This window comes from Peromyscus eremicus, unplaced genomic scaffold (genome assembly GCF_949786415.1).
Source record: "Peromyscus eremicus unplaced genomic scaffold, PerEre_H2_v1 PerEre#2#chrX_unloc_3, whole genome shotgun sequence".
NCBI lineage: Eukaryota > Metazoa > Chordata > Mammalia > Rodentia > Cricetidae > Peromyscus > Peromyscus eremicus.
The window spans coordinates 729,544-1,017,901 of NW_026734290.1; the positions used below are offsets into that span (position 1 = coordinate 729,544).

General features: G+C 42.3%; 1 protein-coding gene and 5 long non-coding RNA genes across 7 annotated transcripts; 4 read left to right on the forward strand and 2 right to left on the reverse strand.

Moving 5' to 3' along the window:
* Positions 1–29,969: 29,969 nt before the first annotated feature.
* LOC131901129 (uncharacterized) lies at positions 29,970–37,048 on the forward strand. Its single transcript, XR_009376379.1, has 4 exons — positions 29,970–30,124; positions 33,485–33,562; positions 33,882–34,153; positions 36,900–37,048. It is a non-coding gene; the product is annotated as an uncharacterized LOC131901129 (long non-coding RNA).
* Positions 37,049–44,235: 7,187 nt separating this feature from the next.
* Positions 44,236–49,368, forward strand: LOC131901128 (uncharacterized). 2 transcript variants are annotated; one of them, XR_009376378.1, is made up of 4 exons: positions 44,236–44,276; positions 44,597–44,863; positions 47,909–47,987; positions 48,307–49,368. It is a non-coding gene; the product is annotated as an uncharacterized LOC131901128 (long non-coding RNA). The 2 variants fall into 2 exon arrangements; XR_009376377.1 differs by lacking the exon at positions 44,236–44,276 and having other exon boundaries at positions 44,515–44,863.
* On the reverse strand, positions 47,192–48,064 carry LOC131901130 (uncharacterized). Its single transcript, XR_009376380.1, has 2 exons — positions 47,921–48,064; positions 47,192–47,495 (listed from the first exon to the last, which is right to left on the reverse strand). It is a non-coding gene; the product is annotated as an uncharacterized LOC131901130 (long non-coding RNA).
* A 49,519-nt stretch (positions 49,369–98,887) lies between the features above and the next one.
* Positions 98,888–198,544, forward strand: LOC131901134 (uncharacterized). The gene is made up of 3 exons (XR_009376383.1): positions 98,888–98,995; positions 99,232–99,284; positions 198,478–198,544. It is a non-coding gene; the product is annotated as an uncharacterized LOC131901134 (long non-coding RNA).
* Positions 147,602–156,845, reverse strand: LOC131901135 (uncharacterized). The gene is made up of 3 exons (XR_009376384.1): positions 156,792–156,845; positions 150,973–151,157; positions 147,602–147,980 (listed from the first exon to the last, which is right to left on the reverse strand). It is a non-coding gene; the product is annotated as an uncharacterized LOC131901135 (long non-coding RNA).
* Positions 198,545–228,466: 29,922 nt separating the features above from the next.
* LOC131901111 (zinc finger protein 120-like) lies at positions 228,467–230,392 on the forward strand. Its single transcript, XM_059252388.1, has 3 exons — positions 228,467–228,642; positions 228,836–228,896; positions 229,696–230,392. Exons 1-3 carry the CDS (start codon positions 228,609–228,611, stop codon positions 230,390–230,392), a joined length of 792 nt encoding a protein of 263 aa, XP_059108371.1. The 5' UTR covers positions 228,467–228,608.
* The last annotated feature ends 57,966 nt before the right edge of the window (positions 230,393–288,358 follow it).

Here is a 288,358-nt window from a genome sequence, read left to right on the forward strand (position 1 = left end):
CGAGGAACTAGGGTAAAGAAATAAGATCTTAAAGCCTTTTTTGATTATATTATAGACACATGTCCTTGGTTCCCCCAAGAAGGAACCATAGATGAAAAAAGTTGGGCACGTCTCGGGGATTGTTTAGATGATTACTACAGGACTTTTGGACTAGAGAAGCTTCCCGTCACCACATTTTCTTATTGGAAGCTTATTTATGACATTCTTAGGGTCTATAAATATTCCCCTGACATACAAGAGCTTATTAATATAGGAGAAAAAAATCTTCAAAGAAGCCTTTCGCTCCCCCTCTACCTGCCCTAAGACCCCCCCAAGCGCTTTGTGGTCTGCCTTCAGTCTGTCCTTCAGTTCACAACCTGCACTCTATGGAAGAGGGGATGCTCTCGATTTTTAAACCTAACAATCCCCAAGAGTCTGCTCCTGCCCATCCTCATCCCTCTGTTAATTTGACCTCTATCTCCCCTCTAGAACCCACCTAGGAGTCTTCCCTAGAGAAAGGGGTGGCCCATTACCATAATCCAGATGGGCCCCCCTGCAAAAATCACCACTGAACACAGGAGTACTTGGGCCCTTTTATACTACCTCAAAAATCTCCGGCAGTTCCCCCTTCCGCAATGCCCCCTCCCTATGTTTCTCCGTCTTCCCATTTTTGTGGGCCTATTCTTGATGAGTTGGCTCCCCCTGTCCCAGATCTCGGCTCACTGGGACGAGCCCTCCAGGCTTGTAGGGAACATGTTGAGCTTTTAAGGGAATTGAAAACTCTTGACAAAGAATTTTAAGATCTTACCCTTGAAGTGGTGGATCCTGGTCCGCTAAAACCATCTCAAAAATCTAGTAAATCAAAGAGTAAGCCTCAGCCTGTCCTGGCATTTCCTGTTACCAGAAGCCAGACATCTGGGGACTCATCCGAGGCGGCCACCCAGAGCAGCCCCTCGGGGTTTGGAAGATCAAAATGAGGAGGGGGAGGAGGGGAAGAAGGAGGAGAAGAAGCCTTCACCAGAGGACCCCCACCACCAGGACAGACTTATCACAAATTAAATTTCTGCCTAGTTGAATAGCTGAAATCTGCCTGTGCTCAGTATGGTCCTACGTCTCCTTTTACATTAGCCTTGGTGGAAAACCATATTGAATATTGGTTGACCTCTAATGACTGGTATTTTCTTGCCCATGCGGCTCTTTCTGGGGGTGTCCTCTGGAAAACAGATTTTACAGAAAATTGTCGAGAAGTTGCTCAAAAAAAAATACTGAACAGCTGTCCTCAAAAACTTGGACATTAAAGAAACTCCTCGGCAACCCCTCTTAGGATACAAATGCAGCACAGGCAAAATTCCCTCCTGGCCTCCTGGCCCAGATTCAAAATGCTGGGGTCCCGCCTGACCCAAAAGGGTTCGGTTACCACCTCATTAGCAAAGATTCATCAGGGCCCTGATGAACCTTTTAGCGATTTTGTCTCTCGCTTAAATGATGCAGCTGAGAGACTTTTTGGGCCAAACGAACACGAAAGCACCTTTGTTAAACACTTGGCCTTTGAAAATGCAAACCCTGCCTGCCAGGAAGTCCTCTGCCCTCATAAAAACAGAGCGGACCTGTCTCAATATGTGAGACTCTGTTCAGGTGTTGGCGCCGCCCATGCCATGGGATCAGCTATAGGTTCTGCCCTCAGGGCTTCACAACAGCCTGGAGCCCGCACCTGTTATTTCTGTAAACAACCCAGACATTTCGCTAGGGAATGTCCCCAGAAAGGTCACAGCCTCACGCCCTTAGCCCAGCCGGCTCAGGAGGCCGCCTCTATGAGGGCCCTGCCTTCCACTCTCTGCCCTCGCTGCAACAAGGGCTGTCATTGGGCTACAGAATGCAGGTCAAAAGTCAATTATCTCAATCAGCCCCTTCCTCCGAGGGTGCCGGGAAACTTCCAAAGGGGCCAGCCCCTGGCCCCAATGCCTCCAAGAGCGCACCCTGGGGCCTTGAGGTCCGCTCACCCCCTAACTCCCCAGCCTCAACAAATTCTCCCGCCCCAGTTCCATTCTCCTCCCTCCGGAGAGCAACTCCAGGCAGTGCCAGATTGGACTTGTGTGCCGCCGCCGAAACAGTATTAAACTCCCTTGAAGGGGCTCAGGTCATCCCTACAGGGGTGACAGGGTCCTTACCTCCTAATGTTTGTGCGCTTGTCCTTGGCCGTGCTTCTGTGGCCCTCCGAGTGGTCCAGGTCTACCCTGGCATAATAGATAGTGATTTCACAGGTGAAATTAAGATTCTGGCCACTGCTGTAAATGGCATGGTCACAATTCCTCGAGGTACGCGCCTGGCACAGCTAGTTCCTCTACCTTTCTCTGTCTGTGATAATCCCTCAATTACAAACACCCCTCAGGGGTCAGCTGGATTGGGCTCCTCAGATGCCTACTGGGTCCAGCCTGTTACTCAGGATCACCCTACTCTCACCCTTACTATAGAGGGAAAGAAGTTTCAGGGTCTCTTGGATACAGGGACAAACACCACAGTCATTTCACAGTCTCACTGGCCATCTGCTTGGCCACTGGTTCCATCCTTCACCGATTTAAAAGGAATCGGGCAGTCTAATAATCATTTAATTAGTCTCACCTTAGATGCTGCAGGGCATTCTGCCACTGACAGGCACTGGCACCCTTCTCCAGATGCCACCCGGCCACTAGCCATGTGGCGAGATCCCCTCACGGGGCATTGGAAGGGCCCCGACCTGGTCCTTATTTGGGGATGAGGTTCGGCCTGCATTCTTGACAGGATACACTCTGCTCCCAGATGCAGAACGCCTGGTTAGAGCTGTAAATATACCTGATCTGCCCAGGACAGATAGCCCCTCTCCTGAGGAAACTTCTTCTGTTTTAAATGCTGTCCCTCTGACAAGCCCTCCAGGCTGTTGTCCTCACCAAAGCAACCCCCACCAGCCCTTTAGCTCTGTTATCACTCTGCAAAGAGTTCCTGTGGGGGGGACAGTGGGAACTTTACAGCAAACTGTGTTTGAGACTTTTCACAGAGTATACAAGTCCCATAGTCAATCATGTTCTGGGCTGTGACACTGCTTGTCACAAACCCAGTCTGACAGCAGGGGTCATGTTTCCAAGGGCAGTGCTGAATTTTTATCCATGGTGTCAGAAAGACTTGTCAGACCTGCTGGCCTTGATGTCACAGGTGGTCATAGCCGTGTTGGGCCAGCTTGACATAGCCTGTGGCTGGTAGGTAGCACAACAAACAGGGTAGCACCAGAGATGCCACTCAGGGCACTTAGGTCCCTTCCACCTAGACTAACCTTTTATTCCTCAGATCAATTCCTAGATGTCTAGGAAGAGAAGCCGCGCTGAGACGACTGCCTTGATGGGAGCCTGTTACTGCCATCACCTTAGCAGTCCTTCTGGGGGTTGGAGCAACGGGAACAGGCACAGGAATTGCCTCTCTGGTCCTGTCCAACCAACATTAATCTGAGCTTTGACTGTCCATAGACGAGGATATTGCTCAATTTGAACAGGGAATTTCTGCCCTCCAGTCATCCCTTTCCTCCCTAGCTGAGGTAGTTTTACAGAACAGGAGAGGCCTGGATCTCCTCTTTCTACAACAGGGTGGTCTTTGTACTGGGCTCAAAGAGGAGTGTTGCTTCTTTACAGACCACACCAAGATAGTCAGGGACAGTATGGAAGGTTAAAAAAGGACTAGAAAAAAAAAAAGAGAGAGAGAAAGAGAAAAAAGGAGAATAAGAGCTTGGATGGTTCTAGAATTGGTTTTCCAACTTCCCTTAGCTAACAACCCTTTTTCCCTCCCTCCTAGGACCTGTTGTAGGCCTGCTCCTGGTCCTTGCCTTTGGGCCATGGGCACTTTCCTGGCTCACTGGGTTCATCCGAAGCCAAATAACAGACCTGCCAGCCAGGCAGATCCAGGTTCATTACCATTGTTTTGATATGCAGGACTCCAGGGGTGAAATTTCCCCTGATGAGAGATGCCCCACACAGACCCCTTCACTCTGGGGAGGCTGCACCTGTGTGTGGGAAAAAGGCTTTCTCAAGGCATGATTGGAGTGCAGCTGGGACTGCACAGGCTGGGGACCATGGTACCCCAAAATCCCGAGAGCCTGGATTATATGCCCTGTTGCATAGCGGTTGTGCAGTAACAGCCTTGCGCTTACCCATTTTCGCTTCCTCAAAAATCTGCACGGTCCATTGATTCCTGCACTATGGGGACGCCTGTGGTGCTTGAGTCTGGAGAGACATTCCCTTTCGGACCCTTTTTTCACAACCTTTAGAGGGATAGGGCCTCTATAACCCTCCATGCAAAGCCTCTTTCAGAGTCCTCCTTTTAGACCATTTGAACCTGGTTTATGTTGGCCCTTAGATTTATTACTAAAAAGGGGGAGATGTCAGGGACAAGGATAGAATCTCTAGTTAGTGGAAAAATACAGACCCCCATAAGACAGGGAACTAGATCATCTTACAGTCAGGTTGCCTATCAACAGGACATTGAGGCAGAGCCCTTGACCCTTTCACCCTGTAAACATCCTAGGCAAACATCCTGTTAGCCTGCCCCACCTTATGCAGATGACAGCTTCTTGCTCCCCCCACCCTGCAGAAAATATATAAACCCTTTTGGAGAAAAATAAAGTTGCACCTTGATCAGAATCCAGACTTGGTGTGTTTCCTTGTATCTCCTGTCCCTATCATTCCGTCCTTAGGGTGGTCGAGAACCCGTTGAAGCCCTGCAGGCGGGGCACTGTGGCCGCCATGTCTGGGAGCAGGAGAGGACCTCTCCACAGGGGATTGTGCAGCCTGGGCTGCATGGGGGTGGTTGTGTGGAACTTTTCCTGCCTCCGTGCCAGGCCGCCTGCCCTTATGGTGGTGCACAAGGCCACCCCGGGACCCCCTAGCTTTTGTCTGAGCCTCCCTAGCAGTATCCACAGCTCACTTCCGGAGACCACACAAACTCTGCCCTGCATCTCTGGGAGGTGCTCAGGGTCTCAGGCCTGCTTGCTAGCCACCTTGGCCAAAAGTCTGTCATCCATTGATCTCCTCCTGCCATCCCCTCTTCTCTCTGGCTGCCTGGACTTCTCTCTGGCTTGCCTTTTGTTTCTTTTAAAATTGAATTTTCTCTTGAGTTGTGCTACAGGTTGAATTTAGGCACTGGGACCTGTTAGAAAAGGTTCCAGCTCCATAGCCACATCCCCAGATCCCTGTAAGGGATCTGGAACCCTCAACTCCCCAATCATCATCCTATCCAACCTGATTGTTCGTACCCAGTATGGCAGTGTGGTGGCTCAAGGTGAATTCCAGTAGAAGCATCCAGAACAGGGTTTGGACTCAGGGGTGCTCACAAAGAGGCCAGGCAGGACTTAGGTACCATAGTGTCCAGGTTTCACAGCCCGTGCTTCCCCTGACAAGCCTCCTCTGTGTCATTCAGGACACACATAGTCCTGTCTTCTCCTGCCTAGCTTCATTTGCATTAAACCCAGGAAGAACTCCCACCATCAAAGGTCCAAAAGCCCCTTGTCCTGCATTCTCATGTCCAGACATCATCTCAGCAGGAAGAATACTTAGAGAAGGCTCTGAAATTAACAGAGGGCACTATCTGGAGTCCTACAACTGCTAAGCATGCAGGAGTGCTTTTGTGTGTGTGTGTGTGTGTGTGTGTGTGTGTGTGTGTGTGTATACCTGGGATTATTGTGGCCCAGTACTGTGAGAAGTCATAGCAGTGCCTGAGAGGCACAGTATGTACGAGTTATGGTTGTCAGCTCTGGGATGTAGAGGAAGGACAGGTTTGCATGTAGGGAAGCCTTTTAGGGCTCCATCCTTCAGATCCAGCTCAGGTGAGTACAAGGTTTGGAGTGGTGCTTCGTGTGTGTGGATTAGGGCTCAGGGGCATGCCAGAGCATGGTTGGTAAGAGCATTGTGTAGGAACCATTGGGAAGGTGGCAGTACCGTCCTTTAAAGTGGCCTGACAGGCAGGTCCATGAAGTCAGGTCCTCCACACCCACCCCCATCACCAGGAAGCTCCCTTTTTAGCCACAGCAAAAGTCTCCAGGAAGCTTTGTAGAGAGGGAGATTTGGAAGAGCATAGACAGGCTTGTCTCCAGGTGGCAGGGAGAGTGATTTTCTTCTAGGCTTCATCATGGAAGATGTCAGCAGTTTGGAGGAGAGCCTCTGGAGTCTTTCAGTGCTCATTGAAGAAAGACTTCCTGTTGAGGAGTGAAAAGCATTTCCCTACTGAACATGGTCTAGCTAACCTGGATACCAGGGATGGGACTGTACATAGAAGCGAGGGACAGAGAAAGACAGACATAGAGGTGGACGTGGAGGTAGAGGAGGATAGATAAATGAGAGAGAGAGAAAGTAAGGCGAGAGCAAATGAGAATCTGCCTGTGGGGTGTTGGGTGTTCTCTACTTTGTTGGTGTTTTTTTGTTTTTTTTTTGTTGTTGTTGTTTTTTTTTTTTTTTCATGCAGGCTGGTGGGCAGACCCACTCTGTCTGTGGACACTTTTTTCTGTTCAATGGGTCTGGGCCCGTGGAGAGAAATTTGTGTGAGGACACCTGGCATGTTTAGGGAAATCCATAAGGACACACAGGGTGGGTGTGTGCTGTAGGCATCCTGGTGTTAAGAGTGAGAATTGCTTCTTGTCCCTCAGCTTCTATGTTACCTGTCCTCGGTCCACTTGGAATCTCTTGAGAGAGCCGAGTCCTGTGTGTTCCTAGGCCCTGCCACAGGTAGGTTGCCCGGTCTCGCGGGCCAGGTTATTTGATGAGACCCGAGGAGGCACCTCCTGAAAGATCAATGGGGGCGAGAGAGAAAGGAGACCAGGCGCGTAAAAGAAGACAGAGTCAGTCTGAGTTGAGTCGAGGTCTCCGTTTATTGACTGGGTGTTGAGGCTTATAAACAGGGCTTCAGGCAGGGTGGGGGGACAGGGAAAGCACGGAGAGAAGAATGGAAAATTCCTAAGGGCGTGTGAGGTCGCTTTGGTCCCAGGCCCCTGCAGCTGGCTGATTAGCAGGTATTCCAGGAAGTTGTACAGCCCGCGGGTTAGGCCAGGAACTTCCTGCCTTTGTAAGGTTTGATAAAGTAAGGACACTGCTGTCCAGAATTGGTCCCCAACAGTTCCCCCTCTTTTCTCAAAAATGGACCAAGTCCATGTGATCGGGATGGCTAAGGTCCGAGAGAGTCCCTGTCTTAGGCTACACAGGGGGCTTCCCACGCTCGGCAGCATGCCGTGTTGAGCCGGTCTCGGGCAACCTCTGTATGCTGTTGTCTCCGGCGTGGGCCCTGTACTATTCCCGTCATTGAGTACCCTCTAGCAGGACCGTGGGGACGTTAGGGCCTTAGGACACTGAATCTGAGTCCTTGATGGGGCTCCTGGCCGGCCTCCTCGGAATCTACTCTGTGATAATGAATTGAGACGTGTTGTGGTAAGGCCGAATCAATCTGATTTTTGATAAACTGAGTCAACCACTGAAAGGCCCAGGGACCAAAGGTCAAACCACCCGTGCTGATTTTCAAACTCCCTTTTTCTTTGAGCCAGCCTTTCCCTTAATTTTTCCATCGATTCCCTGACAATACCAGTATGGTCAGCATAAAAGCAGCATAATCCCTTCAAGGCTGCACTTAATCCCCCCTCCTTTAAAAATAGTAAATCCAGACCTCTTTTGAGCGAGGTTAAAGATTTCTCCAGAGCAGAAATGGATCTTTCTATGGCCTCTAGGTCAGTAGTCATAGCCATTTGTGACTGAATAAGGTGGTTGCTCTGCACAAGAGCAGAAGTTCCTGTACCAATTCCTGCAGTGATGCCCCAATACCTAACAAGAGGACAATAGTCATAGACACAGGTTCTCGAGTGTATCTGCCTCTCTGCTCAAAGAATTCCATATCGGAGACTAATTGGACCAGAACATAAGAGTTTTTCCATTATCAATGGCAAAGTGAGCTTCCCCTTATTTAGTTTTTGCCATCTGCAAGTGTGTCATGGGTTCAGAGGTGGATATTGGAATTCTAGCATCCTCAGTTTAGTGGTACCCAGACATGAATCATCATTTAGTTAAGACATCAGTGATATAAGAGCCAACAGTAATTAGCAGAAGCACAGGGCCAAAAGCCTTATGATGGCTGACAGAGTTCCTTATCCTCAAGGAACTTGGAACTTTATCTCAGGTTCCCTATGACAAGAAATTCCCTTTTGATCTAACATTCTGGGGTGGAGGGGGAAACAGGGGCGATGTTTTCTCTCTTCTGTAATTACTTCCTGCTGACATTGGGATGTTGTCGTCAAGGCCCTGGAAAGCCAGAATGTTAGTCAAAGACAAGAGGAAATGTTTTATTGACCAGCTGAAGAAATGGTATGCGTATCGGCTGAATTGGTCCATATCAGCTTTCAGCAAGTTCAGGGCTCATAGTCATTTGCAGTAGGTTGTCACCAGCAAATGATGCTTGGATGTATCTGTCAGCCAAGTGGAAACCTGTTGAGATAGATATAAACTAGGAACAGGAGTTAAAACTTACGAACTTATTTGGAACTTTTAGACCCATAGTCTTAGTAATTATAGTATTATCAATTTGCCCTGAAATCCATAGTGTCTTTTCTATCTAGAGAACCAAGTATAGATTAGACTGAAATTTCCTTGGCCCAAGGAAAAGCATCTGTAAGGCTATATTTAGAACCTTTTTTAAAGAGACTTATTAGCTTTAATTAATTAATCCATTGATCAATCAATTACTAAGCTGAGAAAGCTATAGCTAGCCCAGTCATCAATGTCATCAAAGATCTGAGAAGGATAAACTTTACCTGAGTGCAGACTTTTAAGTCTATTTAAAAAACAACATAGACTATCCATTACCCAGACTGTCATCATTCCAGGCTCCTATAGTCTTCATAGTGTTGGCAGGACAGGTGTCAGGACAGCATCAGTCTTGGCTGCTGGGCCCATAATGTGAAATTCTCCCTGTGGAGGAAGGACTGACCTTATCTTGTCAGTGTCTCATAGGCCAGATCCCTGGCAGCAGGTGTTGAGTCAGAGCGTCTTGTCCAGTGGTCAGTGTTGTCCACAATTTAGGTGGCATCTTCTTGTTATTGTTCCATATCTTCTTTGGAGACCTTGGGAGTCATTGCTAGGAGCTGGGGAGCTCAGAGTCTCTGTTTGCTATAGTAAGCTTTTTATCAAATAATGTAAATGCCATATTCATCAGATCTTTGACTGGTTTGAGGACCATTATCTATTAAATGTATCTGAGCCAAACAAATCTAGGCCTAATCTTGAAAATATCTCTAAGTTTGGTAACAATAACCAGGCCAATTTGTTCTCCTATAAACATATTAGTCAAATATACCTCTCAGTTTTTTTTTATTTAAATAGAACAGTTTATGTTTTAAACTAGTATCTGAATAGCCAGATGACTAGTATTAACTTGCATTTCTTAACACAAAGGACATGCAAACTCAGACATTCAAAACCAAACATACATGTGGCCACATTTTTCATTCATACCTGTAGACAGACATTTTTACAACTATGACCCTTTGGAGTCTCAATGTAACAGCAGAATAGCAAGACAAAGAAATATGAAACATGTTTCATTTTTTTTATATATATCTCAAGTCCTTTTTTATATAATATTATATTTTATCTTAACCAACAATAATTTGAAACCAATTCTCTTAAATGATGGCAAGTATTTGTAACCCATTGAACTCAAATGACCAAAACCCATGTAAATTTTTATTTTTCCTGTGGAAACAAAAGCATAATTTTCCCAGTATCTTGAACTGGTAATCTAACATTTCTTTTTAAGCAATATCAGGACAGAGAAGGGCTAACAAGAGAAGCTGCTGGCCGGCAGTAGAGACCTTGAAGTTATCACAGTAAAGGAAGGGAGGGTCAGATTCTCTCTTTAGTGTTCACACAGTTTTTGTCAATTGCAGGCAGTCCCATTGCCCTGTCCAAAGCTCCCATCTTTGCCCGCCTGTACCGAGAGCACACACCCCCACCCTCCTGAGAGCAGCCAGCTGGCTGCAGTCCTGATAGCAAGAGAGCTATGGAGGGAGGGAGGTGGCCTTTGCTATGCCTCTCTCTCCTCTTCTTTCTCTAGGAAAATAAGGGAGGTTAGTAGACAGAAACAAATAACATTTATACAGACAATCCAAGAACTGGAACATCAGCACTGAGACGACGGCCTCATTCACAGCCAGCAAGCCCCTCCTGCAGTATGCAAGCCCCACCTGGCAGGAGCTACCTGTTTATCTCAGTTCAATCAGGGAGTGGGGGTGGGGAACTCAGTTCCCTCTATTGTGGCTCACACATCCTTCCAGTGGGCTAGGCAAAGGTCTAGTAGAGAAGAAGGGAACTGTCTCATAGCGTCCGTCACAATCAAGTCAACAATGAGAGCAATTAATACATTACACACAAGACCAAGGGCACACGAAAAAACTTTTGCCCCAACAAAACCACCAACAAAGCTCCAAGAACAATGACAGCCTGATGTGCTCTGGGGGAGGGGTAACCCTCCAGGCTCAATCACATCAAAAACAATCCAGACTGGAGGATCTCTGTCCTTAATCAGACATCAGGGGCTTCCACATCCCTGTCAGTGAGACATGCACCTTTTTGTTTTGTTTTGTTTTGTTTTGTTTTGTTTTGTTCATACACTTTATTATTCTGTGATAGTTCTCTCTCTACACAGCTTCTATTCTGCTCTCATGTCTAGCTCCTTTCTTGACTGATTTCTCTATATTTATCTACCTCTAGGTTCTATCTTAATTCCTTCATATAGTTCTGACCCTTCTAGGTTCTCATCTATCTAGTTCTTTCCCCTATCAGCTCCTCTCCCATCTCCTTCTCTCTCATCTGGCTCTTTCTCATCTTGTTCTTCCCCATCTGGATCTTCCTCATCTTCCATCTCGTTCCTCTAGTCCTCTCTTTTAGCCCTTCGATCTAGTTCTTCCCCATCTCAGTTTGTTCCTCTCAAGTTCTTACCCATCTAGTTCTTCCATTCTCTTTTTTCTTTTCCTTTCTGTGCCCTGGAAGTCCCGGTATATAAAAGGGAGGGTCCGAGCTAAACTGTATAAAGCTATTACTTAATGTCCACCTCTCCTAGGCGGTGTCTCCTTGTGGAATTTACCTTAAGTCAGGAGACTTGTATGTGGGTGGTTATCACTGTTAGTCCTCGGAAGTTGAGCGACCACCTGGGCGGTGTCTCCTTGTGGAATTTACCTTAAGTCAGGAGACTTGCCTGTGGGTGGTTATCACTGTTAGTCCTCGGAAGTTGGGTGACCACCTGGGTGGTGTCTCCTTTAGTCCTTGAAAATGGCTAGGGGAGATATCTGATTCCAGAGAAAGCCTTTCCTGGGGCTGTTCTCCAAATGCCTGGAATGTGTATGTCTAGAGAGTGATCAGTGCACATTGTTAGCCCTTCTTAGGGAAAAATCAATTGGGAAAACTATGAAGGCACACATGATTTTTATAACAGAATACAGCTGATATATAACAAGCCAAGTAACACCAAAAACTCCTTAGGATTTGGCTTCCTCTGGAGGAATTCCCTGATTCCTCCAGGTAGTGACTTTGCCATAACCAGCTGAGTTCTTATGATATATTCCTGTGGCCTGCAGCAGTTCCCCTTTTTTCATTTAGTTAAAAATTTTTTTTTTCTTTGAAGAGAAGGAGAGAGTAAAGTAACAATGATCACAACAAAACATACAAAAAAAACGCACAAAATGGCTCTGACAATATCCCGGGACAAAATACAAAGTGGCACTTCCTCCCATTGTGGGGGAAGATACCCAAAGATGCTCCTAAACCAAATCGTCACCTCTGAGGTGGCTTTAGGGCTCTGGGACGTCTCCCTTCGCCGCCAGGTTCACTGTCCGGACACGTCTGCCCCAGTGAGAGCCTGCAAAGTACAAATCGATCGACTGGTACAAAACAAAAGTAACATGACAGAGACACAGACAGGACAGAGAGCGCTCTTACTGGTAGATGTCAATAAACCTCTGGACCCTTGGGTGTCAGGCAGGGGGAGTTTGAGAGAAAATCCTCTGCAAGGGCTAGTAAATGTGAAACACGCCCATCTCCCTCTGCTTCCTTTAGAACATCTCTAATCACACCATAAAAACTAAAAAAGGCATCGGGGACATTTTCCCCATCTCTGATTAATTTGTTAATATCTTTTCCAACCTTGTTCCAAGTCAGAGGGTGAATTCCTGGTCCATAATCACTAACCAGGGACATTTCTCCTCCACATATTGGAAGAATTTTATCAAATCCTTTTTCTTAACTCTTATTCCTCTCTCCCTAAGATTACCTTTTCATCTACTTTAGAAAAACAGCCTCTTTAGATAAATTTTTGCCCATGATCGATGGGACGACATACTTACCTCAAGACTCTCCCGCGTTGCATGAGTGATGCAGTCCGGGCGTCTCTACCCTGATCCTCTCCGGGGCCCCTTCCGTTGTCCATCGTCCGGCAGGTCACCGTGCATCGAGCCCGACGTTCGGGCGCCACTTGCCCAGTCCCGCGGGCCAGGTTATTTGATGAGACCCGAGGAGGCACCTCCTGAAAGAACAATGGGGCCTAGAGAGAAAGGAGACCAGGCACGTAAAAGAAGACAGAGTCAGTCTGAGTTGAGTCGAGGTCTCCGTTTATTGACTGGGTGTTGAGGCTTATATACAGGGCTTCAGGCAGGGTGGGGGGACAGGGAAAGCACGGAGAGAAGAATGGAAAATTCCTAAGGGAGGGTGAGGTCGCTTTGGTCCCAGGCCCCTGCAGCTGGCTGATTAGCAGGTATACCAGGAAGTTGTACAGCCCGCAGGTTAGGCCAGAAACTTCCTGCCCTTGTAAGGTTTGATAAAGTAAGGACACTGCTGTCGAGAATCGGTCCCCAACAGTAGGTGGGTGTCCACAGAGGATACAGAGAGTTCCATGCCTGACAGGGTCTTGGGGAAGTTAGAGAACGGAAAAAGAAGTTTCCTGAGTGGTGCCTGGTATTTGGTGTAGGGTAGGGTCGGGAGGTGGGAGGTTAGGGGTGGGAGGTGGAGGGCTGTGCAGAGGAGAGAGATTGTGACAGAGGTGGACGTAGGTCAGAATGGTTGCCTGGTGCTGCCTAGGAGACGGTTAAGGTGGGGGCCTGGGCCCCGGGTTTGGTAGGGCAAGAGGGCAGGTGGGTGCAATGTTTCTTCTTTTGATGTGTTCTTGTCTTCACCTCAGGGACCTGGACGCCCTGCCTGTTGAGGCAAGGTTGTGGATGTCCCGGGCCTTATGGTCCCTGCTTCGCATGATGTGGGGCAGCATCCCTCTGAACGCTCATCACTACCAAGGCCAAGGTTTTGGAAGGAAGTCCTTCTTCTCCCATCTCAGTATTAGACTATCGGATTTGGGACACGGGACTAAGGCCGCTGACTCTGCATCCCTTACAAGCATACACAGCTGCCTGCCCTTTTGCCTTGTGTCCATCCTGGAGCGGCCTTCTGCAAGGTGGGAAGCCCGAGCTGGGTCTAGGGTCCCATTGAGTTGGGTGGTCGTCTCCCTTGGTGTAACACCTTCCATCCCACTGCCTTAGAAGAACCGGGTACAGCCTTGGAGGCCCCTCTTGCCGGGCCACCTTGACCTGGAAGCTTGGGTCAGGAGACCCAAGGCCATGCTGGAAGCTGTACTGGTCACCCTGGTAGGTGGAGTCATGTAGACAGCCACTGGATCTCTGAAAGCTGCTGTGTGTTTGTGTGTGTGTGTGTGTGTGTGTGTGTGTGTGTGTGTCTGTGTGTCTGTGTGTGTCTGTGTGTCTGGGGTGAAGGCTGGGCTAGGGCAGGGATGCAGCTGTTAGAATACCCTGGTTTGGCAGCTAGGGGGCGATGCTCTGCCCCTGAACCCCAACCCCATTATTATGTTTCTTTGGCTCCTCCCCTATAATCCAGATGTGGTTTGTGGAGGACTTCCTTAGGGTATGGCTCAGACTCTCAAGTGAGCCTGCCCTCACATCCACAAACTCCCCACTTGGCCCCCTCCATGACACCCTCCACCACCTGCCCTCTCTCCCTGCATCCCACCATACCTCAGGCAGGGCCTTCAGGGGCTGGCACAAAGCTGAGTGTGTCAGGAAAGTGCAGTGCATGGAGGTTACAATGGAGGAACCAGTTAAAGTCTGTTACCCCATCTACACACCACACCCTCACCTTCTGCACACCACTGAATCCCTAGCAGCAGCCCTAGAGTGGCATGTCTGTCCAGTCCTAGCCTAGATGGTTGTCCTCCATCTTGGAGCTTTGGCTTTTTTTTTTTTTTTTTTTTTTTTTGCTTTGTGAAGGGCGGAGAGAGAACACCCTTTGCCCTTGGCCCTTGGCATTCTCGGTGCCCTGCTGCCATCCCGCGGATTCAGTTTGCCAATTCTGCCAGCAGGTCCCTGTGCTACCCTGGAAATGGAGGCTTGCCGCCTAGGGAAGGGCTCTCGCCTGGGTCCCCAAGGACCAAAGCGGTTCTCTAGCCCGCTCCATGACCCAGGAGAGCTGGAGGAGGAAGCAGGGTCCAGGTGACAGGCTCCGGGCGGGCGACACATGGCTGGCTTGGGGTTCAAGGAAGCACAGCCTCCCGGGTCCTGTGGCCACCATGTCTGGGAGCAGGAGAGGACCACTCCGCAGGGGATTGTGCAGCCTGGGCTGCATGGGGGTGGTTGTGTGGAACTTTTCCTGCCTCCGTGCCAGCCCGCCTGCCCTTATGGTGGTGCACAAGGCCACCCCGGGACCCCCTAGCTTTTGTCTGAGCCTCCCTAGCAGTATCCACAGCTCACTTCCGGAGACCACACAAACTCTGCCCTGTATCTCTGGGAGGTGCTCAGGGTCTCAGGCCTGGTTGCTAGCCACCTTGGCCAAATGTCTGTCATCCATTTCTCTCCTCCTGCCATCCCATCTCCTCTCTGGCTGCCTGGACTTCTCTCTGGCTTGCCTTTTGTTTCTTTTACAACTGGATATTCTCTTGAGTTGTGCTACAGGTTGAATTTAGGCACTGGGACCTGTTAAAAAAGGTTCCAGCTCCAGAGCCACATCCCCAGATCCCTGTAAGGGATCTGGAACCCTCAACTCCCCAATCATCATCCTATCCAACCTGATTGTTCGTACCCAGTATGGCAGTGTGGTGGCTCAAGGTGAATTCCAGTAGAAGCATCCAGAATAGGGTTTGGAACCAGGGGTGCTCACAAAGAGGCCAGGCAGGACTTAGGTACCATAGTGGCCAGGTTTCACAGCCCGTGCTTCCCCTGAGAAGCCTCCTCTGTGTCATTCAGGACACACATAGTCCTGTCTTCTCCTGCCTAGCTTCATTTGCATTAAACCCAGGAAGAACTCCCACCATCAAAGGTCCAAAAGCCCCTTGTCCTGCATTCTCATGTCCAGACATCATCTCAGCAGGAAGAATACTTAGAGAAGGCTCTGAAATTAACAGAGGGCACTATCTGGAGTCCTTCAACTGCTAAGCATGCAGGAGCGCTTTTGTTTATGTCTGGGTGTGTGTGTTTGTGTGTGTGTGTGTGTGTGTGTGTGTGTGTATACCTGGGATTATTGTGGCCCAGTACTGTGAGAAGTCATAGCAGGGCCTGAGAGGCACAGTATGTATGAGTTGTAGTTGTCAGCTCTGGGATGTAGAGGAAGGACAGGTTTGCATGTAGGGAAGCCTTTTAGGGCTCCATCCTTCAGATCCAGCTCAGGTGAGTACAAGGTTTGGAGTGGTGCTTCGTGTGTGTGGATTAGGGCTCAGGGGCATGCCAGAGCGTGGTTGGTAAGAGCATTGTGTAGGAACCATTGGGAAGGTGGCAGTACCGTCCTTTGAAGTGGCCTGACAGGCAGGTCCATGAAGTCAGGTCCTCCACACCCACCCCCATCACCAGGAATCTCCCTTTTTAGCCACAGCAAAAGTCTCCAGGGAGCTTTGTAAAGAGGGAGATTTGGAAGAGCATAGACAGGCTTGTCTCCAGGTGGCAGGGAGAGTGATTTTCTTCTAGGCTTCATCATGGAAGATGTCAGCAGTGTGGAGGAGAGCTCTGGAGACTTTCAGTGCTCATTGAAGGAAGGCTTCCTGTTGAGGAGTGAAAAGCATTTCCCTACTGAACATGGCCTAGCTAACCTGAATTCCAGGGATGGGACTGTACATAGGAGCGAGGGACAGAGAAAGACAGAGATAGAGGTGGAGGTGGAGGTAGAGGAGGATAGATAAATGAGAGAGAGAGAAAGTAAGGCGAGAGCAAATGAGAATCTGCCTGTGGGGTGTTGGGTGTTCTCTAGTTTGTTGGTGGTTTTTTTTTTTTTCATGCAGGCTGGTGGGCAGACCCACTCTGTCTGTGGACACTTTTTTCTGTTCCATGGGTCTGGGCCCGTGGAGAGAAATTTGTGTGAGGACACCTGGAATGTTTAGGGAAATCCATAAGGACACACAGGGTGGGTGTGTGCTGTAGGCATCCTGGTGTTAAGAGTGAGAATTGCTTCTTGTCCCTCAGATTCTATGTTACCTGTCCTCGGTCCACTTGGAATTTCTTGAGAGAGCCGAGTCCTGTGTGTTCCTAGGCCCTGCCACAGGTAGGTGGGTGTCCACAGAGGATACAGAGAGTTCCATGCCTGACAGGGTCTTGGGGAAGTTAGAGAACGGAAAGAGAAGTTTCCTGAGTGGTGCCTGGTATTTGGTGTAGGGTAGGGTCGGGAGGTGGGAGGTTAGGGGTGGGAGGTGGAGGGCTGTGCAGAGGAGAGAGATTGTGACAGAGGTGGACGTAGGTCAGAATGGTTGCCTGGTGCTGCCTAGGAGACGGTTAAGGTGGGGGCCTGGGCCCCGGGTTTGGTAGGGCAAGAGGACAGGTGGGTGCAATGTTTCTTCTTTTGATGTGTTCTTGTCTTCACCTCAGGGACCTGGACGCCCTGCCTGTTGAGGCAAGGTTGTGGATGTGCCGGGCCTTATGGTCCCTGCTTCGCATGATGTGGGGCAGCATCCATCTGAACGCTCATCACTACCAAGGCCAAGGTTTTGGAAGGAAGTCCTTCTTCTCCCATCTTAGTATTAGACCATCGGATTTGGGACACGGGACTAAGGCCGCTGACTCTGCATCCCTTACAAGCATACACAGCTGCCTGCCCTTTTGCCTTGTGTCCATCCTGGAGCGGCCTCATGCAAGGTGGGAAGCCCGAGCTGGGTCTAGGGTCCCATTGAGTTGGGTGGTCGTCTCCCTTGGTGTAACACCTTCCATCCCACTGCCTTAGAAGAACCGGGTACAGCCTTGGAGGCCCCTCTTGCCGGGCCACCTTGACCTGGAAGCTTGGGTCAGCAGACCCAAGGCCATGCTGGAAGCTGTACTGGTCACCCTGGTGGGTGGAGTCATGTAGACAGCCACTGGATCTCTGAAAGCTGCTGTGTGTGTGTGTGTGTGTGTGTGTGTGTGTGTGTTTGTGTGTGTGTCTGTGTGTGTCTGTGTGTGTGTCTGTGTGTGTCTGTGTGTCTGGGGTGAAGGCTGGGCTAGGGCAGGGATGCAGCTGTTAGAATACCCTGGTTTGGCAGCTAGGGGGCGATGCTCTGCCCCTGAACCCCAACCCCATTATTATGTTTCTTTGGCTCCTCCCCTATAGTCCAGATGTGGTTTGTGGAGGACTTCCTTAGGGTGTGGCTCAGACTCTCAAGTGAGCCTGCCCACACATCCACACACTCCCCACTTGGCCCCCTCCATGACACCCTCCACCACCTGCCCTCTCTCCCTGCACCCCACCATACCCTCAGGCAGGGCCTTCAGGGGCTGGCACAAAGCCGAGTGTGTAAGGGAAGTGCAGTGCATGGAGGTTACAATGGAGGAACCAGTTAAAGTCTGTTACCCCCATCTACACACCACACCCTCACCTTCTGCACACCACTGAATCCCTTGCAGCAGCCCTAGAGTGGCATGTCTGTCCAGTCCTAGCCTAGATGGTTGTCCTCCATCTTGGAGCTTTGGCTTTTTTTTTTTTTTTTTTTGCTTTGTGAAGGGCGGAGAGAGAGCACCCTTTACCCTTGGCCCTTGGCATTCTCGGTGCCCTGCTGCCATCCCGCGGATTCAGTTTGCCAATTCCACCAGCAGGTCCCTGTGCTACCCTGGAAATGGAGGCGTGCCGCCTAGGGAAGGGCTTCCTCCTGGGTCCCCCAGGACCAAATCGGTTCTTTGGCCTGCTCCATGACCCAGGAGAGCTGGAGGAGGAAGCAGGGTCCAGATGACCAGCTCCGGGCGGGCGACACGTGGCTGGCTTGTGGTTCAAAGAAGCACAGCCTGCTGGGTTCTGTGGCCGCCATGTCTGGGAGCAGGAGAGGACCTGTTCGCAGGGCATTGTGCAGCCTGGGCTGCATGGGGGTGGTTGTGTGGAACTTTTTCTGCCTTTGTGCCAGCCCGCCTGCCCTTATGGTGGTGCACAAGGCCACCCCGGGACCCCCAAGCTTTTGTCTGAGCCTCCCTAGCAGTATCCACAGCTCACTTCCGGAGACCACACAAACTCTGCCCTGCATCTCTGGGAGGTGCTCAGGGTCTCAGGCCTGGTTGCTAGCCACCTTGGCCAAATGTCTGTCATCCATTTATCTCCTCCTGCCATCCCCTCTCCTCTCTGGCTGCCTGGACTTCTCTCTGGCTTGCCTTTTGTTTTTTTTACAACTGGATTTTCTCTTGAGTTGTGCTACAGGTTGAATTTAGGCACTGGGACCTGTTAGAAAAGGTTCCAGCTCCAGAGCCACATCCCCAGATCCCTGTAAGGGATCTGGAACCCTCAACTCCCCAGTCATCATCCTATCCAACCTGATTGTTCGTACCCAGTATGGCAGTGTGGTGGCTCAAGGTGAATTCCAGTAGAAGCATCCAGAACAGGGTTTGGACTCAGGGGTGCTCACAAAGAGGCCTGGCAGGACTTAGGTACCATAGTGGCCAGGTTTCACAGCCCGTGCTCCCCCTGACAATCCTCCTCTGTGTCATTCAGGACACACATAGTCCTGTCTTCTCCTGCCTAGCTTCATTTGCATTAAACCCAGGAAGAACTCCCACTATCAAAGGTCCAAAAGCCCCTTGTCCTGCATTCTCATGTCCAGACATCATCTCAGCAGGAAGAATACTTAGAGAAGGCTCTGAAATTAACAGAGGGCACTATCTGGAGTCCTACAACTGCTAAGCATGCAGGAGCGCTTTTGTGTGTATGTGTGTGTGTGTGTGTGTGTGTGTGTGTGTGTGTGTATGTGTGTGTGTGTGTGTGTGTGTGTGTGTATACCTGGGATTATTGTGGCCCAGTACTGTGAGAAGTCATAGCAGTGCCTGAGAGGCACAGTATGTACGAGTTATGGTCGTCAGCTCTGGGATGTAGAGGAAGGACAGGTTTGCATGTAGGGAAGCCTTTTAGGGCTTCATCCTTCAGATCCAGCTCAGGTGAGTACAAGGTTTGGAGTGGTGCTTCGTGTGTGTGGATTAGGGCTCAGGGGCATGCCGGAGCGTGGTTGGTAAGAGCATTGTGTAGGAACCATTGGGAAGGTGGCAGTACCGTCCTTTAAAGTGGCCTGACAGGCAGGTCCATGAAGTCAGGTCCTCCACACCCACCCCCATCACCAGGAAGCTCCCTTTTGAGCCACAGCAAAAGTCTCCAGGAAGCTTTGTAGAGAGGGAGATTTGGAAGAGCATAGACAGGCTTGTCTCCAGGTGGCAGGGAGAGTGATTTTCTTCTAGGCTTCATCATGGAAGATGTCAGTAGTGTGGAGGAGAGCCTCTGGAGACTTTCAGTGCTCATTGAAGGAAGGCTTCCTTTTGAGGAGTGAAAAGCATTTCCCTACTGAACATGGTCTAGCTAACCTGGATACCAGGGATGGGACTGTACATAGGAGCGAGGGACAGAGAAAGACAGAGATAGAGGTGGAGGTGGAGGTAGAGGAGGATAGATAAATGAGAGAGAGAGAGAAAGTAAGGCGAGAGCAAATGAGAATCTGCCTGTGGGGTGTTGGGTGTTCTCTAGTTTGTTGGTGTGTTTTTTTTTTTTGTTTTTTTTGTTTTTTTTGTTTTTTGTTTTTTTTATGCAGGCTGGTGGGCAGACCCACTCTGTCTGTGGACACTTTTATCTGTTCCATGGGTCTGGGCCCGTGGAGAGAAATTTATGTGAGGACACCTGAAATGTTTAGGGAAATCCATAAGGACACACAGGGTGGGTGTGTGCTGTAGGCATCTTGGTGTTAAGAGTGAGAATTGCTTCTTGTCCCTCAGATTCTATGTTTCCTGTCCTCGTTCCACTTGGAATCTCTTGAGAGAGCCGAGTCCTGTGTGTTCCTAGGCCCTGCCACAGGTAGGTGGGTGTCCACAGAGGATACAGAGAGTTCCATGCCTGACAGGGTCTTGGGGAAGTTAGAGAACGGAAAGAGAAGTTTCCTGAGTGGTGCCTGGTATTTGGTGTAGGGTAGGGTCGGGAGGTGGGAGGTTAGGGGTGGGAGGTGGAGGGCTGTGCAGAGGAGAGAGATTGTGACAGAGGTGGACGTAGGTCAGAATGGTTGCCTGGTGCTGCCTAGGAGACGGTTAAGGTGGGGGCCTGGGCCCCGGGTTTGGTAGGGCAAGAGGGCAGGTGGGTGCAATGTTTCTTCTTTTGATGTGTTCTTGTCTTCACCTCAGGGACCTGGACACCCTGCCTGTTGAGGCAAGGTTGTGGATGTGCCCGGCCTTATGGTCCCTGCTTCGCATGATGTGGGGCAGCATCCATCTGAATGCTCATCACTACCAAGGCCAAGGTTTTGGAAGGAAGTCCTTCTTCTCCCATCTTAGTATTAGACCATCGGATTTGGGACACAGGACTAAGGCCGCTGACTCTGCATCCCTTACAAGCATACACAGCTGCCTGCCCTTTTGCCTTGTGTCCATCCTGGAGTGGCCTTCTGCAAGGTGGGAAGCCCGAGCTGGGTCTAGGGTCCCATTGAGTTGGGTGGTCGTCTCCCTTGGTGTAACACCTTCCATCCCACTGCCTTAGAAGAACCGGGTACAGCCTTGGAGGCCCCTCTTGCCAGGCCCCTTGACCTGGAAGCTTGGGTCAGCAGACTCAAGGCCATGCTGGAAGCTGTACTGGTCACCCTGGTGGGTGGAGTCATGTAGACAGCTGCTGGATCTCTGAAAGGTGCTCTGTGTACGTGTGTGTGTGTGTGTGTGTGTGTGTGTGTGTGTGTCTGTGTGTGTGTGTGTGTGTGTCTATGTGTGTCTGTGTGTCTGGGGTGAAGGCTGGGCTAGGGCAGGGATGCAGCTGTGAGAATACCCTAGTTTAGCAACTAGGGGGGCGACGATCACCACCTGATGATCCCCAAATCCATGAGTATGTTTCTGAGGCTCCTCCCCTATAGTCCAGATTGGCATGTGGTTTGCGGAGGATTCCCTTAGTGTCTGGTGTGGGCTCTAAAGAGCTTCTATGCCCACATCCACACACTCCCCACTTGGCCCCCTCCATCACACTGTCCACCACCCGCCCCCTCTCCAGGTACCACATGATACCCTCAGGGGGGGCCTTCATGGCCTGGCATGCGCCCAAAGCCCAGTGTCTCAGGGCAGTGCAGGGCATGGAGGAACCTGTTATGGTCGGTAACCTCCATTGCCCACCACACCCCCACTCACTGAACACCCTGGGATCCCTAGCAGCAGCCCTAGAGCCTCATGTCTGTCCAGTCCTGGTCTACATGGTTGGCCTCCATCTTGGAGCTTGGCAGGAGAATGCTGACTTTTTAATTTTTTAATTTTTTTTTGCTTTGCGAAGGGCAGAGGGAGAGCACCCTTCGCCCTTGGCTTTTGGCATTCTCGGTGCACTGCTGCCATCACGCGGATTAAGTTTGCCAATTCCGCCAGCAAGTCCCTGTGCGTCCCAGGAAATGGAGTCGGGCTGGCTAAGGAAGGGCTCCTGCCTGGGTCCCCCAAAACCAAAGCGGTTCTCTGGCCCGCTCCATGACCCAGGAGAGCTGGAGGAGGAAGCAGGGTCCAGGTGACCAGCTCCAGGGAGGCGACAGGAGGCTTGGCTTGCGGGTCACAGAAGCACAGCCTCCTGGATCCTACTGCCGCCATGTCTGGCAGCAGCAGAGGACCTCTCACAGGGGATTGTGCAGCCTGGGCTGCATTGGTGTCCTTGTGGGGAAATTTCGCCCCAGAGTGCCAACCCGCCTGCCCTTACCTTGGGGCACAAGGCCACCCAGGGAGCCCCTAACTTTTTTTGAGCCTCCCTAGCAGTATCCACAGCTCACATCTGGAGACCACACAAACTCTGCCCTGCCTCTTTGGGAGGTTTTCAGGGTCTCAGGCCTGGTTGCTGGTAGCCACTGTGGCCAAATGTCTGTCATCCATTTAACTCCTCCTGCCATCCCCTCTCCTCTCTGGCTGCCAGGCCTTCTCTCTGGCTTGCCTTTTGTTCCTTTTACAAATGGCCTTGCACTTGAGGTGTGCTACAGGTGGAATTCAGGGACTGGGACCTGTCAGAAAAGGTTCCTGCTCCAGAGCCACATCCCCAGAATCCAACAATTGGTCTGGGACCCCTCCACCCCATCATCATCGTATGCAAGCTGGCTGTGTGTACCCAGTGATCCAGAGCTCAAGGCAGTGTGGTGGCTCAAGGTGAATCCCAGTAGAAGCATCCAGAGCAGGGTTTGGTCTCAGGGGTGCTCACAAACAGGCCAGGCAGGACTTAGGTACCATGGAGGCCAGGTTTCACGGCCCTTGCCTCCCCTGAGAAGCTTCTTCTCTGTCATGCAGGACACACATGCAGGCCGAATACTCCTTCCTGTGTTCTCCTGCTTAGCTCACCTTTGCCTTAAACCAGGTAGAACCCCCAGGGTCAAAGGTCGGAAAGCCCCTTGTCCTGCACTGCCCTGTCCAGACATCATCTCAACAGGAAGAATACTTGGAGAAGGCTCTGAAATTAACAGAGGGCAGTATGTGGAGTCCTAGACCTGCTGTGTGTGTGTGTGTGTGTGTGTGTGTGTGTGTGTGTGTGTGTGTGTGTGTGTTTGGGGTTCCAGCGGGGCAATGGCAGGGATGCAGCTGTGAGAATACCCTAGCTTGGCCGCTAGGGTTGACGCTCAGCCCCTGGTCCCCAAATCCATGAGTATGTTTCTGAGGCTCCTCCCCTATACTCCAGATTGGCATGTGGTTTGTGGAAGACTCCCTTAGGGTCTGGTGCGGGCTCCAAAGAGCTTCTGTGCCCACATCCACACACTCCCCACTTGGCTCCCTCCATCACACCCTCCACCACCCTCTCCAGGTACCACGTGATACCCTCAGGCAGGGCCTTCATGGGCAGCATGCGCCCAAAGCTGAGTGTCTCAGGGCAGTGCAGGGCATAGAGGAACCTGTTAAGGTCGGTAACCTCTATCTGCCCACCGAACCCACAGCCGGTGAACACCCTGGGATCTCTAGCAGCAGCCCTAGAGCCTCGTGTGTCCAATCCCTGACTACATGGTTGGCTCAACATTGGAACTTGGGAGGAAATCTCCGGCTTTTTTTAATTTTTTTTTTTTTTTTTTTTTTTTTTTTTTTTTTTTTTTTTTTTTTTTTTGCTTTGGGAAGGATGGAAGGAGAACACCCTTCGCCCTTGTCCATTGGCATTCTCAGTGCACTGCTGCCATCACCCGGATTCAGTTTGCGGATTCCGCCAGCAAGTCCCTGTGCTTCCCCGGAAATGGAGGCCAGCGGCTTAGGAAGGGCTCTGACCTGGGTCCCCAGGACCAAAGCGGTTCTCTTGTCAGCTCCATGACCCAGGTGAGCTGGAAGAGGAAGCAGGGTCCAGGTGACCAGCTCCGGGCAGGCACTACAAGGCTTGGCTTGCAGGTCACAGAAGCACAGCCTCCCGGGTCCTGTGGCCGCCATGTCTGGCAGCAGCAGAGGACCTCTCCGCAGGGGATTGTCCAGCCTGGACTGCATCATAGTCTTTTTGAGGAAATTTCCTCCGAGATGGCCAGCGTGCCTGCATTTACTGTGGTGCACAAGGCCACCCAGGGATCCCCTAGCTTTTGTCTGAACCTCCCCAGCAGTACCCACAGCTCACTTCCGGAGACCACACAAAGTCTGCCCTGCATCTCTGGGAGGTGCTCAGGGTCTCAGGCCTGGTTGCTAGCCATCTTGGCCAAACGTCTGTCATCCATTTAACTTCTCCTGACATCCCTCTCTTCTCTGGCTGCCAGGCCTTCTCTCTGGCTTGCCTTTTGTTCCTTTGACAGGGTTTTCCTTTGAGCTGTGCTACAGGTGGAATTCAGGGACTGGGACCTGTCAGAAAAGGTTCCTGCTACAGAGCCCCATCCCCAGATCCCTACATGTGGTGTACCAGCCCCGCCCCCCCATCCTCATCCTATGCAAGCTGGTTGTGTGTACCCAGTAAGGCAGTGTGCTGGCTCAAAGTGAATCCCAGTAGAAGCATCGACATTGGTGTGCTCACAAAGAGGCCAGGCAGAACTTAGGTACCATGGTGGCCAGGTTTCATGGTCCCTGCCTCCCCTGACAAGCCTCCTCTGTGTCATGCAGGATACATGCAGGCCGCATACTCCTTCTTGTGTTCTCCTGCCTAGCTCCCTTTGCCTTAAACCCAGGGAGAACTCCCAGGGTCAAATGTCGGAAAGCCTCTTGTCCTGCACTCACATGTCCAGGCATCATCTCAGCAGGAAAAATACTTAGAGAAGGCTCTGTAAATAACAGGGCACTATCTGAAGTCCTAGAACTATGATGTCTCTCTGTGTGTGTGTGTGTGTGTGTGTGTGTGTGTGTGTGTGTGTGTGTGTACACCTGGCATTATTGTGTTCTAGTCCTGTGAGAAGCCATAAGCAGTGCCTGAGAGGCTCAGTGTATAAGAGTTCTCATGGTCAGCTATGGGATGTAGGGGAAGGACAGGTTTGCATGTAGGGAAGCCTTTTAGGGCTTCATTCTTCAGCTCCAGCTCAGGTGAGCACAAGGTTTGGAGTGGTGCATCCTGTGTGTGGTTTGGGCCTCAGGGGCGTCCCGGAGCATGGTGGATGAGAGCATTGTGTAGGAACCATCAGGAAGGTGGAAGGACCATTCTTTGAAGTGGCCTGCCAGGCAGGTCTAGGAAGTCAGGGCCTCCACCCTCACCCAGGCACCAGGAAGATTCCTTTTTAGCCTCACCAAATGTCTCCAGGAGGCTTTGTAGAGATGGAGAGTTGGAAGACCATAGACAAGCTTGTCTCCAGGTGGCAGGGACAGTGATTTCCTTCTAGGCTCCATCAAGAAGATGTCAGCAGTGTGGAGGATGGCTTCTGGAGACTTTCAGTGCTCATGGAAGGAAGGCTTCCCATTGGGGAATACAAAGCATTTCCCAAATGAACATGGCCTAGCTACCTTGGATACCAGGGATGGGACTGTACATGGGAGACAGGGACAAAGGGAGACAGAGATAGAGGTGGAGGTGGAGGTAGAGGAGGATAGATAAATGAGAGGGGTTGGGAGCGACAGGGAGAGAGAGGGGGGAGGGACAGGATGAGAGTGTGGGAGAGCAAATGAGAATCTGCTTGTGGGGTGTTGAGTGTTCTCTAGTTTGTGGCTGTTTTTCATGCAGGCTGGTGGGCAGACCCACTCTGTCTATGGACACTTTTTTCTGTTCCATGGATCTGTGCCCCTGGAGGGAATTTTGTGTAGGAAACCTGGAATGTTGTGGGACATCCATAAGGACAGACAGGGTGGGTGGGTGCTGCAGGCATCCTGGAGTTAAGAGTGAGAATTGCTTCTTGTCCCTCAGCTTTGATGTTACCTATCCTCGGTCCACTTGAATCTGTTGAGAGAGCTGAGTCCTATGTGTGCCTATGCCCTGCCACAGGTAGGTGGGTGTCCATAGAGGATACAGAGAGTTCCATGCCTGACATGGTCTTGGGGAAGTTAGAGAACGGAAAGAGAAGTTTCCTGAGTGGAGCCTGGTAGTTGGTGTAGGGTAGGGTCGGGAGGTGGGAGGTTAGGGGTGGGAGGTGGAGGACTGTGTAGGGGAGAGGGATTGTGACAGAGCTGGAAGTAGGTCAGAATGGTAGCATGGTGCTGCCTAGGAGACGGTTAAGATGGTGGCCTGAGACCAGGGTTTGGTAGGCAAGAGGGCAGGTGGGTGCAATGTTTCTTCTTTTGATGTGTTCTTGTCTCCACCTCAGGTACTTGGACGGTCTGCCTGTTTAGGCGAGGTCATGCATGTCCCTGGCCCCTTGTGGTCCCTGCTTTGGTTGGTGTAGGGCACATCCATCTGAATGCACATCACTTCCAAGACCAAGGTTTTGGAAGTAAGCCCTTTTCCTCTCCCATTATATATTAGTCAATGGGACCATGGGATATGGGACAATACGGGACTCAGTCCCCCTATCCTGGAGCCCTGACTAGTGCCCACAGCTGCATGTCCTTTTGCCCTGTGTCCATCAGGGAGTAGCCTTTTGCCAGGTGAGAAGCCCGGGGGTGGGCCTAGGGCCCCATTCAGTTGGTTGGATGTCTCCCTTGGTGTGACACCTTCTCCTGTGCTCTGGGTTCTGGGACATCACCACCCCACTGCCCCCAGAAGGAACAGGGTCAACCTGGGAGGCCCCTCTTGGCTGGAGCCTTGACCTGGAAGCTTCTTGGATCAGCAGACCCAAGGCCATCCTGGCAGCTGTACTGGTCACCCTGGAGTGTGGAATCATGTAGACAGCAGCTGGATCTCTGAAAGCTACTGTGTGTGTGTGTGTGTGTGTGTGTGTGTGTGTGTGTGTGTGTGTATGTGTGTGTTTGGAGTTCTAGCGGGGCAAGGGCAGGGATGCAGCTGTGAGAATACCCTGGCTTGGCAGCTAGGGGGCGACGCTCAGCCCTTGGTCCCCAAATCCATGAGTATGTTTCTGAGGCTCCTCCCCTATACTCCAGATTGGCATGTGGTTTGTGGAGGATTCCCTTAGGGTCTGGTGCGGGCTCTCAAGAGCTTCTATGCCCACATCTACACACTCCCCACTTGGCTCCCTCCATCACACCCTCCACCACCTGGCCCCTCGCCAGGTACCACATGATACTCTCAGGCGGGGCCTTCTGGGCTGGTAAGCGCCCAAAGCCGAGTGTCTCAGGGCAGTGCAGGGCATGGAGAAACCTGTTAAGGTTTGTAACCGCAATCTGCCCCACGCACCCCCACTTGCTGATCAACCTGGGGTCCCGAGCAACAGCACTAGAGCCTCATGTCTGTCCAGTCCCGGCCTGCATGGTTGGCTTCCATCTTGGAGCTTGGGAGGAGATCTCTCGCTTTTTTTAATTTTTAATTTTTTTGTTGTTGTTGTGCGAAGGGCAGAAGGAGAACACCTGTCGTCCTTGACCCTTGGCATTCTTGGTGCACTGCTGCCATCACACGGATTCAGTTTGCCAATTCCGACACCAAGTCCCTGTGCTTCCCTGGAAATGGGGGCAGGCTGGCTAGGGAAGGGCTCCCGCCTGGGTCTCCCAGCACCAAGAGGTTCTCTTGCCCGCTCCTTGACCCAGGAGAGCTGGAGGAGGAAGCAGGGTCCAGGTGTCCAGCTCCGGGCGGGGGCCACAAGACTTGGCTTGCCGGTGGCAAGAGCACAGCCTCCCAGGTCCTGGGGCCGCCATGTCTGGCAGCAGCAGAGGACCTCTCCGCAGGGGATTGTGCAGCCTGGGCTGCATCATGGTCGTTTTGGGGAAACATCCTGTGTGCCAACCTGCCTGCCCTTACCGTGGTGCACCAGGCCACGCAGGACCGCCCATCTTTTGTCTGAGCCTCCCTAGCAGTATCCACAGCTCACTTTGAGAAACCACACAAACTCTGCCCAGCATCTCTGGGAGGTGCTCAGGGTCTCAGGTTTGGTGCTAGCCACTGTGGCCAAATGTCTGTCATCCATTTAACTTCTCCTGAAAGCCCCTCTCCTTTCTGGCTGCCAGGCCTTCTCTCTGATTTGCCTTATGTTCCTTTGACAGGGTTTGCCCTTGAGCTGTGCTACAGGTGGAATTCAGGGACTGGAACCTGTCAGAAAAGGTTCCTGCTCCAAAGCAAAACCCCAGAATCCTACAAGTGGTCTGCGAGGTCCCTCCCCAGCCCCCATCATCATCCTATGCAAGCTGGTTGTGTGTACCCAGTGATCCAGGAGCTCAAGGCAGTGTGGTGGCTCAAGGGGAATCCCAGAAGAAGCATCCAGACCAGGGTTTGGACACAGGGGTGCTCACAAAGAGGCCAGGAAGAACTTAGGTACCATGGTGGCCAGGTTTCATGGTCCCTGCCTCCCCTGACAAGCTTCCTCTGTGTCATGCAGGATACATGCAGGCCGCATACTCCTTCTTGTGTTCTCCTGCCTAGCTCCCTTTGCCTTAAACCCAGGGAGAACTCCCAGGGTCAAGTTCAAAAAGCCCGTTGTCCTGCACTGCCCTGTCCAGACATCATTTCAGCAGGAGGAACACTTAAAGAAGGCTCTGATATTAACAGAGGACACTATCTGTAGACCTAGAACTGCTCTCTCTCTCTCTCTCTCTCTCTCTCTCTCTCTCTCTCTCTGTGTGTGTGTGTGTGTATTGGGTGTTTGTGTGTTCCTGGTTTTGTTGTGGCCTAATCCTGTGAGTGTCCATAAGCAGTGCCTGAGAGGCACAGTATGTAAGAGTTATGGTGGTCAGGCCAGGGTTGAGGGAAGGACAGGTTGGCATGTAGTGGAGCCTTCTAAGGCTCCATCTTTCAGCTCCAGTTCTGGTGAGCACAAGGTTTTCAGTGGTGCATCCTGTGTGTGGTTTGGGCCTCAGGGGTGTGCCGGGGCATGGTGGCTGAGAGAATTGTGTCAGAACCATCGGGTAGGTGGCAGGACTGTCCTTTGGAGTAGCCTGCCAGGCAGTTCTAGGAAGTCAGGGCCTCCAACCTCACCCCCTGCACCAGGAAGCTCCCCTTTTAGCCTCACCAAATGTCTCCAGGAGGCTTTGTAGAGATGGAGAGTTGGAAGACCATAGACAAGCTTGTCTCCAGGTGGCAGGGAGAGTGATTTCCTTCTAGGCTCCATCAAGAAGATGTCAGCAGTGTGGAGGATGGCTTCTGGAGACTTTCAGTGCTCATGGAAGGAAGGCTTCCCGTTGGGGAATACGAAGCATTTCCCAAATGAACATGGCCTAGCTACCTTGGATACCAGGGATGGGACTGTACATGGGAGACAGGGACAGAGGGAGACAGAGATAGAGGTGGAGGTGGAGGTAGAGGAGGATAGATAAATGAGGGGGGGGCGACAGGGAGAGAGAGGGGGGAGGGACAGGATGAGAGAGTGTGGGAGAGCAAATGAGAATCTGCTTGTGGGGTGTTGGGTGTTCTCTAGTTTGTGGCTGTTTTTCATGCAGGCTGGTGGGCAGACCCACTCTGTCTATGGACATTTTTTTCTGTTCCATCTATCTTTGCCCGTGGAGGGAATTTTGTGTAGGACACCTGGAATGTTGTGGGACATCCAAAAGGACAGACAGGGTGGGTGGGTGTTGCAGGCATCCTGGAGTTAAGAGTGAGAATTGCTTCTTGTCCCTCAGCTTTGATGTTACCTGTCCTCGGTCCACTTGAATCTGTTAAGAGAGCTGAGTCCTGTGTGTGCCTAGGCCCTGCCATAGGTAGGTGGGTGTCCGTAGAGGATACAGAGAGTTCCATGCCTTACAGGGTCTTGGGGAAGTTAGAGAACTGAAAGAGAAGTTTCCTGAGTGGTGCCTGGTAGTTGGTGTAGGGTAGGGTGGGGAGGTGGGAGGTTAGGGGTGGGAGGTGGTGGACTGTGCAGGGGAGAGGGATTGTGACAGACCAGGAGGTAGGTCAGAATGGTTGCCTGGTTCTGCCTAGGAGACGGTTAAGGTGGGGGCCTGGGCCCAGGGTTTGGTAGGCAAGAGGGCAGGTGAGTGCAATGTTTCTTCTTTTGATGTGTCCTTGTCTCCACCTCAGGGCCCTGGCTGGCCTGCCTGTTGTGGCGAGGTTGTGGATGTCCCGGGCCCCCAGTGGTCCCTGCTTCTCGTAATATGGGGCAGCATCCACCTGAATTCAGAACTTCACCTTGGAGGCCAAGGTTTTGGAAGGAAGCCCTTCTCCTCTTGTATCTCAATATCAGACCATCGGAGCATGGGACAAGGTACTCAGGCCCCCGTCCCTGGAGTCTTGACCAGTGCACACAGCTGCCTGCCCTTTTGCCTTGTGTCCATCCGGGAGCGGCCTTCTGCCAGGTTGGACTTCCATGCTGGACCTAGCGTCTCATGGAGTTGGGTGGTCGTCTCACTTGGTTTGAAATCTTCCCATGTGCTCAGGGTTCTGGGTCACCACCAAGGCACTGCCCTAGCAGGACCAGAGTCAGCCTGGGATGCCCCTTTTTGGGTGGCCGGCTTGACCTGGAAGGGTGGGCCAGAAGACCCAAGGCCATCCTGGCAGCTGTACTGGTCACCCTGGTGGGTGGATTCATGAGGAAAACTGCTGGAACTCTGAAAGCTGCTTTGTGTGTGTGTGTGTGTGTGTGTCTGTGTGTGTGTGTGTGTGTGTGTGTGTGTGTGTGTGTGTCTGTGTCTGTGTGTGTCTGTGTCTGTGTCTTTGTGTGTGTGTGTGTGTGTGTGTGTGTGTGTGTGTGTGTGTGTGTATTTGGGGTGAGAGCAGGCAAGGACAGAAATGCAGCTGTGAGAATACCTTGGCTTGGCAGCTAGGGGGCGAGGCTGAGCCCCTGGTCCCCAACCCCATGAATATGTTTCTGAGGCTCCTCCCCTTGAATCCAGATGTGGTTTGTGGAGGACTCCCTTAGGGTCTGGGGCAAGCTCTCAAGTGTGCCTGCTCCCACATCCACACACACCCCGCCTGGCCCCTTGCATGACACCCTCCACCACCCGCTCCCTCTCCCCTCACCCCACCATTACCTTCAGGCAGGGTCTTCAGGGGGTGGAACAAAGCCCAGTGTCTCAGGGCAGTGCAGTGCATGGAGGAACCAATGGAGGAACCAGTTAAGGTCTGTGACCCCATTCTACACACCACACCCTTACCCCCTGAACACCCTCGGATCCCTAGCAGCCTCCCTATAGCCCCATGTCTGGCCAGTCCTAGCCTAGATGGTTGGCCTCCATCTTGGAGCTTTGTAGCCCAGCTTTGTTTTTTGTTTTTTGTTTTTTTGGTTTTTTTTTAATTTTATTTATTTTTTTTTGCTTTGCAAAGAGCAGAGGGAGAGAACCCTTCTGCCTTGGCCCTTGGCATTCTCGGTGCACTGCTGCCATCACCTGGATTCAGTTTGCCGATTCCATCAGCAAGTCCCTGTGCTTCCCCAGAAATGGAGGCCAGCGGCTTAGGAAGGGCTCTGACCTGGGTCCCCAGGACCAAAGCGGTTCTCTTGTCAGCTCCATGACCCAGGTGAGCTGGAAGAGGAAGCAGGGTCCAGGTGACCAGCTCCGGGCGGGCACTACGAGGCTTGGCTTGCAGGTCACGGAAGCACAGCCTCCCAGGTCCTGTGGCCGCCATGTCTGGCAGCAGGAGAGGACCTCTCCGCAGGGGATTGTGCAGTCTGGGCTGATGGGGGTCCTTGTGGGGAAATTTCCTACTCTGTGCTGGCCCGCCTGCCCTTACCGTGGTGCACAAGGCCACTCCAGGACCCCCTAGCTTTTGTCTGAGCCTCCCTAGCAGTACCCACAGCTCACTTCCGGAGACCACACAAACTCTGCCCTCCATCTCTGGGAGGTGCTCAGGGTCTCAGGCCTGGTTGCTGGTAGCCACTATGGCCAAATGTCTGTCATCCATTTAACTTCTCCTGCCATCCCCTCTCCTCTCTGACTGCCAGGCCTTCTCTCTGGCTTCCCTTTTGTTCCTTTTACAAATAGATTTCCACTTGAGCTGTGCTACAGGTGGAATTCAGGGACTGGGACCTGTCACAAAATGTTCCTGCTCCAGAGTCACATCCTCAGATCCCTACAAGGGGTCTGAAAGCTCCTCCCGCCCCATTATCATCCTATGGAAGCTGGTTGTGTTTACCCAGTAAGGCAGTGTGGTGGCTCAAGGTGAATCCCAGTAGAAGCATCCAGAGCAGGTTTTGGACTCAGGGGTGCTCACAAAGAGGCCACGCAGGATTTAGGTGCCATGGAGGCCAGGTTTCACAGCCCCTACCTCCCCTGACAAGCCTCCCTTCTGGGATGCAAGACACAAGCAGTCCAAATACTCCTTCCTGTGTTCTCCTGCCTAGCTCCCTTTGCCTTAAACCCAAGGAGAACTCCCAGGATAAAGTTAACAAAGCCACTTGTCCTACACTGCCCTGTCCAGACATTATCTCAGCAGGAAGAACACTTAAAGAAGGTTCTGAAATTAACAGAGGACACTATCTGCAGTCCTAGAACTGCTCTCTCTCTCTGTGTGTGTGTGTGTGTGTGTGTGTGTGTGTGTGTGTGTGTGTGTATGTGTGTGTGTGTGTGTGTGTGTATGTGTACTGGTTGTTTGTGTGTGCCTGAGTTTGTTGTGGCCTAATCCTGTGAGCGTCCATAAGCAGTGCCTGACAGGCACAGTATTTAAGAATTATGATAGTCAGGCCAGGGTTGAAGGTGAAGGACAGGTTGGCATGTAGGGAAGCCTTTTAGGGCTCCAACCTTCAGCTCCAGCTCAGGTGAGCACAAGGTTTAGACTGGTGCATCGTGTCTGTGGTTTGGGTCTCATGGACGTGCCAGGGAATGGTGGATGAGAGCATTGTGTAGGAACCATCGGAAAGGTGACAGGACCATCCTTTAGAGCGGCCTGCCAGGCAGGTCTAGGAAGTCAGGGCCTCCACCCCCAGCAGTATGAAGCTCCCTTTTTAGCCTCATCAAATGTCTCCAGGAGGTTTTGTGGAGAGGGAGATTTGGAAGAGCATAGACAGGCTTGTCTCCAGGTGGCAGGGAGAGTGATTTTCTTCTAGGCTCCATCATGGAAGATGTCAGCAGTTTGGAGGAGGACCTCTGGAGCCTTTGACTGCTCATTGAAGGAAGACTTCCTGTTGGGAGTGCAAAGCATTTCCCAACTGAACATGGCCTAGCTAACCTGGATACCAGGGATGGGACTGTACATAGGAGAGGGACAGAGAAAGACAGAGATAGAGGTGGAGTTGGAGGTAGAGGAGGATAGCTAAATGAGAGAAGGAAAGTAAGGCGAGAGCAAATGAGAATCTGCCTGTGAGACGTTGGGTGTTTTTGTGATTGTTGGTGTTTTTTTTCATGCAGGCTGGTGGGCAGACCCACTCTGTCTATGAACACTTTTTTCTGTTCCATGGGTCTGGGCCCCTGGAGGGAATTTTGGTGAGGACACCTGGAATGTTTAGGGAAATCCATAAGGACAGACAGGGTGGGTGGGTGCTGCAGGTATGCTGGTGTTAAGAGTGAGAATTGGGGGCTGGAGAGATGGCCCAGTGGTTAAGAGCACTGGCTGCTCTTCCAGAGGACCTGAGTTCAATTCCCAGAACCCACATGGCAGCTCATAGTTGTCTGTAATTCCAGTTCCAGGGGATCTGACACCTTCACACCAATGCACATAAAATAAAGTTTAAAAAATATTCTTTAAAAAAAAAAAAAGAGTGAGAATTGCTTCTTGTCCCTCAGCTTTTATGTTGCCTGTCCTCGGTCCACTTGAATCTCTTGAGAGAGCTGAATCCTGTGTGTGCCTAGGCCCTGCCACAGGTAGGTGGGTGTCCACAGGGGATACAGAGAGTTCCATGCCTGACAGGGTCTTGGGGAAGTTAGAGAACGGAAAGAGAAGTTTCCTGAGTGGTGCCTGGTAGTTGGTGTAGGGTAGGGTCGGGAATTGGGAGGTTAAGGGTGGGAGGTGGAGGACTGTGCAGGGGAGAGGGATTGTGACAGAGCTAGAGGTAGGTCAGAATGGTTGCCTGGTGCTGCCCAGGAGACAGTTAAGGTAGGGGCCTGAGCCCAGGGTTTGGTAGGCAAGAAGGCAGGTGGGTGCAATGTTTCTTCTTTTGATGTGTCCTTGTCTCCACCTCAGGGCCCTGGCTGGCCTGCCTGTTGAAGCGAGGTTGTGGATGTCCCTGACCTCCAGTGGTCCCTGCTCCTGGTGATGTGGGGCAGCATCCACCTGCATGCACTTCACCTTGGAGGCCAAGGTTTTGGAAGGAAGCCCTTCTCCTCTCCTATCTCAATATCAGACCATCGGAGCATGGGACACGAAGCTCAGGCCCCCCACCCTGGAGTCGTGACCAGTGTACACAGCTGCCTGCCCTTTTCCCTTGTGTCCATCCGGGAGCGGCTTTCTGCCAGGTGGGAACCTGGTGCTGGGCCTAGGGTCCCATTGAGTTGGGCAGTAGTCTCCCCTGGTGACAGAATTTCCCATGTGCTCTTGGTTCTGGCACACCACCACCCCACTGCACTAGCAAGTCCGGGGTCAGCCTGGGATGCCCCTTCTTTGCTGGAACCTTGACCTGGAAGCTTGGGTCAGTAGACCCAAGGAGTTGTAAGGGTCACTCTGGTGGGTGGAGTCATGTAGACAGCTGCTGAGTCTCTAAAAGCAGCTGTGTGTGTGTGTATGTGTGTGTGTGTTTGTGTGTGTGTGTGTGTGTGTGTGTGTGTGTTTCTTGGGTGATGGCTGGAAAGGGGCAGAGATGCAGCTGTGAGAATACCTTGGTTTGGCTGCTGGGGGCTATGATCCTGAACCCCAACCCCATGAGTATGTTTGTGAGGCTCCTCTCCTAGAATCCAGATGTGGTTTGTGGAGGACTCCCTTAGGGTCTGGCTCAGGCTCTCAAATGCGCCTGCTCCCAAATCCACACACTCTCCCCTTGGCCCCCTCCATGACAACCTACACCAACAGTCCCTTCTCCCCACACCCCACCATACCCACAGGCAGGGTCTTTAGGGGCTCGCACAAAGCCAAGTATGTCAGGGAAAGTGCAGTGCTTAAAGGTTAAAATGGAGGAACCAGTTAAGTTCTGTGACCCCCATCTACACACCACACCCTCACATTCTGCACACCCTCGGATCCCTAACAGCAGCCCTAGAGCACAATGTCTGGACAGTCCTAGCCTAGATAAATGGCTTCCATCTTGGAGCTTTGGCTTTTTTTTGCTTTCCGTAGGGCGGAGGGAGAGCACCCTTCGCTCTTGGCCCTTGGCATTCTCGGTGCACTGCTGCCATCATGAATTTTCAGTTTGCCGATTCCGCCAGCAAGTCCCTGAGCTTCCCTGGAAATGAAGGCAGTCTGGCTATGGAAGGGCTCCCACCTGGGTCCCCTAGGACCAAAGAGGTTCTCTTGCCTGCTCCGTGACCCAGGACAGCTGGAGGAGGAAGCAGGGTCCAGGTGACCAGCCATGTCTGGGAGCAGGAAAGGACCTCTCCACAGGGGATTGTGCAGCCTGGGCTGCATTGGGGTGGTTGTGTGGAACTTTACCTGCCTGCGTGCCAGCTCGCCTACCCGTACCGTGGTGCACAAGGCCACCCCGGGACCCCCTAGCATTTGTCTGAGCCTCCCTAGCATTATCCACAGCTCACTTCCGGAGACCACACAAACTCTGCCCTGCTTCTCTGGGAGGTGCTCAGGGTCTCAGGCCTAGTTGCTAGCCCCTGTGCCCAAATGTCTGTCATCCATTTAACTCCCTTCTTTACATCCCCTCTCCTCTCTGGGTGCCAGGCCTTCTCTCTGGCTTGCATTTTGTTTCTTTTACAACTGGCTTTTCTCTTGAGCTGTGCTACAGGTGGAATTCAGGGACTGGGACCTGTTAGAAAAGGTTCCAGCTCCAGAGCCACATCACCAGATCCCTGTAAGGGGTCTGGACCCCTCAACCCCCCATCATCATCCTATCCAACCTGATTGTTCGTACCCAGTATGGCAGTGTGGTGGCTCAAGGTGAATTCCAGTAGAAGCAGACAGAACAGGGTTTGGACTCAGGTTAGCTCACAAAGAGGCCAGGCAGGACTTTAGGTAACATAGTGGCCAGGTTTTATGGCCCCTGCCTCCCCTGACAAGCCTCCTCTGTTTCATGCAGGACACACATAGTCCTGTCTTCTCCTGCCTAGCTGGACTTATCTTATACCCGGGGAGAACCCCCAGAGTGAAAGTCGAAAACCTCTTGTCCTGAACTCACATGTCCAGACATCATCTCAGCAGGAAGAATACTTAGAGAAGGCTCTGAAATTAACAGAGGGCACTATCTGGAGTCCTAGAACTGCTAAGCATGCAGGAGTGCTTTTGTGTGTGTTTGTGTGTTTGTGTGTGTGTGTGTGTGTGTTTGTGTGTGTGTGTGTGTGTGTGTGTGTGTGAGTGTGTGTGTGTGTGTGTGCATGTATACCTGGGATTATTGTGGCTTAGTCCTGAGAGAAGACATAGCAGTGCCTGAGAGGCTCAGTATGTAAGAGTTGTGGTGGTCAGCTTTGGGACGTAGGGGAAGGACCGGTTTGCATGTAGGGGAAGTCTTTTAAGGCTCGTTCCTTCAGCTGCAGCTCAGGTGAGCACAAGGTTTGTAGTGGTGCATCCTGTGTGTAGTTTGGGGCTCAGGGGGGTGCCAGGGCATCGTGGATGAGAGCATTGTGTAGGAACCATCAGAAACGTGGCAGGACTGTCGTTTGGAGTGGCCTGCCAGGCAGGTCTAGGAATTAAGGGCCTCCACTCCCACCAGCTGAACATGGCCTAGCTACCCTGGATACCAGGAATGGGACTGTACATAGGAGTGAGGGATAGAGGGAGACAGATATAGAGGTGGAAGTGGAGGTGGAGGAGGATAGATAAATGAGAGAGGGGGATGACAGCAAGAGAGAGGGTGGGAGAGCAAATGAGAATCTGCCTGTGGGGTTTTGGGTGTTTTCATGATTGTTGGTGTTATTTTCATGCAGGCTGTTGGGCAGACCCACTCTGTCTATCGACACATTTTTCTGTTCCATGGGTCTGGGCCCCTGGAGGGAATTTTGTGTGAGGACACCTGGAATGTTGTGGGAAATCCATATGGACAGACAGGGTGGGTGTGTGCTGTAGGCATCCTGGTGTTAAGAGTGAGAATTGCTTCTTGTCCCTCAGCTTCTATGTTGCCTGTCCTCGGTCCGCTTGAATCTCTTGAGAGAGCTGAGTCCTGTGTGTACCTAGGCCCTGCCAGAGGTAGGTGGGTGTCCACAGAGGATACAGAGATTTCCTTGCCTTACAAGTTTTGGGGATGTTAGAGAACAGAAAGAGAAGTTTCCTGAATGGTGCCTGGTATTTGGTGTGGGGTAGGGTGGGGAAGTGGGAGGTTAGGGGTGGGAGGTGGAGGGCTGTGCAGAGGAGAGAGATTGTGACAGAGCTGGAGGTAGGTCAGAATGGTTGCCTGGTGCTGCCTAGGAGACAATTAAGGTGGGGGCCTGGGCCCAGGGTTTGGTAGGGCAAGAGGGCAGGTGGGTGCCATGTTTTTTTCTTTTGATGTGTTCTTGTCTTCACCTCAGGGACCTGGACACCTGGCCTGTTGAGGCGAAGTTGTGGATGTCCCGGACCTTAGTGATCTATGCATCGCATGATGTGGGGCAGCATCCATCTGAACGCTCATCACTACCAAGGCCAAGGTTTTGGAAGGAAGCCCTTCTCCTCTCCCATCTCAGTATTAGACCATTGGACATTGGGACACGAGTCTAAGGCCGCTGACTCTGCATCCCTCACAAGTGCACACAGATGCCTGCCCTTTTGCCTTGTGTCCATCCTGCAGCGGCCTTCTGCAATTTGGGAAGCCTGTGTTGGGCCTAGGGCCCCATGGAGTTGGGTGGTTGTCTCCCTTGATGTTAACCTTCATTCCCACTGTCCTAGCAGGACCAGTGTCAGCCTGGGAGGCCCCTCTTGCCGGGCCGCCTTGACCTGGAAGCTTGGGTCAGCAGACCCAAGGCCATGCTGGCATCTCTACTGGTCACCCTGGTGGGTGGAGTCATGTAGACAGCTGCTGGATCTCTGAAAGCTGCTCTGTGTGTGTGTGTGTGTGTGTGTGTGTGTGTGTGTGTGTGTGTGTATGTGTGTGTGTGTGTGTCTGTGTGTGTGTGTCTGTGTGTCTGTGTGTCTGTGGTGAAGGCTGGGCTAGGGCAGGGATGCAGCTGTTAGAATACCCTGGTTTGGCAGCTAGGGGGTGATGCTCAGCCCCTGAACCCCAACCCCATTATTATGTTTCTTTGGCTCCTCCCCAATAGTCCAGATGTGGTTTGTGGAGGACTTCCTTAGGGTGTGGCTCAGACTCTCAAGTGAGCCTGCCTCCACATCCACACACTCCCCACTTGGCCCCCTCCATGACACCCTCCACCACCTGCCCTCTCTCCCTGCACCCCACCATACCCTCAGGCAGGGCCTTCAGGGACTGGCACAAAGCCCAGTGTGTCAGAGAAGTGCAGTGCATGGAGGTTACAATGGAGGAACCAGTTAAAGTCTGTTACCCTCATCTACACACCACACCCTCACCTTCTGCACACCACTGAATCCCTAGCATCAGCCCTAGAGTGGCATGTCTGTCCAGTCCTAGCCTAGATGGTTGTCCTCCATCTTGGAGCTTTGGCTTTCTTTTTTTTTTTTTTTTTTTTTGCTTTGTGAAGGGCGGAGAGAGAGCACCCTTTGCCCTTGGCCCTTGGCATTCTCGGTGCCCTGCTGCCATCTTGCGGATTCAGTTTGCCAATTCTGCCAGCAGGTCCCTGTGCTACCCTGGAAATGGAGGCGTGCCGCCTAGGGAAGGGCTCATGCCTGTGTCCCCCAGGACCAAAGCGGTTCTCTAGCCCGCTCCATGACCCAGGAGAGCTGGAGGAGTAAGCAGGGTCCAGATTACCGGCTCTGGACGGGCGACACGTGGCTGGCTTGGGGTTCACGGAAGCACAGCCTCCCGGGTCCTGTGGCCGCCATGTCTGGGAGCAGGAGAGGACCTCTCCGCAGGGTATTGTGCAGCCTGGGCTGCATGGGGGTTGTTGCTTGGAACTTTTCCTGCCTCCGTGCCAGCCCGCCTGCCCTTATGGTGGTTCACAAGGCCACCCCGGAACCCCCTAGCTTTTGTCTGAGCCTCCCTAGCAGTATCCACAGCTCACTTCCGGAGACCACACAAACTCTGCCCTGCATCTCTGGGAGGTGCCCAGGGTCTCAGGCCTGGTTGCTAGCCACCTTGGCCAAATGTCTGTCATCCATTTATCTCCTCCTGCCATCCCCTCTCCTCTCTGGCTGCCTGGACTTCTCTCTGGCTTGCCTTTTGTTTCTTTGACAACTGGATTTTCTCTTGAGTTGTGCTACAGGTTGAATTTAGGCACTGGGACCTGTTAGAAAAGGTTCCAGCTCCAGAGCCACATCCCCAGATCCCTGTAAGGGATCTGGAATCCTCAACTCCCAAATCATCATCCTATCCAACCTGATTGTTCGTACCCAGTATGGCAGTGTGGTGGCTCAAGGTGAATTCCAGTAGAAGCATCCAGAACAGGGTTTGGACTCAGGGGTGCTCACAAAGAGGCCAGGCAGGACTTAGGTACCATAGTGTCCAGGTTTCACAGCCCGTGCTTCCCCTGACAAGCCTCCTCTGTGTCATTCAGGACACACATAGTCCTGTCTTCTCCTGCCTAGCTTCATTTGCATTAAACCCAGGAAGAACTCCCAACATCAAAGGTCCAAAAGCCCCTTGTCCTGCATTCTCATGTCCAGACATCATCTCAGCAGGAAGAATACTTAGAGAAGGCTCTGAAATTAACAGAGGGCACTATCTGGAGTCCTACAACTGCTAAACATGCAGGAGCGCTTTTGTGTATGTGTGTGTGTGTGTGTGTGTGTGTGTATGTGTGTGTGTGTGTGTGTGTGTATACCTGGGATTATTGTGGCCCAGTACTGTGAGAAGTCATAGCAGTGCCTGAGAGGCACAGTATGTACGAGTTATGGTCGTCAGCTCTGGGATGTAAGGAAGGACAGGTTTGCATGTAGGGAAGCCTTTTAGGGTTCCATCCTTCAGATCCAGCTCAGGTGAGTACAAGGTTTGGAGTGGTGCTTCGTGTGTGTGGATTAGGGCTCAGGGGCATGCCGGAGCGTGGTTGGTAAGAGCATTGTGTAGGAACCACTGGGAAGGTGGCAGTACCGTCCTTTAAAGTGGCCTGACAGGAAGGTCCATGAAGTCAGGTCCTCCACACCCACCCCCATCACCAGGAAGCTCCCTTTTCAGCCACAGCAAAAGTCTCCAGGAAGAGACTTTTGTAGAGAGGGAGATTTGGAAGAGCATAGACAGGCTTGTCTCCAGGTGGCAGGGAGAGTGATTTTCTTCTAGGCTTCATCATGGAAGATGTCAGCAGTGTGGAAGAGATCCTCTGGAGATTTTCAGTGCTCATTGAAGGAAGACTTCCTGTTGAGGAGTGAAAAGCATTTCCCTACTGAACATGGCCTAGCTAACCTGGATACCAGGGATGGGACTGTACATAGGAGCGAGGGACAGAGAAAGACAGAGATAGAGGTGAAGGTGGAGGTAGAGGAGGATAGATAAATGAGAGAGAGAGAAAGTAAGGCGAGAGCAAATGAGAATCTGCCTGTGGGGTGTTGGGTGTTCTCTAGTTTGTTGGTGTTTTTTTTTTTTTTCATGCAGGCTGGTGGGCAGACCCACTCTGTCTGTGGACACTTTTTTCTGTTCCATGGGTCTGGGCCCGTGGAGAGAAATTTGTGTGAGGATACCTGGAATGTTTAGGGAAATCAATAAGGACACACAGGGTGTGTGTGTGCTGTAGGCATCCTGGTGTGAAGAGTGAGAAATGCTTCTTGTCCCTCAGATTCTATGTTACCTGTCCTAGGTCCACTTGGAATCTCTTGAGAGAGCCGAGTCCTATGTGTTCCTAGGCCCTGCCACAGGTAGGTGGGTGTCCACAGAGGATACAGAGAGTTCCATGCCTGACAGGGTCTTGGGGAAGTTAGAGAACAGAAAGAGAAGTTTCCTGAGTGGTGCCTGGTATTTGGTGTAGGGTAGGGTCGGGAGGTGGGAGGTTAGGGGTGGGAGGTGGAGGGCTGTGCAGAGGAGAGAGATTGTGACAGAGGTGGACGTAGGTCAGAATGGTTGCCTGGTGCTGCCTAGGAGACGGTTAAGGTGGGGGCCTGGGCCCAGGGTTTGGTAGGGCAAGAGGGCAGGTGGGTGCAATGTTTCTTCTTTTGATGTGTTCTTGTCTTCACCTCAGGGACCTGGACGCCCTGCCTGTTGAGGCAAGGTTGTGGATGTCCCGGGCCTTATGGTCCCTGCTTCACATGATGTGGGGCAGCATCCATCTGAACGCTCATCACTACCAAGGCCAAGGTTTTGGAAGGAAGTCCTTCTTCTCCCATCTTAGTATTAGACTATCAGATTTGGGACACGGGACTAAGGCCGCTGACTCTGCATCCCTTCCAAGCATACTCAGCTGCCTGCCCTTTTGCCTTGTGTCGATCCTGGAGCGGCCTTCTGCAAGGTGGGAAGCCCGAGCTGGGTCTAGGGTCCCATTGAGTTGGGTGGTCGTCTCCCTTGGTGTAACACCTTCCATCCCACTGCCTTAGAAGAACCGGGTACAGCCTTGGAGGGCCTTCTTGGCGGGCCACCTTGACCTGGAAGCTTGGGTCAGCAGACCCAAGGCCATGCTGGAAGCTGTACTGGTCACCCTGGTGGGTGGGGTCATGTAGACAGCCACTGGATCTCTGAAAGCTGCTGCTGCTGCTGTGTGTGTCTGTGTGTGTGTGTGTCTGTGTGTGTGTCTGTGTGTCTGTGTGTCTGGGGTGAAGGCTGGGCTAGGGCAGGGATGCAGCTGTTAGAATACCCTGGTTTGGCAGCTAGGGGGCGATGCTCTGCCCCTGAACTCCAACCACATTATTGTATTTCTTTGGCTCCTCCCCTATGGTCCAGAGGTGGTTTGTGGAGGACTTCCTTAGGGTGTAGCTCAGACTCTCAAGTATGTCTGCCCCCACATCCACACACTCCCCACTTGGCCCCCTCCATGACACCCTCCACCACCTGCCCTCTCTCCCTGCACCCCACCATACCCACAGGCAGGGCCTTCAGGGGCTGGCAAACAGCCGAGTGTGTCAGGGAAGTGCAGTGCATGGAGGTTACAATGGAGGAACCAGTTAAAGTCTGTTACCCCCATCTACACACCACACCCTCACCTTCTGCACACCACTGAATCCCTAGCAGCAGCCCTAGAGTGGCATGTCTGTCCAGTCCTAGCCTAGATGTTTGTCCTCCATCTTGGAGCTTTGGCTTTTTTATTTTTTTTTTTTGGCATTGTGAAGGGCGGAGAGAGAGCACCCTTCGCACTTGGCCCTTGGCATTCTCGGTGCCCTGCTGCCATCCCGCGGATTCAGTTTGCCAATTCCGCCAGCAGGTCCCTGTGCTTCCCTGGCAATGGAGGAGGGCTGGCTAAGGAAGGGCTTTCGCCTGGGTCTCCCAGCACCAAAGTGGTTCTCTTGCCCACTCCATGACCCAGGAGAGCTGGAGGAGGAAGCAGGGTCCAGGTGACTGGCTCCGGGCGGGGGCCATGAGACTTGGCTTGCAGGTCATGGAAGCACAGCCTCCAGGTCCTGTGGCCGCCATGTCTGGCAGCAGGAGAGGACCTCTCCGCAGGGGATTGTGCAGCCTGGGCTGCATCATGGTCGGTGTGTGGAACTTTTCCTGCCTGCTTGCCAGCTCACCTGCCATTACCATGGTGCACAAGGCCACCCCGGGACCCTCTAGCTTTTGTCTGAGCCTCCCTAGCAGTATCCACAGCTCACTTCCGGAGACCACACAAACTCTGCCCTGCATCTCTGGGAGGTGCTCAGGGTCTCAGGCCTGGTTGCTAGCCACCTTGGCCAAATGTCTGTCATCCATTTATCTCCTCCTGCCATCCCCTCTCCTCTCTGGCTGCCAGGCCTTCTCTCTGGCTTGCATTTTGTTTCTTTTACAACTGGCTTTTCTCTTGAGCTGTGCTACAGGTGGAATTCAGGGACTGGGACCTGTTAGAAAAGTTCCAGCTCCAGAGCCACATCACCAGATCCCTGTAAGGGGTCTGGACCCCTCAACCCCCCATCATCATCCTATCCAACCTGATTGTTCGTACCCAGTATGGCAGTGTGGTGGCTCAAGGTAAATTCCAGTAGAAGCAGACAGAACAGGGTTTGGACTCAGGTTAGCTCACAAAGAGGCCAGGCAGGACTTTAGATAACATAGTGGCCAGGTTTTATGACCCCTGCCTCCCCTGACAAGCCTCCTCTGTTTCATGCAGGACACACATAGTCCTGTCTTCTCCTGCCTAGCTGGACTTATCTTATACCCGGGGAGAACCCCCAGAGTGAAAGTTGAAAACCTCTTGTCCTGAACTCACATGTCCAGACATCATCTCAGCAGGAAGAATACTTAGAGAAGGCTCTAAAATTAACAGAGGGCACTATCTGGAGTCCTAGAACTGCTAAGCATGCAGGAGTGCTTTTGTGTGTGTGTGTGTGTGTGTGTGTGTGTGTGTGTGTGTGTGTGTACCTGGGATTATTGTGGCCTAGTCCTGAGAGAAGACATAGCAGTCCCTGAGAGGCACAGTATGTAAGAGTTATGGTGGTCGCCGGGCGGTGGTGGCGCACGCCTTTAATCCCAGCACTCGGGAGGCAGAGGCAGGTGGATCTCTGTGAGTTCGAGGCCAGCCTGGGCTACCAAGTGAGTTCCAGGAAAGGCGCAAAGCTACACAGAGAAACCCTGTCTCGAAAAACCAAAAAAAAAAAAAAAAAAAAAAAGAGTTATGGTGGTCAGCTCTGGGATGTAGGGGAATGACAGGTTTGCATGTAGGGGAGCCTTTTAGGGCTCCATCCTTCAGCTCCAGTTCAGGTGTGCACAAGGTTTGGAGTGGTTCATCATCTGTGGCTTGCGGCTCAGGGGCATGCTGGGGCATGATGGATGAGTGCACTGTGTAGGAACCATCAGAAAGGTGGCAGGACTGTCGTTTGGAGTGGCCTGCCAGGCAGGTCTAGGAACTCAGGGCCTCCACTCCACCACCTGAACATGGCCTAGCTACCGTGGATACCAGGGATGGGACTGTACATAGGAGCGAGGGATATAGCGAGACAGATATAGAGGTGAAGGTGGAGGTAGAGGAGGATAGATAAATGAGAGAGAGAGAAAGTAAGGCGAGAGCAAATGAGAATCTGCCTGTGGGGTGTTGGGTGTTCTCTAGTTTGTTGGTGTTTTTTTTTCATGCAGGCTGGTGGGCAGACCCACTCTGTCTGTGGACACTTTTTTCTGTTCCATGGGTCTGGGCCCGAGGAGAGAAATTTGTGTGAGGACAGCTGGAATGTTTAGGGAAATCCATAAGGACACACAGGGTGGGTGTGTGCTGTAGGCATCCTGGTGTTAAGAGTGAGAATTGCTTCTTGTCCCTCAGATTCTATATTACCTGTCCTCGGTCAACTTGGAATCTCGTGAGAGACGCGAGTCCTGTGTGTTCCTAGGCCCTGCCACAGGTAGGTGGGTGTCCACAGAGGATACAGAGAGTTCCATGCCTGACAGGGTCTTGGGGAAGTTAGAGAACGGAAAGAGAAGTTTCCTGAGTGGTGCCTGGTATTTGGTGTAGGGTAGGGTCCGGAGGTGGGAGGTTAGGGGTGGGAGGTGGAGGGCTGTGAAGAGGAGAGAGATTGTGACAGAGGTGGACGTAGGTCAGAATGGTTGCCTGGTGCTGCCTAGGAGACGGTTAAGGTGGGGGCCTGGGCCCAGGGTTTGGTAGGGCAAGAGGGCAGGTGGGTGCAATGTTTCTTCTTTTGATGTGTTCTTGTCTTCACCTCAGGGACCTGGACGCCCTGCCTGTTGAGGCAAGGTTGTGGATGTCCCGGGCCTTATGGTCCCTGCTTCGCATGATGTGGGGCAGCATCCATCTGAATGCTCATCACTACCAAGGCCAAGGTTTTGGAAGGTAGTCCGTCTTCTCCCATCTTAGTATTAGACCATCAGATTTGGGACACGGGACTAAGGCCCCTGACTCTGCATCCCTTCCAAGCATACACAGCTGCCTGCCCTTTTGCCTTGTGTCCATCCTGGAGCGGCCTTCTGCAAGGTGGGAAGCCTGAGCTGGGTCTAGGGTCCCATTGAGTTGGGTGGTCGTCTCCCTTGGTGTAACACCTTCCATCCCACTGCCTTAGAAGAACCGGGTACAGCCTTGGAGGCCCCTTTTGCCGGGCCACCTTGACCTGGAAGCTTGGGTCAGCAGACCCAAGGCCATGCTGGAAGCTGTACTGGTCACCCTGGTGGGTGGAGTCTTGTAGACAGCCACTGAATCTCTGAAAGCTGCTGTGTGTGTGTGTGTGTGTGTGTGTGTGTGTGTGTGTGTGTGTCTGTGTATGTGTCTGTGTGTGTCTGTGTGTCTGGGGGTGATGGCTGGGCTAGGGCAGGGATGCAGCTGTTAGAATACCCTGGTTTGGCAGCTAGGGGGCGATGCTCTGCCCCTGAACCCCAACCCCATTATTATGTTTCTTTGGCTCCTCCCCTATAGTCCAGATGTGGTTTGTGGAGGACTTCCTTAGGGTGTGGCTCAGACTCTCAAGTGAGCCTGCCCACACATCCACACACTCCCCACTTGGCCCCCTCCATGACACCCTCCACCACCTGCCCTCTCTCCCTGCACCCCACCATACACTCAGGCAGGGCCTTCAGGGGCTGGCACAAAGCCGAGTGTGTCAAGGAAGTGCAGTGCATGGAGGTTACAATGGAGGAACCAGTTAAAGTCTGTTACCCCCATCTACACACCACACCCTCACCTTCTGCACACCACTGAATCCCTAGCAGCAGCCCTAGAGTGGCATGTCTGTCCAGTCCTAGCCTAGATGGTTGTCCTCCATCTTGGAGGTTTGGCTTTATTTATTTATTTTTTTTTGCTTTTTTTTTTTTTTTTTTTTTTGCTTTGTGAAGGGCGGAGAGAGAGCACCTTTCGCCCGTGGCCCTTGGCATTCTCAGTGCCCTGCTGCCATCCCGCGGATTCAGTTTGCCAATTTCGCCAGCAGGTCCCTGTGCTACCCTGGAAATGGAGGCGTGCCGCCTAGGGAAGGGCTCCCGCCTGGGTCCCCCAGGACCAAAGCGGTTCTCTGGCCCGCTCCATGACCCAGGAGAGCTGGAGGAGGAAGCAGGGTCCAGATTACCGGCTCTGGGCGGGCGAAACGTGGCTGGCTTGGGGTTCACGGAAGCACAGCCTCCCGGGTCCTGTGACTGCCATGTCTGGGAGCAGGAGAGGACCTCTCCGGAGGGGATTGTGCAGCCTGGGCTGCATGGGGGTGGTTGTGTGGAACTTTTCCTGCCTCCATGCCAGCCCGCCTGCCCTTACGGTGGTGCACAAGGCCACACCGGGACCCTCTAGCTTTTGTCTGAGCCTCCCTAGCAGTATCCACAGCTCACTTCCGGAGACCACACAAACTCTGCCCTGCATCTCTGGGAGGTGCTCAGGGTCTCAGGCCTGGTTGCTAGCCACCTTGGCCAAATGTCTGTCATCCATTTATCTCCTCCTGCCATCCCCTCTCCTCTCTGGCTGCCTGGACTTCTCTCTGGCTTGCCTTTTGTTTCTTTTACAACTGGATTTTCTCTTGAGTTGTGCTACAGGTTGAATTTAGGCACTGGGACCTGTTAGAAAAGGTTCCACCACCAGAGCCACATCCCCAGATCCCTGTAAGGGATCTGGAACCCTCAACACCCCAATCATCATCCTATCCAACCTGATTGTTCGTACCCAGTAAGGCAGTGTGGTGGCTCAAGGTGAATTCCAGTAGAAGCATCCAGAACAGGGTTTGGACTCAGGGGTGCTCACAAAGAGGCCAGGCAGGACTTAGGTACCATAGTGGCCAGGTTTCACAGCCCGTGCTTCCCCTGACAAGCCTCCTCTGTGTCATTCAGGACACACATAGTCCTGTCTTCTCCTGCCTAGCTTCATTTGCATTAAACCCAGGAAGAACTCCCAACATCAAAGGTCCAAAAGCCCCTTGTCCTGCATTCTCATGTCCAGACATCATCTCAGCAGGAAGAATACTTAGAGAAGGCTCTGAAATTAACAGAGGGCACTATCTGGAGTCCTACAACTGCTAAGCATGCAGGAGCGCTTTTGTGTATGTGTGTGTGTGTGTGTGTGTGTGTGTGTGTGTGTGTGTATGTGTGTGTGTGTGTGTGTTTGTGTGTGTATACCTAGGATTATTGTGGCCCAGTACTGTGAGAAGTCATAGCAGTGCCTGAGAGGCACAGTATGTACGAGTTATGGTCGTCAGCTCTGCAATGCAGAGGAAGGACAGGTTTGCATGTAGGGAAGCCTTTTAGGGTTCCATCCTTCAGATCCAGCTCAGGTGAGTACAAGGTTTGGAGTGGTGCTTCGTGTGTGTGGATTAGGGCTCAGGGGCATGCCAGAGCGTGGTTGGTAAGAGCATTGTGTAGGAACCATTGGGAAGGTGGCAGTACCGTCCTTTAAAGTGGCCTGACAGGCAGGTCCATGAAGTCAGGTCCTCCACACCCACCTCCATCACCAGGAAGCTCCCTTTTTAGCCACAGCAAAAGTCTCAAGGAAGCTTTGTAGAGAGAGAGATTTGGAAGAGCATAGACAGGCTTGTCTCCAGGTGGCAGGGAGAGTGATTTTCTTCTAGGCTTCATCATGGAAGATGTCAGCAGTGTGGAGGAGAGCCTCTGGAGACTTTCAGTGCTCATTGAAGGAAGGCTTCCTGTTGAGGGGTGAAAAGCATTTCCCTACTGAACATGGCCTAGCTAACCTGGATACCAGGGATGGGACTGTACATAGGAGCGAGGGACAGAGAAAGACAGAGATGGAGGTGGAGGTAGAGGAGGATAGATAAATGAGAGAGAGAGAAAGTAAGGCGAGAGCAAATGAGAATCTGCCTGTGGGGTGTTGGGTGTTCTCTAGTTTGTTGGTGTTTTTTTTTTTTTTTCATGCAGGCTGGTGGGCAGACCCACTCTCTCTGTGGACACTTTTTTCTGTTGCATGGGTCTGGGCCCGTGGAGAGAAATTTGTGTGAGGACACCTGGAATGTTTAGGGAAATCCATAAGGACACACAGGGTGGGTGTATGCTGTAGGCATCCTGGTGTTAAGAGTGAGAATTGCTTCTTGTCCCTCAGATTCTATGTTACCTGTCCTCGGTCCACTTGGAATCTCTTGAGAGAGCCGAGTCCTGTGTGTTCCTAGGCCCTGCCACAGGTAGGTGGGTGTCCACAGAGGATACAGAGAGTTCCATGCCTGACAGGGTCTTAGGGAAGTTAGAGAACGGAAAGAGAAGTTTCCTTGTGGTGCCTGGTATTTGGTGTAGGGTAGGGTCGGGAGGTGGGAGGTTAGGGGTGGGAGATGGAGGGCTGTGCAGAGGAGAGAGATTGTGACAGAGGTGGATGTAGGTCAGAATGGTTGCCTGGTGCTGCCTAGAAGACGGTTAAGGTGGGGGCCTGGGCCCAGGGTTTGGTAGGGCAAGAGGGCAGGTGGGTGCAATGTTTCTTCTTTTGATGTGTTCTTGTCTTCACCTCAGGGACCTGGACGCCCTGCCTGTTGAGGCAAGGTTGTGGATGTCCCGGGCCTTATGGTCCCTGCTTCGCATGATGTGGGGCAGCATCCATCTGAACGCTCATCACTACCAAGGCCAAGGTTTTGGAAGGAAGTCCTTCTTCTCCCATCTTAGTATTAGACCATCAGATTTGGGACACGGGACTGAGGCCGCTGACTCTGCATCCCTTACAAGCATACACAGCTGCCTGCCCTTTTGCCTTGTGTCCATCCTGGAGCGGCCTTCTGCAAGGTGGGAAGCCCGAGCTGGGTCTAGGGTCCCATTGAGTTGGGTGGTCGTCTCCCTTGGTGTAACACCTTCCATCCCACTGCCTTAGAAGAACCGGGTACAGCCTTGGAGGCCCCTCTTGCCGGGCCACCTTGACCTGGAAGCTTGGGTCAGCAGACCCAAGGCCATGCTGGAAGCTGTACTGGTCACCCTGGTGGGTGGAGTCATGTAGACAGCCACTGGATCTCTGAAAGCTGCTGTGTGTGTGTGTGTGTGTGTGTGTGTGTGTGTGTGTGTGTGTGTTTGTGTGTGTGTCTGTGTGTGTCTGTGTGTGTGTCTGTGTGTGTCTGTGTGTCTGGGGTGAAGGCTGGGCTAGGGCAGGGATGCAGCTGTTAGAATACCCTGGTTTGGCAGCTAGGGGGCGATGCTCTGCCCCTGAACCCCAACCCCATTATTATGTTTCTTTGGCTCCTCCCCTATAGTCCAGATGTGGTTTGTGGAGGACTTCCTTAGGGTGTGGCTCAGACTCTCAAGTGAGCCTGCCCACACATCCACACACTCCCCACTTGGCCCCCTCCATGACACCCTCCACCACCTGCCCTCTCTCCCTGCACCCCACCATACCCTCAGGCAGGGCCTTCAGGGGCTGGCACAAAGCCGAGTGTGTCAGGGAAGTGCAGTGCATGGAGGTTACAATGGAGGAACCAGTTAAAGTCTGTTACCCCCATCTACACACCACACCCTCACCTTCTGCACACCACTGAATCCCTAGCAGCAGCCCTAGAGTGGCATGTCTGTCCAGTCCTAGCCTAGATGGTTGTCCTCCATCTTGGAGGTTTGGCTTTTTTTTTTTTTTTTTGCTTTGTGAAGTGCGGAGAGAGAGCACCCTTGGCCCTTGGCCCTTGGCATTCTCGGTGCCCTGCTGCCATCCCGCGGCTTCAGTTTGCCAATTCCGCCAGCAGGTCCCTGTGCTACCCTGGAAATGGAGGCGTGCCGCCTAGGGAAGGGCTCCCGCCTGGGTCCCCCAGGACCAAAGCGGTTCTCTGGCCCGCTCCATGACCCAGGAGAGCTGGAGGAGGAAGCAGGGTCCAGATGACTGGCTCTGGGTGGGCAACACGTGGCTGGCTTGGGGTTCACGGAAGCACAGCCTCCCTGGTCCTGTGGCTGCCATGTCTGGGAGCAGGAGAGGACCTCTCTGCAGGGCATTGTGCAGCCTGGGCTGCATGGGGGTGGTTGTGTGGGACTTTTCCTGCCTCCGTGCCAGCCCGCCTGCCCTTACGGTGGTGCACAAGGCCACCCCGGGACCCCCTAGCTTTTGTCTGAGCCTCCCTAGCAGTATCCACAGCTCACTTCCGGAGACCACACAAACTCTGCCCTGCATCTCTGGGAGGTGCTCAGGGTCTCAGGCCTGGTTGCTAGCCACCTTGGCCAAATGTCTGTCATCCATTTATCTCCTCCTGCCATCCCCTCTCCTCTCTGGCTGCCTGGACTTCTCTCTGGCTTGCCTTTTGTTTCTTTTACAACTGGATTTTCTCTTGAGTTGTGCTACAGGTTGAATTTAGGCACTGGGACCTGTTAGAAAAGGTTCCACCACCAGAGCCACATCCCCAGATCCCTGTAAGGGATCTGGAACCCTCAACACCCCAATCATCATCCTATCCAACCTGATTGTTCGTACCCAGTATGGCAGTGTGGTGGCTCAAGGTGAATTCCAGTAGAAGCATCCAGAACAGGGTTTGGACTCAGGGGTGCTCACAAAGAGGCCAGGCAGGACTTAGGTACCATAGTGTCCAGGTTTCACAGCCCGTGCTTCCCCTGACAAGCCTCCTCTGTGTCATTCAGGACACACGTAGTCCTGTCTTCTCCTGCCTAGCTTCATTTGCATTAAACCCAGGAAGAACTCCCAACATCAAAGGTCCAAAATCCCCTTGTCCTGCATTCTCATGTCCAGACATCATCTCAGCAGGAAGAATACTTAGAGAAGGCTCTGAAATTAACAGAGGGCACTATCTGGAGTCCTACAACTGCTAAGCATGCAGGAGCGCTTTTGTGTATGTGTGTGTGTGTGTGTGTGTGTGTGTGTGTGTGTGTGTATGTGTGTGTGTGTGTGTTTGTGTGTGTATACCTAGGATTATTGTGGCCCAGTACAGTGAGAAGTCATAGCAGTGCCTGAGAGGCACAGTATGTACGAGTTATGGTCGTCAGCTCTGCAATGCAGAGGAAGGACAGGTTTGCATGTAGGGAAGCCTTTTAGGGCTCCATCCTTCAGATCCAGCTCAGGTGAGTACAAGGTTTGGAGTGGTGCTTCGTGTGTGTGGATTAGGGCTCAGGGGCATGCCAGAGCATGGTTGGTAAGAGCATTGTGTAGGAACCATTGGGAAGGTGGCAGTACCGTCCTTTAAAGTGGCCTGACAGGCAGGTCCATGAAGTCAGGTCCTCCACACCCACCTCCATCACCAGGAAGCTCCCTTTTTAGCCACAGCAAAAGTCTCCAGGAAGCTTTGTAGAGAGAGAGATTTGGAAGAGCATAGACAGGCTTGTCTCCAGGTGGCAGGGAGAGTGATTTTCTTCTAGGCTTCATCATGGAAGATGTCAGCAGTGTGGAGGAGAGCCTCTGGAGACTTTCAGTGCTCATTGAAGGAAGGCTTCCTGTTGAGGAGTGAAAAGCATTTCCCTACTGAACATGGCCTAGCTAACCTGAATTCCAGGGATGGGACTGTACATAGGAGCGAGGGACAGAGAAAGACAGAGATAGAGGTGGAGGTGGAGGTAGAGGAGGATAGATAAATGAGAGAGAGAGAAAGTAAGGCGAGAGCAAATGAGAATCTGCCTGTGGGTTGTGGGTGTTCTCTGCCCCGCCTGCAGGGCTTCATCGTGTTCTGGACCACCCTTAGGACAGAATGATAGGGACAGGAGATACAAGGAAACACACCAAGTCTGGATTCTGGTCAAGGTGCAACTTTATTTTTCTCCAAGAGGGTTTATATAGTTTCTGCAGGGTGGGGGGAGCAAGAAGCTGTCATCTGCATAAGGTGGGGCAAGCTAAGGATGTTTGTATAGGATGTTTACAGGGTGAAAGGGTCAAGGACTCTGCCTCAATGTCCTGTTGCTAGGCAACCTGACTGTAAGATGATCTAGTTCCCTGTCTTATGGGGGTCTGTATTTTTCCACTAACTAGAGATTCTATCCTTGTCCCTAACATCTCCCCCTTTTTAGTAATAAATCTAAGGCCCAACATAAACCAGGTTCGAATGGTCTTAAAGGAGGACTCTGAAAGAGGCTTTGCATGGAGGATTACAGAGGCCCTATCCCTCTAAAGGTTGTGAAAAAAGGGTCCAAGAGGGAATGTCTCTCCAGACTCAAGCACCACAGGAGTCCCCATAGTGCAGGAATCAATGGACCTTGCAGTTTTTTGAGGGAGCGGAAATGGGTAAGCGCAAGGCTGTTACTGCACAACCGCTATGCCACAGGGCATATAATCTAGGCTCTCGGGATTTTGGGGTACCATGGTCCCAGGCCTGTGCAGTCCCAGCTGCACTCCAATCATGCCTTGAGCGAGCCTTTTTCCCACACACAGGTGCAGCCTTCCTTGAGTGAAGGGGTCTGTGTGGGGCATCTCTCATCAGGGGAAATTTCACCCCTGGAGTCCTGCATATCAAAACAGTGGTAATGAACCTGGATCTGCCTGGCAGGCAGGTCTGTTATTTGGCTTCGGATGAACCGAGTGAGCCAGGAAAGTGCCCATGGCCCAAAGGCAAGGACCAGGAGCAGGCCTACAACAGGTCCTAGGAGGGAGGGAAAAAGGGTTGTTAGCTAAGGGAAGTTGGAAAAGCAATTCTAGAACCACCCAAGCTCTTATTCTCCTTTTCTCTCTCTCTCTCTCTTTTTTTTTTTTTCTTTTTCTAGTCCTTTTCTAACCTTCCATACTGTCCCTGACTATCTTGGTGTGGTCTGTAAAGAAGCAACATTCCTCTTTGAGCCCAGTACAAAGACCACCCTGTTGTAGAAAGAGGAGATCCAGGCCTCTCCTGTTCTGTAAAACTACCTCAGCTAGGGAGGAAAGGGATGACTGGAGGGCTGAAATTCCCTGTTCAAATTGAGCAATATCCTCGTCTATGGACAGTCAAAGCTCAGATTAATGTTAGTTGGACAGGACCAGAGAGGCAATTCCTGTGCCTGTTCCCATTGCTCCAACCTCCAGGACTGCTAAGGTGATGGCAGTAACAGGCTCCCATCAAGGCAGTCGTCTCAGCGCGGCTTCTCTTCCTAGAGATCTAGGAATTGATCTGAGGAATAATAGGTTAGTCTAGGTGGAAGGGACCTAAGTGCCCTGAGTGGCATCTCTGGTGCTACCCTGTTTGTTGTGCTACCTGCCAGCCACAGGCTATGTCAAGCTGGCCCAACACGGCTATGACCACCTGTGACACCAAGGCCAGCAGGTCCGACAAGTCTTTCTGACACCATGGATGAAAATTCAGCACTGCCCTTGGAAACATGACCCCTGTTGTTAGACTGGATTTGTGACAAGCAGTGTCACAGCCCAGAACGTGATTGACTATGGGACTTGTATACTCTGTGAAAAGTCTCAAACACAGTTTGCTGTAAAGTTCCCACTCTCCCCCCCACAGGAACTCTGAGCAGAGTGATAACAGAGCTAAAGGGCTGGTGGGGGTTGCTGTGGGTGAGGACAACAGCCTGGAGGGCTTGCCTGAGGGACAGCATTTGAAACAGAAGAAGTTTCCTCAGGAGAGGGGCTATCTCTCCTGGGCAGATCAGGTATATTTACAGCTCTAACCAGGCGTTCTGATAACCATCTGCGAGCAGAGTGTATCTGATCAAGAATGCAGACCAAGCTGGGCGGTGGTGACGCCTTTAGTCCCAGCACTTGGGAGGCAGAGCCAGGCGGATCTCTGTGAGTTCGAGGCCAGCCTGGGCTACCAAGTGAGTTCCAGGAAAGGCGCAAAGCTACACAGAGAAACCCTGTCTCGAAAAACCAAAAAAAAAAAAAAAAAAAAAAAAGAATGCAGACCGAAACTCGTCCCCAAATAAGGACCGGGTCGGGGCCCTTCCAACGCCCCATGAGGGGATCTCGCCACATGGCTAGTGGCCGGGTGGCATCTTGAGAAGGGTGCCAGTGTCTGTCAGTGGCAGAGTACCCTGCAGCATCTAAGGTGAGGAAGTTGAGAACAAACAGAGCATGGCTCAATTGATCTCTGGGGGAGGTAAAATAAGGTTAAAAGACTTGAGGCGAGCCAACCAGGTCTTTAGGGTCTGGTGGGCTCGTTTTATTATGCCCTGTCCCTGGGGATTGTAAGGTATCCCTGTGGTACGAATAACTTGTAAACTATTACAAAATTTTTTGAAGCCTGTGTTGGTATAAGCAGGGCCATTGTCTGTCTTTATCTTAGCTGGTTTTCCCAAGACAGAAAAGGCAAGAATCAGGTGAGAAAGAACATCCTTTGTGGCTTCCCCAGCATGAGGAGAAGTGAAGATAAAGCCACTAAAGGTATCTATAGAGACATGGATAATTTTTTGTGTGCCGAATTTGGGGCAATGAGTAATATCTGTCTGCCAGATTTGATTGGGAAGGAGGCCTCGAGGGTTGACTCCCAAGTGTGGGTCAGGGTGAGAAATAACACAAGAGGGACATTGTTTGACAATTTCTCGGGCCTGTTGTTTAGAGATCTTAAAAAAGACGGAGGGTCTGAGAATTTAAATGGTGGATCTTATGGGCAGTTTGGGCCTGTAGGACTGAGCCGATCATGACAGGGAAAGTTAGCCTGTTGGCAGTATCGGCCTGTACATTGCCATCGGTTAATGGTCCAGGAATATCACTATGGGCTCTAATATGACCTATAAAAAATGGGTGTTGGTGAGTCAGGACAAGCTGTTGAATCTGGGAGAAAAGTGGGGTGGTGTTGGAGGTAGGCCTTATGGCTGGTGAGGTTTCTAACAAGGGGATGGAAAAGGCAATATAGGCACTATCTGTATAGATATTAATAGGTTGATCAGAATAGGTCTGAAAAACCTTTAAAATTGCTGAAAGTTCAACCAACTGCGCTGACCGGAAAGGCGTTAGGAAGGAGGTAGGGTGGCCTTGGGCCACAAAGGCTGCAACACCATTAGTGGAACCATCAGTAAAGACTGTAAGTGCATGAGAAATGGGACCAGTTTTTGTAATTTTTGGAAAGATGAAGGGATGTAGCCAGGCAAAATGGAGCAAGGGGTCATCTGGGAGGTGATTATCCAAGGTCCCCATAAACCCTGCCAAGGCAACCCCCCACTTATCTAAGGTTTGGAACAAAAACTGGGTTTGATCCTTGGAATAGGGTCCTTACCAAAATATTGGCGAGAGGTCTGTCATCCTTTCATAATGAGTGAGGCCACCTGTTCGAGGTAGAAGGAAATGACTCTTGAAAGGGCAGCAGGCATGTGGACCCAGAGAAGTATCTTGCCTTTAAGTTTTGGTTTCTGAGCATGTTGCCAAAAGACTCCTGTGGGTGTGTGTGGTGTGGGCAGAACTATAAAATATAGAGGTATGGCATAGGAAATCTGAAAGCAAGACTGTTGGTTAATGGCAATGTCTATCTGAATCAAAGCCTCGTTGGCTGCAGGGGAAAGCACACAGGGTGATGTGGGGTCAGGGTCGCCCCGGAGGATCTTGTAGAGGGAAAGGAAAGAATTCGTAGGAAGTTTAAGATAAGGCCTAAGCCATTGGATATGGCCGAGCAATTGTTGGAAATCACTTAGGGTATGGAGATGGTCAGTGCGTAACTGGATGCAAGGAAGGAGGACCCAGTTTGAATGGAATTCCCACCCCAGGTAATTGAAAGGATCCTGGGTTTGGACCTTATCTGGAGCAATCTGTAGTCCCAGTCCATTAAGGGCTCTACTGAGTTCTGGAAAACATCGCTCAAGGGAGATGGTGTCAGGTGCAGCGAGAAGGTCATCCATGTAATGTAAGATATATATCTGGGGCCAATTAAGTCTGACAGGGTCCACAGCCTGAACCACGAATTTCTGGCACAGAGTAAGACTGTTGGCCATGCCCATTGTTAGCGAAGCATGGGTCCCTGAAAATTGGGGCGGAGAAGGCTGAATGCAAAATAGGCTCTGTCCTCGGGGTGCAAGGGAATAGTAAAGAAACAATCTTTAAGGTCAATGACCATCTTGTAAAATTTAATAGGAATAGCCACAGGCGAAGGCAATCCAGGCTGAAGTGCCCCCATAGGCCTCATTACCTTATTTACTGCCCTTAAGTCTTGAAGCAGCCTCCATTTTCCTGACTTCTTTTTGATAACAAATATAGGTGTATTCCAAGGGGAGTTGGAAGGCTCAATGTGGCCAGCCATAAGCTGCTCCTATACAAGCATAGTGGAGGCCTGTAGCTTTTCTTGAGTAAGGGGCCACTGATCCACCCAGAGAGGGGACTAGGTCATCCAGGTAATTTTGTCTGCATGGTGTACAGGAGGGTCAGTGGCCGCTACTACAAACCTGAATTTCCCAGCCTATGTCTATCCTCCTTGGGAACGGGCTGAATTGGTTGGACTCTCCCCTGAGCTGTCTTGCCCAAGCCTGTGCCAGGGATATAATTCATTCATAGCATTTGTTGTGTGACTGTAGAATTTGGGCTATATAAGATTACTTGCATTTGTGAAAGTATGTCCCTTCCCCAAAGATTAACAGGCAGGCCCGGAACCACAAAAGGAGTGACAGCCCCCTGGTTTCCTTCCTCGTCCTTCCAGAAAAGTGTCCTTGAACTAATTAAAGGATTATTAGACTGACTGATTCCTTTTAAATCGGTGAGGGATGGAACCAGTGGCCAAGCGAACGGCCAGTGAGACTGTGAAATGACTGTGGTATCTGCCCCTGTATCCAAGATACCCTGAAACTTCTTTCCCTCTATAGTAAGGGTGAGAGTAGGGCAATCCTGAGTAACAGGTTGGACCCAGTAGGCGTCCGAGGAGCCCAATCCAGCTGACCCCCGAAGGGTGTTTGTAATTGAGGGATTATCACAGACAGAGGAGGGTAGAGGAACTAGCTGTGCCAGGCGCGTACTTTGACGAATTGTGACCATGCTGTTTACAGCAGTGGCCAGAATCTTAATTTTACCTGAGAAATCACTATCTATTATGCCAGGGTAGACCTGGACCCCTCGGAGGGCCACAGAAGCACGGCCAAGGACAAGCGTGCAAACATTAGGAGGTAAGGGCCCTGTCACCCCTGTAGGGATGACCTGAGACCCTTCAAGGGAATTTAATACTATTTGGGCAGCTGCACACAAGTCTAATCCGGCACTGCCTGGAGTTGCTCTCTGGAAGGAGGAGAATGGAACTGGGGCAGAAGAATTTGTTGAGGCTGGGTAGGCAGGAGGTGAGCGGACCTCAAGGCCCCAGGGTGTGCTTTTGGAGGCATTGTGGCCAGGGGCTGGCCCCTTTGGAAGATTCCTGGCACCCTGGGAGGAAGGGGCTGACTGAGGCTGACTTATGACCTGCATTCTATAGCCCAATGAAGGCCCTTGTTGCAGTGGGGGCAGAGAGTGGAAGGCAGTGGCCTCATAGAGACAGCCTCATGAGCTGGCTGAGGTTTTGCTTTTGTTTCTATCAGAAAAGGTAAGCTATAAATACCATCAAAATTGATAAAGGGCCAGGCAGTGTTGGCGGCGGCGCATGCCTTAATCCCAGCACTCGGAAGGCAGAGCCAGGCTGATCTTTGTGAGTTCAAGGCCAGCCAGGTCTATAGAGTGAGATCCAGGAAACGCACAAAGCTACAAAGAGAAAGCCTGTCTCGAAAAAAAACAAAAAAAAAAATTATGGGCTTGGGGATTTAGCTCAGTGGTAGAGTGCTTGCCTAGCATGCACAAGGCCCTGGATTTGATCTTCAGCTCCAGAAAAAAAATTGATAAAAGTTCGATTTGAACAAGACAGATCTCTTAATTAGAAGAGGTGATAGTTCCTCAACCAGCATGACCATCCCATTTAAAGTAACTTGGCCTATTGGTATTACATCACACATAAAATTCATAAGTCTTCCTAAATGTTTGTTTTTGCTCTTCTCTACAAACACTTACCACAAATGGTGTTTATGTAGTCCCAGATCAATTAAAAATTAAAGTTGGCTTTGGCGTTGGATAATGACTCTCTCCTCCTTTAAAGCCAAGCATGTTGTTAAAAAGAAAATGCATAATATCTGTATCATGTCAGAAGAATCAACTGATATGGGGCAGAAGAAAGCCAAAATTAAGGGACGATTCTATTGCCACTGTTCTCATAATACTTTGATGCTATTTTGATTCTTTAAACTTTCCTTAAAGTATGAATTTTATATCAAAATTCATATATATATTTATATTTGTAACTCAACATAAATCCAGTTACTCTGATCCTGATAGAAGGGAAAGTAGGAAGTAGTCTTGAACGCATTGGCATAGGAGATCACTTCCTAAATATAACACCAGTATCACAGTCACTGAAAGAAACAATCAATCAATGGGACCTCATATACCAGATAAGCTTTTGTAGAGAAAAGGACACAGTCAACAAGACAAAGCATCAGCTTACAGAATGGGAAAAGATCTTCACCAACCCCACATCTGACAGAGGGCTGATATCCAGAATATATAAAGAACTCAAGAAATTAGACATCAAAATGCTCAACAGTCCAATTAAGAAGTGGGCTATAGAGCTAAACAGAGAATTTTCAACAGAGGAAGCTCAAATGGCTGAAAGACATTTAAGGAATTGCTCAACCTCCCTAATCAGCAGGGAAATGCAAATCAAAGGGACCCATCAGAATGGCTATGATCAAAAACACTGAAGACAGCTTATGCTGGAGAGGATGTGGAGCAAGAGAAACACTCCTACATTGGTGGGAATGCAAGCTTGTACTTTTCCGTTTTGGAAATGAGTATAGCGTTTTCTTAGATAATTGGGAATCAATCTCCCCCAAACACAGCTATACCACTCTTGGGCATATACCCAAGGAATGCTCAATCATACCACAAGGGCACATGCTCAGCTATGTTCATAGCAGTATTATTTGTAATAGCCAGAACCTGGACACAACCTAGATGACCATCAACTGAAGAATGGATAAATAAAATGTGGTACATATATACAAAGGAGTACTACTCAACAGAGAAAAACAATGACATCATGAGGTTTGCAGGCAAATGGATGGATTTAGAAAAAAATCATCCTGAGTGAGGTAACCCATACTCAGAAAGACAAACATGGTATGTTCTCACTCATAGAAGAATAACAGATGTAAAACGAAGGATGACTAGAGTGCTACTCAGAACTCCAGGGAGGCTACCTAGAAAACAAGACCCTAAGAAAGACACAGGGATCACCCAACAACAGAGAAATGAATGGGGTCTACATGAGCAAGCTGGACGTGAGGGGAGTTAATGAAGTGCAAGTGTCGGGAGCAAGAAAGCTTAGGGGAGCAGGAGGTCCCAGCTGGATGAGGAACAGAGAGGGAGAACAAGGAAAAAGAGACCAAGATAAATGAAGACCCCATGGGAATAGGAAGAAGAAAAGTGCTAGAGAAGTCCCCAGAAATCAACAAAGATACCTCCACAATAGACTGCTGGCAATGGTCAAGAGAAAGCCCGAACTGACCTACTCTGGTGATCTGATGGCTAAACACCCTAACTGTTGTGGTAGAACTCTCCTCCAATGACTGATGGAAGTGGATGCAGAGATCCATGGCCAGGCCCCAGGTGGAGCTCCAGGAATCTAATCAGCAAGAGAGAAGAGGGATTGTATGAGCAAGAGATATTGAGATGATCATTGGAAAAAGCACAGGGACAAATAGCCAAACTAATGGAAACACATGAACTATGAACGAATAGCTGAGGAGCCCCCAACTGAATGAGGCCCTCTGGATAAATGAGGCAGTTGATTAGCTTGAACTATTTAGGAGGACCCCAGGTAGTGGGACCAGAACATGTCCTTAATTCATGAGCTGGGTTTTTTGGAGCCCAGAGCCTATGCTTGGACTCTTTGCTCAGCCTGGGTGAAGGGAGGAGGGAACTGGACCTGCCTCCACTGAATCTACCAGGCTGAGCTGAACCCCAGGGGAGTCCTTGCACTGGAGCAGATGGGAATGGGGGGTGGATTGGGGAGAGAGCGGGGGTGGGGTGTGTGTGTGTGGACCGTAGTAGGGAGGACAGGGGAATACATGGCTGATACATAAAATTAAATTAATTATAAAATTAAAGAAAATGAAGTGCTTCTCCCATCAAAGTGCTAAAAGAAAAAAAAATCTGTTTTTGCAAGCTTTGCTGACTCTGATGTCTGCCCCCAGCATGTAACAGGATCCTCTTAAATTCTGATTTTTTTTTCCAGTGGAAAAACTTTTACAACTCCCAAACATATTCTGATACAGCAGTTTATTTAAAAATTTTTCTCCCATTTAAATTGGGGCAGTTCACTTCCACTCAAACAAACAAATGTTCCAAATAAGAATAGCAAGACAGAGAAGAAAATATTAATAGCTGGACTCAATCCATACTACATGAGTTATAGTAAGTCACCAAAATCGTTTATGTGCTTTTATTAAAATACAACAATGGGCACAGATGGCATTTATTTGTTATTAGATTAGCCAGATAAGGATTAGAATTCTGAGATTGGAACAGGCAAACACAAGTCTATATTTAGGATCAAACATGTTGATTTCTACCTTCCCTCTTCATCTTCTATACTTTTAGCATATGAAAGTGACTAATCAATAAAGAATAGCTAGCTGGTGAGTCTTTCCAAATGGCAAAGGACAGGAGCCACACACAATATTGGGTAATGGTCATGGAAAGAAGTGTTATTTTTTTTCAACCAAGTGAAGTGATTCTCTGCTCTAAAGTATCATTTTCAGCATTTTTGTAAGTTTAATATCTGATTCCTTCGTTCCCAGAAAGAGATGTTCTCCAGAAATAGATGTGCAGCTTAGGTCATATAAATGCTAGCTTGTAACCCCACACACAAAAAGAAACATGAAAAAAAAACAAAGTCCCACTTATGAAGGAAGTGATTTTATAAGTCATGCCTTGTGACAGCCCCCATCTCCATGGTGTATCCCAACCCATCTTTCTCTAGGTAGAAGAAACTGGCATGCTGAGAGGCTAAACTGCCAAAGACATAACCAAAAATTTCCTGGGTGTGCCTGCTGTCCTGCCCTTGTTTTGCACTCTGTTCCTCAGACCTGCATTCTAAAGCTTTACCTGTGACTATTTCAGACCTTATTCTCCTTGGATAACCTTTCATGTAGCTCAAAAGGGCCTGCTTCATGTCCTAGGAGGAGAAGGAAAAAAATCAAAGTGACTTTCCACATCTGATAAGGTCTATTTACTTTCAAAGGAAGAAATTTGTCAAAGATCCATTTACAGAAACCTTGCTGAAGAGGCACAGAAGTTAGAGTGATACCGATAAGTTTTTACAGGGATCTACATACATCAGCCCTGGAGTTAATCTCCAACATAAGGTAACTAGTGGACACATTGCCAGTCATTACTTACACCCCCACTTACCTGGAATTTATGGTGCTACATTGCTCTCAGCTTTAAGGAGCCTCTTCTGACCTTCAAGGAAGGACATAGCATAAGATTGAAATTCATTGTCAAGGCAGTGAATTCAGACCCAGTTTCCCATATCTGAAAATTCCAATGGTCAGGAAATTCAAGGAAAAATACATTCCTTGAAGTGAAGCTTGTATATAAACCATTAGAAGAATTTAGCATGGTACTTGTTATGGCAAGACAATTTCAGGGGACATTTATTGACAGGGTGAAGTGGTTTGTGAGTCTTTGGGTGTCTCTGGGTCTTTGTAAAACTGTGACAGGGAAACACAGGTTGGGTTCAGGAGGAAGTAGGATCTCTTCTTCTGAGACAGATAAGGTGCTGTTGAGCATTTCATGAAACACACATCTCACTGACTTGTGAAAACCCTTCTGTCATATAGTGCTTTCTTAATATCTTTATTGCACTGAATTATCAGGCACAGCAACTTAGAATGAAAGAAATTGATCATAGCCCACAATTCCAGGTAATAGTTCCATTTTTGGAAAATCAGGATAGGAACTCAGCTAATCATATCACATCCACAGCCAAGAACAGAGATAAACAGATGTACTCATGCTACCTGTTTTCTTATGCTTATGCTCTAGCTTCTTCATACTTACACAGTAGAGGTTGCAGACAATAAAATATTCTGCCCATTTTAGAGAGTCTTATCTCAATTAACAATTAATAAAATCCCACAGAGACAAGTTCAAAGAAAAATCTCATCTATATAATTCCTCATTGAGGGTCCCTCTCCCCAGGTGACTAGTTTGATTCAGTCTGATAATAAAAACTAAGAATCACACTGCCCCACCATCACTGCCAGGATTTGAGGAGATTTCTGCCTGCATTCAGAGCTGTGGTCCTCAACCTGTGTGGGTCACTACCCCATTGGGCTCGCATATCAGATATACTGCACATCAAATATTTGAATTACAATTCATAACAGTAGCAAAATTAGGCCTAGAGAGATGGCTCAGAGGTTAAAAGCACTGCTTGCTCTTCCAAAGATCCTGAGTTCAATTCCCAGCAAACACATGGTGGCTCACAACCATCTGTAATGAGATCTGGTGCCCTCTTCTGGCCTGCAGGGATATGTGCATACAGAATACTGTATACATAATAAATAAATAAAACTTTAAAAAACAGTAGCAAAATTAAAGTTAAGAAACGACGAAACAGTTATGTTTAGGGCTCACCACAATGCGAGGAACTACTGTTCATGCTATTTAAAGATTTAAAGGGTCAGAGAATTGGAAAAAAAATAACCATTGATATAGAGTGTCCAGTGGAACCCGAGTGTCTATGTTGCTAACTATGAAGGGGCTTGCAAAGGATTTTCCTGAATATCCTTTGCTCTAAGGGAAACTCATGTTCTGTGTGGAAGACTCCAGCTATCTGGCCATCTTTACTACCCAGTAATAGCAGACCACTTTGAGCTACTGAACAGAGAGTACAACACCCACTACATACATGCTGATGACACAGATTTTAGTTACACTGGGCTCCCTGACCATATCACGCTCCTATGAGTGCTTGTTCCTAGACTGTATCAGCCTCTTCCTCTAGCATAACTCTGCCTAGCTGTTTCCTGTAGACTCTTTAGAAGGAAGATGTTTAACAAGTGTCCTTCTCAGTCAGCATTAAGTCTATAATGTCTTGTGGCTAAGGAGATAAGGACATGTAGGTACTTTTTTTAATTTTACATCTTTTTTTGTATTTTTTTTTATTTTTCATTATTTAGAAATTTTCTCCTTACCCCACATACTGTCCACAGAGCCCCCTTCCTCCCACTACCCACCCCCATCCCTCTCTCCCAAGCCACTGCACATCCCCACATCCCCCAAATCGAGGTCTCCCATGGGCAGTCAACAGAGTCCAGAACACTGAGCCTAGGCAGATCCAACCCCCTCCACACTAAACCAAGGTTGTTCAAGGTGTCACACCACAGGCACTGGGTTCCAGAAGCCTACCCATTGACCATGGATAGATCCCTATCCCCTGTCTGGGTGCCTCCCAAACAGTTCGAGCCAAACAACCATCTTCTGTATCCAGAAGACCTAGTCCAGTCTCACAGGGGCTCCACAGCCACCAGTCCACAGTTCATGGGTTTCCACTAGTGTGGTCAGTCACCTCAGTTGCAGTTACTTATGATGAACTTCAGCATATATAAATTTCTATGATATTATTACCTTGTGTACATAAAATTTCAGTAGGAGGTAAAGATTCAGTTCTACACAGGGAAAGAACTGAAGGATGTTCAATCAATCAGGGAGAGATCTCTGGCTTTGGATGAAGGGGATGCTGAAGGGCTTCTCTTGTATCCCAGGAGAGGCTCCTGCAAAGGACAACTTGACATCTAGTGTAAGGAAAGCTCTTAGCAATATCAGTTCCCATGACATCTGCAGCTCTTACCTAGACATTCTATTGTATCCTGGAGAGCCCTGGCATCCTCTGTGATGTCACTATGTTGTGGCAACACCCACTGTCCTTGGGAAGTTTATTCAGTGCCTTCACCATTTACTGATGAACATGATGGCATACTGAAGAGTCTAATTCAGAAAGAGAATGGAGAGGTTAGAGAAACTAGAGAGTGACTGAAGAAAGCTGACCTTCAGCCTCAATGTAAAATGTCAAGAAAGAAATGGTCAAGAGAATCATGTAATGAGTTCTGTGCAAGAAAAGGGAATCTTCCTGGAGGAAGTGGGCTTGTGCTGAATCTTCCAGTAATGGGGAACAGAAAGCTGGAGTCTCTGGGAACCAACAGAACTTCCCTGCTTGTCATGCCTCTTGAAATTCAAGGATTCCAGGATATTAATTGTTCTGGCTCAGAAGTCGGGAACTGGTAAGGCCAATGATTTATGCTGGGAACTCTTGGCTTTCATTCCTTTTGTAGATAGGCATTGATGAGTAAACATGAGACCGACATTAAAGTGGGAGGGATTAAAGAGATGTGCCCATTTCAAGGCAAGACATCACTCTACTTCAACCACAGTGGCTAACTTTAGTTACTTCCCAGCTGCTCTGTGTTCCTCAGTTGTCAGTGAGGAGACATGTTGAGTCTGGTGACCATGTTCTGCCCTTATTTGTCTTCTCCATCAATAGTTATATGGTTAGAGTGACCTCTGAAGATATTTGGGGAACCTCTAAATGCCTAGGGTGATTATGAACTATGGCAATTTTTTCCTGATTTGTAAACCCACAGGCTTGTGGACTCTGCACTCAAGTTGAATTCTGAGTCTGCAGCTGTGAATGAGCCTGAAGAGGCTATATCCTTGGTTACTTGGAGCATGTGCTATGAGGGCAGAGAAAACCAGAGAGCTGGGATAACCACTTTCCTTCAAATAGAGGAGACAGCCGAGTTCCCCAGAGGGGGCATCTGAAGCACAGGACAAAATAATTTGCGCTGTCACCAAGTCACTGGTAAACAAGCTTTCTCAAACATATGATTAGGACTCAGGGGGGGTCTGTCCATTATCTTTGCCTAGTGATACTGCAAGTTCATTTATGTTCATCTACCCACAAGGAGCACCAGAGAGCCACAATCCCACCAAACCTTCCTCACCAAGATGCAAGTGAAGCAGAAGGTGCAGACTGACCACTCAGCTACAGTAAATGACCATTGAAAGAAAGTAACAGTGAGATTGCCTGATCTTTATCACATAAGAGAGCATGAAGAATAGGTATTCATTTTTCAAACCCTATGGTTTCAATCTCAGGTCAACTCTGTCATCATTACTTCATTTTATATAAGGTCTGTGTTTCTGGTAGGCTGTATCTTCAGGGTATGCCTTCAGGGTATGCCAAAATCATGTCTCTGAACTCCTCCCAAAGGCAGAACCTCAAATGTGGACAGGAATGACATGAGGACAAAGACTATTCTGCTTCCTCTAAAATGAAACAAAAACAGAGCCTGTGGCATGAGTCATAGTACTCATGGACTGAGGCAGTAGTATGAATTCCCAGCATGACTTTGAAGAGAATCTATCAAGTGCTGTCTAGTGTGAGATGTTAGTTGCTGTGAGTTTGAGTTAATTTTGTTGTTACTTACTTTAAAAGGCCTTGTACATTTGATTCTCCAAGCAGCAGTTGGAGAGGCCTGGTCACACATCTAAATGTGTCGATACAGGGACTCAAACTGATCCCTGCTCCTTTTGTTCCCCTCTGAGAGGACACACCTGCATTCATTTTTTCAGCATCCAATTGATAGAATTCTCCCACTCTCACTCAGTCTCTCTTTCTCTGTCTCTCTAAGTATCTCTTTCTCTGAATCTCTGTCTCTCACATACATGTGTTTATGTTGTGTATTTTTCTATGTATTTGTGTATGTATCTCCCTCTAGTCCCTGTAGTCAGCCATCTGTGGTTGGGCATGAGCAGGTCCCTGTCTCACAGTTCCCAGGTGATACCTTGGTGAAAATTGGGAGTACGACTTTGAGTATTACAGTTCCACCAGTATACTTACTTTAGTGACACATAGATATTTCCATGCAGGTGTTTATAAATCTGTCATGATGTTGAGTCCCATCCTCAAAACTGTTCATGATGTTATTTTGGTCTTCATTGTGACAGGTCCCATCATAGACAATTTGTTTTTGAAGACAGGAGAAACATCTTCACAGACTCCGGAGGGTACACACCTGTGGAGTAGACACCACGGAAATTCTTAGACAGCTATTTCAGCAAGCCTCCTGAGAGAGCTCATGCAACTCCACCTCCCATCATCTACACAGCCTGCCGCTACTGACAACCTTGAGGGAGTAAGTTCAAAGTCCAGCACCATTTGCTTTTTGCACATTTGCTTTCCAGGGTTTATGTATGCTCACAGTGGGGATAGCAGCTTGCAAGTAGAAGAGCCCTCTACAAAGGTCAAGTGAGTCATTCTCTTTGTCTCCTCATTGGGTGGCATGTGGCCTTCTTCCTCCCACTCTCTGCATGCCAAGGTGGTCTCTTCACTTTGACAAGCTGTTGGTTCACACTTATAGAGACCTCAGTGGGAGTTGGGCAAAAGAGTTTACTGTGTGTTCTGTTCTCTTTTCTTTTGTCCTCTCCCATTGTTGTTGACCAACTTCCCTATCTGATACTCTCCAAAGTGTTGGAACCACAGTGTCAATAAAACTAGGGAAAGACGGAATATATTGTCACTTTTGATGCCCATGTTATAGCTGAGAGATTGTACTACTCTCCATGTCAGTATGTAGCTGTGCCATGCTGAGAGGTCTTGATCTCTGCCCCTGACCCAGAATCAGTGATTTTTGTTTTTGAAGCTTCTGGATTCTGTCCCAGCTAATAGTGAGGTTCCGTAATCCTTCCATTTGTATGTTCTCTTAACTTGAAGTGGTATCATTCTTACTACAGGAGTGTGTCATACATGGTGATCCTTTTATAGAACTGTGTGTTTCATTGGTTCTTTTGTATGGTTTGTTCAGGTTTGATTTTATTAGTATTGGCTCAGTATTCTCTTGTACAGTATGAGTTAAGATTCAGAACTAATTTACATGAGTTCTGATCTTTGTTGTTTCTTGCTGACTAATGACATGTCATTTTTATGTTTTCAACACATAGTTATTTGTGTATGAACTCACAGACATAGCACTCACTCAGCTGTGCACACAATGTAACTCACATGTGGATGGGGGATAGGAATAGTTTACTAGAGTTTAATGCCTTTGCTATACCATGTTTCCCAGGAGTTGAATTCAGACTTGTTGGCATGTACCTTTACTTGCTGAACCATCTATTGGTCCCTAAAATTTTAAATGTTTACCTTTATACCAATACATTCAACGTCCCTCTTGAATCAACTTTTTTTGTAGAATCCAATGCTCTGTTATTTTCATACATTTCAAGAATGTTATGCTCTATTCCTACCACCATTTGTGTCTAAGAATTTTGGAATCCACTCCAAATTTCTTTAGCATCTCACTGATTGTTCATTGTTTTATTTTCTAGCCTCCATGTGTTTATATATTGTCTATAGTTTATTTTTGTTTTATTTTGTATTTTTTATACTGTGATCTTATAAAAATAAAAGTTATTTCAATTACTCTGTTTTTGAGAAGCTTTGTTTGACTTAAAACCATTTTGAAAAGTAATTGCTCAGGCTGCTGATAAAAATTAATTCTGCTACTGTTCCATGGAAAGTTCTGTAAATGTTAAATCAGTCCATTTATTTGTATATTGGTTGTTCATTGCTTGGCTTTTGTTTTGATAACTGATATAATCATGTATTAAAATCACCCAAAATGATGTTGAGTTCTATCTGTTATCTCATAGGATGTTATTGTTACTAGGATGTTATTAGGATGTTATTGAAACTAGGATGTTATTGTTACTTATTGAGTAACAATCTTGAGTTACTTATTGAGTATAATCATGTATTAAAATCATCCAAATGATGTTGAGTTCTATCTGTTATCTCACAGGATGTTATTGTTACTAGGTTGTTAATAGGATGTTATTGAAACTAGGATGTTATTGTTACTTATTGAGAAGTCTCAGTCTCTGGCTCTAGGCCAATGTTGATAAGATTTATTCTGATGTTTCTGGACCCTCTTATTGCTAATAATGGGGTTACATTAATTTTTTAATATTTATAGTTACTGTAAATTGTGGAGGTGCCATTGACACTAGAAGAGTGACTCTGGTCTTGGAATCAAGTGAGTAAACCTATGTTCATTCTATGGAAATTCTATTCTGAAACCGAATTGTCTTAGTAATACCCTCAGTTTTTTTTCTTTTCCTTTCACGTGGGAGATTGTAATGGAGTCTGCATTCTCCAGGACATCCAAGGTGATTTAAGATCTGTGGACCTGGTGGACAGTGTATATTCCCAATGCATGCAGGGCTCTTGAGGTCTTGACCAAACAGAAAGAGAAAAACAGTCTTACAGTTATAATAGTTGTTGTTTTTAGCAGGAAAACAAAAATCATCACCCCAGGAGTCTACACATGGTGTTTAGGTAAGAAGAGAAGTAACCTGGGCTTTGTTCCTTCACACTTGATAGAAAACGGAGATACAAATTCTACAGAGCCACACTCAGTGTCCCTAGCTGCTCTTTGGTTCTTTAAAATAAACCATTCCACATTTCCAGAGAACCCAACATATCCAGGTTGTTCTCTCTTCCCATGAAGTTGAAGTAATACTGGTATTCCTCCTAGTGTTTGTTTTTGTTTTGGCCACTGAGATTATAATAGGATGATGTTATTTCCCCTAGATTTGTGGACTCATAAACACCCCATTTATGTTTTATGTTCTATCCATTTGATAAAATTTTAACAATATGAGTACCCAAACAAGTGCTAAATAATCCAACAATTGCTCTGCCAGTTTGCATGAGAAAAAACCTAGGAGACCAGAAACCTACATAACAATCTAGCAGAAACTCAACGGATGTTGGGCATGGAAGAAATTGTCTTCCTAATGGAATAGGAAAATATGTTAACTGATATAGTTTTTTTTTTTTAGGTTGCATTGTACTATATTAAAATCCCCATCCTATGTGTAAACAATAACACATATATTCCTTTGTTTACACATTCAGGGCTTCTTTTATCAGTAATTTTTTTTTTACAAAATCTAAATCATTTATAAACACATACATTTCTAATATAAATATTATCTTCTCAGTTATCTGTTCTAGCTTCCTTTCCTTTCCCTTCCTTGATTCTTCTTTCCTACCTACTTTGCCTCATCCACTTTTCATCCTTTATCTTTTATGATTACTCACTATACTCATATTCATTTTATTTTCCTTTTCATAATTTTTTTCTTTTTACTTTAGTTCCTTCTTCCTCCTTCATTTGTTCATTTTTCCTTCTCTCTTTTCTTCCTTTCTTTCATTTTTCTTCTATGAAATGTCCTTCTTTACAAGAGCTGAAGATTTAGTTCACAGACCAACCTCATCTCAGAAAAAGTTACTACAAGTGAACCTCATACACATTATTGATAGAAGATGGTGGAAAAATTGTAGCTGGCTTTGCTTGCAGGGATGTGTTTTGCTAGTGGATTTGGAGTATCAATGAGCAGAAAGCAGTGTCTTTTCTCTAGGTGAACATTATTAGGAGATGTCTATGTTATAATGGAATGTTGTTTCAAACCAGTGAAATAAGAAGAGCTTCTTTTGTTCACTTTCCATTGCCTTTGTGGCTTACCAGCAAAGAAGCACCTTGAAATGATTGATTCTTTTTAACTTTGATGGCATTATACACCAACATGCTAAAAATCCCATACGGGTCTTACAGGGTCAAAATGTAAAAAGTCTTCTATCCATGCTCTTCCATACATAGAGATACTGTCTATTTAATATATTTTATGATCACAGGTGCAATAATGAGGAGCATAAGGCCTACTTATAATCTAAGATTGGTTTGAACTCAGAGAGCCCATGAAATGGGAAAGAAGATAACATTCTGTATACTATAGAAATACTTATTCTTGTGAGAGAACACGTAAGACTGTTGGCTCAAAAGCTTAAAATTAGATTCTCAGAGATTTGAATTATATAACAAGCTGCTTTTTATACCTTACAGCTTGCCCTCATGAATAAAGAAGATTTGTCTGCAACAAAAGGGATTCCTAGACCTAGTTTAGTAAAGAGTGAGGATCTCATGTCTCCAGTTATGATGTAAAGCAAAGGATAACCAGACTACAACCCACAGCTCCAGAGAAGCTATCTAAGAAGAAGGACCCTAAGAGAGACACATAGATAGTCCACCAAAGAAGAAATAGATGAGATCTACATGAGCAAACTGGTATTAATGGGGTAATGGAGGGCAAGGAATGGGGAATGAGAACACAGGGGAACAGGATGGTCAAGCTGGAAAGGGACAGAGTGGGAGAGCAAGGAAAAAGATACTATGATAAATGAAGACATCATGGGAATATGGAGAAACAGGGTGCTAGGAAAGTTCTCAGGAACCCACAAGGATGATCTCACCTTAGAGTACTGGCAATAGTCGAGAAAGTGCCTGGGCTGGCCTACTCAGGGATTGGATGGTTAAATACCCTAACAATCATCATAGAACCTTCATCCAGTGACTCATGGAAGCAGATCAACAGATCCACAGCCAGGTGCAAGGCCAATTTCCAGGTGTCCTATTGATGAGAGAGACAAGGAATTCTATGAATATGATGGAAAAAAGTACAGAGACAACTAGCCAAAGTAGTGTAAATGCATGAACGGTGGTCCAAAAGCTGAGGAGACGCCATGGTACTGGACTAGGCCCTCTTGATAGGTGAGACGGTTGTTTAGCTTGAATTGTTTAGGGGCCACCCAGACAGTGGGATCAGGACCTGTCCTTAGTGCATTAGCCAGCTTTTTAGAGCCTAGTTCCTATGGTGACACACTTTGAGAAGCCATGGTGCAGGGAGGAGGGGCTTGGACCTGCTTCAACTGAATATACTAGGCTCTGCTGACTCCCCATGGGAGACCTTGCCTTGGAGGAGGAAGGAATGGGATTGGGTTGGTTTGAAGGCTGGGAGGTGGGAGAAGGGAGGACAGGGAAATCTGTGCTTGGTATGTAAAATGAATAGAAAATCTCTCTATAATATAAAAAAGAAAACTAAAAAAATCTTAGTGCCATTACATTATCTGGCATCTCTGGAAAATTCCCTTCCACGGCAATACTTCAATATGATGTGCCAAATAAATAACTAATGGAGAAAGGAAGATGCTCAGAACTTCAAATACATATACATATACATATATATATGTATATATATAATGAAGCTATGATATAAGATAAACAACTGATTGCTGATTATCCTACTTTATTACATTTCCACCAGACACATGAAAATATCTCTTTGAATACACACATAAAGTATTTAATGTTTCTGCTGTGGGATGTTCTGTATGGCAAATGTGTTGCTGATTAGTCAATAAATAAAACACTGATTGGCCATTGACTAGGCAGAAAGTGTAGGCGGGACAAGGAGGAGAATAAAGCTGGGAAGTGGAAGGCTGAGTCAGTGAGACACTGTCAGCTGCCACAATGACAAACAGCATGTGAAGATGCCGGTAAGCCACGAGCCACGTGGCAAGGTATAGATTTATAGAAGTGGATTAATTTAAGCTGTAAGAACAGTTAGCAAGAAGCCTGCCACGGCCATACAGTTTGTAACCAATTTAAGTCTCTGTGTTTATTTGGTCAGGTCTGAGTGGCTGTGGCACTGGTGGGTGAGAGAGATTTGTCCTGACTGTGGGCCAAGCAGAAAAACTTTAGCTACAAATGGCGTCCAATGTGGTGGCAAGAGTTTCCACCTAAAACCTGAGAAAAGATTCTAAAACGGAGCTAAAAACAGTTTCTAATTGTCTCTCTCAAATGAGCCCCAGCTGCCGGTTTGAGCTACTAGTGGGTTCCTAGCGTGCATGCTCGACCTGCAGTATGGCAGGAATGAAGCCTCTGCAAGTGGCACCTTAAGCTGCATGGTGGATTTAGACTTTGCTAGTACAAAACAAAAAAAAAGATGTTTCTGGGCTACATGCTGCTTGGATAAATCATAGACCCACAATAACTCCCAGAGCTGGCGGTAATCTACCACCGCCATGTTGGGAAGCTGAGGTGGGCAGAGCCAGCAGCCACAGCTGCTGCAGGTTAAAGCAATAGATTCACAATAAGACAGATTCAGATGTAATAGTTTACAATGTGTGTAAAAGATACGTAGGCTTGAAAGAGACAAAAAAGGTGATATATACAGTCAGTGAAACAAATACATAGTTTTAAAAAATAAAGTCTTTAAAGAGACAGTAAAATTAATATAAAAAATATAAGCCACGTAAAGATGAATATTACACAGAGAATCTGGATTGTGTTGTCTTTGGGATTCTTAACTTCAGAGAGATATTTGATTGTAAAGGAAGCTGAGTTAAACCAATATGCATATTTTAAAGATATCTTGACTTCAAAATTTGGATGTAAGGATATGTTGCTTTGGAAAGGAGACTCTGCTTTTGTTCCCACACAAAGCCAAAGGCTATGGATTTGTTCCAGATTAAGATACATCAGGTTTGACCAGCCAAGACCCCCTGAAAGGTCTCCGATGACACCAGGGCCCAGATGATCCAACATCCAGAATGGTTTGAAGGCAACTGGCTCAGACAATACAGCCTCATGGACTATTCCATAATCCTAAAATTTTCTTTGTGTCCTCATAAGATACAGCGCCCCCCTCCAGCAGGAAGTAGTAAGAGAAGCTACACCCAAATTCCCAAATTATATGTAATTTTACTTTGTTAAGGTTAAAACCTTGCTTTTGAAAAAAAAAAGTGAAGTGCTGTGGGATGTTCTGTATGGCAAATGTGTTGCTAATTAGTCAATAAATAAAACACTAATTGGCCATTGGCTAGGCAGGAAGTGTAGGCGGGACAAGGAGGAGAATAAAGCTGGGAAGTGGAAGGCTGAGTCAGAGAGACACTGCCAGCCTCCATGATGACAAACAGCATGTGAAGATTCCAGTAAGCCACGAGCCACGTGGCAAGGTATAAATTAATAGAAATGGATTAATTTAAGCTGTAAGAACAGTTAGCAAGAAGCCTGCCATGGCCATACAGTTTGTAACCAATATAAGTCTCTGTGTTTACTTGGTCGGGTCTGAGGCTGTGGGACTGGCAGGTGAGAGAGATTTGTCCTGACTGTGGGCCAGGCAGGAAAACTCGAGCTACATGTCTCTAGTAGTTGTGTGTGCTGTGCTATGAGTGTTGCTGTTGCAAGCTGAGCAAAGGGCATGACCCAGCTGGAGAACCACAATATGATGAGTGAGGGGTTGCTGTCCCCAGACTGGGAGGAGTGCTCAGTTGAGAAATGGGAGTCAGTGTGTCAGGTCCTTCCCTTGCTGGGTGGGAGGAAGTGGTCAGATGCAGAGTTCTGCTTGTTCTTGTCCTGCATTGTCTAGCATGGTGCCGTTCTTCCTGCCTGCTCCAGTGTGGATCTTCATGGTCCTGCAAAGTCTTTGCAATTGTTGGGATTGGCTGGCAGCCTCTGAATAACTTCACTCTGTTGGCTGTATCTGTGCAGAACACTGAGAGCAGGACTGTGCTTTGAAGTGTCCTTGTTGATATCACTGTGAAATGCCAGCACCATGTGTGTGTTGTTTCTATGGAACATAGATTTCCAAACTCAAAGAGAACTGGTCCATCCCTTATCTTCCAGAAGTTCTACACTTTTAACATTTAACATTAAGATTTAAAATCCAAGTGGAATTAATTTTAGGAGCTTATAAACAGTATTTCCTGATTAAAGTTGCACTCCAATGCTCAACTGTGATGTAGAAGAGTAAAAATGATGGTAATAGAACTGGTGGTACACGGTCTTCGCAGTTCTTAGTGTGGAACCAAAATAAGACCAAAATACTTTCAACCCAAAACTAAAGGCCTAAGACTGCTCCTTTTAAGCTACAGGGCATAAGTTACTGGAACAGGCCAGAAGTTACTGAAACCAGTCAGTTCAGATTCCAGAAATCAGGAAGTGTAAAAGTACAGAGCCACAAGGTAGTCAGGAGGTAAAGGCTGCTGGAGTATGGAATGTCCTCTCCCTGGCCCCCTAGGCAACTGCTAGACCATAGAATGTCCCAACCCTAGTTTCCATAGTGACTGTGTAATCACCAGATGCCCCCATCTGAGGGCAGCCAATGAGAAATGGTGACAGGCAACCACTCCCTTAAAAGTAATTTCTAGAAGTCCCTAGAAGCAAGGCAATCAGAATTGTACCCATACTAGCACCCCTAAATGATGTAACCTTGTGATTTTTCTCTTTAAAAGCTGAGCTTGCAGATAAGTGGGCACTTCCTCCAGCCTCCACTGCATTGGATCTGTTGGACAAAGTCCCTGCCTAGGCTGGTATTGCATTTGGATATCCAGAAATTAAACCTTGCTTTTGCATTCTGGCTTGCTCGTCCTTGGTGGTCTCTCTGGGGGTCACGATCTGGGCACAACACTTAGGAGACATTAATTCACAAAATAGAATTTAGGTAAGATAGGGCTGCATCACAAATACCCCAAAGATAAGTAGTATGGTAACCATGCTGATGAGAAATTACTAGGAAAAGATGTAAAAGTTTGTTCCTCAGGATTAACCTGCTACATTCCGTAACATGGGAGACAACCCTTGTTTATAACCAGTAGAAAGGCCCATCCTTCCACTAAAAACCGGGTCTCTAACATGCTGTTCAAGAGACCAATACAAGGTCACAACCAACATTAAGTCCTGATATGCCATGGAGGTTTATTAATTTTTGAACAGGGAGTCTCCAGTATTTTTGAAAAGCAGTTTTGAGTCAAGTTCTCCTACATTGGTTGAGGTGGACTTGAACCTTGTCTGTAGCCCCACATAGCATTGCCTTTGTTATCCCCTGACTAATCACCCTAAATTCTATATTACATGTCTGCACCACCACAAGGTTCTAAAACTACCAGTTTGAGTCACATAGTGAATTGTCCGCTGCACAACAAGGAAAGGAAAAGTGTGTGAAAAATGGCTTCTTCAGACCAGAAGAGGAAGAAGAGTGGAAATGGCCTGCAGAGAGGTGGTGATGCCTGTAGACAGGAGAACAGGCCACTGTGTACACAGCAGTGGGCATTAGACTAGGCAATAGCTTGATCACAGATTGAAGTTGAGTCTAGTGAGCTGAATGGGTCTCCATTACAAAGAAGGGATGATGGAGCATGGTGAGTGACTTTCTCTATAATTTCCCTGCATGTATTAATTTCTCCCATGTAAATGAAGATGGACACTATTGTGTGGTGTACAGTTTATGGAGGATAGCTTGGACTGTTAAGTATTCAGTTTCCAAGTAGCGAACTCTCCTATGGAGATATGTGCAATCCTTACTGATACAGTGAAGTCAGCTGAGATATTTGAGATACAGGCCTTTGGCCTTAATTCCATGTGTTAGCTTATAACACTCAGTTGCTACCATTTTACATGTGACAAAGTCATTCAGTCTCTTATAAATGGTATTCACTCTACCATGGGGGTGCCTACTCTGATTCAAAGTCAGTATAGCTACGTATGTTTTCAATCACTTTTGTTACTTTAAAATATCTATTATTGGTATCACTTTTAATATTCATTTTCTTTTAATGCATTACTGATAATTTTTTCTATGTTTCCCAGTTTAAGAATTTTATTCCATTTTTTTCCTTAACTGGTTTGTTTATGTATTTATTTATGTCAGTTTATAGCAGTGCTTCTCATTTTTAGAGGTCATGGCTCCCTTTAGGGGATCAAATAACCCTATCACAGGACAGGTCTAAGACTGTCAGAAAGTGCACATATTTATATTATAATTCTAAGAGGAAAATATAGTTATGAAGTAGCAGTGAAAATAATTTTATAGTTTGGGTGTCACCACATCATGACAAACTGTATTAAAGAGTCACAGCATTAGGAGGGTTGTGAACCCTTGGTTCAGGTCAAAATCTCTTGTAGCTCAGGCTTGCCTCACACTATGTAATTGAGAATTTGCTTTGAACACCTAATCCTGCCTCTGTCTCCCAGTGCTGGAAAGCAAGGCCTGCAACTCCTTCCAATATGAGCCTTGACTGATCTGTGAAAAAGAAAAATAGACCAGTGAATAAGTATCCTCCAAATTCTCTAGATTTTATTTTACATATACAAATGAGGTGGAACTTGTGTAAGAATTGAGTTCACTGGCCAACGATAAAGCACGTGTAGTCACAGCAGAGAGAGAGATGAGGAAGAAAGAGGGTGAAAACTTTCCTGATGTGATAGTAGTTGACATTAGCAATGAGTAGTGAGGTTATCAATGTTACAAGATCAATAAATGTTCTGACTGGCCATTTCATGGCTCCACAGACCAGGCAATCAAGAATCTGGATACCAAAGAACTGAAATTTTATAAAACCAAATTAGAGTAGTTACACCATTTGAACCTTAGAAGTAGAACTGGATAGAATGGTGTGGCCCTGCCTAACATGACTGTGTTTTCCAGGTTTAAGATGTATACCCCAAGAGAAATGGTGTGAGTAGTACTTGGTGTCCTCTAATACAAATCCCTGGTCTCTGGAGCACATGGCCATAAAGCCTGTTTCAACTTTTTAACAAAATTATTTGGGATTATATTTACATTATTATCACAATGTCTTCCAGTTGTGCCCAGATCCTGACCCCCAGAGAGACCACCAAAGATGAGCATGCCAGAATGCAAAAGCAAGGTTTAATTCTGGATATACAAGCCTAAGCAGGGACTTTGTCCAATATAGTCAATGCAGTGGAGGCTGGAGGAAGTGCCTGCCTGTCTGCAAGCTCAGTTTTTAAAGGCAAAAGCCACAAGGTTACATCATTTAGAGGTGCTAGTACAGGTACAATTCTGATTGTTTTGCTTCTAGGAGCTTTCTAGAAGTAATGGCTTAATCTTACTTCTAAGGGAGTGGTTACCCGCCACCATTCCTCATTGGCTGCCCTCAGGTAGGGACATTTCTGTGGTCAGTTACCCTGGAAACCAGGGAGAGGACAATCCATAGTCCAGCAGTCATTACCTCATGACTACGTTGTGACTCTGTACTATTACACTTCCTGGTTTCTGGAATCTGGACTGACTTGTTTCAGTAACTATTGGCCTATTCCTAGAAGGAGAAATCTTAGGCCTTAGTTTTTGGGTGAAAGCATTTTGGTCTTATTTCTAAGATGGATCATTTTGGTCTCACATTCCCTGCTTTCATACCCTCCCATAGACCCTTCATTGTGTTCTAATCCATGGATTCTTTTTGTTTAAGAACAGTTACTGTTTGAATGGGACCTGTATTTGGTTGCAGGATTTCCCAGTTGTGAAGCAATAGTTTGGTTGCACTGGACTTTGATTATGTAATGAACAGTGCACCCATAGAAGCATGTGCCTTGGAAGAAAAACAGGAAGTGCTCTAGAGATTAGAGAATTTTACTAAAATACCAAATCTTCTGGTTAGTGTCCTATCCAATCAAGTGTGGAAGGACCCACCTGGGAGGGTTTATTTTCTCTCTGAGGCCTTTGAAATCTGCTCACCCAGTATGGAAACTGCTAATATCCTGAAGCCCAGGTGAAGTCTCTGATGAGGGACTCTGGGGAGTGTTAGCAATTAGGAACACCAGTAGGAGGTAGCTTCCAGTTTCTTTCCAGGATTCTCCTCTTGTTCTGCTTTAGGGATCTGTAAGGAAGTCCACAAGCCCATGCTGTGGTGAGTGTAGCACGTTCAGTGCAGGTCTGTTGAGCTTTCTTTTCTGCTGGGACTAGGATGAACCATGATCCAGACTGTGGTTTTGTTGGTCCATGTGTTAACCTCGGCACTAGTGCTTGTCCTCTGAGCCTTCCTGTGTATGGATTTCTTGAGTATGTAAGTATGTAGAGACTCTGCAGCCCTGCATGGGAAGATAGGATGCTTGTAATATCACTGTCCAGTATGTGCCCATGGCCCAGTTTTTAGTGTGTGGTGTATAGCAATAATGCCTGCACTGCCACCACCCTTTCTCCATGTTCTAGCCAGAGGCTGTGGATCAAAAAACAGAGACAAGAGACAGCAGGTCATTCACCTCAGCAGAATGCCAAATGTCATTTATTGAAGGAGGAAGGAAACATTAAATACAGTCTTACAGAACAATTGGAGAACCCCAGAAGGCAGAAGTTCCCTACTGATGTTTACAATCTTGCATCTAAGCTCTTAACACCCAATATGCAGGATACACAAACAAGGAACTTCCTTAAGCATTGTGGAGGGTGGAAACTGGCAGGGAATTAGCATAGGGAGGACATCAAGGTCAAGGTCAGCAAGGAAGGCTGCAGAAATTTCGCAGTTGTGCATTGTGTTGTGTGGGTGGATAGGGCAGAATCCACATCTTGTGCCATAATCCATGTGACAGGAATCATTCATAACTAATAAGAAGTCTTTGTGTCATGATTTGAGAGCTGGTTGGTGGTCTAAATGAAAGCCTGCTACAGATCCCCATTCATTCTTTCTCATAGAGGGTTTCTCTTCAGATATTACTATTGCATATATATTTGTATGTCTATATTCATAAATAAATATGAGCTGCTGAGTCCATTTGGTATTTTTTCTATTTATATGATTTTAGTGCCGTCCACTTTGTTTTGGATAACCAACTATATCTCATCCCTGGGAAATACAATTCTGCCTCTCAATAGTCATTAGTTTCCCATAGTTCTTGGTCTAGGGAGATGGTTCATTAGATCTCTTCAAACCTTCTATGTTACTATGTCTATTGGCCATGTTTTCTCTTCCACATGAGATCTTCTTGCAGGGCTCAAGGTCTGTCTACTTTGTCAGCTTTGGCTTTGTGTTCCCAGCTCCTGTATGAATGCAGGTCTGGAGTAGGTCTCCTCTTCCTGAGCCCTGTGTTTGTAGTGGATGGGCTGCCCTGTTGTCTCTTCTGGCCTTGATCTTAGAGCAGCTCTCCAGTTTAGCTGCCAAGCACTCCCCATTCTGCTACTTACCAAAAAACTAATGTCACCACAAGATTCCCATATCCTCTGAGTCAGGCAAAAAATAGTGTCTGGAAGGTTATTTCCAGGGGGGAGGAAAGTCTGTGAGCACGTTTTTTGGGTGTGTCTGTGAGGGACTTGCCTGGGGGATGCATCTGGAGATTGCAGTGAGGAGAGGACTAGAGGAATTTCTGTTGAGATCGTCTCAGGGATAAGATGTGTTTAGTAGGTGATTTGTGGGCTTGGCCCAGGGAAGCAGGAATGCAGGGCTGTAAAAGTTCACAGGCCATGTGCCCCAACACTGCTCTTCTCTTGCCTATCTCAAATATCTATGGAACTGAAGGAGGTAATCATGGAGTGTCACGTGGCCTGATAATTTGCAGTCCTGGAAACCCCTGAACCTGAATCTAGCTGGACAAGCATCCAACCTGGGCTGATGATGAAACCAAGAGATGTGAAGTTCCCTATTGTGCTGTTGTAGTTGCTAGGAGTAGCTGGGTGCTGGGAACAATGCAAGAACTACTTGCCATGGTCATAGAGGTGAGAACCTGATGCAGGAAAAGTGAGACAGAAATCCATCAACATTTTTAAAGCATCTTCCTGCCACCAGGTTGTCTTCTGATTCTTTAGTCTATAAGCCAATCTCCAGAGCCTTGTTTGAGTCCATATGCCTTCCAAATACTTCTTGGTTGCTCAGCTGCCATACTTAGCTTTCCAGGAGCCTCCATTGTCTCTGAGAGCTCAGATACTGCTAGAGTCTTGGATGTTTCTGAGACAGCATGGGTGATCCCCATTGGTGAGCTCCTTGGTAAAACTGGAAATGTTATAAGGCAAATAATCTCATTACTGTTTGTTTTGTAATCAGTGTGTTAAAGCCTTTGCATATCATAGTAATCTTCAAAGGTATAAAAAAACACATACTGGGGAGAAACCCTATGAATATAATCAGTGTGCAACACTGTACTCTTCAAATCATGAAAGAACACATTCAGGAGAGAAACCCTATGAATGTAATCAGTGTGCTAAAGCCTTTGCACAACACAGTACTCTTCAAAAGCATGAAAGAACACATACTGGTGCAAAACCCTATAAATGTAATCAGTATGATAAAGCCTTTGCAAAACACAGTACACTTTAAGTACATGAAAGAACCCAGTCTGGAGAGAAACCCTATGAAAGTAATCAATTTGGTAAAGCCTTTGCAAAACATTGCCAGCTACAAATGCATTTAAGAACACATACTGGAGAGAAACCTTATGAATGTAATCAATGTAGTAAAGCCTTTGCATATCACCAAACTCTTCAAACGCATTAAAGAACACATACTGGACAGAAACTCTGTGAATGTAATCAGTGTGGGAAAGCCTTTGCACAACATGCTCATCTTCAAAGTCATAAAAGAATACATACAGGAGAGAAACCATATGAATGTAAGGAATGTGGTTAAGCCTTTGTATGATTCAGTAGTCTTCAAAGGCACACAAGATCCCATACTGGTGAGAAACACTATGAATGTAATCAGTGTGGTTAAGCCTTTGCACAACACGGTAATCTTCAAGTACATAAAAGAAGACATACAAGAGAGAAACCCTATGAATGTAATCAATGTGGTAAAGCCTTTGCACATCACCAAACTCTTCAAGTGCATAAAAGAACACATACTGGAGATAAACTCTATGAATGTAATCAATGTGTTAAGGCCTATGCTCATCACAGTACTCTTCAAATACATACAAGAAGACATGCTGGAGCAAAATCCTATGACCATTATTAACGTGGTAAAGCTTTTCGTCATCACAGTCATCTTCAAATGCATGAAATATCACATACTAGAGAGAAACTCCATGAATTTAATCAATGTGGTAAGGTCTTTTCACACACAGTACTCTTCAAATGCATGAAACAACACCTATTGGAGAGAAACCCTATGAATGTAATCTGTGTGATAAAGCCTTTGTATATATCAGTAGTCTTTGAAATCATTATAAAAAGTCATACTGCAGAGAAACCCTAAAAATATAGTCAGTGTCATACAGTTTTTTTTCTTTATACACAAATAAACCTTTTTCTGTGCAGTCAATCTCTTAAAGCCTTTGCATATTACAATAGTGTTGGAGTACCTGCAAAAAGAACTGAGGGCTTATTATTATAAAGTATTTGGCATGATCCTTATCCAAAAGACTTGCATTCATTTACACAACGGTGTTCATTCTGTAAAGAACAATTTGACAGTATCAGCAATTTCTTCATGCATCATGATGTCCATTTTTACAGTGTTTGCCCCTGCAAAACCATGGAATAAATGAATTTATTAGTTTATAAAGCCCTCTGTGTAGGATAAAAGGTCAGCCAAAGAAACATATCTGGAAACTAAAACCAGAGCCAGTGAAAAACATTCAATTTGGCACTGAAACCAGAGCCAAAGAAATACATTCTGCCTCTGACCAACTGACAACAACATCAACCAATCCATGAACAGAGAATCCAACCAATCACTGTGCATGAAACCCTCCCAATCTTGGAGCATGAACTTGAAATCCAACCAATACCTATCCTCAAAATATTTTCACTGGAAATCTCCAACACTATGAAGCCCCGTAGAAGCCCTGTGTCTGTTCAGCTGGCAGCTGCTCTTTTTCACACTGACACAGGCAGCCACTATTCTGGATTCCTCTCCCTATATAAATCTCTTGATTTAGATTTGGGTGAAGATCTTCTTTTGCCAGAGCAGAGCAGAATCTCTGCTGGGAAACTTCCTAGTGGAGTGGAACAGAGAAATAATGGACACCTCTGCAGAAAAATTCTCTTCAGGGAGTGGAGCAGAGCAGCAAAGGACAGATCTGCTGGAAATCTGTCTTAGCTGAGTGCAGCACAGCTAATCTGTAATTGCTCATTTTTGGAGAGGAGCAGGTTTGCCACATCCTTCAAGTAAACTATCCCACACTGGGACAAGCTTTCAGGACTAGCCTAACTTTCTAACAAGTCAGTATTCCTATCTCCTCACAGCTTTAGGTATCCAGCTTCTTTGCACAGCTTTTTTTTGAGAGCTGTAGGTATCCTGGAAACCTTTCCTGCACAGCTTCAGGTAGAGCCTGACACTCCAACAGCCAGGATATCTTTTTCCTTTCAATTGTATATATCCAGGATACCGCCTTCTCCCAACTATAGGTGTAGCCTAACTTTTGATACTCAGGGAACTTTTCCTTCCAGAGCTAAACACTTCCACCATGAATTTAAATAATAATGTAGTATTTTTAGATTTTATACTCCTCTTTAATTACATGAAATAACTAATTCAGGTGTCAAACTTTATGGATTTGTATTAGTTCCTTTTCTGTTCTTGTTATGTAATGTCTATGTCAACTTATGAGGTTTTTTTGGCCCCAGGGTCATCATGTAAGTGGCACGGCATCAATTGTCAGACATGGCAGATAAATCGAGAGCTCACATCCTTAGATTGCATCATGAAGCAGAGAGTGGGAACTGAAAATGATGTGTGGATATAAATTATCAAATCGTACTCCTGATGACACATTTCCTCAGCAGAATAGCATTTCCCAAACCTTCACAAATGATACCACCAACTGAAAAGGATTTCTTTGAATTCAAGTGTACATGCTTGCTTTCTGTTATATGAACCAATTCACAATGAAGAAAATCTTTGTAAACCTTTAATTGTCTCAATATCTGTGCTACAGCAATGCATGCTTACAAATGAAAAAATTTCATCAATGAAAAATTGTTTTTTTAAAGAGTTGTTTTAATTTTAATTATGTGATGTCAATACATGTTTTTTGGGGATATATGAATTTGAATACTAGTTTCTGAAAATGTTAGGCTTTTGGATCTTCTTGTAGCAAGAACTGAAGGAAGTTGTCAAAATCAGGTCTTATTTCTAGGAATAAACTTTCCTTAACTGCCCAACCATGTCTCTAGTTGTGAAAATATTTTAAAGCCTATTTATAACACATTAAAGTCAGGAAATAGGGACAAACTTATACAAGAGAAAAAAATTATTCATGTAAACAACTTGGTACAGATTTTAGAAATCACAGTTGTCTTCAGCTTAAAAAAAATCTTACATCATTTTCTTTGCAGTATAGCCTTGAAGGAAGTAAATTAGTTACTATGTTTAGTCAAGACTGATGGGGGAGATCAATGCATTTTTATTTCTATTTTGAAATACTTGAGGTAGATAGCAAGGTGCAGTATATGTGGGGCAAATTCATTTAGTTAAATTTGTTTTTGTGGTCTTTATATTTCTTCTGTGGCTTTTGATCATCTTCCTTTGAGTTTTTACTTAGTGATATGTATTTTTATGCTATAATACATAAAATGGGAAACCCATCATCTTACTAGTCTATTGTTTATTTAAATATCAGGCAGTGTAGGATCATACTTTCTGAGTAAGAGTGTCTGTGAAAAAGGTGGTGGGTTGTGGTGTTTGGTTTTGATTTCATGTATTCACAAATTCCCTTGAGATTTTGTTGTTTATGTTAAGCCTGGCATGGATTTCAGGAATGCTTCAAGGATACATTTGAACTCATGATCCTCATGTGTCTAATTCCAGAGTACAACACCAAGAGTAGATAATCTATGCCCAATGTGTGCTGTTTTGTCAACCCAACAATGTCAATTTTAAAATGCTTAATAGAAAAGAATACAAGAAACATTAAACACTTTATATGTGCATTCAAAGTGGTATTTTCACGTGTCTGGTAGAAATGTAATAAAGTAGGATAATCAGCAGTCAATTGTGTTTCTTATATCATAGCTTGACGATTTCTTTCTGTATATATAATTTGAAGTTCCAAGCATCTTCCTTTCCCCATCACTTATCCATTTGGCACTTCACATTGAAGTATTGCCCTGTAAGGGAATTATCCCAAGATGGCAGATAATGTAATGACACTAAGATTTTTCTTTTTATTATTAAGGTATTTCTCTTCATTTTACATACCAACCACAGATATTCATGTCCTCCCTTCTCCCACCTCCAAGCCTTCAATCCAACCCACCAGTCCCAGTCCAACCTCCTCCAAGGCAAGGTCTCCCATGGGGAGTCAGCAGAGCCTGGTACATTCAGTTGAGACAGGTCCAAGCCCCTTCTGTCTGCACCAAGGTTGCACAAAGTGTCTCACTGTAGGCACTAGGCTCCAAAATGCCAGCTTATGCACTAAGAACAGGTCCCAATCCCACTGCCTGAGAGCCCCCTAAACAATTCAAGCTAATCAACTGTCTCAACTATCCAGAGGGCCTAGTCCAGTACCATGGGGGCTCCTTAGCTATTGGTCCCCAGTTCATGTTTTCCACAAGTTTGTCTAGTTTTCTCTGTACTTTTTCCCAGCATGGTCTCAATGTCCCTTGCTCATAGAATTTCTCTTCTCTCTCATCAATTGGACATGTGGAGCTTTTCCTGGCACCTGGCAGTCCATCTGTGCATCTGCTTCCATGAGTCACTTGATGAAGTTTCTATGATAATTGTTAGCATATTTAACCATCCAAACACTGAGTAGGCCAGCTCAGGTACCCTCTTGACTATTGCCAGTACTCTAAGGTGAGGTCCTCCTTGTGGGTTCCTGAGAACTTTCCTTGCACCCTGTTTCTCCTTATTCCCATGATGTCTTCATGTATCATAGTATCTCTCTTTCCTTGCTCTCCCACTCTGTCTCTGTTTCAGCTTGACCATCCCATTCCCCTGTATTCTCATTCACCATTCCTTGCCCTCCATTACCCCCCTCACTATCAGTTTGCTCATGTAGATCTCATCTATTTCTCCTTTGGTGGACTATCTATGTGTCTCTCTTAGGGTACTCCTTTTTAGCTAGCTTCTCTGGTGTTACGAGTTGTGGTCTGGTTATTCTTTCCTTTACATCATATATGGAGACATGAGATCATTCCTCTTTACCAAACTAAGTCTAGGAATCCCTTTTGTTGCTGACAAATCTTCTTTACTCATGAGGGCAAGCTGTAAGGTATAAAAGGGAGCTTGTTATGTATTTCAAATCTCTGAGTATTTGATTTCTACATTTTGAGCCAAGAGTCTCACCTGTTCTCTCAAAAGAATAAATAATTACCCTGAGAAGGGTAGATTCGTCTGCTATAACTTCAGCTACTCTTGAACCATGTGGTTTTATGTGGCTTTCACCAAAACCCAATTTTGTTTGTATTTTAAACTTGGATAATGTAACAGTAGATATGGCATCCTATACCTACTACATGCAAAAATCACTCTGTGATGTCTTCAGAATCTTTTGAAGACTGACTTCTTCTCTAGAGTATATAGAATGTTTTCTTCTTTGCCAATTCATGGGTTCTCTGAATTCAAACCCTATCTTAGATTATAAGTAGGCCTTATTATGCTCCCCATTATTGTACCTGCGATCATACAGTATCTTAAATAGACAATATCAATATGTATGGAAGAGCGTAGAAGAAAGATTTTTAAACTTTGACCTTGAACAATCTGCATGAGATTTTTAACATGTTAGTGTGTAATGTCATCCAAGTTAAAAATGAGTCAATGATTTCAAGGTGAATGTTTGCTAGTAAGTCACAAAGGCAAAGGAAACTGGAAAAAAGGAAGCTTTTCTTATTTCACAGGTTTGAAATAACATTCCATTACAGCATGGAAGTCTCCTGATTGTGTTCACACAGAGAAAAGACACTGCATTCTGCTCATTGATACTACAAATCCACTACCCAAAGAAATGCCTGCAAGCAAAGCAAGGTACAATTTTTTACCATCTCCTATTAATTATGTATATGCGGTTCACTTGTAGTAATTTTTTCTGACATGAGCTTGGTCTGTGAACTAAATCATCAGCTCTTGTAAAGAAGGACATTACATAGAAAAAAATGAAAGAAAGGAAGGAAGAATGAAAGAATAAATGATGGAAGAAAGAACACAAGTAAAGAAGAAAGAAAAATATGTAAAGAAAAATAAAATGTATATGAGTATAGTGCATAATAATAAAAGATAAAGGATGAAAGGTGGATGAGGGAAAGTAGGTAGGAAAGAAGAATCAAGGAAGGAGAAAGGAAAGGAAGCTAGAACAGATAACTGAGAAGATAATATTTATGATATGAGAAATTTTTGTGCTTATAAATGATTTAGAGTTTGTAAAAAAATTACTGATAAAAGAATCCTTTAATGTGTAAACAAAGGAATATATGTGGTATTGTTCACATGTAGGAAGAGTATTTTAATATAGTATATTGCAATCTAAAAAAAAGAACAATATCAGTTAACATATTGTCCTATTCCATTGGGAAGAAAATTTCTCCCATGCCCAACATCCCTGAGTTTCTCCTAGATTATTATGTAGGACTGTGGCCTCCTGGTTTTTTTCTCATGCAAATTGGCATAGCAATTGCCAATTTGTTGGATTATTTAGCTCCTGTTTGGGTATTCATATTGTTAAATTTTTATCAAATGCATAGAACAATAAACATAAATGGGATGTTTGTGAGTCCACAAATCAAGAGGAAATAACATAATCATATTATAATCTCAATAGTAAATAAAAACAAGCACTAGGAGGAATACCAGTATTCCTTCAACTTTATGGGAAGAGAGAACAACAACCTGAATATGTTGGGTTCTCTGGAAATGTGGAATGGTGTAGCAATAATGCACATGCTACCACCACCCATTCACCATGTCTGAGTGAGGGGCTGTGGATCAAAAAACAGACACAAAGACAGCAGGTCATTCGCCTGAGGAGAATGCCAAATGTCCTTTATTGAAAGAGGGAGGAAACCTTAAATACAGGCTTACAGCACAATGGGAGAACCCCAGAGGCAGAAGTTCCCTACTGATGTTTACAATCTTGCATCTAAGCTGTTAATGCCCAATATGCAGGATACACATCAAGGAACTTCCCTTAAGCATTCAGGAGGGTAGAACCCAGCACGGAATTAGCATAGGGAGGACATCTGGTCAAGGTCTGCAAGCAGGCAATGGCTTTACACAATATGGGAGGACACCAGGGCCCTACAGAGTGGTTTAGTTTAAAGACCCAAAGAACAGCTAGGGACACTGAGTGTGGCTCTGTAGAATTTGTATCTCTGTTTTCAATCAAGTGTGAAGAAAGAAAGCCCAGGCAACTTTCCTTCTTAACTAAGCACCATGTGTACACTCCTGGGGTGAGCACTCCTGGGGTGATAATTTTTGTTTCCCTGCTAAATACAACAACTTTTGTAACTGTAAGACTGTTTTTCTCTTTCTGTTTGGTCAAGAATTCAAGAGCCCTGCATGCTTTGGGAATGTACACTGTCCACCAGGTCCACAGATCTTAAATCAACTTGGATGTCTTGGAGAACACAGACTCCATTATTTGCAATCTCTCACATAAAACCAAAGGGAAAAAAAAACTGAGTGTATTACTAAAACAAATCGGTTTCAGCATAGAATTTCTATAGAATTAACATAGGTTTACTCACTTGATTCCAAGACCAGAGTCACTCTTCTAGTGTCAATGGCACCTCCACAATTTACAGTAACTATAAATATTGAAAAATTAATGTAACCCCATTATTAGCAGTAAGAGGGTCCAGAAACATCAGAATAAATATTATCAGCATTGGTCTAGAGCCAGAGACTGAGACTTCTCAATAAGTAACAATAACATCCTAGCTTGCACAGTGTGGCAGGAACCTCACCTATCTTCAGATCCCAAGTTCAAAAGTGACACACAATGCCTTCAATTTTCATAGGTGGTACTGTCCCCATTCATCTAGTGTTTTAGAGTGTATCAGATAGGTTAAGTTAGGCATCTGTCTCAGAGAAAATCAACTCCTACTTCTACATCAATCTAGTATAAGAAATGGCTTAAAACCTGGCAGAAAGACGGTAAAAATAGAATAATTGTTACCCTGGAAAATAACTCTGAGGCTTTTATTTCTTATTCCATAGTTTACTTCTTAGTTAATGGGACATCTACCCAGAAAAGGCTCTGAACATCTATTGCTCAGGCAGTATTCAGTGGGATTAGTAATAGTGCCAGGGGCAAGGTTAGTGTCCAAGGCTTTGGCCATGGACTGATTGAAATCACCTCCCACTTTGTGCACAATAAAGGTTTTATGGTCCGCTTATTTTGGATAATAATGTGTCTTAAGAAAACACTGCATTTCAGCTGCTCCCTGCTTGTTGGTCTCATGACATGGGCAGAGAGAATCCCACTTGGGTTGTCAGGCAATAATATTGATCTCACAGTCTGTCACAATAGCCACATGGCAAATCAATCCCACCCAATCATGACCTCACTTTATGTCCTCATTTTTCTACTCCTGAAAACACAAGTCTCTCTGTGAGTTATAAGTATTTTTCCTTCTACCTTTAATATGGCTGTAGTAAACCAAGCATTATTGAAGGCATCATTTTTTATCCCAGTAGATTGTTGAACATTAAGACATGGTCCATATAATCTACTTCTCATATCAGGAAAATGGAAACAACCCCATTCTTGTGTCCATTATTTACTCAGGCCCTTGTTACTTTACCTCTTTTTTAATGTTATTTTTTTCTGCCTGAGGCTGTATGTCTATTATGAATAAATTAAGTTTTTAAAAATCACTGATAATTTCAATAATTTGTCATATGACGTTACTGGTGATTAAAAGAGAAACCTTTAGGGTAAGTTTTACTATTACATCAGTCATTCAAATACAATCAATAGTTTGGGTAACTTATAATGTCATTGTGCCACAAATAAATTATGCAGTACTATCAAAAGGCTTTACAGAATATGGACACAACTACAATTTTACAAGCTTGAATAAGGTAGCTTAAATTATCTAACACCCTTCTGTTTTGCCTATCATAGCCTACAATGATGTCATTTTCTCCTTGGGTGAAATTGAGTAGTGTTATCTTTAAAACTCTATTTATTAAAAAATTGTTGTATTGAATAATATAAAATAAAACTTACATTCAGAATGTATTCATCTTTGGTGCATTTAAGGTAGCTACCTTAAATGTCTTTAGCTAAAGACAAAGATTGCAATGAATCCTATGAATGTATCCTATAAAAACAGACAAAAATAATAAGGTAGAAGAAAGCATTCCCATAACCAAAGCAAGAAAAAGAGAACTGGGAAGCTTGAGTATAAATGTATGTGAGAGAGTCCAAATACATCATTAGACTAAAAATATTTAAGTAAAAGCTATCTTGAAAAATTAAAACATATAGTAAAGGAGATATAATAAAATGACAGTAATTATTTTACAACTTAAGATAATTCTGACGTCTAAGTGTCTTACATTCCAATTAGAAGAAATAGCCTGACAGAATAGACTACATAAATAAAAGAGAGTTGTTATTGGAGGTCATTGCTCTTTTGATGGACCTCCATCCAGCTCCCAAGTAAATCATACACAGAGGCTTATTCTTACTTATGAGTGCCCAACCTTAGTTTGGCTTAATTTCCAGCCAGGTTTTCTTAAATTAACCCTTTTATCTTTTGCCTCTGGCTTTTCTTATTCTCTAAATTCTGTAAATCTTACTCGTACTCTGTGGCTTGCTGTGTAGCAGGGTGGCTGGCTCCTGGAGCCCTCCTCATTCTCTGACTCCTTGATTTTAGAGGTCTCCACCCAGTTTTCTCCTTCTATATATAATCTAAGCCTGCCAGCCCACCTATCCTTTGTACTTTCTTGCCTTCGGCCAGTTCTTTATTAAATCATCAGGTGTTTTACACAGGCACAGTAATATAGCTTCACAAAGTGAAACAAATTCAACATAAACAAAAGCAGTACACCATAAATAATATTGTATTACATAGAGCGATTTGGTACCTGCAACAAATGAATTTCAGTGCCAAAGAAATAGGCAGAAAATCACATGTGGAAACAAACAAGTATAACCACACTGATAGTCCACAGTGTACACTTTAAAGTTAAATTAGTGAATGAGAAAATGAAGGTCACTACATATTGATAAAGTGAGAAATTCAACAAGAGTCCATAAACACACGTTCTTGTGACATTGATGTTCCCAATTTTATAAAGCACACACTACTAAATATGAGCTAACAGATAGAACTCAACATTATTTTGGGTGATTTTAATACATGATTATATCAGTTATCAAGGCAAAAGCAAAGCAATGAACAACCGATACACAAATAAATGGACGGATTTAACATTTACATTACTTTCATGGAACAGTAGCAGAATTAATTTTTATCAGCAGCCTGAGCAATTACTTTTCAAAATGTTTTTATGTGAAGCAAATCTTCTCAAAAACAAGGTAATTGAAATAACTTTTATTTTTATAAGATCACAGTATAAAAAATACAAAATAAAACAAAAATAAACTATAGAAAATATACAAATACATGGAGGCTAGAAAATAAAACACTGAATAATCAGTGAGATGCTAAAAAAATTGGGAGTAGGTTCCAAAGTTCTTAGACACAAATGGTGGTAGGAATAGAGCATAACATTCTTGAAATGTACAAAAATAACAGAACATTGGATTCTACAAAAAAAAGGTGATGCAAGACAGAAGTTGAAGTCTATTGGTACAAAGGTAAACATTTAAAAAATTTGGGAGTAGTAGATGGTTTAGCAAGTAAAGGTACATGACAACAAGTCTGAATTCAATTTCTGGGAAACATGGTACAACAAAGGCATTTTTTAGTAAACTTTTCCCATCCACCATCCACATGTGAGTTACAGTGTGTACACAGCTGAGTGAATGCTATGTCTGTGAGTTTATACACAAATAACTGTGTGCTAAAAACATAAAAATGAAATGTCATTAGTCAGCAAGAAACAGCAAAGATCAGAACTCATGTAAATTGGTTCTGAATCTTAAGTCATACTGTACAAGAGAATACTCAGCCAATACTAATAAAATCAAACCTGAACAAACCATACAAAAGAACCAATGAAACACACAGTTCTATAAAAGGATCACCATGTATGACACACTCCTGTAGTAAGAATGACACCACTTCAAGTTAAGAGAACACACAAATGGAAAGAATATGGAACCCCAATATTAACTGGGACAGGGTCCAGAAGCTTCAGAAACAAAAATTACTGATTCTGGGTCAGGGGCAGAGCTCAAGATCTCTCAGCATGGCACAGCTACATACTGACCTGGAGAGTAGTACAGTCCCTCAGCTATGACATGGGCATCACGTTCAAAAGTGACAATTCATTCAGTCTTTCCCTAGTGTTATTGACACTGTGGTTCCAACATTTTGGAGAGTATCAGATAGGGAATTTGGTCAACTGGTATGGGAGAGGACAAAAGAAAAGAGAACAGAACACACAGTAAACACTTTTGCCCAACTCCCACTGAGGTCTCTATGAGTGTGAATTAACAGCTTGTCAAAGTGAAGAGACCAACTTGGCATGCAGAAAATGGGAGGAAGAAGGCCACATGCCACCCAATGAGGTGACAAAAACCGTTGCAGGGGGCTCTCCTACTTGCTATCCCCACCTTGACCATACATTAAACCTGAAAAGCAAATATGCAAAAAGCAAATGGTGCTGGACTTTGAACTTACTCTCTCAAAGCAGTTCATAGCACCTCTCTCCTCATAATGACATGAAGGTGTGTGATGTATGACTGAATCCACCTCCATCATTGGACTGCAGCTTCAGTCAGAGAAGCAGGGATTGATTGCCAAATGATTCTCACAAAAGCCTCACTTCCCAGAACTACTGGGGCATGGACAAAAAAATAAACAGTTGACTGTCATGAAAGTGGTGATGGGGTTGAATGTGTATGTGAGGGAATGTGTATGAGTAAAGTGATGAATTAAACACAAGTGGGTTGAATGTTAAACAGGCTAATGTTACAGGAGGAAATGGTGCTGGACCTAACCTTGACCCAGCTGCTTGTTTTTACCTGCTCTTTCTCTGTCTGGGAGGTCTCTGACATTTTCCTCTTGGCCAATGGTAGAGGAAAGGGAATTCCAGAAAGAATCATACTATTTCTGAAAACTAAACAACAAAAGAAATCCAAGAACCTATAGTAAGAAAACAGATTCCCCTTCTACCCTTCTCTGATCATGGAAAAGGGGAAACATCAGCAAGCAGAGGACAAATCCTGTCTGAGTGAGGATAGGAGACACGAGTGGTGTAGCAGTCCTATTGCAATAGACCCCTGCCCAAGACCATACATGATACCCATCTCATGTTGCAAACTAGACTTCTAAGTGTCATGACTCATTTGGTGATGGAATTACTCTTTCAAAGGGCAGGCATCTCAGATACTGCATAACAGATATTTACATGATGATTAATCACAGTAGTGATTACAGTTACGACATAGCAAGAAAAATAATTTTATGGTGAAATGTCAAAACATGAGGAATTGTACTTCAATGGTCATGCCATTAGGAAGGTTAAAAATAGCAGTTCTGGAGGCTATTAAGTATGACAATATGGGGTTGTGAGTAGCTAACAGTCTCTTTCACTATTGGCAATGCTGAGAATGAGAAGCATAAGACAAAGCACTACTTGCTAAGGAAGCTTGCTAAGAGGCAGAAAGGCTGGAGCCAGAGCTTCAGACTCTGCAGTACAGCAACAAGAATAGCCAGAGAAGGCCATTGCACAATGTTGTGGTCCCCTGAACAACAGGCACTTAACAATGGAAAACTGACTCCTTGGCCAGATCATTTAATTTCTCTGAGACCTTGGTGTTCTCATTCTTTAAGCTCTGCATGTGTGACATGACCTGCTCATGCCCCATCTTGAGCTTTTCATAGAAAGGATTTGCCTGGTAGTAGGTCCTGGACCTAAAGGTAATGAACTCCATGAACATAGTCCTCAAGTATCACAGGAATTGAGGGTGTGTTCTAGACTACTGGATGTCATGGGATGCCACATTCTGTCTCCTAAGTAATGGGAAATTCTGGTATTTATTAAACTTGCTATTGTAGGGACAAGGGGCTGGCTAAAGAAACCCACCCTGACCCTGGAGACCAGAACTAGGGAGGAAAGACTCAGACCAGGGCAGAAAGAAACACAGTTTGCCTCAGTCAGATCAGAGCTGTCTCTACCCCTGGCCAACTGACTTGTGAAATCAACCAATCACAGAGCAGAACAGTAGAACCTTGGGCTCCAAGTCAACCCGAGGTTGACTGCACCCCCAAAACATCCGGTGTAGACCGCCCTGCCTGGTCAGTTTTTTTAAAAAAAGGCTGTTCTGTCCACCCTGGTAGAGGCAGCTACCCTCCTGGACTCCTCCTTCCCAAATAAATCACTTTTTCAAAAGAATTTTGGGTGTGATGATCTTCATTCACTGGCATAGAGAAGATCCTTGTTGAGATGCCCCCCTTGGACAGAGCAAGAGGGAGCTGAAAGAGCAGAGCAAGGAGGAGCTGAACAGAAGATCTTTGCTGAGACGTCCCTCAGTGGACAGAGCCATAAAGAGCTAAAAAGTAACACTTTTCTCCAGAGCCAGAGTACATTGCTACATTTCTGCAGGGGTTTTTCCCTTTTTGCAGAGTAAAGCAAGAGAAAGCCACAGCATAGGCAAGAGAAGCAGAGCTCTGCTAGGAAGCCCCCTTATGAGAGGACTGAGCAAAGCTCAGCTGTAGCAGCTCTCCATGAGAAGAGCAGGATTTTTATATCCTGCAGGGAGATCATCCCCCATCAGTTCCAGGCCTGAATTTCCCAAGAAGAAAAATTTTCCTTCCGTGGTTGGGCTGCTTCTTTGCAGTTCCAGCTGTCAGAGCTGTGCACAACAGCTCCAGGTCTCTGGGACACCTTCAGGGCAGAGCTGTTGTGAGCAGCTTGAGGTGTCCAGGATACCTCACCCTCCAGGGCTGAACTGTCCCTTCTAGTTTCAGCCATCAGAGCTGTGCTAAACAACTTCAGGTGTCCAGGACACCTTCAGGGCAGAGCTGCTGTTCTGAGCAGCTCAAGGTGGGATACCTTGTCCACCAGGGCTAAACTGTCTCCTTGCAGTTCCAGCCATCAGAGCTGTCCTAAGCAGATCAAGGTGTTGCCTGACTCCCCAGGTAGTCAGGACACCTTTCCCCAGAGTTATTACAACAAATTTACTAATATTGTTGGTACCCAAACCCGGGACCAACCCACAGATTTGAAAACAATTTAATTACACCTATGCTGACCCTACGTCAGTAGAAGCAGGCTGTTTAGATGATGGGAGGTGGAGTTGCATGAGCTCTCTCAGGAGGCTTGCCGAAATAGCTGTCTAAGAATTTCCCTGGTGTCTACTCCACAGGTGTGTACCCTCTGGAGTCTGTGAAGATGTTTCTCCTTTCTTCAAAAACAAATTCTCTATGATGGGACCTGTCACAATGGAGACCAAAATAACATCGTGAACAGTTTTGAGGATGGGACGCAACATCATGACAGATTTACGAACACCTCCAAGGAAATATCTATGTGTCACCAAAGTAAGTACACTGGCTGAACTATAATACTCAAAGTGGTACTCCCAATTTTCACCAAGGTATCACCTGGGAACTGTGAGATAGGGAACTGCACATGCCCAACCACAGATCCCTGACTGCAGAGACTAGAGGGAGATACATGCACAAACACATAGAAAAATACACAACATATACACATGTATGTGAGAGACAGAGAGACAGAGAAAGAGATACTTAGAGAGACAGAGAAAGAGAGACTGAGTGAAAGTGGGAGAACTCCATCAATTGGATGCTGGACAAATGCATGCAGGCGTGTCCTCTCAGAGGGGAACAAAAGGATCAGGGATCAGTCTGAGTCCCTGTATGGACACATTTAGATGTGTGACCAGGCCTCTCCAACTGCTGCTTGGAGAATCAAACGTAAAAGGCCTTTTAAAGCAAGTAACAAAAAAAATTAACTCAAACTCACAGCAACTAACATCTCACACTAGACAGCACTTAATAGAATCTCTTCAAAGTCATGCTGAGAATTCATACTACTGCCTCAGTCCATGAGTACTCATGTCACAGGCTCTGTTTTTGTTTCTTTTTAGAGGAAGTAGAAGAGTCTTTGTCCTCATATCATTCATGTCCACATTTGAGGTTCTGCCTATGGGAGGAGTTCATAGACATGATTTTGGCATACCCTGAAGGCATACCCTGAAGATGCAGCCTACCAGAAACACAGACCTTATATAAAATGAAGAAATGATGACAGAGTGGACCTGAGATTGAAACCACAGCGTTTGAAAGAATGAATACCTATTCTTCATGCTCTTTTCTGTGATAAAGATCAGGCGATCTCACTGTTACTTTCTTTCAATGGTCATTTCCTGTAGCTGAGTGGTCAGTCTGCACCTTCTGCTTCACCTGCATCTTGGTGAGGAAGGTTTGGTGGGATGGTGGCTCCCTGGTGCTCCTTGTGGGTAGATGAACATAAATTAACTTGCAGTATCACTAGGTAAAGAAAATGGACAGACCACCCAGAGTCCTAATCAAATGTTTGAGAAAGCTTGTTTACCAGTGACTCGGTGACACCGCAAATTATATTGTCCTGTGCTTCAGATGCCCCCTCTGGGGAACTCGGCTGTCTCCTCTATTTGAAGGGAAGTGGTTATCCCGGTATCTGGTTTTCTCTGCACACATAGCACATGCTCCAAGTAACCAAGGAGATAGCCTCTTCAGGCTCATTCACAGCTGCAGACTCAGAATTCAACTTGGCTGCAGATTCCACAAGCCTGTAGGTTTACAAGTCAGGAAAAAAATGCCATCATTCATAATCACCCCAGTCATTTAGAGGTTCCCCAAATATCTTGACAGATCACTTTAACCATATAACTATTGAAGGAGAAGACATATAAGGGCAGAACATGGTAACCAAACTCAACAAGTCTCCTCACTGACAACTGAGGAACACAGAGCAGCTGGGAAGTACCTAAAGTTAGCCACTGTGGTTGAAGTAGAGTGATGCCCTGCCTTGAAATGGGCACACCTCATTAATCCCTCCCGCTTTAATGTCGGTCTCAGGTTCACACATCAATGCCAATGTACCAAAAATAATGAAAGCGAAGAGTTCCCAGCATAAAGTATTGGCCTTACCAGTTCCTGACTTCTGAGCCAGAACAACTAATATCCTGGAATCCTTGAATTTCAAGAGGCATGACAAGCAGGGAAGTTCTGTTGGTTCCCAGAGACTCCAGCTTTCTGTTCCCCATTACTGGAAGATTCAGCACAAGCCCACTTCCTCCAGGAAGATTCCCTTTTCTTGCACAGAACTCATTACATGATTCTCTTGACCATTTCTTTCTTGATGTTTTACATTGAAGCTGAAGGTCAGCTTTCTTCAGTCACTCTCTGGTTTCTCTAACCTCTCCATTCTCTTTCTGAATTAGACTCTTCAGTATGCCATCATGTTCATCAGGAAATGGTGAAGGCACTGAATAAACTTCCCAAGGACAGTGGGTGTTGCCACAACATAGTGACATCACAGAGGATGCCAGGGCTCTCCAGGAAACAATAGAATGTCTAGGGAAGATCTGCAGATGTCATGGGAACTGATATTGCTAAGAGCTTTCCTTACACTGGATGTGAAGTTGTCCTTTGCAGGAGCCTCTTCTGGGATACAAGGGAAGCCCTTCAGCATCCCCTTCATCCAAACCCAGAGCTCTCTCCCTGATTGATTGAACATCCTTCAGTTCTTTCCCTGTGTAGAACTGAATCTTTATCTCCTACTGAAATTTTATGTACACAAGGTAATAATATCATAGAAATTTATATATGCTAAAGTTCATCATAAGTACCTGCAACTGAGGTGACTGGCCACACTAGTGGAAACCCATGAATTGTGGACTGGTGGCTGTGGAGCCCCCATGAGACTGGACTAGGTCCTCTGGAAACAGAAGATGGTTGTTTGTCTCAAACTGTTTGGGAGGCACCCAGACAGGGTATAGGGATGTATCTGTGGTCAATGGGCAGGCTTCTGGGACCCAGTGCCTGTGGTGTGACACCTTGAACAGCCTTGGTTTAATGTGGAGGGGGTTGGACCTGCCTAGGCTCAGTGTTCTGGACTCTGCTGACTACCCATGGGAGACCTCGATTTGGGGGATGTGGGGATGTGCAGTGGCTTGGGAGAGAGGGATGGGGGTGGGTAGAGGGAGGAAGGGGGCTCTGTGGACAGTATGTGGGGAGAGGAGAAAATTTCTTAATAATAAAAAATGAAAAAAAAACAGTACAAAAAAAGATGTAAAATAAAAAAAGTACCTACAACTCCTTATCTCCTTAGCCACAAGACATTATAGACTTAATGCTGACTGAGAAGGACACTTGTTGAACAACTTCCTGGTAAAGAGTCTACAGGAAACAGCTAGGCAGAGTTACGCTAGAGGAAGAGGCTGATACAGCCTAGGAACAAGTACCCATTGGAGCGTGATATGGTCATGGAGCCCAATGTGACTAAAATCTGTGTCATCAGCATGTGTGTAGTGGGTGTTGTACTCTCTGTTCAGTAGCTCAAAGTGGTCTGCTATTACTGGGTAGTAAAGATGGTCAGATAGCTGGAGTCTTCCACAGAGAACATGAGTTTCCCTTAGAGCAAAGGATATTCAGGAAAATCCTTTGCAAGCCCTTCATAGTTAGCAACACAGACACTTGGGTTCCCCTGGACAATCTAGATCAATGGTTATTTTTTTCCAATTCTCCGACCCTTTAAATCTTTAAATAGCATGAACTGTAGTTCTTTGTGTTCTGGTGAGCCCTAAACATAACTGTTTCATTGTTCCTTAACTTTAATTTTGCTACTGTTTTTTTTTTTTTTTTTTTTTTTGGTTTTTCGAGACAGGGTTTCTCTGTGTAGCTTTGTGCCTTTCCTGGAACTCACTTGGTAGCCCAGGCTGTCCTCGAACTCACAGAGATCCACCTGCCTCTGCCTCCCAAGTGCTGGGATTAAAGGCGTGCGCCACCACCGCCCGGATTTGCTACTTTTTTTTAAAGTTTTATTTATTTATTATGTATACAGTATTCTGTATTCACGTATCCCTGCAGGGCAGAAGAGGGCACCGGATATCATTACAGATGGTTGTGAGCCACCATGTGGTTGCTGGGAATTGAACTCAGGATCTTTGGAAGAGCAAGCAGTGCTTTTAACCTCTGAGCCATCTCTCCAGCCCTAATTTTGCTACTGTTATGAATTGTAATTCAAATATTTGATGTACAGTATATCTGATATGCGACCCCCAATGGGGTGGTGACCTCCACAGGCTGAGGACCACAGCTCTGAATGCAGGCAGAAATCTCCTCAAATCCTGGCAGCGATGGTGGGGCAGTGTGATTCTTAGTTTTTATTATCAGACTGAATCAAACTAGTCACCTGGGAAGAGGGACCCTCAATGAGGAATTATATAGATCAGATTTTTCTTTGAACTTGTCTTTGTGGGATTTTATTAATTGTTAATTGAGATAAGACTCCCTATAATGGGCAGAATATTTTATTGTATGCACACTATACTGTGTAAGTATGAAGAAGCTAGAGCATAAGCATAAGCAAACAGCAACATGGGTACATTTGTTTATCTCTGCTCTTGGCTGTGGATGTGATATGATGTAGCTTGAGTTTTCCTGCCTGGCCCACAGTCAGGACACATCTCTCTCACCTGCCAGTCCCACAGCCGCTCAGACCTGACCAAGTAAACACAGAGACTTATATTGCTTACAAACTGTATAGCCATGGCAGGCTTCTTGCTAACTGTTCTTACAGCTTAAATTAATCCATTTCCATTAATCTATACCCTGCCACATAGCTCGTGGCTTACCGGCATCTTCACATAATGTTTGTCATCGTGGCGGCTGGCCGTGTCTCTCTGACTCAGCCTTCCACTTCCCAGCTTTATTCTCCTCCTTGTCCCACCTATACTTCCTGCCTGGCCACTGGTCAATCAGTGATTTATTTATTGACCAATCAGCAACACATTTGACATACAGACCATCCCACAGCACTATGATTAGCTGAGTTCCTATCCTGATTTTCCCAAAATGGAACTATTACCCGGAATTGTGGGCTATGATCAGTGTTTCCCGTACTAAGTTGCTCTGCCTGATAACTCAGTGTAATAAAGATATTAAGAAAGCACTATATGACAGAGGGGTTTTCACAAGTCAGTGAGATGTGTGTTTCATGAAATGCTCAACAGCACCTTATCTGTCTCAGAAGAAGAGATCCTACTTCCTCCTGAACCCAACCTGTGTTTCCCTGTCACAGTTTTACAAAGACCCAGAGACACCCAAAGACTCACAAACCACTTGACCCTGTCAATAAGTGTCCCCTGAAATTGTCTTGCCATAACAAGTACCATGCTAAATTCTTCTAATGTGTTATATACAAGCTTCGCTTCAACGAATGTATTTTTCCTTGAATTTCCTGACCATTGGAATTTTCAGATATGGGGAACTGGGTCTGAATTCACTGCCTTGACAATGAATTTCAATCTTATGCTATGTCCTTCCTTGAAGGTCAGAAGAGGCTCCTTAATGCTGAGAGCAATGTAGCACCATAAATTCCAGGTATGCAGAGGTATAAGTAATGATTGACAATGTGTCCACTAGTTACCTTATGTTGGAGATTAACTCCAGGGCTGATGTACATAAATCCCTGTGAAAACTTGTTGGTATCATTCTAAATTCTGTGCCTCTTCAACAAGGTTTCTGTAAACGGATCTTTGACAAATTTCCTCCTTTGAAAGTAAATAGACCTTATCAGATGTGAAAAGTCACTTTGATTTTTGTCCTTCTCCTCCTAGGACATGAAACAGGCCCTTTTGAGCTACATGAAAGGTTATCCAAGGAGAATAAGGTCTGAAATAGCCACAGGTACAGGTTTAGAATGCAGGTCTGAGGAACAGAGTGCAAAACAAGGGCAGGACAGCAGGCACACCCAGGAAATTCTTGGTTATGTCTTTGGCAGTTTAGCCTCTCTGCATGCCAGTTTCTTCTACCTAGAGAAAGATGGGTTGGGATACACCATGGAGATGTGGGCTGTCACAAGGCATGACTTACAAATTCACTTCCTTCATAAGTGGGACTTTGTTTTTTTTTTCATGTTTCTTTATGTGTGTGGGGTTACATGCTAGCATTTATATGAGCTAAGTTGCACATCTATTTCTGGAGAACATCTCTTTCTGGGAACAAAAGAATCAGATATTAAACTTACAAAAATGCCAAAAATTATGCTTTAGAGCAGAGAATCACTTCACTTGGTTGAAAAAATTAACACTTCTCTTCATGACCATTATCAAATATTGTGCGTGGCTCCTGTCCTTTGCCATTTGGAAAGAGTCACCAGCTAGCTATTCTTTATTGATTAGTCACTTTCAGAAGCTAAAAGTAGAGAAGATGGAGAGGGAAGGTAGAAATCAACATGTTTAATCCTAAATATAGAGTTGTGTTTGCCTGTTCCAATCTCAGAATTCTAATCCTTATCTGGCTAATCTAATAACAAATAAATGCCACCTGTGCACATTGTTGTATTTTAATAAAAGCACATAAACGATTTTGATGACTTACTATAACTCATGTAGTATGTATTGAGTCCAGCTATTAATATTTTCTTCTCTGTCTTGCTATTCTTATTTGGAACATTTGTTTGTTTGAGTGGAAGTGAACCACTCCAATTTAAATGTTGCAATTTTTTTTAAATAAACTACTGTAACAGACTATGTTTAGGAGTTGTAAAAGTTTTTCCATGGAAAAAAATCAGAATTTAAGAGGATCCTGTTACATGCTGGGGGCACACATCAGAGTCCACAAGTCTTGCAAAAATAGATTTTTTTTCTTTTAGCACTTTGATGGGAGAAACACTTCATTTTCTTTAATTTTATAATTAATTTAATTTTACATATCAGCCATGTATTCCCCTGTCCTCCCTCTTCCAGGTCCCCCCTTGGCCTCCCCCCTGTCAACTCCCCATTCCCATCTCCTCCAAGGCAAGGACTCCCCTGGGGATTCAGCTCTGCCTGGTAGGTTCAGTCGAGGCAGGTCCAGTCCCCTCCTCCCTTCACCCAGCTGAGCAAAGTGTCCCAGCATAGGCCCCAGGTTCCAAAAAAACCACCTCATGCACTAAGGACCCGTTCCAATCCCAGTGCCTGGGGGCCTCCTAAATAGTTCAAGCTAATCATCTGTCTCACTTATCCAGAGGGTCTGATCCAGTTTGGGGCTCCTGAGCTATTGGATCATAGCTCATGTGTTTCCATTAGTTTGTTTATTTGTCCTTGTGCTTTTTCCAATCATGGTCTTAATATCTCTCGCTCATACAATCCCTCTTCTCTCTCACTGATTGGACTCCTGGAGCTCCACCTGGGTCCTGGCCAAGGATCTCTGCATCTGCTTCCATCAATGATTGGAGGAGAGTTCTAGCATGACAGTTAGGGTGTTTAGCCATCTTATCACCAGAGCAGGTCAGTTTGGGCTTCTCTGGACCATTGCCAGTAGACTATTGTTGAGGTATCTTTGAGGATTTCTGGGGACCTCTCTACCACTTTGCTTCTTTTTGTTTTCATGAGGTCATCATTTATTATGGTCTCTTTTTCCTTGTTCTCCCTCTCTGGTCCTGATCCTGCTGGGACCTCCTGCTCCCCTAAGCTCTTTTCCCCCCGACACTTGTCCTTCATTACCTCCCCTCACCGCCAGTTTGCTCATGTAGACCTCAACCATTTCTCTGTTGTTGGGCGATCCCTGTGTCTTTCTTAGGGTCATGTTTTCTAGGTAGCCTCCCTGGAGTTGTTAGTAGCAGTGTAGTCATCATTCGTTTTACATCTATTATCCTCCTATGAGTGAGTACATACCATGTTTGTCTTTCTGAGTCTGGGTTACCTCACTCAGGATGATTTTTTCTAGATCCATCCATTTGCGTACAAACCTCATGATGTCATTGTTTTTCTCTGCTTAGTAGTACTCCACTGTGTATATATACCACAATATACCACATTTTATTTATCCATTCTTCAGTTGAAAGGCATCTAGGTTGTTTCCAGTTTCTGGCTATTAAAAACAATGCTGATATGACCATAGCTGAGCATGTGCCCTAGGGGTATGATTGAACATTCCTTGGGTGTATGCCCAAGAGTGGTATAGCTGTGTTTTAGGCAAGGTTGATTCTCAATTTTCTAAGAAATCATCATATTGATTTCCAAAGTGGAAAAGTACAAGCTTGCATTCCCACCAACAGTGGAGGAGAGTTCCCCTTGCTCCACATCCTCTCCAGCATAAGCGGTCTTCAATGATTTTGATCTTAGCCATTCTGACAGGTGTAAGGTGGTATCTCACAGTCCTTTTGATTTGCATTTCCCTGATGATTAGGGATGTGAGCAATTCCTTAAATGTGCTTCAGCCACTTGAGTTTCCTCTGTTGAGAATTCTTTGTTTATCTCTATAGACCATTTCTTAATTAGACTGTTGGGCATTTTGATGTCTAATTAATTGAGTTCCTTATATAATCTGGATATCAGCCCTCTGTCAGATGTGGGGTTGGTGAAGATCTTTTCCCATTTTGTAGGTTGTTGCTTTGTCATGTTTACTGTGTCCTTTGCTCTACAAAAGCTTCTCTGGTTTAAGAGGTCCCATTGATTGATTGTTTCTCTCAGTGACTGTGATACCAGTGTTATATTTAGGAAGTGATCTCCTATGCCAATGTGTTCAAGACTACTTCCTACTTTCTCTTCTATCAGGTTCAGAGTAACTGGATTTATGTTCAGTTATATATATGTGTGTATATATATGTATATATATATATATATATATATATATATATATATATAAAATGCATACTTTAAGGAAAGTTTAAAGAATCAAAACAGAACCAAAATATTATGAGAACTGTGGTAATAAAATCATCCCTTAATTTTGGCTTTCTTCTGTCCCATATCAGTTGACCCTTCTGACATGATACAGCGATTTTCCATATTCTTTTTAACAACATGCTTATCTTTAAAGAAGGAGAGAGTCATTCTCTAACTCCAAAGCCAGCTTTAATTTTTAATTGAATTAGGCCTACATAAACAGTATTTGTGATAACTCTCTGTAAAGAAGAGAAGATACAACATTTTGGAAGACATGAATTTTATGTGTGATGTAATACCAGTAGGCCAAGTTAACTTAAATTGAATGGTCATGCTGGTTGAGAAATTATCACCTCTTCTAATTAAGAGGTCAGTCTTCCTCAAATTAAACCTTTATCAATTTTGATGGTATTTATAGCTTATCTTCTCTTGTAGAAACAAAAGCAAAACCTCATCCCCAATGTAACACATATCCTGGTTTCCATTCTGAGGTCAGCACGTCCTTAAAATATATAGGCTGATTTAACTCTGTAGTTTTTTTCTATTGTCCAATATATCTCCACAGTTATTGTTCCTTTCTCATTAGCACTGAAAAAATACAAAGTTAATAAAGCAGTATGTAATCTATTTTGGGTGGTTTTGTTGCTCCTTTTTGTTTATTTAGCATACCCTTTAGAGTTCAATTTGTTATTTCTATGACTGCTTCTCCTGTAGGATTGTATGGTATACCTGTAATATGTTTTATATTGTAATAAGCAAAAAATTGTTTCATTTTACCAGAGACATAGGCTAGATCATTGTCAGGTATAACTTCCAGTAATTTCTAGATTGGAAAATCAGCCTTTTTGAAACTCAGAGCAGTTGCCCATGGAAATGCTGAGTAGGTATCAATGGTGTGGAGCACATGTTTCAATTTTCCAAATTCTACAAAATAAAACACATTCAGCTGCCAGATTTCATTCCTCTGAGTACCCTTTTGGTTACATCTTGCAGGTAGTAGATTCTGAATTTAAAATGAACAAGTAGGACATTTCCATTTAATTTCGTTACCTTGTTTCCAGGTTATTTAAAAAATCCTTATTTAAAGCCTTACTATTGACATGATTTTTTTTATGAAACTCTGAGGCCTTCTGTACATTTCCTATCAATAGTTGATCAATCTCCACGTTTTCTTGTGCTAAAGGACCTGACAGACTCATATGGTATTAGATGTGACTTATGTATAAGGGATACTTCCTGTTTCTGATTATTTCTTGTAAATGAATAAATAACAAAGTTAATTCTGACTCATCAGGGATAAATTTTGCAGTTCAATATGTAGGACTACTTTTTCTGTATACTGAAAGTCAGTAACTATGTTGAGAGGTTCTGAAGAGAGGAAGTAATAAGGCAGGGTGCAGAGAGGAGCTAACTCTCTTTTGACAGAGGATTTCATAGGGCTAAGATATAGTAGCTTGTTCTCTATGTCTCTAATCTTTCAGTTTTTACCCCAATATCTGGCTCTAGGTTTTTTATTAATAAGACCTTTTAAGATCTGTGTTGCAGGGAAGTGGCTTAACTGCTCCTTGAACCCAAAGAACCTTCAGATAAAGAAGTCTGTAACAATGTAGTATGCTTTGCAGATCCTCTCTTGTCTATTGCTCAGCTGTATATAAGCACTGGCAGAGTAAACTGGATACAACAGTATTCAGTGATAGTCCTTCCAAATCTATCCTATGTCTTTGTCTTTCTTGTATGTCTCTGTTTTTTCTATCTGTCTCTTTTTAAGCCACACTCCCCTATTCAGGAATTATTTGACAGGATGGGTAGAATTGACAAGGGTCTGAGAAATATAAAGATCTGATGACATAAAGGCTTGCGTTATATGGGTCTAAAAGTTCCAAATAAGGTCATAAATTTTAATTTCTGTTCCTAGTTTATAACTGTCTGCACAGGTTTGTACTTTGCTGACAGACACGTCCAGGCATCAATTGTTAATGGCAACCTGCTCCATATGAGTATGAGCCCTGAACTTCATGAAAGCTGGTATAAACTGATCCAACTGATGCAAATGCTGTTTCTTCAGCTGGTCAATGAACCAGAGGGTTCTAAATTGCCTCCTTACCTTTGACTAACATTCTAGCATTCCAAGGCCCTGACAATAATGTGCCAATGTCAGCAGGAAATAATTATAGAAGCCAATACATCACCCTTGTTCCACCTCTCCCCTTGGAAAGTTACATCTAAGGGTAATTTCTTGTCATATGGAACCTGAGATAAAGTATTACTGATGGTCACCTTTAATCCTGGCACTCAGGAGGCAGAGCCAGGCAGATTTCTGTGAGTTCAAGGACAGCCTGACGTACAGAGCAGTATTCAATACAGGCACAAAAACTAAAAAGAGAAACCCTGTCTTGAAAAATCAATAATGATAATAATAATAATAATAATAATAATAATAATAATAATAATTACTGATGTTCATTCTCATTTTCAAGTTCCTTCTCGATAAGGAAGTCTGTCAGCCATCAAAGGCTATTGGTTCTTCTGCTTCTGTTAATTGCTGTTGGCTCTTGCATCACTGATGCCTTAACTCAATGATAATTCCTGTCTGGGTACCACTAAACTGATGATGCTAAAGTCCCAATGTCAGCCCTTGGACCAAACCTATTACAAGCTTGCAGATCTCCACAACCAAATAAAGGGAGGCTCACCTTGCCACTGGTAATGGGAAAATGGCCTCTGTTTAGAACAATGTCTGCATGGCTATTCCCAACTCTGCAACCTCACTTATACACCAATGGGATCTAGCTTTCTGATCCCACTAGAAGATACCTGATGAGCTATACTTCTAGCTTAAGCCCCTATGTTAATGCTAAGATTTTTAAATCACACAAAAGACTCTTGCATCTTGGTCCAGTGAGTCTCCATGATAGTCTCCTACTCTGATGATGAAGTTTTTTTTACCAATTAGAAACATCTCCAAGATTTGAGTTCATGCACTACTCAAGGGGGGAATCAGAGGAGCAAGAAGATGCTCTAACAGGCTGATCAATCTTCTCTCAGAGATCAGACCTCAATTTCAGTTTCCTGAAACTGGGCAAGCAGTTTCTGACTAGAAGTCATAAACAAACGACAATTAATTACTAGTGCCTCTGACAAATTAAAAGTTTCTAACATGATTGCCACTGGCATGAGTCAATCATATCTAAGATGAGCTGCCTTCCTTGGACACTCACCTTCAACTGTGATTAAAAGGAGCGCATACATCTCTCTCACATTCTTTGCCATCTTGCCTTTACATAGGATGGCAGGCCCCAGCATCCTGGAAACTTTCTTGAGATAATAAGCATTCTTGCTGATTGCATACATGATGGTGGTCTTATATAGGACTTCTCCATGATGCTAACAGAGCTATATCCCTAGCAGATGTTTGTTTACTGTGATGGCAGGGATGGAACTAGGGCCCTTACCATGTCCATTGAGCACCATACCATTGAGTGAGGACAGCCTGACATTTTTGTTTATAACCTCTGACATGTATGCACGCTGCCTGATTTGCTTAACACAGCCATGTCCTCAGAGTGACAGTGTCTTCATGGAGTCCTCACTGTTACACAAAGTCCAAGATGGCTGGACACTCAGAATGTTGGTGTCCCGACTGTTGGAAGTAGCAAGAACATCAGGTATGTGTCTTTGATCAAACCTATTTTCTAGCCAGCATGGTGGCACATACCTGTTTCCAAGCACTTGGGAGGCAGGAGAATCTCCTGAAACCAGGAATGTGAGGCCAGCTTGGTAAACACAGTCAGGCACTGCATCCATGTCCAGCTGCAGCCATAAATCATGCATGCAGACATCCCCAGCCATGGGAGGAAAGTCATATGGCACACCAGAAACCCAGAGAGATCCAGGATGCTCTGATGGGGCATTTGTGCCTGAAGAGGCAGGGCAAGGAAGGCAGCAGAAGATACTGGTTTGCATTGAGGGGCTAGACCCAGGAGTGTTCAGAGGCATGGAGGGTTTGTGTTTGAAAGACCCAGCAGCAAACCAGTGTGTCTCAGCCTGGAGTGACCCTTTAAGGAAAAAGGAGCTCTTAGTCCAGGGCCCAAAGCTGCCAGTGGCCCCATGATCTATGCTGCTGGTGGCTGCTGGATTCAGGAGCAGGGCCATGTTGGGATTTGCTATAACCAGAAAGTTCAACATAGTATCTGAAGCACAGCAAAGGACCATAGGAGAACAGACAATGAGAGCAGAGATCTTACAGTGCTTATATGAAGCACAGCAGGGAAGTAGTATGCAGTTGAAAGGGAGCAGCAAGCAGTGTCTGTGGAGCTGGGGCAGCCCAAGAGTTCCTAGAGCCCAGGGGCCATGCAGGGGTTAAGCATAATGGAGCTGTAGAGTCTCCCCAGGCAGGGAGTCCTTTTTTTCCACGACAATCTCCATTCTGATGAAGACTGAAGGGCTGAGCCTAGGACATGAGGAAAAATAGGAATGAGAGAGGGACTGCAGAGTGGGGGGAAAGAATGCAACCAAGAGTGAAGCAGAGCCATCCAAGGGCTATGGGTGAGGCCATGCTATAGTTGGGTCTTGCTGGCCTCAAGCTGGACCAGGCCAGATGGAGACAGGAAGGGATCTTTTTTTCTCTGCTGATTTAAAGAATAAGAAGTCAGGAAATTCAAGATCTCAGGAGTCAGCCCAGCTTTACTAGGGATACACTAGCTGATTTTATGTCAGGTTGACAAAAGCTAGAGTCACCACAGAGGAAGCAAGCCAGTATGCAGCATCCCTCTATGGACTCTGGATCAGTTCCTGCTTCTAAGTTCCTTCCCTGTTTGAGTTTCTGTCCTGACTTCCTTCAATGATAAACAGTGATATAGGTGTATAGGCCAAAAACCTTTTTCTCCCCAACTTGCTTTTTTTTTAATTCATGGTGTTTCATCACAGCAATAGTAACACTGACTAAGACAAGGAGTGAAGCACAAAACAGAGATGGACTCTATCAGGGAGGAGTCAACATGAGATAGTGTGGAGATTTTGTTGCTTTGGCTTTTTCAGTTGTTGTTTTTTGGGGGAAGGTGGGGGAATGTGAACATGAATGCAGGTGCTTCTGGATGCCAGAGAGGGCATTGAATCCCTTAGAACTGAAATGGTTGTGGGCCTCCCTGCGGGTGCTGGGAACTGAACTCCAGTCCTCTGCAGAAGCAACAAGCACTCAACCACTTTTTAACAATTACAACAATTTACGTGAAGTTATGTTCTGGGGAGATGCCATGGGAACACATGTGGAAGTCAGAGGACAGCTCTTGGTAGTTGATTCTTTCCTTCCACTTGGGATTTAACTGAGGATGTCAGCTTTGATGGCAAGTCTTCTACCCAATGAGCCATCCCAATCAATCCCTCTACCCAATGAGCCATGCCAGAGGCTCTAGTTTTCACTTTCTAGGATGTTTCTATCTTTTACTTGATGTTTGCTCTTTCTCCAAGCACCTGCATACAAGAGGCATTCTATCAATGGCTTGTAAACACTAAGTATCCTTTAAAGGTTACTACATGCAGTAGCTGCCCTGTGCATACCTGGGGAGATTCAAGGAGCCAGTCTGCAGGTAACAGAAGGGTTGATGCTTTTCCTGTCATTGAGCATGAAGAGCCAGTGTTCCTAGCTCTCCATTGTGTGGTCCTGGTCATGTTCTGTGTTTTCATGGTACAGTATTTATGTCCTAGGACAAACTCTGTGTCATTTACAGGAGGAAGAGTGGTTGAGTCCATATTCAGGCAATACCAAAGGAAAACAAAGAAAGTAATGGAGTCCTTTACTCCTGAGGGCACTGTGAGTGGGTGGGGGTGGAGTCACATGGACAGCCACAGCCCCATCCATAAGGACACCATTTGGGCCTTTACCAGTTACCTGTGGCCTCCAGGTTTGGGCATAGTCATGAGCCTCAGCATTAGGCAGTCTCCATGATGTGTGCTCGCATGTCATTTGTGGGTCCTCTTGGTTTTGGGGGCATCTATTCTGTTAAGTCTGTCCTCCAGCACCATCCCTTCTGTAACTCAAGCGGCTCCTTAGTGATGGGCACTGACAGTGGGCATTTGGTGGAGGTCACAAGCACATCTGGCATGGGAGATTTTGCTATCCCAACGAGAATAGTGTAAAATGTACAACTTTGGTGATGTTCATTTCGGGAACTTCCTGTATGATATTTTTAGCTCCAATGCATAGCGAGAATAGGTAACACATATTCAGGTTAGGGAGTGTCCTGGAGAGATCAGTCAGCTGCAAGTATATTCCTGTGGTAACAACTCACCCATGGATAATAGGCTTTCTTGTTGTCTGGCAAAGTTAGGGCTCACTGCCGAGCACAGGCAAGGTCATCCCCTGCTCGAATCTTGGTTTATGATAATCCAAATGTTATGTTTGCCTCTGCCTGGACTGTGCCTTGGAGAGGGTAGAAGTATGACTGGATGTCCCCCTTGAGGAAAAGGATTTTCATATCACTCAGCAGACAGCTTCCCCAAGCTAATTATCTTTGCTTCTATTCATGTTGCTGATGCTGCCTTGAAGGCTTGGCTGGCAGGAATTTTGGGTCTGGTGCATCAACAGAACCCTGCAGCTGAGTTTCCTCCAGGCGCCAGCTGGTGGCCCCTGGATCTGGCTGGAGTCTTGAGTGTCTATGTTGTCATGATAATGCCTGCAGCTTTCTCCTGAGGCTGAGTGGATCTCAGCTTGTGTGGCCCAGGGAGGTGTCCTCTGACTGGTTGAGAATTTTTGGAGGATCTTATCTCCATGTCCTGAGTAAAACCACTTCCAGTTGAGCAGCATTTCCTATAATGGGGCACAGGGACACCTGTATCTGAAATTCAGTGTTCTCGAACTCCAGATTTCAGGTTTTGGATTAAGGGTGCTCAGCCTGTATTGTGTTTCCATTTCTCCCAGAAACTGCCTCATAGAGACCCATGTTTGGCAGCAACCAAACCTACCCAGTGGTTATTCAAACTGCCACACCATTTCCCGTTACCCTCAGGCACACTGGAGCAGTCCTCTTGGTCAGGTGCTCTAGTTTCTCCTCTAATTTCAATTGCCATCTCCACATCAGGTGATTGTGGGCATTGCCCTATACCCATTGCTTGTCTTGTGTGTGTGTGTGTGTGTGTGTGTGTGTGTGTGTGTGTGTGTGTGTGTGTGTTGTGTGTGTGTGTGTGTGTGTGTGACACAGGTGTGACCATGCAAGATTGTACAACCCTATGTGCAAACATGGATACCAGAGAGAAATAACATGTATCTTCATTTTGTGACAGGGTTTCACTGAGCTACGTGCTCTCAGAATACTTCTATGTCCTTCATCCCTTGCTGGGCTTAGAGGCTTCCATGACATTCCAGGATTTGTTTTTATGTAGGTGCTGAGGATTCAGACTCAGGTCCTCAGGGTTGCCGAGTGACAACTCAAACCCTCCGAGTGTCTCCACAGCTCCACTCATTGGTCATTATATTCTCATATCATTGCTAACTTTTCTGTTCAAATATTTTCTAAGTTGGACATTTTCTCACTACTGTCTGAGGGTTTATTTATAGCCATTTGCCAGCAGCTGCCACCGCAGTTTTTTCTTGATGAGCAGAATTACTTGATTTGCTTTCAGAAAGACCAGTATTCCATTATACAGTTTTCTTTTTCTTTTCCAGACAGTGTCTTTCAACATAGTCCTTACAGGCCTGGAACTCAGAGATCCACCTGCTTCTTTCCGCCTGAAGGCTGGGTCTAAGGACTTGGGCTACCATATCCATCCCTGCTTGTTGGTCATGTGTGTTCACAGGCCTGTGGAGATGTAACCCAGGCTTTTCATATGCCAGGTGAGAGTTCAGAATCTTCGCATGGTTTGAATTTGTGGAATCATGAGTTGGTGTCAAAGGTGTGCTGATGTTGAGGGTCATCAAGGCCCTGAACACCATGTCCTGCCTTACCATGTTTCTATTCTCCGATTTCCCTAAAAGGCTTCATGCATGACATTTAGGGGTGTTATCTGGTTACAAACAAGGCATTTTCACTCTGAAATTATTAAGGATATGCTTTGGAAACATTTATTTTTATTTATTTAACTTTTGGTTTAGTTTGATTTTTTTTCAAGACAGAGTAGCTGTAAGGATTCCTGACTGTCCTGGAACTTGGACAGTAGATCAGGCTGCAAACTCAGAGATCTGTCTGCCTCTGCCTCCTGAGCTGGAATTAAAGGCATGTGCCACCATCATCTGGTTGAAACATTTTAATTAGCATTGATTGTGCAAACACTGAGTTTTGTGGTGACATTTTAAAACATGACATTTTTATTTTATTAGGGACAGGGTTCAAGTCAACACGTCCATAGAGCTGTCAGAGGACAACTAATGGAAATTGGTACCCACCATCCACTACACTGGCCCTGCAGATGCAGGGTTAAGGCAAGCACCTTTATCCACATACTGAAGCATCTCACAAGCCCAAATTTTTGTTTGTAACTTTTCATGATAAATTTGAATATAGGACTCACACATGCTAGGAAAGTTTTCATTCAGCCAACCCTCCATTTATTTGAGACTGCCTCATGGTGATATTTTCCTTTCTTTCTTTGCTTCTCCAACAGAAGCAGTCTATCACATGATCCATTGAACTCCCAGCAGATCTGACAGCTCAGCCATCCTGCTCCTCCTACATTGAAGGCAATGAATCCCCACTCTCCATGGCATTGCTAATGGTCTACCTCACGGTTCCCTGTGTCTGAAATAGAGGAGAACCCTTGAAAAAACTCATAATCTACCTCCCACTAGTGCTCTTGTTTGCTAGGCTTGCCCAAAGTTCCTCAATAGCTTGTCTCCAACAGGGCCTCAGGACAGTAGCAGCTCCTCTACTAGATAAGGGAAGATCAAATGACTAAGGCAGCACAGGGCTTCACAGCTCTGGATTCTACCCTAGGGGCAGACAGTACTCTAGTCTGGGAAATATGTATTTTAGTAGAAACTATTCCAGTCTCTCAGAGCACTTTCTGTTCCTCTTCCAAGAGGTGTGTGTTTTATTACACAGTCACTGGCCAGTGCAGCCTAACATTTCCTTCATAGCTTAGAAATCCTGCAGCCAAACTTAAGTCACATAAAACAGTAACTGCTGTTTAAGGAAAAGGAGATCATGAATTAAAAAAACATTGAAGTGTCTATGGAAAGGCTTAGAGGTAGAAAAGCAACAATGCAAATGAGGTAATATAATCCCCAAAAATTATTTTAAAAAATTGAAACAGGCTACATGGCCATGTCCTTCAGAGACTAGGGATTTGTGTTAGAGCACACCACATGTTTAGTCACACATTTTCTCTCAGGTTGTTCATCTTAAGCCTGTAAAACAATAGTTCTTTTAGGCAGGGCTACACCATTTTGTCCAGTTCTATTTTGGTCAAACTAGTGTTACTACTGTAGTTTGGATTTGTGATAAGTTCAGTTCTTTATCCACATTCTCAATTCCCTGTTCTTTGGATGCAAATGGCCAGTCAGAACAATTAATAATCATCTAAAATACATAAAATTGATCACCTCACTACTTATTTCTAATGTGAGCTAGTGTCAAAGGCAAAGACCTTTGAGGCTTCTTCTTGTCCATCCCTTTTTGTAAGGATAGTACACCTGCTTTAAAGTTGGTCAGTGAACTCAATTCTTACACAGGTCCCTCTTCATATGGAAGTTTGCAATAAAATCAGAGGAAGTTGGAGGACACTCATTTACCAGTCTATTTTTACTTCACAATGACCAGTTTAGGTCCAGTCTTGAAGCAGTTTGCAGAACTTTCTTTCCCACACTGGGCAGCAGAAGCAGAATTAGATGTTCAAAGCAATTCTCAACTGCATAATATGAGGCAAGCCTAAGCAACAGGAGACATTGCTCTAGTCAGAAGTAAATAATCAACTCACTTGAGAAAAATGAGAAGAAATTTTTTTTTAAATTTTTATCTTGAAATACAATTCAGTTCTACATATCAGCCACGGATTCCCTTGTTCTCCCCCCTCCCGCCCCCTCACCTTCCCCCCAGCCCGCCCCCCATTCCCATCTCCTCCAGAGCAAAGCCTTCCCCACAGACTGAGATCAATCTGGTAGACTCAGTCCAGGTAGGTCCAGTCCCCTCCTCCCAGGCCGAGCCAAGTGACCCTGCATAGGCCCCAGGTTTCAAACAGCCAACTCATGCAATGAGCACAGGACCAGGTCCCACTGCCTGGATGCCTCCCAAACAGATCAGACCAATCAACTGTCTCACCAACTCAGAGGGCCTGATCCAGTTGGTGACCCCTCAGCCATTGGTTCATAGTTCATGTGTTTCCGTTCATTTGGCTATTTGTCCCTGTGCTTTATCCAACCTTGGTCTCAACAATTCTCACTCTGGGAGTCCAAGTAGCGAGAATTGAAATTCTTAATGACCTGAAAAAAATGGAGAATAAAAGAAAATAAGAGATTAGAGCAGAGATGCATTTAAACAAAATCAAATTTTAACAGTGAAACAAATAATTGTCTTTTTAAAAAGACAAATAGAATTGAAAAAAACACAAGGCTCTATTGACTTTCAAAAATAAAACACCATTCTCGGGTAGAGGGAATGGTATTAATAAGATATCATATCACCATGGCCCTATGTGCAAAGTTAGCTGCTGAGACCTGTGACCTGGCACACAGCTACAGCTAATGGAAATAACCATCACAAGCAGGATTGAAAATATCTGCATAGGATAATTTATTGTTCAAAATTCAATACTCATGGGCTCAAGCTAACCTTCCCAAATTGTCCACCCAAAATCTAGGCTGCTTTCACTCACATGACATGGATCAATACATGCTGGGGAATTACAAAATCACCAATCCTGCCACTATCAGGTGGTATTTCATAATAGTGACTTCTGTAGCTGTTTGCGTACCCTGTTTGCCCCAGCAGAGTACACAATAAATTATTCTTTCTATTCTAGTCTCCAAGCACACAAAAATCCTTTTCCTATTACTGAAATGGACAGTTGACTACATAACCCAAATTTTTAATTTAAAATGTCAGTGGTAATTGAGTTCTTCAATCTAAAATTGTAGTTGGTTCAATCACAAGGACAACACAGTGAAATTGATTGTGCTCATGGCTGCCAGAGCCAACATAAGAAAGTTTGTCTCAGAATTTTTTTTCTACAAGGCTGGAGGTACTTCTCTAAGAGAATATGCCTCCCCAGGGATAAATTTTTCCACACACCTAAAAGTTTAATGAACAAGAATATCTTAAATAATGACATGCATCAAGTGGTGGTTAATGTCAGAAGAGAAGCCAGTCTGGCACAGATTTTGCATGCCACTTGTGCTGTCATCCTTAAGTCTCTCTTAAGTCTGGCCTGAGGTAGCCCATTTAACAATATAAATAGGGCAGGAGAATGCAAGTTTAGCCACTTAGGCAGATAGAGATTTATAGAGCAAAATTATCTTTTTCATCATGCAGTATGATCTAAATACAAATATATCATGATGCATGACTTAAAAGAGAAATAGAACATAATGCATAACCTAAAAGATATATTTAAAGAATGCATCAATGCCACAATTCCCACACAAAGGACATAGAACACAAATATAAAAACCAGCATGGGAAAGTCACCTATTCATACTGTGAATGGTGGTCTCAAATGAACAGCTATTCTGAGCTATTCTAACTTGAGAATAAGGCTTCTTTTGCCTAAAAGTAAGCTGGTTCAGAAGACCACAAATGCTTCTATGCAGGACCAGAACAAGTTCATTTTAACTAAGCCCTGACTGCTCTCTATCTCAAGGCTGTGATATCACTGTACAGAATTTTATTTTTTATTTTTGGTTTTTCTGTAGCTTCAGTGGCCCTCCTGGAACTCATTCTGTAGACCAGGCTGGCCTTGAACTCAGAGATTCACCTGCCTTTGCCTCTTGGGTGCTGGGATTAAAGGCATCCACTACAACCACCTGGCTTTCAAGAATTTCATTTTTTACATTTTTTAGTTTTTCAAAACAAGTTTCTCTGTGTAGCCCTGGCTGTCCTAGAACTCACTCTGTAGACCATGCTGGCGTTGAACTCACAGAGCTCTGCCTTCTTTTGCCTCCCAAGTTCTGGAATTAAAAGTGTGCACCATGCAGGGCTGGAGAGATGGCTCAGAGGTTAAGAGCACTGACTGCTCTTCCAGAGGTCCTGAGTTCAATTCCCAGCAACCACATGGTGGCTCACAACCATCTGTAATAAGATCTGGTGCCCTCTTCTGGCCTGCAGTCATACATGCTGTATACCTAATAAATAAATAAATCTTTCATTTTTAAGCTTTGTTTTATGTATATGTGTGTTTAACTGCTTGTGTCTGTGTGCAGTACCTGCAGAGACCAGAAGATGGAATCAGAGCCCTTGCAACTGGAGTTATAAGCAACCATAGTTTCTGGCATATGGATTTAGCTCACTCCCACAGATGAGTGATTGTTGAGTACAATTCATGCCAGCTTGTCCTCAGGTACACCTCAAGCATTGTTCTGGCATTTGAACCTTGGGCTTTCTCACCCAAAGGTCTATCTCTAAAAATTTTTCAAAACTCCACAGCTCTTTGTAGATGCCTGATTGCCTTAGACTTAGACAGACTTCAGTTCAAGTTTCAGGATCTTCTCATAAACTGAATGTTTTCTAGATTCATCACCATTCAGAGCTCCAAACTGAATGTTTTGCAGGCATCGGGGAAGCAGAAAATGATCCCATTCAGACAAGTGAGCCTTTACGCTTCAAAGTTCCTTTTCTCTCCTTATAGGAGGTATAAACTCAAGAAGGGGAACACCTGACATGTGAGATTCTGTGCTCCAATTGCTGCCTATTTACCACATTGGAGATAAACTCATTCTTGTGGCTTGGATTAAATGGTCAACCATCTTTAAAGACTTTTAGTGTCAGTTCCTCTCCTCTTTGTATTCTTTGTATTTTCCCCTCATTTTGTGGAGATTTGAGTTTAGAATACTCTTGGACCAGTTATCCCAGTGCCCCTGCAGGTCATGTGGTGGCAGCTAAGGCAGTGCAGCACCATGACAGGTTCAACATCACACGTTCCTTCTGTGAAGATACTTGTAATGGTAAGATCTTATATTACATGGTTCACATATACAGAATATTTTTATATATGATTATTCATTTATTCGAAGAAAACTGGAAAATGTCAGAGTTTTAATGTCTGTGTTGCATTAATAAATTTTCCTATATTGTGAGTCACCGTACATTTACTAAATGAACTAGGACAGAAAGAATATTTTTCAAGTCCTACTACTGATAGAACTTTTCTGCATAGTGATTTTGTTGATGCATCAAAAATACACCTGGAAAACTAATTAACTGTATACTTGAATCAAGTTCAACAAGCATATTAAGTATGAGGACTGCTATATATCTTCTAATTCTTCTAAGAAATGAGAATGTTATGTCTTTCCATATCCCTATTCTCATATGACTTGTATCCAGAGAGACATATGACATATCTAGTAAAGAAAGCTTAACCAATAAAAGTTTTTTACCATTCAATTCACAATTTGACTTTCTGTACTCATGGACTTGTGGCATATGGATTAAGGTTTCCTCACAATAACTGCCATTTGACTCTTGACTCTAACTGCACCCTCTGTTAGTAGCACAGTCACAACAAGTATACAAAGTACAATACCATTACTATTCACTATGTGCTTATTAGAAAGATTAAAAATATAATTATCACCTCTTCACTATGTATACTTTTGTAATATGAGTAGGATAAAATGAATTAATTGGCAGTTCTATAACATATTTTCCATGGTGCTATGATTCAAATGGTAAATTCTGGTAAGTCACTGTTCCCTTGTCTTTTTTTTTAAAAGAATGCTTTGCAAATTTAATAATTATTGATGTACTTTAATCTGTGTTATTTACACTGTTGCTTTTGTTTAAAACTTCCAGGGACACATTTTAATTTCCTCAGAGGCACATTTGTATCAATTAGCACAGGAAAATTACCTTTCATCTCCTCTAGAACTTTGAGGATACTCTTCAGTTTTATGGTATTTCCAATTGTATCCTAAAATATAGTACCAGAAAATATATGTTATTTTCCTTAAAATTGTCCAAAATTTATGTTACTATCTTCAGTGAATCTTAGAATATGACTAATTTATTCACCTAATATTAATTCTCAATCAAATGACAGATCAGCATCCAAAACCTAAGGACAGTTGTCCTCTTATTTTAAAATGTGAAGGAAAATACACTGTCTTACCTATAATAGTGAGGTTCCTGTAGGTCTCAATCATCACCTCTTTGTAGAGATTCTTCTGGGAAGGATCCAGTAAAGTCCATTCTTCCAAAGTGAAATCGACATGCACATCATCATAGGTCACTGCATTCTAAAATATCCCATACATGTGTACAAGAGAAACCATAATACTGACAACAATGTAAATGTATACTTTTTTGAGAGTAGAGTCAAATAATTCTGATGCTCCCCACACTTACTTCATGACATACAAATTATAATGTAGTCAACAAGTCACTTTAGAAGGAAACTGAATAGGAGGATCACTTCTGTCATTTCTGTACCCTTTGAATGGAATATCACCTTGCAAGAGAAAGGTTTATTGACAAACATAGAGACAATTAAACAGATTAACAGTACAGAGTACACATGAGAGAAATTGTATGAACAATTACTAACTGTAGAGAAGAAAAATAAGATGGATAAACTAGGTGTATTGGCACATGCCTTTAACTGTAGGACTCAGAAGAGAAAGGCCTCTGAGTTGAATCCCAGCCTAGTGTATGCAATCAAGTCTAGGCAAACCAATAGTACATGTTAAGATTCTGTCTCCCAAGCAAAAATCAGTAGAAAAAGAAAGATAGAAAGAACTAAGAAGTTTTTCCTGTAGTTCCTACAAAGTGTTATGCATTTACTTTAGTTCTGTAGTCGTCAAGAATCCTGAAGTGCCTCAATTCAAACTATAACAAAAATATGTATTTACTAAAAGGTACTACAATAGTTTTAAATAGTTATAAAAGGAAACATGAAAGCATTAGCCATAAAAATGTTGATCATAAATAATCAACACATGGCAAGAGAGATGGAAAGCTAGCAAAAAGCTCTTGCTGGTGTTGGATAGAGGTGGGCTTAATTGCCAGTACTTATATGAGGGAACACAACTATCCATTATTCCAAGTTCAGGGTTACTGAGACCATCTTTTGATCACTGTGAGGACCCGGTACCCACATAATGCATATCCATGCATTCAGATAAAATACTCATATTCATTTAAAAATTCAAAATAAATGTAACAGGCAGAAGGAAGTTCATGCACCTGCAATGCAATGATTCACATGGCTCAATCAATATTAATATCATGAATACATGCCAAATAGAGAAATAGAATGACAACTGGTGCCAAATTTTAAAATTCAAGATATGAGTGAAGCTCAGTACAGCAGCATATGCTTGACATGTACAAAAACCTACATCCCAAGCCCATAACCCAATAATATAAGAACAAAACAGCCAGGAATGTTCACCCACTTTAATCCATGGAATTGGGAGCCAGAATCAGGGGGATTTCTGAGTTCCAGGCCAGCCTGGTGTACAGAACTCCTTTCAGGCCACGAAGTACTACACTGACAAACCTTGTATTAAAAAATAGTCAACATAATTAAAAGACCAGGTTAACAAACTCCCTTAGCACTGAATAGCAATTGCTTCTACTCTATCTTCTGTGATTTTGAGATAGATTCTCTAATGGTGAAGGCATGAAAATACCAGGAAGCTGGCTGATTAGTTTCAACCACAACTCAGTATAGACAAAGAACAGGAAATCTGTTGAGGCTATAGAGATGCATATCACACACCTAGTGAGGAGTTTGCTCCCAAAAGGCTTCTCCTACTAAAGAAGCAATCAAAAGAAAGTCACCAAGGAGAGACACATGTTCCCATATATCATTGTGTCTGAGAGGTTTTTCATTCAATCAATGATGTTCTAAACCAGGTACCTATAGGTTCATGATCATCTATGAAGAAAATGCTTTTAGTTACTTCAATGATCCTCATAGTCTGCGACAGCCCCTACACTGTTTCACATGTTCAAGTCTCTTCTGACACTCAAGACAGACTCTTGATGGTGACATTTGTAAATTCCAAAAATGGATTAAAACTTTCCAACATACAGTGGCACAGAATGCCATTCAAATTCTAAAATAAAGAAGTGGATACATAGCAAGAGAAGATTAGGCAAAGGCAAGACTGAAGTAGAGCAGGACAGACTTCAAATTCTCTATCTCTGTCTCAGATGCATGAGGATTCAATATCAGCAGGCTCAGATGGCCCTATCCATGCAATTTCTCATATATTTATTTACCTCATCTCAGCCAGGGCTCCATGGGAGATGTCTCATACTTTAGGTATCCCAACATCATGTGGTCACAAAATGCAATCCAGGCTGTTGTGTAATATTAAGATGTGTTATATTTGTCTATGCTGTGGAGCAATTGTTTTAAAGATGCAAAGATATGTTGTATTTATGTTGCATATGTTTATCTCTGTGAGGCTGTGATACTTTGTCTGCCTAAAATACCAATTTGTCTAATAAAGAGTTGAACAGCCAATAGCTTGGCAGAAAAGTTAAGGCAGGGCTGGCAGGCAAAGAAAACACTTGGGAGGACAAAACTGAAAAGAAAAAAGGAAGGAGCAAGAAAAGCAGAGGACACCAGGGGCCAGCCACCCAGCTACACAGCAAACCATGGAATCTAATGTAAAGAGAGGTATACAGAATAGAGAAAGATAAAATCCCAGAGGCATAAGGTAGATAAGATAAGTTAGGAAAAGATGGCTAGATACAAACTAAACTGAGGGCAAGCACTTATAAGAAAGAGTAATCCTCCCTGTGTATGATTTATTTGAGAGCTGAGTGGCAGTCCTCCAAAAGAGTAAAGAGTTAAAAACAAAAACCAGCAATAGCAGGCTTCATCCTCACAACTCCATGAAATGGAATCTTCCAGTCTCCTCACTGGGTTTCTGACTCTCAAACATAGAATTCTGCAACAATGCTGAACTGAACCCCCAGACTAAGAATCCATGACATTAAATATTGATTCTTTCTTGTTTCCAGGACCAGTAGATGATGGGTGATCCTGCAAAGTTTGACTTCTTAATTCAGGTGCACACTGACATGCTAGACCACAGGTACAGCAAGTTTTGTATGAAGTTCCTTTCTCGGAGTAGGGCTTACCTTGTATAATCCTTGCATGATTTTTGCCACCTGAAGTCCTGATATCCTCAACATTCTTTGAAAAGACAACATATTTAGGTTCTACCTAACAACAAAATCACCTTTGGTGTTTCATTTTTTGTTCTAACTTGCTTTTATCCTGCTGTGATTAAAGTTTGCATTCCACATATTCTTTTTTTTTAATTTTGCGATACAATTCAGTTCTACATATCAGCCACAGATTCCCTTGTTCTCCCCCCTCCCGCCCCCCTCACCTTCCCCCCACATTCCACATATTCTATCAACCTTGTGACATTTAGGTTCAGGCTCTAGGTCACACACTGAACAACTTAAAGAGGGACAGAAGACTGCAAGTTTACCCCCTTGGACAGATAGGAAACTTACACAGTAAAGACATTTCCAAAATTATTACTTAAGTGCCCCAGTGATGTGAAACACCAGGACCTTCTTAGGTGACAGGATCCTAAGGTGAAGATCACAAGGGATGAGAAAGAGAGGAAAAGTATAAGGTAGAAAAGATAAAAGCTGGGATGGGGAGATCTTGCACAAGGTATGTCTCATGTCAACTATGCATCTTAAGAAGAGTAGCAGCTTTATAATACTTCCAGGGGCAAAATGGAAGGAAATGGGAAACTTTTAGGAAGTCAGCAGAAAGTATCATACAATAGGACAGACTCAGAGAGGAGGCTAATCAAACCATGCTGCATATGGTGAAACAGGATATCTCAAGACTATTACTGACTAAGCCCACAGTGATCTGTGGCTAGATAACCATAGCCATATCTGGTGAAAGTGTTGGATTCTTGGGATCTGAAGCAACCCCACCACAAAGGCCCTGATTCAAGACCATTGCCTGCTCTTCAAAGCATATTCCTGGTTTTAGGGAAGGAAATCTGTTCTATTGTCAATATTTTATGCCTTCAGGGAATCTCCCAAGGCTTAGGATCCGGGTTGTTACAGGCTCTCCCAACAATATTCCTAATCCCTGACTGAGCGACTAAAGGAAACCATTGCTTGATCAGTATAGAACTTAATAAAAGAGTGTACAACTTTTCTTTTTTCTTTTCTTTTTTTCATTGAGACATGTTTTCACTGTGTAGTTTTGGATCCTTTCCTGGACATAACTCTGTAGACCAGGCTGGGCCCAAACTCACAGAGATGAACCTGACTCTGTCTCTTGAGTTAGTGTTTTACTTTTCAAATTGTGGTCACCTGGTTTTATATCATGCATCTGGCACAACTAGGATTTTGTCAAGAAGAAAACTGGAACTTTTTGGCATGCCAGGACTTAAGGTTGGTTATGACCCTGTAATGCCTCAATGAGCAGCTAGTTAGAATTCCATTATTTGATATAGTGTTAGGCCTAGTGGCTTGTTGTATATCAGATGTGGCTCCTTTGTAATGGTTTGCAGTCAAATGTCTGGACAATCCTGGTGAACAAATGTATATCCTATTGTCCTAATCTCTAACAGGCCTGGATACAATACTCTTATCTTTCAGTGTTTTTGTTTTGTTTGTTAAGACAGGGTTTCTATATGTAATTTTGGAGCCTGTCCTGGATCTGGCTATGCAGACCAGGCTAGTGTAAAACTCACAGAGATCTGCCTGGCTCTGCTTCCTGAATCCTGGCATTTAAGGTGTATGCAACCACTGCCTGGCAGGTTTTTTCCCAGGCAGTACTCCCTCAGTTAAATTCTATTTTGTGAGACTTACTATGTCTCAAGAATTAGTAATGCTTTATATCATTATTTCAACTCCTCTCCCTCATATCTTAGTTGTGGAGTGCTACCCAACACATGAGATGCCTTTTACAACCTCCACAAAATTAACTATAAATGAATCTTACACATGAAAGTTAAGTACAAAGTGCTGAACCTCTAGAAGGTACTGGACAAAGTAGGCCAGCTTTCAATGAGCGCACCAAAAGCATGTTGAAGTTGACTACAAAGATGTTTCTATACACACCTCCCTACTCCCAATTATGTGAACAGATTCAGCCCACAGGCCAAAGTTATCCAGAGGCCTATCCTGGGAATAGGAAGTTTCAAGGACCATATGGGACCTCACAGGACAGGGATTCTGGCTGAAGTTTCCCACCCAGATCTTAGAAGGACCAACCACTCTGGCTCCTGAACCTTACTCACAATGCTGTGGTTTCCCAACTCACCCAGGTTTTCTGCTCAGCTCTCTGCACCAGCACACACAGCACAGCACACAACACAAAACTGCTGCTGTCAGTTTTTCTTCAAAGTCAAGCTTGAAGCTAGCAGCTGGAAGAACCCTGCACCACTTCTGACTGGCAGGTCACCTGTAGGGCCTGATTGGCTAGTGAGGCCTGAGTGACAAGAGTACCTCCCATAGGGTTACACTGTGCTTAAAGCCACAGCACAATGGTTCCTGACCCTGCCTTCCACCACAGACCCAGACCTTTTCTAAACATTTGCATTTCAATAGCACTTGCCCCTGGCTCCAATAGTAAACCCTGCTATCTTTCTGCTCTTGGTAGGCACTTCCCCTTCTTCATCCTGGACACAGTGTGGCTAGCATGTACAGCCCACTATACTATGTCGGGTGGAGTGATTCCATGTCACACAGGTGGAAGGATGCCCAGAATATTAATAACCAAAGAGAGATTAAAAGACAGAAAAGGAAATGTTTGTTTTGTGACTTCTAGTTGAGGTCAGGTGAACTGAACCCACTTTTTACCTAGTTGTCACAGGGACTTCATACAACCAGGAAAGAAATGCAGGAAGTAGATCACAAACAAGATAATAGGTCTTTCTCTCATCTGATATGGCTTCATTGCTTTAGGATTTTTATTCCTGAAAATTAGAGCACACTGTTGGCCAATGAATAATAATAAAGGGTAAGCTTCAAAGAAAGTTGAATATTTAAAGCATAATGAAGCTAGGAAGTATATGCTTGCAAGCACTGTTAATAGTCAGCATATCTTACTCCTAGGGCAGTTGAAAAAACAAAACAAAAAAACCCACTGCATTATTCAAGCTTCTGTACATGAACAGTGTTATGAATTGCATAAAGAAGGCTCTGGCAGGTAGAGAGCCAAGGTGCCCTGCTGCTGGTGACAGACAAAGACAACATTCAGACAGCACTGAGTGAAGAGGTCTATTTAGTGGAAGAAGAAAGAAGGGGAAGAGAAAGAGGAAAAAAGGGTGGGGGGAGAAAGAGAGGGAGGAGTGCAAGGGTCCGCACACTTCCTGGGAGGAAAGCAGGAGAGAAAGAGAGAGGGAAATGGGTGGAAATGTCTCTTAAGAATAAGCTTTTATGTCAGGACGTTGAATGCCGACAAGGGGCAGGATCAGAATATTAACAAACAGGACTGGTAGAATGAATCTCTCCATGTGTGTACAAAGTGGATTTATTAGAATGTCTCATAAGCTGTGGTAGAGCTAGTCTAACAATGGCTGTCTACCAATGGAAAATTGAAAAGTCCAGTAGTGGTTCAGGACATGAGGCTGGACATCTCAGCTGGGCTGGTCTTGAGTATAAACCACAATTTTAAGGAAGTAGGCTCTACTGCTAGTAAAGTAAAAAAATTGGTAACCAGAGCTAGGGCAAGCAGGTGAAGAGAGAACTTCCTTCTTCAATATCCTTTATATATGTAGGCTGACACCAAGAGTTGCTACCCAGATTAAAGTTGGATCTTATTCTTTGTTGATTGGTTTTTTGGTGATTTCAAGAAAGGTTTTATCGTTGTATCCCTGAAACTCATTCTGTTGAGCAGGCTGGCCTCAAACTCAAAAAATTCAAATGCTTCTGCTTCCTGGGGTTAAAAGTGTGCACTGCCACCAAGCAGCTAAAAGTGGATCCTATCACCTAAAATGATCCAAATTAAAGAAGTGTCTTTAACTTCAAAATCTTAAAAAAAATCCCTCACATGTTTGCACAAATATTTTGGGTTTTAATTAATTAAAGAGGTAGTCAGCTTGACTATTAAGAATAGCAATTACTCCAGACAAGACAGATAAAGTGAGAAAGATTTCTTAACTTCAGGAGGCAAAGAGAGCATGGGAGTTATTTCCAAAACAATGCTTTTTCTTAACAAAGGAAGCATGTGGATTTTGATTAGGAAGTCTGGACACATTCCTGTAGCACTCTGCATATTCTTAAGCTTGCTAAGTTAACAAATCCACTTCTGATCATGATCACAATATAAAAGCAGAGACATTTTTGGATATTTCTACCTCAAAGTTGTGCAGAAACATATATAAATGATGGAAAGAAATGTCTCTGGCATGTTCATCCTGTACCACAAGGTCTTAGATGAAAATGAAGGAAATGACCCAGTAAAAAGTAGTTTGCTATGGGGCCCATGTGACCTGTCAATCTTGATGTTTAATCTAAAAGATAACTGTACCATTGCCACAATTCTCACAGATACAAAAGATAGAGAACCCAAATACAGATATCTTCAAGGAAAAGTCACTTAAGAGCACTGTTTACTTTGCTCCTAGATAGACAATTATAATGATCTCTATCAACCTTAGATCAAAACTGCTTTTCCCTCTGAGCAGGCTGACATAGCAGGGGGTCACAGCTGCTTGCATGCTACACCAGCAGGAGTTCATTTGAATGAGCCCTGGCTTATTTTATGGCTAAGGGCTATGACATCACTGTAAAAAATTTTATTCTTTCCTTTTTCTATCTTTTTAAAAAATTATGTATACAATGTTTTGCCTGCATGTGTCTGTGTGTAGTGTCTAACAAGACCAGAAGAAGGAAGAATTTACCTGGGACTAAAATTATAACAAATGGTTAGCTACCAAGTGGGTTCTGGGAATGGAACCTGGGTCCTCTATAAAAACACTCACTTCTCTCAATTGGTGAGTGGTCAATCTAGCCCCTTTTTAATTTAAATTTTCTTTCGATAAATTAATACGCAAGAGCAATTACATCAGTTTCCCCTTTTATCTCTTCATTCTATCACTTCCCAAATCCTTTCCAACTTCTCACTTATTAAGTTAGGTGAATTAGTAGGCTGAAATACATTAATAGCACCTGCTGCATCCATTTTTGTTGGAGATATATATATATATATATATATATATATATATATATATATATATATATATATATATGAGAGAGAGAGAGACATAGAATGGGCTGACCATGTTGTACTGGATAAACAATTAGCGATCTCATCTTTGCCTGAGGTTAATTCTCTCTGGAGAATTCCACACTTTCATCAGCATCTGGTATCTAACCCTGACTGGGTTACCTTGGATAGGAAACATAATCAAGAATAGAAAACATAGGTAGGAAAATGAATCACCAGTTAAGAGCATTTAAGATTCTTTCAGAGCATCCAGCTTCCATTCCCAGTACATTTAGATGGTCACTAATATCTGCAACGCCAGTATCAGGGGTCCTGACACCATTTCCTTGCCTCCCTGTCCACCATAAGAAAAGGAGACTTAGATCATAAAAATTATTTTCGAGCTGGAAGTGGCAGTGCATTCTTATAATGCCAGCAAACTGGACTCAGAGGCAAAAAGATCATTGCGAATTTTAAAGCCTATGCCACAGTCTGCACAAACACATGCACACACACACACACACACACACACACACACACATTCATACACACACACACACAAAAAAAGAAGAAAACTGAATTACATACAAGAAAGGGAGTGGGGCTGGAGAGGTGGCTCAGAGGTTAAGAGCACTGGTTGTTTTTCCAGAGGTTCTGAGTTCAGTTCCCAGCAACCACATGGTGGTTCACAATCATCTGTAATGAGATCTGGTGCCCTCTTCTGGCCATGCAGACAGAACACTGTATACATAATAAATAAATTAATAATTTAAAAAAAGAAAAGAAATGAGCACTGGAGAATTAGAACTATACAATACCTCTTAAAGTCATTTCAAGTGTCTGCCACTGGTCCCATAGAATCATTTTCAAAAATAAATATGTCTAAGATCAAAAACACTGAAGACAGATTATGTGAGAAGATGTGGAACAAGGGGAACACTCCTATACTGTTGGTGAGAGTGCAAACTTGTGGAGCCACTTTGGAAATCAGTATGGTGCTTTCTCAGAAAATTGGAAATCAATCTCCCTAAAGACCCAGCTATACAACTCTTGGGCATATACCCAAGGAATGCTCAATCATACCACAAGGACACATGTTTGAACAGAGCAGCGTTATTTGTAATAGCCAGAACCTGGAAACAGCCTAGATGCCCTTCAACTGAAGAATGGATGAAGAAAATGTGGTACATATACATAATGGAGTACTATTCATCAGAGAAAAAACAATGACATCATGAAGTTTACAGGCAAATGGATGGAACTAGAAAATATTATCCTGAGTGAGGTAACCCAGACTCAGAAAGACAAACATGGTATGTTATAACAGTATTTTATTTGTGCGGAAATGTGATTTGTATGTTAATAAAGTTGCCTGGGGGTCAGAGGTATTAGCAAGCCATAGTGAGAGCTGGGCGGTGGTGGTACATGCCTTTAATCCCAACACTTGGTAGGCAGAGCTAGGAAGATCTCTGTGTGTTCAAAGATACAGCCAGCATTGGAGACACACGCCTTTAATCTCAATACCAACCATAGAAGACCTGGAGGTCTGCATAGGCAGGCAGTGACTAGGTGGTCATGTGTTTGGGTTTACAACCAATGAGAAGGCAGAACAGAAACTCTATAAAAAAGACAGACACAGGAAGTAGGTCTCTTTTTCAGAGAGGTACAGCAACAGTGACAGTGAAGGGTAAGGTTTTTAGCTCTTAGCTATTGCTCTGACCTCTTGGCTTCATCTCTGTATTGGCTCTGTGTTTCTTATTTAATAAGATGGTTGGTTAATCTACAGTATGTCCTCACTCATAGGTGGATAATGTAAAGCAAAGGATAACCAGATTGCAACTCAGCTCCAGAGAGGCTAACTAGTAAAGAGGACCTAGGCAAGAATTTGATTTCCAGCATACACATAAAAGCTCACAGTCATCTTTAATTCTAGTTGCAGAGAAAGAGAGACTGAGTGAGAGTGGGAGAACTCTATCAATTGGATGCTGAACAAATGAATGCAGGTGTGTCCTCTCAGAGGGGAAAAAAAGGAGTAGGGATCAGTCTGAGTCCCTGTATGGACACATTTAGATGTGAGACCAGGCCTCTCCAACTGCTGCTTGAAGAATCAAACATACAAGGCCTTTTAAAGTAAGTAACAAAAAAATTAACTCAAACTCACAGCAACTAACATCTCACACTAGACAGCACTTGATAGAATTTCTTCAAATGCATGCTGGGAACTCATACTACTGCCTCAGTCTGTGAGTACTATGACTCATGCCACAGGCTCTGTTTTTGTTTCTTTTTAGAGGAAGCATAATAGTCTTTGTCCTCATGTCATTCCTGTCTACATTTGAGGTTCTGCCTTTGGGAGAAGAGACATGATTTTGGCCTACCCTGAAGATGCAGCCCACCAGAAACACAGAGCTTATATAAAATAAAGTAATGATGACAGAGTGAACCTGAGATTGAAACCACAGGGTTTGAAAGAATGAATACCTATTCTTCACTCTCTCTTCTGTGATAAAGATCAGGCGATCTCACTGCTACTTTCTTTCAATGGTCATTTCCTGTAGCTGAGTGGTCAGTCTGCACCTTCTGCTTCACCTGCATCTTGGTGAGGAAGGTTTGGTGGGATGGTGGCTCTCTGGTGCTCCTTGTGGGTAGATGAACATAAATGAACTTGCAGTATCACAAGGCAAAGATAATGAACAGACCACCCTGAGTCCTAATCAAATGTTTGAGAAAGCTTGTTTAGCAGTGACTTGGTGACACCACAAATTATTTTGTCCTGTGCTTCAGATGCCCCCTCTGGGGAACTCGGCTCTCTCTTCTATTTGAAGGGAAGTGGTTATCCCAGCTATCTGGTTTTCTCTGCCCTCATTGCACATGCTCCAAGTAACCAAGGAGATAGCCTCTTCAGGCTCATTCACAGCTGCAGACTCAGAATTCAACTTGGCTGCAGAGTCCACAAGCCTGTGGGTTTACAAGTCAGGAAAAAATTGCCATAGTTCAAAATCACCCCAGTCATTTAGAGGTTCCCCAAATATCTTGACAGGTCACTCTAACCATATAACTATTGATGGAGAAGACATATAAGGGCAGAACATGGTCACCAGACTCAACAAGTCTCCTCAATGACAACTGAGGAACACAGAGCAGCTGGGAAGTAACTAAAGTTAGCCACTGTGGTTGAAGTAGAGTGATGTCCTGCCTTGAAATAGGCACACCTCATTAATCCCTCCCGCTTTAATGTCGGAGTCATGTTCACACATCAATGCCTATCTAACAAAAGGAATGAAAACCAAGAGTTCCCAGAATAAAGCATTGGCTTTACCAGTTCTCGATTTCTGAGCCAGAACAATTAATATCCTGGAATCCTTGAATTTCAAGAGGCATGACAAGCAGGGAAGTTCTGTTGGTTCCCAGAGACTCCAGCTTTCTGTTCCCCATTACTGGAAGATTCAGCACAAGCCCACTTCCTCCAGGAAGATTCCCTTTTCTTGCACAGAACTCATTACATGATTCTCTTGACCATTTCTTTCTTGACGTTTTACATTGAGTCTGAAGGTCAGCTTTCTTCAGTCACTCTCTGGTTTCTCTAACCACTCCAGTCTCTTTCTGAATTAGACTCTTCAGTATGCCATCATGTTCATCAGTAAAGGGTGAAGGCACTGAATAAACTTCCCAAGGACAGTGGGTGTTGCCACAACATAGTGACATCACAGAGGATGCCAGGGCTCTCCAGGATACATTAGAATGTCTAGGGAAGACCTGCAGATGTCATGGGAACTGAGATTGCTAAGAACTTTCCTTACACTAGATGTCAAGTTGTCCTTTGCAGGAGCCTCTGCTGGGATACAAGAGAAGCCCTTCAGCATCCCCTTCATCCAAAGTCAGAGATCTCTCCCTGATTGATTGAACATCCTTCAGTTCTTTCTCTGTGTAGAACTGAATGTTTATCTTCTACTGAAATTTTATGTACACAAGGTAATAATATCATAGAAATTTATATATGCTAAAGTTCATCATAAGTACCTGCAACTGAGGTAACTGGCCACACTAGTGGAAGCCCATGAACTGTGGACTGGTGGCTGTGGAGCCCCCGTGAGACTGGACTAGGTCCTCTGGATACAGAAGATGGTTGTTTGGCTCGAACTGTTTGGGAGGCACCCAGACAGGGGATAGGGATCTATCTGTGGTCAATGGGCAGGCTTCTGGAACCCAGTGCCTGTGGTGTGACACCTTGAACAGCCTTGGTTTAGTGTGGAGGGGGTTGGACCTGCCTAGGCTCAGTGTTCTGGACTCTGCTGACTGCCCATTGGAGACCTTGATTTGGGGGATGTGGGGATGTGCAGTGGCTTGGGAGAGAGGGATGGGGGTGGGTAGAGGAAGGAAGGGGGCTTTGTGGACAGTATGTGGGGTGAGGAGAAAATTTCTTAATAAAGAAAAATGAAAAAAAACCAAAACAATACAAAAAATGTAAATTAAAAAAAAAGTACCTACATCTCCTTATCTCCTTAGCCACAAGACATTATAGACTTAATGATGACTGAGAAGGACACTCGTTAAACAACTTCCTTGTAAAGAGTCTACAGGAAAAAGCTAGGCAGAGTTATGCTAGAGGAAGAGTCTGATACAGTCTAGGAACAAGCACTCATAGAAGCGTGATATGGTCATGGAGCCCAGTGTGACTAAAATCTGTGTCATCAGCATGTGTGTAGTGGGTGTTGTACTCTCTGTTCAGTAGCTCAAAGTGGTCTGCTATTACTGGGTAGTAAAGATGGCCAGATAGCTGGAGTCTTCCACACAGAACATGAGTTTCCCGTAGAGCAAAGGATATTCAGGAAAATCCTTTGCAAGCACCTTCATAGTTAGCAACGGAGACACTTGGGTTCCACTGGACACTCTAGATCAATGGTTATTTTTTTTTCCAATTCTTTGACCCTTTAAATCTTTAAATATCATGAACAGTAGTTCCTCGCATTATGGTGAGCCCTAAACATAACTCTTTCATTGTTTCTTAACTTTAATTTTGCTACTGTTTTTTTTTAAAGTTTTATTTATTTATTATGTATACAGTATTCTGTATGCACATATCCCTGCAGGCCAGAAATGGGCACCAGATCTCATTACAGATGGTTGTGAGCCACCATGTCGTTGCTGGGAATTGAACTCAGGATCTTTGGAAGAGCAAGCAGTGCTTTTAACCTCTGAGCCATCTCTCTAGGCCTAATTTTGCAACTGTTATGAATTGTAATTCAGATATTTGATGTGCACTATATCTGATATGCGACCCCCAATGGGGTGGTGACCCACACAGGTTGAGGACCACAGCTCTGAATGCAGGCAGCAATCTCCTCAAATCCTGGCAGTGATGGTGGGGCAGTGTGATTCTTAGTTTTGATTATCAGACTGAATCAAACTAGTCACCTGGGAAGAGGGACCCTCAATGAGGAATTATATAGATGAGATTTTTCTTTGAACTTGTCTCTGTGGGATTTTATTAATTGTTAATTGAGATAAGACTCCCTAAAATGGGCAGAATCATTTCATTGTCTGCAACCTCTACTGTGTAAGTATGAAGAAGCTAGAGCATAAGCATAAGAAAACAGGTAGCATGAGTACATTTGTTTATCTCTGCTCTTGGCTGTGGATGTGACATGATTAGCTGAGTTCCTATCCTGATTTTCCAAAAGTGGAACTATTACCTGGAATTGTGGGCTATGATCAATTTTTCCCATTCTAAGGTGCTGTGCCTGATAATTCAGTGCAATAAAGATATTAAGAAAGCACTATATGACAGAGGGGTTTTCACAAGTCAGTGAGATGTGTGTTTCATGAAATGCTCAACAGCACCTTATCTGTCTCAGAAGAAGAGATTCTACTTCCTCCTGAACCCAACCTGTGTTTCCCTGTCAAAGTTTTACAAAGACCCAGAGACACCCAAAGACTCACAAACCACTTCACCCTGTCAATAAGTGTCCCCAGAAATTGTCTTGCCATAACAAGTACCATGCTAAATTCTTCTAATGGTTTATATACAAGCTTCACTTCAAGGAATGTATTTTTCCTTGAATTTCTTGACCATTAGAATTTTCAGATATAGGGAACTGGGTCTGAATTCAATGCATTGACAATGAATTTCAATCTTATGCTATGTCCTTCCTTGAAGGTCAGAAGAGGCTCCTTAAAGCTGAGAGCAATGTAGCACCATAAATTCCAGGTAAGTGGGGGTGTAAGTAATGACTGGCAATGTGTCCACTAGTTACCTTATGTTGGAGATTAACTCCAGGGCTGATGTACATAGATACCTGTAAAAACTTGTCTGTATCACTCTAACTTCTGTGCCTCTTCAACAAGGTTTCTGTAAATGGATCTTTGACAAATTTCTTCCTTTGAAAGTAAATAGACCTTATCAGATGTGGAAAGTCACTTTGATTTTTGTCCTTCTCCTCCTAGGAAATGAAACAGGCCCTTTTGAGCTACATGAAAGGTTATCCAAGGAGAATAAGGTCTGAAATAGGCACAGGTAAAGCTTTAGAATGCAGGTCTGAGGAACAGAGTGCAAAACAAGGTCAGGACAGCAGGCACACCCAGGAAATCCTTGGTTATGTCTTTGGCAGTTTAGCCTCTCTGCATGTCAGTTTCTTCTACCTAGAGAAAGATGGGTTGGGATACACCATGGAGATGGGTGCTGTCACAAGGCATGACTTACAAAATCACTTCCTTCATAAGTGGGACTTTGTATTTTTTCATGTTTCTTTTTGTGTGTGGAGTTACAAGCTAGCATTTATATGACCTAAGCTGCACATCTATTTCTGGAGAACATCCCTTTCTGGGAACAAAGGAATCAGATATTAAACTTGCAAAAATGCTGAAAATGATACTTTAGAGCAAAGAATCACTTCACTTGGTTGAAAAAAAAATTGACACTTCTCTTCATGACCATTAGCAAATATTGTGCTTGGCTCCTGTCCTTTGCCATTTGGAAAGACTCACCAGCTAGCTATTCTTTATTGATTAGCCACTTTCAGATGCTAAAAGTAAAGAAGATGGAGAGGGAAGGTAGAAATCAACATGTTTGATCCTAAATATAGACTTGTGTTTGCCTGTTCCAATCTCAGAATTCTAATCCTTATCTGGCTAATCTAATAACAAATAAATGCCACCTGTGCCCATTGTTGTATTTTAATAAAAGCACATAAATGATTTTGGTGACTTACTATAACTCATGTAGTATGTATTGTGTCCAGCTATTAATATTTTCTTCTCTGTCTTGCTATTCTTATTTGGAACATTTGTTTGTTTGAGTGGAAGTGAACTGCCCCAATTTAAATGGGAGAAAAATTTTTAAAAAAACTGCTGTAACAGAATATGTTTGGGAGTTGTAAAAGTTTTTCCACTGAAAAAAAATCAGAATTTAAGAGGATCCTGTTACACGCTGGGGGCAGACATCAGAGTCAGCAAAGCTTGCAAAAACTGATTTTTTTCTTTTAGCACTTTGATGGAAGAAGGACTTCATTTTCTTTAATTTTATAATTAATTTAATTTTATGTATCAGCCATGTATTCCCCTATCCTCCCTACTACGGGTCCCCCCCCCTCGCTCTCCCTCCAATCCACCCCCCATTCCCATCTGCTCCAGTGCAAGGACTCCCCTGAGGATTCAGCTCAGCCTGGTTGATTCAGTGGAGGCAGGTCCAGTCCCCTCCTCCCTTCACCCAGGCTGAGCAAAGAGTCCAAGCATATTCTCTGGGCTCCAAAAAACCCAGCTCATGCACTAAGGACAGGTTCTGGTCCCACTGCCTGGGGGCCTCCTAAATAGTTCAAGCTAATCGACTGTCTCACTTATCCAGAGGGTCTCATCCAGTTGGGGGCTCCTCAGCTATTGGTTCATAGTTCCTGTGTTTCCACTAGTTTGGCTATTTTTCCCTGTGCTTTTTCCAATGATGGTCTCAATAACTCTTACTCATACAATCCCTCTTCTCTCTCACTGATTGGACTCCTAGAGATCCACCTGGGGTCTGGCCGTGGATCTCTGCATCCACTTCCATCAGTCATTGGAGGAGAGTTCTAGCACAACAGTTAGGGTGTTTAGCCATCTGATCACCAGAGAAGGTCAGTTCGGGCTTTCTCTTGACCATTGCCAGTAGACTATTGTGGAGGTATCTTTGTTGATTTCTGGGGACTTCTCTAGCACTTTTCTTCTTCCTATTCCCATGGGGTCTTCATTTATCTTGGTCTCTTTTTCCTTGTTCTCCCTCTCTGTTCCTGATGCAGCTGGGACCTCCTGCTCCCCTAAGCTTTCTTTCTCCTGACACTTGCGGTTCATTAACTCCCCTCATGTCTACTTTGCTCATGTAGACCTCATTCATTTCTCTGTTGTTGAGTGATCCCTGTGTTTTTCTTAGGGTCCTGTTTTCTAGGTAGCCTCCCTGGAGTTGTGAGTTGCACTCTAGTCATCCTTCATTTTACATCTGTTATTTTTATATGAGTGAGTACATACCATGTTTGTCTTTCTGAGTATGGGTTACCTCACTCAGGATGATTTTTTTGATAAATCCATCCATTTGCCTGCAAACCTCATAATGTCATTGTTTTTCTCTGTTGAGTAGTACTCCATTGTGTATATGTACCACATTTTATTTATCCATTCTTCAGTTGAAGGGCATCTAGGTTGTTTCCAGGTTCTGGCTATTACAAATAATACTGCTATAAACATAGCTGAGCATGTGCCCTTGTGGTATGATTGAGCATTCCTTGGGTATATGCCCAAGAGTGGTATAGCTGTGTTAGAGGGAGATTGATTCCCAATTTTCTAAGAAATTGCCATATTCATTTCCAAAGTGGAAAAGTACAATCTTGCATTCCCACCAAGAATGTAGGAGTGTTTCCCTTGCTCCACATCCTCTCCAGTGTTTTTGATCTTAGCCATTCTGATGGGTGTAAGGTGGTATCTCACAGTCCTTTTGATTTGCATTTCCCTGCTGATTAGGGAGGTTGAGCAATTTCTTAAATGTCTTTTAGCCATTTGAGCTGCCTCTGTTGAGAATTCTCTGTTTAGCTCTATAGCCCATTTCTTAATTAGACTGTTGGATATTTTGATGTTTAATTTCTTGAGTTCTTTATATATTCTGGATATCAGCCCTCTGTCAGATGTGGGGTTAGTGAAGATCTTTTCCCATTCTGTAGGCTGTCACTTTGTCTTGTTGACCGAGTCCTTTTCTCTACAAAAGCTTCTCTGGTATAAGAGGTCCCATTGATTGATTGTTTCTCTCAGTGACTGTGATACTGGTGTTATATTTAGGAAGTGATCTCCTATGCCAATGCGTTCAAGATTATTTCCTACTTTCTCTTCTATCAGGATCAGAGTAACTGGATTTCTGTTGAGTTACAAATATATATATAAATTTTGATATAAAATTCATACTTTAAGGAAAGTTTAAAGACTCAAAATAGCATCAAAGTATTATGAGAACAGTGGCAATAGAATCGTCCCTTAATTTTGGCTTTCTTCTGCCCCATATCAGTTGATTCTTCTGACATGATACAGAGATTATGCATTTTCTTTTTAATAACATGCTTGGCTTTAAAGAATTAGAGAGTCATTATCCAACTCCAAAGCCAGCTTTAATTTTTAATTGATCTGGGACTGCATAAACACCATTTGTGATAAGTGTTTGCAGAGAAGAACAAAAACAAACATTAGGAAGACTTATGTATTTTACGTGTGATGTAATACCAATAGGCCAACTTAGATGTTCATGCTGGTTGAGGAACTATCACCTCTTCTAATTAAGAGGTCTGTCTTGTTCAAATCAAACTTTTATCAATTTTTTTTCTGGAGCTGAGGATCAAACCCAGGGCCTTGTGCATGCTAGGCAAGCACTCTACCACTGAGCTAAATCCCCAAGCCCATAATTTTTTTTTTGGTTTTTTTCGAGACAGGGTTTCTCTGTGTAGCTTTGTGCCTTTCCTGGATCTCGCTCTGTAGACCTGGCTGTTCTTGAACTCACAAAGATCCGCCTGGCTCTGCCTCCCGAATGCTGGGATTGAAGGCATGCACCGCCACCACCACCCGGACCTTTATCAATTTTGATGGTATTTATAGCTTACCTTCTCTGACAGAAAAAAAAGCAAAACCTCATCCCCAACATAACATATATCCTGGTTTCCATTCTGAGGTCAGCACATTATTAAAATATTCAGGCTGATTTAACTCTGTAGTTTGTTTTTTTTTTCTATTATCCACTGTCTCTCCGCAGCTATTGTTCCTTTCTCATTATCATTGAGAAAATACAAAGTTAATAAAGAATTATGTAATGTATTTCTGGGGGATTTTGTTGCTACTTTTTGTTTATTTAGCATACGCTTTAGAGTTCAATTTGATGTTTCTCTGACTGTTTCTCCTGTAGCATTGTGTGGTATACCTGTAATATGTTTTATATTGTAATAAGCAAAAAACTGTATCATTTTACCAGAGACATAGGCTAGATAATGTTAAGTTTAACATATATAGGTGTACCCATGGTGGCCATAACTTCTAGCAATTTCTGGATTACAGAATCAGCCTTTTTGAAACTCAGAGCAGTTGTTCATGGAAATCCTGAGTAGGTATCAATGGTGTGGTGCACATGTTTCAATTTTCCAAATTCTACAAAATGAAATGCATCCATCTACCAGAATTCATTCCTCTGAATGCCCTTTCGGTTACATCCTTTGGGTAGTGGAGTCTGATTGTAAAATGAACAAGTAGGATATTTCCATATAATTTCCTTAGCTTGTTTCCAGGTTATGGAAAAATTCTTTTTTAAAACCTCACAATTGACATGATTTTTTTTATAAAACTCTGAGGCCTCCTGTACATTTCTTATCAGTAGTTGATCAATCTCCTCATTTTCTTGTGCTAAAGGGCCTGACAGACTCATATGGTATTGGATGTGAGTTATATATAAGGGATACTTCCTGTTTCTGATTATGTCTTGTAAATGAATAAATAACAAATTTAATTCTGACTCATCAGGGATAAATTCTGCAGTTTCAATATGTAGGACCACTTTTTCTGCATACTGAGATTCAGTAACTATGTTGAGAGGTTCTGAAGAGAGGAAGTAATAAGGCAGGGTGCATAGAGGAGCTAACTCTCTCTTTTGGCACAGGATTTCATAGGGCTAAGATGTAGTAGCTTGCTCTCTACCTCTCTAATCTTCCAGCTTTTACCCCAATATCTAGCTTGTGGTTTTTTTATTAATAAGACCTTTTAAGATCTGTGCTGCAGGGAAGTGGATTAACTGCTCATTGAACCCAAAGAATCTTCATATAAAGAAGTCTGTAACAATGTAGTATGCTTTGCAGATGCTCTCTTGTCTATTGCTCAGCTGTATATGAGCACTGAGTAGAATAAACTGGATACAACAGTATTCAGTGATAGTCCTCCCAAATCTATCCTATGTCTCTGTGTTTCTTGTATGTCTCTGTTTTTTCTGTCTTTTCTTGATCTACACTTCCCTATTCAGGTATTGTTTGACAGGCTGGATGGTCCTGAAAAGGGTCTGAGAAATATAAAAGTCTGATGACATAAAGGCTTGCATTATATGGGTCTAAATGTTCCAAATAAGGTCATAAATTTTTGTTTGTGTTCCTAGTTTATATCTGTCTCCATAGGTTTGCACTTTGCTGACAGACCCATCCAAGCATCAATTGTTAATGACAACCTGCTCCAGGTGACTATGAGCTCTGAACTTCATGAAAGCTGATATAAACTAATCCAACTGATGCAAAGTCTGTTTCTTCAACTGGTCAATGAACCAGAAGTTTCTAAATTGCCTCCTTACCTTTGACTAACATTCTAGCTTTCCAAGGCCCTGACAATGTCTGGGACAAGGTCAGAATCTCTAAGGACAGGCAACTAGATCATCTTACAGTCAGGTTGCCTAGCAAGAGGACATTGAGGCAGAGCCCTTGACCCTTTCACCCTGTAAACAACCTATTCAAACATCCTGTTAGCTTGCCCCACCTTATGCAAATAACAGCTTCTTGCTCCCCCCACCCGGCAGGAACTATATAAACCCTCTTGGAGAAAAATAAAGTGGCACCTTGATCAGAATCTAGACTTGGTGTATTTCCTTTGTATCTCATGTCCCTATCATTCCGTCCTTAGGGTGGTCGAGAACCCATTGAAGCCCTGCAGGTGGGGCAACTGGCACCCCACATGGATGAAACCACCACTTGAGGATTTGGATCCTCATCTCCCGGAGGAAGATCAATGCATTAGTGAAGTTGTTGGATCGCCCTGAAATCGCCCGGTTCAGGACGGGATTCCGGAGGAGAGCAGAGACGACACAGGTAAGAAAGTGATGAGTCATGGGACAGGCAATTTTGTCACAAGTTTTATTTCTTTGTGGCCTAAATGAGCCCCTCAAGATACAAGGAACTAGGGTAAAGAAAAAAGACCTTAAAGCCTTTGTTGATTATTAATGACATTCTCAGGGTCTATAAATATTCCCCTGACATACAAAAGCTTATTAATATAGGAGAAAAAATCTTCAAAGAAGCCTTTTGCTCCCCCTCTACCTGCCCTAAGACAAAACCCCCCCAGCACTTTCTGGTCTGCCTTCAGTCTGTCCCTCTGTTCATGACATGAGCTCTATGAAAGAGGGGATGCTCACGACTTTTAATCCTAACAATCCCCAGAAGTCCGCTCCTGCCCATCCTCATCCCTCTGTTAATTTGACCTCTATCTCCCCTCTAGAACCCAAAAAGCAGGATCACGACTTTTAATCCTAACAATCCCCAGAAGTCTGCTCCTGCCCATCCTCATCCCTCTGTTAATTTGACCTCTATCTCCCCTCTAGAACCCACAAAGCAGGATTCCCTAGAGAAATGGGTGCCCCGTTACCATAATCCAGACTGACCCCTGCAAAAATCTCCCCTTAACACAGGAGTCCTTGGGCCCTTTTTTACTACCTCAAAAGTCTCTGGCAGTTCCCCCTTCCGCAATTCCCCCTGCCTATGTTTCTCTGTCTTACCATTTTTGTGGGCCCATTCTTGATGGGTTGGCTCCCCCTGTCCTAGATCTCAGCTCACTGCGATGGGCCCTCCATGCTCAGTGTCTCATTTGTCCATTCTTCTATGCCGGATCCCTTGGCAACAGGTGTTGAGTCACAGCGTCTTGCCCAGTGTTCGGTGTTGTCCGCAATTCAGGTGGCATCTTCTTGTTGTTGTTCCATATCTTCTTTGGAGACCTTGGGAGTCATTGCTAGGAACTGGGGAGCTTGGAGTCTCTATTTGCTATAGTAAGCTTTTTATCAAATAATGTAAATGCCATATTCATCAGATCTTTGACAGGTTTGAGGACCATTATCTGAGCCAAACAAATCTAGGCCTAATCTTGGAAATATCTCTAAGTTTGGTAACAATATTCAGGCCAATTTGTTCTCCTATAGATATATTAGTCAAATATACCTTTCAGTTTTTTTATTTAAATAGAACAGTTTATGCTTTAAACTAGTATCTGAATAGCCAGATGACTAGTATTAACTTGTATTCCTTAACATAAAGGACATGCAAACTCAGACATTCAAAACCAAAAATACATGTGGCCACATTTTTCATTCATACCGGTAGAGTAGACAGACATTTTTACAACTATGACCCTTTGGAGTCTCAATGTAACAGCAGAATAGCAAGACAAAGAAATCTGAAACATGTTTCATTTTTTTGTATATCTCAAGTCATTTTTTTAAATCATTATTTAAGCCTTTTTATCCTCAGACCTTTATACCTTGCTTTTACGTATTTTAATAACTTGCATTTTACATATTTTTTAAAACATTTTTTTATTTTTATATCTAAAACCTTTATATCTTATATCCTATATAAATTTTATTTAAATCTCATAATTTATTTAAACTTTAAAGTTAAACTTTAAAGTTTTATGTTTTTATATCTCAAACTATTTATTTAGACCCAAAATATCATATATTTAAACCCTCATGACATGCTTAAGCCTTTAAATTTTTATATCTTAAACTGCTTTCTCAAACCAAAAAATCATTTATTTAAACATTTATCCTCATATCTCAAGCTTTTGTATTTTCATAAAAACATTATATTTTAAAACTTTTTTTTATCTTAACCAACAATAATTTGAAACCAATTTTCTTAAATGATGGCAAGTATTTGTAACCCACTGAACTCAAATGACCAAAACCCATGTAAATTTTTATTTTTCCTGTGGAAACAAAAGCATAATTTTCCCAGTATCTTGAACTGGTAATTTAACATTTCTTTTCAAGCAATACCAGGACAGAGAAGAGTTAACAAGAGAAGTGGCTGGCCGGCAGAAGAGACCTTGAAGTTATCACAGTAAAGGAAGGGAGGGGGAGCAGTGGGCATAGAGCCTGTCCTTGGCTGCCAGTGTTCCTGAAAAAAAAAGGTTTTGTTAACTCCTCTGACTAAAGTCAGATTCTCTGCTCAATGTTCACCCAGTTTTTGTCAATTGCAGGCAGTCCCCATTGCCCTGTCCAAAGCTCCCATCTTTGCCCGCCTGTACCGAGAGCACGCACCCCCACCTTCCTGAGAGCAGCCAGCTGGCTGCAGTCCTGATAGCAAGAGAGCTACAGAGGGAGAGAAGTGGCCTTTGCTATGCCTCTCTCTCCTCCTCTTTCTCTAGGAAAATAAGGGAGGTTAGTAGACAGAAACAAATAACATTTACACAGACAATCCAAGTACCCGTACATCAGCACTGAGATGATGGCCTCATTCACAGCTAGTGAGCCCCTCTTGCAGTATGCAAGCCTCACCTGGCAGGAGCTACCTGTTTATCTCAGTTCAGTCGGAGAGTGGGGGTGGGGGACCCAGTTCCCTCTATTGTCGCTCGCACATCCTTTCAGTGGGCTAGGCAAAGGTCTAGTGGAGAAGAAGGGAACTGTCCCATAGCATCCATCACAGTCAAGACAACAATGAGAACAGTAAACATATTACACAAAAGACCAAGGGCACACACACACAAAAAAATTTGCCCCAACGAGACAACCAACAAAGCTCCAAGAACAATGACAGCCTGATGTGCTCTGTGGGGGGGGGGGGTAACCCTCCAGGCTCAATCACACCAAAAGCAATCCAGACTCCAGGATCTCTGTCCTTGATCAAACAGACATCAGGGGCTTCCACATCCCTGTCAGACATGCACCTTTTTTTCTTGGAAGAGAAGGAGAGAGTACAGTAACAATGATCACAACAAAATATTCAAAAAAACCCCACAAAATGGCTCTGACAAATTCCCAGGACAAAATACAAAGTGGCACTTCCTCCCACCGTGGGGGAAGATACCCAAAGATGCTCCTAAACCAAATGGTCACCTCTGAGGTAGCCTCAAATGGCTCGGGACCAAGAGGTCTCTTGCCCAAATCAGGGAATGAGACGTCTCTCTTTCCCTCCCAGGATCACTGTCTGGACACGTCTGTCCCAGTGAGAGCCTGCAAAGTACAAATCGAGCCTGCAAAGTACAAATCGATGGACTGGTACAAAACAAAAGTAACATGACAGACACAGACAAGACAGAGAGCGCTCTTACTGGTAAATGACAATAAACCTCTGGACACTTGAGGGTCCTGGTGGGGTCTCTGGGGTTTCCCAGGCAATTCACCAAATGTTGTGCCCAGATTGGGACCCCAAAGACTTCACCACAGACCTTAGGTACAGAATGCAATAGCATGCTTTATTTCTGTTTGTTTACAAGCCGTGGGCAGGGAAGCTCGATCCAAAGCACTCACTTGTAGTCGTGAGGCCAGGAGGAACTTGCTTTTTCTTTGTGTGGCTAGCTTTTTAAAGGCAAAATCCACAAGCTTTTCAGGGGGGTTGGGGGAGTTTTGCACGGGTGCAACTCGGATTGGTTTATTTTTATCTCCGTTCTCTTTTAATTGGGTGAGGATATGTAACCTTTGAATTTACTGGTTGGTGGCTAAAATTTATTACTTTGTGAACTTTAATATTTAGTACCTGTGGTAGTCTGGATGAAATTTTCCTCCATAAGCTCATAGGGGTTGGCACTATAGAAGGTGCGGCTTTATTGGAGGAAGTGTGTCACTGTGGAGGTAGGCTTTGAGATCTCATATATGTTTAAACTATGTCCAGTCTCCCAGATTACCTGTAGGTCATGGTGTAAATGCCCAGCTCCTTTTCCAGCACATTGTCTGCCTACATGCTGCTATGTTCACCATGATGATAATGGACTAAACCTCTAAAAATATAAGCCATGCCAATTAAATATTTTTCCTTTGTAAGAGTTACCATGTTCATGGTGTCTCTTCACAACAATAGAAACCCTAACTTAGGCAGTACTTGATTCATTAGTCTTTAGGGAGGAAATACTTTTGAGAAACACTGATAATTTTTCTTTTTTGATAGAATCAAATTATCTATAGGCTTATGTGATTTTTCTTCATGTTTTATTAATATAAATCCTAGTAATCCACTATAGTCATTCTTCATTTCACCTTGCATATAACAATAGGTATTTAACTCAAAGTGTTGATAGCCTACTAAATAATAGTAAAATTGTTTATCAACAATCTCCTTCTATTTTGATTCTAGTAAAATTAAAAATAGAGGGATATTCCAAAAATTTCAATACAATACTTGGAAAATTTCCAGCTATTTTAGAAAAATATTCTTAAGAATTCATTGGGTTACTGGTAGCTGGAATATTTACTTTTATAGGTATTGTTTCAGCTTCCACAGTTGGAGTCTTAGCATTAAAACAAAATCTGGAAATACCTCAATTTACAAATAAATTACTTAAAATGTTTCTAAATTAGAAGAAGTTCAAGGAAAGATGGATATTAATTTCATAGAATGATTGGATGGAGGGGAAACAACCTAGGAATGTAAACAGTATAAATTTTCTACCACTTACAGATCTTCTGAAGTTTAAGGAAATATAAAGACCATTGTTTGAATGATCCCTCCTGTTCAGAAAACTGTCATTCTTTGAATAATGGGCCAATGGTATAGAATGAAATGTTTTCTGGGATTTGTTTAAAAATATTCAATAGATATTATCCATTAAACTATACAGTGTGAGGATTATTCTAGTTGGAGCTTTCTAATGAGACCTTGTCACAAATAACAAAGCAAAATATATTCAACTATATTTGTGTGTGTGTGTGTGTGTGTGTGTGTGTGTCTGAATGTATGTGTGTCTGTGTCTGTGTTTATTGAGGAATGTCTTATTATCATATTCCCTTCACAGACCAAAATGTCTTGAATTCAAGGAGAACTGTTTGGCTCTGCTACCATACTAAGCTATATTTATTTCTGAGAATGATTTGACAGGGACCAGTGGCTGACACCTGAAAGGATTTTAAGAGATATTGTCCTGAACCATGAGACCTCTGCAGAGGCTAAAATGGGACATTTCAATTCATTTTGGAAAATGATTTCAGAATGAGACAATACAAATCAGAATTGAAATTTTATTTTGAGACAGGGTTTCTACATGTATCTCTAGCTGTCCGTGACCTCAGAATATAGTTGAGATTGGCACCAAACTCTCATAACTCTGCCTACCTCTGCTGCCCAAGTATTGGAATAAAAGTCATGTGCCACATCATCCAATTGTAATTTTGTTATTTATTTGCTTATGACTGTTTTTATCTGTGTCCTAATTTATATGGGGATAGGTATTCATGTGTTTTGTGGTTTAGTTATAATAGAGAACATTTTGCTTGTTGGACTTTTCCCTTCAGCATGTTTGAGACAGGGTCCCTAGTTTACTATCACATGTAAGTAAACTTGCAAGATTTCTTCTGTCTACCTTTTATCTTGCCTTAAAATTACTGGATTAGAAGCATGCATTGTGGCAACTGTTTTTATAAGACAGAAGTAAAGGAATAGTTGCAAGGTGAGTACTTTATTTGTCAAACCTTTTTAACAGCCCTGAAGTTTATTGAGTAGAAATTTTTGAATGCGTGTGTTTTGAGACATGGTCTGACGTTCTAACCCTGTCTTGCCTTGAACTCACTAAGTAGTAGATAGGCTAGGCCTGGAACTTGAAGAGATTCACCAGTTTCTGCTTCATGTGTCCAGTCTTGGAAAAAAAGAGACCTTTTAAAATGTATTTAACACAGATATTGGTAGGAAGTATGGACTTTGGGAAAGTGTCATTTTGTGAGGGAGAGCTACACTTAATTAATACAGAGCCTTGTTACAATTTTGGGGACATTGTAAGTTTCAGTTCAGTGAGTTTTTTGGGAGCTCCTCTCTTTTTCTGTGTTTCTCTCTCTTCTCTGTGTCTCTCTGCCTCTCTGTCTCTGTCTCTTCTTTTTTTAATACCAAAAGGAGTAGAAGTAACAAGCCAGAGACATGTAAGAAACATTTCATAGACAGAACTATCTAAGCCCTTTGAGAATGAAGCCACATCTGTCTGAAACAGAGCTACAGGATTTGTTGTTTTACCACACTGTGTCCACATTTCAATCTTTATTTTTTATTTTTTTTTATTCTTTTGTCATTCAATACTCCCCAACTGCAGTTTTCCCTCCCTCTACTCCTCTGCATCCTCTCCACTTCTTCCTTTTTCACCGGATCCACTCCTCCTTTTCCCTTCAGAATAGAGCAGATATCCCAGGGTTATCAATCAATCCCTGCAGATCAAGTGACAAAAAGACTAGGCAGGAACCCTCCTATCAAAGCTGGATGAAACAATCTAGTAGGAGTTAAAGGATTTCAAGAGCAGGCAAAGATGTCAGAGACACACCACCCACACCTACTGTGAGGAGTTGCACAAAAACATCAAGCTTTACAAGGGTAACACATATGTAGAGGAACTGGTGTCAACCCATGTAGGTAGTAAATGCTGTTTCAGTCTCTGTGAGCCCCTGTGAGGCCCTGTGAGCCCCTGTGAGCTCTGCTTAGTAGATTATCTGGGCTATGTTCTCTTATGTTCTTTTATTTAAGAATTTTTTTTGAAAATCCTTTCTGGGATTTGACTTGAGATTTTTCTCCTTCTATTCCTATTATTCTTAGGTTAGGTCTTTTAATAGTGTTGCAGATTTCCTGGATCTTATGTTTCAGGAAATCTTTCAATTTAACATTTTCGTTCATCAATATAGCCATATTTTCTGTCATAATTTTAAAGCCTATAATTCTCTATTCTATGTCTTGTATTCCTTTGGTGAAGCTTGCCTCTGTAGTTCCTGCTTGCATACCTAGATTTTCATTTATAGAATTTCTTCAGTTTGCATTTTTTAATTGCTTCTATTTCCATTATCAGTTTTTGAAGAGATCATTCATTACCACCAACTGTTTGTCTTTGGTTTTCTTTAAGGGATTTGTTAATTTTTTTCCAATATTAAATTTATCCTTTCTCTGCTTTCTTTAAACATATTCATTAATTTCCTCCTTAAAAACTCCTTATAAACTTTGTCTTAATTGTCCTTCAACTGTGATGGAATATCCAGGGCTTGCTGTAGTAGGATATCAGGAATCTGGTAGTGAAATATTGCTCCAGCTGTTGTTGATTATGTTCTTATTCTGGTGTCCAGGTATCCGGATTTGAAGTGATTGTGGCTCTGGGTGCTGATTTCTCAGTTTGTCTTTTTTGGATGGGTTTTTTATTCCCTGGTTTCTATTTGTTCTTTGTTCTTCTCTTCTTTGTGGTCTATGATTGAACAGCGGTTCTCATCCCAAGTTGGGGCCTTGAAATCTTGCAATGTTACCTTTGTTCCAGCAGAGAGTATCTGCCCAAGTTTCAGGATGACCAAACGGAGCAGAAGAGGAAGTTTGGGGATAGGGTTGAGGGGGCATTGAGAAAGTAGGGGAGTTCTATGGGCAGGTGGCCTGCATAGACATCTGGAAAATTGTGTGTCCTTTGTTAGAGAAAGGATTCAACCCAATTTTGAGGCAACAACACAGAGATGAAGAGAGAAGTGGGATTGAGGATATTGTTAGGGGAGTATTGAAAGACTTCAGGATGTCCAAAGGTGAGCAGGTTACATGGATTTCTGGTGGCTGGCATTGCCTCTAGTCCAACAGGGAATCTCCACCTCAGATAGTCTACCTGTTCTTCTGGCTGGTGTCGCTTGCCTTCGAGCAGAGGATATCCATCCAATTTGGTGTGGGGACATGGATTTGGGAGTGGCAGCTGTATGTTTGGTGGAGGATTGTGTCTGTGGGTGTGTAGGGATGGTGGAAGTTTCATGGGCTGGTGGCCTGGATACCTAATCTTCTGGCTGGTGTGACATGCACATGAGCCGGGGATGTCTGCATGTGTTGGGTCCAGGAACACAGTAACATTCCTTTTTCTCTTAATGGGAATATATAGTGTGCCATTATTTGTTAGAAATCCTTGTCTCTTGATTTGTACAAGATGTGACAGGCAAGAAATTATTTTGAGTGTCAAAAGAAACTGGACATTTGAGCTGTTTGGGGCTGTTACAGACTATGAGGACCATTGTACTAAGATTAAATGCATTTCCCTTTTTCTTTTTCTCTTGGTATTTATTCTCTCATACAATACATCCTAACTTGCAGGTTCCTTCCCCTTTCTCCACTCCTTCTAGTCACCACCCTGAAATCCTCATTCCTCCAAATCCACTGCTACCCAGTTTTCCTTCAGGAAATAGTAGGCCTCCCAGGGATATCAACCAAACACATCATAACAAGGTGAAGTAAGGCTAGGAACAAACCCTCATATCAAGGGTGGACAAGGTAACCCAATAGGAGGAAAGAGGCCCCAAGAGCAAGCAAAAGAGCCAGACACCAGGACTCCTACAGTTATAAGTCTCACAAACACACCAAGGTAAACAACTATAGAATGTATGCAGATGACCTGGCACAGAACCATACAGGCTTCATGACTGCCACTTCAATTTCTCTGAACCCCTATGCACCCTGTTTTATTGATTCTATGGGCCAAGATTTCCTTGTTTTCACAACCGTTCTGTATCTGACAATATTCATTCTCTCCTTCCACAGGATTCTTAGAGCTCATCCTCATGTTTGGGTAGGGATCTCTGCATGTGTTCCCATCATCTACTGAAAGAAGCCTCTCTGCTGACAATTAGGCTAGGCACAAATCTTTGATTATAACAGAATATAGTTATAGATCATCTCATTGTATTTTCCTTGGTCAGTTGTACTTGGTCCTTTCCTAGTTTTCTGGACCATCCTATTGCAGCTCCTACCCATCTAGGCTTTGTAAGGCATGAGCCTCCGTTAATAGCTTGGGCATCAATTTAGACTAGTCATTCATTGGTTAGACACTCTGAGCCACCATTGCTCCAGCATATCTTGCAGGCAAGACAAGTGTTAGTGGAGTGTTTTGTGTATATTTGGTGTTCCGATACTACCACTGGAAGTGTTGGGTGGTTAGAGAAGATGGTTGGTTCAGCCTCTGTATTCTTTTTGTTTGTTTGTTTATTTTTTCTCTGTGTAGCTTTTGGAGCCTGTCCTGGAACTCAACTTTTAAAGAAAGTTGGAATCCAAATCACAGAGATGTGCCTGCCTCTGCCTTCTGAGTACTGGGATTAAAGGTATGTGCTATCACTACCCAGCCAGCCTCTGAATTCTTGATAACTAGGACTCTTCACTAGGGTTACCCTATTAGGTCCCATGAAGTTTGCACTGCACTGTGTCCATGTCTCCTGCAAAAATCTTCCCTAATCTAGTTGTCTCTCCCTGTCTTCTCCTCTGTCCCTTCCCTACTCACCTGACCAATGCTGTTCCCATCTCCAATTGTCTCCAGTGCACCCACAAAATCTATTCTATATACTTCTCCCAGTGAGATTCATGCATATACCCTAGAGCTGTTCTTCTTACTTAGCCTCTATGCATCTGTGGATTGTATTGTGATTAACTATGTTTATTGTGAGTGTACTTTACTTAACAGCTAATTTTCATGTATCAGTGAGTACAACATGTTTGTCTATGTGCTTCTGGGTTTTCTCACAAAAGATAATAAAGAACTCTAAAAACTAAACAACAAACCAAATAATGCAATTATAATGGAGTATACCTCTAAATAGAATTCTCAGTAGAAGAATATAAAGTGGCTGAGAAACACTTGAAAAAATGTTCAACATCTTAGCCATCAGGCAAATGCATATTGAAAGGACTCTGAGCTTTCGTCTTATACTTGTAAGAATGGCTAAGATCAATAACACAAGTGACAGCAAATGTTAGAAAGGATATGGAACAAGGGAATTCATTGCTGTCACAGGTTCAAATTTATACAGGCACTGTGGAAATCAATATTATATCCTTAGATAATTGGGAATCAATCTACCTCAAGATCCAGTTATACCACTTTGTGCATATACCCAATGTTACTCTTCCATCTTACCACAAGGACAATTGCTCATCTAGGTTCTATCTGTCTTGGACCAGATTACATAGACTATTCTGGCATTCTACTCAGAGGCAGATATACCTACACCTGGCTTTGGAGTGTTGGGATAAAAGTTGTTAGCCAATAGCTTGTCTATCTTATTTCTTCTTTGTAGTTAGTTCATACAGTTTCTCTCATTGCCCTGCCTGCAGGGCTTCAACAGGTTCTCAAGCACCCTAAGGATGGAATGATAGGGACAGGAGATACAAAAGAAATACACCAAGTCTAGATTCTGTTCAAGGTGCAACTTTATTTTTCTCCTAGAGGGTTTATATAGTTCCTGCAGGGTGGGGGGAGCAAGAAGCTGTTATTTGCATAAGGTGGGGCAAGCTAACACAATGTTTGTATAGGATGTTTTCAGGGTGAAAGCGTCAAGTGCTCTGCCTCAATGTCCTGTTGCTAGGCAACCTGACTATAAGATGATCTAGTTGGCTGTCCTTAGAGATTCTGTCCTTGTCCTTGACATCTCCCTTTTCTTAGTAATAAATCTAAGGGCCAACATAAACCAGGTTTGAATGGTCTAAAAGGAGGGCTCTGAAAGAGGCTTTGCATGGAGGATTACAGAGGGCCTATCCCTCTAAAGGTTGAGAAAAAAGGGTGCAAGAGGGAATGTCTATCCACACTCAAGCACCACAGGCATCCTCATAGTGCGGGAATCAATGGACCGTGCAGTTTTTTGAGGGAGCAGAAATGGGTAAGCGCAAGGTTGCTACTGCACAACCGCTATGCAACAGGTCATATAATCCAGGCTCTTGGGATTTTGGTGTACCATGGTCCCCAGCCTGTGCAGTCCCAGCTGCACTCCAATCATGCCTTGAGCGAGCCTTTTTCCCACACACAGTTGCAGTCTTCCCCGAGTGAAGGGGTCTGTGTGGGGCATCTCTCGTCAGACAAAATTTCAACCCTGGAGTCCTGCATATCAAAGCAGTGGTCATAAACCTTGATCTGCCTGGCCAGCAGGTCTGTTATTTGGCTTCGGATGAACTGAGTGAGCCAGGAAATTGCCCATGGCCCAAAGGCAAGGACCAGGAGCAGGCCTACAACAGGTCCTAGGAGGGAGGAAAAAAGGGTTGTTAGATAAGGGGAGTTGGAAAACCAATTCTGGAACCACCCAAGCTCTTGTTCTCCTTTTCTTTTTCTCTTTTTCTTGTCCTTTTCTGATCTTTACTATACTGTCCCTGACTACTCCAGTGTGGTCTGTAAAGAAGCAACATTTCTCTTTGAGCGCAGTACAAAGACCACCCTGTTGTAGAAAGAGGAGATCCAGGCCTCTCCTGTTCTGTAAAACTACCTCAGCTAGGGAGGAAAGGGATGACTTGAGGGCAGAAATTCCCTGTTCAAATTGGGCATTATCCTCGTCTATGGACAGTCGAAGTTCAGAGTAATTTTGGTTGGACAGGACCAGAGAGGCAATTCCTGTGCCTGTTTCCGTTGCTCCAACCCCCAAAAGGACTGCTAAGGTGATGGCAGTAACAGGCTCCCATCAAGGCAGTTGTCTCAGTGTGGCTTCTCTTCCTAGAGATCTAGGAATTGATCTGAGGAATAATAGGTTAGTCAAGGTGGAAGGGATCTAAGTGCCCAGAGGGGCATCTCTGGTGCTACCCTGTTTGCTGTGCTACCTACCAGCCACAGGCTGTGTCAAGCTGGCCCAACATGGCTATGACCACCTGTGACACCAAGGCCAGCAAGTCCAACAAGTCTTTCTGACACCTTGGATGAAAATTCAACACTGCCCTTGGAAAACATGACCCCTGCTGTCAGACTGGATTTGTGACAAGCAGTGTCACAGCCCAGAACGTGATTGACAATGGGACTTGTATACTGTGTGAAAGGTCTCAAACACAGTTTGCTGTAAAGTTCGCAATGTCCCCCCACAGGAACTCTGAGCAGAGTGATAAAAGAGCTAAAGGCCTGGTGGGTGTTGCTGTGGATGAGGACAACAGCCTGGAGGGCTTGCCTGAGGGACAGCATTTGAAACAGAATTAGTTTCCTCAGGAGAGGGGCTATCTCTCCTGGGCAGATCAGGTATATTTACAGCTCTAACCAGGCGTTCTGGTAACCATCTGGGAGCAGAGTATATCTAGCCAAGAATGCAGGCCGAAAATCGTCCCCATATATGGACCAGGTCGGGGCCCTTCCAACGCCCAATGAGGGGATCTTGCCACATGGCTAGCATCCGGGTGGCTTCTGGAGAAGGGTGCCAGTGCCTGTCAGCGGCAGAGTGCCATGCAGCATCTAAGGTGAGGAAGCTGAGAACAAACAGAGCATGGCTCAATTGATCTCTGGGGGAGGTAAAATGAAGGTTAGAAGACTTGAAGCGAGCCAACCAGACCTTTAGGGTCTGGTGGGCTCGTTTTATTATGCCCTGTCCCTGGGAATTGTAAGGTATCCCTGTGGTATGAATAATTTGTAGACTATCACAAAATATTTTGAAGTCTGTGTTGGTATAAGCAGGGCCGTTGTCTGTCTTAATCTTAGTTGGATTTCCCAAGGCAGAAAAGGCAAGAATCAGGTGAGAAAAAACATCCTTGTGTGGCTTCCCCAGCATGAGGAGAGGTGAAGATAAAGCCACTAAAGGTATCTATAGAGACATGGGGCAATGAGTAACATCTGTCTGCCAGATTTGATTGGGAAGGAGGCCTCGAGGGTTGACTGCCAAGTGTGGGACAGGGTGAGAAACAACACAAGAGGGACGTTGTTTGACAATTTCTCCGGCCTGTTGTTTAGAGATCTTAAAAAAGTCAGAGGGCCTGGGAATTTAAATAGTGGATCTTATGGGCAGTTAGTGCCTGTAGGACTGAGCCGACCATGACAGGGAAAGTCAGCCTGGTGGCGGCATCGGCCTGTGCATTGCCATCGGTTAACGGTCCAGGAAGATCACTATGGGCTCTAATATGGCCTATAAAATTGGGTGTTGGCGAGTCAGGATAGGCTGTTGAATCTGGGAGGAAAGTGGTGTGGTGTTGGAGGTAGGCCTTATGGCTGGAGAAGTTTCTGACAAGGGGATGGAAAAGGCAATATAGGCACTATCTGTATAGATATTAATAGGTTGATCAGAATAATTCTGAAAAACCTTTAAAATTGCTGAAAGTTCAACCAACTGCACTGACGGGAAAGGCGTTAGGAAGGAGGTAGGGCGGCCTTGGGCCACAAAGGCTGCAACACCATTAGCAGAACCATCAGTAAAGACTGTAAGTGCACGAGAAATGGGACCAGTTTTTGTAATTTTTGGAAAGATGAAGGGATATAGCCGGGCAAAATGGAGCAAGAGGTCATCTGGGAGGTGATTATCCAAGGTCCCCATAAACCCTGCCAAGGCAACCCCCCACTTATCTAAGATTTGGAACAAAAACATGTTCCCTACGAGCCTGGAGGGCCCGTCACAGTGAGCTGAGATCTGGGACAAGGGGAGCCAACTCATCAAGAATAGGCCAGCAAAAATGGGAGGACGGAGGAACATAGGCAGGGGGCATTGCGGAAGGGGGAACTGCCGGAGATTTTTGAGGTGGTATAAAAGGGCCCAAGGACTCCTGTGTTAAGGGGAGATTTTTGCAGGGGGGCCAGTCTGGATTATGGTAACAGGCTACCCTTTATATAGGGAAGTCTCCTCAGTGGGTTCTAGAGGGGAGTTAGAGGTCAAATTAACAGAGGGATGAGGATGGGCAGGAGCAGACTCCTGGGGATTGTTAGGTTTAAAAGTTGTGAGCATCCCCTCTTCCATAGAACTCAGGTCATAAACCAAGGGACAGACTGAAGGCAGACCAGAAAGCGCTCAGGGGTGGATGGGGGGTGGGGGAGTGTCTTAGGGCAGGTAGAGGGGGAGCAAAAGGCTTCTTTGAAGATTTTTTTTTCCTTTATTAATAAGCTTTTGTATGTCAGGGGAATATTTATAGACCCTGAGAATGTCATTAATAATCAACAAAGGCTTTAAGGTCTTTTTTCTTTACCTTAGTTCCTTGAATTTTGAGGGACTCATTTAGGCCAGAAATAAATAAACCTCGTGACGAAGTTGCCTGTCCCATGGCTCATCACTTTTCTTACCTGCGTTGTCTTCGCTCTCCTCCGGGATCCCGTCCTGAACCGGGCGATTTCAGGGGGATCCAACAATTTCACCAAGGCCTTGATCTTCCTCCGGGAGACGACGATCTGAATCCTCAAGAGGTGGTTTCATCCATATGGGGTGCCAGTTGCCCCACCTGCAGGGCTTCAATGGGTTCTCGAACACTCTAAGGATGGAATGATAGGGACAAGAGATACAAAAGAAATGCACCAAGTCTAGATTCTGATCAAGGTGCCACTTTATTTTTCTCCAAGAGGGTTTATATAGTTCCTGCAGGTTGGGGGGAGCAAGAAGCTGTTATTTGCATAAGGTGGGGCAGGCTAACACAATGTTTGTATAGGATGTTTACAGTGTGAAAGGGTCAAGGGCTCTGCCTCAATGTCCTCTTGCTAGGCAACCTGACTGTAAGATGATCTAGTTGCCTGTCCTTAGAGATTTTGTCCTTGTCCCTGACATTGTCAGGGCCTTGGAAAGCTAGAATGTTAGTCAAAGGTAAGGAGGCAATTTAGAAAACTCTGGTTCATTGACCAGCTGAAGAAACAGCCTTTGCATCAGTTGGATTAGTTTATATCAGCTTTCATGAAGTTCAGAGCTCATAGTCACATGGAGCAGGTTGTCATTAACAATTGATGCTTGGATGGGTCTGTCAGCAAAGTGCAAACCTGTGGAAACAGATATAAACTAGGAACAGAAATAAAAATTTATGACCTTATTTGGAAGTTTTAGACCCATATAATGCAAGCCTTTATGTCATCAGACCTTTATATTTCTCAGACCCTTTTCAGGACCATCCAACCTGTCAAACAATACCTGAATAGAGGAGTGTAGATTAAAAAGAGACAAATAGAAAAAAAACAGAGACATACAAGAAAGGAAAAGACATAGGATAGATTTGGGAGGACTATCACTGAATACTGTTGTATCCAGTTCATTCTACCCAGTGTTTATATACAGCTGAGCAATAGACAAGAGAGCATCTGAAAGCATACTACATTGTTACAGACTTCTTTATCTGAAGGTTCTTTGGGTTCAAGGAGCAGTTAATCCACTTCCCTGCAGCACAGATCTTAAAAGTTCTTATTAATAAAAAACCACAAGCCAGATATTGGGGTAAATGCTGGAAGATTAGAGAGGTAGAGAGCAAGCTACTACATCTTAGCCCTATGAAATCCTGTGCCAAAAGAGAGAGTTAGCTCCTCTATGCACCCTGCCTTATTACTTCCTTTCTTCAGAACCTCTCAACATAGTTACTAAATCTCAGTATGCAGAAAAAGTGGTCCTACATATTGAAACTGCAGAATTTATCCCTGATGAGTCAGAATTAAATTTGTTATTTATTCATTTACAAGACATAATCAGAAACAGGAAATATCCTTTATATATAACTCACATCCAATACCATATGAGTCTGTCAGGCCCTTTAGCACAAGAAAATGAGGAGATTGATCAACTATTAATAAGAAATGTACAGGAGGCCTCAGAGTTTTATAAAAAAAAAATCATGTCAATTGTGAGGTTTTAAAAAAGGATTTTTCCATAACCTGGAAACAAGCTAAGGAAATTATATGGAAATATCCTACTTGTTCATTTTACAATCAGACTCTACTACCCAAAGGATGTAATCCAAAGGGCACTCAGAAGAATGAAATCTGGCAGATGGATGCATTTCATTTTGTAGAACTTGGAAAATTGAAACATATGCACCATACCATTGATACCTACTCAGGATTTCCATGAGCAACTGCTCTGAGTTTCAAAGAGGTTGATTCTGTAATCCAGAAATTGCTAGAAGTTTTGGCCATTATGGGTACACCTATATATGTTAAACCTAACAATATCTAGCCTATGTCTCTGGTAAAATGAAACAGTTTTTTGCTTATTACAATATAAAACATATTACAGGTATACCACGCAATGCTACAGGAGAAACAGTCAGAGAAACATCAAATTGAACTCTAAAGGGTATGCTAAATAAACAAAAAGGAGCAACAAAATCCCCCAGAAATAGATTACATAATGCTTTATTAACTTTGTATTATCTCAATGATAATGAGAAAGGAACAATAGCTGCGAAGAGACAGTGGATAATAGAAAAAAAAAAATACCGAGTTAAATTAGCCTGTATATTTTAAGGATGTGCTGACCTCAGAATGGAAACCAGGATATATGTTATGTTGGGGATGAGGTTTTGCTTTTGTTTCTATCAGAGAAGGTAAGCTATAAATACCATCAAAATTGATAAAGGGCCAGGCGGTGGTGGCAGCGCATGCCTTTAATCCCAGCACACGAGAGGCAGAGCCAGGCAGATCTTTGTGAGTTCAAGGCCAGGCAGGTCTACAGAGCGAGATCCAGGAAAGGCACAAAGCTTCACAGAGAAACCCTGTCTCAAAAAAACCAAAAAAAAAAATATATATATGGGCTTGGGGATTTAGCTCAGTAGTAGAGTGCTTGCCTAGCATGCATAAGGCCCTGGGTTTGATCCTCAGATCCAGAAAAAAAAAATTGATAAAAGTTCAATTTGAACAAGACAGACCTCTTAATTAGAAGAGGTGATAGTTCCTCAACAGGCATGAACATCCAATTTAAAGTAACTTGGCCTATTACGTCACACATAAAATTCATAAGTCTTCCTAAATGTTTGTTTTTGTTCTTTTCTGCAAACACTTATCACAAATGGTGTTTATGCAGTCCCAGATCAATTAAAAATTAAAGCTGGCTTTGGAGTTGGATAATGACTCTCTCCTTCTTTAAAGCCAAGCATGTTATTAAAAAGAAAATGCATAATCTCTGTATCATGTCAGAAGAATCAACTGATATGGGGCAGAAGAAAGCCAAAATTAAGGGACGATTCTATTGCCACTGTTCTCATAATACTTTGATGCTATTTTGATTCTTTAAACTTTCCTTAAAGTATGAATTTTATATCAAAATTTATATATATATATATTTGTAACAACATAAATCCAGTTACTCTGAACCTGATAGAAGAGAAAATAGGAAGTAGTCTTGAATGCATTGGCATAGAAGATCACTTCCTAAATATAACACCAGTATCATAGTCACTGAGAGAAACAATCAATCAATGGGACCTCTTATACCAGAGAAGCTTTTGTAGAGAAAAGGACACAGTCAACAAGACAAAGTGACAACCTACAAAATGGGAAAAGATCTTCACTAACCCCACATCTGACAGAGGGCTGATATGCAGAATATAAAGAACTCAAGAAATTAGACATCAAAATGCCCAACAGTCCAATTAAGAAATGGGCTATAGAGCTAAACAGAGAATTCTCAACAGAGAAAGCTCAAATGGATGAAAGGTATTTAAGGAATTGCTCAACCTCCCTAATCAGCAGGGAAATGCAAATCAAAAGGACTGTGAGATACCACCTTACACCCATCAGAATGGCTAAGATCAAAAACACTGGAGAGGATGTGGAGCAAGGGAAACACTCCTACATTCTTGGTGGGAATGCAAGCTTGTACTTTTCCACTTTGGAAATGAATATGGTGATTTCTTAGAAAATTGGGACTCAATCTCTCCCAAACACAGCTATACCACTCTTGGGCATATACTCAAGGAATGCTCAATCATACCACAAGGGCACATGCTCAGCTATGTTCATAGCAGTATTATTTGTAATAGCCAGAACCTGGAAACAACCTAGATGCCCTTCAACTGAAGAATGGATAAATAAAATGTGATACATATACACAATGGAGTACTACTCAACAGAGAAAAACAATGACATCATGAGGTTTGCAGGCAAATGGATGGATTTATCAAAAAAAATCATCCTGAGTGAGGTAACCCATACTCGGAAAGACAAATATGGTATGTAATCACTCATAGAAGAATAAGAGATGTAAAATGAAGGATGACTAGTGTGCTACTCACAACTTCAGGGAGGCTACCTAGAAAACAGGACCCTAAGAAAGACACAGGGATCACCCAACAACAGAGAAATGGATGAGGTCTACAGGAGCAAACTGGACCTGAGGGGAGTTAATGAAGGGCAAGTGTCGGGAGAAAGAAAGCTTAGGGGAGCAGGAGGTCCCAGCTGCATCAGGAACAGAGTGGGAGAACAAGGAAAAAGAGACCAAGATAAATGAAGACCCCCATGGGAATAGGAAGAAGAAAAGTGCTAGAGAAGTCCCCAGAAATCAAGAAAGATACCTCCACAATAGACTACTGGCAATGGTCAATAGAAAGCCCGAACTGACCTTCCGTGTTGATCAGATGGCTAAACACCCTAACTGTCATGCTAGAACTCTCCTCCAATGACTGATGGAAGTGGATGCAGAGATCCACGGCCAGACCCCAGGTGGAGCTCCAGGAGTCCAATCAGCGAGAGAGAAGAGGGAATGTATGAGCAAGAGATAGTGAGACCATCATTGGAAAAAGCACAGGGACAAATAGCCAAACTAGGGGAAACACTTTTACAACTCCCAAACATATTCTGTTACAGTAGTTTATTTAAATATTTTCTCCCATTTAAATTGGGGTGGTTCACTTCCACTCAAACAAACAGATGTTCCAAATAAGAATAGCAAGACAGAGAAGAAAATATTAATAGCTGGACTCAATACATACTACATGAGTTATAGTAAGTCACCAAAATCATTTATATGCTTTTATTAAAATACAACATTGGGCTCAGGTGGCATTTATTTGTTATTAGATTAGCCAGATAAGGATTAGAATTCTGAGATTTGAACAGGCAAACACAACTCTATATTTAGGATCAAACATGTTGATTTCTACCTTCCCTCTCCATCGTCTTTACTTTTAGCATCTGAAAGTGGTTAATTAATAAAGAATAGCTGCCGGGCGGTGGTGGCGCACGCCTTTAATCCCAGCACTCGGGATGCAGAGCCAGGCGGATCTCTGTGAGTTCGAGGCCAGCCTGGGCTACCAAGTGAGTCACAGGAAAAGGCACAAAGCTACACAGAGAAACCCTGTCTCGAAAAACAAAACAAAAACAAAAACAAAAAAAAACAAACAAACAAAAAAAAAGAATAGCTGGCTGGTGAGTCTTTCCAAATGGCAAAGGACAGGAGCCACGCACAATATTTGGTAATGGTCATGAAAAGAAGTGTTATTTTTTTCAACCAAGTGAAGTGATACTCTACTCTAAAGCATCATTTTCAACATTTTTGTAAGTTTAATATCTGATTCCTTTGTTCCCAGAAAGAGATGTTCTCCACAAATAGATGTGCAGCTTAGCTCATATAAATGCTAACTTGTAACCCCACACACAAAAAGAAACATGAAAAAAAACAAAGTCCCACTTATGAAGGAAGTGATTTTTTTAAGTCATGCCTTGTGACAGCACCCATCTCCATGGTGTATCCCAACCCATCTTTCTCTAGGTAGAAGAAACTGGCATGCAGAGAGGCTAAACTGCCAAAGACATACTAAGAATTTCCTGGGTGTGCCTGCTGTCCTGCCCTTGTTTTGCACTCTGTTCCTCAGACCTGCATTCTAAACCTGTACCTGTGGCTATTTCAGACCTTATTCTCCTTGGATAACCTTTCTTGTAGCTCAAAAGGGCCTGTTTCATGTCTTAGGAGGAGGACAAAAATCAAAGTGACTTTTCACCTCTGATAAGATCTATTTACTTTCAAAGGAGGAAATTTGTCAAAGATCCATTTACAGAAACCTTGTTGAATAGGCACAGAAGTTAGCGTTATACTGACAAGTTTTCACAGGGATCTATGTACATCAGCCCTGGAGTTAATCTCCAACGTAAGGTAACTAGTGGACACATTGCCAGTCATTACTTATTCCCCAGCATACCTGGAATTTATGGTGTTACATTGCTCTCATCTTTAGGGAGCCTCTTCTGACCTTCAAGGAAGGACATAGCATAAGATTGAAATTCATTGTCAAGGCAGTGAACTTAGACCCAGTTCCCCATATCTGAAAATTCCAATGGTCAGGAAATTCAAGGAAAAATACATTGGTTGAAGGGAAGCTTGTATATAACACATTAGAAGAATTTAGCATGGTACTTTTTATGGCTAGACAATATCAGGGGACACTTATTGTCAGGGTCAAGTTGTTTGTGAGTCTTTGGGTGTCTCTGGGTCTTTGTAAAACTGTGACAGGGAAACACAGGTTGCGTTCAGGAGGAAGTAGGATCTCTTCGTCTGAGACAGATAAGGTTCTGTTGAGCATTTCATGAAACACACATCTCACTGACTTGTGAAAACCCCTCTGTCATATAGTGCTTTCTTAATATCTTTATTGCACTGAATTATCAGGCACAGCAACTTAGAATGGGAAAAATTGATCATAGCCCACAATTCCAGGTAATAGTTCCATTTTTGGAAAATCAGGATAGGAACTCAGCTAATCATATCACATCCACAGCCAAGAGCAGAGATAAACAAATGTACCCATGCTGCCTGTTTGCTTATGCTTATGCTCTAGCTTCTTCATACTTACACAGTAGAGGTTGCAGACAATGAAATGATTCTGCCCATTTTAGGGAGTCTTATCTTATTCAACAATTAATAAAATCCCAGAGACAAGTTCAAAGAAAAATCTGATCTATATAATTCCTCATTGAGGGTCCCTTTCCCAGGAGACTAGTTTGATTCAGTCTGATAATAAAAACTAAGAGTCACACCACCCCACCATCACAGCCAGGATTTGAGAAGATTTCCGCCTGCATTCAGAGCTGTGGGCCTCAACCTGTGTGGGTCACCACCCCATTGGGGAGTTACATGTCAGATATACTGCACATCAAATATTTGAATTACAATTCATAACAGTAGCAAAATTAGGGCTGGAGAGATGGCTCAGAGGTTAAAAGCACTGCTTGCTCTTCCAAAGATCCTGAGTTCAATTCCCAGCAACCACATGGTGGCTCACAACCATCTATAATGGATCTGGTGCCCTCTTCTGGCCTACAGGGATATGTGCATACAGAATACTGTATACATAATAAATAAATAAAACTTTTAAAAAAAGTAGCAAAATTAAAGTTAAGAAACAATGAAACAGTTATGTTTAGGGCTCATCACAACATGAGGAACTACTCTTCATGCTATTTAAAGATTTAAAGGGTCGGAGAATTGGAAAAAAAAAACCATTGATCTAGAGTGTCCAGTGGAACCCAGGTGTTTATGTTGCTAACTATGAAGGGGCTTGCAAAGGATTTTCCTGAATATCCTTTGCTCTAAGGGAAACTCATGTTCTGTGTGGAAGACTCCAGCTATCTGGCCATATTTACTACCCAGTAATAGCAGACCACTTTGAGCTACTGAACAGAGAGTACAACACCCACTACACACATGCTGATGACACAGATTTTAGTCACATTGGGCTCCATGACCATATCACGCTCCTATGGGTACTTGTTCCTAGACTGTATCAGCCTCTTCCTCTAGCATAACTTGGCCTACCTGTTTCCTGTAGACTCTTTACCAGGAAGTTGTTTAAAAAGTGTTCTTCTCAGTCAGCATTACGTCTATAATGTCTTGTGACTAAGGAGATAAGGAGATGTAGGTACTTTTTTTAAATTTTACATCTTTTTTGTATTGTTTTGGTTTTTTTTTCATTTTTTATTATTAAGAAATTTTCTCCTCACCCCACATACTGTCCACAGAGCCCCCTTCCTCCCTCTACCCACCCCCATCCCTCTCTCCCAAGCCACTGCACATCCCCACATCCCCCAAATCGAGGTCTCCCATGCACAGTCAGCAGAGTCCAGAACACTGAGCCTAGGCAGGTCCAACCCCCTCCACACTAAACCAAGGCAGTTCAAGGTGTCACACCACAGGCACTGGGTTCCAGAAGCCTGCCCATTCACCACAGATAGATCCCTATCCCCTGTCTGGGTGCCTCTCAAACAGTTCCAGCCAAACAACCATCTTCTGTTTCCAGAGGACCTAGTCCAGTCTCATGGGGGCTCCACAGCCACCAGTCCACAGTTCATGGGTTTCCACTAGTGTGGCCAGTCACCTCAGTTGCAGGTACTTATGATGAACTTTAGCATATATAAATTTCTATGATATTATTACCTTGTGTACATAAAATTTCAGTAGAAGATAAACATTCAGTTCTACACAGAGAAAGAACTGAAGGATGTTCAATCAATCAGGGAGAGATCTCTGACTTTGGATGAAGGGGATGCTGAAAGGTTTCTCTTGTATCCCAGCAGAGGCTCCTGCAAAGGACAACTTGACATCTAGTGTAAGGAAAGCTCTTAGCAATCGCAGTTCCCATGACATCTGCAGCTCTTCCCTAGACATTCTATTGTATCCTGGAGTGCCCTGGCATCCTCTGTGATGTCACTATGTTGTGGCAACACCCACTGTCCTTGGGAAGTTTATTCAGTACCTTCACCAGTTACTGATGAACATGATGGCATACTGAAGAGTCTAATTCAGAAAGAGACTGGAGTGGTTAGAGAAACCAGAGAGTGACTGAAGAAAGCTGACCTTCAGACTCAATGTAAAACGTCAAGAAAGAAATGGTCAAGAGAATCATGTAATGAGTTCTGTGCAAGAAAAGGGAATCTTCCTGGAGGAAGTGGGCTTGCCCTGAATCTTCCAGTAATGTGGAACAGAAAGCTGGAGTCTCAGGGAACCAACAGAACTTCCCTGCTTGTCATGCCTCTTGAAATTCAAGGATTCCAGGATATTAATTGTTCTGGCTCAGAAGTCGGGAACTGGTAAGGCCAATGCTTTATGCTGGGAACTCTTGGCTTTCATTCCTTTTGGTAGATAGGCATTGATGTGTGAACATGAGACCAACATTAAAGCAAGAGGGATTAATGATATGTGCCCATTTCAAGGCAGGACATCACTCTACTTCAACCACAGTGGCTAACTTTAGTTACTTCCCAGCTCCTCTGTGTTCCTCAATTGTCAGTGAGGAGACTTGTTGAATCTGGTGACCATGTTCTGCCCTTATATGTCTTCTCCATCAATAGTTATATGGTTAGAGTGACCTGTCAAGATATTTGGGGAACCTCTAAATGACTGGGGTGATTATGAACGATGGCAATTTTTTCCTGACTTGTTAACCCACAGGCTTGTGGACTCTGCAGCCAAGTTGAATTCTGAGTTTGCAGCTGTGAATGAGCCTGAAGAGGCTATCTCCTTGGTTACTTGGAGCATGTGCTATGAGGGCAGAGAAAACCAGATAGCTGGGATAACCACTTCCCTTCAAATAGAGGAGACAGCCGAGTTCTCCAGAGGGGGCATCTGAAGCACAGGACAAAATAATTTGCGGTGGCACTGAGTCACTGGTAAACAAGCTTTCTCAAACATTTGATTAGGACTCAGGGTGGTCTGTTCATTATCTTTGCCTTGTGATACTGCAAGTTCATTTATGTTCATCTACCCACAAGGAGCACCAGAGAGCCACCATCCCACCAAACCTTCCTCACCAAGATGCAGGTGAAGCAGAAGGTACAGACTGACCACTCAGCTACAGGAAATGACCATTGAAAGAAAGTAACAGTGAGATCGCCTGATCTTTATCACAGAAGAGAGCATGAAGAATAGGTATTCATTCTTTCAAACGCTGTGGTTTCAATCTCAGGTCCACTCTGTCATCATTACTTCATTTTATATAAGGTCTGTGTTTCTGGTAGGCTGCATCTTCAGGGTATGCCTTCAGGGTATGCCAAAATCATGTCTCTGAACTTCTCCCAAAGGCAGAACCTCAAATGTGGACAGGAATGACATGAGGACAAAGACTCTTCTGCTTCCTCTAAAAAAGAAACAAAAACAGAGCCTGTGGCATGAGTCATAGTACTCACGGACTGAGGCAGTAGTATGAAATCCCAGCATGACTTTGAAGAGATTCTATCAAGTGCTTTCTAGTGTGAGTTGTTAGTTGCTGTGAGTTTGAGTTAATTTTTTTGTTACTTGCTTTAAAAGGCCTTTTACGTTTGATTCTCCAAGCAGCAGTTGGAGAGGCCTGGTCACACATCTAAATGTGTCCATACAGGGACTCAGACTGATCCCTGCTCCTTTTGTTCCCCTCTGAGAGAACACACCTGCAAGCATTTGTTCAGCATCCAATTGATAGAGTTCTCCCACTCTCACTCAGTCTCTCTTTCTCTGCAACTAGAATTAAAGATGACTGTGAGCTTTTATGTGTATGCTGGAAATCAAATTCTTGCCTAGGTCCTCTTTACTAGTTAGCCTCTCTGGAGTTGAGTTGCAATCTGGTTATCCTTTGCTTTACATCTAGTATCCACCTATGAGTGAGGACATACTGTAGATTAACCAACCATCTTATTAAATAAGAAACACAGAGCCAATACAGAGATGAAGCCAAGAGGTCAGAGCAATAGCTAAGAGCTAAAAACCTTACCCTTCACTGTTGCTGTTGTACCTCTCTGAAAAAGAGACCTACTTCCTGTGTCTGTCTTTTTTATAGAGTTTCTGTTCTGCCTTCTCATTGGTTGTAAACCCAACCACATGACCGCCTAGTCACTGCCTGTCTATGCAGACCTCCAGGTCTTCTATGGTTGGTATTGAGATTAAAGGCATGTGTCTCCAATACTGGCTGTATTTTTGAACACACAGAGATCTTCCTAGCTCTGCCTACCAAGTGCTGGAATTAAAGGCATGTGCCTTTGGGTTCTATTAGGCTTGCTAATACCTCTGACCCCGGGGCAACTTTATTAACATACAAATCACATTTCAGCACAAATAAAATATCATTATAACATACCATGTTTGTCTTTCTGAGTCTGGGTTACCTCACTCAGGATAATATTTTCTAGTTCCATCCATTTGCCTGTAAACTTCATGATGTCATTGTTTTTCTCTGATGAATAGTACTGCATTATGTATATGTACCACATTTTCTTCATCCATTCTTCAGTTGAAGGGCATCTAAGCTTTTTCCAGATTCTGGCTATTACAAATAACGCTGCTCTGTTCAAACATGTGTTCTTGTGGTATGATTGAGCATTCCTTGGATATATGCCCAAGAGTTGTATAGCTGGGTCTTTAGAGAGATTGATTTCCAATTTTCTGAGAAAGCACCATACTGATTTCCAAAGCGGCTCTACAAGTTTGCACTCCCACCAACAGTATAGGAGTGTCCCCCTTGTTCCACATCCTCTCCAACATAATCTGTCTTCAGTGTTTTTGATCTTAGACATATTTATTTTTGAAAATGATTCTATGGGACCAGTGGCAGACACTTGAAATGACTTTAAGAGTTATTGTATAGTTCTAATTCTCCAGTGCTCTTTTTCTTTTCTTTTTTTTTAAATTATTATTTTATTTATTATATATACAGTGTTCTGTCTACATGGCCAGAAGAGGGCACCAGATCTCATTACAGATGGTTGTGAACCACCATGTGGTTGCTGGGAACTGAACTCAGAACCTCTGGAAGAACAGCCAGTGCTCTTAACCTCTGAGCCACCTCTCCAGCCCCGTTCCTTTTCTTGTATGTAATTCAGTTTTCTTCTTTTTGTGTATGTATGTGTGAGTGTGTGTGTATGTGTGTATATGTGTGTGTGTGCATGTGTTTGTGCAGACTGTGGCATAGGCTTTAAAATTCACAGTGATCTTCCTGCCTCTGAGTCCAGTTTGCTGGCATTATAAGAATGCAATGCCACTTCCAGCTCAAAAAATAATTTTTATGATCTAAGTCTCCTTTTCTTATGGTGGACAGGGAGGCAAGGAGATGGTGTCAGGACCCCTGATACTGGCATTGCAGATATTAGTGACCATCTAAATGTACTAGGAATGGAAGCTGGATGCTCTGAAAGAATCTTCAGTGCTCTTAACTGGTGATTCATTTTCCTACCTATGTTTTCTATTCTTGATTATGTTTCCTATCCAAGGTAACCCAGTCAGGGTTAGATACCAGATGCTGATGAAAGTGTGGAATTCTCCAGAGAGAATTAACCTCAGGCAAAGATGAGATCCCTAATTGTTTATTCAGTACAACATAGTCAGACCATTCTCTCTCTCTCTCTCTCTCTCTCTCTCTCTCTCTCTCTCTCTCATGTATATATATATATATATATATATATATATATATATATATATATCCAACAAAATGGATGCAGCAGGTTGTATTAATGTATTTCAGCCTACTAATTCACCTAACTTAATAAGTGAGAAGTTGGAAAGGATTTGGGAAGTGATAGAATGAAGAGATAAAAGGAGAAAGTGATATAATTGCTCTTGTGCATCAATTTACAGAAATAAATTTTAAATTAAAAAGGGGCTAGATTGACCACTCACCAATTGAGAGAACTGAGTGTTTTTATAGAGGACCCAGGTTCCATTCCCAGAAACCACTTGGTAGCTAACCATTTATTATAATTTTAGTCCCAGGTAAATCCTTCCTTCTTCTGGTCTTGTTAGACACTACACACAGACACATGCAGGCAAAACATTTTATACATAATTTTTTAAAAAGATAGAAAAAGGAAAGAATAAAATTTTTTACAGTGATGTCATAGCCCTTAGCCATAAAATAAGCCAGGGCTCATTAAAATGAACTCCTGCTGGTGTAGCATGGAAGCTGCTGTGACCCCCTGCTATGTCAGCCTGCTCAGAGGGAAAAACAGTTTTGATCTAAGGTTGATAGAGATCATTATAATTGTCTATCTAGGAGCAAAGTAAACAGTGCTCTTAGGTGACTTTTCCTTGAAGATATCTGTATTTGTGTTCTCTATCTTTTGTATCTGTGAGAATTGTGGCAATGGTACAGTTATCTTTTACATGAAACATCAAGATTGACAGGTCACATAGGCCCCAAAGCAATCTACTTTTTACTGGGTCATTTCCTTCATTTTCATCTAAGACCTTGTGGTACAAGATGAACATGCCAGAGACATTTCTTTCCATCATTTATATATGTTCCTGCACAACTTTGAGGTAGGAATATCCATACATATCTCTGCTTTTATATTGTGATCATGATCAGAAGTGGATTTGTTAACTTAGCAAGCTTAAGAATATGCAGAGTGCTACAGGAATGTGTCCAGACTTCCTAATCAAAATCCACATGCTTCCTTTGTTAAGGAAAAGCATTGTTTTGGAAATAACTCCCATGCTCTCTTTGCCTCCTGAAGTTAAGAAATCTTTCTCATTTTATCTGTCTTGTCTGGAGTGATCACTATTCTTAATAGTCAAGCTGACTACCTCTTTAATTAACTAAAACCCAAAATATTTGTGTAAACATGTGAGGGATTTTTCTTAAAGGTTTTGAAGTTAAAGACACTTCTTTAATTTGGATCATTTTAGGTGATAGGATCCACTTTTAGCTGCTTGGTGGCAGTGCACACTTTTAACCCCAGGAAGCAGAAGCATTTGAATTTTTTGAGTTTGAGGCCAGCCTGCTCAACAGAATGAGTTTCAGGGATACAACGATAAAACCTTTCTTGAAATCACCAAAAAACCAATCAACAAAGAATAAGATCCAACTTTAATCTGGGTAGCAACTCTTGGTGTCAGCCTACATATATAAAGGATATTGAAGAAGGAAGTTCTCTCTTCACCTGCTTGCCCTAGCTCTGGTTACCAATTTTTTTACTTTACTAGCAGTAGAGCTTACTTCCTTAAAATTGTGGTGTATACTCAAGACCAGCCCAGCTGAGATGTCCAGCCTCATGTACTGAACCACTACTGGACTTTTCAATTTTCCATTGGTAGACAGCCATTTTTAGACTAGCTCTACCACAGCTTATGAGACATTCTAATAAATCCACTTTGTACACACATGGAGAGATTCATTCTACCAGTCCTGTTTGTTAATATTCTGATCCTGCCCCTTGTCGGCATTCAATGTCCTGACATAAAAGCTTATTCTTAAGGGAAATTTCCACCCATTTCCCCCCCTCTCTCTCTCCTGCTTTCCTCCCAGGAAGTGTGCGGACCCTTGCACTCCTCCCTCTCTTTCTCCCCCCACCCTTTTTCCCTCTTTCTCTTCCCCTTCTCTCTTACTCCACTAAATAGACCTCTTCACTCAGTGCTGTCTGAATGTCCTCTTTGTCTGTCACCAGCAGCAGGGCACCTTGGCTCTCTACCTGCCAGAGCCTTCTTTATACAATTCATAACACGGTTCATGTACAGAAGCTTGAATAATGCAGTGTTTTTTTTGTTTTGTTTTTTCACCTGCCCTAGGAGTAAGATATGCTGACTAATAATAGTGCTTGCAAGCATATTCTTACTAGCTTCATTATGCTTTAAATATTCAACTTTCTTTGAAGTCTACCCTTTATTATTATTCATTTGCCAACAGTGTGCTCTGATTTTCAGGAATAAAAATCCTAAAGCAATGAAGCCATTTCTGATGGGAGAAAGACCTATTATCTTGTTTGTGATCCACTTCCTGCATTTCTTTCCTGGTTCTATGAAGTCCCTGTGACAACTAGGTAAAAAGTGGGTTCAGTTCACCTGACCTCAACTAGAAGTCACAAAACAAACATCTCCTTTTTTGTCTTTTAATTTCTCTTTAGTTGTTAATATTCTGAGCACCCTTACACCTGTGGGACATGGAATCATTCCACCCCACATAATATAGTGGGCTGTACATGCTAGCCACACTGTGTCCAGGATGAAGAAGGGGAAGTGCCTATCAAGAGCAGAAAGATAGCAGAGTCTGCAATTGGAACCAGGGGCAGGTGCTATTGAAATGCAAATGTTTAGAAAAGGTCTGGGTCTGTGGTGGAAGGCAGGATCAGGAACCATTGTGCTGTGACTTTAAGCACAGTGTAACTCTATGGGATGTGCTCTTGTCACTCAGGCCTCACTAGCCAATCAGGCCCTCCAGGTTACCTGCCAGTCAGAAGTGGTACAGGGTTCTTCCAGCTGTTAGCTTCAAGCTTGACTTTGAAGAAAAACTGGCAGCAGCAGTTTTGTGTTGTGTGCTGTGCTGTGTGTGCTGGTGCAGAGAGCTGAGCAGAGAACCTGGGTGAGTGTGAAAACCACAGCATTGTGAGTAAAGTTCAGGAGTCAGAGTGGTGGGTCCTTCTCAGATCTGGGGGGAAACTTCAGCCAGAATCCCTGTCCTGTGATGTCCCTTATGGTCCTTAAAACTTCCTATTCCCAGGGCAGGCCTCTGGATAACTTTGCTCTGTGGGCCGAATCTGATCACATAATTGGGAGTAGGGAGGTGTGTATAGAAACATCTTTGTAGTCAACTTTAACATGCTTTTGGTGCACTCATTGAAAGCAGACCTACTTTGTCCAGTACCTTCTACAGGTTCAGCACTTTGTATTTAACTTTCATGTGTAAGATCCATTTATAGTTAATTTTGTGGAGGTTGTAAAAGGCATCTCATGTGTTGTGTTGCACTCTACAACTAAGGTGTGAGAGAGAAGATTTGAAATGGTGATATAAACGATTTATTAATTCTTAGGAGACAGTAAGTCTCACCAAATAGAATTTAACTGAGGGAGTACTGACTGGAAAAAAAAAACCCTGCCAGGCAGTGGTTATGCACACTTTAAATGCCAGGACTCAGAAGGCAGAGCCAGGCAGATCTCTGTGAGTTTTAGACCAGCCTGGTCTGCATAGCAAGATCCAGGATAGGCACCAAAACTACATGGAGAAACCCTGTGTTAAAGAAAAGAAAGAAAGAAAAGAAAACCACTCAAAGTTAAGAGTATTGTAGCCAGGCCTGTTAGAGATTAGGACAACGGGATACACATTTGTTCACCAGGATTGTCCAGAATTTTGGCTGCAGCCAAACAATTACAAAGGAGCCACCCCTGATTTACAACAAGCCACCAGGCCTAACACTGTATTAAAGAATGGGACTCTAACAAACTGCTCATTGAGGAATTACAGGGTCATAACTAACTTTAAGTCCTCGTATGCCAAAAAATTCCACTTTTCTTCTTAAGGAAAAACCAAGGTCTGCCATATTGGCAATATGACACCAGGTGACAAATATTTGAAAAGTAAAACACTAGCAGTTCAGTGGTGGTGCATGACTTTGCCCAGCACTCACTCAAGAGGCAGAGTCAGGTTTATCTCTGTGAGTTTGGGGCCAGCCTGGTCTGAAGAGTTATGTCCAGGAAAGGATCCAAAGCTACAGAGTGAAAACCTGTCTCAATGAAAAAAAAAAGAAAGAAATAAAAGAAAAGTAGAACACTCTTATATTAAGTTCTGTACTGATCAAGTAATGCTTTCCTTTAGGCCCTCAGGCAGGGATTAGGATATTTCTTGGGAGAGCTAGTAACAGCCTGGGGCCTAGACCTTGGGAGCTTTCTCTAAAGGCATAACATATTGACAATAAAACAGAGCTCCTTCCCTAAATCTAAGAATATGCTTTGAAGAGCTGGCAATGGTCGTGAATCAGGGCCTTTGTGGTGGGGTTGCTTCAGGTTCCAAGAATCCAACTCTTTCACCAAATATGGCTATGGTTATCCATCCACAGATCACTGTTGGCTTAGTCAGTAATATGCTTGAGATACCCTATTTTTCCATGTGCAGCATGGTTTGAAGCATAGTCTTCTCTCTGAGTCTGTCCTATTGTATGATACTTTCTTCTGACTTCATAAAAGTTTCCCATTTCCTTTCATTTTGCCTCTATAAGTATTATAATACTGTTTTCTTCTTAAGATGCATAGTTGACATGAGGCATACCTTGTGCAAGATCTCCCCATCAAAGCTTTTATCTTTTCTACCTTACACTTTTCCTCTCTTCCTAATTTCTTGTGAGCTTCACCTCAGGGACATGTCACCTCAGAAGGTCCTGATGTCTCACATCACTGAGGTACTTAAGTAATAATTTTGGAAAGATCTTTACTGTGTAAGTTTTCCATCTGTCCAAGGGGGTAGACTTGGATTCTTCTGTCCCTGTTTAAGTTGTTCAATGTGCAACCTGGAGCCTAAACCTAAATGTCCCAAGGTTGATAGAATGTGTGGAATGCAAAATTTAATCACACCAGGATAAAAGCAAGTTAGAACAAAAAAGTGGAGCACCAAAGGTAATTTTGTTGGTAGGTAGAACCTAAGAATGTTGTCTTTTGAAAGAATGTGGAAGATGTCAAGACTTTAGGTGGCAAAAACCATAGAAAGTTTCACAGAGAGCTTTACTGACCTGTCTTGTATGACCAGGAAGATAGGAATGTTAAAAGTAATAGCAGAAAGTAAAGACTGAGAGTATAGGATTTCAGTAGGAAATAGACTCATCAAAAATTAAGCAGTCAGGCAGTAGTGGCATATACCTTTAAGCACAGCACTTGGGATGCAGAGGCAAGTGGGTCTTTTTGAGTTTGAGGCCAGCCTAAGCTACAAAGTGAGTTCTAAGATAGTCTCCAAAGCTACACAGAGAAACACTGTCTCAAAAAACCAAAAAATAAAACCCATAAATTATTAAGCCAGGCTGTGGAGGTGCACACTTTTAATCTCAGCATTCAGGAGGCAGAGTCAGGTGGATCTCTGTGAGTTTTAGACCAGCCTGTGCTACCAAGTGAGCTGCAGGAAAGGCATAAAGCTACACAGAGAAACCCTGTCCTGAAAAACCAAAAAAAAAAATTAAGCTAGAGGTCATTTGTATGATATTTTGACTACAAAATTTTATTTGGCTTTAGGTCATAGAAGGATTAAACAAGGTAATTCCTGCTCTAGAAAGCAACTTCATACAAAACCTGCTGCACCTGTGGTCCAGCACGTCAGTGTCCATCTGAATTAAGAAGTCAAACTTTGCAGGATCACCCATCATCTACTGGTCCTGGAAACAAGAAAGAATCAATATTTAAGGTCATGGATTCTTAGTCTGGCGGTTCAGTTCAGCATTGTTGTAGACTTACATGTTTGATAGTCAGAAACCCAATGAGGAGACTGTGAGAGTCCATTGCATGAAGCTGTGAGGATGAAGCCTGGTGTTGCTGGTTTTTGTTTATTAACTCTTTACTCTTTTGGGGCCTGCCACCCAGCTCGCAACTAAATCACACACTAGGAGGCTTACTCTTTCTTATAAGTGCCTGGATTTAGTTTGGATTTTATCTAGCCATCTTTTCCTAACTTAATTTATCTTATCTTTCTTATGTCTGAGCTTTTATCTTTCTCTATTCTGTGTACCTCTCTTCACTTTTGATTCCATGTTTTGCTGTGTAGCTGTGTTGCTGGCCCCTGGAGTACTCTCCTTTTCTTGCTCCTTTCTTTTTTTTTCAGTTTTCTCCTCCCATTTGTTTTCTCTGACTCCCAGCCCTGTCTAACTTTTTCTGCCAAGGTATTGGCTGTTCAATTCTTTATTAGACCAATTGGAATTTTAGGCAGACAAAGTATCACAGCCTCACAGAGTTAAACATATGCAACATAAAAGAATACAACATATCTTTGCATCTTTAAAACAATTTTCCCACAGAATAGACAAATATAACACATCTTACAATAATATTCCACAACAGCCTGGATTGCATTTTGTGACCACATTATGTTGGGATATCTAAAGTATGAGACATCTCCCACAGAGCCCTGGCTGAGATGAAGTAAATAAAGAAATGTATGAGAAATTGCATTGATAGAGCCATCTGAGGCTGCTGATATTGAATCCTCATGCATCTGAGACAGAGAAAGAGAATTGATGTCTGTCCTACTCTACTTCAGTCTTGCCTTTGCCTAATCTTCCCTTGCTATGTCTACATTTCTCTATTTTAGAATTTGAATAGTATTCTTTGCCACTCTATGTTGGAAAGTTATAATCCATTTTCGGATTTTACAAATGTCACCATCAAGAGACCGTCTTGAGTGTTAGAAGAGACTCGAACATGTGAAACAGTGTAGGGGCTGTTGCAGACTATGAGGATCATTGAAGTGACTAAGTGCATTTTCTTCATAGATGATCATGAGCCTATGGGTACCTAGTTTAGAACAGAGTTGATTGAATGAAAAACCTCTCAGACTCAATGATATATGGGAACATGTGTCTCTCCTTGGTGACTTTCTTTTGATTGCTTCTTCAGTATGAGAAACCTTTTGGGAGCAAACTCCTCACTAGGTGTGTGATATGCATCTCTATAGCCTCAACTGACTACCTGTTCTTTGTGTGTACTGAGTTGTGGTTGAAACTAATCAACCAGCTTCTTTGTATTGTCATGTCTTCACCACCATTAGAGACTCTATCTCTAAATCCCCTAAGATAGAGTAGAAGCAATTGCTATTCAGTGCTGTGGCTCCTATCTGTCCAAGCTATCTGCCATTTTTCTGCAGGGTGGGGGAAAGTGTGCTCAGTTGCTAGGCAACCTGTGTACAGCTAGATGCCTCTGGTGATAGTTAAAGGGAGATCTGGAACCAGATTCATAGATGATCATGAGCTTAGAGATACCTGGTTTAGAACATAGTTTATTGAATGAAAAACCTCTTACCGGGGACTAAAGGGGCCCAGCCCCTCGATAGTCCCCTCCCAGGGTCCGGGAAGAATCTACAACCAGCTGATAAGTAATGTTTGATGAGAAGAAATGAATCTATGTACACAAAACTTTTTTATCCATATACTTTATTATTCTGTGTCAGTTATAAGCTTATATTCTGCTCTCATATTTAGCTCATTTCTAGTCTGATATCTCTCTACACTTGTCTGCGTTCCCCTCTAGGTTCTATCTTAATTCCTTCATCTAGTTCTGCCCCTTCTAGGTTCTCATCCATCTTGTTCCCTCCCATATCATCTCCTCTCCCATCTCCTTCTCTCTCCTCATCTTGTTCTTTCCCATCTTCTTCTTCACCATCTGGCTCTTCCTCATCTTCCATCTCGTTCCTCTAGTACTCTCTTCTAGCCCTTCAATTTATTTCTTCCCCATCTCAGTTTGTTCCTCTCAAGTTCTTACCCATCTAGTTCTTCCATTCTCTTTTCTCTTCTCTCTCCTCTTTGCCCTGGAAGTCCTGGTCTATAAAGCCAGTCTTCCAGGGTCAAATGGAGGGGTGATAAGAATCACATTGAGAGGCAATAACTGTTAATTATCATTTGCAACCCCAAAGGGAAGTGACCAATGGGGAAATGAATTAACTAAAGGATGAATTCAGGTAATATTTAAGAAGAGGGATCTTATGTGCTCAACTATAATCTTAAATGTGATTGGTAGAAAATACTAAGAATCTATAAGTTGCTAGGTCAATGGGAGAAAATAAAACTCTCTTCTTTTTTCCTTTGGCTCCTATCTGTCCAAGCTATCTGCCATTTTTTCTTCAGGGTAGGGGAAAGTGTGCTTAGTCGCTCGGCAACCTGTGTACAGTTAGATGCCTCTAGTGATAAAGGGAGATCTGGAACCAGAGGTAAGATTTGGGAAAGGAGGAAGTAAAGCTTAATTGGCACATCTGCCAGGCCTTCTCAAACAGGTAGTCGGGATGCTTAAGTCTGTTCTTAGAGAGTACAGAGGTATCTCTGATAAGTACTTTCTTCCATCTGGGGATGGACCTGGCCGGATGCTGCCAATGATGATAATTACAGGGAGGCTTGAAGTGAGGTTCTGGTTAAGCATAGCTGTCAGCCCAGAAGGTTATCTAAATATTCCTAGAAGTGGTTAGGATAGGAGTTAAAGGTCTATAAAGTTAGTAAGGTCATAAGAAAGGTGGGTCCAAGCTGAATTGTGTAAAGCTATTACTTAATGTCCACCTGACCTTGGTGGTGTCTCCTTGTGGAATTTACCTTAAATCAGGAGACTTTCATGTGGATTGTAATTACTGCTAGTCCTTGAAAGGGGCCAAGGGTGATATCTGATTCCAGAGAAAGCCTTTCCTGAGGCTGTTCACCAAATACCTGGAATGTGTATGTCCAGAGAGTGATCACTCCATATTGTTAGCACTTGTTAGGGAAAAGTCAATTGGGAAAACTATGAAGGCACACATGATTTTCATAACAGAATACAGCTGATATATAACAAGCCAAGTAACACCAAAAACTCCTTGGGATTTGGCTTCCTCTGGAGAAATTCCCTGATTCCTCCAGGTAGTGACTTTGCTTTAACCAGCTGAGTTCTTAGGATATATTTCTGTGGCCTGTAGCAACCTCCCAGACACAATTATATATGGGAACATGTGTCTCTCCTTGGTGACTTTCTTTTGATTGCTTCTTTACTAGGAGGAGCCTTTGGGAGCAAACTCCTCAGTAGGAGAGTGATATGCATCTCTATAGCCTCAACAGATTTCCTGTTCTTTGTGTGTACTGAGTTGTGGTTGAAACTAAACAGCCAGCTTCCTGATATTGTCATGCCTTCACCATTAGAGAATCTATCTCTAAATCACAGAAGATAGAGTAGAAGCAATTGCTATTCAGTGCTAAGGGAGTTTGTTAACCTGGTCTTTTAATTATGTTGCTTATTTTTGAATACAAAGTTTGTCAGTGTAGTGCTTTGTGGCCTCAAAGGAGTTCTGTACACCAGGCTGGCATGGAATTCAGAAATTCCCCTGATTCTGGCTCCTAATTCAATGGATTAAAGTGGGTGAACATTCCTTGCTGTTTTGTTCTTATATTATTGGGTGATGGTCCTGGGATGTAGATTTTTGTACATGTCAAGCATATGCTGTTGTACTGAGCTTCACACATACCTTGAATTTTAAAATTTGGCACAGGTTGTCATTCCATTTCTCTATTTGGCATGTATTCATGATATTAATATTGATTGAGCCATGTGAATCATTGCATTGCAGGTGCATGAACTTCCTCCTGCCTGTTACATTTGTTTTGAATTTTTAAATGAATATGAGTATTTTATCTGAATGCATGGATTTGCATCATGTGGGTACTGATCCTCATAGTGATCAAAAGATGGTCTCAGTAACCCTGAACTTGGAATAATGGATAGTTTTGTTCCCTCATATAAGTACTGGAAATTGAGCCCACCTCTATCCAAGACCAGCAAGAGCTTTTTACTAGCTTTCCATCTCTCTTGTCATGTGTTGATTATTTGTGATCAACATTTTTATGGCTGATGCTTTCATCTTTTTTTTATAACTATTTAAACATGCAGTACCTTTTAGTAAATTCATATTTATGCTTTGTTTGAATTGGGGCACTTCAGGATTCTTGACGACTACAGAACTAAAGTAAATGCATAACACTTTGTAGTAACTTCAGTAAAAACTTCTTAGTTCTTTCTTTCTTTTTCTACTGACTTTTGCTTGGTAGACAGAGTCTTAACATGTACTATTGGCTTTCCTAGACTTGATTGCATACACTAGGCTGGGATTCAACTCAGAGGCAGATATACATACCTGCCTTTCTCTTCTGAGTCCTACAGTTAAAGGCATGACCCAAAACACCCAGTTTATCCATCTTACTTTTTTTCTCTATAGTTAGTAATTGTTGATACAATTTCTCTCACGTGTACTCTGTACTGTTGATCTGTTTATTTGTCTTTCTATGTTTGTCAATAAGCATATCTCTTGCAAGGTGTTATTCTATTCAAAGTGTACAGAACGACAGAAGTGATCCTCCTATTCAGTTTCTTTCTCAAGTGACTTGTTGATTACATTAAAATTTGTATGTCATGAAATAAATGTGAGGAGCATCAGAATTATGTGACTCTACTCTCAAAGAAGTATATATTTACAATGTTGTCAGTATTATGTTTTCTCTTGTACACATGCATGGGATATTTTAGAATGCAGTGACCTATGATGATGTGCATGTTGACTTCACTTGAGAAGAGTGGACTTTACTGGATCCTTCCCAGAAGAATCTCTACAAAGAGGTGATGATTGAGACCTACAGGAACCTCACTATTATAGGTAAGATAGTGTATTTTCCTTCACATTTTAAAATAAGAGGACAACTATCCTTAGGTTTTGAATGCTGCTCTGTCATTTGATTGAGAAATAAAATTAGATGAATAAATTAGTCATATTCTAAGATTCACTGAAGATAGTAGCATAAATTTTGGACAGTTTTAAGGAAAATAACATATATTTTCTGGTACTATGTTTTAGGATACAATTGGGAAAACCATAATACTGAAGAGCATCCTCAAAGTTCTAGAGGAGATAAAAGGTAATTTTCTTGTGCTAGTTGATACAAATGTGCCTCTGAAGAAATTAAAATGTGTCCTGGAAGTTTTAAACAAAAGCAACAGTGTAAATAACACAGATTAAAGTACATCAATGATTGTTAAATTTGCAAAGCATTCTTTTTAAAAAAGACAAGGGAACAGTGACTTAGCAGATATTACCATTTGAATCATAGCACCATGGGAAATATGTTATAGAACTGCCAATTAATTCATTTTATCCTACTCATATTACAAAAGTATACATAATGAAGAGGTGATAATTATATTTTTAATCTTGCTAATAAGCAAATAGTGAATAGTAATGGCAGTGTACTTTGTATACTTGTTGTGACTGTGCTGCTAACAGAGGGCACAGTTAGAGTCAAGAGTCAAATGGCACTTATTGTGAAGAAACCTTAATCTATATACCACAAGTCCATGAGTACAGAAAGTCAAACTGTGAATTGAATGGTAAAAAACTTTTATTGGTTAAGCTTCCTTTACTAGATATGTCATATGTCTCTCTGGATACAAGTCATATGAGAATAGGGATATGGAAAGACATAACATACTCATTTCTTAGAAGCATTAGAAGATATATAGCAGTCCTCATATTTAATATGCTTGTTGAATTTGATTCAAGTATACAAATAATTAGTTTTCCAAGTATATTTTTGATGCATCAACAAAATCACTGTGCAGAAAATTTCTATCAGTACTAGGACTTGAAAAATGTTCTTTTTGTCCTAGTTCATTTAGTAAATGTACGATGACTTACTGTATAGAAAAATTTATTAATGCAATGAAGACATTAAAGCTCTGACATTTTCCAGTTCTCTTCAAATATATGAATAATCTCATATATAAAAATATTTTGTATATGTGAACCATTTAATAAAGGATCTTACCTTCACAATTGTCTTCACAGATGCACACCAACTCTTAATAAAGTGGAATAACATGAGGGTAAACAATGATAAAACTTTAAGATCTGGTTCTTCTTTACAATTGAGCCAAATTGTAAAATTAATTCATACACATATAAAGATTAAACAGTGTATTAAATGTAATAATGCTTTTATATGTCCCATTAATTTGAAGTCATGAACAAAATCAAACTGGAAGGAAGCATATTATATACACTCAATGGGTTAAAGATCTTGCATATCTCAGTACACTTCAAATGTATGAAAAAGCGCATACTGGAGAGAAACCCTATGAATATAATCAATGTGGTAAAGCCTTTTAATTTCAAAGCCGTCTTCAAGAACCTAAAACAAAGCATACCAGAGAGAAACCCTGCAAAGTTAATCAGTGTGGGAAAGCCTTTTCATGTCAATGTAGTCTTCAAATGCACAAAAGAACACATACTGGAGAGAAACCCTATGAATGTAACCTGTGTGATAAAGCCTTTATACAATTGAGTAGTCTTCAAAGGCGTACAAGAACCCATTCTGGAGAGAAACTCTATGAATGTAACCACTGTGTTAGAGCCTTTACATGGCACAGTAGTCTTCAAATGCATAAAAGAACACATACTGGAAAGAAATCCTATCAATGTAATTTGTGTGGTAAAGTTTGTGCACAATTCAGTTATCTTCAAAGGCATACAGGAACCCACTCTGGAGAGAAACCCTATGAACGTAAAGAATGTGGTAAAGCCTTTTCATGTCAAAACAGTCTTCGAATGCATAAAAGAACACATACTGGAGAGAAACCCTATGAATGTAATCAGTGTGGTAAAGCCTTTGCAAGTCATAACAATCTTAATAGACATAAAAGGATACATACTGGAGAGAAACCCTATGAATATAGTCAGTGTGATAAAGCCTTTGCATGTCATAGTAATCTTCAAATGCATAAAAGAACACATACTGGAGAGAAACCCTATGAATGTAATCAGTGTAGTAAAGCCTTTGTAAGTCACAGTCGTCTTCAAATACATACAAGAACACATACTGTACAGAAACCCTATGAATGTAATCAGTGTTGTAAAGCCTTTGCATATCATGGTACTCTTCAAAGGCATAAAAGAAGACATACTGAAGAGAAACCCTATGAATGTAGTCAGTGTGGTAAAGCCTTTGACTGTCATAGTACTCCTCACAGGCATAAAAGAACACATACTGGAGAGAAACCCTATGAATGTAATCACTGTGGTAAAGCCTTTGCATGTCATAGTAATCTTCAAATGCATAAAAGAACACGTACTGGAGAGAAACCCTATGAATGTAATCAGTGTGGTAAAGCCTTTGCACATAATAGTACTCTTCAAAGGCATAAAAGAACACATACTGGAGACAAACCCTATTAATGTAATAAGTGTGGTAAAGCCTTGGCATGCCAGTACATCTTCAAACACATAAAAGAACACATACTGTAGAGAAACTATATGAATGTAATCAGTGTTGTAGAGCCTCTGCACAACTCAATTGTCTTCAGTATGAAACTTCAATATGCAATTATATGAAAAAGTTACGGTGGGCATCTGATTATAAAGTGTTTGGTAAGATCTTTAGGCAATACGCACATAATCAGTTACAGAAGAGTATGTCTTTAATAGAAAAGTATTTGACAGCGTCAAAATTGGTGAAGCATTATGGTGTCTGCTTTTATTTGTTTACAGCAACACATTCATGGAAAAAACATTTATGCATTTATGAACCTTTTGTATAGGGTAAATGAGAGAGCCACATAAACAAACACTGACCCTGAACATAGGGCCAGTGAAAGACAACCCTTTGGCCCTGAAATCAGAGTGAAAAACATCCTGACCCTGAAACCAGAGTCAAAGAAACACACTTTCTTCCTGAATCCAGAACCAGTTATAGAAACACCCTGATCCTGAAACCAGGATCAAAATTTTAAAAGCAGACAGTAAAACAAACACACTTTGGACCTGAAACCAGAGACAAAGAAATACACTCTAACTTTGACCAACTAAGCAGAAATCCAAAGATTCCCTGAGCCTGAAATCAACCAATTCTTGAGCATGAAATCCACCCAATATTTCAGCTTTTTCAAGCCCTGTGCCTGTACCTTTGGCAGCTGCCTTTTTCCTCCCTGGGAGATTCTGTAACACTCCTAGATTACTTCCTACCAAATATATATCTTTAATGCATTTTAGGTAAAGACTTTTCACTGGAGTAGATGAGAATCTGACTATAGGATTGGATTATAGAAGCAGCAGACCCTTTTGCTGGCAAACGTCCTGAAAACGTCAGAGCAGAAATAACAACTTTTCACCAGAGACTGCTACATTTCTGCAGCATTTCACCCCTTTTTGAGTGAAGCATAGAATTAAGAATTAGAGCTCTAGATGAGAAGAAATGGACATCTACAAACTCTAATAGAGCAGAACAGAAAATGAATTGACAGCTATGCTGAGAAACATCCTCAGGGTGAGTGGAAGACAGCAGCAATGGACATCTCTCTTGAAAAACTCTCTTAGCAGTGTGGAGCAGAGTCCAACTGTAAGGGTTCACTTTTGGAGAGGAGCAGGATTAATACCTTTTGCAGGGAGACTGTTTCCCACTGAAGTACAGCATCAGGTGTAGCCTGACTTCTCAATATTCAGGTTACCTTTTCCCTCACAGTAATAGGCATCCAGGATATCTTCCCTTCATAGCTCTAGGTAAAAGCTGACTTCTGTCATTTGGGGTATCTTTCCCTCCAGAACTGTAAAAACTTGCACAATTGTTTATTCATTTATTTATTTATTTTGATTTGTTGGGACAAGGTTTCTTTGTGTAATTTTGGAACTTGCACTACTGGTTTAAATGGTAATGTAACAGTATTAGATTTTCTACTTCTCTTAAATTACATGAAATATCTAATTCAGGTATAAAATTTTATGTATTTGTATTATTTTCCTTTTCTGTTGAGATATAATGTCCAGATCAACTTATAAATGAGTATAATTTGGCCCTTGGTTCCAGAGGGATATAATATTAGCATGAAAGTGGCATGACAGTAAGTGTGAGATATAGCAGCTAAAGCAGGAGGCTATGAACTCACATCTTTAGATTGCAGCCTGAAGCAGAGAATGGGACCAGAAAATGGTGTTTGGATGTAATTTCTTAAAGCCTTCCCTTCAGTCACATATTTACTCCAGCAGGGCAGCATTTCCTAAAAATTCCAAAAGGATACCACCAACTTAGAAGGATTGACTACCCTGGCTTCAAGCCTACATGCTAGTTTTCTGTTACATGAACCAATTCATGATAAAGAAAAATTTTGAAAGCAGTTAAATGTCTCAACATCTGTTACAGTAATTAATGCTTAAAAGAAGAAAAACTTTCATGTAAAATTGTTTCTTTAAACAGTTGTTGTAACTGTAATTATGTGATGTCTCTGTGTTTGTGTGGCTATGTGATCATGCAATCTGCTGAAAATGTTACACCATTGGAACTTGGAGATGAATGACAGGAAGCTGTCAAAAATCAGACCTTAGTCCTGGGAATGAACATTTCTCAACTGCCCAGTCATATCTCCAGTGCTGTAATTTTTAAAGTCTATTTATATCATTTTGAAGTGTGGTAATGAGGACAAACTCATACAAGAGAAAAACCCCATTCATGTAAACAATTTGGTAAAGACTTTAGATATCACAGTTTTCTTCAGGTTCAAGAAAAAGAAATCATGTTTCATTTGCTTTTCTTCACACACTTGAAGGAAGTAAATTACTTACCATGTTCACTTAGGACTAATGGTGGAGATCACTGCATTGTGATTTCTATCTTGAAACTTTTGAGGTAGATATTAAGTGTGCAATATGTGTGAAAAATACATTTAGTGATATTTATTTTGTTGCCTTTATATTTCTCCTATGCCTTTTGTTCATTTTCTATTGTACTTTTCTTAGTGATAGGTATTTTTCTGCTGTAATGTATAGAATGTTATATCCACCAACTAAGTGGTCCACTGTTTACTTAAATATCAGGCAGTGTGTGATTATACTTTTCAAGTAAGGTTGTCTGTAAAATGGTAGTGGATTTTTTATGCTGGCTTTGTTTTTCATATTTTCACTAATTCCCTTTAGATATGTGCTTATAATCCTTTTTGGCTTGGATGTTAGCAATGATTCAGTGATACATTTGAACTCATGATCCTCATGTAGCCACCACCTGAGCACAAGTCCAAAGGTAGATGATTACTCCCATCATGTGTACTTTTTTCAACCAAATTTAACAATGTTAACGTTATAATGCTTAATGGAAGAGAATATAAGAAACATGAAATACCTAATGTGTTTATTTAAAGCAGTATTTTCATTTATCTGATAAAGTTGTAATAAAGTAGGATAATCAGCAGTCCACCATGAACCTCATAACATAGCTTGTTATGTTTATATATGTATGTATATATATATATATATATAAAAATTTGATCTTCCATTCTTGTCCCATCCACATGAGTTAAATATTTGGATTTCATCTTCAAGTACTTCCTTCCAAGAGAATTATCCAGAGATGCCAGGTAATGTAATATCACTAAGATTTCTCTTGTAAGAAAAATTTATGAGGCATGTGATATGATTATAGATTGTAGGCTATTGGCAGATATGTGAAGACCAGAAGATAGCTTTGTGGTTCTCTTAATAGGGTGGTCATTGTCTGGTTACCAGCTTTGCACAGAAAGACTACCAATAAGCCATCTCACAGGTGCTCAAATAAGATTTGTAGAAATACTACAACATTAAATTATTGTCTTATTTTCAGATTGTAAACTTAATTTCATAGCAGGATATTAGAACAAAGGACAAATTGAATAGTAAATTTTCTTCGCATATTAAAATATTTATACAATCGTATATTTTTCAAATTGATTATGAGGGCTAAGCATTTGTTTATAACATTGTCTCAGAACCACAATTGAATTCCAGAGAATTGCCTTATTCTCTAAAGTTGTTTCTGCTAAGGTTGAGGACCTGAGTTCTATCTTTGTGTGATCCATACTATTCCTACATTTTTTTTTTATTTCTACACTTGGGCATTGACATATGCACACTCCTACATCAGCAAATATATAAATTATTTTTAGAACTGTATAAGTGCCATTGAGTTCATTTGCAACTTAATGACTCCATAAGGTTCATCATTAGATCTCACATAGAGGAAGTAGATAAAAGACAAATGTAAGTTGTCCTCTCAGTGATATATACACTTCCTGGCACTGGTGTAGACACACAAATGCAGTTCAATCTTTTTAAGTGGATAAAAATACCAGCAAAGAAAATAACCCAATTATTGAGAATATATAAAATGATTTGCCCAGTTAAATTATAGAATTTCAAGAAATAATTCTGTTCTTTAAAACATGGTTTCTTTTTAAATATTGTATTATCCTTTCATTTTCTGATTCCATTGTAGGTCACTTAGAAACCCATATTTCTGAACTTACAGGTGCACAAATGTAATTCTAGCCCTTGGCAGAATATGTTGGGCCAATCTCTGAGAGTTTGAGGCCACCTTGGTCCCCGTAGTGAATTCCAGGGCAGCCTGTTTAGACACATCCTGTCTCAAAAAAATTCCCAAAGAAAAAGCATATCTCAAATTATGGAATTTTTCATAGTATAATCTGGCTGGACTGTGACTGGTTTAACAAAAGTTTTTGTTATCTTCACTCACATCACAAGAGATGTGTTAACAATGAAGATTAAAAAAACAATATAGCGAGTCCATTCACAGAGGTATAGAACTTCATTGAATTCTTTGACAACCATCTAGAGGGGACTTTCTTCACCTTCAAGTCACAGGAGACAGGAAGAGTAGTAGGACATCTTCATCATCAAAATTATAATGACATATTTGGGACCTGAGGAGTTGGCTCAGTAGTACTGGTCCTCTTGGTTACCCAAGTTGGATTCCCAGCACCTACATCAGATTTGTCACATCTACCTGTATTTCCATGTCCTTGAGTGCATTCACCTTGTGTGTTAGGAAACCAGATATACAAATGGTAAAAAGACAGATATGTATGTGATTCCATATTGTAAAAAAAGGCTTTATTCATGTGTCTGTTATCTTAGAAAAGAATGGAATTTAATTTAAGTGTGTAAGTTTTGCAAATTATTATACTATGTTCATGCTAGATAACAATGGTAACCAGAATATGATGTCTGATCCTCTGTGACTGGAGGCACATTCAGTTGTGAGCTGTCTTGTGAGTGCAGGGAATGAGAGTCAGGTCTTGTATATAAAAAAATAGTGTTCTCAGTGCTGAGACTTACATTCAAGCCTATGAACATGTCATTCATAGTAGTAAGGTGTGGATGGCTGAATTAAGTTCATCCTTACCTCAGTCCAGGTTACCCAGAAGAAATATAAGATTGATAGAACCCGAAACTACTTCACACTTGGTGCTCTAAAAATTTGTTTTTACTCTTCCCCAAATGAGAAATTATTGGTTGAGGAGCAGAGTACACAGTCATTTCGATTTTTGAAACATGTACCCAAACTCTAAGAGTCATACATTGTGTTCATGTATCCAAAAGACCCATGTGTTGTTTCTCTTTGAACTTATTCCAGTGATGATCCATGCTAAACTAGGCAAGTTTTCCCTAAGCCCTCACATAACAATCAAATGCTTGCAATTATCAATTCCATTGACTCACAGTTTTATGTCACATACAGTTCATCTTCAAAATTTCCATTTTTTACAGCACATTATCACAAATGTTAGGAAAATGGACTGCTTAACCAGAGACAGTTCTGACAAGGCAAGGCCCAAGGAGTTGTTTTTTGGAAATATTTCTACTAGAAATATGAGACCAGATATAACTAAGAATATTCTGGATAGAAATGGATGACCAAGAGACTACAAATTACGATTTAGAATGCTTTGTGTTGTAGGATATAAAACTAGCCCCCTGTACTGAATGTTATGCTGACCCCTGAGACACTCACAACCTCTTCTCATTCAGTATCCTGCTATTTTCTGGTTGTTTTAAAAAAATAAAAACTCTCAAGTGATTTAACCTCTTAAAAAATCATTTACACTTAAAATATAGAATGAAATAGGATTTTTACCCATCATTTAAAAATGTTTATAGAGCTACTAAAAACCTCACATTTTCAAATAGTTGGTTAAAACTTTCCTCTGGATTGTACAAGTAGCGAGGCTGGGATACCAACAGACATGATGGATGGTTAGTCGGACTTGGCTTTTTTCTCTTTTACTTCAGAGACTTGACTCTGTTTTTCAGTGTCTTCATTTTCTGCTGGCAGATCTGTAATTGTTGGTCAGCCACTTTAGCCTGTTGCCTTTATTTTCCTCTTCCCTTTCTTTTGCACTCTTCTGTGTGATCATTTATCCTTTCCCATGGCCTTTTCCAGTGTTGCATCCACCTTGACAGAGGCAGGCTTGGATAACAGTCTCACCGAGCATGACTTGGGCTCTGACTTCACCACTCCTTCTCTTGGGCAATGATTGTGGTGTCACTGGGTAGGAGGAACGTGTGATGTTGAACCTGTCATGGTGCTGCACTGCCTTAGGTGCCACCCCTTGAACTGCAGGGGCAGTGGGAGAACTGATCCAAGAGTTTTCTAAACCCAAATCTCCACAAAATGAGTGGAAAATACAAAGAATACAAAGAGGAGAGGAACTGACACTAAAAGTCTTTGAAAGATGGTTGACCATTTAATCCAAGCCACAAGAGTGAGATTATCTACAATGTGGTAAATAGGCAGCAATTGGAGCACAGAAACTCACATGTCAGGTGTTCCCCTTCTTGAGTTTATTCCTCCTGTAAGGAGAGAAAAGGAACTTGCAGGCATAAAGTCTCACTTGTTAGAATGGAATCAATTTCTGCTTCCCTGATGCCTGCAAAACATTCAGTTTGGAGCTCTGAATGGTGGTGACTCTAGAAGACTCCAGGTTATGAGGAGATCCTGAGGCTTGAACTGAAGTCTGTCTAAGGCTAAGGCAATCACGCATCTACCAAGAGCTGTGGCATTTTGAAGAATTTTTAAGGATGGACCTTTGGGTGTGAAAGCCCAAGGTTCAAATGCCAGAGCAATGCTTGAGGTGTGCCTGAGGACAAGCTGGCATGAATTGTACTCAATAATCACTCCTCTGTGGGAGTGAGCTACCTCCATATGCTGGAAACCATGGTTGCTCATAACTCCAGTTGCAAGGGCTCTGATTCCATCTTCTGGTCTCGGCAGGTAGAGCACACAGACACAGACAGGTAAATACCCATATACTTAAAATAAAGTTTAAAAAATGAAATTCTTGTTGGAAGGTGGTGATGCACACATTTAATCCCAGAAATTGGAAGGCAGAGGAAGGCAGAGCACTGTGAGATCAAGGCCAGCATGGTCTACAGAGTGAGTTCTAGGACAGCCAGGGCTACAAAGAGAAACTTGTTTTGAAAAACTAAAAAACATAAAAAATGTAATTCTTAAAAGCCAGGTTCTGGTAGTGCTTGCCCTTAATCCCAGCACCCAAGAGGCAAAGGCAGATGAATATCTGAGTTCAAGGCAACCTGGTCTACAGACTGAGTTCCAGGAGGGCCACTGGAGCTACAGAAAAACCAAAAGAAAAATGATATTCTGTACAGTAATGTCACAGACTTGAGTTGTTTAGCAGTCAGGGCTTAGTTAAAATGAACTTGTTCTGGTCCTTCATAGAAGCATTTGTGGTCTTCTGAGCCAGCTTACTTGTAGGCAAAAGAAGCCTTGTTCTCAGGTTAGAATAGCTGGTTGATGCAGGCAGTGAGGAAACAGAGTTCGGAGCTGTGCTGCTTTTGGCTTTACTAGCTCCTTTGGAAAAATACTTTATATCACCTTATAGCTGTGCGGTATTTGGCAAAGACCTTACAGCAGCTAAATATGGTAATTTCACCCTCAACGTGAAGTGAAGTTTTTCGGTAGAACAAACCAAGAGTACTGCTGTAATAGAAACGTTTGTCTGAATTGAAGCATTTAGGGGGGACTATTATGAATTTAGGTGAAGGGACAGCCTCTAGTTAAAAACCATCTACCGATAACAGTGCATCTCTGCTGGACCGGAACGGCTGAGAGAACTGGCAACTTTGGAGTGTGGCATCATCTTGGGAAGGTTATAGTCCCCTAGCAACAACTATCACAATTCTATAACAACAACACTCACTAAATCCCAGTGCTTTATAGCAAAGATGACTATAAACTCTAAACTTTAACAATGATGTATGTACTTCCTGTCTAGTTAAGAAAATCTTTCTAATAGAGATAGTAATAATAATTAAGAGTAAGAAATAGAAAAAGATGAAAATAAGATATGTGAGTTTGTAAAAATTCTGTCTTGTTAGATCTGTGTTAAGAAATCTTTGGGTGTTTGCTAAGTTAAATATATGCTAATGGTAGCCCTATATAAGTTTGTAAAATAGATCTATAGAGTTCATTTTAAGAATATAAGCTTGCAAGAAATATCTAAGGTAGTCTTAAGACATGCAGTAATAAGCTTGTAAGAAGTGAAGATACTAGTTGTAAATGTAAGTTTAAATAAGAAATATGATAAGCATATAAGAAGTAATAAGAAATATATTTGCTAAAGTAGTTCTATAGTTCCCTTAAAGAGTATAAATAAGTAGATGTTAATGTTATATATGAGTCTGTAAAAAAGTGTAAATGTTAAGTATGAATCTATTCCTAATGTATATGGTGAAAGAACCCGAGACACAGGAGGTTAGTGTCCCAGCAGACTGCAAAGTAGGTAGTCTGAATGGTTTCAAAAGCTCCAGAAGCCGCTAAGAAGCTAAGAATGGCAGATGCCAGAACCAGCACAAGGCATCGGCAGCTGAAATCCGTGGTAAATGGACGCAACACAGAAAAACCTGAGCTAACATAAAAAATGGTGCGGTTTAGAATACTACTTACTGTACCTAAAAAAGAGTAAGTTCAGAGACGCTTGTTTGAACAAAAATTGTTAACTGCAAAAAGTTTTGGTTGAAAAATGTCTCTTCATATTTTGAAGTGAAAGCCTAATACCAGAATTTATTTGTTTGAACTTTTTGAACTTAAAATGAGATAAAACTACAAATAGATTTTGGTTATGGATTTCTTCATATTTGGAAGGCTCGTACCAGAATTTATCATTTGAATTTTGGGACTTAAGAAATGAAATGAATAGTAGAGATTTCATTGCAATGGGACAATTTTGAGTTTACTTATAGTAATGACCTAGGAACTGTTTTCTGGAATTGGGTTAAAAATGGAACTGTTTAAATGAAGAAATTTATTATTTCTACCTAGAGTCAAGATGTGTATGCATATACATGATTCATGTATTCTGTGTTAAAAATGCAATTGTTTTGTGGAACTGTTTATGTAAAAATGGAATTACATACAGAACTGGTTTTGTGTTACAAACGGAACTGTTTAAATTGAAAAGTTTGGGTTTTCTAACTAGGCTTGAGATTTTGCTTAAATTATAAAGAAAGGGGGAAGAGCTAATATTCCTTAGTCTAATTTCAAAAGTTGTTTGAGGGATTAATGTCATGTTTTTGTTAGTAAGAAATGCAAATGGGGTATATTAAGAGACTACTTTTAAAGTGTAAAGAGTTTTATTAAGAAACTGCTTTTGGATGCTTTGCTAAGTTTTCAAAGTGTTAATGGTTAGATTAAGAAGATTGTATTTCAATATGGGTTTGTAGGAATTGTATGAGTTTGGGTTCTTCTAACTAGGTTTTAGATTTTGTTTAAAAAATTATAAAGAAAAGGAGGAGTTATGAGGTTGAATTATGTTTGCAGAAATTATATTTACCCTATTGATATTAATGCACCCTGGTTTTGTGGAGTTAAGGAATATTTAAGTTTGATATGAATACATAGAAGTTTTTCCTATGTTTTGTTAGCAAGAAAATTTAAATGATTGAGTTAAAGTTGTAAGACGGAGAAAATTGTTAACTATATTTAGCACCATATATGCTAATTCAAATGGTTCTGTTAAGAGTTTGCTTTGAGTTGTAAGACTGAGAGAATTGTGGCTATGTATAGCAATGTTTATGTTAATCTGTTAATGGTAATGATGAAGCTAAGGGATTCTTTAAGTTTGTAGTCGCCTTAAGAGTTTTTGGCTTAGAAAGGGCTTGAGGCAGCTTAGACTGCTGTAGTCACCTTGGACCTAATTCAAAAGAGAAATGCCATCTTTACCATCCTCTACTCCCATATTGGGAGGTATAACAGCTATGGAGATTGCTGTAAGCCATTAATAGTTATTTTTTTATGTATTAAAAAAGGGGGACCTGTGGTAGCCCGTTCTCGGGTTCCTCATGGCTTTACCCAGCAGGTCCACATAGAGGATGATAAGACCACGGGCCTGAGTGCAGGTGTCTGAGATGGTCTGCACTTGGCTGTGCTGGGGGAGGAGGTCTTTTGCTCCACCCCTTGGCATCTCTATAAAAACCCTGGGGCAGAGGCAGTCGGGGCCCATTGGAATAGGTTCCAGGCCCTCTGGAGGCTATCCTTTATTTTCTATCTGTTTATCTCCGCGATATTCTCCGCAATAAATCCTTCTATCTAATATTTCCTGCTGCTCGCACTCAAGAAAACTCTGGGGAACTGTGGGGGTGGTTGGGTAAACACCCCACACAGGACAATCAACTGACCCTAGTCTTCTTTTACTTCAGCCAGTCATAGGGAATACCCTGTGAGACTGTAGGTGTATGCTTGGCAGCACAAGGCCTTGTAACAGGAGTAAAAACCTGTAACTGGATTTTTCTCTGGTCCCACAGCTGCTCAGAACCAAATAAACACACAGAGGCTTATATTAATTAGAACTGTATGGCCTAATGGCTCAAGCTTCTTGCTAACTAGATCTTACATCTTTTTTTTTTTTTTGGTTTTTTGAGACAGGGTTTCTCCGTGTAGCTTTGCACCTCTCCTGGAACTCACTTGGTAGCCCAGGCTGGCCTTGAACTCACAGAGATCCACCTGGCTCTGCCTCCTGAGTGCTGGGATTAAAGGTGTGCACCACCACCGCCGCCGGGCTCTAGATCTTATATCTTAAATTAACCCATTTCTTTAAATCTATACCTTGCCACACAGCTCATATCTTATCAGTACCTTTACATCTTGCTTTTAATGGCGACAGCTTTTGGCAACTCCTGACTCAGCCTTCCTGTTTCCAGAATTCTTATCTTTTTTTGTCCTGTGTAGACTTCCTGCCTGGCTACTAGACAATCAGCACTTTATTTATTAACCAGTCAGAGCAACATAGTCACAACATACAGAGCAATATCCACAACAGAAACCGTAGGCATTTTGGCAACTTCTTCATGGAGCTTGCTTGTTCCATCAGGACCTGCTTGGGCCCAATCACTTATATACCACTTCCATTTGATAAGAGATTGCTGCAGTGTGTCTTACTTCATGACTTGCTTGGTCTGATAACACCCAGCTCATCATGGGCAGTTCAGGTAGCATAGTATGATGGTGGCCTACCAAGTATTCAGTTTCTCTCAGTGGCTAGGATTGATGGCCTGTAATTGTATGTGTGGTCATAATTATTTTTGAAAATGGTTCTATGGACACCAGTGGCAGACACTTGAATTGATTTTAATAGGTATTGTATTGTTCCAATTTTCCAATTTTCCTGTTCTTGTTTTTTTTTTAGTTTTGTTCTTTTACTGTGTATATGTGTGTGAGTGTGTGTGTGTGTGTGACATGTGTGCATTTGTAGACTATGTAACACAGGCTGTGAACCTCAGAGAGATCTTTCTGCCTCTGTGTGCAGATGGCTGGTACTAAAATAATGTACTACCACACACGGCTTGAAAAATAGTTGTAATGGTCTAAGTGTCTTCTTCTTATGGTGGCCAGCAAGACCATGAGATAGTGACAGAGCCCCTGATGCTAGAGTTACAGACAGTAGTAAGCTTCTATATGTACTGGGAATCGAACCTGGGTGCTATGAAGGAAACTTTGATGCTCTTAAATGATAAGGCATTTTCTACCATAAGTTTTATATTCTTCTTTATATTTCAAGTACAAGGCAGCCTAGTCAGGGTTAAATACTTGATGTGGATTACAAAGTAGAATTATCCTATATTTGTGAGAATAGGGCGAGGATGAGATCCCTAATTATTTGGCCAATACAACATGGTCAGCCAAACATCCATATATGTACAACTAACAAAAATGAATGCAGCAGATTGTATTCATGTATTTCAGCATACTTGTTCACTCACATTTAAAAAGGAAGAATTCAGAAGGGATTTTGGAAGGGAGTGATGGAAAAGATAAAAGGGAAAAGGAATGTTATGTTATTAATTAACAAATTTCTTCTTTTTTATTACTAAGAAAGTTTCTATTCATTTCACATACCAGCTACAGACCCTCCCTTTTCCTGCTCCCTAGCATTCCTCCCCAACATACCCTGTATTCCCACCTCCTCCAAGTCAACATCTCCCATGGGGAGTCAGTAGATCCTGGCCCCACTCAGCTGAGGCAGGTCCAAGGCCCTCCTCACTGCACCAAGACTGCAAAGGTGTCACACCCTAGGCACTGAGCTCCAAAAAGCCCACCCATGTACCAGGGATGGAATGCAATTTCCCTGCCTGTGGGTCCCACAAATGGTTTAAACTAAACAACTGTCTCTCATATCCAGAGGGTCCAGTCCAGTCCTATGGGAGCTCCACAGTTATTGGTACTAAGTTCATGGGTTTCCAATAGTGTCGTTGGTCATCTCTATGTCTTTTCTCATCATGACCTTAATGTCCCCTGCCCACAGAATCCTTCCTCTCTCTCATTGATTGAATTCCCAGAGATCATCCTGGCACCCTGCCATGGATCTCTGTATCTGCTTCCATCAGTCTTTTGATGAGGGCTCTATGATTACATTTTGGGTATTGAGTCATCTGAACACTGGAATAGGCCAGTTCAGGCACCCTCTTCATTATTGCTAGTATTCTAAGGTGAAGTTATCCTTGTGGGTACCTGAGAACTTTCCTAGCACCCTGTTTTTTCCTATTCCCATGATGTCTTCTTTTATCATGGTATCTCTTTCTTTGCTCTCCCACTCTGTCCCTTTCCAGTTCAAACCTCCTCTTTCCCTATATCCTCATCTCCCATTCTTTGCCCTCCACCCATGCCCCTTACTCCCAGTTTGCTCATGTAGATCTCATCTATTTTTCCTTTGTTGGGCTATCTATATGTCCCTCTTTGGGTCCTCCTTGTTAGCTAGCCTCCCAGGAACTATGGGTTGCACTCTGGTTATCCTTTGCTTTACATCTAGTATCCACTTATGAGTAAGTACATACCATGTTTATCCTTCTGAGTCTGGGTTACCTCACTCAGGATGATAGTTGCTAGTTCCATCTATTTGCCTGCTAATTTAATGATATTTTTTTTTACTACTGAGTAGTTCTCCATTGTGTATATGTGCCATATTTTCTTCAGTTGACGGTCATCTAGGTTGTTTCTAGGTTCTGGCTATTATAAATAATACTGTTATGAGCATAGTTGACCATTTGTCCTTGTGGCAAGATTGAGCATTCCTTGGGTATATTCCCAAGAGTGGTATAGCTGGATCCTGAGGGTTTTGACTGCCAATTTTCTGAGAAACAATTTATGAAAATAAATTCTAAATAAAAAGAGGGGCTAGAGACATGGCTCAGTAATTAAGAGCACTAGCTGTCATTACAGAGGACTCAGGTTCCATTCCTAGAACCTACATGGTAGCTAACAATTTGCTGTAACTCTAGTCCCAGGCATCTGCTGCCTACTTCTGACCTCTCTAAGTACTGTGCACTGACACATGCATGGACAATACTCATAAAATTTCATTTTTTTAAAAGTTACAAAAAGTGAACAATGGAATTTTCTACAGGGATGTCACAGCCCTGAGACAGGCAGCAGCCAGGGCTAGTTAAATGACTTCCCTAAGGTCTTGCATGGAAGGAGCTGTGGCCTTCCACTGATCCAGCCTGCTCAGAGGCAAAAGCAGCTTCGTTCTGAGGTTAATATAATTCATCATAACCATTCATCTAACAGCAGAGTGTACAGTGCTTTTAAGTGTCTTTTTCTTGAAGTTTCCTTTATTTGTGTTCTCTATCTTTACTATTGGTGGGAATAGCATTGGTACAGTTATCTTCTAGATTGAACATCAAGATTGACAGGTTGCATAAGCTTCAAAGCAATATTTATTTTACCGTGTGATTTATTGATTTTCAGCATGCCAGAGACAAGTTTTTCCAATCATTTTTACAATTTACATACATTTCTGCATGACATGGGAGTAAGAATACCCCTACATGTCTCTGCTTTTACATTGTTATCATGTTCAGAAATGGATTTGTTTACTTGCCTGCTTAGGAATAGGGAGAATTCTATGTGAATATGTCCAGCTTTCCTAAGTAAAATCCACATACTTCCTTTGTTTAGGAAAAGCATGCTTTCCCTGCCTCCTGCAGGTAAGAACTTTTCTCATTTCTTCTTTCTTGGCTGTTGTGAGGGCTATTCTTGGTAGTCACACCTATTCCTTGTGGAATTAACTAAAACCCTAAGAGTTGGGTATACCTGTGATGGATTTTTTTAAATGTTTTGAAAAAAGATCCATCTTTCATCTGGATCATTTGAGGTGAAATCCACGTTCAGCTGCTTGGTGTCTATGTACTCTTTAACCAAAGCACTCAGGAGGTAGAAACAGTTGGATTTACCCAAGTTTGAGGCTGGCCTGGCCTACAGAAAGAGTTCCCAGGCTACACCGATAAACCCTGTCTCAAAAAAACCAAAAAAAGTAAAAATCAAATGAAGTTTAAGATCCACCTTTAATCTGGATTGCATCTCTGGTGGCAGCCTGCATATATGAAGCATCTTGAAGGAGGAAGCTCTCTCTCTTTGCTTCTTTGCCCTAGCACTGGCTACCAAGTAAATTACTTTTCCAGCATTAAATCCTTCTTCCTTGGTATTTTTGTGTATACTGGAGACCAGATAAGATATGCAGCCTCATGGAATGAACAACTACTGGCTTCTTCAAATTTCTATTGGTAGGCAGCCATTGTTGGACTACCTGGACCACAGCTTGTAAAACATTCTAAAATATCAACTTTCTACATACATGGAGAGATCCAATAATACAGATTTTTTTTTTCATCTCCCCACTGAGGAAGATGTGCTGGCTAACAATGGTGGACATAAAAGCATTCTTCCTAGGTCCATTATCCTCTAAGTATTCAACTTTGCATGAAACTACTCTTTATTGTTATATAATTTTCCAACACTTTGCCCTGAATTTCAGGAATAAATCTTCTTAAGCAATAGAGCCATGATCCAGCTTTCTGATGGTGAAAGACCTATTTATCCTGTTAGTAATCTAGTTCCGGCTTTTTGTCCTTATTGTCTGAAGTCCCTGTGACAAGCAGGTAAAAAGTACATTGAATTCACTTGACCTCCCTGTGAAGCTACCTAAAAAAAACATTTCACTTTCTCTCTCTCTCTCTCTCTCTCTCTCTCTCTCTCTCTCTCTCTCTCTCTCTCTCTCTCTCTCTCTCTCTCTCTCTTTTTTTTGAGACAGGGTTTCTCTGTGTAGCTTTGAGCCTCTCCTAGAACTCACTTGGTAGCCCAGGCTGGTCTCAAACACACAGAGATCCACCTGCCTCTGCCTCCTGAGTGCTGGGATTAAAGGCGTGCGCCACCACCACCCGGCTTCACTTTGTCTCTTAAACCTCTTTTAGTTGTTAATATTCTGGGTATTCTTTCACCTGTGTGACAGGGAATCTCCACCCCACATAGTATAGTGGGCTGTACAAGCTAGTTAGCCACATTGTGTCCAGGAGGAAGAAGGGGAGTGCCTATGGAGAGCAGGAAGATCACATTGTCTGCTACTAGAATCAGGGGCAAGTGCTATTGAATTGCAAATTTGTGCTGGTTCAGAAAAGGTCTGGGTCTGGGGTGAAAGGCAGGGTCAAGAATCATTGTGCTGTGTCTTTAAGTCCAGTGTAACCCTATGGGAGCTTCTCCTGTCACTCAGGCCTCAGGAGCCAATCAGGCACTCCAGGTGACCTGACAGTCAGAAGTTCTACAGGGTCTTTCCGGCCTCCTGCTTCAGAATTGGCTAAGACGAAAATCTGTCCCTGTCATTTTGTGTGCTATGCTGTGAGTGTTGCTGCTGTTGTTGCTGCAAGCTGAGAAGAGAGCATGGCGCAGCTGGAAAACTACAATATGGTGAGTGCGGGGCTGCTGTCCCCAGACTGGGAGGAGTGCTCAGTTGAGTCATGGGAGTCAGTGTGTCCGCTTCTTCCCTTGGTGGGTGGGAGGAAGTGGTCAGGAGCAGAGTTCTGCTTGTTCTTTCCTTGTCCTGTATTGTCCACCATGGTCCTGTTCATCCTGCATGCTCCAGTATGTGGTCCCTCATAATCTCGGCAATTGTTGGGGCCCACTGGCAGCCTCCGAATAACTTCACTCTGTTGGCTGCACCTGTGCAGACATTGGGAGCAGGACTGTGCTTTGAAATGTCCTTGTTGACATCACTGTGAAATTCCGTCTCCATGTGTGTGTTGTTTCTCTGGAACAGAGATTTCCAAACTCAAAGAGGCCTGGTGCCTCCCTTACCTTCCAGAAGTTCTACACTTTGAACATTTAACATTAAGATTTAAAATCTAACTGGAATTAATTTTAGGAGCTTGTAAACAGTATTTCCTCTGTAAAGATGCACTCCATTGCTAAACTGTGATTTAGAAGAGTAGAATTGATGGTAGTAGAATTAATGGTACATGGTCTTTCCAGTTCTAGGAGACATTAGTTCACAAAGTAGAATTTAGGTAAGAGAGGGCTGCATCCCAAATACCCCAAAGATAAGTAGTATGCTAACCATTCTGGTTGGAAATTACTATAATAAGATGTAAAACTTTGTTCCCCAGGATTAACAAGCTACATTCCGTAACAATTGAGACAACCTTGATTTACAACCAGTAGAAAGGCCCATCCTTCCACTAAAATCCTGGCCTCTAACATGCTGCTTAAGAGACCGTTACAGGGTCACAACTAACATTAAGTCCTGGTATGCCATTGAGGTTTATTAATTCTTGAACAGGGAGTCTCCAGTCTTTTTGAAAAACAGTTTTAAGTCAAGATCTCCTACATTGGTTGAGGTGGACTTGAACCCTGTCTGTATCCCCACAAAGCATTGCCTTTATTATCCCCAACTAATCACCCTAAATTCTGTATTACATGTCTGCACCTCCACAGAGTTCTAAAATTACCACTTTGAGTCACATAGTAGACTGTCCATTGCACAACAGGGAAAGGAAATGTGTGTGGAAAATGGCTTCTTCTTTCAGACCAGAAGGGGAGGAAGAGTGGAATTGACATGCAGACAGGGCTGGGTCCTGCATACAGGGGCATGGGCCACTGCATACACTGCAGGTGGCATTAGACTAGGCAATAGCTTGATCACAGACTGAAGTTGAGTGCAGTGAGCTGCAGGGGTCTCCATTACAAAGAAGGACTGATGGGGCATGGTGAGTGACTTTCTCTGTAATTTTTCTGCATGTATTAATTCCTCCTATGTGAGTGAAGACTGACACTATTGTGTGGTGTACAGTTTATGGAGGATAGCTTGAACTACTAAGCATTCAGTTTCCAAATAGTGAATTCTCCTATGGAGATATTTGCAATCCTTATAGATACAGTGAAGTCAGATGAGAGGTTTGAGATACAGGCCACTGGCTGTAACTCCATGTGTTAGCTTACAACACTCAGTGGCTATCATTTTATGTGGGACAAAGTCATACAGTCTTTTATTAACGGTATTCACTCTACCATGGAGGTGCCTAATCTGATTCAAAGTCAGTATAGCTACATATGCTTTCAATTGTTTTTGTCACTTTAAAACATCAATTATTGGTTTCCTTTTTAATATTCATTTTTTTAATGCACTACTGATAATTTTTTTTATTTTTCGCAGTTTAAGAATTTTACTCCATTTTTTTTCTTTTTCTTTTTTTGGTTTTTTGAGACAGGGTTTCTCTGTGCAGCTTTGTGCCTCTCCTGGAACTCACTTGGTAGCCCAGGCTGGCCTTGAACTCACAGAGATCCACCTGCCTCTGCCTCCCGAGTGCTGGGATTAAAGGTGTGCACCAACACTGCCCGGCTCTCCATTTTTTTTCTTAACTGGTGTTTGCTTGAGTATTTATTTATGTCAGTTTATAGCATCACTTCTCAACCTTAGAAATCATGGCTCCCTTTGGGGGATCAAATGACCCTATCACAGGACTGACCTAAGACTGTCAGAAAGTGCAGATTTTATATTATAATTCATAGCAGGAACAAAATTACAGTTATGAAGTAGCAGTGATAATAATTTTATAGTTGGGGTATGACTACATCATGAGAACCTGTATTAAAGAGTCACAGCATTAGGAAGGTTGTAAACCATTGGTTCAGGTCATTGTCTCTTGTAACCCAGGCTTGCCTCACACTATATAATTGAAAATTACTTTGAACCTTCCAGTGCTGGAAAGAGAATCCTGCAACTCCTTCCAGGCTGGGCCTTGACTTGTCTGTGGGAAGGAAAAATAGACCAGTGAAGGAGTATCCTCCAACTTCTCTAGATTTTATCATGAATTTACAAATGATGTGGTACTTGTGTATGAATTGAGTTCACTGACCAACTATAAAGCAGGTGTGGTCACAGCAGAGTGAGGGATGAGCAAGAAAGAGAGTGAAAACTTTCCTGCTGTGATTGATAGTAGTTGACCTTAGCAATGAGTAGTGAGGTAATCAATGTTACAAGATCAATAAATGTTCTGACTGGCCATTTCTTGGGTCCACAGACAAGGCAATCAAAAAATCTGGATAAAAAAATTGATATTTTGTGAAACCAAATTAGAGTAGTTACATCATTTGAACCTAAGAAATAGAACTGGATAGAATGGTGTGGCCCTGCCTAACATGACTGTGTTTTCCAGGTTTAAGATGTATACCCCAGGAGAAATGGTGTGAGAAGTACTTGGTGTCCTCTAATACAAATGGCTGGTTCTGGAGCACATGGCCATAAAGCCTGTTTCAGCTTTTTAACAGAATGTTTTGTAATTATATTTACAATATTATCGCTATGTTTTCCCTGATTTTGTACCCTCCCATAGACCTTTCATTGTGTTCTAATCCATGGCTTCTTTTTGTTTAAGAACAGTTACTGTTTGAATGTGACCTCTATTTGGTTGCAGGATTTCTCAGCTATGAAGCAAGAGGTTGGTTGCAGTGGACATTAAGAATGTAAAGAACTGTGTACGCAAAGGACCCTGTGCATTGGAAAAACACATTAAGTGCTCTAGGAGATTGGAGAATTTTACTAAACTACCAAATCTCCTGGTTAGTGTCCTATCCAATCATAGTGTGGAAGGACCCACCTGAGAGGGTTTTTTTCTCTCTGAGTCCTTTGAACTCTGCTCACCCAGTAGGGAAACTGCTAATGTAGCTGATGAGGGAGCTTCTAAGTTCTTTCCAGGATTCTCCTCTTGTTCTGCTCTAGGGAGTTGTAAGGAAGTCCAAGCCATGCCGTGGTGAGTGTAGCATGTTCAGAGAAGGTCTGCTGAGCTATCATTTCTGCTGTGACTTGGATGGACCATGATCCAGACTGTGGTTTTGTTGGTCCATGTGGTTACCTGGGCAGTAGTCCTTGTCCTCTGAGCCTTCCTGTGTACGGATTTCCTGGGTATATGGAGACCCTGCCACCCTGGCATGGAAGGATATGATGCTTGTAATATCACTGTCCAGTGTGCACACATGGCCAAACTTTTGGTGTGTAGCAAGAAGACAGATTGGAAAACTGAAAGTCTGGTGTCTAGAAGTTCTGAACATTGCACTCCACTTTTAGGTTTGTCTTATAAATATTGCAAATAGTTTAGAAACTGATAGAAATATGGTGTTATGCATTATCTTTCAGTAATATATCATTAGAATGCTTCTAACTTTACTAAAACCAGCTATAGTGGTATGATTTGGTAAAGTTTAGTTCCAGGGGACAAAGTCAGTTTCTGATCAGCAGAAATTTCTCAGGTGTGCACGGTGTTGTGTGGGTGGATAGGGCAGAATCCACATCTTGTGCCATAATCCATGGGACCAGGAAGCATTCACAGCTAATAAGAGGTCTTTGTGTCATGATTTGGTAGCTGGTTGGTGGCCTAAATGAAAGCCTGCTACATGCCCCCACTCACTCTGTCTCAAAGGGGTTTTCTCTTTTGATATTACTATTGCATATATATTTATATGTCTATGAACATAAATAAATATAAGCTGCTGAGTCCATTTGGTATTTTTTCTATTTATATGATTTTAGTACAGTCCACTTTGTTTTGGATAACCAACTAGGAGGCTCATCCCTGGGAAAAACAATTCTGCCTCTCAATAGTCATTAGTTTCCCATAGTTCTTAGTCTAGGGAGAGGGTTCATTAGATCCCTTCAAACCTTCTATGTTACTATGTCTACTGGCCAAGTTTTCTCTTCCACATGAGATCTTTTTGCAGGGCTCAGGGTCTGTCTACTTTGTCAGCTGTGGCTTTGGGTTCCCAGCTCCTGTATGAATGCAGCTATGGAGTAGGTCTCCTCTTCCAGAATCCTGTGTTTGTAGTGGATGGGCTGCTCTCCTGTCTCCTCTGGCCTTGATCTTAGAGCAGTTGTCTAGTTTAGCTGCCAAGCACTCCCCATTCTGCTACTTACCAAAAACTGATGTCACCTCAGGATTTCCATATCCTCTGAGTCAGGCAAAAAATAGTGTCTGGAAGGTTATTTCCAGGGAGGAGGAATGTCTGTGAGCACATTTTTTGGGTGTGTCTGTGAGGGACTTGCCTGGGGGATGCATCTGGAGATTGCAGTGCTTGTGAGGAGAGGACTGGAGGAATTTCTGTTGAGTTTGCTTTAGGGAGAGGGTGTGTTTAGTAGGTGATTTGTGGGCTTGGCCCAGGGAAGTAGGAATGCAGGGCTGCAAAAGTTCACAGTCCTTGTGCTCCAACACTGGTCTTCTCTAGCCTATCTCAAATATCTGTGGAGCTGAAGGAAGTGATCATGGAGTGTCACCTGGCCTGATCATTTGCAGCCCTGGAACTACTCCCTGGAAACCCCTGTCCCTGGATCTAGCTGGACAAGGAGTCAATCAAGGCTGATGATGAAACCCAGAGATGTGAAGGTCACAGTGTTGCTGCTATAGTTGCTAGAAGTAGCTGGGTGGTTGGAATAATGTATGAAGAGCTTGTCATGGTCATATAGGTGAGAATCTGATGCAGGAAAAGTGAGACAGAAATCCACCCACCGTTTTTAAGGATTTTCCTGCCACCAGGTTGTCTTCTGATTCTTTAGTCTATAAGCCAATCTCCAGATCCTTTTTGACTCCATAGGCCTTTCAAATACTTCTTGGTTGCCCAACTGAAGTTTAAGGATAACAACCAACCCAGTTGTTATTCAAACTGCCACACCATTTCCCATTTCTCTCAGGCACACTGTGCCAGTCCTCTTGGTCAGATGCTCCAGTTTCTCCTCTAATTTCAATCGCCACATCAGTGCATTGTGGGAATTGCCCTCTACCCATTGCTTGTCATGTGTGTGTGTGTGTGTGTGTGTGTGTGTGTGTGTGTGTGACAGGTGTGACCATATGAGATTGTACAACCATATGTGCAGACATGGATACCAGAGAGAAATAACATGTATCTTCATTTTGTGACAGGGTTTCACTGAGCTACATGCTCTCAGGATACTTTTATGTCCTTCATCCCTTGCTGGGCTTAGAGGCTTTCATGACATTCCAGGATTTGTGTTTATGTAGGTGCTGAGGATTCAGACTCAGGTCCTCAGGGTTGCCGAGTGACGGCTCAAAGTGACTTTGTGGAATCATGAGTCGACGGCTCAAAGTGACTTTGTGGAATCATGAGTTGGTGTCAAAGGTGTGCTGATGTTGAGGGTCATCAAGGCCCTGAACACCATGGCCTGCCTTACCATGTGGCTATTCTCCGATTTCCCTACAAGGCTTCATGCATGACATTTAAGGGAGTTATCTGGTTACAAAACATGGCATTTTCACTCTGAAATTATTAAGGATATGCTTTGGAAACATTTATTTTTATTTATTTAATTTTTGTTTTTTGTTTTTTTTTTTAAGACAGAGTAGCTGTAAGTATCCCTGACTGTCCTGGAACTTGGACAGTAGACCAGGCCGCAAACTCAGAGATCTGTCTGTCTCTGTCTCCTGAGCTGGAATTAAAGGCATGTGCCACCATCACCTGGCTGAAACATTTTGATTAGCATTGATTGTGCAAATATTGAGTTATGTGGTGACATTGTAACACATGACATTTTTACTTTATTAGGGACAGAGTTTAAGAGCTGTCAGAGGACAACTTACGGAAATTGGTTCTCACCCTCCACCACACTGGCCCTGCAGATCCAGGATTGGGGGCCAAGCACCTTTACCCACATACTGAAGCATATCACTAGCCAAAATTTTTGTTTGTACCTTTTCATGATAAATTTGAATATAGGATGCACACATGCTAGGAAAGCTCTCATTCAGCCAACATTCCATTTTTTTGAGACTGCCTCATGGTGACAGTTCTTTTCTTTCTTTGCTTCTCCATCAGAAGCAGTCTGTCACATGATCCATTGAACTCCCAGCAGATCTGACAGCTCAGCCATACTGCTCCTCCTCCATGGAAGGCAATGCACCCCCACTCACCATGGCATGGTTTATAGTCTACCTCATGGTTCCCTATATCTTAATTAGAGGAGAACCCTTGAAAAAACTCATAAACTACCTTCCACTGGTGCTCCTGATTGCTAGGCTTGCCCAAGTTGCTCAACAGCTTGTCTCCAACAGGGTCTCAGGACAGTAGCAGCTCCTTTACTAGATGAGCAGAGGTCAAATGACTAAGGCAGCACAGGGCTTCACAGCTCTGGATTCTACCCTAGGGAGAGACAGGGCTCTAGTCTGGGACATATATATTTTAGTGGAAACTATTCCAGTCTCTCGGAGCACTTTCTGTTCCTCTTCCAAGAGGTGTGTATTCCATTACACAGTCACTGGCCAGTGCAGCCTACCATTTCCTTCATACCTGAGAAATCCTGCAGCCAAACTTATGTCACATTAAACAGTAAGTGCTGTTAAAAGAAAAGGAGACCATGAATTAAAAAAAAAAACATTGAAGTGTCTATGGAAAGGCTTAGAAGTAGAATAGCAACAATGCAAATGATGTAATATAATCCCCAAAAATTATTTTTAAAAATTGAAACAGGCCGGGCAGTGATGGCGCTCGCCTTTAATCCCAGAGCCAGGTGGATCTCTGTGAGTTCGAGGCCAGCCTGGGCTACCAAGTGAGTCCTAGGAAAGGCGCAAAGCTACACAGAGAAACCCTGTCTCCAAAAACCAAAAAAAAAAAAAAAAAATTGAAGCAGGCTACATGGCCATGTGCTTCAGAGACTAGGGGTTTGTGTTAGAACACACCAAGTATTAGTCACACATTTTCTCTCAGGTTGTTCATCTTAAACCCATAAAATAATAATTCTTTTAGGCAGTGTTACACCATATTATCCAGTTCTATTTGGATCAAACTAGTGTAACTACTGTAGTTTGGTTTTGTGATAAGTTCAGTTCTTTATCCAGATTCTTGGTTCCCTGATGTGTGGATGCAAATGGCCAGTCAGAACAATTAATAATCATCTAAAATACATAAAATTGATTACCTCACTACTTATTTCTAATGTGAACTACAGTCAAAGGCAGAGAGCTTTTATGTTCTTTCTTGCTAATCCACTTCTGAAATGGGAGAACACCTGCCTTATATTTGGTCAGTGAACTCAATTCTTACACAGGTCCCTCTTCATTTCTAAGTTTGCAATAAAATCAAGAGAAGTTGGAGGACACTCACTTACCATTCTGTATTTTCTTCACAATGACCAGTTTAGGTCCAGTCTTGTAGCAGTTTGCAGAACTTTCTTTCCCCTACTGGGCAGCAGAAGAAGAATTAGGTGTTCAAAGCAACTCTCAACTGCATAGTGTGAGGCAAGCCTAAGCAACAGGAGACATTGCTCTAAACAGAAGTAAATAATCAACTCACTTGAGAAAAATGGAAAGAAATTCTTAATGATCTGAATACAATGTGGAATAGAAACAAATAAGAGATTAAAGCAGTGATGCATTTAAACAAAACTAAATCTTAACAGTGAAACAAAATTTCTCTTTTTAAAAAAAATAAATAGAATTGAAAAAACACATGGCTCTACTGACTTTCAAAAAGAGAACACCATTCTCTGGTAGAGGGAATGATATTAATAAGATCACCATTCCCCTATGTGCAAAGTTAGCTGCTGAGACCTGTGACCTGACACACACAGCTACAGCTAATGGAAACAACCGTGACAAGCAGGATTGAAAATATCTACATAGGATAATATTTTGTTCAAAATTCAATATTCATGGGCTCAAGCTAACCTTCCTAAATTGTTCACCCAAAATCTAGCCTGCATTCACTAACATGACATGGACAAATACATGCTGGGGAATTACAAAATCACTGATCCTGCCACTATCAGGTACATTTCATAATGGTGACTTCTGCAGCTGTTTGCCTACCCTGTTTCCCACAGCAGAGTACACAATAAATTATTCTTTCTATTCTACTATCCAAGCACACAAAAATCCTTTTCCTGTTACTCAAATGGGCAGTTGACTACATAACCCAAAATTTTTAATTTAAAAGCTCTGTGGTAACTGAGTTCTTCAATCTAAAATTGTAGGTGGTTCAATCACAAGGACAACACAGTGAAATAGATTGTGCTCATGGCTGTCTGATCCAACATAAGAAAGTTTGTCTCAGAATTTATTTTTCTACAAGGCTGGAGGTGCTGCTCTTAGAGAATATGCCGTCCCAGGGATAAATTTTTCCACACACCTAAAAGTTTAATGAACAAAAATACCTTAAATAACAACATGAATCAAGTGGTGGTTAATGTCAGAAGAGAAGCCAGTCTGGCACAGATTTTGCTTGCCACATGTGCTGTCATGCTTAAGTCTCTCTTAAGTCTTACCTGAGGTAGCATGTTGAACAATTTAAATAGGGCCAGGAGAATGGAAGTTTAGCCACTTAGGGAGATGGAGATTTATGGAGCAAAATTATCTTTTAGATCATGCAGTATGATCTAAATATAAATATATCATGATGTATGATTTAAAAGAGAAATAGATCATAATGTATACCCTAAAAGATGCATTTAAAGAATGTATCAATGCCACAGTTCTCACAAAGGACATAGAACACAGATACAAACACATGCATGGGAAAGTCACCTATTCATACTGTGAATGGAGTTCTCAAATGAACCGCTATTCTGAGCTTTTCCATAGCTCTTTCATAGAGATTTTCTCCCACTGATCTATCTCATTTTGCTTGTTCCTTCCCCTCCCCCAGATACAGAGCTTCAGGTATCTGTCTGCAGCTCTTTTCCTCTGCTAGCTGCCTTTGGAGGTAGGGGCTTTTTTTCTCCCCCCGAATCTGCCTCAAATTCTAGCAGCTTTTTCAGGTCATATATTTTCTGGGGAGGATTATGTCCCTTCTGTTTCTTCAGAGTCTTTCTCCCAGACAGTTCCCAGTTTGGTCTCAGTTTATCTGCTCTACCCCAGAAACAGTTTCCGACACTACAGTGGCAGCTTTCCCTGCTCCTGAAGGTAGGGTTTTTTTGTCCGTTTGTTTTCGGGGTCTGTGTGGTTTATGTACAGAATGAAAATCTAACAAGGGAAGTTTTTTGCCATTTCTAAATTCCCATTAGGACAGGCATTTTGTTTCATCAGGCCTTCACCTGGTCCAGTCCCCCAGTGGGTTGTGTTTGTCTGGGTGCTCAAGGACAAAGCTTATGCCAGAGACAATCACCCCTCAGGGCTACACTCCCTCATCTCAGGGAGTCAGTTGAAACAAAGCTTTTTCTCAAAGAGGTGTTTTCTCAGATAGAAAAGAAAGCTTTACTCCTGGATAGTTCTGTCCTGCCCTGGCTGGGCTCTTTCCCCAGACAGCGTTCTGACTCAGCAGCACAACTGCTTCAGACACAGTTCAGCTTTACTGTTTTCCCAGAAAGGTCCTTTCTCTGATAGGAAAGTTTTCTCAGATTTCTTTTTTTGCAGCTGTGGACCTATCAACCTGGGACTTGTAGGAAAGTGGACAACTGTGCTGTTCCCACTGGCTTTAGCTTTGTTCATTGGCAATCTTCCCCTGGGTCCTTCACCTTCCTGCCTCAGCTCTGTGCTCCAGGAAGTTTACCACTGCAGGAACCCTAGTATCCCCGAAATGCACTCCAACTCAGAGACGCTGGCCAGTTACCTCTGGGTTTTTGGTCAGAAGCGAGGATACAATGCTAACAGTTTGCATTGCTTCAGGGGATCTTTGCATTAGGACAATTAGGAGCACCTTTTCAAAAAGGCTCACTCAAAACCCTTGATGCTTCAGCTCAGCTGTAACTGAAAAGCTTGGCTTTTTTGCTTTTCTCAGGTAAAGCTTCCTGCCCTTTTGGGCTCTCCATAGCTCTTTACCCACACTCTCCCAAGCATTTCCCTCAGGGTACTCTGACCCACTGTCTTTTACTAGCTTGAAGACACAGAGCTTAGAAGAGAGGTTTTTAGGAACTTGTCCCTGCCTCCTGCATTGCAGGGAGGATTTTTAAAGCTTGAAAGAGAACTTAGGTTTTGCTGTCTTAAAAAGGTTTGTTGTTTTCCCTTAGAGCTAATCACAGGTGGTCTCCATACTAATATCTTCAGGTGATTCTAATTTGTCCTTCTGAGAAAGAGGCTTTAGTTTTTAAATTTAAGATCTTTTGAGAAAGATGAAGGCTTTTTAGAGAGTTTTCCCCCAAATTTTTCAAGAAAAGCTTTTTAGTTTGAGAAAGATTTTCCCCCCAGGAGAAAGACCAACTTTTCCCAAAACTTCCCAACTTTAAACTCTTGACTTCTTACACCTCCATTATTGCCTCAGGGAGAAATTACTTTCTCTTGCTGCTTGAATTTAGCATTTCAGCTGTCCCCAGGTCAAAAGCTTCCATAGGAAACTTTTTCTTCCCCATAAGCTCAGAGAAGAGCTTTTTTACTACCCATAAAGCCCAAAGAAAGTTTTTTCCCCCAGTTTGCATTCAGAGCCCCCAAAGTTAGAAAATTGAAGAGTTTTTCTGTCTAGTTGCCTTACTTATTTTTTCCTACACAACCTTACACTTCTAAGTTTTTCCTAAACTATATTACTACGCTATACCTTATACTTATTTTTCACAGATAGAAATTGAGAAAGGGATAGAAGATAGAAAATTTTGACAGAAGAGAATTTTGCTGCAGCATCGGACATCCTTCCAGTCCGCTTTCCTTTTCTCTCGAGGATAAAACCCCTGCCTCTCAATATATATAAAAAATATATATTTTCCATAACACCGGCATGCCTCATCCACTGGCAGGGCTGAACTCAGCACTTTCGCCAAAAACTCTGTAATAAAACTATTATTTTCCTGTATCTTTAGTCCCTATTACTTTGTCTTTAGTCCCTGTTCATTTGTCTTTAGTCCCTTTTTTTTTCTTTTTTCTTTAGTCCCTGTTCATGGCGCCATTCTGTGGGGCGTTTACCCAACCACCCCCACAGTTCCTCAGAGTTTTCTTGAGTGTGAGCAGCAGGAAACATTAGATAGAAGGATTTATTGCGGAGAATATCGCAGAGATAAACAGATAGAAAATAAAGGATAGCCTCCAGAGGGCCTGGAACCTATTCCAACGGGCCCTGACTGCCTCTGCCCCAGGGTTTTTATAGAGATGCCAAGGGGTGGAGTAAAAAACCTCCTCCCCCAGCACAGCCAAGTGCAGACCATCTCAGACACCTGCACTCAGGCCCGTGGTCTAATCATCCTCTATGTGGACCTGCTGGGTAAAGCCATGAGGAACCCGAAAATGGGCTCCCACAGTCCTGTACATCATGCAGGCACCACCCAGAAGTAGACATCTGCAGCATTTCAATCTCATTTGGGGATAACCCTGAAAGATATTGATGAAATGTATAAGAGCCCAAAAAAGCTTGACCACACAGCTGCCATGACAGGCTTAGGGATCCAGGTACATCTGACATAATAGGCTTACTGGTAGGCATTATCTGGATCCTTATGCTGACACCACCCAGGGATCCAACCAAGGATGGGCCAGCATCTAAGGGAAAGTGTGTGACATTCCAAACATTCCAACTATTACATATGAATAGAAAAGATCAAGATTGACAGATTTCTGTGTGAAGATGTCAGATCCCCGAGATCTGGAGCTACAGACTCCTGATTCTGGAGTTACAGATAGTAGTGAGCTTCTGTGTGTACTAGGAATGGAAGCTGGATATTATGAAAGTATCTTCAGTTTTCTGAACAGGTAAGGTATTTTCTACTCTAATTTTTCAGTGAATCAGTGCACTCCAGTTCTTCGACTCTTTCCTGTTTTTTGACAACTACATGTAGCTGTCAGTGACAAGTTCCTGCATGCCCACATTTTGTGATTCACACTTGAGCCTTAAAGTTTCCCAGTCTCTACCCTCTCAATCCCTGTAACCTACATTCCTGGATGGAATAAGGATGTTTTAAAGAGACACTTATATCTCTCCCTTTGTCAACAAGTGAAACAGTGAACCACATGAAATTTTAATTTCACTGAGTGTGTCTTTCTGGGAAAGACTTGAATCCTCCAGATGAGAATATTGGAGGGTTTTATAGATGGGAAAAATTCATTGTATGGCTTTATTAGATTGCTTTGTTTTGCATATCTTTTGCCATCTAAGAACTCAAGGATAGGTTAGTTATCTTGTATTTTCTTTATTGTTCCAAATTAGTCAATTTCAATAAATGTCATGTTTTAAATTTTCACCGTGCACAAAACTTAAGTCGAAGTGGATCAAGGACCTCAACATAAATCCAGCTACTCTGAACCTGCTAGAAGAGAAAATAGGAAGTAGTCTTGAACGCATTGGCATAGGAGACCACTTTCTAAATAGAACACCAGTAGCACAGACACTGAGAGAAACAATCAATCAATGGGACCTCTTGAAACTGAGAAGCTTTTGTAGGGCAAAGGATACGGTCAACAAAGCAAAGCGACAACCTACAGAATGGGAAAAGATATTCACCAATCCCACATCTGACAGAGGACTGATATCCAGAATATATAAGGAACTCAAGAAATTAGATATCAAAATGCCCAACAGTCCAATTAAGAAATGGTCTATAAAACTAAACAGAGAATTCTCAACAGAGGAAACTCAAATGGCTGAAAGACATTTAAGGAATTGCTCAACATCCCTAATCATCAGGGAAATGCAAATCAAAACAACTCTGAGATACCACCTTATGCCTGTCAAAATGGCTAAGATCAAAAACAATGAAGACACCTTATGCTGGAGAGGATGTGGAGCTAGGGGAACTCTCCTCCACTGCTGGTGGGAATGCAAGCTTGTACAACCACTTTGGAAATCAATATGGTGCTTTCTTAGAAAATTGGGAATCCATCTCCCCCAAGATCCAGCTATACCACTCTTGGGCATATACCCAAGGAATGTTCAACCACACCACAAGAGCACTTGTTCAGCTACGTTCATATCAGCATTGTTTGTAATAGCCAGAAAATGGAAACAACCTAGATGCCCTTCAACTGAAGAATGGATAAACAAAATGTAGTACATATGCACAATGGAATACTACTCAGCAGAGAAAAACAATGACATCATGAGGTTTGCAGACAAATGGATGGACCTAGAAAAAATCATCCTGAGTGAGGTATCCCAGACTCAGAAAGACAAGCATGGTATGTACTCACTCATAACAGGATACTAGATGTGGAACAAGGATGACTGGACTGCTACTCACATCACCAGGCAGGCTACCTGGAAAACAGGACCCCAAGAAAGACACAGGGATCGCCCAATGACAAAGAAATGGAATGAGATCTACATGAACAGCCTGGACATGAGTGGGGGTAGTGAAGGGCGAGGGTCGAGGGAAAGAGAGCTTGGGTGAGTGGGAGATCCCAGCTGGATCAACAACAGAGAGGGAGAACAAGGAATAGGAGACCATGGTAAATGAAGACCACATGAGAATAGGAAGAAACAAAGTGCTAGAGAGGCCCAGAGAAATCCACAAAGATACCCCCACAACAGACTGCTGGCAATGGTCGAGAGACAGTCCAAATTGACCTACTCTGATGATGGGATGGCCAAACACCCTAATTGTCATGCTAGAAACCTCATCCAACTACTGAGGGATCTGGATGCAGAGATCCATGACTAGGCCCCAGGTGGATCTCTGGGAGTCCAATTAGCGAGAATGAGTAGGGTTTATATGAGAGAGAATTGTTGAGACCAAGGTCAGATAAAGCACAGAGACAAATAGCCAAACAAACGGAAACACATAAAATATGAACCAATGGCTGAGGGGTCACCAACTGGATCAGGCCCTCTGAGTGGGTGAGACAGTTGATTGGCCTGATCTGTTTGGGAGGCATCCAGGCAGTGGCACTGGGTCCTGTGCTCATTGCATGAGTCAGCTGTTTGAAACCTGGGGCCTATGCAGGGTCGCTTGGCTCGGCCTGGGAGGAGGGGACTGGACCTACCTGGACTGAGTCCACCAGGTTGATCTCAGTCTGTGGGGAAGGCTTTGCCCTGGAGGAGATTGGAATGGGGGGCGGGCTGGGGGGAAGGTGAGGGGGGAGGGAGGGGGAAGAACAAGGGAATCTGTGCCTGTATGTAGAACTTAATTGTATTGCAAAATAAAAATTTTTTAAAAAATAATAAATAAATAAATAAATAAATAAATAAATAAATAAATAAATAAATTTTCATTAATAATTTGCTTTATTCCATTTTCTATTTCTGTTTTCTTTTTCTGTAGAGAACAGTATTACAATGACTCTTTGGCTGGTCTGGAACTCACACTATAGACTAGCCTGTCCTAGGACATCAGAGAGATCTCATCACCTTGTCACCACAGTGCTTGCATTGTAGCTGGGCATGTCACTCACTGGATAATGTGGTTCATTTGATTGGCTTACTGAGGATGAATGACTGAGCCTGCTTAGATAGAGTAGCCAGGACACAGTTTCTGATCCTATCTCCAGTAACAGAAAAAGGTTCCCATCAAATGTAGCCTTCCTGCCTTAATGTCTACTGTCTTCAAACTATGAGAAATTTTATTTTTCTTTATTATTGAGTCTGTTATAATTGAAGAATAACCTGGTAAGAGATCTGTCCTTATTCTGCAGATGGTGAAAGCCAGGCTCACAGAGATAAGTATTTTTTGAATATAGATAAGTATAAATGTTCATGTAACTCATCCCATCATTCTAATGCCTCACTAAATGCATTTGAAGGAAACTAAGCCAGACTTGGGGGCTCAGTCCTGTAATCATGGTACTTAGAATGTGGAGGTAGGAATTTCAAGTTTACAAAGTCATCCAAAATGAGAATGGTCAATGGGATCTGGTGGGAGGAACTAAAGAAGAGTGTAATTGGCTTAGGAGGGTGTCCATAGTCTTCCCTGCAGCTCCAAAACTTCAGGGTCATGGCATCAGCAATTGTTAGCTGAGGTATTTACTGTTGGTTAGACTGGTGCTGCTCCTCGTGGTTGGCTGTTGTCCGCAGTGGCCATGCATGGAGGAGAATCCTAGAGGAGAGTCACAGGCCATAGTTACCTTTTTAGAGCCTTATTAGTATAGGAGGGGATAGGGAGGGTGACAGAAGGGAGGAGCAGAGAGGAAAGAGAGGGAAGAGGAAGGGCGCACAGAGGGCCCAACCACTTTTTAGCCTGGGATGCCTTTGAAAGCTGATGACGTAATTAAGAACCAATACCTTATATTTACCAACTCAAGTTTACTATTCTGGATAATATTTTTTATTCTTTATAATGTTTTCTGTCCAAAGAACCTGGATCACTTGGGGATAAGACTCTTGTTGTTCATTAAATAGTGGAATAATCCTTCAGGTGGGAGAATTAGCCTCAGGCAAGGATGAGATCCCCAACTGCATACCTAATACAATGTGTTCATCTTTGATTGTCTATAAACCAACAGAACAACCAACAGAAATGGACTCAGAAGGTTTTATTCATACATTTGTGCATGAATATTCTCACATGCTTCACATGGAAGAAATTCTGTAAGGGAAGAATTTGGGAAGGGATGGTGAGAGGACAAGGAAGGGGAAATTGATTTAATACATATTGTAGTGAGCACGTATTCCAGTTATGGGGGAGGAATAATCACTCTTGATTCAGACTTGGAATAACACTCATTTATTCACACGGTAAGATTACAAGCAATATTCATCCTGTCTTCCAAATGGAAGCAGGAGTACCTCTCTAAGTGTACAGGTCAGGACTCGCCATGTCTGTTCCTCTAGATCTTGGGTCAGCCTTCCTCAGGTCAGCCACATCTGCACTGGGGACAGGATCTCACATCTCTGGCGGGGGAGAGTCGTCTCATGCGAGGGACTGACGAGCTCTGTTGGTCGGGTTTGAGGCCTCATCTTTTATATTCTTTTCTGGCTAGGTTTCTAGTCTTATCCTTACTTCCACACATAGCTTATAGCTTATCACTACTCCATTTGTGGTTTACTTACATCACTCTATTGCTTATCACTCCTGACCAGGGTTGCTCACCCTAGGCCTTACATGTTCCTTATACATATTAATTAAAATATATGAAAATAAATTTTAAATAAAGAAGTGTCCCTGGGAGATAGCTTAAAAGTTAAAAGCAGCACCAGGACGTTACATAGGACAAAGGTTCCATTATATTTAAACATCTCCTGTAACTCTCTTCTGGCCCTGCAATTCCTCTGCACAGACTCCTGGAGGCAAGCACCCTCATACATAAAATAAAATACTGCTTAAAAATGGAATTCTCTGCAATGATGTTCCAGCCCTGAGACAGACAGCAGGCAGGGCTAGTTAAAAGGATCTCCTTCCCATCCTGAATGCTTGTAAAACATTCTATGAAATCAATTTTGTACATACATGGAGAGATTCATTCTAGCAGTCCTGATCATGTAGAGAAGCTTGAATAATACAGTTGTCTTTTTTTTTTTCACCTGCCCAGGAAGGAAGATGTGCTGGCTAACAATGGTGCTCATAAATGCATTCTTCCTAGGTCCATTATTCTCTAAGTATTCAACTTTCCATGAAGACTACTCTTTATGTTACTTAATTTGCCAACAGTTTGCTCTAAATTTCAGGAATAAAACTTCTTAAGCAATGGAACTGTGAGACCAAAATGAGCCATCTTAGAAATAAGACCAAAATGCCTTTACCCAGAAACTAAGGCCTAAGATTTCTCCTTTTGGGAATAGGCCATTAGTTACTGAAACCTGTCAGTCCAGATTTCAGAAACCAGGAAGTGTAAAAGTACACAGTCACAAGATAGTTACGAGGTAATGCCTGCCAGACTATGGAATGTCTTCTCCCTGGTTTCCAGGGTAACTGACCATAAAAATGTCCCCACCTGAGGGCAGCCAATGAGAAGTGGTAGCCTGCAACCACTCCCTTAGAAGTAATTTCTAGAAGCCCCTAGAAGCAAGCCAATCAGAATTGTACCAATACTAGCACCCCTAAATGATGTAACCTTGTGATTTTTCCCTTTAACAACTGAGCTTGCGGACAGGCGGGCACTTCCTCCAGCCTCCACTGTGTTGGATGTATTGGACAAAGTCCCTGCCTAGGCTTGTATTGCTTTTGGATATCCCAGAATTAAACCTTGCTTTTGCATTCCGGCATGCTCGTCTTTGGTGATCTCTCTGGGGGTCGTGATCTGGGCTCAACAGAACCATCATCCAGCTTTCTGATGGGAGAAAGACCTAATATCTTGTTTCTGATCTAGGGACCTTGTCCAGCCATCCAACACTGTAGAGGCTGGAGGAGGTACCTGACCATCTGCAAGCTCAGGTTTTAAAGGCAAAAAAATAAGGTTACATCATTTATGGGTGTTAGAATGGGTACAATTTTGATTGGCTCAAGTTTGAGGGGCTTTTCAGATTTTCTGTGTTATTTTACTTTGTAGATTTAACCAGTTGTTTGTCTTTCATTATAGACTACCTCTGGCATTGGAGCATTCTGTGGTTAACCAGTTGCTCCCAGATAGTCCTTCAAACATCCTGACTTTGAACTTTTGACCATCTCCGGTATTGGGGCATTCTATGGTTAATTAGTTTTTACCAGATGGCTCTTCAAACATCCTGAATTTGTCCTGGGACCTATGTAAGCAGCTCTGAGAACTCTGAAACTCAGGCCTTTTTCAAGCTGGGGTAAGGGGCTTGCTTGAAATGGTGGTGGTTTGTTTTTCTAGTATTTACAAGCTAGCTAGACACATTGTGTCCTGGAGGAAGAAGGAGAAGTGCCTAAGGAGAGCAGGGTTTACTTTTGCAGCCAGGGGCAAGTGCTATTGATATGCATATCTCTCCTGATCTAGAACAAGTCTTTGTCTGGGGTGGAAGGGAGGGACTGGAACTATTGTGCTGTGTTTTTAAGCACATTGTAACCCTATGGGATGTGCTCTTGTCACTCAGATCTCATTAGGCAATCAGGTCCTCAAGGTGGCCTGCCAGTCAAAAGTGGTTCAGGGTTCTTCCTGCCACCACTGGTTTCAGACTTGGTTTTGAAGAGGAGCTGGCACCATCAGTTTTGTGTGGTGTGGTGTGCTGTGAGTGCTGCTGCAGAGAGCTGAGCAGACAGCATGGCTGAGCTAGGAAACTATGACATGGTGAGTGAGGGGCTGCTATCTCTAGATGGTGTGGAGCAGATGGTGAGGTGGAGGATCCAGTATGGTGGGTCCTTCTCAGGTCTGGGTGGGAACCTGTCTGCAGAATACCTGTCCTCTGAGGTCCCATGTGGTACTTGACACTCCCTGGATCAAGGGGCAGGCCTATGAATACCTGTTCTGTTGGCTGAATCTGCTCACAGAATTGAAAGTACGAAGCTGTGTTTAAAGCCATCTTTGAACTCAAATGTGCTTTGGTGAACCCATGGAAACCATGATGCCAAACTTGGAGAGTACCTTCTAGTACCTTGTTGAGTAAGGATGAGTATTTTGCATTTTATTTTTATGTGTAAGATCCATTTACAGTTATTTTTGTGGGTGGTTGTAAAAGGCACCTCATGTATTGGGTAGCATGCCAGTACTAACGTATGATGTAGATTAGTAGAATTGTTGATTTAAAGGATTTACTAATGCTTAGGAGATAGTAAGGCTCACAAAATAGAATTTAGTGGTGAGAGGACTGTCTCAAAAAACAACCAACCAAAAAAAGATAAGTATATTCTAGCCAGGCTTGTTAGAGATTAGAACGTAGGATACACTATTGTTCGCCAGGATTGTCCAGACATTTTTTCCAAACCATTACTATGAAGCCACTGCTAATTTACAACCAAAAACTAGGCCCAACACTATATAAAATAATGAGATTCTAACAAGCATCTTATTGAGACATTATAGTGTCACAACCAACTTTAAGGCTTGGTGTGCCATAAAGTTCCTGTTTTCTTCTTGAGAAAAGCTTATTTCTGCCAGAAGGTCAATATGACACCAGGTGACAAGTATTTGAAGAGTAAAACAATGTTGTATTAAGGACTGGATTGATCAAGCAAGGCTTTCATTTAGGCCCTCATACAAGGAAAAGGATCATTCTTGGAAGAGCTATTAACAGCCTGTGGCCTAGGCCTTGGGAGCTTTCCCTAAGTGCCTGATTGATTGACAATAAAACAGAGCTCCTTCCATAGAATCAGGAATATGTTTGGGTGAACTGGTAATGGTCTAGAACCAGGAATTTTATTGTGGAGTTGCTTCAGATCCCACATAGAACTATGGTTATCAGTCCCAAGAACACTGATGGGCTTACTCAGTAATGATCTTGAAATATCCTGTGTTTTTTTGCAGCATTGTTTGATTAGTCTCCTGAGTCTGTCACATTGTATGATAGTTTCTGTTTACTTCCCAGAACTTTTCCATTTCACCACTCGAAGTAGTATCCAAGGTGCTATTCTTTTTAAGAAGCTTACATGTCTTGCAATGTAGCTTGTACAAGGCTATCCCATGCCAGCTTTTTTTTCTACCTTCCACTTTTCCCATGATTGTTATCCATAGTCAGCTTCAACCGAGTACAATATCACTAAAGAATGACCTTCTGTCTCAGGTGTCTGTAATATTTAAGAAAGAATTCTGGAAAAACTTTTGCTGTCTAACTCACCCATCTGCCCAAATGGCTAGACCTACAGTTGCCTGTCTCTATTTGTATTGTTCAAAGTGAAACCTGGAGCATGTTGCTAAAAGACACAAGGATAGCAGCATATGTTGAATGCACAATATGTCTAGGTTGTCTCCTCTTTGAGCATTTGCCAGAGATGGATGCATACTATTATTAAAGGTATTTTTCTTTATTAATATCCTATGTATTATTTCTCCCTGGGAAGTCATATTAATTCCAGGACAGCTGCATTTTCATGCTGTTTGAAAAATCTAACAATAATGCTGCTATGAACATAGTTGAGCATAATGTCCTTGTGGTATAATTGAGCACTCCTTGGGTATATGCCCAAGAGTGGTATAGCTAGGTCTTTAGGGAGATTGATTTCCAGTTTTCTGAGAAAGCACCATAATGATTTCCAGAGTGTCCGTACAAGTTTACACTCCCACCAACAGTGTAGGAGTATGTGGAGTTCCCCATGCTCCACATACTCTCCAACATAAGCTGTCTTCAGTGTTTTTTATCTTAGCCACATTTATTTTTGAAAATGATTCTATGGGTACCAGTGGCAGACACTTGAAATGACTTTAAGAGGTATTGTATTGTTCTAATGCTCCTTTTTTTGTATGTAATTCAGTTTTCTTCTTTTCGTGTGTGTGTGTGTGTGTGTGTGTGTGTGTGTGTGTGTGTGTGTGTGTGTGTGTTGTGTGTGTGTGTATGTTTGTGTTTGTGTGTGCATGTGCATGTGTTTGTGTAGACTGTGGCATAGGCTTTAAAACTCTCAATGATGTTCCTTCTTCTGTGTCCAGTTTGCTGGCAATATAAGAATGCACTGCCACTTCCAGCTTGAAAAATAATTTTTATGATCTAAGTCTCCTTTTCTTATGGTGGACAGGGAGGCAAGGAGATGGTGTCAGGACCCCTGGTACTGGAGTTACAGGTATTAGTGACCCTCTAAATATATTGTGAATGAAAGTTGGATGTTCCAAAAGCATCTTCAGTGCTCTTAACTGGTGATTAATTTTCCTACCTGTTTTCTATTCTTGATTATGTTTCCCATCCAAGGTAACCCAGTCATGGTTAGACACCAGATGCTGATTAAATTGTGGAATTCTCCAGAGAGAATTAACCTCAGACAAAGATGAGATCCCTAATTATTTATCGAATACAAAATGGTCAACCCATTCTCTCTCTCTTTCTCTCTCTCTCTTTCTCTCTCTCTCTCTCTCTCTCTCTCTCTCTCTGTATATATATATATATATATATAGATAGATAGATAGATAGATAGATAGATAGATACAGATATAGATATCCAACAAAAATGGGTGCAGCAGTTTGTATTAATGTATATTATCATACTTATTCACCTACACCTAATAAGTAATAAGTTGGAAAGTATGTGGGAAGGGGTAGAATCAAAAGATAAAAGAGGAAAGTGATGTAATATCTCTTGCTTATCAATTTATGGAAAGAAATTTTAAATGGAAAGGGGGCTAGATTGACTGCTCAGCAATTTAGAGAACTGGGTGTTTTTATAGAGGACCCAGGTTCCATTCCCAGGACCCACCTGGAGCTAACCATTTGTTGTAACTTTACTCCCAGGCATCTTCTGCCTCCTTCTGGCCTTGTTAGCCACAACACAGAGACACATATGGGCAAAACGTGTATACATATTTTTTTTAAAAGTTAGAAAAAGGAAACTGCCCGGTCCCGCGGGCCAGGTTATTTGATGAGACCCGAGGAGGCACCTCCTGAAAGATCAATGGGGGCGAGAGAGAAAGGAGACCAGGCGCGTAAAGGAAGACAGAGTCAGTCTGAGTTGCATCAAGGTCTCATTTATTGACTGGGTATTGAGGCTTATAAGCAGGGCTTCAGGCAGGGAGGGGAAGCAGAGGAAGCACGGAGAGAAGAATGGAAAATTCCTAAGGGAGGGTGAGGTCGCTTTGGTCCCAGGCCCCTGCAGCTGGCTGATTAGCAGGTACTCCAGGAAGTTGTACAGCCCGAGGTTAGGCCAGGAACTTCCTGCTTTTGTAAGGTTTGATAAAGTAAGGACACCGCTGTCCGGAATCGGTCCCCAACAGGAAACAATAAAAGTTTTTACTATGATGTCATATCCCTTAGCCATGAAACAAGCCAGGGCTCGTTCAAATGAACTCCTGCTGGTGTTGCATGGAAACAGCTGTGCCCCCAGGCTAGGCCAGCCTGTGCTGAGGGAAAAGCAGTTGTGTTCTGAGGTTGATATAAATCATTATAACCATCTATCTAGGAGCAAAGTAAACTGTGCTGTTAGGTGTCTTTTCCTTGAAGGTTTCTGTATTTGTGTTTTCTATCTTTTGTATCTGTGAGAATTTTGGCAATGGTACAGATATATTTTAGATCAAACATCAAGATTGACAGGTCACATAGGCCCCAAAGCAATATCCTTTTTACAAGGTCATTTCCTTGATTTTCAGCTAAGACCTTGTGGTACAAGATGAACATGTCAGAGACATTTCTTTCCATCATTTTTATAATTAATATATGTTCCTGCCTAACTTTGAGGTAAGAATAACCATAAACGTCTCTGCTTTTACATTGTGATCATGATCAGAAGTGGATTTGTTAACTGAGCATGCTTAAGAATATGCAGAGTGCTACAGGAATGTGTCCAGGCTCCCTACTCAAAAACCACATGCTTCCTTTGTTTAGGAAAAGCATTGTTTTGGAAATGACTCCCATGTTCTCCTTGCATTCTGCAGTTGGGAAATCTTTCTCATTTTATCTGTCTTGTCTGTTGTGATGGCTAATATTTTGTTTTTTGTTTTTTGTTTTCTTGTGTTTTTTGTTTTTGTTTTTGTTTTTGTTTTTTTTAGACAGAGTTTCTCTGTGTAGCTTTGCACCTTTCCTGGAACTCACTTTCGAGACCAGGCTGGCCACAAACTCACAGAGATCTGCCTCCCTTTGTGTCCCGAGTGCTGGGATTAAAGGCGTGCACCACCACCGCCTGGCTTGCTGACTACCTCTTTAATTAATTAAAATCCAAAATATTTGTGTATACCTGTGAGCGATTTTTTTAAAGGTTTTGAAGTTAAAGACACATCTTTAATCTGCATCATTTTAGGTGATAAGATCCACTTTTAGCTGCTTGGGGGCAGTGCACACCTTTAACCCCAGGAAGCAGAAGCATTTGGATTTTCTGAGTTTGAGGGCAGCTTGCTCAACAGAATGAATTTCAGGGCAACAATAATAAAACCTTTCTTGAAATAACAAAAAAAAAATCAACAAAGAATAAAATCCAACTTTAATCTGGGTAGCAACTCTTGGTGTCAGCCTACATATATAAAGGATATTGAAAAAGGAAGTTCTCTTTTTGCCTGCTTGCCCTAGCTCTGGTTACCAAGTTTTTTTACTTTACTAGCATTAGAGCCTGCTTCCTTAAAATTGTGGTGTATACTGAAGACCAACTGAGATATCCAGCCTCATGTACTGAATAACTACTGGACTTTTCAAATTTCCATGGGCCGGGCGGTGGTGGTGCACGCCTTTAATCCCAGCACTTGGGAGGCAGAGCCAGGCGGATCTCTGTGAGTTTGAGGCCAGCCTGGGCTACCAAGTGAGTTCCAGGAAAGGCGCAAAACTACACAGAGAAACCCTGTCTTGAAAAAAACAAAACAAAACAAAAAAAAATCAAATTTCCATGGGTGGACAGACATTGTTAGACTAGCTCGACCACAACTTGTGAGACATTCTAATAAATCCACTTTGTACACACATGGGGAGATTCATTCTATCTGTCCTGTTTATTCATATTCTGATCCTGCCCCTTGGTGGCACTCATTGTCTTGACATAAAAGCTTATTCTTAAGGGAAATTTCCACTCACTACCCTCTCTCTCTCTCCTGTTTTTCTCCTAGGAAGTATGAGCACATTTGGATTCCTCCCTCTCCCCTCCCTTTTTCCCTCTTTCTCATCCCCTTCTCTCTTCCTCCACTAAATAGACCTCTTCACTGAGTGCTGTCTGAATGTCTTTTTTTTTAATTTGCAATACAATTCAGTTCTACATAACAGCCACGGATTCCCTTGTTCTCCCCCCTCACGCCCCCCTCACCTTCCCCCCACCCTACCCCCCACTCCCACCTCCTGTCGTTTTTTGTCTGTCACCAGCAGCAGGGCACCTTGGCTCTCTACCTGCCAGAGCCTTCTTTATACAATTCATGACAGGATTCATGTACAGAAGCTTGAATAATGCAGTGGTTTTTTTGTTTTGTTTTTCCACCTGCCCTAGGAGTAAGGTATGTCGACTATTAACAGTGCTTGCAAACATATTATTCTTAGCTCCATTATACTTTAAATATTCAACATTCCTTGAAGCTAACCCTTTATTATTATTCATTGCCAACAGTGTGCTCTGATTTTCAGGAATAAAAATCCTAAAGCAATGAAACCATTTCTGATGGGAGAAAGGCCAATTATTTTGTTTGTGATTCACTTCCTGCATTTCTTTCCTGGTTGTATGAAGTTCCTGTGACAACTAGGTAAAAAATGGGTTCAATCCAACTAATCTCTATGTGAAGTCACAAAACAAACATCTCCTTTTTTGTCTTCTAATCTCCTTTAGTTGTTAATATTCTGAGTACCCTTCCACCTGTGGGACATGGATGAAGAAGGGGAAGTGCCTACCAAGAGCAGAAAGAGAGCAGGGTCTGCTATTGGAACCAGGGGCAAGTGCTATTAAAATGCAAATGTTTAGAAAATGTCTGGGTCTGTGGTGGAAGGCAGGATCAGGAACCATTGTGCTGTGACCTTAAGCACAGTATAACCCTATGGGAGGTGCTCTTGTCATTCAGGCCTCACAAGCCAATCAGGCCCTCCAGGTAACCTGCCAGTCAGAAGTGGTACATGGTTCTTCCAGCTGCTAGCTTCAAGCTTGACTTTGAAGAGAACCTGGCAGCAGCAATTTTTTGTTGTGTGTTGTGCTGTGTGCTGGTGCAGAGAGCTGAGCAGAGAACCTGGGTGAGCTGGAAAACAACAGCATTTTGAGTGAAGTACAGGATACAGAGTGTTGGGTCCTTCTCAGGTCTGGGAGGAGACTTCAGCCAGAATCCCTGTCCTGTGAGGTCCCATATGGTCCTTAAAACTTCCTATTCTCAGGGCAGACCTCTGGATAACTTTGCTCTGTGGGCCAAATCTGTTCACAGAATCGGGAGTGGGGAGGTGTGTATAGAAACATCTTTGTAGTCAACCTCAACATGCTTTTGGTGCACTCATTGAAAGCAGGCCTACTTCGTCCAGTACCTTCTAGAGGTTCAGCACTTTGTATATAACTTTCATGTGTAAGATCCATTTATAGTTAATTTTGTGGAGGTTGTAAAAGGCATCTCATGTGTTGCATTGCACTCTACAACTAAGATGTGAGAGAGAAGAGTTGAAATGGTGATATAAAGGATTAATTAATTCTTAGGAGATAGTAAGTCTCTAAAAATAGAATTTAACTGAGGGAGTACTGCCTGGAAAAAAAAACCCTCCCAGGCAGGGGTCATGCATACCTTAAATGGCAGGACTCAGAAGGCAGAGCCAGGCAGATCTCTGTGAGTTTTAGACCAGCCTGGTCTGCATAGCAAGATCCAAGACAGGCACCAAAACTTCATGGAGAAACCCTGTGTTAAAGAAAAGAAAGAAAGAAAAGAAAACCACTCAAAGTTAAGAGTATTGTAGCCAGGCCTGTTAGAGATTAGGACAATAGGATATACATTTGTTTACCAGGATTGACCAGAATTTTGGCTGCAACCAAACAATTACAAAGAAGCCACCCCTGGTTTACAACAAGCCACCAGGCCTAACACTGTATCAAAAATGGGACTCTAACAAACTGCTCATTGAGGAATTACAGGGTCATAACCAACCTTAAGTCCTCGTATGCCAAAAAATTCCACTTTTCTTCTTAAGATAAACCAAGGTCTGCCATATGGGCAATATGACACCAGGTGACAACTATTTGAAAAGTAAAACACTAGCAGTTCAGTGGTGGTGCATGACTTTGCCCAGCTCTCACTCAAGAGGCAGAGTCAGGTTCATCTCTGTGAGTTTGGGGCCAGTCCAGTCTGAAGAGTTATGTCCAGGACAGGCTCCAAAGCTACACAGTGTAAACCTGTCTCAATGAAAAAAAAATGTAAAATAGGAAAGTAGAACACTCTTACATTTCTTTAGGCCTTCAGGCAGGGATTAGGAAAATTCTTGGGAGAGCTAGTAACAGCCTGGGGCCTAGGCCTTGGGAGCTTTCCCTAAAGGCATAACATATTGACAATAAAATAGAGCTCCTTCCCTAAAACCAGGAATATACTTTGAAAAGCAGGCAATGGTCTTGAATCAGGGCCTTTGTGGTGGGGTTGCTTCAGATCCCAAGAATCCAACTCTTTCACCAAATATGGTTATGGTTATCCATCCACAGATCACTGTGGGCTTAGTAATATGCTTGAGATAACCTTTTTCCTTTTGTACAGCGTGGTTTGATTAGCCTCCTCTCTGAGTCTATCCTGTTGTATGATACTTTCTGCTGACTTACTAGAAGTTCCCCATTTCCTTCCATTTTGCCCCTAGAAGTAGTATAAAGGTGCTATTCTTCTTAAGAAGCATATTTGACATGAGACATACCTTGTGCAAGACCTCCCCACCCAAGATTTTATCTTTTCTACCTTATATTTTGCTTTCTTTCTCATCCCTTGTGATCTTCACCTCAGGACCCTGTCACTGAAGAATGCCTGATGTTTCACATCACTGGGTACTTAAGTAATAATTTTGGAAATGTCTTTACTGTGTAAGTTTCCCAAGTGTACAAGGGGGTAGACCTGCAGTCTTCTGCCCCTATTTAAGTTGTTCAATGTGCAACTTGGAGCCTGAACCTCTATGTCACAAGGTTGATAGAATATGTGGAATGCAAAATTTAATCACAGCAGGATAAAAGCAAGTTGGAACAAAAAATGGAACACCAAAGGTGATTTTGTTGGTAGGTAGAACCTGAGAATGTTGTGTTGGGGACCGATTCCGGACAGCGGTGTCCTTACTTTATCAAACCTTACAAAAGCAGGAAGTTCCTGGCCTAACCGCGGGCTGTACAACTTCCTGGAATACCTGCTAATCAACCAGCTGCAGGGGCCTGGGACCAAAGCGACCTCACCCTCCCTTAGGAATTTTTCATCCTTCTCTCCGTGCTTCCCCTGTTCCCCCTCCCTGCCTGAAGCCCTGTTTATAAGCCTCAACACCCAGTCAATAAACGGAGACCTCGACGCAACTCAGAATGTCTCTGTCTTCCTTTACGCGCCTGGTCTCCTTTCTCTCTCGCCCCCATTGATCTTTCAGGAGGTGCCTCCTCGGGTCTCATCAAATAAACTGGCCCGCGGGACCGGGCAAGTGGCGCCCGAACGTGGGGCTCGAGGAACGGTGACCTGCCGGACAACGGACAACGGAAGGGGCCCCGGAGAGGATCAGGGTAGAGACGCCCGGACCGCATCACTCGTGCAACGCGGGAGAGTCTTGAGGTAAGTATGTCGTCCCATCGATCATGGGCAAAAATTTATCTAAAGAGGCTGTTTTTCTAAAGGAGATGAAAAGGTAATCTTAGGGAGAGAGGAATAAGAGTTAAGAAAAAGGATTTGATAAAATTCTTCCAATATGCAGAGGAGAAATGTCCCTGGTTAGTGATTAATGGACCAGGAATTCACCCTCTGACTTGGAACAAGGTTGGAAAAGATATTAACAAATTACTCAGAGACAGGGAAAATGTCCCCAACGCCTTTTTTAGTTTTTATGGTGTGATTAGAGATGTTCTAAAGGAAACAGAGGGAGATGGGCGTGTTTCACATTTACTAGCCCTTGCAGAGGATTTTCTCTCAAACTCCCCCTGCCTGACACCCAAGGGTCCAGAGGTTTATTGACATCTACCAGTAAGAGCGCTCTCTGTCCTGTCTGTGTCTCTGTCATGTTACTTTTGTTTTGTACCGGTCGATCGATTTGTACTTTGCAGGCTCTCACTGGGGCAGACGTGTCCGGACAGTGAACCTGGCGGCGAAGGGAGACGTCCCAGAGCCCTAAGGCCACCTCAGAGGTGACAATTTGGTTTAGGAGCATCTTTGGGTATCTTCCCCCACGATGGGAGGAAGTGCCACTTTGTATTTTGTCCCGGGAATTTGTCAGAGCCATTTTGTGGGTTTTTTTGTATGTTTTGTTGTGATCATTGTTACTTTACTGTCTCTCCTTCTCTTCTAAGAAAAAAATTTTTTAACTAAATGAAAAAAGGGGAACTGCTGCAGGCCACAGGAATATATCATAAGAACTCAGCTGGTTATGGCAAAGTCACTACCTGGAGGAATCAGGGAATTCCTCCAGAGGAAGCCAAATCCTAAGGAGTTTTTGGTGTTACTTGGCTTGTTATATATCAGCTGTATTCTGTTATAAAAATCATGTGTGCCTTCATAGTTTTCCCAATTGATTTTTCCCTAAGAAGGGCTAACAATGTGCACTGATCACTCTCTAGACATACACATTCCAGGCATTTGGAGAACAGCCCCAGGAAAGGCTTTCTCTGAAATCAGATATCTCCCCTAGCCATTTTCAAGGACACAAGGAGACACCACCCAGGTGGTCACCCAATTTCCGAGGACTAACAGTGATAACCACCCACATACAAGTCTCCTGACTTAAGGTAAATTTCACAAGGAGACACCGCCTAGGAGAGGTGGATGTTAAGTAATAGCTTTACACAGTTTAGCTCGGACCCTCCCTTTTATATACCGGGACTTCCAGGGCACAGAAAGAAAAAGAAAAAAGAGAATGGAAGAACTAGATGGGTAAGAACTTGAGAGGAACAAACTGAGATGGGGAAGAACTAGATCGAAGGGCTAAAAGAGAGTACTAGAGGAATGAGATGAAAGATGAGGAAGAGCCAGATGGGGAAGAACAAGATGAGGAAGAGCCAGATGAGAGAGAAGGAGATGGGAGAGGAGCTGATAGGGGAAAGAACTAGATAGATGAGAACCTAGAAGGGTCAGAACTATATGAAGGAATTAAGATAGAACCTAGAGGTAGATAAATATAGAGAAATCAGGCAAGAAAGGAGCTAGACTTGAGAGCAGAATAGAAGCTGTGTAGAGAGAGAACTGTCACAGAATAATAGTGTATGAACTAAAAAAGAAAAGGTGCATGTCTGACTGACAGGGATGTGGAAGCCCCTGATGTCTGTTTGATCACGGACAGAGATCCTGGAGTCTGGATTGTTTTTTATGTGATTGAGCCTGGAGGGTCAAAACCCTCCTCCCCCCGCCCCCCAGAGCACATCAGGCTGTCATTGTTCTTAGAGCTTTGTTGGTTGTTTTGTTGGGGCAAAGTTTTTTTGTGTGCCCTTGGTCTTGTGTGTAATGTATTAACTGTTCTCTGTTGACTTGACTGTGACGGACGCTATGGGACAGCTCCCTTCTTCTCTACTAGATCTTTGCCTAGCCCACTGGAAGGATGTGTGAGCCACAATAGAGGGAACTGAGTTCCCCACCCCCACTCCCCGATTGAAGTGAGATAAACAGGTAGCTCCTGCCAGATGGGGCTTGCATACTGCAAGAAGGGCTTGCTGGCTGTGAATGAGGCCATCGTCTCAGTGCTGATGTTCCAGTTCTTGGATTGTCTGTGTAGATGTTATTTGTTTCTGTCTACTAACCTCCCTTATTTTCCTAGAGGAAGAGGAGGAGAGAGAGGCATAGCAAAGGCCACCTCCCTCCCTCCCTAGCTCTCTTGCTATCAGGACTACAGCCAGCTGGCTGCTCTCACAAGGGTGGGGGTGCTTGCTCTCCGTACAGGCAGGCAAAGATGGGAGCTTTGGACAGGGCAATGGGGACTGCCTGCAACTGACAAAAACTGTGTGAACACTAAAGAGAGAATCTGACCCTCCCTTCCTTTACTGTGATAACTTCAAGGTCTCTTCTGCTGGCCAGCAGCTTCTCTTGTTAACCCTTCTCTGTCCTGATATTGCTTAAAAAGAAATGTTAAATTACCAGTTCAAGATACTGGGAAAATTATGCTTTTGTTTCCACTGGAAAAATAAAAATTTACATGGGTTTTGGTCATTTGAGTTCAGTGGGTTACAAATACTTGCCATCATTTAAGAGACTTGGTTTCAAATTATTGTTGGTTAAGATAAAATATAATGTTTTTATAAAAAATGGCTTGATATATAAAAGAAACATGTTTCAGATTTCTTTGTCTTGCTATTCTGCTGTTACATTGAGACTCCAAAGGGTCATAGTTGTAAAAATGTCAGTCTACTCTACAGGTATGAATGAAAAATGTGGCCACATGTATGTTTGGTTTTGAATGTCTGAGTTTGCATGTCCTTTGTGTTAAGAAATACAAGTTAATACTAGTCATCTGGCTATTCAGATACTAGTTTAAAGCATAAACTGTTCTATTTTAATATATATAAAAAAAAACTGAGAGGTATATTTGACTAATATATCTATAGGAGAACAAATTGCCCTGGTTATTGTTACCAAACTTAGAGATATTTTCAAGATTAGGCCTAGATTTGTTTGGCTCAGATACATTTAATAGATAATGGTCCTCAAAACCTGTCAAAGATCTGATAAATATGGCATTTACATTATTTGATAAAAAGCTTACTATAGCAAACAGAGACTCCGAGCTCCCCAGCTCCTAGCAATGACTCCCAAGGTCTCCAAAGAAGAAATGGAACAATGACAAGAAGATGCCACCTGAATTGTGGACAATGCTGTCCTGACACCTGTCCTTCCAACACTATGAAGACTATAGGAGCCTGGGATGATGACAGTCTGGGTAATGGATAATCTATGTTGTTTTTTAAATAGACTTAAAAGTCTGCACTCAGGTAAAGTTTATCCTTCTCAGATCTTTGATGACATTGATGACTGGGCTAGCTATAGCTTTCTCAGCTTAGTAATTGATTGATCAATGGATTAATTAATTAAAGCTAATAAGTCTCTTTAAAAAAGGTTCTAAATATAGCCTTACAGATGCTTTTCATTGGGCCAAGAAAATTTCAGTCCAATCTATACTTGGTTCTCTAGATAGAAAAGACACTATGGATTTCAGGGCAAATTGATAATACTATAATTACTAAGACTATGGGTCTAAAAGTTCCAAATAAGTTCGTAAGTTTTAACTCCTGTTCCTAGTTTATATCTATCTCAACAGGTTTCCACTTGGCTGACAGATACATCCAAGCATCATTTGCTGGTGACAACCTACTGCAAATGACTATGAGCCCTGAACTTGCTGAAAGCTGATGTGGACCAATTCAGCCAATACGCATACCATCTCTTCAGCTGGTCAATAAAACGTTCCCTCTTGTCTTTGACTAACATTCTGGCTTTCCAGGGCTTTGATAACAACGTCCCAATGTCAGCAGGAAGTAATTATAGAAGAGAGAAAACATCGACCCTGTTTCCCCCCCACCCTGGAATGTTAGCTCAAAAGGGAATTTCTTGTCATAGGGAACCTGAGATAAAGTTCCAAGTTCCTTGAGGATAAGGAACTCTGTCAGCCATCATAAGGCTTTTGGCCTTGTGCTTCTGCTAATTACTGTTGGCTCTTATATCACTGATGTCTTAACTAAATGATGATTCATGTCTGGGTACCACTAAACTGAGGATGCTAGAATTCCAATATCCACCTCGGAACCCATGACACACTTGCAGATGGCAAAAACTAAATAAGGGGAAGCTCGCTTTGCCATTGATAATGGGAAAACTCTTATGTTCTGGTCCAATCAGTCTCCGATATGGAATTCTTTGAGCAGAGAGGCAGATACACTTGAGAACCTGTGTCTATGACTATTGCCCTCTTGTTAGGTATTGGGGCATCACTGCAGGAATTGGTACAGGAACTACTGCTCTCGTGCAGAGCAACCACCTTATGCAGTCACAAGTGGCTACGACTACTGACCTAGAGGCCATAGAAAGATCCATTTCTGCTCTGGAGAAATCTTTAACCTCGCTCATAAGAGGTCTGGATTTACTATTTTTTAAAGGAGGGGGGATTAAGTGCAGCCTTGTAGGGAGAATGCTGCTTTTATGCCGACCATACTGGTATTGTCAGGGAATCGATGGAAAAATTAAGGGAAAAGCTGGCTCAAAGAAAAAGGGAGTTTGAAAATCAGCATGGGTGGTTTGACCTTTGGTCCCTGAGCCTTTCAGCGGTTGACTCGGTTTATCAAAAATCAGATTGATTCGGCCTTACCACAACATGTCTCGATTCATTATCACAGAGTAGATTCCGAGGAGGCCGGCCAGGAGCCCCATCAAGGACTCAAATTCAGTGTCCTAAGGCCCTAATGTCCCCACGGTCCTGCTAGAGGGTACTCAATGACGGGAATAGTACAGGGCCCACGCCGGAGACAACAGCATACAGAGGTCACCCGAGACCGGCTCAACACGGCATGCTGCCGAGCGTGGGAAGCCCCCTGTGTAGCCTAAGACAGGGACTCTCTCGGACCTTAGCCACCCCGATCACATGGACTTGATCCATTTTTGAGAAAAGAGGGGGAACTGTTGGGGACCGATTCCGGACAGTGGTGTCCTTACTTTATCAAACCTTACAAAGGCAGGAAGTTCCTGGCCTAACCGCGGGCTGTACAACTTCCTGGAATACCTGCTAATCAACCAGCTGCAGGGGCCTGGGACCAAAGCGACCTCACCCTCCCTTAGGAATTTTTCATCCTTCTCTCCGTGCTTCCCCTGTTCCCCCTCCCTGCCTGAAGCCCTGTTTATAAGCCTCAACACCCAGTCAATAAACGGAGACCTCGACGCAACTCAGAATGTCTCTGTCTTCCTTTACGCGCCTGGTCTCCTTTCTCTCTCGCCCCCATTGATCTTTCAGGAGGTGCCTCCTCGGGTCTCATCAAATAAACTGGCCCGCGGGACCGGGCAATGTTGTTTTTTGAAAGAATGTGGATGATATCAGGACTTTAGGTGTCAAAAATCATAGAAAGTTTCACAGAAAACTTTACTGACCTGTCTTGATGACCAGGAAGATTCAAATGTTAAGAATAATAGCAGAAAGTAGAGATTGAGAGTATAGAATTTCAGTAGGAAATAGACTCAATAAAAATTAAGCAGCCAGGCAGTGATGTCCTTTAATCACAGTGCTTGGGAGGCAGAGGCAGGTGGATCTGTGAGTCTGAGACCAGCCTGCGCTACAGAGTGAGTTCCAGGATAGGCTCAGAAGCTACACAGAGAAACCCTGTCTAAAAAACAAAAAAAACCATAAATTATTAAGCCTGGCTGTGGTGTTGCACACCTTTAATCCCAGCACTTATGAGGCAGAACCAGATGGATCTCTATGAGTTTGAGGTCAACCTGGGCTACCTGATGAGCTCCAAGAAAGGCGCAAAGCTACACAACAAAACCCTGTCCCCAAAAAACCAAAAAAATGAATGAATAAATAAATAAATAAAATAAAATAAGCTAGAGGCCATTTGTATGATATTTTGACTACAAAATTTTATTTGGCTTTAAGTCATGGAATGATTAAACAAGGTAATTCCTACTCCTACAAAGCAACTTTATACAAAACCTGCTGCACCTGTGGTCGAAGCATGTCAGTGTCCATCTGAATTAAGAAGTCAAGCTTTGCAGGATCACCCATCATCTACTGGTCCTGGAAACAAGAAAGAATCAATATTTAACATCATAGATTCTTAGTCTGGGGTTCAGTTCAGCATTGTTGCAGAATTCTATGTTTAAGAGTCAGAAACCCAGTGTGGAGACTGTGAGAGTCCATTGCATGAAGTTGTGAGGATGAAGCCTGGTGTTGCTGGTTTTTGTTTTTTAACTCTTTACTCTTTTGTGGGCCTGCCACTCAGCTCTCAAATAAAACATACAGGGAGGCTTATTCTTTTTTATGAGTGCCTGCCTTAGTTTGGCTTGTATCTAGGCAGCTTTTTCTAACTTAAGTTCTCTCATGTACCTTACATGCCTGGGCTGTTATCTTTCTCTATTCTGTATACCTTTCTTTACTTTTTACTCCATGGTTTATTGTGTAGCAGGGTGACTACCCCCTGGTGTCCTCTCTTTTTCTTGCTCCTTCCTTTTTTCAGGCTTCTCTTCCAATTTGTTCTCTCTGCCAGACAACCCTGCCTAACTTTTTCTGCCAAGCTACTGGCTGTTAGACCAGTTGGTATTTTAGACAGGCAAAGTATCACAGCCTCACAGAGTTAAACATATGCAACATAAAAGAATGCAAGATACTTTTGTATCTTAAAATAATTGTTCCACAGCATAGACAAATATTACATATCTTAAAATAATATATCACAACAGCCTGGATGACATTTTGTGACCACATGATTTTGGGATACCTAAGGTCTAGGATATCTCCCATTGAGCACTAGCTGCATATAGGGAGATGAAGTAAAGAGAGAATTATATGAGAAGTTGCATGAATAGGGCCATCTGAGCTTGTTGATAATGAATCCTCATGCATCTGAGATAGAGATAGAGAATTTGATGTCTGTCTTGCTCTATTTCAGTATTGTCTTTGCCTAATCTTCCCTTGATATGTCTCCAATTCTCTATGTTATACTTTAAATGGTTTTCTGTGCCATTGTATTTTGGAAAGTTATAATCCATTTTCTGATTTCACAAATGTCACCATGAGTAGACCATCTTACATGTCAGAAGAGGCTTTGAACATTTGAAATAGTGTAGGGTATGTTGCAAACTATGAGGATCATTGAAGTGACTAAATGCCTTTTCTTCTTATATGATCATGAGCCTATAGGTACCTGGTTTAGAACATCTTTGATTGAATGAAAAACCTCTCAGACACAATGATATATGTGAACATGTGTCTCTCCTTGGTGACTTTCTTTTGCTTGCAACTTTAGTAGAAGGAGCTTTTGGAAGAAAATTCTTCACTAATTGTGTAATATGCATCTCTGTAGTCTCAACTTATTTCCTCTTCTTTGTGTGTACTGAATTGTTATTGAAATGAATCAGCCAGCTTCCGTGTATTGTTATGCCTTCACCACCATTTGAGATTTTATCTCTATATCACATAGGGTAGAGCAGAAGCATTTGCTATTTAGTGCTAAGGCAGTTTCTTAACCTGGTCTTTTAATATTGTTGGTATTTTTTGGATAAAAGATTTGTCTGTGTAGCCCTGAGTGTCCTGAAAGGAGTTCTGTACACCAGGCTGGCCTGGAACTTACAAATCCCCCTGATTCTGGCTCCCAAGTCCACAAATTAATGTGGGTGAACATTCCTGGCTTTTTTGTTTTTATATTATTGAATGATGGGCCTAGGATGTAGGTTTTTGTAAATGTCAAGCATATGCTGTTGTACTGAGCTCCACATATAACTTGAATTTTAAAATTTGACACACGTTATCATTCTATTTCTCTATGTGACATGTATTCATGATATTAACATTCTTGAGCCTTCTGAGTCATTGCATTGCAGATGCATGAACTTTCTCTTGTCTGTTACATTTATTTTGATTTTGAAATGAATATGAGTATTTATCTGAATGCATGGATATGTACCATGTGGGTACCTGATCCTCACAGTGATCAAAAGATGGTCTCAGTAACCCTGAACTTGGAATAATGGATAGATATGTTTCCTCATATTAGTACTGGCAATTGAGCCCACCTATGTGCAAGACCAGCAAGAGCTGTTTACTAGCTTGCCATCTCTCTCGCATAATCTGTATTGATTATTTATGGTCAACATTTATGTGGCTAATGCTTTCATCTTTCCCTTTATAACTATTTAAACATGCACTACTTTTTAGTAAATTTTTACTTATGTTATAGTTTGAATTGTGGCACTTCAGCATTCTTGAGAAATACAGAACTAAAGTAAATGCATGACTCTTTGTAGGAACGTCAGTAAAAACTTCTTAGTTCTTTCTTTCTTGTTCTGCTGACTTTTGCTTGGGAGACAGGGTCTTAACATGTACTACAGGCTTTCCTAGACCTGATTGCATAGACTAGGCTGGGATTTAACTCAGACACAGATATACCTGCCTCTGTCTTCTGAGTCCTGCTGTTAAAGGCATGAGCCAATACACCCAGATTGTCCATCTTATTTTTCTTTATATTTAGTAATTGTTGATACAATTTCTATTGTGTGTACTCTGTACTGTTGATCTGTTTACTTCTCTCTATATATTTGTTAATGAGCATTTCTCTTGCAAGGTGATATCCCATTCAAAGGGTACAGAAATGACAGAAGTGATCCTCCTATTCAGCTTCCTTCAAAAGGGACTTGTTGATTACATATAATTTGTATGTCATGAAGTAAGTGTGGGGAGCATCAGAATTATATGACTATACTCTCAAAGAAGTATACATTTACAATGTTGTAAGTATTATGGTTTCTCTTGTACACGTGTATGTGATATTTTAGAATGCAGTGACCTATGATGATGTGCATGTCGACTTCACTTGGGAAGAGTGGACTTTACTGGATCCTTCCCAGAAGAATCTCTACAAAGATGTGATGCTGGAAACCTACAGGAACCTCACTATTATAGGTAAGATAGATTTTTCTTCACATATTAAAATGAGAGGACAACTGTTCTTAGGATTTGGATACTTCTGTGTAATTTAATTGAGAAAGAATATTAGGTGAATAAATCAGTAATATTCTAAGTTTCATTGAAGATAGTAACATAAATTTTGGACAGTTTTAAAGAAAATAACCTATTTTCTGGTACTTTGTCTTAGGATACAATTGGGAAGACCATAATACTGAAGAGCATCTTCAAAGTTCTAGAGGAGATGAAAGGTAATTTTCTTGTGCAAGTTGATACAAATGTGCCTCTCAAGAAATTAAAATGTATCCTGGAAGTTTTAACCAAAAGCAACAGTGTAAATAAGCACAGATTAAAGTATAGCAATGATTATTAAATTTTCAGAAAACCATATATCTCTACTTTATGTTATTGAAATAAATTTACAAGGCATTCTTAAAAAAAAAGACAAGGGAACAATGCCTTAGCAGATATCTCGATTTGAATCATAGCACCATGGGAAATATGCTATAGAACTGGCAATTAATTCATTTCATACTACTCATATTATAAAATTACACATAGTGAAGAGGTGATAATTATATTTTAAAGCTTTTTAATAAGCAAATAGTGAATAGTAATGGTAATGTAGTTTGTAAACTTGTTGTGACTGTGCTGCTAAGAGAGGGAGCAGTTAGAGTCAAGAGTCTACTGTCAGTTATTGTGAAGAAACCTTAATGACTATACCACAGTATAGGAAAATTTATTAATGCAATGCAGATGTTGAAGCTCTGTCACTTTCCAGTTTTCTTCAAATATATGAATTACCTCATATATAAAAATATTCTGTATATGTGACTCATGTATTAAAGGATCTTACCAACACAAGTATCTTCCCAGATGCAAACCAACTCTTAATAAAGTGGAATAAGATGAGTGTGAACAATGATAAAACCTTAATATCTCGTTCTTCTTTACAACTGAACCAAATTGTAAAATTAATTCATACAGATATAAAGATTAAACAGTGTATTAGATGTGATAATGTTTTTACATATCCCATAATTTTTGCAGTCATGAACAAAATCAAACTGGAAAGAAACATACTATATACACTCAATGTGTTAAAGATCTTTCATATCCCAGTACTCTTCAAATGTATGAAAAAGAACATACTGGAGAGAAACCCTATGAATATAATCAATGTGGTAAAGCTTTTGAATTTCAAAACTATCTTCAAGAACATAAAAGAAAGCATACTGGAGAGAAACCCTATGAAGGAAATCATGGTGGTAAAGGCTTTTCTTGTCAAAGTAGTCTTCAAATGCATAAAAAAACTCATTTTGGAGAGAAACCCTGTGAATGTAATCCATGTAGTAAAGCCTTTACACAATTCAGTAGTCTTCAAAAGCATACAAGAACCCATTCTGGAGAAAAACCCTATCAATGTAATTTATGTGGTAAAGCCTTTGCACAATTCAGGTATCTTCAAAGGCATACAAAAACACATTCTGGAGAGAAACCCTGTCAATGCAATTTATGTGGTAAAGCCTTTGCACAATTCAGTTATCTTCAAAGGCATACAAGAACACATACTGGAGAGAAACCTTATGAATGTAAAGAATGTGGTAAAGCCTTTGCATATCATAGTCATCTTCAGAGGCATAAAAGAACACATACTGGAGAGAAACCCTATGAATGTAATCAGTGTGGTAAAGCCTTTGCAAGTCATAACCATCTTAATACACATAAAAGAACACATACTGGATAGAAACCATATGTTTGCAATCAGTGTGGTAAGGCCTTTGCCCTTCACAGTCACCTTCAAAGGCATAAAAGGCCACCTCCTGGAGATAAACCATATGAATGTAATCAATGTGGTAAAACCTTTGCATGTCACAAAGTTTTTCAAACACATAAAAGAAAACATACTGGAGAGAACCACTATGAATGTGATCAGTGTGGTAAAGCCTTTGGACGTCAAAGTCATCTTAAAGAACATAAAAGAAAGCATACTGGAGAGAAACCCTATGAATGTAATAACTGTGGTAAAGCCTTTTCATGGCACAGTACTTTTCAAATGCATAAAAGAACACATACTGGAGAGAAACCCTATGAATGTATTCAGTGTGGTAAAGCCTTTTTACGTCACAATCATCTTCAAATGCATAAAAGAACACATACTGGAGAGAAACCCTATGAATGTAATCAGTGTGGTAAAGCCTTTGCATTTCATCGTAATCTTCAAATGCATAAAAGAACACATACTGGAGAGAAGCCCTATGAATGTAAAGAATGTGGTAAAGCCTTTGCATATCACAGTCATCTTCAAATGCATAAAATAACACATACTGGAGAGAAACCCTATGAATGTAATCAGTGTGGTAAAACCTTTGCACATCACAGATATCTTCAAAGGCATAAGAGAACACATACTAGAGACAAACTCTATTAATGTAATTAGTGTGGTAAAGCCTTGGCATGTCATTACAATCTGCAAATACATAAAAGAACACATACTGGCGAGAAAACATATGAATGTAATTAGTGTGGAAGAACCTCTGCACAACTCAATTGTCTTCAATATGAAATTTCAATATGCACCTATATGAAAAAGTTATGGAGGCCATCTGCTTATAAAGTATTTGTTAAGCCTTTAGGCAACACACATATAATCAGTTACAGAAGAGTATGTTTTAAATAGAAAAGTATTTGACAGTGTCAAAAAATGTTCAGGCATTATGGTGTCTGCTTTTATATTGTTTACAGCAAAGCATTCATGGAAAGTTTTATGAATTTATGAAGCCTTTTGTATAGGGTAAATGAGGCAGCCACTTAAACAAACACTGACCCTGAAAATAGGGCCAGTGAATGACACACCTTTTGGCCCTGAAATCAGAGTGAAAAACATCCTGACATTAAAATCAGAGTCAAAGAAACACACTTTGTTCCTGAATCCAGAACCAGTTATAACAAATTGAGTTGTAGCTGAGAATAAATGGACATCTCTGTTAGAAATTCTAATAAAGCGGAACAGAAAATGAATTGACAGCTCTGCTGAGAAACTCCCTCAGGTGAGTGCAGAACAGCAGCAATGGACATTTCTCTTGGGAAACTCTCTTAGCAGTGTGGAGCTGAGTTCAACTGTAAGGGCTCCCTGTTGGAGACGAGCAGGATTAATACTTTTGCATGGAGACAATTTTCCACTAAAGCACAGCATCAGGTGTAGTCTGACTTCTCAATATTCAGGTTACCTTCCCTCACAATAGGAGGTATCCAGGATATCTTCCCTTCAAAGCTCTAGTTAATGGCTGACTTCTGACAGTTAGGGTATCTTTCCTTTCAGAAGTGTAAAAACTTGCACTATTTTTTATTTTTTTGCTTTTTTGAGACAGCGTTTCTCTGTGTATTTTTGGAAATTGAACTACAGATTTAAATGATAATGTAACCATTTTAGATATTGTCCTTCTCTTAAATTTCATTAAATAACTAATTCAGATATAAAAATTTATGTATTTGTATTATTTCCCTTTCTGTTGTGATATAATGTCCGGATTAACTTATAAACCAGTATAATTTGGCCATTAGTTTCAACAGGATACAAGATCAGCATGAAAGTGTAAGGCAATAATTGTCAGACATGGCAGCTAAAGCAGGAGGCTATGAACTCACATCCTTAAACTGCAGCCTGAAGCAGAGAATGGGACCTGGAAATGATGTGTGGATATTATTTCTTAAAGCCTAACCACACTCACATGTTTACTCCAGAAGGGCAGCATTTTCTAAAAAAATTGAAATGTTACCACCACCTTAGAAGGATTGATTTCTTTGGCTTCAAGCCTACATGCTAGATTTCTGTTACATAGACCGATTCATGATAAAGAAAACTTTGAAAGCCATTAGATGCTTCAACACCTGTTATAGTAATTAATGCTTACAAGAGAAAAAAATCCCTTCATTTAAAATTGTTTCTTTAAACAGTTGTTGTACCTGTAATTATGTGATGTGTCTGTGTTTGTTTGGGTATGTGATCATGTGAACTGGTTCCTGAAAATGTTAGATCATTGGATCTTGGAGATGAATGACAGGAAGTTGTCAAAAATCAGACCTTGGTCCTGGGAATGAGCATTTCTTAACTGTCCAGTCCTATCTCTAGTGCTGTCAATTTTTTAAAGTCTATTTATATCTTTTTGAAGTTTGGAAATGAGGACAAACTCATACAAGAGAAAAACACTATTCATGTAAACAATTTGGTAAAGATGTCACAGTTTTCTTCAGCTTCAAGAAAAAAAAAGTCATGTTTCATTTATTTTTCATCACACAGTTGAAGGAAATATATTAGTTACCATGTTCACTTAGGACTAATGGTGGAGATCACTGCATTGTGATTTCTATCTTGAAACTGTTGAGGTTGATACTAAAGTGTGCTGTATGTGTGAAAAGTACATTTAGTGATGTTTATTTTGTTGCCTTTGTATTTCTCCTATGCCTTTTTTTCATTTTCTATTGTACGTTTCTTAGTGATAGGTATTTTTCTGCTGTAATGTATAGAATGGTATACCCATAATCTAAGTGGTCCACTGTTTACTTAAATATCAAGCAGTGTGTGATCATACTTTTCAAGTAAGGTTGTCTGTAAAATGGTGGTGGTTTTTTGTTGTTGGCTTTGTTTTTCATATGATCACAAATTCCCTTGAGATATGTGCTTGTAATTCTGTTTGGCTTGAATGTGAGTAATGATTCAGGGATACATTTGAACTCATGATCCTTATGTGTCCACCTTCTGAGTACAAGTCCAAAGCTAGATGATGTACTGCCATTATGTATGCTTTTTTCAACCCAATTTAACAATGTTAATGTTAAAATGCTTAATGGAAGAGAATATAAGAAACATTAAATACCTCATTTGTGTAATCAAAGCAGTATTTTCATCCATCTGATAAAGATGTAATAAAGTAGGATAATCAGTAATCCACTATGCACCTCATACCATAGCTTGCTATGTTATATATGAATATTTATATAATTTGATGTTTCATGATTGTCCCATCCACCTGAGTTAACCATTTGGCATTTCATCTTCAAGTACTTCCTTCATGAGAATTATCCAGAGATGCCAGGTAATGTAATATCACTAAGATTTCTCTTGTATGAAATATTTATTGGCGTGTGAAATGATTATGGGTCGTAGGCTCATGACAGATATGTGAAGACCAGAAGACAGCTTTGTGGTCCTCTTAATAGGGTGATCATAGTCTAGTTTCCAACACTGCACATCAAAGACTTTACCAATGAGCCATCTCACAGGTGCTCAAATAAGATTTGTAGAAATATTTCAACATTAAATTATTTTCGTATTTTCAGATTGTCAACTTAATTTCATAGAGGGATAGAAGAACAAAGAACAATTTGAATAATAAATATTTGCATATTAAAATATTTTTGCAACCATATATTTTTCAAAATTTATCATGGGGACTAAGCATTTGTTTATAACATTATCTCAGAACCATAATTGAATGCCAGAAGATTGTCTCAATTTTAAAACTGTTTCTGCTAAGCCTGAGGACATGAGTTCTACCTCTGGGTGATCCATACTACTCTTAGAACTTTTTTTTCTTATTTCTATACTTGGGCATTGACATATGCACACTCCTACATCAGGACATATATAAATTATTTTTAAACCTGAATAAGTGCCATTGAGGTCATTTGCATCTAAATGGCTCCATAAGTTTCATCACTAGATCTCACATAGGGGAAGTAGATAAAAGACAAATGTAAGTTGTCCTCTCAGTGCTACATATATTTCCTTGCACAGGTGTAGACACACAAATGCAGTTCACATATTTTTAAGTGGATGAAAATACCAGTAAAGAAAATAAAACAATTATTGAGAACATATAAAATGATTTGCCCATTTAAATTATAAAATTTAAAAAATAATTCTATTCCTCAAAACATTTATTGTTCCTTTTTAAATATGTGTTATCCTTTCACTTTCTGATTCCATTGTAGGTCACTTAGAAACCCATATTTCTGGACTTAGAGGTGCATGGATGTAACTCCAGCCCAGGGAGAATATGTTGGGCCAATCTCTGTGAGTTTGAGGCCAGCTTGGTCCCCATGGTAAATTCAAGGACAGCCTATTTGGACACATCCTGTCTCAAAAAATTCCAAAAGGAAAAGCATATCTCAAATTATGGGATTTTTGATAATATAATCTGGCTGGACTATGACAGGTTTCAACAAAAGCTTTTGTTATCTTTACTCACATCAAGAGAAATGTGTTAACAATAAAAGAAACAATATAGAGAGTCCATTCATAGAGGTGTAGAAAACCATTGAATCCTTTGACAACCATCTAGAGGAGACTTCCTTCATCTTCAAGTCACAGGAGACAGAAAGAGCAGTAGGACGTCTTTATCACCACAATTATGACGTATTTGTGACCTGAAGATTTGGCTTAGTAGTAGTGGTCCTATTGGGTACCCAAGTTTGATTCCTAGCACCTACATCAGATTTGTCACATCTACCTGTATTTCCATGGACTTGAGTGCATTCACCTTGCCTCTTAGAAAACCAGATATGCAAATGGCAAAAAGACAGATATGTATGTGATTCCATATTGTAAGAAAGTCTTTATTTATGTGCCAGTTATCTAAGGAAAGAGTGAAATTTAATTTAAGTGCATAAGTTTTGCAAGTTAGTATACCATGTTCATACTAGGTAATAATGATGACCAGAATACGGTGTCTGATCCCCTGTGACTGGAGGTATTGTCAGTTGTCAGCTGTCTTGTGAGTGCAGCGAATGAGAGTCAGGCCCTGTGTATGAACAGGTAGTGTTCTCAGTGCTGAGCCTTCTATCCAAGCCAATGAACATGCCATTAATATAGTAAGGTGTGGATGGCTGATCTAAGTTCATCTTTACCTCAGCACAGGTTACCCAGAAGAAATATAAGATTGATAGCACCCAAAACTACTTAAGACTTGGTGCTCCAAGAATTTGTTTTTACTCTTCCCCAAATGAGATTTTATTGGTTGAGGAGCAGATTACACAGACATTTCAATTCTTGAAACATACTCAAACTCTTAAGAGTCATACATTGTGTTCATGTATCCAAAAGAGCCATGTGTTGTTTTTCTTTGAACTTATTCTAGTGATGGTCCATCCTAAACTTGGCAAGTTTTCCCTAAGCCTTCTCATAACAATCAAATGCTTGCAATTATCAATTCCATTGACTCAGTTTTATGCCACATAGAGATCAAATTCAAAATTTCTCATAGCACATTTTCACAAAAGGTAGAAAAATGGACAGCATGAACAGAGACAGTTCTGACAAGGAAAGGACCAAGAAGTGGTTTTTTAGGAAACATTTCTACTAGAAATATGAGAGCAGATATAACTAAGAATATTCTGGATACAAATGCATGACCAAGAGACGTCAAATTTCATTAAGAATCCTTTGTGTTGTACAATATAAAACTAGCCCCCTATACTGAATGTTATGGTGACCCCTGAGACAGTCACATCCTCTCCTGATTCACTATCCTGATATTTTCTGATTGTATTAAAAAAACAAAAACTGTCAATTGTTTTAACTTCATAAAAAATCATTTATACTTAAAATATGGAATGAAATGAGATTTCCACCCTACCATTTAAAAATGTTTCTAGAGCTACTAAAAAACACATTTACAAAATAGTTGGTTAAAATATTCCTCTGGATTTTACAAATAGCGAGGCAGGGATAATGACAGACATGATGGATGGTTAGTCAGACTTGGCTTCTTTCTCTTCTACTTCAGAGACTGGACTCTGTTTTTCAGTGTCTCCACTTTCTAGTGTCAGATCTGTAGTTGTTGGTCAGCCACTTTAGCCTGTTGCCTTTTGCTTTCCTCTTCCCTTTTTTTGCACTCTGCTGTGTGATCATTTATCCTTTCCCATTGCCCTTTCCAGTGTTGCATCCACCATGGCAGAGTCAGGTTTGGATAAGAGTCTCATGGAGCATCACTTGGGCTATGACTTCACCACTCCTTCCTCTTGGGCAATAATTGTGATGTCACTGGATAGGAGGAACGTGTGATGTTGAACCTGTCATGGTGCTGCACTGCCTTAGCAATATTTGGTAATGATCATGAAAAGAAGTGTTATTTTTTTCAACCAAGTGAAGTGATTCTTTGCTCTAAAGCACAATTTTCAGCATTTTTGTAAGTTTAATATCTGATTCCTTTGTTTCCAGAAAGAGATGTTCTCCAGAAATAGATGTGCAAATTAGCTTATATAAATGCTAGCTTGTAACCCCACACACAAAAAAAAAACATGAAAAAAAAACAAAGTCCCACTTATGAAGGAAGTGATTTTGTAACTCATGCCTTGTGACAACACCCATCTCCATGGTGTACCCCAACCCATCTTTCTCTAAGTAGAAGAAACTGGCATGCAGAGAGACTAAACTGTCAAAGACATAACCAAGAATTTCCTGGGTGTGCCTGCTGTCCTGCCCTTGTTTTGCACTCTGTTCCTCAGACCTGCATTCTAAAGCTTTACCTATGGCTATTTCAGAACTTATTCTCCTTGGATAACCTTTCATGTAGCTCAAAAGGGCCTGTTTCATGTCCTAGGAGGAGGAGGACAAAAATCAAAGTGATTTTTCACATCTGATAAGGTCTATTTACTTTCAAAGGAGGAAATTTGTCAAAGATCCGTTTACAGAAACCTTGTTGAAGAGGCACAGAAGTTAGTGTGATACTGACAAGTTTTCACAGGGATTTATGTACATCAGCCCTGGAGATAATCTCCAATATAAGGTAACTAGTGGACACATTGCCAATCATTACTTATACCCCCCCATATCTGGAAATTATGGTGCTACATTGCTCTCAGCTTTAAGGAGCCTCTTCTGACCTTCAAGGAAGGACATAGCATAAGATTGAAATTCATTGTCAAGGCAGTGAATTCAGACCCAGTTCCCCATATCTGAAAATTCCAATGGTCAGGAAATTCAAGGAAAAATACATTCGTTGAAGTGAAGCTTGTATATAACCCATTAGAAGAATTTAGCATGGTACTTGTTATGGCAACACAATATCAGGGGACACTTATTGACAGGGTTAAGTGGTTTGTGAGTCTTTGGGTGTCTCTAGGTCTTTGCAAAACTGTGACAGGAAAACACAGGTTGGGTTCAGGAGGAAGTAGGATCTCTTCTTCTGAGACAGATAAGGTGCTGTTGAGAATTTCATGAAATACTCATGTCACTGACTTGTGAAAACCCCTCTGTCATATAGTGCTTTCTTAATATCTTTATTGCACTGAATTATCAGGCACAGCACCTTAGAATGGGAAAAATTGATCATAGCCCACAATTCCAGGTAATAGTTCCATTTTGGGAAAATCAGGATAGGAACTCAGCTAATCATATCACATCCACAGCCAAGAACAGAGATAAACAAATATACTCATGCTATCTGTTTTCTTATGCTTATGCTCTAGCTTCTTCATACCTACACAGTACAGGTTGCAGACAATGAAATGATTCTACCCGTTTTAGGGAGTCTTATCTCAATTAACAATTAATAAAATCCAACAGAGACAAGTTCAAAGAAAAATATGATGTATATAATTCCTAGGCCTAATCTGGCTTGCTTGCATATGTCTGATCTTATCGGCATTGTCCACATGGCACTACGGGGTTGGTTGCCCAGTGGCTATAAAGGGTGTGGGCTGGCTTTCCCGAGAGTGAGAAGATGGCTTTCCCCAGGGTCAGAAGATTGTTCAAGGTTCCTGAATAAACTGCTTGGAGAAGAGCCTGGTGTTGTGTCTTCCTTGTTGGTCGAGGCGGACGCGACACTGATCTCAATTAACAATTAATAAAATCCCACAGAGACAAGTTTAATGAAAAATTTGATGTATATAATTCCTCATTGAGGGTCCCTCTTCCCAGGTGACTAATTTGATTCAGTCTGATAATAAAAACTAAGACTCACACTGCCCCACCATCACTGCCAGGATTTGAGGAGATTTCTTCCTGCATTCAGAGCTGTGGTCCTCAACCTGTGTGGGTCACCACCCCATTGGGGGTCACATATCAGATATACTGCACATCAAATATTTGAATTACAATTCATAACAGTAGCAAAATTAGGGCTGGAGAGATGGCTCAGAGGTTAAAAGCACTGCTTGCTCTTCCAAAGATCCGGAGTTCAATTCCCAGCAACCACATGGTGACTCACAACCATCTGTAATGAGATCTGGTGCCCTCTTCTGGCCTGCAGGGATATGTGCATACAGAATACTGTATACATAATAAATAAATAAAACTTTAAAAAAAAAGTAGCAAAATTAAAGTTAAGAAACAATGAAACAGTTATGTTTAGGGCTCACCACAATGCGAGGAACTACTGTTCATGCTATTTAAAGATTTAAAGGGTCAGAGAATTGAAAAAAAATAACCTTTGATCTAGAGTGTCCAGTGTAACCCAAGTGTCTATGTTGCTAACTATGAAGGGGCTTGCAAAGGATTTTCCTGAATATCCTTTGCTCTTCGGGAAACTCTTGTTCTGTATGGAAGACTCCAGCTATCTGGCCATCTTTACTACCCAGTAATAGCAGACCACTTTGAGCTACTGAACAGAGAGTACAACACCCACTACACACATGCTGATGACACAGATTTTAGTCACACTGGGCTCCATGACCATATCACACTTCTATGAGTGCTTGTTCCTAGACTGTATCAGCCTCTTCCTCTAGCATAACTCTGCCTAGCTGTTTCCTGTAGACTCTTTACCAGGAAGTTGTTCAACAAGTGTCCTTCTCAATCAGCATTAAGTCTATGTCTTGTGGCTAAGGATATAAGGAGATGTAGGTACTTTTTTTTATTTTACATCTTTTTTTGTATTTTTTTTCATTTTTTATTATTAAGAAATTTTCTCCTCACCCCACATACTGTCCACAGAGCCCCCTTCCTCCCTCTACCCACCCTAATCCCTCTCTCCCAAGCCACTGCACATCCCCACATTCCCCAAATCGAGGTCTCCCATGGGCAGTCAGCAGAGTCCAGAACACTGAGCCTAGGCAGGTCCAAAGCCCTCCACACTAAACCAAGGCTGTTCAAGGTGTCACACTACAGGCACTGGGTCCCAGAAGCCTGCCCATTGACCACGGATAGATCCTTATCCCCTGTCTGGGTGCCTCCCAAACAGTTCGAGCCAAACAACCATCTTCTGCATTCAGAGAACCTTGTCCAGTCTCATGGGGGCTCCACAGCTACCAGTCCATAGTTCATGGTTTTCCACTAGTGTGGCCAGTCACCTCAGTTGCAGGTACTTATGATGAACTTCTGCATATATAAATTTCTATGATATTATTACCTTGTGTACATAAAATTTCAGTAGGAGATAAAGATTCAGTTCTACACAGGGAAAGAACTGAAGAATGTTCAATCAATCAGGGAGAGATCTCTGGCTTTAGATGAAGGGGATGCTGAAGGGCTTCCCTTGTATCCCAGGAGAGGCTCGTGCAAAGGACAACTTGACATCTAGTGGAAGGAAAGCTCTTAGCAATATCAGTTCCCATGACATCTGCAGCTCTTCCCTAGACATTCTAATGTATCCTGGAGAGCCCTGGCATCCTCTGTGATGTCACTATGTTGTGGCAACACCCACTGTCCTTGGGAAGTTTATTCAGTGCCTTCACCATTTACTGATGAACATGATGGCATACTGAAGAGTCTAATTCAAAAAGAGAATGGAGAGGGTAGAGTGACCAGAGAGTGACTGATGAAAGCTGACCTTCAGCCTCAATGTAAAACATCAAGGAAGAAATGGTCAAGAGAATCATGTAGTGAGTTCTGTGCAAGAAAAGGGAATCTTCCTGGAGGAAGTGGGCTTGTGCTGAATCTTCCAGTAATGGGGAACAGAAAGTTGGAGTCTCTGGGAACCAACAGAACTTCCCTGCTTGTCATGCCTCTTGAAATTCAAGGATTCCAGGATATAAATTGTTCTGGCTCAGAAGTCAGGAACTGGTAAGGCCAATGCTTTATGCTGAGAACTCTTGACTTTCATTCCTTTTGGTAAATAGGCATTGATGTGAGAACATGAGACCGACATTAAGGCAGGAGGGATTAATGAGATGTGCCCATTTCAAGGCAGGACATCACTCTACTTCAACCACAGTGGCTAACTTTAGTTACTTCCCAGCTGCTCTGTGTTCCTCAGTTGTCAATGAGGAGACTTGTTGAGTCTAGTGACCATGTTCTGCCCTTATATGTCTTCTCCATCAATAGTTATATGGTTAGAGTGACCTCTCAAGATGTTTGGGGAACCTCTAAATGACTGGGGTGATTATGAACTATGGCAATTTTTTCCTGACTTGTAAACCCACAGGCGTGTGGACTCTGTAGCCAAGTTGAATTCTGAGTCTGCAGCTGAGAATAAGCCTGAAGAGGCTATCTCCTTGGTTACTTGGAGCATGTGCTATGAGAGCAGAGAAAACCAGACAGCTTGGATAACCACTTTCCTTCAAATAGAGAAGACAGCTGAGTTCCCCAGAGGGGGCATCTGAAGCACAGGACAAAATAATTTGCGGTGTCACCGAGTCACTGGTAAACAAGCTTTCTCAAACATTTGATTAGGACTCAGGGAGGTCTGTCCATTATCTTTGCCTAGTGATACTGTAAGTTCATTTATTTTTATCTACCCACAAGAAGCAACAGAGATCCACCATCCCACCAAACCTTCCTCACCAAGATGCAGGTGAAGCAGAAGGTGCAGACTGACCACTCAGCTACAGGAAATGACCATTGAAAGAAAGTAACAGTGAGATAGCCTGATCTTTATCACAGAAGAGAGCATGAAGAATAGGTATTCATTCTTTCAAACCCTGTGGTTTCAATCTCAAGTCCACTCTGTCATCATTACTTCATTTTATATAAGGTCTGTGTTTCTGGTAGGCTGCATCTTTGGGGTATGCCTTCAGGGTATGCCAAAATCATGTCTCTGAACTCCTCCCAAAGGCAGAAGAACCTCAAATGTGGACAGGAATGTCATGAGGACATAGACTATTCTGCTTCCTCTAAAAAGAAACAAAAACAGATCCTGTGGCATGAGTCATTGTACTCATGGACTGAGGCAGTAGTATGAATTCCCAGCATGACTTTGAAGAGATTCTATCTAGTGCTGTCTAGTGTGAGATGTTAGTTGCTGTGAGTTTGAGTTAATTTTTTTGTTACTCACTTTAAAAGGCCTTGTACGTTTGATTCTCCAAGTAGCAGTTGGAGAGGCCTGGTCACACATCTAAATGTGTCAATACAGGGACTCAGACTGATCCCTGCTCCTTTGGTTCCCCTCTGAGAGGACACACCTGCATTCATTTGTTCAGCATCCAATTGATAGAGTTCTCCCACTCTCACTCAGTCTCTCTTTCTCTGTCTCTCTAAGTATCTCTTTCTCTGTCTCTCTGTCTCTCACATACATGTGTTTAGGTTGTGTATTTTTCTATGTGTTTGTGTATGTATCTACCTCTAGTCCCTGCAGTCACGGATGTGTGGTTGGGCATGAGCAGTTCCCTATCTCACAGTTCCCAGGTGATACCGTGATGATAATTGGGAGTACCAATTTGAGTATTACAGTTCCACCAGTATACTTACTTTAGTGACACATAGATATTTTCATGCAGGTGTTTATAAATCTGTCATGATGTTGAGTCCCATCCTCAAAACTGTTCATGATGTTATTTTGGTCTCCATCGTGACACGTCCCATCATTGAGAATTTCTTTTTGAAGAGAGGAGAAACATCTTCACAGACTCTGGAAGGTACACACCTGTGGAGTAGACACCAGGGAAATTCTTAGACAGCTATTTCGGCAAGCCTCCTGAGAGAGCTCATGCAACTCCACCTCCCATCATCTAAACAGGCTGCCTCTACAGGTGTAGGGTCAGCATAGGTGTAAGTAAATTGTTTTCAAATCTGTGGGTTGGTCCCAGGTTTGGGTACGAAAAATATAAGTAAATTTGTTGCAACAACTCTGGGGAAAGGTGTCCTGACTACCTGAGGAGTCAAGCAACACCTTGATCTGCTTAGGACAGCTCTGATGGCTGGAACTGCGAGGAGACAGTTTAGCCCTGGAGGATGAGCTATCCCACACACCTTGACCTGCGCAGAACAGCAGCTCTGCCCTGAAGGTGTTCTGGACACCTGAAGTTGTTTAGCACAGCTCTGATGGCTGAAACTGCAAGGGACAGTTTAGCCCTGGAGGGTGAGGTATCCTGGACACCTCAAGCTGCTCACAACAGCTCTGCCCTGAAGGTGTCCCAGAGACCTGGAGCTGTTGTGCACAGCTCTGTCAGCTGGAACTGCAAAGAAGCAACCCAACCCCGGACAGGACAATTTTTTGACTTCTTGGGAAATTCAGGCCTGGAACTGATGGGGGATAATCTCCCTGCAGGATACAAAAATCCTGCTCTTCTCCTGGAGAGCTGCTACAGCTGAGCCTTGCTCAATCCCCTCATAAGGGGCCTTCCTAGCAGAGCTCTGCTTCTCTTGCCTATGCTGTGGCTTTCTTTTGCTTCACTCTGCAAAAAGGGAAAAAAACCCTGCAGAAATGTAGCAATGTACTCTGGCTCTGGAGAAAAGTGTTACTTTTTAGCTCTTTATGGCTCTGTCCACTGAGGGACATCTCAGCAAAGATCTTCTGTTCAGTTCCTCCTTGCTCTGCTCTTTCAGCTCCCTCTTGCTCTGTCCACTGGGGGACATCTCAACAAATATCTTCTCTATGCCAGTGAATGAAGATCATCACACCCAAAATTCTTTTGAGAAAGATATTTATTTGGGAAGGAGGAGTCCAGGAGAGTAGCTGCCTCTACCAGGGTGGACAGCACAGCCATTTTTTTTAAACTGACCAGGCAGGGCGGTTTATACTGGATGTTTTGGAGGTGCAGTCAACCTCGGGTTGACTTGGGTCCCAGGGTTCTACTGTTCTGCTCTGTGATTGGTTGATTTCACAAGTCAGTTGGGCAGGGGCAGAGATGGCTCTGATCTGACTGAGCCAAACAGTGTGTTTCTTTCTGCCCTGATCTGAATCTTTCCTTCCTAGTTCTGGGCTCCAGAGTCAGGGTGGGTTTCTTTAGCCAACCTCCTTGTCCCTACAATACCAAGTTTAATAAATACCAGAAGTTCCCATTACTTAGGAGGCAGGATTTGACATCCCGTGACATCCAGTAGTCTAGAACACACCCTGAATTCCTGTGATACTTGAGGACTATGTTCATGGAGTTCATTACCTCTAGGTCCAGGACCTACTATCAGCCAAATACTTTCTATGAAAAGCTCAAGATGGGGCATGAGCAGGTCATGTCACACATGCAGAGCTTAAAGAATGAGAACACCAAGGTCTCAGAGAAATTAAATGGTCTGGCCGAGGAGTCAGTCTTCCATTATTAAGTACCTGCATTTCAGGGGACCACAACATTGTGCAATGGCCATCTCTGGCTTTCCATGTTGCTGTACTGCAGAGTCTGAAGCTCTGGCTCCAGCCTTTCTGCCTCTTAGCAAGCTTCCTTAGCAAGTAGTGCTTTGTCTTACGCTTCTCATTCTCAGCATTGCCAATAGTGAAAGAGACTGTTAGCTACTCACAACCCGATATTGTCATACTTAATAGCCTCCAGAACTACTATTTTTAACCTTCCTAATGTCGTGAACATTGAAGTATAATTCCTCATGTTTGGACATTTCACCATAAAATTATTTTTCTTGCTATGTCATAACTGTAATCACTACTCTTATCAATTGAAATGTAAATATCTGTTATGCACAGTATCTGAGATGCCTCCACTTTGAAAGGGTCATTCCATCACCAAATGAGTCATGACACTTAGAAGTCCAGTTTGCAACACGAGATCGATATCATGTATGGTCTTGGGCAGGGGTCTATTGCCATAGGACTGCTACACCACTAGTGTCTCCTACCCTCACTCAGAGGGGATTTGTCCTTTACTTGCTGGTGTTTCCACATTTACATGGTCAGAGAAGGGCAGATGAGGAATCTGTTTTCTTACTACAGGTTGTTGGATTTCTTTTGTTGTTGGAGTTTTCAGAAATAGTATGATTCTTTCTGGAATTCCCTTTTCTCTACTTTTGGCCAAGAGGAAAATGTCAGAGACCCCCTTCCCAGACACAGAAAGAGCAGGAAAGAACAAGCAGCTGGGTCAAGGTTAGGTCCAGCACCATTTCCTCTTGTAACATTAGCCTGTTTAACCTTCAACCCACTTGTGTTTAATTCATTAGTTTACTCATACACACATACCTCCCCACACACATTCAACTCCATCACCACTTTCATGACAGTCAATTGTTTATTTTTTTGTCCATGCACCACTATTTCTGGGAAGTGAGTCTTTTGTAGGAATCATTTGGCAATCAATCCCTGCTTCTCTGCCTGAAGCTGCAGTCCAGTGATGGAGATGGATCAGTCACACATCACACACCTGCATGCCATTATGAGGAGAGAGGTGCTATGAACAGACTTGAGGGAGTACGTTCAAAGTCCAGCACCATTTGCTTTTTGCACATTTGCTTTCCAGGGTTTATATATGATCACAGTGGGGATAGCAGCTTGCAAGTAGGAGAGCATCCTGCAAAGGTCAAGTGAGTCATTCTCTTTGTCACCTTGTTGGGTGGCATGTGGCCTTCTTCCTCCCGTTCTCTGCATGCCAACATGGTCTCTTGACTTTGACAAGGTATTGATTCACACTTATAGAGACCTCAGTGGGAGTTAGGCAGCAGTGTTTACTTTGTGTTCTGTTCTCTTTTCTTTTGTCCTCTCCCATAGTAGTTGACAAAATTCCCTATCTGATATTCTCCAAAATGTTGGAACCAGCCGGGCGGTGGTGGCACACACCTTTAATCCCAGCACTCAGGAGGCAGAGCCAGGCAGATCTTTGTGAGTTCGAGGCCAGCCTGGACTACCAAGTGAGTTCCAGGAAAGGCACAAAGCTACACAGAGAAGCCCTGTCTCGAAAAACCAAAAAAAAAAAAAAAACCCAAAATGTTGGAACCATAGTATCAACAGCACTAGGAAAAGACAATATATTGTCAATTTTGAATGTGATGCCCATATCATAGGGGAGGGACTGTACTACTCTCCCAGTCAGTTTGTAGCTGTGCCATGCTGAGAAGTCTTGAGCTCTGCCCCCTGACCCAACATCAGTGATTTTTGTTTCTGAAGCTTCTGGACCCTGTCCCAGCTAATTGTGTGGTTCCATTCATCCTTCCATTTGTGTGTTCTCTTAACTTGAAGTGGTGTCATTCTTACTAGAGGAGTGTGTCATACATGGTGATCCTTTTATAGTACTGAGTGTTTCATTGGTTCTTTTGTATGGTTTGTTCAGGTTTGATTTTATTATTATTGGCTTTATTATTCTCTTGTGCTGTATGAGTTAAGATTCAGAACTCATTGACATGAGTTCTGATCTTTGTTGTTTCTTTCTGACTAATGATATTTCATTTTTATGCTTTTAACACATAGTTACTGTGAATGAACTCACACACATAGCGTTCACTCAGTTGTGCACACACTGTAACTCACATTTGAATGGTGGATGGGAATAGTTTACTAGAGTTCAATGCCTTTATTATACCATGTTTCCCAGGAATTGAATTCAGACTTATTGACATGTACCTTCACTTGTTGAACCATCTACTAGTCCCTAATTTTTTAAATGTATACCTTTATACCAATAGACTTCAACTTCCCTCTTGCAACACCATTTTTTTTGGTAGATTCTAATGTTTCGTTAGTTTTGTACATGTCAAGTATTATGCTTTATTCTTACCACCATTTGTGTTTAAGAACTTTGGAACCCACTCCCAATTTCTTTTGCATCTCACTGATTGTTCAGTGTTTTATTTTCTAGCCTCCATGTGTCTGTATATTTTCTATAGTTTATTTTTGTTCATTTTGTATTTTTATACTGTGATCTTATAAAAATAAAAATTATTTCAATTACCTTGTTTTTGAGAAGATTGGCTTCACATAAAACCATTTTGAAAAGTAATTGCTCAGGCTGCTGATAAAAATGAATTCTGCTACTGCTCCTTGGAAAGTTTTGTAAGTGTTAAATCAGTCCATTTATTTGTATATCAGTTGTTCATTGTTTTCCTTTTGTTTTGATAACTGATATAATCATGTATTAAAATCACCCCAAATAGTGTTGAATTCTATCTGTTATCTCATATTTAGTAGTGAGTGCTTTATAAAATTGGGAACGTCAATGTCACAAGAACATGTGTTTATGGACTCTTGTTGAATTTCTCACATTATCAATATGTAGTGACCTTCATTTTCTCATTCACTAATTTAACTTTAAAGTGTACATTGTGGACTATCAGTATGGTTATACCTATTTGTTTCCGCATGGGATTTTCTGCCTATTACTTTGACACTGAAGTTCATTTGTTGTAGGTACCAAGTAACTCTTATGTAATAGAATATTATTTTAAGGTATATTGCTTTTGTTCATGTTGAATTTGTTTAACTCTGTGATGCTATGTTACTCTGCCTATGTAAAACACCTGATGATTTAATAAAGAACTGGCCAATAGCAAGAAAGGAGAAAGGATAGGTGGGACTTGCAGGTTCAGAGTATATATAGAAGGAGAAAACTGGGTAGAAAGATCTAAAATCAAAGAGGCAGAGAAGGAGGAGGAGGAGGAGGAGAGCTCCAGGAGCCAGCCACCCAGCTACACAGCAAGCCACAGAGTAAGAGTAAGAATGACAGAATTTAGAGAATAAGAAAAACCAAAGGCAAAAGACAAAAGGGTTAATTTAAGAAAAGCTGGCTGGAAATTAAGCTAAACTAAGGGCTGGGTACTCATAAGTAAGAATAAGCCTAGATGTATGATTTACTTAGGAGCTAGATGGAGGACCATCAAAAGAGCAATAATCTCCAAAAACAGCTCTCTTTCACTTAAATAGACTATTCTGTCAGGCTATTTCTTCTAATTGGAATGTAAGATACTTAAAAGTCAGAATTATCTCAAGTTATAAAATAATTACTATCAGTTTATTATATCTCATTTACTATATGTTTTATTTTTTCAAGATAGTTTTTACTGAAATATTTTTAGTCTAATGATGTATTTGGACTCCCTCACATACATTTTATACTCAACCTTCCCAGTTCTCTTCTTCTTGCTTTGGTTTTGGGAATGCTTTCTTCTAACTTATTATTTTTGTCTGTTTTATAGGATACATTTACAGGATACATTGAAATCTTTGTCTTTAGCTATCTTAAGTGCACCAAAGATGAATACATTCTGAATGAAAGGTTTCTCTTCTATTATTCAATACAAAATTTCTTTAAAAAATAGAGTTTTCAGGATAGCAGTACTCAATTTCACCCATGGAGAAAAAATACATCATTGTAGGCTATGATAGGCAAAACCGAAGGGTGTTAGAAAATTTAAGCTGCCTTATCCAGGCTTTTAAAATTCTAGTTGTATCCATATTCTGCAAAGCCTTTTGATAGTACTGTATAATTTATTTGTGGCATAATGACATTGTAATTTACTCAAATTATTGATATTTGAATGACTGATGTAATAGTAAATCTTACTCTAAAGTTTTCTCTTTTAATCACTAGTAATGCTATATGAGAAATTACGGCAATTATCAGTGATTTTTTAATACTTAATTTATTCATAATAGACATACAGTCTCAGGTGGAAAAATATTAACATTTAAAAAGGGGTATAGTAACAAAGGCCTGAGTAAATAATGGGCACAAGAGTGGGGTTGTTTCCATTATCCTGATATGAGAAGTAGATTATATGGACAATGTTTTTTTTTTTTTTTTTGGTTTTTCAAGACAGGGTTTTTCTGTGTAGCTTTGCGCCTTTCCTGGAACTTGCTTTGGAGACCAGGCTGGCCTCGAACTCACAGAAATCCGCCTGGCTCTGCCTCCCGAGTGCTGGGATTAAAGGCGTTCGCCACCACCGCCCAGCAATGGACCATGTCTTAATGTTCAATAATCTACTGGGATAAAAAAGGATGCCTTTAAAAATGCTTGGTTTACTACAGCCAAATTAAAGGTAGAAGGAAAAATACTTACAACTCACAGAGAGACTTGTGTTTTCAGGAGTAGAAAAATGAGGATATAAAGTGAGGTCAAGTTTGGGTGGGGTTGATTTGCCATGAGGCTATTGTGACAGACTGTGAGATCAATATTGTTGCCTGGAAACCCAAGTGGGATTCTCTCTGCCCAGATCATGGGACAAACAAGCAGGGAGCAGCTGAGATGCAGTGTTTTCTTAGGACACTTTATTATCCAAAATATGTGTACCATACAACCTTTATTATGCACAAAGTGGGAGCTGATTCTAATCAGGCCATGGCAAAATCCTTTGACATTACCCTTGTACCTGGCACTATTACTTAATAAAGGGTACCTAATCCCAATGAATACTGCCTGAGCAAAAGATGTTCAGAGCCTTTTCTGTGTGGATGTCCCACTAACTAAGAAGTCAACTATGGAATAAAAAATAAAAGCCTCAGAGTCATCTTCCAGGGTAGCATTTATTCTATTGTTACCTTCTTTCTACAAGGTTTTAAGCCATTTCTTTAAGTTGATTGAGGTTGAAGTAGGAGTTGCTTTTCTCTGAGACAAGTGCCCAACTTAACCTATCTGATGCACTCTTAAACCCTAGATGAATGGGGACAGTACCACCGATGAAAGGTGAGGGCCTTGTGTGTCACTTTTGGACTTGGGGTCTGAAGATAGGTGAGGTTCCTGCCACACTGTTCAAGCTAGGATGTTATTGTTACTTATTGAGAAGTTTCAGCCTCTGGCTCTTGGCCAAGTGTTGATAATATTTATTCTGATGCTTCTGGACCCTCTCACTGCTAATAATGGGGTTACATTAATTTTTCAATATTTATAGTTACTGTAAATTGTGGAGGTGCCATTGACACTAGAAGAGTGACTCTGGTCTTGGAATCAAGTGAGTAAACCTATGTTTATTCTATGGAAATTCTATGCTGAAACCGAGTTGTCTTAGTAATACACTCAGGTTTATTTTCCTTTGACTTCATGTGAGAGATTGCAAATAATGGAGTCTGCATTCTCCAGGACATCCAAGGTGATTTAAGATTTGTGGACCTGGTGGACAGTGTACATTCCCAAAGCATGCAGGGCTCTTGAATTCTTGACCAAACAGAAAGAGAAAAACAGTCTTACAGTTATAATAGTTGTTGTATTTAGCAGGAAAACAAAAATTATCACCTGAGGAGTCTACAAATGGAGCTTAGGTAAGAAGAGAAGTTGCCTGGGCTTTCTTTCTTCACACTTGATAGAAAATGGAGATACAAATTTACAGAGCCACAGTCAGTGTCCCTAGCTGTACTTTGGTTCTTTAAACTAAACCATTCCACATTTCAAGAGAACCCAACATATCCAGGTTGTTCTTCTCTCTTCCCATGAAGTTGAAAGAATACTGGTATTTCCCCTAGTGTTTGTTTTTGTTTGGCCATTGAGATTATAATATGATTATGTTATGTCCCCTTGATTTGTGGACGCACAAACATCCCATTTATGTTTTTATGTTCTATCCATTTGATAAAATTTTAACAATATGAATACCCAAACAGGAGCTAAATAATCCAACAATTGCTATGCCAATTTGCATGAGAAAAAAACCAGGAAGTCACAGTCCTACATAACAATCTAGCAGAAACACAAGGGCATGGGAGAAATTGTCTTTCCAATGGAATAGGAAAATATGTTACCTGATATAGTTCTTTTTTTTTTAGATTGCATTACACTATATTAAAATCCTCTTTCTATGTGTGAACAATACCACGTATATCACTTTGTTTACACATTCAGGGCTTCTTTTATCAGTAATTTTTTAAATAAAATCTAAATCATTTATAAGCATATACATTTCTAATATCATAAATATTATCTTCTCAGTTATCTGTTCTAGCTGCCTTTCCTTTCTCCTTCCTTGATTCTTCTTTCCTACCTACTTTCCCTCATCTACTTTTCTTTTTTTTTTTTTTAAAGATTTATTTATTTATTTTGTATACAGCATGTATGACCAGAAGAGGGCACCAGATCTCATTACAGGTGGTTGTGAGCCACCATGTGGTTGCTGGGAGTTGAACTCAGGACCTCTGGAAGAGCAGTCAGTGCTCTTAACCTCTGAGCCATCTCTCCAGCCCCCCTCATCTACTTTTCATCCTTTATCTTTTATTATTACTCACTATACTCATATTCAATTTATTTTCCTTTTCATATTTTTCTTTCTTTTTACTTTATTTTTTCCTTCCTTTATTCTTTCATTCTTCCTTCCCTCTTTTCTTCCTTTCTTTCATTTTTCTTCTATGAAATGTTCTTCTTTACAAGAGCTGAAGATTTAGTTCACAGACTAACCTCATGTCAGAAAAAATTACTACAAGTGAACCTCATACACATTATTAATAGAAGATGGTGGAAAAATTGTAGCTTGCTTTGCTTGCTGGCATCTGGTTTTGCTAGTGGATTTGGAGTATCAATGAGCAGAAGGCAGTGTCTTTTCTCTGGGTGAACATTATTAGGAGATGTTTATGCTATAATGTAATGTTGTTTCAAACCAGTGAAATTAATTAACTTTGATGGCCTTATACACCAACATGCTAAAAATCCCATATGGGTCTTACAGGGTCAAAATTTAAAAAGTCTTCCATCCATGCTCTTCCATACATAGAGATACTATCTATTTAATATATTGTATGATCACAGGTGCAATAATGAGGAGTGTAAGGACTACTTATAATCTAAGATTGGTTTGAACTCAGAGAGCCCATGAATTGGGAAAGAAGATAACATTCTGTATACTATAGAAATATTTATTCTTTTGAGAGAAGAGGTAAGACTGTTGGCTCAAAAGGTTAAAATTAGATTCTCAAAGATTTGAATTATATAACAAGCTGCTTTTTATACCTTACAGCTTGCCCTCATGAGTAAAGAAGATTTGTCAGCAACAAAAGGTATTCCTAGACCTAGTTTAGTAAAGAGGGAGGATCTCATGTCTCCAGTCATGCTGTAAAGCAAAGGATAACCAGACTACAACCCACAGCTCCAGAGAAGCAAGCTAAGAAAAAAGACCCTAAGAGAGACACATATATAGTCCTGCAAAGAAGAAATAGATGAGATCTACATGAGCAAATTGGTATTAATGGGGGTAATGGAGGGCAAGGAATGGAGAATGAGAACACAGGGGAATGAGATGGTCAAGCTTGAAAGGGACAGAGTGGGAGAGCAAGGAAAGAGATACTATGATAAATGAAGACATCATGGGAATATGGAAAAACAGGGTGCTAGGAAAGTTCTCAGGAACCCACAAGGATGATCTCACCTTAGAGTACTGGCAATAGTCGAGAGAGTGCTTGAGCTGGCCTACTCAGGGACTGGATGGTTAAATACCCTAACAATCATCATAGAACCTTCATCCAGTAACTCATGGAAGCGGATGAACAGATCCACAGCCAGGTGCCAGGCCAATTTCCAGGTGTCCGATTGATGAGAGAGACAAGGAATTTTATGAATGTGATGGAAAAAAGTACAGAGACAACTAGCCAAAGTAGTGTAAATGCATTAACTGTGGTCCAATAGCTGAGGAGACCTCATGGTACTGGACTAGGCCCTCTTGATAGGTGAGATGGTTGTTTAGCTTGAATTGTTTAGGGGGCACCCAGGCAGTGGGATCAGGACCTGTCCCTAGTGCATAGCAAGCTTTTTGGAGCCTAGTTCCTATGGTGACACATTTTGAGAAGCCATGATGCAGGGAGGAGGGGCTTGGACCTGCTTCAACTGAATGTACTAGGCTCTGCTGACTCCCCATAGGAGAACTTGCCTTGGAGGAGGTAGGAATGGGTTTGGGTTGGCTTGAAGGCTGGGAGGTGGGAGAAGGGAGGACAGGGAAATCTGTGGTTGGTATGTAAAGTGAATAGAAAATCTCTCAATAATAAAAATAAAGAAAACTAAAAAAATCTTAGTACCATTACATTATCTGGCATCTTTGGAAAATTCCCTTACAGGGCAATACTTCAATATGATGTGCCAAATGAATAACTGATGGGGAAAGGAAAATGCACAGAACTTCAAATTTTATATATAAAATGAAGCTATGATATAAGATAAACAACTGATTGCTGATTATCCTACTTTATTACATTTCTACCAGACACATGAAAATATGCCTTTGAATACACACATAAAGTATTTAATGTTTCTTATATTCTTTTCTATTAAGCATTTTAAAATTAACATTGTTGTGTTGACAAAACAGCACACATTGGGAGTAGATTATCTATTCTTGGACTTGTACACTTGAGGTAGACACATGAGGATCATGAGTTCAAATGTTTCCTTGAATCACTACTGAAATCTATGCCAGGCTTAATATAAACAACATTATCTCAAGGGAACTTGTGAAAACATGAAATCAAAATCAAACACCACAACCCACTACCCTTTTCACAGAACATCTTACTTGGAAAGTATGATCATACACTGCCTGATGTTTAAATATACAATAGACTACTAAGATGATGGATTTTTCATTTTATGTATTACAGCAGAAAAATACATATCACTAAGTAAAAACACAATGGAAGATGAACAAAAGCCACAGAAGGAATATAAAGACCACAGAAGTAAATTTAACTGAAATGAATTTGCCACACATATAGCACTCTTTGGTATCTACCTCAAATGATTCAAAATAGAAACAAAAATGCATTGATCTTCCCCATCAGTCTTGACTAAACATAGCAACTAATTTACTTCCTTCAAGCTATAATGAAAAGAAAATTAAGTAAGATCTTTTTCTTTAAGCTGAAGACAACTGTGATATCTAAAATCTGTACCAAATTGTTTACATGAATAAAATTTTTCTTGTGTATGAGTTTGCCCCTATTTCCTGATTTTAACATGATATAAATAGGCTTTAAAATATTTTCATGGCTAGAGACATGGTTGGGCAGTTAAGGAAGGTTCATTCCCAGGAATAAGACTTGATTTTTGACAACTTCTTTTAGTTCTTGTTACAAGAAGATTCAAGAGCCTAACATTTTCAGAAACTACCATGCAAATTCACATACCCTCAAAACTTTTACTGACATCACATTATTAAAACTGAAAAAAATCTTTAAAAAACAATTTTTCACTAATGAAACTTTTTCATTTGTAAGCATGCATTCCTATAACACAGGTATTTAGACATTTAAAGGTTTACAGAGATTTTCTTCATTGTGAATTGGTTCATGTAACAGAAAGCAAGCATGGTGCTTGAAGTTAGAGAAATCCTTTTCAGTTGGCAGTATAATTTGTGAAGGTTTAGGAAATGTGTTCTGCTGAGGAAATATGTCACTGGGGGTATGCTTTGATCAATTACATCCACACATCATTTTCATTTCCCACTCACTGCTTCATACTGCAGGCTAAGTATGGGAGCTCTCAATTTAGCTGCAATGTCTGACACTTGATGCCATGCCACTTACATGTTCATCCTGGGGCCAAATAAAACTCATTAAAAGTTAACGTAGACATTACATAACAAGAACAGAAAAGGAACTAATACAAAACATAAAGTTTTACACCTGAATTAGTTATTTCATGTAATTAAAGAGGAGTTTAAAATCTAAAAATACTACATTATTATTTTAATTCATAGTGGAAGTGTTTAGCTCTGGAAAGAAGAGTTCCCTGAGTATCAAAAGTTAGGCTACACCTATAGTTGGGAGTGGAAGGTATCCTGGATATACACAATTAAGTGGAGAAAGATATCCTGGCTGTTGGGGTGTCAGGCTCTACCTGAGTCTGTGCAGGAAAGGTTTCCAGGATACCTATAGCTCTTACAAAAAAGAAAGAAAATGAAAGGAAGCTAGATACCTAAAGCTGTGAGGAGATAGGAATACTGGCTGTTAGAAAGTCAGGCTAGTCCTGAATGTTTGTCCCAGTGTAGGATGGTTTACCTGAAGGATGTGGCAAACTTGCTCCTCTCCCAAAAAGAGCCATTACAGCTTAGCTGTGCTACACTCAGCTAAGAGATTTCCAGCAGAGATGTCCTTTGCCACTGTACTCCACTCCTTGAAAAGAATTTTCCTGCAGAAGTGTCCATTATTTCTCTGTACCACTCCACTAGCGAATTTCCCAGCACAGATGTCAATTGCTTCTCTGCTCAACTCTACTAGGGAGTTTCCCACAGAGATTCTGCTCTGCTTTGGCAAAAGATCTTCACCCAAATCTAACTCAAGAGATTTATATAGGACAGAGGAATCCAGAGTAGTGGCTGCCTGTGTCAGTGTGAAAAAGGGCAAGCTGCCAGCTGAACAGACACATGACTTATATGGGGCTTCATAGTCGTGATTTCCAGGGAGAAGAGTTTGAGGATAGGTATTAGTTGGATTTCAGGCTCAAGCTCAGAGATTGGGAGGCTTTGATGGGCAGTGATTGGTTAGTTTTGTGCTCAGGGATTGGTTGGTTTTTCTGCTCATGGATTGGATGGCTTTGTGCTCAGTTGTTCTGAGGTAGAGTGTATTTCTTTGGCTCTGGTTTCAGTGCCAAACTGAATGTTTTTCACTGGCTCTGGTTTTAATTTCCATGTGTGTTTCTTTGGCTGACCTTTTACCCTACACAGAGGACTTTATAAACAAATAAATTCATTTATTCCATGGTTTTGCAGGTGCAAACATTGTGAAAATGGACAGCATGATGCATGAACAGATTGTGACACTGTCAAATTGTTCTTTATAGAAAGGACACCATTGTGTAAATGAATCTTGCCAAATACTTTATAATAATAAGCCCTCAGTACATTTGGCAGGTACTCAAAGACTATTGTAATGTGGAAAGGCTTTAAGAGATTGACTGCACAGAAAAAGCTTTATTTGTGTATAAAGAGTAAAATTGTATGACACTGAATATATTTTTAGGGTTTCTCTGCAGTATGACTTTTTCTAATGATTTCAAAGACTACTGATACATACAAAGGCTTTATCACACAGATTACATTCATAAGGTTTCTCTCCAGTAGGTGTTGTTTCATGCATTTGAAGAGTACTGTGTGTGAAAAAAGTCCTCACCACATTGATTAAATTCATAGGGTTTCTCTCTAGTATGTGATCTTTCATGCATTTGAAGATGACTGTGACAATGAAAAGCATTACCACATTAATTATGGTCATAGGCTTTTGCTCCAGCATGTCTTCTTGTATGTATTTGAAGAGTAGTGTGATGAGCATAGACTTTACCACATTGATTACATTCATGGGGTTTCTCTCCATGATGTCTTCTTTTGTGTATTTGAAGAGTACTGTGATGAGCATAGGCCTTAACACATTGATTACATTCATAGTTTATCTCCAGTATGTATTCTATTATGCATTTGAAAAGTTTCGTGATGTGCAAAGGGTTTACCACACTGATTATATTCATAGGGTTTCTCTCCTGTGTGTGTTCTTTTATGTACTTGAAGATGACCATGTTGTGCAAAGGCCTTACTACACTGATTACATTCATAGGGCTTCTCACCAGTATGAGTTCTTGTGTACCTTTGAAGATGACTCAATCGTGCAAAGGCTTTACCACATTGTTTACATTCATAGGGTTTCTCTCCAGTATGTGTTCTTTTATGACATTGAAGATAACCATATTATACAAAGGCTTTATCACACTGATTACATTCATAGGGTTTCTCTCCAGTATGTGTACTTTTATGCCTTTGAAGATGACTGAATTGCGCAAAGGCTTTACCACATTCCTTCCATTCATAGGGTTTTTCTCCTGTATGTGTTCTTTTATGACTTTGAAGATGAGCATGTTGTGCAAAGGCTTTACCACACTGATTACATTCATAGGGTTTCTCTCCAGTATGACTTCTTTTATGTATTTGAAGATGTTTGTGGTGTACAAATGCTTTACCACATTGATTTCATTCATAGGGTTTATTTCCAGTATGTGTTCTTTCATGCATTTGAAGAGTTTGGTGATATGCAAAGGCTTTACCATATTGATTACATTCATAAGGTTTCTCTCCAGTATGTGTTCTTAAATGCATTTGTACCTGACAATGTTTTGCAAAGGCTTTACCACATTGAATACATTCATAGGTCTTCTCTCCAGTATGCCTTCTTTTATGTATTTGAAGAGTACTATGTTTGGCAAAGGCTTTATCACACTGATTACATTCATAGGTTTTTGCACCAGTATGTGTTCTTTCATGCTTTTGAAGAGTATTGTGTTGCGCAAAGGCTTTAACACACTGATTACATTCATAGGGTTTTTTCTCCAGTATGTGTTCTTTTATGATTTTGAAGATTATCATGTCGTTCAAAGGCTTTACCACATTGATTACATTCATAGGGTTTCTCTCCAGTATGTGTTCTTTTATGCCTGTGAAGATAATTGCGATGTGCAAAGGATTTAACACACTGATTACATTGAAATTGTTTCTTTCCCATAGGTGCACTTTTATGCCTTTGACGATGACTCTCATATACAACAGTTTTACCACATTCAGTATGTATGATAGGTTTCTTCTCTCCAGTTTGACTTCTTTCATGCCTGCAAGCACATGTAAAATCTTTACCATAATCATTACACTGTTGACTCTTTATATCTGTTTGAATTAAATTTAAATTTGGTCTAATTGTAAAGAGGAATCAGTTCTTAAGATTTCATCATTGTTTTTACACCCATGTTTTATTTAAGCAGTGCTAGTACTCATAGGGCTTCTCTGTAGTGAGAGTTTCTTAATATATTAATAATGAAAATAGAAAATCAATTACTTGTATACTTTAAACAAATCCAACAAGTATACTCAATGTGGAGACTGCTACATATCTACTCAATGTTATGAAAATGAGGTATGTGATGTCTTCCATATTCCTATGCTCATATGGCTTGTTTCCATAAGGACATGTGATATAGCTACTAAAGGAAGAATAACAGATAATAGATTTCCCCATTGAATTCTGTTTGACTTTCTGTCCTCACAGACTTGTGGTATAGGGATTAAGGTTTCTCTTCCACAACATCCCTTGTGTTTTGACTCTAACTGCCCCACTCACTAAACAGCACAGTCACAACAAGTATATGAGTTACACTAGATTTCCTATGGACTATTTGCTTAACAGAAAGCTTTGACAATATACTCATCACCTCTTCACTGTGTGTAACTTTGGTAATATGAATGTTATGAAATAAAAAGACTGACAGTTCTACAGCATAGCTCTCATGGTGCTATGATTTTAATGGTGATATCTTTTGAGGAATTGTTTCTTTGACATTGATCTTAAAAGAATGCCCTGCAAATGCTATTCACCAACCTGAAATTGAGATTTATGTTTTTGTGAGAATTTAATAATCATCAATGCCCTTTAAGTGGTACTTATTTACACTGCTGCTTTTGTTTAAAATTTCCAGGACACAATATAATTTCTTCACAGGCATATTTTTATCAGCTTGCACAAGAAAATTACCTTACATGTCTTCTAGAATTTTGAACATGTTCTTCAGTATTATGATTTTGCCATCTGTATCATAAAACAGAGTACCAGAAAATTTATATTATTGAAAACATTGTAAAATTTATGTTACTATCTTTAGTGAATCTTAGAAACATGCCTGATTTATTCACTTCCCTCTTCTCTCTCAATCAAATTACACAGGAACATCCAAAAATAGGAAACAGTTGTCCCCTTATTTTAAAATGTGAAGGAAAATACACTGTCTTACCTATAATAGTGAGGTTTCTGTAGGTCTCAATCACCACCTCTTTGTAGAGATTCTTCTGGGAAGGATCCAGAAAAGTCCACTCATCCCAAGTTAAGTTGACATACACAACATCTTTGTCACTACATTCTAAAACAATCCATACATGTGAGCAACAGAAAGCATGATACTGACAACATTCTAAATGTATAATTCTTTGACAGTATATTCATACAATTCTAGTGCTCACTATCTTACTCCATTACATAGTTGTTATAATGTAATCACCAAGTCACATTAGAAGAAAACTGAAGAGAATGTTCACCTCTGTCAATTCTGTACCCTTTGAAAGGGGTATCACCTTGCAAGAAGAATGCCAATTAACAAACATATACAGACAAGTAAACAAAACAACAACACAGAGTACACATGAGAGAAAATGTATGAACTAACTACAAAGAAGAAATAACATAGACAAGCTATTGGCTAACGACTTTAATACCAACACTTCAAAGGCGGGTGCAGGTATATTTGCCTCTGAGTTGAATGCCAGAATAGTCTATGTAATCAGGTCCAAGACAGATAGAACCTAAATGAGCAATTGTCCTTGTGGTAAGATGGAAGAGTAACAGTGGGTATATGCAAAAAAGTAGTATAACTGGATCTTGAGGTAGATTGACTCCGAATTATCTGAGGATATCATATTGATTTCCACAGTTCCTGTATAAATTTGAACCTGTGACAGCAATGAGTTCCCTTGCTCCATATCCTTTCCAACATAAGCTGTCACTTGTGTTATTGATCTTAACCATTCTTACAAGTGTAAGACAAAAGCTCAAAGTAGTTTCAATATGCATTTGCCTGATGGCTAAGAATGTTGAACATTTTTTCAAGTGTTTCTCAGCCACTTTAGATTCTTCTACTGAGAATTCTATTTAGAGGTATACCCCATTATAATTGCATTATTTGGTTTTTTGTTTAGTTTCTAGAGTTCTTTATTATCTTTTGTGAGAAAACCCAGAAGCACATAGACAAACATGTTCTACTCATTCATACATGAAAATTAGCTGTTAAGTAAAGTACACTCACAATAAACATAGTTAATCACAGTACAATCCACAGATTCATAGAGGCTAAGTAAGAAGAGCAGCTCTAAGGTATATGCATGAATCTCATTGGGAGAAGTATGTAGAATAGATTTTGTGGGTATACTGGAGGCATTTGTAGATGGGAACAGGATTGGTCAGGTGAGTAAGGAAGGGACAGAGGAGAAGACAGGGAAAGATAACTGGATTAAGGGAGATTTTAGCAGGAGACATGGACACGGTGCAATGCAAAATTCATGGAACCTAATAGGGTGACCCTAGTGAGGAGTCCTAGTTATCAAGAATTCAGAGGCTGGCTGGGTAGTGATAGCACATACCTTTAATCCCAGTACTCAGAAGGCAGAGGCAGGCAGATCTCTGTGAGTTTGAGGCCAGCTTTCTCTAAAAGTTGAGTTCTAGGACAGGTTGCAAAAGCTACACAGAGAAAAAATAAACAAATAAACAAAAAGAATACAGAGGCTGAACCAACCATCTTCTGTAAACATACAACACTCTCAGTGGTAGGATTGGGACACCAAGTTAGACACAAAACACTCAGCTAACACTTGTCTTGCCTGAAAGATATGCTGGAGCAATGGTGGCTCAGAGTGTCTAACCAATGAATGACTAGTGTAAATTGTTGCCCAAGCTATGAAAGAAGGCTCATGCCTTACAAAGCCTAGATGGATAGGAACTGCAATAGGATGGTCCAGAAATCTAGGAAAAAACCAAGTACAACTGACCAAGGAAAATACAATGAGATGATGTATAACTAAATTCTGTTATAATCAAAGATTTGTGCCTAGCCTAATTGTCATCAGAGAGGCTTCTTTCAGTAGATGATGGGAGCACATGCAGAGATCCCTACCCAAACATGAGGGTGAGCTCTAAAAATCCTGTGGAAGGAGGGAATGAATATTGTAGGATACAAAAGCGTTGTGGAAACAAGGAAATCTCGGCCCATAGAATCAACAAAGCAGGGTGCATATGGGTTCAGAGAAATTGAAGTGGCAATCATGAAGCCTGTATTGTTCTGTGCCAGGTCATCTGCATACATTCTATGGTTGTTTAGCTTGGTGTGTTTGTGGGACTTATAACTGTAGGAGTCCTGGTGTCTGGCTCTTTTGCTTGCTCTTGTGACCCTTTCCTCCTATTGGGTTACCTAGTCCAGCCTTGATGTGAGGGTTTGTTCCTAGCCTTATTGCACCTTGTTATGATGTGTTTGGTTGATATCCCTGGGAGGCCTACTATTTTCTGAAGGAAAACAGAGTATCAGTGGATTTGGAGGAATGAGGATTTCAGGGTGGTGACTAGAAGGAGTGGAGAAAGGGGAAGGAAGCTGCAAGTTAGGATGTATTGTATGAGAGAAGAATAAATACCAAGAGAAAAAGAATAAGGGAAATGCATTTAATCTTAGTACAATGATCCTCATAGTCTGTAACAACCCCAAACAGCTCAAATGTTCAGTTTCTTTTGACACTCAAGATAATCTCTTGCCTGTCACATCTTGTACAAATTAAGAAACAAGGATTTGCAATAAACAATGCCACAGTATATATTCCCATTCAGAAAAAAAGGAATGTTACTGTGTTCCTGGAACCAACAAAAGCAGACATCCCTGGCTAATGTGCATATCACACCAGCCAGAAGATTAGGTAGCCATGCCACCAGCCCATGAAACTTTCACCATCCACATATTTCCACACACACAATCCTCCAACAACCCTACAGCTGCCACTCCCAAATCCATATCCCCAAACCCATACTGGATGGATATCCTCTGCTCAAAGGAAGGCCACACCAGCCAGAAGAACAGGTAGGCAACCTGAGGTAAAGATGCCCTGTTGGGCCAGAGGCCATGCCAGCCACCAGAAATCCAAAAAAGCTGCTCACTTTTGGACATCCTGCAGTCTTTCAAAAATCCCCTAACAATATTCTCAATCCCACTTCTCTCTTCATCTCTGTGTTGTTGCCTCAAAATAGGGTTGAATCCTTTCTCTAACAAAGGATACACAATCTGCCAGATGTCTATGTAGGCCACCTGCCAATAGACCTCCCCTACTTTCTCAATGCCCCCTTGACCCTATCTCCATACTTCCTCTTCTCCTCCCTTTGGTCATCCCCAAACTTGGGCAGATACTCTCTGCTGAAACAAAGGTAACACTGCAAGATTTCAAGGCCCCACTTGAGATGAGAAACCCTGTTCAATCGTACACCACAAAGAAGAGAAGATCAAAGAGTAAATACAAACCAAGGAATAAAACACCCATCCAAAAAAGACAAACTGAGAGACCAGCACCCAGAGCCTCAATCACCTCAAATCCAGATACCTGGATACCAGAATAAGAACATAATCAACAACAGCTGGAGCAATTTGTCAGTACCAGATTCCTGCTATCCTACTACAGCAAGCCCTGGACAATCCATCACAGATAAAGGACAATTAAGACAAACATTATAAAGATGATGGGAATTCTTAAAGAGAAAGTGAATTGAATTCCTTTAAAGAAAGTAGAGAAAGGATAAATGTAATATAGGAAAAAATTAACAAATCCCTTAAAGAAAGCCAAAGACAAAAAACGGTTTATGGTAATGAATGACCTCTTCAATAACTGAAAATGGAAATAGAAGCAATTAAAAAATGCAAACTGAAGAAATTCTAGAAATGAAAATCTAGGTATTCAAGCAGGAACTACAGAGGCAAGCTTCACTAAAGATTACAAAACATGGAATGAGAATTTCAGGCTTTAAAGATATGATAGACAATATGGCTATATTGATGAAATAAAATGTTATATCTAAAGATATATAACAATAAAGAGTAGTTTCATGCAAATTTAAATACTTAGAGGATAATAGGGAGAGGAAGAATGCCTTTATGTCCACCATTGTTAGCCAGCACATCTTCCTCAGTGGGGAGATGAAAAAAAACTGTATTACTGGATCTCTCCATGTATGCAGAAAGTTGATTTCTAAGAATGTATTACAAGCTGTGGTCCAGGTAGTCCAACAATGGCTGCCTACCAATGGAAATTTGAAGAAGCCAGCAGTTGTTCATTCCATGAGGCTGCATGTCTCAGCTGGTCTTTAGTATACACCAAAACACCAAGGAAGAAGGATTTAATGCTGGGAAAGTAATTTACTTGGTAGCCAGTGCTAGGGCAAAGAGGCAAAGAGAGAGAGCTTCCTCCTTCAATATGCTTCATATATGCAGGCTGCCGCAGAGATGCAATCCAGATTAAAGGTGGATCTTAAACTTCATTTGATTTTTACTTTTTTGGTGTTTTTGAGACAGGGTTTATCTGTGTAGCCTAGGAACTCCTTCTGTAGGCCAGGCCAGCCTCAAACTCAGGTAAATCCAACTCTTTCTACCTCCTGAGTGCTTTGGTTAAAGTGTACATAGACACCAAGCAACCAAAGGCAGATTTCACCTAAAATGATCCAGATTAAAGATGGACCTTTTTTAAAACATTCAAAAAAATCCATCACAGGTATACCCAACTCTTAGGGTATTAGTTAATTCTACAAGGAGTAGGTGTGACTACCAAGAATAGCACTCACAACAGCCAAGAAAGAAGAAATGATAAAAGTTCTTACCTGCAGGAGTCAGGGAAAGCATGCTTTTCCTAAACAAAGGAAGTATGTGGATTTTACTTAGGAAAACTGGACATATTCACGTAGAATTCTCCCTATTCCTAAGCAGGCAAGTAAACAAATCTACTTCTGAACATGATAACAATGTAAAACAGAGACATTTAGGGGTATTCTTAATCCAATGTCATGCAGAAATGTATATAAATTATAAAATCTTTGGAAAAAATTGTCTCTGGAATGCTGAAAATCAATGAATCACACAGTAAAATATGTATTGCTTTGAAGCTTATTCAACCTGTCTATCTGATGTTCAATGTCGAAGATAACTGTACCAATGCTATTCTCACCAATAGAAAAGATAGAGAACACAAATAAAGGAAACTTCAAGAGAAAGACACTTAAAAGCACTGTATACTCTGCTCTCAAATGAATGGTTGTGATGAACTATATTATCCTCAAAATGAAGCTGCTTGTGCCTCTGAGCAGGCTGGATCAGTGGAAGGCCACAGCTCCTTCTTTGAAAGACCTTAGGGAAGACATTTAACTAGCCCTGGCTGCTGCCTGTCTCAGGGCTGTGACATCCCTGTAGAAAATTCCATTGTTCACTTTTTGTAACTTTTAACAAAATGAAATATTATGAGTGTTGTCCATGCGTGTGTCAGTGCACAGTACTTAGAAAGGTCAGAAAAAGGCTGCAGATGCCTGGGACTGGAGTTACAGCAAATTGTTAGCTGCATGTGGGTTCTAGAAATGGAACCTGAGTCCTCCGTAATGACAGCTAGTGCTCTTAATTACTGAGCCATGTCTCTAGCCCCTCTTTTTATTTAGAATTTATTTCCATAAATTGTTTCTCAGAAAATTGGCAGTCAAAAACCTCAGGACCCAGCTATACCACTCTTGGGAATATACCCAAGGAATGCTCAATCTTGCCACAAGGACAAATGGTCAACTATGCTCATAACAGTATTATTTATAATAGCCAGAACCTAGAAACAACCTAGATGACCCTCAACTGAAGAAAATAGGGCACATATAAACAATGGAGAACTATCCAGTAGTAAAAAACAAGGATATTGTGAAATTAGCAAGCAAATGGATGGAACTAGCAACTATCATCCTGAGTGAGGTAACCCAGACTTAGAAGGACAAACATGGTATGTACTTACTCATAAGTGGATACTAGATGTAAAGCAAAGGATAACCAGAGTGCAACCCATAGTTCCAGGGAGGCTAGCTAACAATGAGGACCCTAAGAGGGACACATAGATAGCCCAACAAAGGAGAAATAGATGAGCTCTAAATGAGCAAACTGGGAGTAAGGGGCATGGGTGGAGGGCAAAGAATGGGAGATGAGCATGTAGGGGAAGAGGAGGTTTGAGCTGGAAAGGGACAGAGTTTGAGATCAGGGAAAGAGATACCATGATAAATAAAGACATCATGGGAATAGAAAAATAAACAGGGTGCTAGGAAAGTTCTCAGGTACCCACAAGGATGACCCCACCTTAGACTACTAGCAATAATGAAGAGAGTGCCTGAACTGGCCTATTCCAGTGATCAGATGACTCAGTACCCAAACTATATTCATAGAGCCCTCATCAAGTGACTGATGGAAACAGATACAGAGATTCATGGCAGGGTGCCAGGATGATCTCTGGGAATCCAAACATTGAGAGAGAGGAAGGATCCTGTGGGCAGGGTACATTAAGATCATGATGAGAAAAGACATAGAGATGACCAACGACACTATTGGAAACCCACAAACTTAGTACCAATAACTGTCGAGCCCCTATAGGACTAGACTATACTCTCTGGATATGTGAGACAGTTGTTTAGCTTAAACCATTTAAGGTTCCCACAGGCAGGAGAATTGCAATCCATCCCTGGTACATGGGTGGGCTTTTTGAAGCCCAGTGCCTAGGGTGTGATACCTTGTGCAGTCTTGGTGCAGTGGGGAGGGCCTTGGACCTGCCTAAGCTGAGTGGGCCAAGATCTACTGACTCCCCATGGGAGATGTTGACTTGGAGGAGGTGGGAATGCAGGGTATGTTGGGGAGGAATGCTGGGGGCAGGAAGGGGGAAGATTTGTAGCTAGTATGTAAAATGAATAGAAACTTTCTTAGTAATAAAAAAGAAGAAAATTGTTAATTAAATGACATTACATTCCTTTTCCCTTTTATCTTTTCATTCACTCCCTTCCAAAATCTCTTCTGAATTCTTCCTTTTTAAGTGTGAGTGAACAAGTATGATGAAATACATGAATACAATCTGCTGCATCCATTTTTGTTAGTTGTACATGTATGGACGTTTGAGTGACCATGTTGTATTGGCCAAATAATTAGGGATCTCATCCCTGCTCTATTCTCACAAATATAGGAGAATTCTACTTTGTAATCCACATCAAGTATTTAACCCTGACTAGGCTGCCTTGTATTTGAAATATAAAGAAGATTATACAACTTATGGTAGAAAATGTCTTATCATTTAAGAGCAACAAAGTTTCCTTCATAGCACCCAGCATCCATTCCCAGTACATATAGAAGCTTGCTACTATCTGTAACTCCAGCATCAAGGGCTCCGACACCATCTCATGGTCGTGCTTGACACCATAAGAAGAGGAGACTTAGACCATTAAAACTACTTTTCAAGAGGTGTGTGGTACTGCATTATTTTAGTACTAGCCATCTGGACACAGAGGCAAGAAGACCACTCTGAGTTGTACAGCCTGTGCTACATAGTCTACAAATGCACACATAGCACACAGACACTAACACACATATACACAGTAAAAGAACAAAACCTAAAAAAATACTAGAATAGGAGAATTGGGAAATTGGAAAAATACAATACCTATTAAAATCAATTCAAGTGTCTGCCACTGGTGTCCATAGAACCATTTTCAAAAATAATTATGACCATGCATACAATCACAGCCCATCAACCACAGCCACTGAGAGAAACTGAATACTTGTGGGTAGGCCACCACCATACCATGTTACCTGAACTGCTCATGATGAGCTGGGTGTTATCAGACCAAACAAGTCATGAAGTAAGACACACTGCAGCAATCTTTTATCAAATGGAAGTGGTATATGAGTGACTGGGACAAAGCAGGTCCTGAAGACACAAGCAAGCTCCATGAAGAAGTTGCCAAAATGTCTACGGTTTCTCCTGTGGATATTGCTCTGTATGTTGTGAGTGTGTTGCTCTAATTGGTTAATAAATAAAGTGCTGATTGGCCAGTAGCCAGGCAGGAAGTATACACAGGACAAAAAGAGACAAGAATTCTGGGAATAGGAAGGCTGAGTCAGGAGATGTCACCAGCTGCCACCATGAAAAGAAAAATGTAAAGATACTGTTAAGCCACGAGCCATGTGACAAGGTACAGATTTAAAGAAATGGGTTAATTTAAGATGTAAGATCTGGGTAGCAAGAAGCCTGAGCCATTAGGCCATACAGTTTTAATTATTATAAGCCTCTGTTTATTTGGTTCTGAGCAGCTGTGGGCCTGGAGAAAAATCCAGTTACAGGTTTTTACTCCTGTTACAAGGCCTTCTGCTGCCAAGCATGCACCTAGAGTCTCATGGGGTATTCCCTATGATTGGCTGAAGTAAGAGAACACTAGGGTCAATTGATGGTCCTGTATATCATGCAGGAACACCCCAGAAGTAGACAGCTGCAGCATTTCAATCCCATTTGGGCACAAGCCTGAAAGATATTGGTGAAATGTGTAAGAGCACAAAACAGATTGACCACACAGCTGCCATGACAGGCTTAGGGACCAAGGTACATCTGTCATAACAGGCTTACTGGTAGGCAACATCTGGATCCTTAAGCTGACACCACCCAGGGATCTACCCAAGGATGGGCCAGCATCTAAGGGAAAGTGTCTGAATATCCAAACATTCCAACTATTACATAAGGATAGATAAGATCAAGATTTACAGATGTTTGTGTGAAGGTGTCAGATCCCCTAGATCTGGAGCTACAGACTCCTGATCCTGGAGTTACACATAGTACTGAGCTTCTGTATGTACTAGGAATGGAAGCTGGATGCTCTGAAAGAATCGTCAGTTTTCTTAACAGGTAAGGTATTTTCTACCCTAAGTTTTCAATGAACCAGTGCATTCCAGTTCTTCCACTCTTTCCTGTTTTTGACAAATATGTGTAGCTGTCAGTGACAAGTTCCTGCATGCCCACATTTTGTGATTCACACTTGGGCCTTAAAGCTTCTCAGTCCCTACCCTCTCAATCCCTGTAACCTACATTCCTGGATGGAATAAGGATGTTCTAAAGAGACACTTATATCTCTCCCTTTGTCTAACTACTAATTAAACAGGGAACCACATGAAATTTTAATTTCACTGAGCATGTCATTGTGGGAAAAGACTTGAATCCTCCAGATAAGAACATGGGATCGTTTTATGGATGGGAAAAATTCATTATATGTCTTTTAGATTACTTTATTTTGCATATCTTTTGCCATCTAAGAACTCAAGGATAAGTTAGTTATCTTATATTTTCTGTATTGTTTCAAATCAGTCAATTTGAATAAATGTCATGTTTTAAATTTTCATTAATAATTTGCTTTATTTCCTTTTCTGTTTCTGTTTTCTTTTTGTAGAGAATAGTATTGCTATGACTCTTTGGCTGGCCTGGAACTCATGCTATAGACTACGCTGTCCTAGAACATCATAGAGATCTGTTCACCTTGCCACCAGAGTGCTTGCATTAAAGGTGGGCATGTCCCTCGCTGGATAACTTGGTTCCTTTAATTGGCTTCCTGAGGATGAATGGCTGAGCCTTCCTAGTTAGAGTACCCAGAACACAGGTTCTGATCCTATCTCCAGTAACAGAAGACAGTTCCCATCAAATGTCGTTTTTCTGCCTTAATGTCTTTATTATTGAGTCTGTTATAACTGAACAATGACCTGGGAAGGGTTCTGTCCTTATTCTACAGATGGTGAAACCCAGGCTCACAGAGATAAGTATTTTTTGAATAAAGTTTAGTATAAATGTTCAAGTAACTCATCCCATCATACTAATGCCTCATTAAATGCATTTGAAGGAAACTAAGCCAGACATGGTGTTTCACTCCTGTAATCATGGTACTTAGAATGTGGAGGTAGGAATTTCAAGTTTTCAAAGTCATCCAAATTGAGAATGGTCAATGGCGTCTGGTGGGAGGACCACAGAACTAAAGGAGACTATAATTGGCTTAGGAGGGTGTCCATAGTCTTCCCTGCAGCTTGAAAACATCAGTGTCATGGCATGAGCAATTGTTAGCTGAGGTATTTACCACTTCAAGTTTACTATTCTGGATAATATTTTTTATTTTTTATAATGTTTCCTGTGCAAGGCACCTAGATCACTTGGGATAAGACTCTTGTTGCTCCTTAAATAGTGAAATTCTCCTGCAGTTGGGAGAACTATCCTCAGGCAAGGATGAGATCCCCAACTGCAAGTCCAATACATTGTGTTCATCCTTGAATCCCTATAAAGACAACTAACAGAAATGGACTCAGCAGGTTTTATTCATATATTTGTGCATACATAGTCTCACATGCATAATAAGGAAGAAATTGGAAGGGAAGAATTTGGGAACAGATGGGGAGAGGACAAGGAAGGGAGAAATTGATTTAATACATATTAATCAAAATGTATGAAAATACATTTTAAATAAAGAAGTGGCCTAGGGAGATAGCTTAACAGTTAAAAGCAGCACCAGGTTTTTACATAGGACAGATGTTCCATTATACCTAACCATCTCCTGTAACTCTCTTCTGGCCTCTGCAAGAACTCTGCACAGACTTCTGGAGGCAAACAACCTCATACATAAAATATAATAAAGCTTAAAAACAGAATTCTCTGCAATGATGTTACAGACCTGAGACAGACAGCAGGCAGGGCTAGTTAAAATGATCTCCTTCCCATCTTACATACTTGAAAGAAATTCTATGAAATCAATTCTCTACATACATGGAGAGATTCATTCTACCAGTCCTGATTATGTAGAAAAGCTTGAATAATACAGTTGTCTTTTTTTTCTCACCTGCCCATGGATGAAAATGTGCTGGCTGACAATGGTGCTCAGAAATACATTCCTCCCAGCTCCATTATTCTCTAAGAATTCAACTTCCCATGAAGACTACTCTTTATTTTATTTAATTTTCCAAGATTTTGCTCTAAATTTCAGAAATGAAACTCCTTAAGCAATGGAGCCATCATCCAGCTTTCTAATGGGAGAATGGTCTAATATTTTATTTCTCATCTGGGCACCTTGTCTAGCCATCCAACACAGTAGAGGCTGAAGGGGGTACGCATCACTCTGGAAGCTCATGTTTTAAAAGAAAAAACCATAAGGCTACTCATTTATGGGTGCTAGTAGGGGTACAATTTTGATTGGCTCAAGTTTGAGGGGCTTTTCAGAATATCTGTGTTAACTTACTTTGTAGTTTTCAATGGTTGTTTGTCAAACTTTACAAACTACCTCCAGCATTGGGGCATTCTCTGATTTATCAGTTGCTCCCAGATAGTCCTTCAAACATGCTGACTTTGAACTTTGGACCATCTCTGGCATTGGGGCATTCTATGGTTAATCAGTTGTTATCAAATGGCTCTTCAAACATCCTGAATTTGTCCTGGGACCTGTGTAAGCATCTCTGAGAACTTTGAAACTCAGGCCTGTTTCAAGATGGGGTGAGGAGCTTGCTTGAAATGGTGTTGGTTTGGTTTTTTAGTATGTACAAGCTAACTAGCCACATTGTGTCCAGGAAGAAGAAGGGGAAGTGCCTAAGGAGAGCAGGAAGAGAGCAGGTTTACTTTTGTAGCCAGGGCCAAGTGCTATTGATGTGCATATCTCTACTTATCTAGAAAAAGTCTTTGTCTGGGGTGGAAGGGAGGGACAGGAACTATTGTGCTGTGTTTTTAAGCACATTGTAACCCTATAAGATGTGCTCTTGTCACTTGTCATTAGCCAATCACATTCTCAAGGTGGCCTGCCAGTCAGAAATTGTGCAGGGTGCTTCCTGCCACCCCAGGCTTCAGACTTTTCTTTGAAGAGGAGCTGGCACCAGCAGTTTTGTGTGGTGTGGTGTGGTGTGAGTGCTCCTGCAGGGAGCTGAGCAGACAGCATGGCTGAGCTGGGAAACCATGACATGGTGAGTGAGAGAGGCTGCTGTCCCCAGATGGAGTGGAGCATATGGTGAGGTGGAGGATACAGTGTGGTGGGTCCTCCCTGGATATGGATGGGAACCTGTCTGCAGAATACCCATGCTCTGAGATTCCATGTAGTACTTGAAACTCTCTGGACCCAGGGGCAGGTCTCTGAATAATTGCTCTGTGGGCTTAATCTGCTCACAGAATTGGAAGTAGGGAACTGTGCTTCACACCATCTTTGAACTTCAACATGCTTTTGGTGTACCCATGGAAAGCAGGTTGTCAAACTTGGAGAGTACCTTCTAGTACTGTACAAAAGATCAGTATTTTGCATTATTTTTTTATGTGTAATATCTGTTTATAGTTAATTTTGTGGGTGGTTGTAAAAGGCATCTCATGTATTGGATAGCACTCTACTACTAAGGTGTGATGTAGATGAGTAGAATTGTTGATTTAAAGGATTCACTAATGCTTCGGAGATAGTAAGTCTCATAAAATAGAATTTAGTGGAGGAAGGACTACCTCTAAAAATCCGAAAAGATAAGAATATTCTTGCCAGGCCTGTTTGCTGTGGGATGGTCTGTATGTCAAATGTGTTGCTGATTGGTCAATAAATAAATCACTAATTGGCCAGTGGCCAGGCAGGAAGTATAGGCGGGACTAACAGAGAGGAGAATTGAGAGAACAGAAAGCTGGGTGAGGGAGACACTGCCAGCCACCACCATGACAAGCTGCATGTGAAGATGCCGGTAAGCCACCAGCCATGTGGCAAGGTATAGATTAATAGAAATGGATTAATTTAAGCTGTAAGAACAGTTAGCAAGAAGCCTGCCACGGCCATACAGTTTGTAACCAATATAAGTCTCTGTGTTTACTTGGTTGTGTCTGAGTGGCTATGGGACTGGCGGGTGTCAGAGATTTGTCCTGACTGTGGGCCAGTCAGGAAAATTCAAGCTACAAATGGCGCCCAATGTGTTGGCAAGAGTTTCCACCTAAAACCTGAGTAAAAAGATTCTAAAACAGATGTAAAAACAGCTCCTAGTTGTCTCTTTCAAGCTAGCGGCAGCCTGCGTGTTTGAGCTACTGGCGGGTTCCTAGCGTGCGTGCGTGCATGCCGGACCTGCAGTATAGTGGGAATGTGGCCTCTGCAAGTGGCACATTAAGCTGTGTGGTGGATTTAGCCTTTGCTAGTACAAAACAAAAAAAAGAGGTTTCTGGGCTACACGCTGTTTTGATAGAAGCATAGACCCACTATTTCTGAGAGTTGATGGCTCCCAGAGCTGGCGGAAAACGTACCACTGCCATGTTGGGAAGCTGAAGTGGGCAGAGCCAGCAGCCACAGCACCCTTTCAGGCTTAGAAGGCTGCAGTTTAAAGCAATAGGCTCAAGCTAATATAAAAAAATAAGCCACGTAAAGATGGCTACCATACAGAGAATCTGGATTATGTTCTCTTTGATATTCGTAACTGAAGAAAAACATTTGATTACAAAAGCTGTTGGGTTATGCCAAAATGTATATTTTAAAGGTTCCTTGACTTCAAAATTTGGATGTAAGGATATGTTGCTTTGGAAAGGAGGCTCTGCTTTTGTTTCCACAGAAAGCCAGAGGCTATGGATTTGTTCCAGATTAAGATACATCAGGTTTGACCAGCCAAGACCACCTGAAAGGTCTCCGATGACACCATGGCCCAGATGATCCAACATCCAGAGCTATTTCAAGGCAACTGGCTCAGACAATACAGCCTCATGGACTATTCCATAATCCTAAAATTTTCTTTGTGTCCCCATAAGATACAGCACCCCCCTCCAGCAGGAAGTAGTAAGAGAAGCTACGCCCAAATTCCCAAATATACCAAGCTGACTTTGGAGATGTGTAAAGGTTAAAACCTTCCTTTTTAAGAAAAGAAATAGGGAAGTGCTGTGGGATGGTCTGTATGTCAAATGTGTTGCTGATTGGTCAATAAATAAATCACTAATTGGCCAGTGGCCAGGCAGGAAGTATAGGCGGGACTAACAGAGAGGAGAATTGAGAGAACAGAAAGCTGGGTGAGGGAGACACTGCCAGCCACCACCATGACAAGCTGCATGTGAAGATGCCGGTAAGCCACCAGCCATGTGGCAAGGTATAGATTAATAGAAATAGATTAATTTAAGCTGTAAGAACAGTTAGCAAGAAGCCTGCCACGGCCATACAGTTTGTAACTAATATAAGTCTCTGTGTTTACTTGGTTGTGTCTGAGTGGCTATGGGACTGGCGGGTGTCAGAGATTTGTCCTGACTGTGGGCCAGTCAGGAAAATAAAAGCTACACCTGTTAGAGATTAGGACAGTAGGATACACTTTTGTTTACCAGAATTGTCCAGACATTTGTCTTTATAACATTACATAGGAGCCACAGCTAATTTACAAGCAGCAACCAAGACCAAATTATACCAAAGAATGAGATTCTAACAAGCTGCTTATTGAGACATTATAGGTCACAGCCAACCTTAAGGCCTGCTGTGTCATGAAGTTCCATTTTTCTTCTTGAGAAAAGCATAGTTCTGCCAGAAGGTCAATATGACACCAGGTGACAAGTATTTGAAAAGTGAAACAATGTTGTATTAAGGACTGGACTGATCAAGTAAGGCTTTCATTTAGGCCCTCAGGCCAGGAAGAGGATCATTCTTGGGAGAGCTATTAACAGCCTCGGGCCTAGGCCTTGGAAGCTTTCCCTAAGTGCCTGATTGATTGACAATAAAACAGAACTCATTCCATAGAATCAGGAATATGTTTGGGTGAACTAGTAATGGTCTGGAACAAGAGCTTTTATGGTGGGGTTGCTTCAGATGCCACATGGAACTATGGTTATCAGTCCCAAGATCACTGGTAGGCTTACTCAGTAATGATCTTGAAATATTCTGTGTTCCCTTTTGCAGCATTGTTTGATTAGTCTCCTCCTGAGTCTGTCTCATTGTGCGATAGTTTCTGCTTACTTCTTAGAAGTTCTCCATATCCTTCCATTTCCCCACTGGAAGTAGTATCCAGGGTGCTATTCTTTTTAAAAAGCTTCCGTATCATGCAACATAGCTTGTAAAAGACCATCCCACCCCAGCTTTTACTTTTTTTCTACGTTCCACTCTTCCCGTCATTCTCATCAACTGTCAGCTTCAACCCAGCACAATATCACTAATGAATGACCTACTGTCTCAGGATGTTTGGTATATTTAAGAAATAATTCTGGGAAATCTTTTGCTGTCTAACTCACCCATCTGCCCAAATGGCTAGAACTACATTTACACATCTCTGTTTATATTGTTCAAAGTGAAACCTGGAGCATGTAGCTAAAAGACACAAGGATGACAGCATATATTGAATACAAAATGTGTCTAGGCTGTGTCCTCTTTGAGCATTTCTCAGACATGGATGGATACTATTATTAAAGGTATTTTTGTTTATTAATATGATACATAAAATTTCTCTATAGGAAGTCATATTAATTCCAGGACAGCCGTATTTTCATCCTGTTGGAAAAATGTTTCTGAGACAAGCTCTTTTATGTTGACTCCAGTGTCCTTGATTCCATTCTCTTTCTCTTCCGGCCAATGATCTCAATGTTCTTTCTACTATACCTTCAAAATTCTTAAATTAAATGACTGTAGCACCTCAGAGTTTTAAAATTATTTATTTGAGTCATGTAGTTGACTATCCAATGTCATCACCAGGAAAGGTTTCACATGTTGAGCATTGCTTCTGGCTCCAGACCAAATAGCAGAAATAGTTTATTGTGGACATTGCAGTGGGAAGCAAGGTAGACAACCAGATGCTGGGGTCACTGTTATAAAAAAGGACTTGATTATGGTAGCAGGAGTTGTTTTGTAATTTCCCATCATGTTTTAATTCATGTCACATGAATGATCACAGACCATACTGTGTGAGTGTGGAGTTTGGAAAAGTTATCTTGAGCCAATGAATATTGAATTTGCAATAAGGCAATTCTGCTGTGCAGGTATGTCCAATCCTGCTTGACTCTGTTATGTCAGCTCAAAGGTTTGAGAAACAGATAATTGACTGTAACTCGATGTGTCAAGTAATAGATCTCAGCAGTCCACTTATGCATATGGGCAAGATCAATCTATCTCATATTAATGAAATTCCCTCTATTAGGGAAGGACCTATTCTTTTTCAATATGAATATTACTAATTTTTTTAAATTTTAAAAATACATTATTTATAACATTTAAAGATGACTTATTGGTATCATTTTTAATACTTTCTTTTATTGCATTCTTGCCCTTATCTCTGTATGTTTCTTTTTTCCAGTGTCTCTAGGTAATCAAGCACTTTATTCCTTTTCTGTCAAGTGATGTTGATTATTAATTTCTGTGTGGATCAGTGTCTCCTTTAGTTCAGGCTTGCCTCATTCTATGTAATTGAGAATTGCATTGAAAACCTAATCCTTCCTCTGCTGTCCAGTGTTGGGAAAATAGTAGTGCAAATCCTTCCATTCTGGGCCTTGACTGGTCAGTCAGAAGGAAAAGTAAACCAATTAATGTGTGAGCCCCAATCTCTCTGTCTTTTATGGGAGACTTATAAATGAAGAGGAACCTCTGCAAGAATTGACTTCATTGACCAACTTTGAAGCTAGTGGAGTCACAGAGCAAGAAGGGAGAGGTAGGGTGGGGGTTGAGAGATTTCTGACTTCAACAGTACTTTAGATTAACAATGAGGATTTGGGTAATCAATTTTAGATGTTTCATAAATGTCCTGATTGGTCATTTCTTGGGGTCCACAGACAAGGGCAATCAAGAATCTGGATAAAGGACTGACCTTATCATGAAACCAAATTGCTATAATTACAGTAGTTCAATCAAAACAGATGTGGGTAAAATGTTGTGGCCATGCCTAATGGGACTGTTATTTTTCAGGTTTTAGACATACACCCAGAGATAAAAGGTTTGAGAAATCTTTCATGTGGTCTAATACAAATCACTAGACTGTGGAGCACATGACCATAAAGTCTGTTTCAACTTTTCAAAATAATTTTTGAGATCATAACTGCATCATATTCACATTCTCTTTACTGCCTCCTAGCCATACTATGACCACTCATTGTTTTCTAATTCATGGCATAGCTTTTTTTCCTGCTTTTGTTTCATAACAGTTATACAGTAACAACAGTTACTGTGTAAATGTGATCTTTCTTTGGCTACACATTTTCTCATCTATGAGGCAATGGTTTTGCTTCACTGCACATTGAGTGTATAATGAAATGTGTACACAAAGGTACCTCTGCTTTAGATGAGGAACAGGATATACTCTATGAGATTAGAAGAATGTCTACAAAAAAATAGAAACTTTCTTGATCAGTTCCCTGTCTGCTAAGCTGGAAGGTCAGAGTTGTAAATGCTGTGCTTTATGAGTCATTGGATCTCTAATTACACAGTAGGTGAGCTGCTAAGATCCAGCTGAGTGGCCTTAGCCAATGAGGAAATCATTGCTAGGAATGCTTTGCAATCAGTAGTAGGAGTGGCAGGTAGCCTGCAGATTCTTCCCTGGATTATCCTCTGCTTCTCCTGTAATTATTTGTAAGGAAGACCACAAGCTATGACAAAGTGAGTATATGGTATTCAAAGGAGGTGTGTTGAACTATTATTTCTGTTAGTATTGGGGTGGATGAGGAGCTAGACTGTGGTTCTATTGGTCCAGGTGGTGACCTGGGTAGTGGTCCTTGTATTTTGAACCTCATTGTGAATGGATTTCTTGGGTAGGGGGAAACTGCAGTCCTCACATGGGAGGATAGGTTGCTTGTAATATCACTGTCCAGTGTGCACACACAGGGGCACTGCTTTTGGTGTGCAGTGGGAAGACAGATTGGAACACTAAAGGTTTGATTTCTAGAAGTTCTGAATATTGCATTTCACTTTCAGGTTTGTCTCATAAATCTTTCCAGTAGTTTAAAAAGATAGTGATGTGGATTGTCTTTTATCAATAAGTGATTAAATGCTACTAACTTTCTGCTACCACCAGCTGCAATGGTGTGATTTAGTAAAGTTCAGTTCCAAGGGATAAAAGGAGTTTCTGAGACACAGAGGTTTCTCAGGTGTGAATAGTGTTGGACACGTAGATAGGGCAAAGTCCATATCTTGTGTCATAATCCATGTGGCAGGACACAGATTTTAAATTATTCTACTATGTTGTTTTGGGATTGGGCATCAGTGGGGCTGGGTTTACCTGAAAACACAAGGAGGCATAAGGTTTTGCAGAGCCATAGCAAGAGATCACCTTCTTTTGCAGCAAGAGCTCTAGAGATTGGGGCTTCTGTCTTTGTAAGAAATATCAATAGCTTGAGGGTCAGAAACAATTGTTCAAGGGTCACTTTGAGTTAATTTTGTGGTAGTTGTGAAGTCTTATATAATTTCTGTACACATAGAATCATAGGTAGCTGGGTAATGTTCAAGATCACACTTTTCCTAGCTAAGTTTTATTTGGTCTCTGATTAATAGTTGACTATTTTTCTGCCTTTGTTCTTGGTTTTTTCCTCTATCCTCTTTATTCTTTCACAAATATTACACTCATTCTTGATTGTTGTAGCTTTGTGGTAAGTACAGAAATGATATTACATCAACCTGTGTACAATTTTTTATATTCCCAGTGATTATTCTGAGTGTTTTTACTGTGAAAGTAGCTTTGTAATCAACTATCCTGTTGTAAATTGTTGAGCATTGTTGGATTGTGTTCATTATATGCTGCAAATTTACCATAAGCAACAACTTCATTTTGATGCATCATGTTCCCAAGAATCATTTATTTGCTTCTTTATTTATTTAGGTTTTGTTTTTCTTATTGTTATTCTGTGAGAAACTTTTCATTTATTGGATACACATATATTTGCTATTGGTAAGTGGTTCAGCACATATTTTTTTGGGAATGATCTGAGTTCTGATAGCAATACTCAAGTTGAAAGGCTTATAATTATCTACCATTCCAGATCCTGTATACATATGAAAACCATTCTCATGCAGGAAAATATGCAAACACTGCAATAAACTTGTTTTCAAAATGCTTGTGACTTATAATTAGACCAATAGAAATTGCTTTAGGTGTATACTGATACATTAAAAATCTAGTTTTTTGTATTTTGTTTTAAAAAGTTTTCATTTCCTCACTCTTATTCAGACTTACAGGCATCATTAGTCAAAGGGAAAAAACATGTCTAAGTGTACCTAAAAGACATCCTTTTCTTTATCATAAAAGAATGAGATCCTTTTAGTAGTCAAAACTATTTTCTACAAAGTTAAACTATCAGAAGACTTGAAGTGAATCTCTCCAATTTTGGTGTCACACCCTCCTCACACAACCCATTTTCTGTTATGGGCAAAGGAGAGAATGGAGTGTACAGGATATGTGCTAGTCAGTGATTTCTTGTAGTTTGATTTTTTTAAAAATGTTTTATTCTTGTGTAAGGGACCATGATATATATTTGTAGATATTGCTTTATGTCTCTTTTTTTCTGTGATGCTATCTATGTCTTTACTTTTATTGTCATCTAATTATATTTTTTCTCTGGAAAATGTTGGACCTTCATTTTGTATTCAGAAAATTTCTTATTATGAGTTCCTTGATCATTTTTTGGTTGGCAACTTTTCTGTGGAGATACAGTTTTAGTTTTCTCTTCTTGATCTTAGAATCTTGCCTCTTCCCATTTCCAGGCATATCTGTGTTTTCTAGTTGTTGCTATATTTATGATGTGTTTTTGCTGCTTAAGTGATTGATCTAGTTAACCTATTGGCTTTGGATGTTTAAAACCTATTCATATATTATTGTATCTTTTTCCTTATTAGCCTCAGGTGTCATGGCCTAGATTCATCTGAGGCAACATCAATTGAGGGTTTGCATAGGTCAAAATATCTGATCACTGTGTCTGAGAGAGATTGTGTTGATATTGATTGACTGGGAAGGCTCTTCCACTGAGTTGGCAATATCTCTAAGAAAATGGTCCCTGCCGGGCGGTGGTGGCACACGCCTTTAATCCCAGCACTCGGGAGGCAGAGGCAGGCGGATCTCTGTGAGTTTGAGGCCAGCCTGGGCTACTAAGTGAGTTCCAGGAAAGGCACAAAGCTACACAGAGAAACCCTGTCTCGAAAAACAAACAAAAAAAAAAAGAAAGAAAGAAAGTGGTCCCTGGCTGGATAAAAGAGCTTGCTTAGGATGAGACAGTGACAAAGCAAGAGGGAAAGCCATGAAGCAATGCTTCCTTATATTTTCCTTTCATTTATTAGTTTGAGCTTCTATCCTAAGCTCCCACAAGGACGGACTGTGGCCTAGGGTTATCAACCAAAAAATACCTATTACTTGAGTTGCTTTTGGTTAGAGAATTTAATCGCAGAAATAGAAAAGAAAGTTGGAATAAAATAATGGTTTCATAAACGTGATGTTCTAACTGTAAAGAACTTGAAATTCTTAGGCCTGCCCTTACTATCCTGAATGGAATTGGTTTGTCATTGTTTTGTTATCTAGCCAAGGGAGGTCATTGGTTCATGGCATCTCTCCTCCCAGCTTCTGAGTGCTAAGATTATATATGATGTATTCCTATCAATCATAAAAAAAAACTATTGTTAGAAGAGAAGATCTTGGTTTACTTTTTCTTGTAGAGTTAGAAAAAAAAGTGGTTCACTCAATGAGAGCTATATAACAGAGTTTACAGAGACTGAGGGCATCTGTTCACATCCATTGTGCTATTCACACAATGAGGGAACAATATAGGGGATTAAAAACAAATACTCAACATGTGTAAAGTAATGGTAACCAAATTTGGCTGCTTGTCAGGATTGTAAAAAGAGCTTACTCCAGCTTACTCAACATCATCTGAGTTACTCTGAATCATGGCAGTTAGGAGATGGATCCCAGAAAATTGAATTTTCAATAAGAATTACTTAATGTAGGTATTTTGCAATTTGCAACTCTAGCGAGTTTCACAGAAGGAGGAACTCTCAACATGGCATCATGTGAAATCTGTCCACTAGAGGGATCGTTTGCTAGTACATGTACTCTGTATATTTTAAAGTATAAGGACTTCCCAATCCCCTGCCTATAGTAATGGATGGTATCATAATTTGTATGCATCTTAAGTTGCCAACTTTGTGCTGTGGCAAAGACATCCAGCTAATGTTTAAGACTAGAGAAGTTTCAAACTGGTGTTAGCAGCTTCATAGACCAGTGGATACAGTGAATGTGGATAATTGTAGCCACTGTTGCTTCAGGTAAAATAATTTTAAACATTAAAATCTCTCCACTCATGAAGTTGACCTAAGATAGTTCAATAGTAAACCTGAGTTAGTTCTTGTATGTTTGAAAAGGAATTACACAAGACAGTATATTTGCACTGACATTAGGTGCCAGCAATTATTTTATAAAGTTTATTTACATGTACTATTGAGATATTGAAATGACTCATCGAGTCAAAGCATGTTGCTGAATAAGTGCAATAAAATTGTTCCTGGGAACTCATGATAGAGAGAACCAAGTCCTGAAAGTTGTTCATTGGCCACTGTATATAAGGTCTAGCATGTATGTGCACTTACCCAACAAAGCGACACACACATTACACACAACTCTCTGTCACACACATATGCAAATATACACACAATATACACACAAACACACATACCACACAAAAACACACACATAGTACTCTAACACAGACAGACAAACACAAACTACACACACAAACACATGCATAAACATGAAGACACATACAAATATGCACACACACAGAGACACAGATCACATAAATAACATACAACACACAAACATATACATACACACACACAAATACATACACATCACACAAAGAGACACAAACAAATACACACACACACACACACATGTACCCACAAAGAAACATTCAAAAACAGTTTTAGTATTTAAAAAACACTTAGGATATGTGTTTAATAAACTTACACAGGACTGGATTTTTTCTTTGGTTTTTTTTTATTTGTATGACATAACTTCATGTTCTGAGAAGATCTTACTTCATAAAACTTGTCTTTTCTGGTAGCCATAAAATAAATATTTGTCAAGTATGATACATGGAAGACTTTGGTTACTATGAGGAGAGGATGCATAAAATATTTTTGCATTTAATATTAGTGGTTTAAAAGAATAATTTTGAATCTTTATCAGTACCATATAAAGCAATAACTGTAAATGATGGAAGCAGATGCAGAGATTCATAGCTAAGCAATGGGCTGAGTTCCTTGATTCCAGTCTTAGAGAAGGAGGAGAGATTATATGAGAAGGAAGGTCAAGATCATGATGGGGCAACCCACAGATACATCTGACCTGAGCTAGTGGGAACTCAAGGACTCTGGACTGATGGCTGGGGAACCCGAATGGGAACAAATTAGGTCCACTGAATGTGGCTGAAAGTTGTGTGGCTTGTGTAGTATGAGAGGCCCCTGACCGTAGGATAGGATTTATCCCTAGTGCATGAACAGGGTTTTTGGAGCCCATTGCCTATGGAGGGATATCTTGCTCAGCCCTGATGCAGGAAAGGGTGGGAGGCTTGGTTATGCCTCAACTTGATATGCCAGACTTTGTTGACTCTGAATGGGAGCCTTGCCTTCTCTGAGGAGTGGATGGGGGCAGTGTGGGAAGGTGGGATGAGCAGGTTGAGGGGAGGCAGAGGGAACTGTGGTTGGTATGTAAGATGGAAAAAAAACCTTTTAAATATAAAAAAGTCCTAAAAATAGGCTGTGACTGTTGGAGATGCTGAAATTTAAATACTCTTAAAGCTTAAGTAATAAAGGACATTTATATTTTGATAATGAAAATAGACCTTGTTTGGATTTGGTTTGTATTTTGACACATTCTTTCTATGTAGCCCTGGCCATCCTGGAACTGGCATGTAGACCATGCTGGACTTGCTAAGAGTAATGTCTATAGGGTCCCAACGTGTCCTATCATTAGGAGAATAAAAGATCTAAAGCACACTACTTGTCTTGTTAATGTAAACACTTGTTCATTATTGTACTGTTTTCACACACACAGATTCCACAGTGCTTTTGTGGCGGCCAGAGGACAGCTACAGGGCATTTATTTCCTTCTAACACATGGGTCTTGTAGATCAACCTAGTCATTAGGCTTGGTTGCAATGGCTTTTATTGTCTGAGGCAACTCCTTAGCTCTCATATTTCTTATTACTTTCATTTGTCAGGGCTAATTTGCATGTGTGTCTAAGGATCTGAATGAGATGGTCTTATCTGTCTATACTTAAATATTATGCATAAATACATTTACCTGCCATCCTAGGACTTAATGCAGTTCAGCATAAATTTCATTCACTTCTACAATATACAACCATGTAGATTGCTTCTGGAATTCATAATTTGGTGTTCACATACACATGTCTTGGTGATTATATGTACATTGAAATATCCTTAATGTTATGAGAATCAAGCTGTTTTAAAATTATTACTTATAGCATAATTATGCTATTACTGTTATCTCTAATCACATTCTTCTATTGGTTATTGTGTGGATACTTAAACATTTTTTCAAGAGAATGAAATCGATTTCTATGTGTTAATTAAAAGCAGCAATATTTGTTTCTGGTATGCAGTAATATTAAGTGTACCACATTTGTCCCTCACTTTGCTCCTAAAATCTAAGCTCTCCTCTTTGATACTGTGCATTTTAATGTTTGGTCATTACATACTTAGAACAATCACAGTATAAGTACATATAATATATCAATAGAATTTTTTTAGTTTTTAACTTATATGGCTCTTGAACTACTATTTTCAGAGATACATTTTGTTACTACTATGTATTTATGATAAAATAAAAGCAAAATATAGAAAGTGGTAATGCAGTCATATTTATATCAAAGTATATACCTTTCCACTTATTTATATACTTATAGCAGAGGATATACCTAGGCCATCATTGTGGAAACACACTCCCAGAACTAAAAATGAAATGCAATTCTGGATCTTATACTGGCTTTGAGCATGTATAGGGCACTTGAAAGGATGGTAGCATATTTTGATAGATATTAAAATGGCCACACAAGCATGCTTCGTATGTCCATTTGTTTGGAATATCTTATTCCTACCCTTTACCAGGAGGTAATTTTTATGTTTGTTGTTGAGATATATCTCTTGTCTGCAGCAGAAGAATGGCTCCTGGTTTCATATCCATTCTTTTAGTCTGTATCTTCTCATTGGGTAATTGAGACCATTTATATTGAGAGATATTAATGACCAATGATTGTTGATTCCTGTTATATTGCTTTTGTTCTTATTGTTCCTTTGCATGTGTGTGTGTGTGTGTGTGTGTGAGAGAGAGAGAGAGAGAGAGAGAGAGAGAGAGAGAGAGAGAGAGAGAGAGAAGCTGAGAGAGAATGTTCATTTCCCACTTTTCCTTCTTTTGGCTTTGCTGGTGTGTCATTATTTATTTCCTGTGTTTACACAAGTGTAGTTAAGCTCCATGGGTTGGAGATTTTCTTCTGTAGGGCTGGACTTGTAAATGATATTGATTAAATTTGAATAATCATGGAATATCTTATTTTCTCCCTCTGTTGTAAATGAAAGTTTTGCTGGGTATAGTAGTCTGGGTTGGCATCTGTCATCTCTTAGAGTCTGCAGTGCATGCGTCTAAGACCTTCTGGCTTTAGAGTCTCCATTGAGAATTCAAGTGTAATTATAATAGGTTTCCCTTTATGCATTACTTGGTGTTTTTCCATTGCAGCTTTTAATATTCTTTGTATATTCTGAATGTTTAGTGTTTAGATTATTATGTGCGAGGGAACTGTTTTTGGTCCAACCTATTTGGCATTCTCTATGCTTCTTTTACTTTGAACTACTCCTTTAGGTTGAGACATTTTCTTCTATTATTTTTTTGAACATATTCTCTGTTCATTTGACCTGAGTTACTCCTTTTTCATCTATTCTTTATTATTCTTGTATTTGTTCTTTTGTACTGTCTTAGATTTCCTGGATTTTTGTTTCAGAAATTTTTTTCTTGGGGGGGGGGCTTGACCAATTTAGCCATTACTGCTATCTTATCTTTAATACCTGAGATTCTTTCTTCCATTCCTTCTATTCTATTGGTGGAGCTTGCCTCAGTATTTCCTGTTTGCATCCCTAACCTTTTCCTTTCCAAAATTCCCTTAGTTTGTATTTTCCTCATTGCTTCTATTTCCATTTTCATGTTTTGAAAAGTTTCATTTATTTTTTTTCAACTGCTTGTTTCCTTTTTTTCTGTTTTTTCGAGATAAGGTTTCTCTGTGTAGCTTTGCGCCTCTTCCTGGAACTCACTTTGGAGACCAGACTGGCCTCGAACTCACAGAGATCCATCCACCTGCCTCTGCCTCCTGAGTGCTGGGATTAAAGGTGTGCACCACCACCACCCAGCTCAATTGCTTGTTTCCTTTTTCTTGGTTTATTTAAAGGATTTATTCATTTCCTCCAGTTGTTTGTGTTTTCTTTGATTTCTTTAGGTACTTATTCATTTCCTCTTTAGGGACATCTATCCTCTTCATATAGTTGGTGTTAAGGTCTTTTTCTTGTTCTTCAGCCATGTTATAATATTCAGGGCCTGCTGGGTTATGGTGGAGACTTATTGCTCTGTCTGTTATTGACTACATTCTTATGTTATCATCTAGACATCTGGATTTGTGATGATTATAGTTCTAAGTCTTGATTTCTGGGTTTGTCTAAGTTGCATGGGTGTTAAGTTCTTGGGTTTTTGTTTCTCCTCTGGATTTTTTCATAGTGGAATAACTTTGTGTTCCCTGATTTATTGGTCTGCTCTGCTCATGTGTTCACAGGGAATGCCTACTGGTGTCGGTGGCTGGGTGTATGGGGGAAGGAGCAGCAATGAGATGGGGGGAGGAGGATTAGAGAGGACAGTCTATGAGATCCACAGAAGGTGTGGGCAGGATGAGGGAGGCTTCAGCTGGGGATCTGTTGCAGCACTAAGGACAAGCCGTAGGGGATTTGATCTGGGGGAACAGATCACACCTCTGCCTTTTAAGTTCTTTCTGCAATATCTTCCACAATAATTCCCCAGACTTAGGAAGGGATTGAGCTATGTATGTTGATTTGAGCCTCAGCATTCCTTGTCAATTATTCTTTACACCTTGGCCAGATATACATCACCATGTCAATCACAACCTACTTAGAAGCATCTAAGTTCAGGTTTGGGTGGTCCATTGCTCTTTGGATATAATGGTAAGGTATTTTAAGTCAGTTTAATTTTATTTCTGCTTTGCACATGATAGTAATGCATTTTTCCCATGCACAGCCTGCCCATGACATGTCTATCCTTAAGTTCTTAGTCTGATTATGGTGCCATGTATTTTTTTTCATCCTTTGGAAATAGACTTTGATACAGTCAGGAAGTAGTTGTTACTCTCATGATACTTGTGTTATTATTACACCAGTGGGCAGGTCTTGACTGGCCAGTTATTATTGTAGCTTCAAGTGTTTGTAGTTGGGCATGACTGATGATTACTTTTCTCCCCCAGTAGCTTACATAGCACTTTCCAGCACTGTGAAAGCAAGTCAGTAGGGATAAAGCTTCTGCTTCTTTACCACTTTGATTTTGCCATGTTCTATGACGCAAGCATATGGTGTCTTTATCAATAGGGTCATATCATCAAGTTCTTGAGGATAAACAAAAAAATAACAATGTGGTGTAATGTTTAAGGAATTTTTGGAACACAACTGGCAAAAACTCCAAGAGAAGTAACTTACACATGGCATAGAATTTTTTTCCCTCTGTTGTCCATTAAGAGCTTATTTTTCTGTTTCAGAGTATCTCATTTCAGTCCTGTATCTCTGCCACCTCTCTGTCTATTAACCTTTCTATGTGTGTGTTTGTGTCTCTCTGTGTGAGTGTTTGTTACTGATATTAAAGTGTTGTAAGTTTCCATGTCTTTTCAAAAGGTTTTTTGTTTCCTTTATCACTTTCCCATCTCCCTTCCATACCCTACCTTAACCCCCATTCCAGTTTAACACTCCTTGTTCTATTTTTCCCTATGTATCTGTGCATTTTGTCTCCCCTTTCTCCATGGCCATTCCCAATGGATTTGGTGAATTTCATGGAATAAAATTTGTGTGCCACATCTTCCAATTGTAACTCTATTATTTATTTGACTGTTTGTGTCTATGTCCTCATTTATGTGTGGAAAGGCGTGAATGTGTTTTGTGGTTTGGGTATAATAGAGAACATTTTAGGTGTCGGTCCTTTCCCTTCATCGTGTTTGAGACAGAGTGTCTTCTTTACTCTCACATGTAAATAAATGTCTGCCTTTTATCTTGTCTTAAAATTACTGGATTAAAAGTATGCATTGTGGCAACTGTTTTTATAATACAGAAGAAAAGGGATGGTTGCAAGGTGAGTATTTATTTGTTAAACATTTTTCACAACCCTGAAGTTTATTAAGTAGAGATTTTTGAGTGCATCTGTTTTGAGACACATTCTAATCCTGTCTGACCTCAAACTTACTAAGTAGTAGACAAGCTAGGCCTGAAACTTGAAGAGATTCACGTGTTTCTGCTTCATGTGACCAGACGTGCATTAAAAGAGATTTTTATTATGTATTTAGCACAGATATTGGTAGGAAGAAGGGAATTTGGGTAAGTGTCATCTTGTGAGGGAGAGGCACACTGAATTAATACAAAGCCTTGTTACAGTTTTGGTCATTTTCTAAGTTCCATTTCAGTGAGTTTTTAGGGAGCTTGTCCGTGTTTGTATCTTTCTCTTCTCTGTCTCTCTCTGTTTCTCTGTCTCACTCATTTTCTTTGATACCCCCAAGGAGTACAATTAACAAGGGAGAGATATGTAAGAAAAATATCCTAGATGGCGCTATGTAAGCTCTTTGAGAATGAAGCCTCACCTGTCTGAAACAGAGGTACAGGATTTGTTGTTTTCCCTCAGTGTCCACATTTCAATCCTTCTTTTTTTATTTTTATTTATTCTTCTGTCATACAATACACCCCAACTGTAACTTTCCCTCCCTCCACTCCTCCAAGTCCTCTCCATTGCTGTCCTTTTTACCAGATCCACTCTTTCTCCATTTCCCTTCAGAATAGAGCACATATCCCAGGGTTATCAAAAAAAAAAAAAACCTGCATAACAAATGACAATAAACCTAAGCAGGAACCCTCATATCAAGGACAGATGAGGCAAGCTAGTAGGCAGTAAAGGATTTCAAGAGCTGGCAAGAGAGTCAGAGACACCACCCACTTCCTCTGTTAGGAGTTGCACAAAAACACCAAGCTATACATTGGTAACACATATGCAGAGGAACTGGTGTGGACTCATGCAGGTAGTAATTGTAGTTTCAGTCTCTGTGAACCCCTGTGAGCCCTGCTTAGTGGATTCTCTGGGCTGCGTTCCCTTCTGTGTTTTAGTTAGGACATTTTTTTGAAAATCTTTTCTGGGCTTTTGAGCTGAGATATTTCTCCTTCTATTCCTATTATTTTTAGGTTTGATCCTTTAATAGTGTTCCAGATTTCCTGAATGTTATGTCTCAGGAAATTATTTGATTTAACATTTTCTTTCATTGACGTAGCCATCTCTTCTATCATATCTTCATAGCCTGTTCCATGTGTTATATTCTTTTGGTGAAGCTTGCCTCTGTAGTTCCTGTTCAAGTAGCTAGATGTTCATTTAGAGAATTCCTTCAGTTCATATTTTTTTAATTGCTTCTACTTCCATTTTCAAGTCATGAAGAGATTCATTTACTTCCATCAACTCTTTGGCTTTCTTTAAGGGATTTGTTAAATTTTTCCAATATTACATTTATCCTCTCTCTGCTTTCCTTAAAGGGATTCTTTCACTTCCTCTATAAGAACTTCTATCATATTTATAAGTTTGTCTTAATTGTCCTTCACCTGTGATGGAATGTCCAGGGCTTGCTGTACTAGGATAGCTGGAATCTGTTAGTGAAATATTGTTCCAGCTGTTATTGATTATGTTCTTATGCTGGTGTCCAGGCATCTGGATTTGAGGTGATTGTGGGTCTAGGTGCTGATTTCTCAGTTTGTATATTTGGATAGGTGTTTTATTCCTTGGTTTCTATTTGCTCTTTGTTCTTCTCTTCTTTGTGGTAATTGAACAGGGGTTCTCATCCCAAGTTGGGGCCTTGAAATCTTGTAGCATGGCCTTTGTTCCAGCAATGAGTATCTGCTCAAGTTTGTGGATGACAAAATGGAAGAGAGGAGAAAGTTTGGAGATAAGGTTGAGAGGGCACAAAGAAAGTAGTGGAAGTCATTGGGCAGGTGGCCTACATGGACATCTGGCAGATTGTATGTCCTTTGGTTAGAGAAAGTATTCAACAGAAGATGGAGGCTACAACACAGAGATTAAGAGAGAAGTGGGATTTAGGATAGTGTTGGGGGGTTATTGAAAGATGGGAGGAGGTCCAAAAGTGAGCAGGTTACAAAGATTTCTGGTGGTTGGCATGGCCTCTGGTCCAGCAGGGGGTCTTTATCTCAAGTTGTCTATCAGTTTTTCTGGATTGTGTGCCTGCATTTGAGCAGAAGATATCCATTCCATTTGGGGTTGAGGACATGGCTTTGAGAGTGGCAACTGTTGGGTTGATGGGCAACTGTGTCTTGGGAGATGTGGGGATCATGGAAGTTTCATGGGCTGGTGGCCTGATCTTCTGGCTGGTGTGACATGCACATAAGCAGGGTTTGTCTGTTTGTGTTGGTGGCTGGAACAGAGCTTTATTCCTCTTCTTCTAAATGGGAGTATATTCTGTGCCATTGTATGTTGGAAATCCTTTATTTGTTTCTTGATTTACAAGATTTGACAGTCAAGAGATTGTCTTGAGAGTCAGAAGAGAGTTTGAACATTTGAGCTGTTTGAGGCTGTTACAGATTATGAGAACCATTGAACTTAGAGTAAATATATTTTCATTTTTACTTTTCTCTTGGTATTTATTCTTCTCTCATACAATTTATCCTAACTGCAGCTTCCACTTCCTCCAGTCTCTAGTCAAACCCCTGAAATCCTCATTTTTCCAAATCCACGGCTACACTGTTTTCCTTCAGGAAATAGTAAGCTTCCTAGGGATATCAACCAAACACATCATAACAAGGTGCAATAAGGCTAGGCACAAATCCTCATATCATGGCTGAACAATGTAACC

What these genes read in the sequence shown, in the direction of transcription:
- LOC131901111 (XM_059252388.1), top strand. Translation starts at nt 228,609, where the DNA reads ATGCTGGAAACCTACAGGAACCTCACTATTATAG. An exon ending in CAGGAACCTCACTATTATAG is followed by an intron (nt 228,643 to 228,835) that starts GTAAGATAGATT and finishes ACTTTGTCTTAG; the next exon opens with GATACAATTGGGAAGACCAT. An exon ending in AGTTCTAGAGGAGATGAAAG is followed by an intron (nt 228,897 to 229,695) that starts GTAATTTTCTTG and finishes TAATTTTTGCAG; the next exon opens with TCATGAACAAAATCAAACTG.